Source organism: Thermobia domestica, chromosome 4 (assembly GCF_964235325.1).
Source record: "Thermobia domestica chromosome 4, izTheDome1.hap1.1, whole genome shotgun sequence".
In the NCBI taxonomy this organism is placed as follows: Eukaryota; Metazoa; Arthropoda; class Insecta; order Zygentoma; family Lepismatidae; genus Thermobia; species Thermobia domestica.
The window spans coordinates 14261891-14529572 of NC_137457.1; the positions used below are offsets into that span (position 1 = coordinate 14261891).

The window sequence follows — 267682 nt, forward strand, 5'->3', positions numbered from 1 at the left end:
GAGCGTTGTCTTCGCATTCGGGATGCCGTGGGTTCGATTCCCGCTGCCGACCATTTGACTGAGACTTTTCAGGGTTTTCTTCAGTCCTACTAGAAAAATTGCTGGATGGTACGGTACCTACTAAACAGACCCTGAGCGTTACTTTTCAAAATCCTTTCCATTGTTACTGTTAAACTGTTAGATGTCCAGTACAAAATGGCCTATGAGCTGTATCTGGTCATTTGTTAAATAAATAAATATACAGTGTACAAATCCGTTTGTACTGGAAACCATTTCCGAAAATATATGCAGACCCCTTTTCAAGAATTTTGTTTCTGAAACGATAGATAGAAAATGAATTATTTCTTTAGAAGATATTATAAGGCTAGTCAAAATTTCAGAAAACCATAAAAGTGACAAAAATCTAGATTTACTTAAGATATACATATCAACGTGAAAGCAATACTCATACATAAATAAATTAATAGTAATAATAATAAACAAACTTCGCTTTCTGTGCGGAAAGCAAGTTTTGCAAAAAGGTCCTTGTACAGGGTGTTCAATTTAAGAGAGGTCGTATAGTACGAAATGTTCAAATGAAATGAAGTGAAATCTTTGAGTTTTACGCCCACGATTATGCCGGCTAGGCTAAGGGAGGCAGTGATGATGAAATAACGAATGAAATTAAGAAAGTGGGAGAAAACGGGAGAACTCCGTGAAATCCCACGCACACGGTGTTTGTTCACCACAAAGTTCACTTGGTGTGAACTGGAATCGAACCAGGGACCCCAAGCACCAGAGGTGAACGCTCTACCACTGAGCCACCACGACCCCAGGAAATGTTCAAGAAATGCTTATGCACCTAGCTACATATTTCATTACAGAGTATGGTGGAAATACCGTTCTTCTAGCTACGTAAATGAATCTAAATGTTTCACTATGTTCGTTAGTACAGTTTGTGTCGTCCCAGGTTCAAAATAATGGATCGTTTGAGTGATGTTTCGTTCAAGTATTGAATGGTGTGAGAGTTGTTTATGAACGGTGCATCTATCAAATATTCCTAAAAAGACAAAGTCTACATTCTTAAAAATTTCCTTGATCAGAAATGAGAAAAACGCATGTTCAAAACAAAATAAGTAATTTTTATTCATATTTGAGAGAAAATGTCTCATTATGTTCAAATGTGTTTACATTTGTGAGGTCAAGGCAAATTTTCAGGTTCCCACTTATGAGATTTGCTCATTTGTTAGAAATGAGAATGAAATAGTGCGTCATTTGCAATATCGTAGATGATTAAAAGGTAACGGTAACAGTCTTACCGAAATAATATTACTAGGTTTTACTAGGGATTAATATTACTAAGTCTTAATTACTATACGGGAAACAAGATAAAGGATTTCAGTTGTAGCAAAGTGCGAATGGATATGAGTACGCAATACTGTGATGTGGCCGAGGCGGCGTATGGATACATAATCATATGACAGCGGCGAGGAGCGGCATATCAGCTTTCGAACGTAAGCTTGGGTGAATTGTAAACATACTACCATAGACTAAAAGATACTGTAATACATTCGTTTGAGTGTAGAACGCTGACACCCCCCCCCCCCCGCCCCTCATATAGATCATATATTCTATAGTAGTCATGTTGGCTCCTTTATGTAATAAAGTTCAATACACAATTCACATAATGAGTGCAACAATAAGAAGTTAAGGCGGGTTAGAGCCCCGTAGGGCACGTTGTTTTCTATATTACAATAGAATGGGGAGGCATGTCACTGTTTCACACCCTTTGCCATTCGGTATAATGTGCAAAATAGCTTATGTACGGAAACAAAGAACACATAAGTCATCTGTGTAGTTAGAAACGGGGTTAAAAAAGTGTGTTTTATTATTTAATTGTAATGCAAAGGTACTTTGTACTGATCACCTAGCATAGATTTGCGCCTCCTCTTTTCATCACCAGTAATCGTTTTAATGAAATGACACACGTTTGGAGGTTGTTTGCAGCATAATACTGTACATATTTGTTCTTAAGTTAACGTAGGGGTCGCGGTAGCTCAGTGGTAGAGCGTTCACCTCTTAATATACCTCCTAGAAAAACTAAGAAGAGAATATAAGAAAATCAAGGAGATTCTCTTATAGTTGAAATAGTGAAGCAGGCAATAATAGTGTTGACAATAAGTATTAGTCCTATTGATAGGGGGTGAGATATTTGAATTAGAATAAATCTTAAAACTACTAAAATTATAAGTAATATTCAGGTTATTTTAATTTCAGGAGATAGTTTATTAAAATATTAGTTTTGGGGACTAAAGATAAGTTTATACTTTCTCTTGATGCTTTTAGAATTTTATTCATTAATGTTTTACAAGACCAACGTTTTAATTAAACTATAAAAGCTTATGAAAATATTATTTGTTTTGTTTTCTTGTTTTCTAGTTATTTTAGTAATAGCTTGTTTTGTTATTCAGCGTAAGCATTTACTGATGGTTTTAGTAAGACTTGAATTTATTGTGTTGATAAGTTTTTTACTTCTATCTTATTCTTTAGGTAGTTTGTATGTTGAAAACTATTTTTGTTTATTATTTCTAACTTTTAGTGTTTGTGAAGGTAGTTTAGGCTTATCAATTTTCGTGTTTATTGTCCGAACTCATGGAGGTGATTACTTGAATTCTTTAGTTGTATTGCGATGCTAAAATATTTAATGTTTATGTTGTTTTTAATACCTTTAGGCTTTAATTTTAAATTATGGTGAGTTGTTCAGTTTTGTCTTATTAGAGTTTGTTTTTTATTTATAATAAGAAATAGTATAGGACTGGTTCCTTGGGAGGTGGGTTATTATTTGTGGAGAGATAGTCTGAGATATTCGTTGATTTTATTAAGTATTTGAACTGTTATTCTTATAATTATGGCTAGAGAAGGTGTATTGAGAAGTTCATTTTATAGTACGAGTTTTATTAGTTTAGTTTTATTATTACTTGTGTTACTCTACTTGAGATTTTCTTCTTCTAGATTGTTTATGTTTTATTTTTTATTTTATTTTATTTATTTATTTATTTTTTTTTTTTTTGAGGGCTCATTAATTTCTACATTATTTTTAATTTTGGGTTGAGGTTATCAGCCTGAACGGGTGCAGGCAGGCATATACTTGTTGTTTTATACTTTATTTGCTTCGCTGCCGCTTTTGATTGGTATTTTTTATTTAGAATATGTTAGGGGTAGCTTATTGATAGTTAATATGAGAAGTGTAATAGATTTAGGAATTACATATTATATATGATATTTTGCTTTAGTTGTTGCTTTTTTAATTAAAATACCTATATTTCTAGTTCACCTTTGATTACCTAAGGCACATGTTGAAGCACCCGTAAGTGGTTCAATAATTTTGGCAGGGGTTTTATTGAAGCTAGGAGGGTACGGACTAATACGTATTCTATATTTTATAGAAAATGTAGCTGTAAATATAAATTTAATTTGATTTGGTATTAGAGTTGTGGGTATTTGATCAGTTAGATTAGTATGCTTACGACAAGTTGATGTAAAGTCTTTAATTGCTTATTCTTCTGTTGCTCACATAGGCTTAGTGTTGATGGGCCTACTAACGATGGGATTATGAGAATTTAGAGGTGCCCTTACATTAATAATTGCCCATGGCCTATGTTCTTCGGGATTATTTTGCCTTGCAAATATTTCTTATGAACGTTTAGGAAGTCGAAGACTGTTAATCAATCGAGGAATATTATCTTTTATGCCGAGTCTAGGGCTCTGATGATTTTTACTAAGAATTGCTAATATAGCTGCACCGCCAACATTAAATTTATTAGGAGAAATTAGTCTGTTAAATAGAATCGTTGGCTGATCTTAATTGAGTATATTAGGTTTAGCTTTACTTTCTTTTTTTAGAGCTGGTTATAGATTATATTTATATTCATATACTCAACACGGAATGCCCTATTCTAATTTATATTCTTGTTGGGGGGGAAGTGTGCGAGAATATTTATTATTGATGTTACACTGATTGCCTTTAAATTTATTGATCTTTTTTGCAAGGCCGAGATTTTTATGATGTAGTTGCTTGAGAGTTTAGAATAAAATTTTAGTTTGTGGAACTAAAGAAGGTTTATTTGCCCTTAGGCCATGGTTTGACCTTTTTCAATTTGTGTGACTAGATTTGCCTTTTTAAGTAGAATAAGTGTTTTTTTTATTCCTAATAGGCTTGAGTTTTTTAATCAATAGATATAGTGTATTTATTGAGTGAGAAGTTATTTCTTTTAATAGAAATAAAATTGTTATAACTCTTCTATTTGACTGAATATCATTTATATTTGTAAGATTTGTACTTTATATTTCTAGAATGGTAATTTATTACAGTGGACAGTATATAGGATCTGAACGATATCTTAATCGGTTTATTATGCTTGTATTAATATTTGTTCTTTCGATAGTTTTATTGATTGTTTCTCCTAATTTAATTAGAATTCTCCTTGGGTGAGATGGACTAGGATTAGTACCATATTGTTTAGTTATTTATTATGAAAATGTGCGGTCTTATAATGCTGGCATGTTAACTGCCCTTTCTAATCGTATTGGAGACGTAGCAATTTTGTTAGCTATTGCTTGAATATTGAATTATGGAAGTTGAAATTATGTCTTTTATTTGCATAGAGTTTTAAATCCCAACTTGCGGCAAGTGGGCTTTGCGCTTGATAAACACAGTGTGCGTGGATTTTCTTGGGATTCTCCATATTTTCTTCATGTCACTCATTTATTCTTATCAGCTCTCCTTTAACCTAACCAACACAACTTTGGGACGTAAACTCAAACATTTCATTTCATTCTGTTTGATTTATCGTCCGAAGATTGTGCTCTAAGGCCAAGGGAGATAGATATAGAGATGGATAATAATGGCGTAATGAAAATGTAGACTTACGTTTCTTGGCAGTTTGTGTATGAATACGGGTTTGTGCACTTCTTTTCTATCTGAATTGTGTTCTTAGTAGTGGAGTTTCAGCATATTTGTGAGGGGCAGAAACTGTCGCATGCCCCTGCCGTAATGAAGAAGGTGGAAGGTACTGGGTTAGTCCTGGGTCTCCGAACCCTACCTGAAATTGCTACTTGTATGTAATTTTTTTTTATCTAATTTTAAGGGCAATTTTACAAATTTTAATATAATTTGTCCTTGTATTGAACTTGGACTCAACCGAAACGAATTCCTGCGTACATCCCTTGTGGGAGGAATCTGGAGAATCCTGGAAAAAACATGCACATGGTGTTTTCTTATGTAGGCAACTTGTTCATGGCAGATAAGTAGAGATATTGGACCGTGATGACTCAGTGGTAGAACTTGTCTCCGATGTGTGGGGTCTTTGGTTTGATTCCAGGTCCGCCAAGAGGGCTGTGTGAGTAAACGCCGTATGTGTGTTTTCTCGGGATTTTCTCACTTGCTTCATTATACCATTTTCGCTCATTATCATCATAACATCTCCCTGAGCTTCCTGGCATAATCGTAGGATATTACACTCCAGCAGAAATTATTGCCGTTAGACTGAAATAGACGGATAATACTTGAATCTGAATTGTTAAGAAGTTGATATAATGTTGGAGGAAACGAGAAAATCTTGGATAAACCCACGTCAATAAAATTAAAAGTTTTGGGACAGTGGACGGTGATAATATGGAAAATGTTCAACTGTCTGTTGCAGTAGGAATAAGTAATACAAAATACAAGTCTTCGTGGTCTTCATGGAATTTTCTTACTTTGAAATGAAAATTAAAATGTGTTATATTTTAAATAATATAACTGTAGAAGTTTATTTAATGTAAATTCTAATACTAATACTTTGTATGTACTAATAGTATGATTTTTTTTTTTTTTTTTTACAAATTTAAATTTTGTTTATACCCTTTCCCTTCTCCTTCTCGTATTTGAGAACCTCGTTTCCGTGCACCGTTTCTCGCTTTTGAGAAAAACATTTTTGAGAAATATGTTGGGATTATACAGTATGTCTCATTTCCTCATATGTTACTTTCTTAATTTTAAGAAAAAAAATGCATTTTTTCTCAAATATGAGAAAGCATTTTCACATTCAGAAACGAGACATACAGTAATTCCTCGCATTTGAGCCATTATTTCTCGAAATGATTTGAGAAAATCGAAATCTGACTTTTAAGAATGTATTACTCGGTGCACAGGTAAGAAACAGATGTTCTCAAATACGAAGAATTATTTCTCAAATTTAAGAAACCATTTTTAACAGTGTATAACAGTAAAATATAGTAGATCATAGTCATACAGAAATGATTCTGTATCCCAAAGCACACAATCAATCCATAATAGAATGTATCATATTGTACACTTTCACTGTATCCCACCTTCGTATTTATCATTTTCAAAGATTAGGATTAGGAATTAGATTTCTGGGCTTTCGGCATCTATGACTATGTTAGCCCTACACGAATGAGGAATGACGTCCCTCGGTGATCACAGTATTAGGGGAAAGGGAAGGAAGGAAACGGCCTGGGACCTCGATGTTTAGTGCGATCCCGGCATTTTCCTGGTGTGAATGAGGAAAACCCAGAAAACACCCACTCAGGATGACTGGTCTGAAAAAAATATTTTTTATACTTTTTCGAACGAGTGTCCCCACTGAGAATCAATCCCGGTTCCGCTGGCACCAAAGGTCACTCATCAATTTCAAATATCTGCAGGATAATGGCTTAGTAGCTTTTTGCCTTCGAATTGTGTCCATAAAAGAAAGTACCAATTATTCATCTTCGTGAGATGCGACACTAGACGACAAGTTTCTTTATGGGGAGAAAGGTTTTCTTAACCCTTAACCAGGCGCGCTCTTTTATTCACCGTTAATAGGCGCGTGGGGGTAAATTTTACCCCCAATGTTATTTTATTTTTGAGATTAAAATATTGTTCAGATTTATTTGCAAACGGATTTATAGTATTACATAGACTATTACCATCCACTTAAAATAGGTTTTGATATATAAGGTAACAATGAAATAAAGAAATAAAAATCACACTGTGTGGTACTTCTTTTACGTTCACACTTGGGGGTAAAATTTACCCCAATGCGCCCAGTTACGGGCCAACACTGTTCTCATGTTATATAGTTGTGTATCAGCATTACAAGATTTCTATAGTTGATAAGGAAATGTGAGCCAATGTAGTATGGCGACTGTTAACGTTGTACGTTATTCCATGAAAAGAAGCAATGCTGTTTAAGTAGGGGACAAAAGTAGAAGAGTCATTTTATCAATTTTGGGAAGATGAACATCGTACGTTAATCAGAATGAAAGTGACGCGTGGGTGAAGTGAACAACAGTGTTTTTAGAAACTCCCTGATGATTTTCACTAAAATTAACGAACTACTACTCAGGAATCGCTACAACACAAGAGAAAACATCTGTGGCATATGGCAGTATTATGTAACTTCGACATAGAATCGTAAAGGGTACGCTGATGATGTACGACGCTTTCCACTCATATGACAGAAGACGATAGAAATGGGAGGCCATTACATTGAATGAATGTAACAATTATTGTTTTGTGCATAAAACCAAATACGATATACCCATCCTTGTATTGTGCTCTGTAATTTTGAGTATTAAAAACCTACCAAGTTCCAACCAACCTTCATTCGTGAGGATCACGTTCTTTAAAATTTATTTGCATTGACTCGGCAGCAATTCGTCAGTAATATATAAAATGAAATGAAATCTTTCACTTTAAAGTCCATGTAGATCAAGAGAAACAAATGATTAAAGGATATAAATGATGATGAAAAATCGAACCAAAATGTGGGAGAAAACGGGAGTACATCGAGAAAATCCACGAACACCGTAAACTTACCTGACTGGGATCGAATCATGGATCCTATGCATCAGAAGTAAGTGCTGTACGATTTTAAATATATCCTAATTCGTTTTCCTCTTTCTACCACTGCTCAGAATTATTAGATTTAATAGAGGCACAAACACAGAAACTTCGAGGATGCTTAAAATTCCACTTTTGCTACTACAGAGAGACTCGAACAACCACCTTCCAAAGGGTTTCACATCACGACCCTCAGACCGCTCCACTAGACACATCAGCGTTACTGAACCATCGTTTTGCTTCAAAAAGAAAAAAAAAGTTGAAATCAAGTGAACCACTACTAATTCATCATACACATGAATACCTGTTGTATTTCATTCCAGAGTAGCGATGGCCACAAAGTCCTAGCTCCGGCGGAACCGGTTCTTGAAGATCCAATTTTCAGAACCGGTTCAGGACTGGATCCGAAAACCCGGTTCTAGAACCGGTTCCAGATCTAGAACCGGATCCGTAAGCGCCCAAAAGCCCGTAAAGGAGACACAGCTTCAAAACACTGCAAAGAGGACCACGCCCTAGTGCCCTCACTGCCCAGACCCGCTTGTGTCCCTCCCCCCCAAAAAAAAAAATTGTTGGTCCACCAGTGGGTGTTAGCCAAATGAGTTGGCCAGTTTGCCTCTTTAGCCAATGAGTTTGCCAGTTTCGCAGTTTGTTCAGCCAAATGAGTCAAGCGTCCGCCGCCTGGGCGCCTGAATGTCGCTTCCTCCATTTCAACTAGCACACTGTTCACCTGCCAGCAGCTCGGGTTTAGTGTAGGGATGGCTACAAAGTTCCAGTTCCGGCGGAACCGGTTCTTGGAGATCCGGCTTTCAGAACCGGTTCCAGACTTGGATCCTTAAACCTGTTACGGAACCGGATCTTCCAGAATCGGATCCGTTCAGAGCCGAAAACCGGTTCCGGAACCGGATCGGGACCTTAATCCGAGAGACCGGTTCCGGAAACAGATCTTGGGAACCGGTTCCAGACATGGATCCGAAAACCTGTTTTCAGAACCAGATCTTCCAGAACCGGATCCGTTCAGAGCCGAAAACCAGTTCAACCAGGAACCGGTTCTGGCCATCTCTACTCCAGAGTTGTATCTTACAGTGTTCCCAATAAACTCGGAAAGAAGAGTCACAATGTCATGTTAGATGAATTTGTAGCATAATTTTACACAAATATTAACATTTACATAGGTAGATGTCACATTGAATTGAATATTCTGCATAATCTCTACAAATATGTTATACAAATTGTAAACAAAACATAGAAGATTTATATATTTTTTTCATAGTTTTACGTATTTGAGCTTTGCGCTGTAGATCGAAGTAGACATGAGAAATGAATTCAAAAGTTAACTAATTTTAAAACAATAATACTGTTAAAAAGCCAACATAAAGAATATGGTTATTTTGGCAATGGGTCTGTACCACCTGATAAAAATATTGAAAAAATATGATAGATTTTGAGTTTGTGATGATTACTAGTTGATATTATTCTTTATTACTTACGAGATGCATAACTGATTTTGGGCATTATCATTATAGAATTATATTCTTAAATAAAAGTATTTGGGATTATATCTGTGGTTAATTATATTCAGATTATAGTGTGGAATATAAACCTTAACAAATACATAACAGATAAATCCTGAGAGGCATTTGAGCCCTCGACAAACAAGTCATAAGATAATCAATCATATGTTATACATTGCTTTACCAAGCTAACTGGTTAGTTGTAAATTAGTGTGAAGCGAAACTGTAGAATCACAGTGAGATTCTGATTCTTCAGTACATAGTGCAAGTGTAGTTTTAGAGCACCACATTTTGGAATATTTACATGTAAAATTCAGTTCTTTACATGAAGACACGTTTAAAAGGAACAAATTTCAGCAGCGACAGAATTAAATACAAAAAAATACAGCTGTATTTTAGGTTTACAAACGTAGGGTTAGTGTAAAACATTACTAGTGATTTACAACGGATAAAATAACTGAGTGCATATGCAAAATGGCTTTATTAGAAGCTACTTTCCACCGGCGGTGTATTTCTGCAGTGGACTGAACCTGTGCTTTATGGTTATAAGTGGAGCGTTACGTATGAAAGCAGTACAAGTGCTATTGAAACTCGTATCACTCCCAAAACCCAGTTTCTTCCACTACTCTTATTTGGGCGAATAACCACCGTCACTGACGAGCTTGCTTCCTTCAGTCGCACGCCAGGCTACAATCGGTACACCAGCTTAGGCCTACCCGACTCGGTTAGATAACATTCGTGCTTTTTAGTGGCCATCTAGAACAGGTTGGTTTGTATTTCTCCACTGTACTTTTATGCTACACACATGGAAGCTGTATTTATACGCAAATTGTATAAGAATTGTACTTTGGCAACAATTATTTCTGATGGCCCCCTTGAATTTTATTTATGCTAAGTGAGATATTTTCATGTTGCCCAGTGGAGACCTTTTAGAGGGCAATAAAACGGAAAGTAGTGAAAGTATTATAATTTTTCAACATTTATTTTTTAGTGGTGCACCAAACGTATACCTGTACGCATTTAGTTGTGTTCTATCTCATGTGCTTTAACGGTATTATGATGTAGTAGCACATTATAAATTATTAAGCTTCCCCATATTTCTCTGTCCTTTAGGACACAAATGATGTCGCTGACTGGCATTAAAAATTAACTTAAACCTTTAGACTTTTAGGAACAATAAAATGACAATTGAATAGTTGTAGTAGTCATCCCTTTGATTCATGAGTCCATAAACAGAAAAGAATTTTCATATTCAAAGTCACTCACAAGCAAATAGGTCTCTATTTATGCAACATATCAAAAACAATAAAGTTAAAACCGTTGCACCTTCCTTTGTTTATAACTTGGAAACCTGTTTCCATACACAGTGGATGTGAAGGACAAAATCAAGAAAGAAAAAATGTGTTTTGTTTCATAGTGTGAAGCCAGGCCCGGAACCAACTACAGAGGTTTGGGGGGGGGGGGGGCAAGTAATTAAACATTCTTACCCAGGGGCGTATCCAGGACGGACTTCTGGGGGGAACGGTGGGTTGTAATACTACCACTAAGAGCACCAAACTCTGGGATGGGTTTTATTTATATATAAATAAGAAAATTTCCTCTCGGGCGACGATTGCCCCTATCGCCTTCCCCTCGATCCCCACCTGCTCTTACCACTAGCTAAATTGTGTTTTTTGTATTAATAATAGCATTTTGTGTTAATGTCTGGAGGGGCCACGAAAAGTTTAGGGAGACAGGCCCCATTTGTACCCCTCTGGTTTCGAGCCTGTATGAAGCTATGGTAGACTTTAAAACTATGAGAATTCAATTAGTATATCTATAACTACTGATTGCAATAGATTAAGATTAAAAAATAGAAGTTGTTCCTCGACGCAAAATTCATATCAAAAAATCCAATATTCACTATCTGTTACTCATTTTGTTCTATAGGGATAAACGTTGAAACTGGAAGTTGTTAATCTAATCACTTCTTGATTGAATATATAATTAAGGGGGGACATATGATGTGAGGCAATTAAATAACGAGACTGGTGACATAAATGTGATGTATTCCAAAGAAAGTTACAATTGACTGTTGACACCTTCAGTATACTACGCTCCCCTATCTATACATCGCTGCATACGTGCCTTCCATTGTTCAAAGCAATGCTGTAAGTCACCAGGTGTCACACTGTTCAACAACTCTGCTGTTTTTCGTTTCACCTCTTCCACAGACTGAAAATATGTTCCCCTCAATGCACTTTTCACTTTTGGGAATAGATAAAAGTCACAGGGAGCCAGGTCTGGGGAATACGAAGGATGGTCGAGCACAGGAATGCGCTTGACTGCTAAAAACTGCTTCACAAAAAGAGTATTATGGGCAGGCGAATTGTCTTGGTGGAGTTTCCATGCATCGTTCTTGCTCAAATCCGTTCTCTTCTTCCTTATTGTTTCCCTCACTTTGATTAGGACTTCTTTGTAGTAGGTCTGATTCACCGTTTGACCCTGAGGCACCCATTCAGTCATGATGATACCCCTGATATCGAAAAAAACGATGAGCATTGCCTTCACTTTCGACTTGCTCATTCGTGTTTTTTTCTTGGCGATGTGGGGGGTCTTCCAGTGCATGGATTGACACCTGGGGTCATACTGAAAGATCTGTTTCATCACATGTGATGACATGCGTGTCAGAAAGTCTAGTTCTGCTTTGAGTCGTTCCATGGCGTCACAGCAAATGGTCTTTCGAATGTATTTTTGTTCCTGAGAGAGGTTTTTCGGGACAAGTTTGGCACAAACTTTTGTCATGTTTAAACTGTCATCCAGATTTTGTCTCACTGTCTCTTTGTTAATGTTCGTCATGCCTGTGATCATCCGAATGCTCAGACGTGTGTCTTTCCGCACAAGTTCATTAATTTTTGAACATCTTCGTCCGTTCTTGAACTCAAAGGGCGGCCGGGTCGTTCATAATCTTCAACCTCCTTCTACCTTCTGGAAATCGTTTGTGCCATTCGAAAACTACTACAGAATACTGCCCTCTTCACGAAAGCCTGCAAAGAAAATAAAAGCTTTCAGAATCATGAAACAAACAGTGGCTGCTCATGAAGGTTCGAGATCAACAACACATCATTAGCTACCTCCCCCCACGATCCTGCGCGACAGGAGGTGGGCAGTCCCGTTATTTAATTGCCACACCTCGTATATACGAACAATGTAAGAAAATTTAGAGCTACATTGCGGATAATTTTTGACTTAAGCTCAGGTTTCAATATTAAGCTTATATTAATGAGTCACGTGATTATCATAAAATCATTTTTTATTGTTTACAAAAATAGTTTCTTCGATTTTGCTGACACTTGCACATGGGAGTTTACATTCAAATACATTACTTCGTATTTCTCATTAAGATCTCGTGATTTTTCTGTCATATTTAAACATTGGTTTCGTTAAATGATAGTGATATTGTAGAGTTCCATTGTTAATAAAGGAATTCCGTACTCAAAGACTAAAATAGTTGTTTAATAACAGTAAAACGTTAATAGTAACAATAACAAGTCATTGATAGTTAATATCTATAGAAATGAATCATTGTTTATCTGTAAAATTTAACTACTAAAAATAATATGAATCTTATCTGAAGGGAATTCTTTACTAACTCTAAAAATATTTTTTTTAAATTTTTTTTTAAATTATCTGCCAAATTTGACCATCAATGGATGAAAAAGAGGCTGAAGAATCTTTGAATGATATAGTTCGTAATGTTACACCGGATATGGTGCTAGCTGCTATTTCTAATCTTCAACAGCAGCGAATGAGGGATGGGCATCAAAATGGACCGAACCTTGTGGAGATATATGCATACATTCAATCTAATTATAAAATGGAAGGTAATAAACTTTTGGAAGAAACAATGTTGGCCCTGTTGGAAATAATAGGAAACAGCAATATATCTGTTGGCGTTGAACCTACTTCTGTAAGGAAAGACAAAGTGATTATGAATTATGGGGTGAAGGAAGAAATTGATATTCCAACTTCCAATAGTGGCAATGACATGCATAAGAGCAACACTGATTTAACAGGAGACAATTTAATGTTTAATTGTCTGAAACCGAGCATAGCGGATACCGATATTTCTTGTGACATCTTGAGACAGTACTGTGAACAAGGCCCTTCTGGAAATAATTCGATGACCTCCCATTTAGCTGAGGAAGCGTCTGGAACACCACATTCAAAGAAACAAAAGAGAGCAACATCGCGGAAACGAGCCTCATATCCGCTGAATCCGTCATCCAATAGGAAAAGGAAAGGAAGAGAAAGCGATGACGATGAGGATACAGCGCCACCGATTGGTGTACGTCCTAAAATTGTCGATTCCAAAATTCTTTTTCTGAGAAAGAAGCTTTGTCCGCAATCTTGTCATCATCATTGCCCTATTTTGCCAAATAATCGTCATGATGATCAAGCAACAGCTTCCAGTACATTACCTTGTCCATCAAACGGCTCTGTTTGTAGTAACAGAGGCACATGTAGTGGTTACCCTCAAATAACATCTCCTGAAAACTCGCCTGAGAAGCGGGTATCATTCCTGATACCGAAATCTGAATTGGTTAACTGCTCAGGGCATTCACAAGGACTTCACGCTCATCATAACAATTTAAGCCATCCTCAATCTCGCCGTAGATTGAGAACAAAATCAGAAAGAAATTCTAGAAGATTGGCCTCTAAAAGACCTTTGAATGTCATTGTTGTTGTCCCACCGAAAAGACGAAGCTGTTTCCATAAAAGAGGAGCAAGAAAACAATCATGTTGATGTCTCCAATATCACCATCGTCATTTCATAAACATTGGTAACCGAACGACATTAAGAAGACGTTAAAAGTTTACTGGAAGACAAGAATCTTCTGATTCAAATACAGAAGGGGAAATAATAATATAATAAATTATTACTGAGATACTTGATGTTGTGAATTGTTAATTAAGCTATTGTTATCTATAGTCTCTTCAGAGTATAATGCCCCGCCCTACTTCCCATTAATGTTATTACTATGATGCAGAATATATAAGTTCTTTTTCAATTACCTGTTCAGTTCTTTACTTTAGATGTATTGAACTAAATCATTGGTTCTCAAACTTTCCTATTTTTGTACACATTTTCAAAGGATTTCCACAAATTCTTACTCAATTTAGTTTTGCCCAAAGTGCTTTTTACAATCCGAAACTAAATAAGTAACGAAAGTGCAATAGAACGATAAGTCCGTCCATTTCTCAGGGGCGTCCTTTAGGGGGATCAGGAGGAAGCAATGATCCCCTAAGACTTTTGAGGAATACATATACTTCATTAGATTGTTTAGTAAAAAATGTGAAAGTCTTATGTCGGTGGCGCTCATACCCCTCCCCCCTCAAGCAAAATCTGAAATGACGCCCCTGATTTGTCGGCTTGTGGAATCATAAGAGCAAAAACGGTAGGTCTATTAGAATCAATTTAGCGTCCTAAGAATAGATTGTGTCTTTTTATTTTATTTTTTTTTTTTAATCCATATCTGTCACAAGTGAACTACATATGATTCCAATGTTGATCAGCATATAGTAAAAACGTTATTAAACCGACGAAGCAAATTTCTAGTATTTCTGAAGTTGATCCGGCTTCTTAATACTCGATACAATCTCTTCCGTTGTCTCAGTAATGAATTCGGAAGTGACAGAAACCCATCACATCTTCCAGCTTAAATACCGATCATACTGAAAAGAATTGCTAGGAGATATAGAGATTGCATTTTGATGTGGATTGAACATCTTATGAGGAAGTTTTAGCTGAGAATTAAACCGTATGTTCAAGACGTATATAGAAGAAATCTACAATGTCCATTTTCTACGGGGTTTGGGCAAGAAGCAGATTTTTATATAGGTACAGAACCTCAGAAATATACTCCTTGTGCAACTTTATTTACGATGTGTTCAAAAAGTGTCAAACATTTTTCGCGCTTAAACCAATGACGCGGGAGAAGTAGATGTAGAGAGGACATTCATGTGCGTCGTGATTTTTTCTTGCCTGCAGAAACCGTCAGCCGCTTGCAATCTGCCAGCGAGTGAAGACATGTATTGAGCTGTCGTTGGATTTCACTCTTTTGCAAAGTGACAGAAAACTTTGCGCAACGATATTGCATCAAATTTGTCCTAAAACGTGGTGATACCCAAGCAGAAACCATTCAATGGAGTTGGCATATTCAATGTTGAACGAGAATTAGGACATGAGGGGAGTATCTGCGAAATCTTATTCACGCTTTCATCGCCAAACACGACGTTCCTTTGTCGTCATGCTCCCTACACACCCGACATGGCTCCGTGTGACTTTTGGTTACTTCTCAACCTGATAATGTCACTAAAAGGGACCCGATTTAAATGAAGAAAAGGCAACATGCGGAATCGCAAGGCCCGGTTCTCACCATTCCAAAAACTGCCTTCCAGAAGTATGAAAATGAAATGAAATCTTGAATTTTTACGTCCCACTGTTATGCCGGTTAGGCTAAAAGAGACGGTGATAAGAGATGAGTGAAATGAAGAAAGTCGGAGGAAATGGGAGAACCCGGAGAAAACCCACGAGCACAGTGTTCGTCCACCGCAAAGTCCACACGGCGCGAGCTGAGATTGAACCAGGGACCCCAAGCACCAGAGGGGGACTCTCTACCACTGAGCCATCGCTGTTTTCAACAATGGCGGAAGCGCTGAAGGAAATGTGTGCACTACCAAGGAAACTACTTTGAAAGGGATTTGCGTTTCGGATTTCGAAATCAATAGATATATTTCTTCCAATCAAAGGTTCGATATTTTTGAAGACATCTATTACAAATGGAAATGGAAAACATATCATTTCCAGTCTTAATACCAATTTCCATACACTAGAAATGAAAGACGACAAACAATATTTTGAAAATGACTCAGAAAAGCAGAATATGTTTAGCCTCTGCTCTTATTCGTCTACTCAAGAAAGAAATAGTGAAAACTTTTACGACTTCAAGTTTTAATGTTAACTTCTATATTGTGAGGGAGAGCCAGAAAATCACTTAGGATCCAGGGTCCAGAGAACAGATTGTATCTGTATATTATCTCTGTATTTCAACCAAAAACTTTGATCTAATACTTTTTGTTTCAGCATTTAATTTGCTACATTTCATAAAAAAAATCAGGCTGCTCTGTTAACATAAGCACTACGCGAGGTGGTGTCGTGTTGGTGTTCATACATGTCCCATTGTTTTACAAGATAAACAACGACTTCAAGTTAATCTAGCCTTTAACATTTTCAAAAGTCTTTTCCATGGAACAGACCTTCAGGCACGAGCATACCCAATACACATTCAGATGGAAATCTGACGTTAGTTTTGCTCAAGTTTGCGTTTTTATTACCCTTCTGTCGCATGCATGAAATTGTAATTGTCATCTTTTTCAGACATAAGTGCAGGGATGTAGCCACGGGGGAACATCGAGACCAGGTCCACCAAATGATTTCCTGGATCCCCCAAATGACCATCTTTTAAAACACCATCGTAAGATTATATTGCTTTAGTCATTTAAAAATAACAAAGTTTACATATAATCAATGGGTGAATTAGATAATTTATATTGGGGAGATTAAATTAAGCAAACAGGACTTAGCGTCTGAAGGTGCATAATTCAAAATGAGACAATAATGTCTATTCCCCCCACTCGTCTCTCTCTCACACACACGTACATAAATATGAGATGACATCGGTAATAAATAAAAGATTTATTAATTCAATAAATCTACCGAAAATAACTATGTATATATTGTCTGACATGCACACACAATACCCAACCTTTTTGAACTTGTTTATATATTGTATTCACTCATGTGCCCGCAGCTCTGTAAGGTTTGTTTCCTTAATAATTGGGTACATTTACCTCCCTAATCGTTTACGTCGTAGCAACGCAAATTTTGCGTTTTATTTTGCGGTAATCGGCATAGCATTTATACTGTTTTTATTATTATTATTATTATTATTATTATTATTATTATTATTATTATTATTATTATTATTATTATTATTATTATTATTATTATTATTATTATTATTATTATTGCCTTGCTTTGCTGAACACAAAACTTGTGGAGATATGGATCGGACTGTTCCTCTAGAAATAGGTATTCACTGAATTATTTAAAAAAAAAAAAAAAAAAAAAAAAAAATTGGCACAAACATATCACTTCGAAGTGCCTGAATAAGATGATTGTGATATACGGGCACATTCCATATGATTGCTTGTATAATTTGTGTATCGCAATGCAAAAAATGCAGATAGCCATTATAATTACTATGCCAATTACCACAAATTATATACAACTTTTGAGTTGCGTAGACGCGAACTAGGGAATGAGGATCATGCGCTACCAAAGAATACACTGGAAAATGAAATATAACAAAAATTAAAACAAGATGATAATCAATACAAATATAGAGGTTGAATATAAATGTCCGATCTTCGCCAAGTTGTTCTTGGACAAACGCTAAGAGTATTTATAAATCCATATGTGACTGTTATGAGCAATTGATACATTCAAATTCACGAACGACGACAAACTGAAGGGTACGAGGATACGATTGTAAGTAACAATTGTAGTCACAATAACCCCATGCTGCCGGTAAATGTGGATCGTCGCAACAGCGACGCGTCGTCGAAGGATTGCCGCTAGTGTGCCACTGGCGGCAGGGTATCGTCGAGTCGAAACAGATATCTAGAGTCAGGATATTCAAGTTACCGCCGCGTAGCAGCGATGACTTCATTTTGCTCCGCACTCCTTCGATTCATCGCGGAGAATCACGAAAGGACCAACACGAACTAATGCCAATCATGTGCTTCGGCTATTATTATATATCATTTTTTTCCTGACGAATTGCTCCTAAAGTAAGATCCAGGGGTCAAGAGTAACCACTGCCTCTACATCATGAAGTGAAAAATCTTGAGATGAGTGCGTTTAATTGTATGAATTTAGATGGCAACTGTCGCCGATTATTACAAAGTGTATATGGGAGAATTATGCAATAAAGTAAATAGACACGTGTCATTTTGTTATAAAATTACATGGTGAACGCATTTTATCTAATCCCAAACGATTATCGTCGAATGGTTAAGAAAGCCCTCTGATTGACCAAATTAAGAAGATCTCAACGATTTCTCTCTCTAAAAGCGAGATTTCCTTTACCACATCTATGGTGAAGTCGGAAGAATACATGCCTAGTAATTGTAAGTTTGGTGGTTCGCGCCCACTTCGGGGTCGTTTTCTTAATACTTTTTGAATGTTTTACATTAGAATCACTTTATAGAGTGGGGAATATACTTCTGTAGTTCAAGGGAACAACAATGAAAATAGTGGGGAAATTTGAAATGACCAAAACATTGCTCACTTTGAACACAGCTACCAGATTAAACTTACAAGGAATTACAAAAATTAGTGAGATTATACTAAGCCAGGGATGCAAATAACCAACAAAATTTTAATCGCCCCAGAAAAAAGCTACTAGCCCATACCTCACAATAGAAATCATTTACTTACCTTCGGTATGATATTAAATACTCGCCCACACCGATGAACCACTTGCTCCGGTCGAGTGCTTATTTGCATGTCTATAGTGTGAAGGGGAAAGCGGGCATCCCCGGTAGGGATACTTCAGTTGAATTCTTTGGGGTAAACAAAATGTGATTGAGGGGGGAAATCCCCCCATCCCCCGGTAATTTGCACCCTGTATATAATTAATAAATAACGGTAAATTATTTACCGATCGAAAAATAGCATGGTATCTCTTCCGTGTAAGGAATGACCAAATGCACAATTTGCTACCACATCTGCAAGTAGTGCTCCTGGGCGGATCATGAAATAGTCAGAAATAATAAATAAATATTTTTGTCAGGAAATCTTAAAGAAATTAAGTAAAATTTCAAAGAAGATCAGTCTTATGTAGATAGGTTCTGTGTACAAGAGTTTAAATTGAAATAGTTATATACTAAAGTATATTTTCTTGTTAAGCATAAAGAAAACTATCTGGTATATAATATCTATGGAGAAAAACCTAAAGAGTAGTGTTTTTAGTCTTCCGGACGGAAACCAAAATTTTTGTGTTTTTCCAAGTCCCAGTATCACTTGCTGTAACAAAAATTTTTATGGGCTTTTTACGTTGTAGCTGCCCCCTTCAGAAACGACGGGCACCTCCTAGAAAAAACCTGCTGGCTACACCCTTGCGTAAATGCATACGCGGAAGAAGATTTTCATAATCAAAACCAACCTAAATGGAAATCCCTGATTATGCAATACATAAATAATAATATAGATAAAAATTGTTTAATTATTGAAAGTCTCTAGTTACATCTGGAGCTTTAATTTCGGAAGAGATATACTTTTCCATCTCTGCTAACGAAACATTGAGCTGCACTAAATAATGAATGGTATATTGTTCCACGAAAAACAATGCTTTACGGCTAAATCGCATATATGGTCTCTTTCTTATGACGTGCAGTAGTTCAAGAAGTTTCTTTTGAGAATTTAACATTGAAAATTCATTGGTTTGTATCTTTTAACCCGTTGCGTTCTAGTAACATTCATGAGGATATCATGAAAACATGTCCTTTATTAAGGGTTGTATTAATTCTGAAGTTGAATTTTTTTTAGTGAATACAAGGCACGAGTTAGTTCTAGTACTTTCCGTTACGTGGCAGCACCTTACTGAAAGAAAAGAAAAGAACGTTTTGTCCCAGTAGCTGACAGGCCTAAGTGAGCATTCAATTACGACATACAAGTGTTTGTTTTGACGATAAGCAATTGGCAACTCCTAGAAAAAAGAAAAAAAAACTGTCTTTGATCTTCAGTCAGCGCTGCCAACCTGAAACAGTATAGAATCCCTTCAGAGTATCAAAATGTCCCTTTTGCAGTCCAAATGTTCCCCAATTTAAATATCTTTTTTGTCTTGAATCAGCAATGTAAAGCTCTTAAATAACTATGCTCTACATAACGGTCTTTTAACAGTAAATGAAAACCTGGTATTACAACACGCACGTAGAAAAATGGTACCGGTTTCACTTTCTCATGATGTGCTGTGTCGCAACTAGGGATGTCCAGAACCGTTTCCTGATGGAACCTGTTTTCGGGTCTCAACGGATCCGGTTCCGTAACCGGTTTTTCGGATCCAGGTTTGGAACCAGTTCTTCGGATCCAGGTCTAGAACCGGTTCTTTGGATCCAGGTCCGGAACCGGTTCCAGAAACGGTTCTGAAAGCCGGATCTCCGAGAACCGGGTCTTCGCGGAACCGGTTCCGCCGGAACCGGAACTTTGTAGTCATCCATAGTCGCAACAGGGCACTGACAAGAAACGACGTCCTTCGTGACTGGACGACCGCGATGTCTCAGCTTTGCTTGGAGTACTGGGAGCAACACAAAGTTGACCAAAATCAAAAAGAACGTCTTTCTTCTTGTTATTCATCTGAGGAAAATGAATTTAGAAACAGTAGCAGCACGGCATGGGATCGATAGCTGTGAATGGTTGTAGCCATAACACGAATAGATCATGGCAGGGGAACGACATGTGCACGGCACTCTACGTGTAAATTAGGCTCTATGCTTTCATTTCATGACAAATCCGAGCTATCATTCACGTAAAAGGTGCTCTTACGACAAGTAGCGGATCAGGGGGCAATCGCCCCCCTCCCGGAAGATGAAACTTTCTTATATATATATAAAACCCATCCCAGAGTTTGGAGCTCTTAAAAGTAGTTCTAAGTAGCAGTATTACAACCCATCTCCCCCCAGAAGTCCGTCCTGGGATCCGCCCCTGGTTATGACATACGATATTAATCAGTTCAGTTGCATTCCTCTGGTTTTCCATTATTTCGCAAATTATCTCTATATTCATCGTATGTTCAGTACAAATATTAAAGGTAGTATTTACAAACTTTTGCATAAAGTTTAAACACTTAGAGCACCTGTAATTTCTTTGCTTTGAAACATTCAATGATATTATGATAACTACACTCAGAGGTATGAAGATGCGAAAGTAATATTTAATTAACACTTTAGAGAAGCACATTGTTCAAGAGCTTGCGTGGAAAAAAGTTTGTGATAACAAACCATATACCATGATATCGATTGAGGATCAAAATGACGTTAGTATGGATTTTGTGTTGGATCTCAACGATACAGGTTGGTCATCACTAAACGAAGCCATAATATTTTAATTACGATTTGATCGTATAAGTTCTTCATGCAACTAGAATCAATTTGTTTTATTGTAATGATCGGTTGATTGAATAGTATGTATCACAATATGTCGTCCAATTTATATTATATTTCTTGAAATTTATGTTGTTTTTTTTTTTTCATTTGAATGTGAAGATAACTTTTAATATACAGGGTGAACCTGAAGGATGTGCATAAACTCCTGAAGGTTATTTGTGACATCAAAAGAAGAAAAAAAGTTCTCTTGCATGTTGTCAAATTTCGCGTTGTGTACGCTGTGCACAACTTTTATACCGTTCATTATTAGGATTCAAGTTTCGATTCCAAGTTGGCACCACTATCACTCGTACACTTTTCGGAATTCAAGAACATAAAACAGGACTTCTTGTCTTTTTTTGATGTTACGAATCAACTCCCGGAGTTTGTGCACATCTTCCAGGTTCACCTTGTATACGACAAGTATTTGAAGTAATAATAACTTCGTTTTTGCCATGAATTCGAATTCGCTTAATTTTAATTCTTTCTGTTTCGGAAACAAATGACAGTTTCATTCCTAATGTTGAAAATTGTTATTTAAAATAACTTTTATGACACAAATTTTCTGTCGCAAACTGCATTATAACGAGTTTTCGTTTGTTGCAAATTTTGAAGTCATATTTGAATAATGTAGAGAATTTCAGGAAAAGTTTATACTTCCAAACGTTGTTGTGCCTAAAGAGGGTAAGCAATAAAAAAAAAAAAAAAAAAACAGCGGTATGGCTTGTCCATATGCTGGGCGTTCACTAGAAGCAAATGCATCGTATCTAACCTGTGTAAAGACCGGATGAAACTGGTGGGCAAAGTGGGTCCGCTGGGTGCAATCGGGTTAACGATGGTGGGTATGTGCGTAAACGAAGGTATTGCAGAATGCTGGATTGCTGTGAAATGCCTTACCTATAGGACACTTGTATTGTTACGGATCATGAGTTGCACATTGCCTTGATATAACAGTACAGTTCGTCATGGTTTCGTTATGAAGTATTTCATGATTACAAGCATATACGTTTGACTATTTCCATCTTATTTTGCATGGCACGGGTAAGATATATATATACATTCTGAATACTGATATATTCCTCTTGATAACAATTAGAAACAGAAATTCACATTTAAAAATAATTACAAAACGAATATTAAATATAATGCTAATAAATAAAGCTGTAAATAATAGAAATAATGGTAAATTTATCTGTGAGATTCGTAGTTACTGATAAATGCAGGACAAAAATGGTAATTGAAGTAGTCATAACATATAAGTATCCTTTATGCACAGTATGCAAAGGGAAAGTCAATGTTTGATGTAATGAAACGGAACCATCGAAGTATCACTGAAATAAAGTTTTACTCTGAAAAGTTTTTTACTGTGTTGATACTGGAATTGTACCTAAGTAATGGCTGAAATAACAGATATTTTGTACCAAACTAGTAAATCTGCAACATACTACACGGAATGTTTTCTTCTTGTAATTTGTAAGAGAAAGAGCAAGTGAAGTCAAGTAAGATGCTTGTTTTTATTACAAATGAAATGTTTTCCTACTATCCTATCTTACACATTTACTCACCGTCACTGTCGTGCCTGTTACTACAGATACACTACTGCGCAGGAACTTTGCAGCTTTCTTTTCCTCAGAGGTTTGAATAACATTCTCTCGTTTTGAGTGATTAGCTACCACAAGTTAATTAGTGGTTTTTTCTACAATTTTTATGTGCTGTATGTGTCTCTATAACGCATAGATCCTCTTAAAGTGCATCAACTAAGAAATGAATACTAAGGTATAAAGAGAAAAAATATTGAAAAAATAGTAGATATGAATGAAATATATGTTGTACATTTTGCAAATCTATAGCCCCAAATTGTAAACTAGCAATCTAAATTCAATGTTTTGATAGTCTGGAATGACACCGTGACATGAAGGTGATGGTTCAACACTAAGGCCAAATCTTCTACGTAACTAGTTTGTTAAAAAGTAAAATATTGTATTAGATAGAAAACATTGTCACAGCTATTCACACAGTACCGTAACAAAACTCTTCGGAGTCCCGGTTCAAGAGGATATTTGGGGGCTCCCACAAGCGGACATATTTTTCAATATAATAGTAAAAGCAGCAAACACAATATTACACACCCACCCACCCACACTAATATATACATATATATACAGTGTTAGAAGTGGGAAAAAAGCAGAGGCGGTATATTTTAATACGGTTTTGACTCGAGATACTGGCTATCTAATTGTTAGAATACATTGAGGGTATGTTGTCTAAAAGATTGCATTTCTATTTACGTAATGACTGAAAACCACTGCAGATAGTTACGGGGGGGACGTGGAGAGAGGAGACACGGGGGGGGGACATGATACATCGGCAACACCTTTCTGAAAAAAGAATCTTATGTTGTATTATAGAAAATTATACACGAAAATCTTCAAAAATCGAGTTTTTATATTAACAATTTCCTGCGGGAAAACCCCCGTACCCCTCTCGAATGAGGGGCATTTCAAAGCACCATAAGATCCTCCCCCTCCCCAGAGCAGACAACCCCTAAATCTCTGTGCTCAAAACACACCATTTATGTCAGGAAAAAGATCAAAATGACGGTGTTGTCAACTTAGATTTTTTTTTCTACACAAGAAATAAAATCTTTTTACGTGGAAAGCTATTCATCAATTAACTGTGTATAAAAATGGATATATATTGAAGATATTTAGCATATACTCTTCCCTAATGGTATCTTTTGATCACTCAAAAACCAAAGATGGTATGGCATACCACCGCATACTGTCTCACTTCTACCACTGTACACTGTATAGACTATATATATATGGCATGTTTCAAAAGTCCGGGAACACTTTTAATAATATTTTATTGTAGGCAAACTAGTAACATTGGAAAGTAACGAATTGCATTGTAAAGGGTAAACTGTAAAGTTTTTTTTTTCTAACAATGCTTATTTCACAGTCACTCTATGTGGGAACCACGTGTGACCCTACAAATGTCTACGCGATAATCCAACTCTTGCCACACACGACCCAACATGTCTTCCTAGACTGTTGCTGTTGCTTGCTCAATTTTCCTTTTCAATTCCCTAACATCACCTGTCAAAGGAGGGACGTATACAAGGTCCTTCACGTACCCACACAAAAAGAAATCGCAAGGGGTGATATCTGGAGACCTAGGAGGCCATTTGAGCACACATTGGTCTGGAATCGCTCCTCTTTGTCTTTTGGATATAACTTTTTCACTAACTGTAATCTGTATGGTTTCATGTTTAATTTTTTACAGAAAACACGCCACACAGACGCTGTTGACATTTGCAACTCAAGTGAAGCATTGCGTAACGATTTTCTCGGGTTCCTTGTGAAAGCTTCTCTCACTCGTTCAACGTCATTTGCACTCACACTTGGCCTACCACTTCTCTTCTTGGCACATAGACACCCTGTTTCAACGAACTTCTCATGTGATTTGTAAATTGCCTTTCTTGTTGGTGCTGCTTTACCGTACTTCAACCTAAATTTTTGTTGGACATCTGTTGCACTCTTTGGTTTGTTAAATTGTAGGACGCAGAAAGCCTTCTCACCTCCAGAAAGTGCCATCTAGATTTTGGTGCCACCTAGTGGCGATACATGGAACTACATGTTACAGCTGCAATGAAAAAAAAAATAACTTCAATGTTTCAAATTATTTACTTCGTTAGTTTACAAAGTTACTGGTTTGGTATAATATTTTTTAAAGTGTTCTCGGACTTTTGAAACAAACTGTATATATATATATATATATATATATATATATATATATATATATATATATATATATATATATATATATATATATATATATATCGGGTGTTGCAAAATAAGTGTTACAACTCTTGGGAGGTGACTCCTGCCACTGAGACAAGAAAAAAAGTTCTCTTGAACTTTCGGCTATCGGACATAGTTTCAGATCTACAAGGTGCCGAAAGCGTGGGAAAATGACTTTCGGACGCCAATAGTTCGGAAACTATCCAACGTAAAGAGGGCGGGTAAAAAATTCACTGAAGAAGTCATACCTGCTGTATTGAATTTTGCATGTTTCACAATCCTACCATGCACGCGCAAGGGATTCCCCAAAGGAACGTAGGGAGTCCCGGATAATCTGCTAAATGAAAGTTGGTCTAAATGGATATGAATTAATGGGGTTTCTACCAGGTAACAATAATTCGTTTGTATTAAGTCGATATCTGGAACAAATACAAAATGGCGGACACTTTCATGCCCGTTGTGTGTGGTTGCATAATCGCCAGGTACGGATGCTGGCCAACAGTGAAGTTCTGAGTATTAAGTGTAACGAAATTGTACTCAAATGCTCTAGAAAGACATCTGGAGTGTCGGCAGAGCACAACAAATGGAACAGGGTGATTCAGATGTGTGGAAACACGTAACGAAAAATGCCCAGAAATGCACTCATACTCAGTAAACGTGAGTTCAAAGCGTCGGAAATGTAAGGATTAGCGTCAAGAACATGAAAGTCAATTCACCAATAATATTCTCTCAAACCGACGCAATATGATGTGCACGGTTGCATACCGATAAGGATGCAACAACTGAGGACAAGTTGAAATTGTGCAAAGGGGCTCACTAAGAAACTGGGTAAACTAAATGAATTTCTCTAGTGGGATCACATGATAGATATTGAAATGCGGACAATTTGTGTGTTGATATCGATATGTAGCAAGTGGAGAAATGTCAACATGTGCCACTACTGCTGGGACACCGTCCCACGTGGGAAAAATAGGAAAATAACTACTCGGGTCTTGAATCTGAGGCCGTGGGTTCCCAGCAGGATTGGAAACTGCGACCACGCGAGCGAAAGCGAGCGCTTTAGCCGTGAGGTTTGAGGGAACCTGACTTTCTCTGTATACATTTCTTTGAGGAGTACCCACTTTGTTTGGCAAGCGCTCTTGTACAGCCTCCCGACATGCTTGTGTGTTACATTTTGTTACTCCTACTGCACAGTTGTAAACAATCAGAGCTTTAAGACGTTTCTTCCTATTTCTCATGTCGTTTTATTTTCCATACGTATTGTGTTCCAGCTGTAGTGTTACATGTGCCAAATTGGTTCATTTTCGTCTTTGTCTTGGCATGTGTACTGTGTGTAAGATACATATTTCTTGAGGTATTTTGATATCGAGTACGCCATATGTCCCAAAAGACGTGAGACATGATACAAGTTTGTTATTTTCACGTTCTATCACAATTTGATCCATGGATTAAGATATTTCTTTTCATATGTGTCGACTGTGGGACAATGTCCCAAACGAAGTAGGGCATTGATACAATCTTGTTCTAGTTACGTTCTACCAAAAAGTGCACCAGATGTAATAGCAGAATGTACAACGTTATTTTCCTAGTTTTCGCATGTGAGACGATGTCCCGGTAGTAGTGGGACATGTTGACATTTTTCCATTAGCTACATGTCGGTATCAACACACACATTGGCCACATTTTAATATCGATCATGCGATCCCACTAGTGGCATTCATTTAGTTTACCCAGTTTCTTAGTGAGTCTCTTTGCACAATTTCAACTTGGCCTCAGTTGTTGCATCCTTATTGGTATGCAACCGTGCACATCATATTGCGTCGGTTTGAGGGAATATTATTGGTGAATTGACTTTCATGTTCTTGACGCTAATCCTTACATTTCCGACGCTTTGAACTCACGTTTACTGAGTATGAGTGCATTTCTGGGCATTTTTCGTTACGTGTTTCCACACATGTGAATTACCCTGTTTCATCTGTTGTGCTCTACCGACACTCCAGATGTCTTTCTAAAGCATTTGAGTACAAATTCGCTACACTTAATACTCAGAACTTCACTGTTGGCCAACATCCGTACCTGGCGATTATGCAACCACACACAACGGGCATGAAAGTGTCCGCCATTTTGTATTTGTTCCAGATATCGACTTAATACAAACGAATTATTGTTACCTGGTAGAAACCCCATCAATTCATATCCATTTAGACCAACTTTCATTTAGCAGATTATCCGGGACTCCCTACGTTCCTTTGGGGAATCCCTTGCGCGTGCATGGTAGGATTGTGAAACATGCAAAATTCAATACAGCAGGTATGACTTCTTCAGTGAATTTTTTACCCGCCCTCTTTACGTTGGATAGTTTCCGAATTATTGGCGTCCGAAAGTCATTTTCCCACGCTTTCGGCACCTTGTAGATCTGAAACTATGTCCGATAGCCGAAAGTTCAAGAGAACTTTTTTTTCTTGTCTCAATGGCAGGATTCACCTCCCAAGAGTTGTAACACTTATTTTGCAACATCCGATATATATATATATATATATATATATATATATATATATATATATATATATATATATATATATTAAGTACAGAAATACTTTTCTTCAAAGTAATCTCAAATAGTACTCCCAAAACAAGAAAAAAACTGTTCTATCAAAGTGGCAATGGTAATCCAAAATTTCACACTTCTACATACGAAATAAATGTCAGAATTATTCAGTATTAAACAAGTTAGCAGGGGTCACTGGGCATGGGGGCCCGAAAAATAGAAAAGAATGTTACAAAATTGCTAGTAATCTGGAATTTCACAATGATTATTTCTGAACAACAGAATATAAGTACCTATTCAGTACTGAGTAATAAACGTGTTCAGTATCTCCCCAGGCTTGGGGGTGCGACAAAAAGAGAAAAAATATTATCAAAATTACTCACAATGTAAAATTTCACAATGATTAGTTCTTCAACATAAGAAATAAATAACAGAATTTAAGTATTGAGTACCGAGTAATAAGGGAGTTTAGAGAGGATCCCTGGGCTTCGGGACCGCAAAAAACAAATACCGCCCCCCAAAACTTAAGAAAGTTAGTAGTAATCTAGAATTTTACCACAACGATTATTTGTCACACATAAGAAATTGTTCTATAGGCGTGGGGGCCCCAAAACAAACAAAAAAGAATGTTACTAAAATTGCTGGAAATTTTAAAATTGACAATGATTTTCTCTCACGCTTAAGAAATGAATAATAAAATATATGTATTCAGTAGTCTACTATGTAATTAACGGATTCGACGGGGCCTCCTTGGCTTGGGGGCCTCGGTGCATTCCACCGCCCATTGTTACGACACTGATGTCACATGTGTCTGAATCTTCCGGTTCCAAATTTAGAAGTTGAAATAGTCTTAATTTGTCACCTACACCTTATCCTACACCTTTGAGCAGTACATATTTTGAATTAGATTTAGTTTGTTACGGTTATACCGAATTTGGATTTTTTTTTTTAAAAAAAATGGGAATCTCATTTGAAAATTAATAATTGGCACAATTGGTCCCCTTGGTGTCTATCCAGGATCACATACATGTTGATTGACATGGGCTTCTGATACTTCAGTTGATATCCTGCAATATTTTACTTTCACATTTTCAGAAAACCGAATACCGGTATATACCTTTCGGATCCTCGTCTGGAGACGCTAATCGCAGATAAAGAACCATAGATTAGATCTACCAATCCATCAAATAATTACATCTATTCTTGCCAGATGGCAGTTAAAGTCAATAGACGTTGACACTAGCACCAATTATCACCTTAACAATTGGTGTTAACTGTTTGGTGGACTTGTAGAGCAATGCAAATGGTTCCAAGTAAATGTGCGATGTTGCCACATAATCACTGTCGCAAATCCCGAGGGTTGAGAGGGACATGTCTCCTCCAATCTTAAAACTGAAGGGGACTGTCCCCCCCCCCCAACAAACCGATTTGAAATGTGCTTTTTGGGGAAAAATGTGATGATTTGTGTCCGATTACCACAAAGGAAAGTGAGACAAAATTGATGTCCCCCCAGAATAAGCCTCAAATCTGCCCGCCTTCTAATGTTGAAGACAACTCTGCTCCCTGATCCTCTACAGGATTGTTTTTCAACTTCACAAATATTTTGAGTATCTCTTAACAACAACAAAAACAAAAAAACAGGTCTTACGTGCCCCCCCCCACTAATGTTGAAGACAGATTTGCGCCACTGCAAATAGTGAAATTTTAATTCCCCGTAGCGGCTGCAGGAGGCCCCGCACACCATTCCATCATATAACATTTTCGCTTTATTTTGACCTGAAGAATAGTGCTTTGTGGTTCGTGGGCGCCAGTATGTTTATTTAAGTATAATATAGATATGAAATGTATCCTTGCTTTTTTTTTTTCTAATCAGAAACATTGGGACACAGATCTGGGTGTTTTAAATAAGGAGCTTATATACAGACTTTCATACGTTTATAGCGCGGCCAACAAGATATGGTTTCTGACGTTTCTTACCACATGCGGTGGGACATTGCAACCCCTACTTTGATACCAGTGTTACCAACCAGGATCACTCTCTCTTATACCATTCATTGAAACTAGTTGCACCGAAAAAAGACCTTGACACGCGAGTAGTGGCAATGTCACTGCGAGCTGTCAGAGACGTTCTCTTACTGGACGCACTATAGGTGTTCGTAAAATACTAAATTTTTCACATAAATTATGACTGCGTCGCTCCTTTAGGAAATACATTTTGACAAAAGAAACATGACAACAAAACTGTTCGAGGCAACAGAAAACTATATCCAAAAATCATACCAATTGGTTCAGACGTGCTGTAATTAGATCACAAACAAACTCTGCTTCAGTTTCATATAATATGTTTGTTATTAATTGGTCACCTAAATCGGGTTTGAGGTTAGATTACATTTCCCCAAAGAAATAGAAGAAAATCTAATTACTTAAAAAAAATACGTCCAACAAAATTATTATAAACGTGTAATTGAGACAAGAACATACATGTTACGACGATTCTCTATGTTATAACTACGGATGGCCAAATTCGGTTCCTGGTGGAACTGGTTTTCGGGTCTGAACGGATCCGGTTCTAGAAGATCCGGTTCCGGAACCGGTTTTCAGATCCAGGTCTGGAACCGGTTCTTCGGATCCAGGTCTGGAACCATTTCTGAAGACCGGATCTTCAAGAACCGGTCGAAAATTTGTGACCATCCCTACGCTAAACCCGAGCTGCTGGCAGGCTGTGAACAGTGTGCTAGATGAAATGGCGGAAGCGACAGACAGGCGCCCAGGCGGCGGCCGCTTGTCTTATTTGGCTAAATAAACTGGGTAACTGGCAAACGCATTGGCTAAACAGGCAAACTGGCCAACTCATTTGGTTAAACACCCACGGGTGGACCAAAATTTTTTTCTGGGGACACAAGCGGATCTGGGCGGGGAGAGCACAAGCGCATGGTCCTCTCTGCACTGTTTTGAAGATGAACTTCGTGCCTTCTTTACGGGTCTTTGGGGGCTTTCGGATCAGGGCCTGGAACCGGTTCTGGAACCGGGTTTCCGGATTCATGTCTGGAACCGGTTCCTAAGATCCAGTTCTGGAACCGGGTTCTCGGATCCACGTCCGGAACCGGTTCTGAAAATAGGATCTCCGAGAACCGGTTCCTTGCGGAACCGGTTCCGCCGGAACCGGAACTTTGATTGATTTTTGAGTTTTACGTCCCGTTCAGCAGCGAGGCTATATGAGACGTGGACCTACTGATTAACGTGGAATCCGAACCACATGAGCTCCCGCCGGGAATCGAACCCGGGTCTCCCGCGCCAAAAGGAACCGGAACTTTGTGTCCATCCCTAGTTATAACTTGCAGTATGTACTAGTAATATAGGTATGCTGAACAAACAGCATTGAAGATCGCCTTTTTACAGAAGGAAAATTTACTAGTTTTTTATGTACTTGTTATCTACGAGGAGTCATCAAAATATACGGTTAATAATTTTATTGGAAACAAAGTAATAATCTTACATAAAATTTTATTTAATTTCCTTCAAAGTACTGTCCTTTCCTAACAGTGTAATTATCCCAAACGCTCAATCCATGACTGAAAGCATTTCTGGAAGGTTTCCTTCGGAAGGGCCTTTTGTTGCTATGTCGTGGCCCTATTAATGTCAGGAATGGTGTCAAAACGTTTTCCGTTAAGCACAGTTTTAATTTTGAGAAGAGCTAGAAGTGGCACGGAGCTATGTCTGGAGTGCATAGCGAATGCGGACAGACAGGAATATATATATATTTCTACCAAAAGCTTGTGGATCAAAAGTAAGGTGTGGGAGACGAAAGTCATTTGTCCATTTAATTGTCCGTTAAAATGCTTTTCAATGACCCACACGAGATGTTTATAGTGCGTCCAGTAAGAGAACGTCTCTGATAGCTCGCAGTGATATTGCCACTACTCGCGTGTCAAGTTTTTTTTTTTTCGGTGCAACTGTAGTGGCAATTTAATTAATGGTATAAGACAGAGTGATCGTGGTCGGTAACACTCAGTGGCGGCGATTGGACGTTAAAAGTGGGGGGGGGGGCAAGACATGATCTGAATATTTATATATCAATGTTAATATACAAATTTCCCTGGTTGATACTATAACCATTAATAGGCCATTTCAGAAAAGTGGGAGGCAACTGCCCCCCTAATCGCCGCCCATGAGTAACACTGGTATCAAAGTAGGGGTTGCAATGGCCCACCGCATGTGGTAAGAAACGTCAGAGACCATCTCTTGTTGGCCGTGCTATAGTTCTTTGAAAAGTTCTCGAATAGTCATTCGCCTGGTTGAACAAATTGGTACCACTTTCTGTACGTATTCATCTGTTTTCCAAGTCGAAGAACATCTCGATCGTTGCTCGTTTTCAACCGATTCCTTACCGCTTTCGAATCTCACGTAAAACTTCAATGCCACCGTTTCATCGCCATAAACTGGTTTTGACATTTCCTGAGCTTCTTTGGTTCTTTTTTGCAGCTTAGAACAAAAGTTAATGTTAGCACGCGACAGATGCTCTTAACATGTCCTCACTTTTCAGCCTCTGGAAACCAACTAACATGTCACAACTCGTTCAAACTTGACACTGACTGTACCAAAGGTTTAGGCTACCGGGCTTACTACTTGAAATGCATACAACATTGATAGAGAGCTCTGTGCAAATACATTCAGCGTACCGTTTGATAAAGCCTTGTACTCTATTTTCTGAATTTGTATACGTTTTAACTTTTGTTAAATTAATTGATTCTGTTTTTTCTAGGCAATGGACGCTCCAACGTACTTGGTACAAATTCAACATGATGATCCTTACAGTTTATCCGTGCCAGGTAAATTTCATTATACATACTTAGTAAATATTGCATTTAAGTCTACAAAAGGAGGAATATAAAAATAGGTATTGAAACGAACTTTGTGGTGAACAAATTCGGTGTGCGTGAGTTTTCTCTGGGTTATCCTATTTATTGAAACTTTCTTCATTTCACAATTTCGTTCATTATTATCTTCCTTAGTCTCAGTGTATATTCGTGGGACATTAACAAAATACATATTCATTATATAATCTATCAAAACCCAATTTGAAAGAATATACTTAGTACATATTTTCAAATAACGAAAACTACTAGCTTGCAACAAAATGTATGTCTATAAAATATTCTAGACTATTGTTCAGAAACTTCAGTCACTTGCCTCTCTTTGAATCCGTCTAATCTTACCTATATTTGGAATTAAACAATACAAATGTGGATTTTAATATCCCAGTTTTGGTTTTCATTTACGACAGAAGTATAAGAATTGACAAAGTACAGATGTCGGTATATGACCTTGTAAAGCGAGGTAGGTGATCTAGATTTTTTGAACGGGAGAGTGTATATGTTATCTTGTAATGAACGCAAATTATTACAAACAACACAAGATTTGCAACTATAGGTTCACATTTAAATACTAGTCTATTAACACGGTTAAACCATATAAGTTCCTAAGCAAATTTGTTAAGTTTATTTTTAAATTGTTTTGGCTCCTTAACTAATAAAGATTAATAAAGAAGCATAAAGTTTATAAAACTGCACTCTTAGATCATGTATGTATTAAATTCTTTATGTATTAAATCTTGTTTATGTATTAAATTGTTTATGTATTAAATCTTGTTTATGTATTAAATTGTTCAAATAATGGCAGTTTTTTGGTTCTAATGTAACTATTATTTCACTAATACATAGGGCACGTACAAACGTATAAAGTTTTAATTTCATAGAACAAATACAAATACAACTTAAATGAAGTCATCAATATCTTTCTTTAAGCAATCAAACATCTCTATATTAACACATTTAATATTACTCTTACTCAGATAAAAGAAAAGCAAGATTAAACTATCTATGCTATTAAATGAACTTTCCCTTTTTTTAAATATAACAGATATTAATCAACTTTCTTAGTTATACAGAAACTTTATTCGATAATATTAACTCTTAACACTCTAGTTGGTCTTACGATTTTTTTTTTTTTTTTGTTTTTGTTCAAACCTGTCTCTAATTTCTGTCGCAAGTGCAATATTCTAACCATTTTAATTCATACTGTAGGAAACGTACGTATATTTCTTCTTTCGTCTGACTTCCTTGAGATGCAAATAATCATTATGATATGCCACCATCTTTATCACAATATTTCCTTTCGACCATTACTAACATATATACCATTATCGACAATTAGATTCTTCTAATTTCGTTAGAGCAGTATTTATTTCACTTTCTATTGTAACGTTTATAATTTAGCATTTCTGAAATTGGGCTATCTGATTCAACTTCTGAACTATTTCCTAAACTCATTCTGATGTTTGCGGATCGTTATTGATAGATTATTAGCTCGTAATTTCGCTTGTACCGTCTTTTTGTGATGTCTTTATTTTTTAACAAATATCTATAGAATAGTTGATTCCATACCAGTGTTATTCCATTGTACTCAGTAGTTTCTAACTGGCAATACGGCAACATCTGGTTATATTTCTGTTTAAATAATTTATAGTTGTAGAGTCTCGGTTTTGATGACCCAAAAAATGAGTAATCTCGTTTGACAATTTAACGGTGTCATCTCGCTGTTGGATTACATTTGAATGTCAAGAGAAGTAAGCATTCTTAACTATGTAGTTACTGCAAGAATTTCTTCCCATATCCTTTGAATTACGGTGGCAATGCCTTACGCATTCTCTGGATCTATGACATTTGAAGATTTCTATTGGAATTTTACCTTTGTCTAATTGACACTTGACAGAATTTATGCGTTATTTCCTTCTGTAGTGCATTGAGAGAATAAGTATGGGTAAGGGCGCCCATCAGGGGAGCAAGGTGGGGCGCTCGCCTCCCCTAGAGAAAATTGTACTTCAGAATATCGAAAATCCAATAGAATTTTTACATTACTTACGGCAAAATTTGAAACTATTTTCGAAACGTCGCTTATACTTGGCCCCCCTTGGAAACCACAACATGGGCACCCTTGAGTATGGGCAAGATGATCCTTCAACGCTTTATGTAAAACATTGTTTTCTTTTCTGAAGCATCTCTCCTTCTGATGACGTTTAGAGCATCTCTTACATTTTTGTGTGACGTTTTCTTTTTCAATCATGTAGAACCAAGTTGAGTTCTGAAAAATGTTGGTGTTGTAATTTTCTATTTTAAAATAATATCTGAAGATATGTTTGTTCAACTTTTATAACAGCATTAATTGCTTCCTCAAAAGTTAAATGTTTTGCCCTCAGTAAATAAGGAAACCTCTGCTCAAAGTTGTACAAGGCTGATTTTCTGTCAATACCAATAAAATTTCGTAATGAGATTGATGTTCTTTCGATGTAAATTATGCAGTTTATAACTAACCAACTAACTCTATGGCCGATGGAACCCGAAGGTTCAATGCCGCGTTCACAAAAACTCTCTACTGACTTCTATCCTTAGCTAATTGAATCCAAATTCTACTTTGTATTCCTATCTCTGCGAGATCCATCTTAATATTGTCCTCCCATCTGCACCTAGGTCTTCCTAATGGTCGTTTTCCTATGGGTCTACCAGTCAAGACTTTGAAAGCGTTTCTACTTTCTTCCATTCTAGCTACATGACCTGCCCACCTAAGCCTCCTACACTTGACAATATTAGGTAAACCGTATACGACTCGGTAACTTAATTTGTCACAGTAACATATTTAAATATCATAATATATTACAATTCTTGCAATTTTCCTGCACACTGAAGTACTACACACGTCAATTCCCTTAATTTTGGATATGGTCTTGTTGGTAACTGATAACAAAATCATCATCTTTATTTTTTATTTTATTTATTTTATTTAATTTATTTATTTATTTATTTTTGTTCTTCTATGTCCATAAATTGAATTTGCTATTGTAGCATTTGTAAAAGTTAGCATGCAGTTTCATAGTGTATGCACAATTCAATGGAACATTCCAAATAAAACCCAAATACATTTGAAATGCATTTGAATAAATTTATTCTATTATTATTATTATTATTATTATTATTATTATTATTATTATTATTATTATTATTATTATTATTATTATTATTATTATTATTATTATTATTATTTGTAGTAGTAGTAGTAGTAGTAGTAGTAGTAGTAGTATTGCTATTATTAAGTATTCTTCCTTTTGATAGGTCCTGGGAATAATGAGGTTTTCTTTTTTACTTCTCTTCTTCTTAATTTTCAGTTTCGGCCTGGAAATGTTTCTTCCATGCTTCTCGATTTTCAGCTCCCTGTTTTAACTCCCAATATTTTCTTCTATTTTCCAAATCATATATCAGTTATATTTTTCTTCTTCCTACTTCACGCTTTCCTTAAATCTTTCCTTCTGTGGCGGTATGAAGAAGATAATTTCTTCGCAAGATATATCCAATCCAACTGGCCTTCCTACAAAGGATACTGGCTAAAAGAGTCATCGTCTCTCCTATCCGTTTCAAAACATCTTTCTTTGTTACTCTTTCTATCCATTTTATCTCCTAAATCTTCCTCCAACACCATATTTGGAAACTCTCTAAATATTTCTTCTCTAACTTCCGTTATGTCAAAGTCTCTGAACCATAAAGTCAAATGCTCCGTACATAGCATTTGACCAATTTCTTCCTTAGTCGAATGTTAAGGCTGCAAGTTATGTGCGACCTTTTCTTGTTGAGTGCTTCTTTGGCTATGGCAATTCTTGACCTGATCTCCTTGGGCAGTACGCGTCTTTCGACAAAATACTACCCAGATATTTTATACGGTCGACCTCTTCAAGTAGTCTTTGCTCTACTCTGACCGGTAAGGATGAATTTCCAAGGGATATTCTCATGGCTTTTGATTTTTCGACGTTGATTTCCATTCCATATAGTTTCCAACTTATTCTACACAAATACCCAATTGATGCTTTACAAAGAACACTTTCTTAGAAAATGTCATCTGAAAATGTTCTGACGCCAAGTATGCAGGGGGCTTCGATAGTAACTACAATTTTATGAGATGTAAGAGCACATTGCTCATAGCAGTAAAGCAGTAACATCAATTCTCGTGTCTGCAGAATGGAATTGATTTTGACCAATCTAATTTCTTCTACCTACCTTATATATGTGCATATGTATCGGGTGTATCAAAAAAGTCCGGAGCTATAGACCAACTCCGATACAAATGAAGATACAATAAGATTGAAATAGACGAAATTTGTTGAAAATATATATATATATATATATTTTTTAAATTTAAAATGGTGACATTTTTAATAGCACAGCGGTTTTGGCTTCACGCTAGTAAAGCTTTCTATGTATATTAGAAGGAGTAATCTTTCTATCTTAGCAGAGTCTTTGTTTGGAACACAAGGGGACGCAAAAATGACATAAACAAGGTGTATATTATTGTGTAAGAGAACCTCACATCCCGAATTCCTTTCCCTACAATGTTAATATAGGAAGAGAATAGGCTACAACATTACCTTTCCATGAAATATAGTGTGCCTTACCAATTGGGAGCCAAAAAGCTGGTGCAATTAAAAAAATTTCCATAATTTGTATTTCCACCAACTTTCATCTATTTTTATTCTTCATACCTTCACCCATAACGGAGTTGGCCTATAATTCCGGAGATCTAATACACAATGTATATATTTATATAATGGCATCAGAAATATGCTAATTCTATATGAATTTTCAGATTTCAGGGTCAATGAAAAATGTCGTTGAAAGTTGTTCACTTTTTATCAGTAGATGGTTAAAGAACGAGGTACAGTCGAACAAATAATTCTTCTCAAATTGCTATATTTTAAAAAAATAATATTTCGAATAACAGGTCAAGTGCCACGTGAGACCACATTGGTCTCATATAAAATATTCCCGTAGGGCCACGTGGAGGACTAGCTCAGGAGAGTAATGCTCCCGGAAGTAGGAACGAAAAAAACAGTTCTGATTGGTTGGAGTTATCCATTTCTTACCACGTTGCATTGAAATAGCAGAAATCAAACAATTGTTGTTGTCTGTGTTCGTGGCCGAGTGGGTTGCCGGTGGGTGTAGCCGAGCGGTCTGAGGCGTTAGGCTGATGATTGTTAGGTGAAGCCCATTGGGGGTTCGAATCCCTCTGTAGTACCAAGGGTGGAATTTTAACTGTCCTCGATGTTTCTGTGTTCGTGTCCCTGTCGTGTCTAGTAGTCCTAAACAGTGGTTGCAGTAGAAAATAAGTCAGGAAGTTTAAAAAAAGTGGGTTAGCGCTATATGCTAGTAATGAAAATCTTTTCTGGCGTGAGTTTAAACCCGGCCCGAGGAAAGTTTTTTTACATTGTTTATACAGTTTTATAACGCTTTTTACATTAAAATAATATGAAAATAATACTCAAAAAAGTGATTTACTTACTTTTGTACGAATAAGTAGTAGTAGTAGTAGGAACGGGTTAGAAGCCCCGCAGGGCCCTTGTACTCCATGATATAAATTTTGTGACCAACTTAAAACAACTGGCTAGGAAAGCGCGTAAAACAGCTGGCTAGAGTAGCGCGCGAAGAAACGTACTTCCTGGAGTATTACTCTCCCGAGCGGGTCGTCCACGTGGTGCCAGGTTGGTCACACACAACCTCTAGTTAGCTTATGGCCTGTCGTGACTCACTGACCTCATTTTGATTTTACATTAAAACCTATTGCAGTGTATAGTAATCGGTCTGGTAGTACGAGAAACACTCTTCGCCTTTGGAATTGTTATTTCAACGTGGTCTCATGTGACTCCAGCCAAGGGCGCCGATTTATCTGTAAATTAGAGAGTTCACATTCAAATGCAGAAGGTATATACATGAGGATTTTAAGACAAATCGCACTCAAATTATGCCAAATATTGTATATTCATAAATACAATAGGGGGCATATGAGCTTTGGGGGCCCGAGCCCCTGGGCCACCCAGGATCGGCGCCCTTGACTCCAGCCATAGGGGGACTCCACATGAGCTTTGGAGGGGCCCGGGCTCCCTTGACTCCAGCCATAGTAGCAAAAATAGATCGTGCTTTCCAAATTACCCAAAGGCCTAATATATTATTCAAGTCACTCAAAACTGAGGCGAAACAACAATCACGTGGGATAAAAGTACAACAAAGCGTACAGAAGTTACCGCTGTACTAAATTGGGTACTAACTTATGCGTTCTAATTTTTCCAGGAAAATTCAGACATCATTGGCTAAAATTTACGTGGGGACATGTTAGTCTCACACGACCACTAAGCCTATTCCGGGCGTCGATTGACCTGGGGACCGCGTAAGATTAATGTATATATATTACATAATACTACAAGATAGTATCTATATTATATAGTACCGATACTATACAATTTTCTAAAATGATTCTCAAGTTACTATTAAGAAAGACACACAGAAACCAGAAATGAAGAAAACACATTTTAGCCATAGGGTATGTTTTTTGTTGCGACATAAGTGGCACCCAACCTATTTAAATAACTTCAAAGTTTTGGGCTTAGAAGGGAACGTAATTACCCATGTCAGCCAATCTATTCCGAATTCATCAGTAAAGTTTAATATTGTAGTGGAGAATCACATATCCCTTGACTTCAATGCAATATTTTATTACATTTGAATCCGCTGCATAAATTGTAAAACTATCATATCCTTGAAATGGTTATACATACTTGTATAATACCTTATTATATGTAACCCAAGAATTTTGCTACAGTTATTTAAGTATTTTGAATTTGATATTAAGCTATAAATTTGTAATCTGGTAAGAAGGTTTCAATAATCTCCAGCTACTTCTTGAACAATCTTAATTGTATTTTATAACGTTATCCAATACTTTTTCACTTATTCTCAGGTATAAATAAACTTAATATTATGTGTATGGTGGTTCCAGTCTTGCAATATTTGTTATATAATTAATTTAGATAGGATAAATTATTGAAGAATTTAATATTCTTAGATATGTATTTCATAACCTAATAAAGATCTTTTATTTTCACAGTAATAGACGAAGCTGGCAATCTTATGGGATATAGAGCAAGAATATTGAGATCCGCTGAAGGGAATGGTTCTCAACCGACCATGGACAAAAATACTAAAACAGGTGGAAAACAAAATAACATTGCACCTTTGTCTGATAGCATGCAATCATCCTCACAGATCAGTCAGGTTCCACAAATTCTAGAATCTGCAGATAAGTCGCAAACGCAAGGAACAGATTCTCGTGTCCAGAATCAACAGAGCACTGGAGTTCAAAACACTCTAGGAACCGATAATCAACCTCAAAGCCAAGGTATTGGAGTTCAACAACAAGGTATTGGTGTAGGAACTCAAACTCAGAGCCAAGGACGAGGATTAGGTGTTGGAGCTCAGCCTCAAAACCAAGGAATAGGAGCTCAGCAACAAGGAGTGGGTTTTGAATCTCAACCACAAAGCCGAGGAATAGCTCAGCAACAAGGATTAAGTGTTGTAATTCAACCCCAGAATCAAGGAATGGGGAATCAACAACAAGGACTAAGCGTTTCAGCTCAGCCTCAGAGTCAGGGAATTGGAAATCAGCAACAGGGGTTCGGTTTTGGAGCTCGACCTCAGAATCAAGGAATCGGAATTGAAAAACAAAGTTCAGGAACAGTTATTGAACCACAGAGACCTCTGTCATCAATTCAACCCTCACAAAACTTTGTATCCGGTAATGTAAAACAACAAACTTCAGGACCTGGAAATGCTGTAAATATGCAACCAATAAAAAATCAATTGCCATTAACCAGTGGATTCACACCGCAAATTATATCTACTGGTACTGCTTTAGGTGGAACATTATCTCAAGGAATGGGAGTAGGGCAGACGGTAGCTCAGGGAAGTGCAGGAACACAGAAAAATCAAACTGCAGGGGCTTTATCTACAGTTCCAAAAAATAGTGCACTGGTCTCTTCTATTTTTGGAGGTTTGAATAAATTCTCAGGAACTGGAAATCCTGTAAATATACAACCAATAGAAAATCAATTGCCATTATCCACTGGAATCACACCTCAGGTTATATCTACTGGCACTGCTTTAGGAGGAACATTATCTCAAGAAATGGGAGTAGGGCGGACAGTAGCTCAGGGAAGTGCAGGAATACAGGAAAATCAAACTGCAGGTGCTTTATCTACAATGCCAAAAGTTAATGCACTGCTCTCTTCTATCTTTGGAGGTTTGAATAAATTCTACGCTCCACAACCATCTACACCACAGAATGAGGTTTTGTCAGGCATTACAAACACTAATACCCAAGGCACCAAATCTTTAATGAGCAAAGGTAAAAAGTTTTAGATTATTATCAAGGTAGCGTTTTAAGTTTCGACATTTTGTTTGACAGATATAATGTTAAAACAATTAGGTATACAGTGAACAGGCCTTCTCGGGCTAGCAGCCAGGTGAATTCTGTTATATCTTGCGACGTTTCGAGGGCTGACATCGTTCTCATCTTCGCCTGAAGATGAGGGCGATGTCAGCCCTCGAAACGTCGCAAAATATAACAGAATTCACCTGGCTGCCAGCCCGAGAAGACCTGTTCACAATACGTCGCCAGGAAAGCTTCAATAGATAAATTAGGTATACACTTTTTTGTCAGATTAGAGCCAAAAACAACTACCTGTTCATATGTAGCAATCCACGGTTCTGTTATAAAGAAAGTACTCTTTGTAGTGATTTCGTTAATATGTTTCGCTATAATAGGTTGATGTGAAACAGGACTAAATTTCTACTTAATGCAATTAAAGTGGTTTTAAAAGGAAGAGTATCAAGTATAAAAGGTGGTTCAAATGTCAGAATATAAACAAATGTAACTGAAACATGATATAGAATCAATATTTGCGTCAGTTGTGATTGGCTAAACATTGATTGGAACCACGACAGTCAACTTAAATGTTATTATATTAAATTTTTAAATAAAAAAAACCCTAAAGAAGAATCAATTTCAGGTGTCGAATAATTTTGGAAAGGCATTAAGTATAAGTATCTTTTCCTACCTTTATCTATATGAATAAATTAAGATAATTTATTTATATTTCAATACAATCTTAATGTTTCTTTCGCTATGTCAATTTGGAGGAACTCAAACTGAATTAAGTATGTAGCTGCTTCTCTTGTTTATTGAAATTTGTGACCTTTATCTGCCTGGATTCTACGTGAGAAGTGATCTGCAGTTTAAAGAATAACCCAAACTATTATAATGAATCCAAATAATGCTTCCTAACGGGAATCGAATCTACGGTCCTATGCACTAAAAGTGTACACGCTAACCATTAAACCGGTGTTAAAGGGAAGTGGTATATGAATTAAGTAAACGAGTCGTGTGGGTGAGATACAGAAGACATGGAAGATATGACTGTATACACGACGATCTTGGGAGCCATCTTCATACTTTCAGATCGGACTTGATATCTCAACGTAAGCAGTACGTTGATTGAATAACAAACCAAGGGAACATTAAGTTAATTATTATGTATACTCCAAGCACTCAAAACTACCGCAGCACTAATTAGAACATTCTATAAAATCTCCCCTTCAAGAAAGCCTCTACACTTGATAAGAAATCAATTATTCTGTGTATATATCTCTGTAAAGATAACTTTTGTACGCAACAATATCATTCCTAATAATGGCTCTTTTGTTAGAGGTTTATTACATACTCCTGCTGATTGAGTTTAAAATTGGACGAATATTAACACTTTCAATCCTACTGTACTTCCGCAACGACAGGCTGTAAACTTACGTTAAATCCGAGTGTCGTTCGGGAACGACACGTCCATTTAAAATTTAAAATATCAACCAGAAATGAATTTTATATACTCTTTTATTTGAGAAAGTAATTTTAAGTATTTTGTAAATTATCAATTGGCGAATCTGATCCAAGAATGAATTTCAGTCATTGTAGAAAGAGAACTAAAGAAGGCATATCATTATCATTCATAAACTTTAGTATTATTACTTTGCAATAAACAAAGTTATTGTTTGCAATGATTTTTGAAATACCTCTTGTTCCGAAACTGGTATATTCTAGTAGATTGATATCTTTTCTTTTATTTCTGAAAGTTTCAACCATTTAGAGTAAAAAAATTTAAGAAGATATGATTTTCAAAAATAATCCTTATTTTCTCCAGGACACAGGATATTGCCAATGTAAATAACCCTAGGATTGAAAGTGTTAACTTTTCATGCTTAGAGTTTTGTACGTATTGAGATATACAGGACATTCCAAAAAAAATTCACAATATTTCGGATATAGATTCCTCACATAAAAATATGAAATGAGTTCATATGAATTTGTGGTCGGAAGTGCACAGTTTCGTAGTTACAGAGTGCTGAAAAAATTAACTTTAAAGGTCCATAGTTCCGCTACTATAGGATCGATCGTAGTTGGGTCAAGACGGTCACTGAGAAACTAGTATGTGAACTATTCGAATATCCATTTTTAAGAACGTCTGGTGCCTGTACAATGATTTTAGAGAGGCTGTTTGGGTGTACTCAATTATTCCCCACCGCATTCTAAAAATTGATGTGCAAGTTACTGGGACATTCTTAAACATGGATATTTGGATAGTTCATATACCAGTTCCTCAGTGCTGTCTTGACCCGACTACGATAGGTCCCATAGTAGTGGATCTATGAACTTCTAAAGTGCATTTCTTTCGCGTTTTCGGCACCCTATGACGCAGAAACTACCCACGTTTAAACATAGATCCTTACTTTTTTTCTTATTATATCAGGGATCTCTTTCCAAATATTGACACATTTTGTAACACCCTGTAAATATGATGAGTGTACTGGTGTCATTCTGCAAAGAAGATTATTTACCAAAATATTTCAATTAGCTTTTTTTTTAATTGTAGTAACCAAAACATGATATCAACTTGTTTTTTCACACTTTAAACCTGTTAGAACAAACATGGAAATAGAGCATCTTATAGTACTTTTGACACACTGTGTAAATAATTGGTAGCCTCTACTGTCTAATTTAGTCAGGAAAATTCGACGAAGTAGAGACCTGCACGGGCCGAATTTTTCGGCCCGAGCCCAATCCAGCCCGACTGTACCGAGGCCCGGCCCAACCCGGGCCCGAAAGGTTTTGGAGATTTTCGGTCCGAGCCCGGCCCAAAAAAGTTTTTTTTAATTCTTGGCCCAAGCCCTGTCCAGGCCCAATAAATTTTAAAAGTTTTTGGCCCGACCGTGGCCCAATAATTTTTTAAAAATTTAGCTCGAGCCTCAATCTTTCTCAAAATTTAGTATTAACCTTGACCTACTCTCAGAAACATTTTCTAAACTCTGGTTCACAACCTAACACTTGCCTCCCGAATGGTACCATTGCCTCCTAGAACTTTACCTGTCATCGAGAGAACAAAACTCCATTTCCTGTGACAAAAATCTAACTTCATTGATTTTTAGCATAAAGTGAAGATGGCAATATTGTTTAGCGACAGGCAAAACTTTCCCAACCTTCTTGTCATATTTCGGGTTCAGTGCAGATCAAGGTCAGAGCTCAATTTACCGCGCATTGTCGGCAATCCTCTATAGTGAAAGTGGAGCCGCTAAGCAACACAAACTGTAAATAGCTATTGCATTCTTTGTAATATTTTTCATGTGCACACTTCTTCAACGTTTGGCTTTATTCCAATTATCGTTTAACGAAAGTCAATAATTATTAAAGAATTGCAATTAATCGCCCCCAGCCCGGCCCGACCTGAAGAGAAATCAGTGTCGGCCCGCCCAACCCCGGCACGACCTGAAGAAAAATCAGTGTCGGCCCGCCCAAGCCCGGCCCGTGCAGGTCTCTACAAGGAAGGTGTATCGAATGCAGCAAAGATTATTAAGGTGCAATTATCTCCGCTAATTGTTACTACACATTGTCCCTATGTATTACATTAGAATATTATTATCATTAGAATTAGAGATTAAAAAAATATAAACGTACTCTTTTGTAGATGGAATCACTTCTCAAGATGAAGAAGAGGACTATGTTGAATCATCAGGTACTAAGTACATTACTATATTATTTTCCAGTAATATTTTAAGTTTTGAAGAAAACTGCATTATTTAGATTAGGTATTATTACTTTTTGACTCATTAGAAAAAGACAGCTGTTTCTATTCTCAAAATACTGATAATTGAGTATACAACCACTAAATGAATGTCATTTTCAATTAGGTACGTATTTTACTTATAATACAGTAAAGGGGATACAATTCTACTTATCAGATACACTTAATCTTCTTACCACTTTAAGGAAGTATCTCAGTGTGCAAATACATTGTAAATACTATGTGAGTAAAGAACCTTTATGGTTAGCTTCAAAACTAATCTGCAACTTGTAATACCTTTACTTCCTTGAATCAGAGTGTCATAGGATTCGAAAAATCTATTGTCCTTCAGAAAGTTGTTCAGTGACTCGAAGCACGATATTCACAGAATGCAATGGTGAAAGATTTGTGAATCATGGGTAGAACTTCTAAAACTATGAACGCTACATTAATTAGTATTTGTGTAATTGGCAGATATCCATTATTTACTTCCTCACTCAATAATATTTACATACTCCTCATTCAACACATTTTTCATTGAAACCTTAAGTCGTTACAAATTAAATAACAGCTCGCTGGGCACGTTCAGGGAATCGGTTGCATTACTGATCTAATTTAATTTGCTTCAATTCTTGGAAACAGCACACTAATACCATCAGCAGCTATTAGCTATTCCATGACATACAGCGTCATCTAGAGACGCAAACATAGTACTCTGTCTAATGGAAAACGAAACTGCTGCACTCCAAGTAAAATATATATTTGGACACTCTTTCAAGATGTTACTGAATACGTGTAATAACATTTGATATGAGACTGTACACGAGAAAAAAAACTATGTAGTCTACGTAACACATAATAGAATGCAAAGATCTTTTCGAGTTACAAGCTGGCAAGACTGAAGTGGTTCTTCACTTTTGTCAGAACTATAACTGAGGGAATCAATATTGCCGTAGGTCAAGTTCCTCGAATATGTTTTGTGGAATATCTCGAAGGAATCGCAGTAACTTGTGTTCACAGAGTATGACCGACTGACACTGTGCGAAGATTATGTGATGAGTGAATGCAGAAGACAGTAAGTGGCTAATAATGCGTATGCATTACATAATTACTGGATAGGATTGGCGTTGCTCCTCCTGAAGAAACTTCTGAGTCCAAGCTATCATGGTAACATATTTTCTGGACTCTACACGAAATCATGATGTTAACACCTTTATAATTCTGTCTTCCTTCTTATCAAACTGTCTTACTTGAAATGGATAAGATGTGCTTAACACAACGACGAGAACAACAAAGGTAAACTTTTCTAATGTTATAACTGTGCCATTTGCTTTACTGTGTAGCATCTGAAACCCAAACATGGATACAGTTAATACTTAATAGTTAGAAAAATTGCTAAGCAGAACAAAATAGGTATTATAAAGGTAACGGTGAAGAGAAAAGTTTACACACTTTTGCAATCTCTCTTCTTATCTTTGTCTTGCTCTTTCTTTACCATGCACTGACCTCCTCCCAGTACGTTAGCCTTGGCTTAGATCAATAATCGGTAATGACGCTGTTGGGAATTGATCCAATGTACACACTATGAAAGAATCACTCTTCTCCGTGACAGTGGCACCATATATATATAAGCACACACATATATATATGGAATTGTGATTAACTCTATTGATAAACAAAGCTTAAAAAATTCCAACAACACCACAGGGAATTGAAGTACTGTTAATCTGAAAGGAACAAATTAAAACTGCAATAATTTAGTGTACTTATGGTTCCTGCTGATTGTCTCAAATCAAATTACTTACACATTAATTATACAATATTTTGGGTTTCTTCACATATGAGTACAACTTTCCAAAGACGGATCTGAATCACTGGTGAAAATGAAAATTTTACTCTCATTCAAATACTCTATTCTGATTAACACAGACACCATTCAATTCCTACTTCCCACGGCTATTACCTCAAGTTCAGTTCTGACGTGAACATCAAGTTGTTAACAAGACCACGATTCCAGGTGGCGTCACTGTCGTTTTATAAAACAAATCCATGTCAAAATTACATTGATCTTCTTAACAACAGTTGCCAACAGCATGAACTTTTAATGGCTAATCAACTGATTAGAAAATGTTCAACATCTTGAGAAATGTCTCTATTTTCATAAAGTCTGATTGCTGAAAGGGGACCAAGCTATAAAAAATTGGCTAATAACCTTCGATAAAGGGAAAGCACGAACACTGTTGACTCGGAAACCGACGCTTCCCTTGATTGATGTAATAGTTCAGTGCTCGCATCGTAATTTATGAAAACATTACACGTACAGAGTTCTTTGGAGCATATTGTAAGACCTGTGTGAAAGGACACTGTAGATTTAGGACTAACATCGTACCTATTTTATTATTTAAGGATTGTAAAAAACACAATATCTAAACACTAATTATACGAAACGTACTGTATATTTTAGCTTTTCCGTGAACGTTAATGATTATATGTTATGTCTTCCTTTCTGACATGGTTCCCATTTGATGAAGAGACAACGGAGGCTCGGGGTTGGAATTCCAGAATGAGGGGCAAAAGCAAGAACAAGAGGAAAAGCAGAAACAGATCTAGTAAGCACTCAAAAGGAAAAAATGTTTGGGAAAGAATAAACGATCCAGATGGAAACGTATTCTTCGTCAACTTCAAAACACAAGATGCGTCCTGGCAAAATCCAAACGAAAGTAAGTATTATATATTAAATTGTTTCAAACTTGAATTGCTTTAAATAATTAAGGACCACGCATTCAAATGTTATTGGGCAATAACTTAATGCTGAATTTGTGTAAGAGTTTTGATATTTATCATCACCTTTCTCACATAAATTAAGTGATTAAAGACATAATAGTTTACCTAAACGCATACAGAAGTGATTTTTCTTTCAAATCTAATTAGTACTTTGGTCAAGGTGAGTTTTATTAATACATACTTTTATGAGAAAGCACAAAGAAAACTGAGGAACTGATGTTGCGCCAAGCATATAGTACTCACCTTGTTCCTTGGTAATACTACCTGTTTCGATTCATGGTGCACTTTCTGCCTCTAAGAAGAAGACGTGGTATTGAGATGAAATGGAGAAACTGGAAGGAAAGTGGTTGCTGACAGTTTAGCACGAGGGAATGTACATTCAATGTTCATCGACTTTCATTATATGATGCTAAATACAAATGTACTATCTACCGAAATATTGCAAAACTTACAATTCCTCCTTGTATACTAGATACAACATTACGATTGTAGGCGGGCTAGAAATTTTATGCATGTAATACTGCTATATGAACACCACAAAATGGATGCAGTGACGCTTGGTTTTATTACCGTCAGCAAGCCAGATACATGCTTTCCGCTAAGTGGAGTTTCATAACCAATGATTAGCGGAAGCTTCGTAGTTAGGAGAATCGAGTCTAGTGTGAGCTAGCAATGTAAAATTGTAACAGATTCGACTAAGTGGGAAAGTGCTCCATCACTAACTGCACTATTCTTTTCTCTGTAATTTCCTTCTGTGTGAAAGAGCCGTTTCATGTTATTATGAATTCTGAACTGACAATTTCCTTATGTTCCCAACATTCTTCAGGAATTAGCCCACAAAACAGACATTACTACACTATACTACGATAACCACATTTCTTAAATGAATTTGCCCACAAAACAGGAAGCAACATACAAGATTTTTGCACTCATGTCGTTTCTCTTTCTCTTGTAAGTAAATAATTATCAGTATTAATTTCTCAACCCATGTACTGTATATTTCCTTTAAGACTGAAAAGCCGTACTTCTTGGGTTCAAAATCCTTTGCCAAGGAGCGGGTAAAAATTACGATTAAAGTTTCAAGTTTTGCGTGGAAGTAATGTAATAAGAAAAAATTCAAATTGTTTTAGTAGCAAAATATATTCTACAAAATATAAATTATACATACTTTTTCACAGCTTTTTAATTGTCTTCATTGTTAGTAGTTGTATTGCTAATGGTAAATAGGTAAATTGTAAATGAACACTAAGTCTTCTTATATACTTGCACATAATGAGAAAGGAAACGAACTGTTCGTTATACTAGTAGTTTTAGAAAAACGTATCATAAGTATTGCGATGTTCGAAAAACTAGTTATATTTTGATGCTAGATGCAAGATGACAATATTTTGGTATTGAGGTTGAGTTTGGAATAATGATTAAGACTAGGATCCATACACTTAGAGTACAATTGCAACCAATTTTATGAAACTACGTGTCATGATTAATTTTGTGAAATGTCCTTATTTTCATAAAATGCACGTGACTACCTTGATACTTACGACTTTATGAACTGTATAGCTTAAGGTTGTTTGTTTTGTGGTTAAAGTGGCATTCCTCTTCATCATGTGTATACCTAATGTTTAAACTAGAATTTGAACCATTTTAATTCATCATTGTTTTATCTCCCAAAATCATGTTCAAGTTAATATTTGTCAGAGTCAGAAAGCACATTTAGGAATAATTTTTTTCTTATGAATTTCCTGATTTTCAAACATGACGGCTGTTTGCTTTCGAACTTGCTAATGTGCCATATTTCTCCGAATTTCTTCCTCAAGTACAATAGCATCAGTTCACCCTATCTTAGAAACTAGTTGACTACATGATACGTACAAACAAAAGGATTTTATAAAATATGGATGTAATGTGATTCAATATCAGCTGTGTCTATTTCCTGGCCTTGAAGACAATTAGGGACAAAAGTATGGCATAATTTCCTGAACATAGAAAATGTCTTACATTATTAGTAGACGATATATCATGACTTGCGCTTCATTTTGCACTTCAGGAACTATTATTATTTATATGGTTAAAATTAAGACAAAGATGACAAACCCCCATAACGTATAGTCATTTCCATAGTTCTTCTGGTATGCCACTAATAGTTCATTTCTTCTTAACGTATAGATCCGAATGCTGAAAAAGTTCCCTTGGACGCAAACATACTAGGTCCACTTCCCTTCAATTGGGAGGAAGCTATGACCGTTGATGGAAGGATTTTCTTTTCTAACGTTGGAAGTAGACAAACAGTCTGGGAAGACCCAAGAATTAGTAAGTAAGCAATTCGTACGTAAGCTTTATAAAATATAAATTTATTAGAATCCTCTCCAAGGTTTGGTACAAATTGAAGTATTAATATACAAACATTTAAACGTAAATAAAATTCTACACTATTCTTGCTGCATTTATCATATCTTCAATTTCAATTGAATCTTCTGGTTTAACAAGGAAATAAAGATCAAAATATGACAAAATGACATTTTGTACTTTACATTATCTTGAAGCTTCGCTCTACAAGTAAGTTGAGTGGAGCATAATTCTCAAATTATAATACGAATTGAATGAAAACTATATGCTAATGCATTATCTTTTTCTTCGATTTTCCGTGGTTTGAGCTTGTTTCCTATCTAAAACTGAAAATTCAATTGAAATCAATCTCATCATTCCGCAATTATACATTTCATACAGAGTATACCTGGAGGAAGTGTCAATAATTTGGAACATTGAAGTGTCCACCATTGCCATAGTAGAATCATGGTGGACATGATTCTATGATTCTAAGCAAAAATGTTCATATGAGCATAGATCCTATTCTCAATGGTTTGGAAACTACAGGTTCTATATATTTTCACTATGTTGTTTATTCCTTATCCTGTATTTATTCTACAGATGTAGGGCATAATGCATTTAAAAAGTGACGAAGTGATGAATTGTATGCAAATATGTGTCAGTGGAGTCTTCACGAGGAAGGTTAATGAGGAAAACTTAGGAAAGTTAACATTATTTAAAACAGTTTGACGTCATTAACCTGCGAAAGTGTTGTCACTTCCTGTTGGAGTACACTGTCTAGCATATAAAGGAATGCACTGTATAACGTGAATATGCACAAATATATGTCCTAAAAGTGGTTTTTCAGAAAGCAAGATTTTCCTCATCGTTGTTTTTATTTTTACACATATTTGCCAATTTTTCATCACAATATTGAAAGAATTACTAAGTAACAAATTTGAAAATCATGTATGCATATAAGGAAGAAAATACTTGATAATTCAAATAAAGTATCACTATATAGTGCTCATAAGTGTGTACAGCAGATACAATGAATATAGCCCGCTATTTACTCTCAATAGAAATGTAAAGAAAAGGGCGGTCTATGTCCGTTGTATTAGTACCAAGTATAGTCCGTCGTTCATCCAGAATGTGTTCAGGATGCAAGCAGTGGTTTAACTGTAGAACTTTTACCATCGCAGTGAGAAATTCCTCGTTTGAGTCTAAAGCCATGCTGAAAAAAGAACTACTACTGAGTCTCCTTGTGTCTATACGATTGCCTTCCACATTCTCATTTCATAAATTTTCTTTCACAACACTAGTAAACAACTTTAAACGTTTGTCTGCCAAATGAACGAAAACAGGTCATATTAATTAAATAGGCCTTTCTGAGTATGAGGCAGATAATTAAAAGTTCTAAACACATAAGGATCTCCTGTGACAGAAGTGACTTTGATTGTCACAAAAGTGTCAAAATAGTATATTTTGCTGGAACACAATTTTAATTATGTCCCTATTGTATTTATTATGTAGCATAATCTAAGGAGACTTACGGAAGTGTTACTCACCGATTTGAATGAAACTTCGCATACTTGTAGAACGTCGAAAAATAATCTACAAGTATTTTTTTTTTTGTTTCGGCAATGGTGAAGATTTAAGGGTGAAAACCACCCTTTGAACATTAGGGGTGTTCTCCAAACATAGACAGAAAACAATCATTTAATATAGAAGAAAACATAATGCCAGGGTGGTTTTAGGACAGCTGATTCAGAATCTGACATCAAAATCACAGAATTCAAAATGGCGGATCTAATATAGTTATTACAATTACAAAATGTCTTCTAGTTTGAAATTCTCTGCACTTAGCCAAGAGCAATTATAGTTGGCAGGGATTACTACGAGAAGGCTGCAGACCAATTTGAAGTCTTTTTCTATTGATTTAAACGGAATGCTTTATTTTAACGAAATGCTTGATTAAAGTGAGTCTCTGCACCTCTCCCTATTCGTGGTGCTCATGTATAGTGAGTCCCCTCGCCTGCTACTATGTCAGAGCTTCACATATTTTCAATTGTTATAATTATGAATTTATTGAGAAAACGCTTCACAGAAATGAAATTTCATGAAGAAAGTGTGTGACGCATAAACATTGTTTACTCCAAGCTTAGCTTATTACAGCAATAACTGTGACAAATTTCAAAATGCATCACAATCTTCTTCCAAATAACTGTGTTTGTATCACGCATATCTAATGAGATTTGCAAATCTGGAAGAAGAGAACTGATTATGAATCGATGATTTGGATCTAAATTATATTATTACGGATATGTAAATTTATGTTATAGTTGTAGAAAACAATATAAGTAAAATGACTCAAAAAGTTTTTCCACGGTCTAAAGACAAACACATGAAGAGGCTGAATCCTACCAGTTGTTACTGCCGAATGGTTCCTATTTTGAAATACTCTTTTGCTTGTAAAATAGGTTGAAAAGTTGATTAATTGTAACCACTCTACGAATCTAATAACGAAATAGACTTTGCATTAGACGCTTGAAACCATGATCTCACAAGACCTGATATTAGTTTTCCAGAATTTGATGCTTTCGGCCGAAATTAGAGGCTATATGGTGTAGTTGTGAGTCATAGATTTATTGACTGTGCTACACTTTCTACTGTTTGTGTCTCTGTAAACGCTATAGTGAGAGGTGCAGAGACCCACTTTAATCAAACATCCCATTAAAATGAGTATAAAATGGGTTTCAAATTGGTCTGCAACCTTGTCGTAGTAACCCCTGCCAACTATAATTATTCTTGACTAAGTGCAGAGCATTTCAAACCACAAGATATATTGTAATTGTAATCACTATGTTGGATCCGCCATTTTGAATTTTGTAATTTTGACGTCAGATTCTGAAGCAGCTGTCCCAAAACCACTCTGGAAGTATGTTTTCTTCCAAGTTAAATGGTTGTTTTCGGTCTATACTTAGATACCACCCCTAACGTTCAAAGAGTGGTTTCTACCCTTAAATCTTCACCACTGCCGAAACAAAAAAACACGAGTCGATTATTTTTCAATGTTCTACAAGTATGCAAAGTTTTATTCAAATCGGTGAGTGACACTTCCGTAAGTCTCCCTGTAAGTTAAAATAGAATACAATAAACTAATGCTACTTTTGTAAAATTACTTTCTGACTTTTAAATATTTTTTTCCGACAAATATCTTTATTTTGGCATATTTTATCCTTAATTTAATTTCCTGAACAAAAATTGAGAACATACTCTAAATTACAATTTAGGCCATATTTTTTAATTTTTATTTCAATATAGTACATTAACTCAAGGTTTAAAAAAAGGTAAAATATGTTCTTCGTAATCTTAAAGTTTACCTGAGAATCAATGTTTTACACTACTTCTAATGGTATTAAAGTAAAAGATGAAGCTAATTCACAAAATATTATGAAAGTTACAAAACATATTTTACACTTATCACTATTGCTTTCTTTAGTAATGCGTGTCACTCGCGCTAATTGAAAACCAGCAACAGTCGTACATCATGTGAATATTCCATCTACCGTAATAGCTCTGCTCTTTTTTTCTGAATACGCTGATAGAACGTTCTCCTCACTTCTTGCTCACATATCCTAAAATCTCGAAGATATGGTCAGTCTTCCACATTGTAGTGTGATTCAGTTACGCTTAATATTCCTCCTGTGATGAAAACAATAATATTTTGTAAATATTCCCTGCAATCCTGGTACTACAAGTAGTAAATATTCTTTTCAAACCTCCAAAAATTTGCCAGAAATACACCTTTTATCCAACCATAGAAACACAACACGTTACAGCCCTCCCTCAATATCTCAATCTTGCCCTGATGGAGGGCTTCCATGTTCTAATGATCCCAACAGCTATGCCGGAGATAGCTTGGCTATCAGAGGGCTTCCCATGACTTACAGGTATTAAGAAGTAGGAGCCAGACGAAGAGAGATATTTTGGTAGTGGGCAGCAGCTCTACCATTACCACACTGAGGCTGAAGATGATTGACATCGGCAAGGCTCAGATGTGGACAATAATAGCAGGGACAGGATATCCTCTATGCCTGCTTCACTGTGAGGTGGAAGGACCTGGGACACCACCACTTTCTCAGTCCCTAGAAAACAACATGGAAAGAACAATAAGAAAAAGTAATGTTAGGGAATACGACACTACTGTTTCATAGAGGGTCGTCCCCGGCAGTGGAGGGAAACAAACCAGGGTCTTCTCGGTCGTCATCAAACGAAACCCCTGCAGAATAGGAACCTGGAATGTGCGATCGCTGTTACAGTGGGAAAAACTGGAAAACCTGAAGAAAGAAATGGAACGCATATCTTGAGAATCAGCGAAGTTAGGTGGCCTAATGGAGAGTACATGTGGAGCGGGGACTTCAGAATGATTTACTCAGGTGCTGCAAACGGTACAGCAGGAGTCAGTTTTGTTTTGAATATGAAGATAGGACAGACGTTATAGACAGTTAGAGATACAATTAAAGGATACTGATGTGGAAGGTAAAAACCGAACCGAAAGATATGACGATAATCCAAGTATATATGCCTACATCAAGCTACACAGATGAGGAAGTAGAAGAAACATACGAGCAAATAGAACAAGTATTGATGAAAGTTCAAGACCAGGACAGCTTAATCATCATGACAAAGAAGATAATGTCACTGGGAATCTCGAAGTAAGAGAAAGAAATGCGAGATGCACACGACTAGTTGAGTTTTGAAAAATACATAATCTGACTATAACACTCTCTTCCAACAACCACTAAGAAGAAGATATACATGGACAAGACCAGTAGACAAAGAAAGATAACACATAGAGTATATGATGGTCCGACAAGCATTTAGAAATCAACTGAAGAACAATAAGAGTTACCCAGGTGCAGGCGTTGACTCAGACCATAATTTAGTTTTGATGAAGAGCTAACTCTGACTAAAGAAGAAAAGAGTATTAACACCAAACAAAAGATTTAACACAATCTAGCTAAGAAGAGATGAAAACAGAGAAAGTAATTTGCAACTGCGACATAAAAACACACGTCTAAGATAGTTTTAGCAGGTGATGACATCAGCTGGAAATGGGAAGCCATAAAAGCAGGGATTTTAAAAGCAGCTGATATGCACATAGGACGAGAATCAAGAACAAATATAAACTTGAGTAACACCAGAAATATTAGAAATGGTGGAGAAAAGAAGACAGTTCAAGATAAACAATAAAGAGGATTATAGAAGGTGCAGAAATCACATCAATAGAGAAGTAAAGAAAGTCAGAGAAAACTGGTTAAACAACTTGTGCAAGGAACATTGAAAAAAATATAGTGAAAGGCAATACAGAAACCGTATATAGAAAGGTTAGAAAACAGTTCGACGAGAAAAAGAAACACACAGACATTATCATAGACAAGGATGGGGCAACGCTAATACAAGTAAAAGAGGAGCAGATACCAAGGAGATGGAAGGAATACATTGAAGAACTCTACAAAGGAGATACAGTGAACGAAGAAGAGATAGAGAAGGAAGAAAACGAATTTTACAGTGCAAATTTGGCAATGCTTTGGAGAAAATGCAATATGATAAAGCCCCAGGAATAGACCAAATACCAACGAAAGTCATTATAAATCTTGGAATAACAACTAAGCAGAAATTATTTAATCTTTATTAATGAAATGTACATCTCGGAAAAAAATACCAAGATACTTCGAGAAAAGCATATTTACCCCTATCACGAAGAGAAAATGCCTCACGAAAATGCGAAAAACACAGAACGTTGAATTTGCTTTCTCATGCATCAAAAATACTGTGCAGAATTATCGCACAACGAACAGAAGAGAAAATCGAAGAATGGTTATCGGAGGATCATTTTGTATTCAGGAGAGAAAGGGGAACAAAGAAATTAATACTGAACCTACAATTGATCATGGAACAGCACATCAGAATAAACAAACCAATTGTGATAGCATTTGTAAATATAGAAAAGAGCTTTTGACAACGTAGATTGGAATATCATGTTCAGACCATTGACAAATCTGAAAGTGGATTACAGAGACAAAAGAATAATATACCAGCTTTACAGGAACGAGAAAGCTGTTATAGAAAGAGATAAGAAGGAAGCAAGAGTAAGTAAGGGAGTAAGGCAATGATATGGACTTTCAGCTCTCCTGTTAAACGCTTATATAGAAGAAGCTATGAAAGTATTCTTTGATAGAAACAAGAAAGGAGTAAAAATAAATGGCGGCAGGTTTTCAACACAATAAGATTTGATGATGACATAGTACTGATAGCGAAAAACGAAACGGACTTGCAGAAATCACTTTCAAAGTTGAACGACCAACTGAAAATAAAACATGCAAAATGAAGATTAAATAAGAAGAAAATCGAGGTGATAAAGTCAAATCACAAGAGCAGGACAGGAAGGGGCAAATGTATGGCTCGGTGAAGAGAAAATCGAAATGTTAAGACGTTCCACTAGCTAGGAAGTCTAATATTCGCTGACAGAAGAAGTGAAAAATACGTAAGTTCGAGAATAGTGCAGGCTAAACAAGCATTCAATAGAAAAGGAGAACTGCTAACATCAAGAAATTTGTCGTTCAATGTTCGAAAACGCGTTATTAAGACACTGGTATGGATCGTGGTGCTTTACGGATCAGAGACTGAAAGGCTGAAATTTCCAAGCTACAAGCATTTGAGATGTGGTGTTGGCGCATAATGCTGCGAATATCATGGACTGAAAGGAAAGGGAATGAAGATGTACTAAAGGATCATGAAGATGAAAAGGAAAAAGAAGAAACAGCATGCTTGAACATCTTATTCGGCACTCCGATTGGATCACCATGCTGATAGAGGGAAAGACATAAGGAAAATCAGGAAGAGAAAGAACAAGGATAGAACCTGTAGATACAATTACGAAGAATAGATATTATCAAAATATAAAACAGCTCTCCCAAGGGAGTGAGGGGTTTTAAAATTTCCATGTTGCCCACCAACCTATGGTTGAGGTGAACAAGAAGAAGCTCCATCATATCTAATAACACAGAAATACATTCATGAGTCAGCCTAATGTCTGCGGAATGCTCCCCTGGTATTGGTGGTTTAGTTTTCCAGTTGTATATGACTATACAGTTTTAAGGCTCAGTTTTAAGGAATTAATAAACACCCTCCGTTCTTCATTGAAACCAAAGTATTAACCAAGCATAGCTATCTTTTCTTCTCACAAGTTCGAGGAGTATCCTGCAGGCCTTGTGGCTCAGTGGAAGAGCGTTCATTTCTTAAGCGTGGGGTACCTTGTTTGGTACCAGCCATTTCCATGTAGGTTTTCTGATGGACAAATACTGTTTGCGTTGGTTTTGGGAGGTTCTCTTGTTTCCTTGCACTTTGTTCATTACATAAATTTATTCACACTCATCATCATCTCCTTTGGCCTATATGTCAGGGTAGTAAAATTGAAAGATGGTGACCCTAACAGCACAATTACATAGCAGGCATATGCCTATTATGTTCCCTCTGGTACATAGGAATGTGTCCAGTGCCTTATATACTTCTGAGAAATAAATCACGTAAAAAGCAAGTGATAGTCACAGTCTATGTCCGCCCCTAGGCGCATGCCTCGCATGTACCTGGGGAACGTGCCTAGTATGTTCTAGATATGTTCCCCATGCCGTAAGCGTCAGTCAACCACAAAATTACTCCTCCAAAATATGTTCAATTGCCCATATGCGTAATGTGTTTACATTAAGGTGAGTCTTAATAACACTTTAAACAAGTAAAAAATGTAGGACTACCCTAGGGTGGGCGCGAACCACCAACCTTTGGTTTACTATCCGCGTGCTCTTCCTACTTGGCCACAGACACAATATGTACCTAAAGCACGTACACTCATGTCCAAAATTATTGTCGCATGTCTATTAATATGTTGTTCTAGGAATATTATTTGGTAACGAATTCGCCCGGTATTTCTTATAATGTTAGTACGTGTATAATTGGCAAAACCATAAAACATGACAGATATATGTCCCAAGTGACGACATAAAAATAAATGAGTGTTAGATTGCGAAACTGAGCCAGGTATATAAATGGTACATATTTGTGGTACATAGTTGCAAATATCAATTAGGTGTAACAAGTACCTAAAACTGTAGGTAGCTGAAGTACACTCATGTCCAAAATGATTGTCGCATATCTATAACTGTCTTCTTGTAAGAATATAATTTGATAATGATTTTGCAGGGTACTTTTAATACTGATACTATGTGTATAACCGGGAAATGTATATTTGTGGTAAATTCCATACGAAAAGAATTATAAATACGAAAAATAGAATGAGTAAAACAAAATGTTGCTAAATTGACAAGAAAGTTTTATATTCGTTTTATTGTTCTTATTTACTGCTCTTTTGACATGAAATTTGCGACATACATGTCTTCGCCAATTATACACATACTAACATTATAAGGAATACCGAGCGAATTCGTTATCAAATTATATTGCTACAACAACATACGTATTTATAGACATGCGACGATAATTTTGGACATGACTGTACATACTTAGCACATGAATATCATATGTGCCAAGAGTCGGGTAGCTAAAAAGTAGCTGGGACACCTAAATGGCAGATGCCTAACACATCTTGTGCTGTTAGGAGATGTAATAGTTTTCTAATTTTTAAAAAGTACACTAAGATTTTTGCCTATTTGAATATTGTACTTGATTATTAGTCATTTTACTATTTAACTGTCGTAAAGTACCTCTTATATTTCACTATAATTTTGAGTCTTCACTTGAGTCACTCCAAAATCCTACCTAATAATACATTAATGGAGTAAGTGATTACAATAATTTACATTCCCTTTCAACCGATTTTAGTCCTCAAATTTTACGATTATTTTACATATATTCATCAAATTATTGGATTTTCATAGTGTCCAAAGAAAACATTTGTATACTTAGATCGGATTATACCTTCTGATTCAGCTTAATGTATAAAATCGCCTTTCAAATATTGTTGGTGTTGTTTAGAAACACCGTAAATTTATATTAATGTGTGGTTGGTTGGATGGTTTGAAGTGTAGAGTAATTTTCATTTCTGGGATATATGAAACTTGGACCTACAGATTAACGTGGGGTCCGAAGATGAGCTCCCACCGGAAATCGAATCTGGGTCATCCGCACGAAATATGTGTACTGATTAACATTTGCATTACAAATATTGAAAATAAAACAAAAAGTAAAAAGGCCAATCAAGCAGTTGAAACCCGAGAATTACATTACAAAGTGTGTATGTGTAATACGAGGCACATCAGAAAGTAAGGTTACAAACCCTGCAGTGAATATAGTATATATTATTTCATACAATCAATACAGCCAACAGAGAGTACATACACTAGTTTAATTTTCGAAGTAGTCTCCATTTCGGTTGAAGCACTTGCCGCATCGTGGGATAAGTTTGGAAGTTCTCTCCTGAAAAAGAAATCCTGTGCATTTCTGTTCAGCCACGTTGAGACGAAATGTTTCACCTCCTCGTCTGAAGAGAAGCGACGACATCCTAAGTTGCTGCTTTAAGTACGGGAACAGATGAAAGTCGCCTGGAGCGAGGTCTGAGCTGTATTTAAACCTGTTGATGCCATGCTGGACGGCCACTGCGATTCTCGTTGGTGACGTTGCAAACTTCCGACACAATTCTCTGACATGTCGACGAGACATTGCAGTCTTTATGTGAACCTCTACCAGCTGCCGGAGAATATCAGCAGCGGTTACATACTTCGCCCTCAGAAATCGAATAACTGAGCGAACCTCTTCGCAAGACCAATTTCCCAAACGAGTCGCCATTTGTGCTTACTTGCAACTAGCGACGTAGGTGGCGGGTGACTGAAAGTAAACACAGTTGCCAACTCAATGTATTAAAATCACTGCACACTCCTCTTCTACAACAGATGAAACTCCAAATATATCGTCCTTGTGTAGCATATTTTAAGATTAATGTTCTTTTGAAAATAAAAAAATAAAAAATAATATTAGCGCCACTTCGAATGTATGGTAGGAGGAAGAACTAGTATTGTCTGAAGTGTTAACGGAGGCCCTTATGGCCATTGGAAAATTGAATCAGACGGAGGGCACATGCTCTTGTTAAGAGTTGAAATGGTGCAATCATAATAGCAAGCCAGGATTTTGTCTTCAGAAATATTAAGTTGGTGAATTGTACAATTCAAGAAATATTTAGATAAGTTTATATAGTGTTTCCTGAAAGGTGCCTAGTGACGTTAATTGAAGTTGAATGGGAGCGTTAATTGGAATGTTATCAAGGCACTATTTTGGTATTAATTAATAAGTGTATTTTGGAATTTCTTTTCCTGTTTTAACTGACAATGTGATATGCCTAGTAACAGTGAAGATTTTAATTAAATATCAAAGGTATAATCTTTTATGAACATTGAATGCTAAGGAATTAAGTGGAAACTGGAAATGACAAAGTGTAATTTAAAGGAACATTTAAAACTAGTTACCATTATTCATCGAATGATTATGTCCTCAATTATTATGTAAGTGTTACAGCAATTCTGTGTATTCACGCAAATTTTGTACAATAATTATTAAAACGTCCAGTGTACTAGTGGAATTAGTGGAGTTTTCTTGCAATTATATTAAAATTTTGATAATCTGAATTCTCTCCAGTTTTCATAATAGTCTAGTGTTCACGCAAGTTCCTTTATAAAGATTTATTTTAATAATTTTGTGTGGGTCCTATAACTCTGCACCACGGCGTCTTGTTGAGAAAAAAAGGACTTAAAAGACAGGCGCATAACCTGAGTTTCTGATTCCCCCTCGTATTTCTAATAGTTATGATTCTTTCAGTCAGTAATGGCTTTTAGAACGTTGCTTATAATATCTCATTGTATTTTCACAGCCAACTACATTAATCACCTACGAAACGTACATGATGAGCAGGAAATAAGGCTGAAATCTAAACAGAATACTGAACGAAAATTTAAAACAAAATATTCTCGCCGTCCCCAAGGTAAGCAAAGATTTTTAAAAAAATCATATCGTATTTTTTTCTTTCAAATCAAATATTGTTTAAGATATATCTTTGAACACGAAGTACTAAATGAAAAAATAATTCGTCCGAAAACAAACTACAAAAAAAAAAAAAAAAAAAACGGTAAGTTTTTATCACTTAGAAAGCAGTTTCCTTACATTGCAGGTAGTTGTAGATCAACAAATTAATTTAATTATTCAAATAACAGATGTAAAATGAGGAATTCTATTTTTTTCAAAAATAAAATAAATATTCATTTATCCTAATTACTGGTGATATTATAGAATGATGTGTAAATTCACATTTCATGTACAGCGTTGTTCATAACTTTGTTGACTTACTTCTGCTTTAAGGCAGTACTCTCACATTCTTACAAGAAGGTAATATATAGGTTCAAAGCAACAACCAGATTTTAAAGTAATTTATACGTAAATGTTACCAATTTATATATAAATATTACCATCTTACGAAAAATATTGCGAGAAGTTTATATTATAAATTCAGATTATGTTATGAATCACTATAATATTTTCTAATACATTTTCTATATAATAACTTTATTAAATGCTTTCAATATACAATTCCTATTTTGTTATTTTGGGCAGAAAACTTAACATATTGCACATGATATAAAAGGTAATAATTATACTACAAATGGCAGAATATTTCATGGCTCACAAATCGTAAAGAATATATACAATTCTACACTATACTACATGCAATTGTAGTTCTACTCTATTCCAAACTATCTATATACTATTCTACTTAACACAATCTCGCAAGAATATATTTGGTCATCATCATTTGAATTTAATGCTAGATTATTATCTTTCATATTATATACAATATGCTCATGATTTCTCATGATACTTACATCATTATATGTTTTTATACAGGGTGGTACGGAAGTACCCTTTAGTTTCAACAGTATAGTGTTAGTTATGGTACAATGTCTGTACACCGTTACCTTGAAGTCTTAAGAGTCTTAAGAATCATAAACATCGGTATGATCACCATCCATGTCGTAACACCGCTGAATTCTGCGCCAACTTCTCGCAGATGTTTTGCGTAGATGCTCCGAAGTTCCGAATATGAAGGCGAGTTCCACAACTGCTCGTAATTCTGCATTGTGTGATATCGAGTGTTTCTTACTTGTTGCTTTATGAAACCCCAGAGAGCATTATCTGGTGTCGTCAGATCGGGACTTCTTGGAGGCCAGGCAAAGAGAGCTGGTGAAGATGCACAACCTCTTCCAATCTAGCCGCCAGGAAACATCTGATTCAGCTAATTGCGCGCGTGAATTGCGAAGTGCGCTGGTGCTCAGAAAACAAATAAACATGAATAGCAAGGTTGCCAGACAATGCCAAGCAATTTTGCCAAACAAATGTGGGTAAAACATATAACCGTCAGAAAACACCAATTAGGGATACCCCACTTCCGGACCACGCTGTACTATATAATTAACAGTTTTTATAATACTGCAATATTATTGCTTTTTATAGTACACTTTTAGGTTTTCCTTTAGTTCATTTCTACTCCACATCTTCTACTTTAAACACTGTATTATTATTCTGTTTTCTGTCATTGTTTTACCTCTATTCTCATCTTTCCGAATATTTCCTTGTTTTCTTCATAACCACTTGTATCAAATTGATGAATCATTTCATTTAAACTGTTTAGAAATAATGTCTCAATTTCAGGTATATAATTACTGGTGTCCATATAACATAAATCTTTATAATTGCCTTACTTTGGTTTTATAGTGCTACAATGGAAGTCATATGTAAAGATTTTAAAAAATTCTAAAACACTCATACTCCGTATGCCGCATTGTTTAGAGATAGTATTACTTTCACGATATATATTAAACATAAGTCTTCCGTAAATGTTCCATGATCAACGTTATCTCTTGCAAATACTCTTTAACTTTTTCGGTCATATTCAAGTTGAATAGGTTGTGTCTTTCAAACGTTTTCATCGTTTTTTTTTTTTTTTTTAAACTTACCATTCTTCATTAATTTACAGAACAGTCTTTCAGTCATTTTAGCTTCTGGTCTCATTTCTGTATTTAAATTGATGTATTTTAACAGATGTCATTGCTTGAAATCTAATATGTTACGTGGCACTTTCTTTATTCTTACTCCGAATAACACATATTTCGTTAGTATACATATATTATTGATTATATTTTTGTTCATATTTAGTTAGGAATATTTGTATTAATTCTTTTAGTAATACTTTAACAACTATTTTTGCAGCATCTAATTCGATATAATTAACATTACTTTTATATCCTTCATTTCCATTTTTGATATAATAACTAAATCTTGTTTGAAGAATCTTTTGATATTTTATTTCTTAGGATAATTGTTATCTATTTTTAATTTACATAACAAACATACAAACTAAGTAAGTGGAACTCTTGAAGATTGGTTATAGTGTCGAACTCTATTTGATTATATTACGGAAAACTAAATTGGTGTTCTAACAGTTTCATGTACTTTACAATATAGTACTTGATCTTGTAGTCTCTTTTACTTCTAAAGCTCTCTGTTAAATATCTATCACAGAAGTATAGTTGATATTTTCATATTTTGCTATTTGACTTTTTATTAATTCTGACAGTACTTTATCAGACAATAATGATAAGTTTATAATTTTATATATATAACATAAATAAGAAGAAAACCAAAGTAATAAAGTGCACAAGAGCAGGACAGGAAGAGGCAAACGTATGGCTAAAGGGAGAGAAAATGGAAGACACCAAGACTTTCCCCTATTTAGGAAATCTACACGTAATATCCTCGAACGGAAGAAGTAGAAAAGACATAAGTTCCAGAATAGCGCAGGCTAAACAAGAATTAAGACTGTGACATGGAATGTTGCCCGTTACGGACCAGAGAAGTGGACATTGAGAAAATCTGAAATTTCCAAGCTTTAAGCATTTGAAATGTGGTGTTGGCGCAGAATACTGGGAATATCATGGACCGAAAGGAAAAGGAATGAAGAGGTACTAAAAGAAGCTAATGAAGGACGACAGATCATGAGGATAATAGGAAAAAGAAGAAACAACATGTTTGGCCATATTATTTGACACTATAATTGGATCATCGTGTTGATAGAGGGAAAGACAGAAGGAAAACCAGAAAGAGAACCAAGGATAGAATATCTAGATGCAGTTACCAAGAAGAATCCTTATCAAAGTATAAAATAGCTGTCTCAAACGAGAGAAAATTTTTAAAATTTTCAGGTTGCCCACCAACCTATGGTTGAGGTGAACAAGAATATATATATATAATAACATTCTTTTTTCCTTATTCTTTGTGATTTGCAGCGGGTAGACATACTTTTATCATAACCATAAAAGCTTATTAATATATTGCTTCTTTACTTAAACTTCCGTTATACAATTTATAGGGAATTCAATACCATTACAGCATTTTTTCTTAATTGTTTAACAACTTTTTATAGTGGGAGTGTTTGAAGATGTTAGAAAATTGTTGTACGTTTTAAGTAACTTGCATTATAATAGAACATCTATTATCATCATTTTTATCATTAATTACTGCTTCTTTTTAATTTCTTCAGGAGGATGAATACAAGAAGCTCTTAAGAGTGCATATTTGTTTAACCTGATTTCTAAATGTATAATTGGATCAGTGAACGTGTAGTAGAACCCTTCACTGAAAGTCTGTCGCAGTGCAATATCATGTTGGCATTTTTCTAATCGCCCCGCGCCACCGAGGACGAGATTAAACCAGAGCTGGCTAACTAACACGTTCTAGAGGCAGGGATGAATTCAGGGGGTAGCCCGGGGGGAATCTCCCCCCGAAAAAATTCATTCCCCCCCGGAGAAACTTCCAAAATTTCAGTCACAAAATGTAGAAATTACTTCACCCAATTATTTGCTTTTTTTCCGTGCACGTGCAGTCGAAATCCGATCTCTCAATATACATGACGCAGACCCATTCTATATAAATATTAAACAATTAACATCTAAGATAGAATACCAAGTAGTCAATAAAACCTGTATTTCTTAACGCTATGAGCGAGTTTGGCAGAACATGAAATTGTCAACTGTTGAAGAAAGATTTGTATTTTAGTAGGTACTATATTCTCGCCCTATATTATATTTTAGTAGGCCTACTGTAGGTAGCACTAGCACAGATTGAGATAGGAAAGGAAAGATAGGGCTTTGATCATTCCATATGATCTCTGATGTCAGCAGACTTCATTCAGTTCTTGAAAATGTACAGTTCTTGCATTATTTGAAATAGAGCGCCTAAAACCCATTTCTTGCATCGGAAGTAACAGACGTAAATGTGCTTTACGATTGTTAAAGTAAACACACCTTTCTTTAACTAAAAAATAAGTGAGTTAAAGGGTGAGATTCAGAGGGATCAGGGAGGAACAGTTATCCCTCCTGGGTTAGAGATTTATATAGAATTTATCAATATAATAGTAGTATATAAGTGAAAGATTGCTATTGAAGGTGACGAAGATCCTGCTCAGTGCCGTGCAATGGTGGAGAGACAACGGCTCCGGGCGCCGAGGTAAGGGGCGCAAAATTCGGGAGGGAAAAATAAAAGAAAAGAAGGAAAAAAAGAGAGGAATGAAACACATATGCACATGTGGGCATGTGCACATATATAAAATGAAAGGAAAGAAAGTAATAAAAAGTGCTCAAAATCAAGGAAAAGCAGGGTTTACTTTTTAAAATTTTCTCACCTTTCGCGGCTGGTCTGTCGACCTTACTCACACGTACGGGACTACCGTCGTATACTCTCGCCCCAAGCGCTGATTTTCCACCACACGGCACAAAGTCGTGGAAAATCCTACTGAAGATTTCGTAAACTAAACTATTGATGTGTATGCAGTAAAGAAACCAAGGCTAATATGCTTGATTTAGACTCAGAAGTGTGAGAAAGAATGATACCTTTTTGTTAAGATATTCCTATGTATGTTTGTTTCAGAACAAAAATATTTGAGTTAATTTAAATCTTTTTAAAAACTTCTACATTAGTAACAAACAGCAACTACTGAATATAGGAAATAATAACAAATATAGCTACTGTAAATAGCAGTTAAAATTTAGTCTATAATATTTTTGCCAGTCTTTATTTAACGTTGTAGATAAAAATAAAACGATTGTTTTTTTAAATTATATCCTCACATTGAATATTTATCAGCAATTAGTCTCAATATTAGGTAAGATGTGCATGTGAGTGGAATTGTTAAGTATGCTGCTTTCTTGCAAAAATACAGAAAAACAATCCTTCCCCCCCGAGGAGTTCACATTCCCCCCCGGGTGAAAATGTCTGAATTCAACACTGTCTAGAGGTAGCTCGTATTAAAAGAAAATGATAGATTAACTTGTTGCTACTCCGTAACTAATTCTTACTTTCAGTTTGCCTGCCAGATTACGTGAAGGCTGTTATCAACTTAAGGTCATTGTGTATATTCCGTGTCCCTTGAGTTGTTTCAAACATCAATTCTTTGGGTATACCAGCACGTCGAGTGTGGTGCTGTTCTTGTGTGATTTGTGGCCATGTTAGTCATACTGCAGAACCCTTTACACTGACTAAGCCCTTTTGTGCCAATTCCAAGAGGAATCATTCTGCTGGTCTCGAGACTGTCCAACCTTTCTACGTAAGAAACGTATTTGAAATTTAATGATTGTTGAGAAAATCTCTGCTGCAGATGCTAAGCGTCGTCTAAAAGGAAGCACCACTTGCTCGTTTTCTGTGCCCTTTGCTACTGTTGAAACTGCCATTTGTTAATCTGTGGTACTCCAGATGTCTGATGTTTCTGCTCGAACAGATCTTGTTCCCCACAAAAGTCCAGAAATACAACGTCAGTCGTATCATCTAGTGAACCCCCCAAAACCGCACGTATTTCTGTTAGTGTTGGCCATTGCTCCAGCTCTTCGTAGCTCACTTTATATCATTGGCTTGAAACTTATCAGGTATATACGCCAACTCAATGATACGGTTCTATCACCGAAATGAACCAAATCTATACTTGTTCGGTAACCACCTGCAGTTTCTTTGAAACCTGTCGCGGTGGAAGATGAACTAATGGATACTAAGTGAACGTTGCTAGGCTCAATGGAAAAGCTCGTCCCAAACGTTATATAATTTTATTGCTTTTTTACTCTTTTGTGGTTATTGTTATATATTTTCTCTATTTAGTCTTATTGCTATTTATTGATATTGTTATAAAATATTTTGTTACTATTGTTACTATTTATTGTTATTTATTCACATTTACTACGAATATTATATATGTTATTCTCATATAATTATAATTTCGTGTGTTATTTTAGATTGTTATTTGTCTTTGGCAGAAATTTTTTATTATAGTTTGATATGTTTTCAAAATTTGATTGTGTTCATCTTGAAGGGAACAAGTAGACCTCGATGCAGACGTCCCCATTAAACCTCAATCAATAAATCAACTTCTTCCTCGATTTATTAAAAACATATGACAGATAAAAAGCTAGATGAAATAATTCAACATGAGTATTATATATATATATGTTAGATTCAAAATTGTTAACAAACTTTAGAATTATGTATTAATAAAAATAAGTAAATCATTTAAAGAATTCCTATATAATAAATAAGAAATCCTATCTTACAAAACAAGATGAATCATAATAAATTCTTTAAAAAAATCTAACATTCAATAATCTAGAAGGAACCATATAATATGACCTTATAGAATTCATACAAAAAACACTGATGAAAGATTATGCTATGTTTAGAAGGAAAATATTAAATTATATTGTAATATACAGGTGTTGCACCAAAAAATCTAAAACGTTTGCAAAAGTGTTAAAATCATACCTAGTTTGGTGGGAGGCCTCCTTTTGCGCCCAAAACAGCTTGGATCCGATTTGGAATGGACGTATACAGCTCTTGAATAGTGGTGTGTGGAATTTTGTACCATTGTTCCTCCAAAACATGCTCCAGTTCCTTAAGGGATGCTTGTGGAGGGTAATGAGACCAAACACGCCTTTCTAACTCTAACCACAATGGCTCAATGATGTTCAAATCTGGTGGTTTTGGGATCCAGAAAAGGTGTGATAGCTCCTGGTCATGCTCCTCAAACCATGATTTCACTGTTTTTGCAGCGTAACAGGGTGCGAAATCATCTTGGTAGATACCATCACCATCAAGGAACAATATCTGGGTTATGGGTAGAACCTGGTCCCCCAAATGGCCTCATACGCCTTAGCATTCATCATTCCATGCAGGGCTATGATTGGACCTGCAGAAACCAAGTTATCACTGCCCAAACTGTAACAGAACCACCCCCATGCTTTACAGTTGGGAGCAGACAGTCTGTATCATAGGCCTGCGACGGTGTTCTCCATACGTAAACACGACCGGTTGTTGGAAACAAGGTGAAGGTCGATTCATCGGACCACATTACGTTTTCCACTGCCCATGAGTCCACGCCTTGTGGTCCTTGCACCACTGGATACGCTTCTTCGTATTTACTGCTCTGACCAGGGATTTGGCTATAGCAGACCTGCCATGAATTTTCATTTTATGAAGTTCCCGTTGCACTTTCTTCGATGAATTCAGGTTCTATAAGCCGAAATTGAGTTCAGACGTACTTTTCATTGCAGTGGTCGTTCTTTTAGCTGCTACAATCCGTTTTAGTGCCCTGCGGTCCCTATCTGACAAGATTGTCTTTCCACCACTGTTGTGCTTTACAGACGTCGTTTGCCCATGAATTGTGTATGCTCTCGTGACATTGGACACAGTGCCTTTGGAAACCCCACAATGTTTGCCACTGTTGCCACTGAAGCTCCAACTAGACAGGAGTCAACGATCATATCTCTTTGGAAGTCTGTCAGGTCGCACATTTTACCGGGCCACTTTCACATCACGACGCTCACAGGTGAACTGGTTACTGCTGACGGAAGAGGAAGGTACACATGACACATTGAAAACAAAAATCTATCTTCAACCAAAACACGTGTTGTACAATGAAGGGCCAAACTTACGTATCTTGTATGAAATGTTTTTAGACTTTTTGTCAACCCCCTATATATATATATATATATATATATATATATAAAGAGAACGTACAAATCCTTTGTCCGCTCATCACGCTAATACGGCTGAACCAATTTCTTTTATTTTTGGGGGGTTATTAGGATTTGGACCCTAGATGGTTTTTATCATATCACTTTAATTTTCAATTACCAGTGTCTTGAGATAATTGACCATTCAGGTGTCCATTACGTACAAATCCTTTGTTAGTTCATCATAGGTATAAAAATAAACGTATGTATATGCAACCCGCATGACCGTGTCACTCGGCGGGTTAACATAAATGACAGGCGTTATAATGGTTTTTATCATATCACTTGAAAGCGAAAAAGTAAAAATTATCTAAGTAACAAAGTTTATTGCGTTCCGGGGTGACCGCAGCGAAGCGGGGCGGGTTAACATAAATGACAGGCGATATAATGTTAACATTTACTGCAATCTTCTATGGTTTTTATCATATCACTTGAAAGCGAAAAAGTAAAAATTATCTAAGTAACAAAGTTTATTGCGTTCCGGGGTGACCGCAGCGAAGCGGGGCGGGTTAACATAAATGACAGGCGATATAATGTTAACATTTACTGCAATCTTCTATGGTTTTTATCATATCACTTGAAAGCGAAAAAGTAAAAATTATCTAAGTAACAAAGTTTATTGCGTTCCGGGGTGACCGCAGCGAAGCGGGGCGGGTTAACATAAATGACAGGCGATATAATGTTAACATTTACTGCAATCTTCTATGGTTTTTATCATATCACTTGAAAGCGAAAAAGTAAAAATTATCTAAGTAACAAAGTTTATTGCGTTCCGGGGTGACCGCAGCGAAGCGGGGCGGGTTAACATAAATGACAGGCGATATAATGTTAACATTTACTGCAATCTTCTATGGTTTTTATCATATCACTTGAAAGCGAAAAAGTAAAAATTATCTAAGTAACAAAGTTTATTGCGTTCCGGGGTGACCGCAGCGAAGCGGGGTGAACGCTGCTAGTATATATATATATATATATATATATATATATATATATATATATATATATATATATATATATATATATATATATATATATATATATATAAGTGATAAGTGTTAAAGGTGATGAAGAGTTAAAAGCTTTTTATGTAATACTAAGGTATGAAGACTTTAATAGTGGTTTATAGATGTACCAAATATATTTAAATAAAAATACATAAATCAGTAAATTCTCTAGGAATAAAATTCACAATTATTACGGAGCCTCAAAAGAAATCTTTTCTTACTAATAGTTTGAATGTAATTCTAAAAGTGTACGAAGCGTAGTAAATAGAGAAGTAATTTTGAAAATTAACAAGTGTTCATTTGCAGTACTCTATGATCAATGGACAGAATTTGAAAATAATCTGAAATTTTACGTCCCGTGGTTATGCCGGCTAGGCTAAAGGAGACGATGATGATGAGAAATGAATTGAATGTTGTAATGAAGGAACTGAGAAGAAACGGGAGAACCCCGAGAAAATCCATGGACACGGTATTTGTCCACCACAAAGTTCATTTGGCGCGAGCTGGGATCAAACCAATGATCCCATGCACCGCAGGTGAACGCTCAACCACTGAGCCACCGCGCCCCCTTCCTTCCAATTAAGAACGAAGTAAACAGGATATTTCCCTATCAATATGCCAACTTGTAAATATAAATGTATACATTTAGATATGTTTTTCTGGTTAAAAGCAAAAAAAAAAAAAAAAATCAAACATTCGATTTTTTTAACCATGAGTAGGGGAGTGTAATTTAGTACTGTATCTTCTTTATGGCTTGTAAGGCATAAAGTTGTATGCCATACATGGCATAATCAGAGCTTTCTATCATGTTATATTAGCTGTTATTTCATGTGCAATATGTAAATCATCTGCTCAGAATAATAAAATTAAGAATTTTATATAGAAAATATTTAAAGATTTTTATATAGGATTATTGAAAAAGCGTTTTGTTATATCAAATTTTTTCAAAACACGCTAACAAAATTCGTAAACGTGTTCTTCACACATTCCGATTTTATATATGATGAATGACGTCAGACATATGACATCCTCTACTACGCTGACATACAATAACTCTGTGAAATTCGCTAGACTGCCTGACAAGTTTCCACTTGGATTTCGCCGACGATCCGTCAAATTGCCTCGTTTAATTCACTGATGGAACGGTGTTTATTGATATACACTAATGATTTAAGACTACCCCCAAAATAAAAGGGTCACAAGGAATTAAGTCGCATGACGTCGAAGGCCATTGCTGGTCAGGATTACCAGAAATGAGATGATCCGTTCTGATAAATTATTTTCAAATTAGCACACGTTGCGCTATAGTAAACTGCTTTATGGCTAGACAAAAACTTAAGAAATCCGAGGAATTCAGACTAAAGCGACAATCGTACTGTTTGTGGGTAGAACAACAATACAAAACAATGTCGGCAACAGAGAAAACAAATTGCCAGACGTTTCAAAACCGCTTTTTGAATAACCCTTTAAATAGGGAAGAAAATGTTCGAAAACCTTATAACGAATCATAATTAAATCTGGCTCAGTGATAAAAAAAAAATGACATTACGTTTTCATATAATATGTTTGTATATTAATTATACTGTATATAAAATGTTCAGAAACTGAGGATGACTGAATCTATATATCATTTCTACTCTCACATGGGAACTTTAGTACGTTAAGTTGAGATAAACTATATAAGACAAACATCTATTGTTAAGCACGAAGGGCCTCTAAGATGGCTGAAAGGTAGCCAGCAATGTCTGTAACCAAATTGTATAAATTTGATGTGCGTCTGATTTCATGTAACTTAATTTACTAAGTTGATTCACTCTTTATTTTACTGTAATGTTCTGTCATAGTAATAATAATAATTGTTATTATTATTTCTAGGCTTAACCCCAAGTCAGCAACCAATACATTACTATGATAGGTATCGTGCGTTTCCTAATCTTCGCCCTATGAGCAACGACTTCTCTCCTGGTCGATTGGAGTATTCAGAAATTCCTCAGAGCCAGGGGCTATCAGCAGTAGATGAACAAGGGATAGCAACAGGCGGACTATTCGGTATCTATAAACTTTACAATGGAGAAGAGAACGTTGGCTGGAGCTTGGATAAAATAGCCCCCGTTGGTAGCTATTCACAGTATAAGCATCCTGCATATCCTGGTTACATTGTTGGAATGGGGCAGCCTCCAGAGCGAATGCCTCTCACTGCTAATTCACAGAAGAGCCCTCAATCTCCTTCTCCCTCATTAGGTAAGTATTTCAGAATGAAAGTTCTAATTTTACATTTTTTATTTTATGATCACGCTAAGAAAACTGATGAGTAATGAATAGGGCAACAGAAAACCATAAAAAGCATAACAGTAATTTACACATATGGTTGGTATCTAGAACATGGTTATGATTGTCTAAGGACCCAGAAGAAACTAATTTTAAAAAGCATAATAAAGCGTAATTTTAGAAAATAAATCATAAAGCATAATTCAAAATATATAGCACAGTTCTTGGCAAACTCTATTACAACAATTCTTGGAAAATTCTGTTGATCTGCAAGTTTAACATACTGTATTAATAATTTTTAAACCAATATTTACAATTAAAAATAATTGAGAATATAACAATGCAACAATGAAGAGCTTTTTCTTATTTCGTTGTAATCTTTTGATGTGCAGAAAAAAGGAAAAGAAGAAGAAAACTTTCCATCAACAATGAATAGTATACAATAATTCCACACTATATTGTAATGTGTACCTCTTCAACTTGAACACTTTCTGTACTTTTTGGTGGCACCTTTCGCTTTTCGTTTTTGTATATATGCACTCCTAGGTGCACACAAGTTATAAAAGAAAACTGACCCGAGTAAAACATATCTCTTTACAGTGCATTAGCCCCAAGTAGTAAGTTAATGAAATATGAAAGAAACTGCTTGCATAAGATATTAATAAATAGATCAAGACTTTTAGAATATTTAATGTATACTAAATATTATACATTATACACGATTAACGTAAAACAATGATTGAAATTAACAATTAAGCATAATTTGGGAAAAATAAAGCATAATTAAACAAAAAATAAAGCATAATGTGGGTTGCTCTATACGTAAGGCTTACTTCAATGGTTTCATTTCATAAAATACTATCCGAAATAAAACAACGAAAAACATGAAATTCTGAGATATTAATGGCAGGCAGCTAGTACTAGATGTTTTTCGACAGTAGAAAAATGGTTTTCCATTCATTTTACCAAAATGTCTATAATACGTAGACATTGCATTTACCTAATAATTAACCGAAATATTTCTTTTATCAAGTTTTACCGATGTGTTTTCCTCTAACGTTTCCTCTAAATAAGAACTAGTGAAATTGTTGCAAAACTCTGAATAAATTAAATTACTCAAGAAGCATAGGCCTCATAACACAGTACTCTGTGTCCCAACCGAGACAAAGTTATTTTCTTGCAATGGTAGTTAAGTTCAAATGAGTTATGTACATCCCATGTGATATATATATAACCTTTCAATTCATTATCTTAAACAATCTAATGAGGAACGCAAAGACATTATATCTCACATCAGTACTACTTAGTCAAAATTTTATTTTAGACCTTAAGATTTTACCTTTAGATTTTAGAGGTAATTCTAAACTCCGAGAGCTTAATTTCCACTGTGTATGGAGTATTTAGTCTTAATCCATCTATTTAGTCTTATATATATATATCCATCTATGTGTTTCTCTTGAACAGTGTCTATAGAATTTTTACAACTTACTCGATTTTAGTAAAACATACTGTGTGTATTTTTGAAGGTATTACCTTGAAGACGTTTCTCGGTTTATTTTATGTTCTAAATGCTGATGAAGCTTCCTCGCAAATTCAGACAGAAACCTCGAATCGAATACATTGTTCCTCTTTTCAAAAATTTCTATATTAATAAAGCACATGTAATACTTTTTTTTTTGTTTCTTTCTAGGATATGGATTTTAGTTAGATAATATGTCTTAATTGACAGGATGCTAAACAAGGTAATAGTGTTAATTATATTCTAATGGATAAAACTATTTTAACGCTTCTGTATTATATAAATGATCTTTGTAACCAATTACAGCATATTATGTTCACATTATTTCTCACCTTAAAGCAAGCTGAGAATGTACTAGCTGAACATTAAGCTCATCAGTACACTAAAAATCTTTTCTTCTTACCTCTCATTAACCTTTAAGGCCACGTTTGAGATCATTCAACGTTGGGAAACATAGTATGGTAAAATCAAGAGGTCGTTGGAAGATGGTCTAGTGAAACTGCTCTAGTGGACAGCGTGCGTGCCTTTAGTCCTTAGGGTCTGCTGTTCGGTTCCCGGTGTAAGAACATCGAACGCATTACAGTAGTTCAGTTCCAACTTAAGTTTGTAGAACTTGTTTTATATAAAATCGCTGCTAAGAATAACATGTATGTTATACACATCTATTAACCCTAGAAAGGCAAACTTCACTCTCAACCCATTAAAGGTAAACATACGTAATATTTACGTACACACTAAATAATGATCTATAAATATACGATTCATATAGAAACTCTTATTGTTGATTTGCTCAGGGTTCCAAAATTGAAGTTTTATTGTTTAGATAGTATTACAGCACAACTATTATCCCGGGCCGAAATTTATGGGGGCAGAGGTGACAACTGCAACCTAGGGAAGCTCTCCGAGGTTTGAGGGGCCCCATTTTAAGAAAAAAAAATTCTAACTATATATACGGTATGAATATGAAATTATAAATGAAGCATCAAACAGGTTCGCTACATTACATAAACAAAACAGCACACAAAAGGTAAATAAAACAAAATGAGTCGTGAGCCCACTTCAGTAAACAAATATTTACTATTAGGGGCCCTAGAAATAATATTTATTCGTATGACTTTGAGATTTGTCAATATTGTCCCCTTAATTGTCATGTATGGGACGGGCCCAGGGGCGTAAGTAACGGCCCCGCAGATCTTGCCGTGTGGGAGGGCCCACAGGCTCCGGGGGCCCATAAAGAGTAAGAGAAAATGGAAAGAGAGGGGGCACAAGAATTAGAAAAACAACTTTTTCTAGGGGGCCCAAATACACATATTAATGCTTGCCCCCTGCCCCCAGAAAAAATCTAAGTAACGGCGCTCCTATTATCCTAAATCTTTTAGAAGTACATAGAAAAAAAGCAAAATAAACATTATTAACACTTAAGAACAAACTCTGAGAAAGTCTAGATATATCACTGATTATTTTTTTGTTATTAGGAAATATTGAATTGATATTGAATAGCTCTTTCACATTATATGTCAGATTGGTTCGCAAATCACACACAGTTATAACACATTTTGATCTGATGTTCACCACATACTGGCTTATTGCAGTTATAGCAGTGTTCCTTCTTGGGATCTTCCCACTTGAATCTGTCATTGGATTTGTGTTCCAGGGATCATTCTTTCCTAGCAATTCACTAACACCACTAATTTTCACTTGCCTTTCGTCAAATGGAAGTTCATTTGCCTTCTCATCTCTAAAATATACTGCCCTCTCTGTGTGATTTTATCCAGATTCTTCTCTTGAATGCGTGGCGAGACTGCTATTTTCGTTCTTACTACATGTGGAAACTTTCCGCTTCTTTGGTTGGATTTGAGGTTTCACACTCAACATTTCGAATTCCTGACACAAAATGTTGCTCAATATCATTTTCACTGGGGTAGTAATCTGGATCTTTGTCGGAGTCATCTGCTTCTTCTTCTGATCTCACATCAAATTCAGCGTTATCTTCCTCCATTTCTGAGTCTGAGGTTCCTCTAATATCCGTAAAATAGCTTCCTTGCTATTTATTGCAGCACACTCGTCCATTTTTGTAATAATAATTAAATATTTACGAATGACAATAGTCCATTGATGGTAAACATACGTAAAAAATGCGTGCAAGAAAACTAACGCTAAAGGTAAACACACGCTAAACTTACGTATAAGATTTTACGTTAAAAGGTAAACATACGCCAAATTTACGTATAAGGTTCTACACTGAATCGTTTGGCACAGACAATATAACACTTACCAAAGTAATTAACGTCGGAACATCAAGCCTACTAACCCGCGATAGCATATCTAGAGGTTTGTATTTCTACACACAATTCCTGCTACGTCACATCAGTGTTTCCAACTCGTATACGTAAAATTTACGTAGTTTACCTTTCTAGGGTTAATCAACGGAATCTACCTTTTGAGAAAGGTAGACAGGACTCAATATTTTTTCAGCTTAGACTCCTAATAAACGTGACATATTCAATCAATTACAGTTTACTTTGAAATATTGTTATCGTTTAAAAGGTAAACATTGATCAAAGATGAGATATATATCTTTTTGAGCTGAACAAATTATATCCTTGAGTATGAAACTCATACTCAGATATTTGAAAAGGAATTTGATTGATTTTTTAAGATAGTGCTTTATGAAAACCACGGCGGAAACTCATTCTGAAATGTTTATCCTTCGACCTCTTGATTATGGCACTAGCAAGATGACAGTGCACAGTATGGTAAAGTAGGTGCAGGTAAATACGCTATGTTATTTTTTTTTTTTTTGTATTTTTTATGCCCTTAATTTTCATGAAACACAAAAGAACAAGACATGTGCGTTGCAGAGTAGCCTTTATCGTGTGTGTAAAAATGTGGAAATGATGCTACTCATTTCTATTTTGTACCCAAGGTAAACGAAAAAGCGTTACAAAGTGGCGTGTTTACCAACACGTGCAGGTAACTACGCCAAGTCTACGATACTACTTGAAACCTGTGATAAATCTTGCAACTGCTTATATCGTCTGTATTATAGGTACTCAAATATTACTACACAACATGGCAACCAAAGTGCAAGATGAAGAAAGAAAGATAAAATGTAATAAAAACAATAATCTCCAAAGTTGAAATGAAGTTCCAAACTGAAGGGTTTTAGTCCATAAGAAGATTAACAAACAGTGTCACTGTACTGCGAATTAAAAAAAAACTACATCTATATTACACGAAACATGTGAGAGAGATGAAAATATCTTTGTCTTGTGAAGTCAGTCCTGCATAAGCTTGGGCGTATTTCACTGCACCATACTTGGTATTGATTTAGTAGCCTCGGAATCACAAATACTGATGTTACATTTACAAAACAAAGTGCTCTTAGACGGACACGAAATAAGCCCTACATTGCTGAAGAAACAATCGGCAAGGTTCTGAACTAGCACGGTACTAAGAACGGATTCTTGTCTCTGTTGAAATATTAATGTCCTTCCACGCAAATTTCCCAAAGCAAAACAACACTGCATGGCATGGTGGTCTCAGCTTTATCTCTCGAGGTATTCGCCAAATCGGACTTGTCCAAGACCTTGGCACATATTGGAGGTGCGTTTTAGCGGATTTCGTAGCAATCGTCCCAGCACTGAACACTTGGCGTCTTTAGCTGCACTGGCGTATATATCTGCAGTTACTTTATATGAAGTGCAGCCTAATGTTATTATCATTACTTATTTTGGCTAAACTGCCCCAGATGGCGGCCCCGGAAAAGACACACATGAATCTGTTTTCAACTTACCTGTTCTTACTTTCATATATCTTACCTCCAGTTACCCCTGTTTCACTTCTAGCTTTTGCTGTTCACTATTAATCACAAATAGTTTTTTACTTTCATACCTCTTTTGTTCCTTCATACATCCGTATGCATGAATATAAGTACTACTGTGCAAAATTAGCACCTTGGAACTATGCACTACTCATAAATGACTAGTACTATGGGGCCGATTAAATATCGTTCATCCCTCCCAGTGAAGTTGCATCACCCGAGCGTGACGTAATGTCACGTGGTATTTAGTCCACTTTGCATATACAACTTTATTAATAAAAAAGTGATTTACTTATGTTCCGAAACATAACTGAACGAGCGCCAGCGGACAAACGGAGTAAGAAGCAATGCAGGGGTTGTTTTATTCCACCTTGACCTCCATGATAATATAACGTGACATTACGTCACGTTCTTGTGCTGCAACTTCAATGTAAATCTAAGCTCACCCTCTATTTCCATTACAGCAGCATACATACCTTAAGTTAGTTAATAATAGTATTTTGGAAATACTGTCAGATTACGCTCTACTGCCTCCTTACCTTATATCACATTAATCCGCGAAAATATACAGTTCAAAATTTCACATATGTTTTCCTCCTTATTACACATAATACAGTGGTGACCTTACTAACCTTTGTTATTCTCATTTTTACATTTCGTCCAATTCCGTTCATTTGACCGTAAATTCTGTATTTCGGGGCCTCCATCTGCGGCAGTTAAGTGCTTATTTCAAAAAATTTCAATCTCTGCCAAAGTTTAACATTGTCCATAGACAAAGCATATACCAGTCGATAGGTCATGTCAAGGAGAATAAAACAACACACTGGACAATAAGTTATCATGCGTAGACTGAAGATAGACCAAAGCAAATGAACTTTTCGGTACTAAAAATTATATCGATTTCTAACGCCCCTACCACAGTCCAGCCTAGACTGTATTCCTACTCCTGAGTATGGGTGATCTAACCATGGACCTCAGAAATAGTGGCACAGATCAAGAACAGAAAGAAAAGGAGCATTACAGTATATTTTTTTCATGAGAAAGATATCCCCAACTAAACGAAAACTTGAGTTTCTAAAAGAACGTTTACATAATTACTTATTGATCAAAACAAATTTATAAGCACAATTCTTTATTTAAAATAATATGTCTTTCTTCACTGTATGGTTCTAGAGATTTATCAAACAAATGCATACATTTATTTAGAACGCTAATGACCCAAAGGATTAAAGGAGCCCATAGACGATCCACGGTTTGTGCAAACACTGTTTGCGCAAATATTCGGCCATACACGGTTCAACTGTTTGCACAAACTTCAGTTCAAATTTGAGTTTGATCGCGTAAACATGTCAACTGAAGCATCTTGTTTAGCGATAGTAATTGCTTGTGCTTTGGAAGAAGAAAAATCTGCGACACCAAAACGAAAGAAGAGGGTGTGGATGAAAGGGTGGTTCAAGAAAAGGGTCTAACCCGGGATGAACTTAAACCTGAACCCTCAAAGTGGGGGAGATGTATATATTTCCTGAACGCTTGGGTCAAGGTAAGATCAAAACCGGTCACCAAAATTGGGAAAGTCTCATGCATTCCTCTTGGGAGCAGCACTTTACTAATTTTTTATTAAAATCTTTAAGCGTGTCCATAAAGTCCGATCCAACGCCGAAAAATATGAAACGGTGACATAAATATGAAAACAGAAAAACATGTATTTCATCATTTTAAAATTACAACGTATCAAAGTAAAATAAATTGTCCCAGAGTCCCCTGCAGGGTCCCAGACGGGGTCCAGCTCAAAATGTTTAAATGGAAAGGGGGTAAACTTGCATATCGTATGAAAGTTGATGTTAAATGAAAGAAGGTAAATCAAGTCTCGACCCTCTACGATAAGCCTGTGCAAAATAGTGATGTGTCAAAATATCAACAAATTTTCATTGCAAAGTCTATGGCCACTCGTATGAATCTGAAACGGTGGGATAGGTGTAAAAAAAAACACGGATTTATTTTACTTTATTTATTTTACTTTGATACGTTGTACTTTTAAAATGATGAATGACATGTTTCTCTGTTTTCATACTTGTCTCACCGTTTCATATTTTTCGGCGTTGCAACGGACTTTATGGACACGCTTAAAGATTTTAATAAAAATGAGTCAAATGTTGCTCCCAAGAGGAATGCATGAGACACCCAATTTTGGTAATCGATTTTTATCTTATCTTGACCCAAACTTTCAGGAAATATATACATCACCCACACTTTGTGGGTTCAGGTTCAAGCACATCCCTAGTAAGTTTAGTCATCAAAATTTAATAGCCGAGCTTGAGATAAGTGCGACTGTGGAATATAATAAGTATTTACAAATGGATTCAACTACATTTGGTGAAATACTGGAAAATTGATTTTATTCCCCACTGACTCTCTATTCGCCTTCTGATCTATTTTCTTCATTTTATCCACCAATTTCTCATATGCCACATTTTTCAGATTCCTGTTTTTATAATCTTCACTTTTTATTTTCCAGAGTTCAAGTAAATTTCGATAAGTCCAATAAATTCTCTCCAGAAATCTTGATTCCTATTCATTAACGTCATGGCGTCAAGAAATAAGCGTCTGTACACTAGGCCTCTTACTCGGAAATAAACCTCGTGTTTGCACAAACATGCCCATACACGGTCCACGTGATTGCACAAACATCATGTTCGTGTAAACAGTTTTCGAATGAGTTCGATGTGGAAAAGGGTTGCACAAACGCAAACAGCTCATGCAGCACCACACAGGGTCAAACTGTTTGCACAAACAGCCTTGTTTGCACAAACCGTGGACCGTGTATGAACCCTATAAGGGAAGCAGGTAGGTGAAAAGATTTACTTAACCGTCTGTTCTGTTAGTCAAAGCACACGTGCTTTTAGTCACCCCCAAACTCCTTCTTCTGCAACTGATAATAATATGATAAAATACAATTTTAAACTTGTTTTACGAACTTCGAGCTACACACACACACTCATTCACTCGCCCTCTCAATCGCTATAGTCATCGTTAAAGGCAGGACAAAAAGATAATACAAACATTTGATTGAATGTAAAGAAATTAAAATAAATAAAACTAACTAAAAATTTATTAAATTCTTAACATAATTAATTAATTATTTAATTATAATAATATTTATATTTATTTATATATATATAAATACAAATATATTTATTTATATAATTATATTTATTGTAATTAAATTTAATAATAAATAACTTACCACATAAGAAACATTCAATAGTTATATATATATATATACACTCGGATCCAGGATTTTCTGAAAGGGTAGGGGTGCACCAACATCTACCAAAATGAGCAATCACACTGAAACCCTTCAAAGTGGCATGCGACAATATTTTTTTTCCGCAGACAACGCTGATACATAGAACAGAGGGTGTTAGTATTTTAAAGGGAATCGCAACTGATATGCAGGAAAAAATGTACTCTCTTTCTGGTTTCTGTTTTCTTCCCTGCTTGACAAATGTATTGTTTTGCTTGGTGAATCCTTTAACTTCAACTTTAAAAAATAGACTTAAATTCTTGCTTTTGCAAAGCTCTGGTTTCTCTTAATCCCCAAACAGAAAAATAATGCCAGAAAATTTTGGAAAGTGTAACTACTTTCACTGCTAGCTTCTCATTATAGATAGTGTATATTTACAATGAGGATGCATACGCACCGGTGCACCCCCTAAATCCGGCCTTATATATATATATATATATATATATATATATATATATATATATATATATATATATATATATATATATGTGTGTGTGTGTGTGTGTGTGTGCCATTTTATATTCTCCACTTTGATTTCAATTGGAAAACTTTGCATGATGCACTTATATTTTGCACTTATAAGAAATTGTGCACTTATATTTTTTATTATTTTATGCCCCAGTAATATCGTAATTGTTTTTCTTTGCTGCTATAAATCTTGCACAGAACTTCCAATCTTCTATGCAATTCAAATATGTTCAGTAGTTTCATTCATGATGTAGTTGCTGTTTTAACCGTTATTTTATACCATATATTGAAAACGTTTGAAATTGATAATGATATATTCTGACGAATAACAAAAATACATTATTTTATATTTTATATTTCTCTTTATATGAGTAAGACGCATCTACAAAGCAAGTTCGATAAATTGTAAAATGAAAGACGATTGCAAAAAGGAAACAGTTTTATTGCTGAGAGGTGGATTATATATGCCTGCTCATTAATATATATATATATATATATATATATATATATATATATATATATATATATATATATATATATATATATCGCACCCCCAGAATAAGACTGTCGTAACTCAAAATAGATTTTTAATTGTTATCAATTTTTAACGTGTAATAATTGCAATGTGTATGTATTTAAGAAAGACTTTGTCTGCAATAATTACAATCTTCAAAAAGAGACGAGATAATGAAGTTCCTTTAGATACAACAAATTTCTTTGCCTTACTTTTAAAATTGACATTTCAGAATTACGACAGTTTTTTTCTGGGGGTATGATATATATAATGTATTAATGTTGTATCAATTTGTGTATAACTAGATCAAAGAATTCTGGCAGCAAAGACTCGAACCAGCATGCCACAATCGACCGCAACTCAACTGTGCTAGAGTTCGGAACGAAAGGAAGAATTTGTCATGGATATTACAATAATCTGTGGTCTGCAAGTAGAGTGTTCATCGTGTAAATTTATTTGCCCTGCTGTGAATTGTCTCTACCTTCACTCTTGAAGTTCGGTCCATATAGCACGCATTGATACCAGGGGATCTGTTAGGGTATAATTTGTTTGCTTGGAGAAACGTGATTATCATGTGTTCCTGGCAATCTGCGGAACACTATATGCAAACAGTCGTATTCATCGTGCCGCAGTTACCTTACGAGTGTACAGGACCGGATTAACCCATCTTGAAGACCGGGATTAGAAAAAATATGTGCCCCTACTGAATTCATCTAATACATTTCTGTGAATATACAGTAGGGACGTTAAGGGACTATGTTTCATATTTTTGGTATAGTTTATCTTATGACGATGATTGCATCTTGTATGATTCTTTCTAGACAACCAGCTGAGATTTTGATCAGAGTGGAGGCCCCCATCCCCCTGTAGGCTCTGGGGGTACAGTCTCCCCTAAGCCCCTCCCTTAATCCGGACCTGCCAGTGAATCTCCACAATTTTGCTCTTGTGAAATACGAGTATGTATCCTTTCTCTACCGCTAACAACTCATGCCATCTTCTGGCGTTTTCGTAATTTACTTTCTACATGCGTCTCGTACTATGATCAGTCATAGAAAGTAATTTTAAAAAAAAATAAATAAATAAGACAAATAATACCACATTATATTTATAAGTGAAATATATCATGTAATTAATGAATAAAACTTTTGTTTTCTTCAATACAGGTTAAGTAATAAAGGAATTTATCACAATGAAATCAAGGATTGGCTTACCAAGCAAATAGCTCATTAGGAAGAGCAGAAATTGACAAAACATGGAAAAAAAATTGTACTAATATTCAGAAATTGTTACTGTGAGTAATTAACAGTAAACGTGAGCGCAAGTATAGCTTTTGTACGTATTTCCCATCAAATCAAAAAAAAAAAAAAAATCATACAGGAATAAAAAATAAATCTTAAACGCTTACCTATTGTGAAATGTTTAACTTTTTTAACTCACTGTATATATTGAATATTATTTCTAGTAAGAATGTAAGAAAAGCAAAGAAGATAAACATATCCAAAGAAAATGCCATAAAAATGGATGTCAATGCGGTGTAGTGAATTCTCTAATTGACGTTTATTTTTTGTGTATATTGTAATTAAACAACGAATCACTTTCTGAACTTTAAAACAGGGATCCAAAAGTTTAACCAAATAAAGTAATATAGCTGTCGATACCAAGAACTAGAAATTAAAAAAAAAAATGTTTTTTCAATAAACGCAGAAAATTACCCTACAGCGTTTATTTTTGTCATGTGCATATTCATTCCAAATTTGGTAGTACAGAATATGTTGGTTAAACCTGGTAATTTTACTAGATGAAAGTTAAGTTTGATCTAAGTTTCAAAAGCGAACTTCACAGTTACTAGCTATTGAATAAGTGCTTCAATTTATATTACTTATTAGCTTATATCTTATTCATTTACGCTATTTGTGTAATTGGTTCAATCTCTTGTATACTTCTTAACAAAAGTTTTAAACATAACTTTTCACACTAAAAAAATCAGTTATTTCTTAATTTTAAATATCATTTCTAGTGTAAAGTTTCGTAATATTACGAATTTTTATGTTATGTACAGGTTCAGAAGACAATCTTCTACTACCGTTAGAATATTGGCTGGTCACACTTATTACATACAGTAGTAAATCCACAATAATCTACTTTCAACTGTTCTTATCATAACTGGTATCCTTATTTCCATATACGATAATGGTATACTTGAGCCATATGTGACCCCCAAAATGTATTTATGCAATTTCCAACAAAAGCGATATGAAATTCAGATGTTGGTTGACATTGTAAATCGTTAAGCCTATTCAATACAATTTAAACATTTTCACTATTATTTTATTAAACAATACAAAAAGTGCATGTGGTGGATTTTTAATCTTTTAAGAACTGATTTACACAGACAATACAAAAACATATAATGCAAAATTACCGTACGTTATCACTTACTGTATCAGGAAAGATTCAATTTATAGGAAATAGTTACATATGTAGAAATAAATGAAAATAGACAGACAAGTTCAAAATTCAACAAAAGATGGTATTTTGTTTAAGAATTTGGTATTTGAAGATCATTATGTTCCCATATTTTCTTTCTAATTGCAATAAATGTATTTAATTTAGGGACAAATTATTTTCAAATAGACAGTTTGCAGACATGTTTCTATATTGAAATTCAAACACATATCTGGGGGCGCGGTGGCTCAGTGGTAGAGCGTTCACCTCTGGTGCTTGGGGTCCTTGCTTCGATTCCAGCCTCCGCCAAGTGAACTTTGTGGTGGACGAACACCGTGCTCGTGGGTTTTCTCGGGGTTCTCCCGTTTCCTCCCACTTTCTTCATTCCACCATTTCATTCATCTCTCACAATCACCGTCTCCTTTAGCCTAACCGGCATAATCGTGGAACGTAAAACTTAAAGATTTCATTTTCATTTTCAAACACATATCTGCAAACTGTGTGCAAATGTAAACATCTTTGAGCAAATTAGTCACACGAGGTATTTCAATACCTCGTGTGACTAATTTCCTCAAAGATCTTCACAATTGTGGGAATTGACAATCTTCGGGCTTGCTTTTATTTTGATATAAATTAGCCACATTGGAAGCACACTGATGAATGTTTATCGTATTCTTGTAAGCCCTAAATAATACCTTATCTTTTCTTGGTAGTCTTCCTTCCGTCACGTTAAGTAACAACTGCTATTTTCTCATCCTTGGCAATTTGATGTCTCAAATCCTTAGAAACCTTTAATTCTAAACCGACGAATGATGTGCTGCAGCCCCAGAGCTCTTTCTAAGTCTATTCAAAAAAAAAAAAAAAAAACTTTTTGTGTGTACCGATACTGTTCATTTCTCTTATTGTATACATACAGAGTAACATCTCCTTTCCGTAATAATGTTCCTTGCACTTTGGTACAAGCACAATATAACTCTTCGTCATTACTCTGAATAAAAGCCTTTCAATTGCTTAGTTTGAGACAACTCTGTTCAAGATGTATGATCTCTCTCTCTCTCTCTCTCTCTCTCTGTCATTATCATACAAGTCTCCAAAAATTACGTGAACAGTATGGGTGGGCCCTTTTTAAAACATACCATGTCTAGTAGCAATGTGTTCACTCTTGCGGCAGCAAATGGAATTAAACCAATGTCTTTTTTTTTATTTTTATTACTGCAATTCCAGTTACCGGTAAATCAACCGTCTCTCAACTACATAATGTGTTAAAACATATACGGAACCTCTGCACAGAAACGTAAACCCTCAACAATACAAGAACACCATATCTACATTTCGGAATAATTACACAGGTATGCAAAAATAAAATAATGCTAAGCTGTTTTGGCTTAGTTAACAGATTCGTATGTATTGGGGTGCGCTAAACGAAATGACAACCGTTTTGTCCTGGGACGTCTGAGTTTCGAACAAACGGGTGGTCATTGTTGAACAAAAATATGAACACAAATATACGATTTACAAGAACACCATTAACAGTGTAACACAAATTAACATACAGAAACACGGACACACGTGAAGACAAAAAAGTAATACCACCCTCAATCAGATTGCTTGCGAAATCGTCTTTTTTTAAAGGTCATTTAAAGCTTGTCCTTTTGTAGGTAGCTGCCGGAATATCCTTAAACAACATCCAGCAGTAGTCTGCCATCACCGTGACACTCGAGTTCCCCTGATTCCGTTGTTCCATTTCTTTGATATCTTGATGGAAACGCCTCCGTGCTCTTCACTCACTGCTCCCTCGTGGAAAGTAATCAAGGAAAGTAATCAAGATAGGAGTTGAGAAAATGGACTTTTAAGTTCATGGAGCAACCAGCTTTCTGAACGCGTGCAACATTTTTTCAACCATTTCCTTGCACTGTGGGTCCTTTCGGTTTCCCAAAAACGTTTTGATGACCACGATGAAGGCAACCCAAGCCTCTTTTCGAATTGGAGTCATTCAACTGATGAAGTCTTTGTCGAATATCACTGCCAACAAAACCCCGCGACTCGTGTACTCGTAGTATTTGAGCAAGAAACAGTATAGCCAGAACTACTTACCAAGGTCTTAAAAATCTAAGATGTAATCTTACTAATTTCGTTTTATGAACAGATTTATTGTTTTTGGTTTTTCTTTGTAATCTCGTACTCTCATTCGTAACACACTACGATATGTGTCAGTGATATCCATCCGGATCAATATACATGTATTTTCATGTTTCGGGAACCACAAATACATTTAACCTTCCATGTTCATTTTTATTTTCGTGTGATGCATTTCCAATTTATCGATTTCCAGCTACCTGCTTGATCACGTTACATTTCGATTCTGCAAAAACTTGACGTCCCAGGAAGAAACAGGTTCCCTTTTCGACTTCGGTGAACCTAGAAGCGTAAAAATCAGCTAAATTTATGCAAACAGCTTTTTGGTTGCAGACCTGTGTCATTAACAAAAATACACATGTACGTGAACCCTATATTTGAATACATTTCCACGTGTTACTTTTCTAGGCATTCGAAATCCAGGTTGAGTGAATTTAACTAGCATATTTAAGCCAACTTACTGCGCAGGATAGTACTTACAGAATAGCTAGAATTATTAATAGTTGGTCAGAAGCAAGTAAAGAATGTAAGCTGGAGTTAACACAAATACTAAACGGAACACCATGTGTATGTATCAGTTGGTGTTCATGACGCATGTACTCATTGTATCCTTGCTTAATATTGATCAAGATGCATATTGTAAAATCGGTATTTCTTACAATTTTCATGGCTAGACACCCAAACTATAATTCATTTCTGGATGGGGAATGAGATTACAATGATATAGATAAACATGAAGAGACAATATAAGGAAAGACAAGGCAGAAAAGGGCGGGCAAAAGTTCTTTTCTACTTAGAAATATGTAACGTCATATTTTGCTACTGAACTTCCAAATAAATGTCATGTACAAAAGGAGAGGTGTCAAATATCCTGATAGTCTGAAAACGTCGCAGTAATAAACAATCAAAATTACTTTTGTCTAACGAGGGAACCTATCCAAGTGTAACTCTGACTTCGAGTCGAGACTATGGCCGTTGGATACATTGTCCCGAAAGAACATAACACGAAAAGGGATACATCCTCGATCGCATCCATTGCGGATATATAAGCGTGAAAAGTTAGAAATTGAGCTCCATACTATACATTACAAAGTCGGATTCCGGGTCAGATTTTTCGGAAACGGTCGAGTAAGGAAACTCAGCGAATACATATCAAATTGGTGTGGGAAGGACAGCACCTTTTGAATGACAAATTTGTGTCCCCGGGGCACTCGCAGGATCCCAGGCGGGGTCCAACTCAAAATTTGCAAATAAAACCGGGAGTCAAGTAGCATATTGTATGAAATCTATTGTTAAATAAAAGAAGATAGAACAAATCTCAACTCTCTACGATAACCCTGTGCAAACGGGCAACTAGTCAAAATGTCAATACAACCTACATCAGAAAATCTATGGCCATGCTTCTAAATCCGTTAAGTTGCTACAATAACAAAACAGAAAAACACGCTTGAAAGTGCAAGGTATTGAAGTAAAGCAAATTGTTGCAGAGTCTCTCACAGAGTCGCACAACGGACCTTATCCAAGTATAAGTGTGACTTCGAATGAATAATGGACCATAGAATAACCATGACCATTGGATTTCGTGTCCTAGAAGAGAAAGGATATATTGTCAATCGCAATCGTCGTGGAGGGTGAGAAGGTCAAAAGGCAACGGTATATGCTTCGCGCATCGGGACCCCAAATTCACAGATTGCACCGTGAAATATCTATCGGGGACTTGCTGAACGAGAAACATGATGGTAAAGACGAAAAGGAGCAACCATGAAAGTTTGAGGCAACTATGAGAGGAGTGGAGTTGAGGAAAACTGAAATAATGGTGCAGAAATAAAATATATCGGAGGGTACTTTTGAGAAGGAGACTCTGCAGCAATTTGCTTTACTTCAATTATTTGCACTTCCAAACGTTTTTTTTTTCTGGTTTGTTATTGTCGCAACTTAACGGATTTAGAAGCGTGGCAATAGATTTTCTGATGTAGGTTGTATTAACAATTTGAGTAGTTGCCCGTTTGCACAGGGTTATCGTAGAGAGTTGAGATTTGTTCTATCTTCTTTTATTTAACAATAGATTTCATACAATATGCTACTTGACCCCCTGTTCCATTTGCAAACTTTGATTTGGACCCCACCTGGGACCCTGCGAGTGCCCGGGGACACAAATTTGTCATTCAAAAGGTGCTGCCCTCCCCACACTAATTTGATATGATTCGCTGAGTTTCCTTACTCGACCGTTTCCGAAAAATCTGACTTTGTAATGTATAGTATGGAGCTCAATTTCTAACTCCTCACGCTTATATCTCGGCAACGGTTGCGATCGAGGATGTATCCCTTTTCGTGTTATGTTCTTTTGGGACAATGTATCGAACGGCCATAGTCTCGACTTGAAGTCAGAGTTACACTTAGATAGGTTCCCGCGTAAGTGAAAATTTCCATGCACATCACTCCTGGATCCAAGATAACTCGTATAAAGCAAACTCTTTTTAGGTTATTCTCCTTCCTCGTTTCTTCTCTTCTTCTTCCTTCAATCACCCACTTCTCTCATTCGCTCCGTCAAATGTAGCACTCTCTTTTGAGTTTTATGTCAGTTGGACATAACTGCTACATAGAAACGTTAATCACTGTAATGGTAATATTGGATTTACGAATTATATTGCGAAAATTACTTAATGCCTCTGAAGAAAGCAACGGTGTTTTGCCGAGACCATAACATAGGTTGGTAATAGTAGTTATTTATTTCGACGTAATTGTAAGTCACATAAACTATTATCTACGCCGTCGATACTCCTGTTTGGTGTCATCACTAATTTTGTTAATGTTTAGAATGCAATTTTGCTTGATCCCTTCAGCATTTGAGAAAACAAACTTTGATACCAAAGACTGACCTCCAATAGTAACCTTGAATTAAAATTCGGCGGTACGTTCCTGTTAGTACATTGTTGTTCACATGGTCGAAAAAATCATAAGGTTCAACATTCTTTGAAATATTAACTGAACAAAATCCAGTAAAGCATAAACATATACCTTATTATTGAGTAAGAGTTTTGCCAAGGTAACATCACCTGCATCAGATAGGTAATTAAAGATTAAAAGAACAACTTAAATGTAAACAGAAAGTGAAACCAGGTCACGTGCACGTTTCCCAAGGCAAATAAACATTTCCTTTAATTTCAAGCGTTCATATATATATGGAGCATAAATGTTTAATTGGATGCCTGTTACATGTAATTCGTTGGAAGTACCTGAGAAGTAACCTGAACCACCTCACATCGTATAAAACTATATATATAGAATATAGTAATACTTTCTTCAATAACTGCAACATTAAAATGTGGTTTTACTGGCTTTAAAGTGGTTTCTTATCGAAACTTAGTCAATTATGATTATAATTAAGATATTCTGATAATTAGTACACTAGCATGATGTAAAGATATTTACAATTTCGAATACTATATGTACTAATTTACGAAATAATACTTGTAAAACTTACAACTAACAAATTATGCTCATTTAATTTTACAATATGTTACTATTTCCATGAAATAACTGTTCAATATAATTGAACGTTTCGTTCATACAGAAGAATGATAAAATACTATATTAGCAGAATAGGTTATGTCATACAGTAATTTCCTTACCAGAAGGTACGCAATATTATTACTGTTATTGATTAAGAATAATAGGAATGAGAAGGAAATTTTGTTCAGCAATTACATTTCTGAAAAACCAACACAATGTCTACGTCGTTTATGACCAATTCTGCTCTTATTGGTTAATAAATAATTATTTCTTTGTTTGCTTTCAATATAATTCAAGTCTTATCACGTTTTCTGTATTTGGACAAACGAAAAACATGAAAGTTATTTCGCAAATGTAACGTGCTAAAAGCGTGAATTTTATTTTTTTTAAACATTACTGCAATAATATTTATTTTTTAGTTTTAATTTGAGAATGTCATAAACATTTTAATAACTCTAAACTAACTTGTAGTAATTTTCTCGAATGTTATAAGTGTTTGAAAGAAGAATAATGTTCCAACTCATCAAAATTGGTTCACATCGCTTGAATGATACGCCAATAGAACACAATTTATTAAGAGCTATTCATAGTACTGTGCGAAGACATTAACTGGATGCAACCGTGATTCTCAAAGGGAATACGTATAATCTCTTTTTGAAGAATTGCACCTGGAAAACAAGTATTACGTAATGGCTATAAATTTAATATAAGAATTTTGTATTTTTAATACTTTCTTTGAACATGAAGAAAATCACAAACTGTTAATAAGTATAGCGACTGATTAAAAATCTTAAGCTCTACGAATGGAAAACATAACAAAATAAGTGGTGGCAAAGTCAACGGTTTGCATACTTTTCCATGCTTGGTTGTGAGTTAAATATGTTTGGCTCTGGAGACAGTGTGTACAGATCGATAACTGGAAGTTTGTTCAAAAGCTCCTGAGCTTTGCCAATGATATGAAGATTATTTTTATCGTGTTATTCGCTTCAAGTTTTAAGGTATGTACAAAAGAATTCTAAACATTATGACACGTCATGTTAGATGAAGAGAAATCACGTACTAGAGTATTTGTTTTGAAGTATTCTATTTGCTGTTAACAATATACATGGTTTAATCATGGCTTAATCTGTATAAAATTTTAAATCCCAACATATCTAACACAATATTATAAACATAAATATGTATATGTACTCATACATACTCTTCGATACTCTTCGCGGTGGCTCAGTGGTAGAGCGTTCCCCTCTGCTGCTAGGGGTCTCGGATTCAAATCCTGCTCCCGCCAAGTGAACTTTGTGGTGGACAAACACCGTGTGCGTGGGTTTTCTCGGGGTTCTTCCGTTTCCTCCCACTTTCTTCATTCTACCATTTCATTCATCTCTCATCATCACCGTCTCCTTTAGCCTAACCGGCATAAATGTGGGACGTAAAACTCAAAAATTTCATTTCATTTTTTCTTCGATACTCTTGCATTCTGGCACTAGAGAAAGCCACCGTACCACACAATAGAGGGTATTAATTACAATGTACAATTGAATATCTATGTGGTTGGTCGATCATTACTTACTTCACACATAATGTTATTCCTACTCATATACTGTTGAGGGATGTGGTTCTGTATTCCTTCTGACTTTCAAGGAAAACAAAGTATAGTCAAGATTGACCTATACTGTGAGAAATAATCTTACATGATGGTATGAGTACTCAGCAATGCACTGAACTCCAGTTCAGATCGCAATTTGGAACTAGTGTCATACTTAGCATATGTTTCATAACGTAAGTATTCCACGCAAATATAAAACATAAAAACTCAATGTTAAAGAATGCTGCTAAATATTCAATCTATTTCTTTATTCATTTCCTTATACCCAGTGTCTCGTGTCAAATTAGAAATAAAGTAGAAGCAAACTGATGGCGCCTGTTTCTTCTCTATTTGCTCGTCAGATGTAGAATCAAAGTTGGGGCATATCTCATATAAGACAATGTATGCACAGAGGAGACATATTTTTGTAGTTGCTGTCGATACGGTATTTTAATAATGTATTAAAATATGTATCTCGACTTCTTTCTTTAAAGTATACAACACACACCTTCAATAACAACCGAGAACTGTAGTATGGTACCAAATACAGCAGTTGTGAGACAGAGATAATGTTGACCAAACACCTGTTCAAAATAGATGTAAATTTGCATGGTATTTGAACTCGCTTATTTTATCAATTATAATTCCTTGCGTGATTCCAAGCTTACGTAAATAGCTGGTCCCTTTCTCTTTAGCGTTAATGGAGGACAAAACTCTAAACCTAGATACACCACTATTTAATAATATATTCGACATGGCTTATTAAATGGTTACTGGTAAATGTTCTTGAGCACAAGTTTTAGGTTATGAGGAGGCTGAGAGCTTCTCACTTCTTTTATCCTTAAACGGTTGAATGTATCACTATCTAAGCGAGTATGGATTAGATTTTCAACATCTATCAAATACGAGAAAAACTATTATTGTGATAGTAGGAATTAATCCCCGATTAGGAGGATTTGCTGGACTGATAAAATAAATCCCCTACAAATATCCCTATTTTTCTAAAACAGTTGCTAACACACTTTCAAAGATTGTAAGGATATACGTTTAATATGCAAATCGCCTGAAGTCTATTTAACAGTTATGCGTACTGTAAAGGTGATCTTCTTAAGAATGACGGTGCCGGAATTTGTAGTCCCCAGATCAGACTGTTCAGGTAAGTTCATCTCCCCTATGGTCATCGGCGTATTTCGGGGGGGCTTCCGGGCTTAAGCCCCCCCGAAATCTTACTTACTATAGTAAAGTATATGAAATATCTTGCAGAATTTTCACATTTTCAGTTAAGACCCCCCCAAAAGTTAGCAAAGCCCCCCCGAAACAAAATCGTAAATACGCCATTGCCAGTGGTTGTCAATGGTTCCTGTATTTCATGTACTAACTACAACCTGGATGACTCCAAGTTAATCTGAAAACTTAATGCTACATGGAAGAGTATGAAGTTTCTTTCTATATTTACTAACGAGTACATTTTTCAGCACCAATGAAGAGATTAAATCAAGATAATAGAAAAATTAAATGAAATCTTTGTTTTACGTCCCACGATTATGCCAGTTAGGCTAAAGGAGACGGTGATGATGAGTAATGAATGGAATGGTGGAAGGAAGAAAGTGGGAGGAAACGGGAGAACCCCGAGAAAACCCACGCACACGGTGTTTGTCCACCACAAAGTTCACTTGGCGGGGGCTGGGATCGAACCCAGGACCTCAAGCACCAGAGGTGAACGCTCTACCACTGAATCAAGATAATAGAAACCAGGGAAAGGCAAACACTAAACTTCACCTATTACAGGGGAAAAAATAAGGTTTCTATAAATCTCATTGTTATATAAGTAGAAAATAAGACTTCCAGAACAATAAATAAATGACTACAACTCGATATTATATTTATCTTAGTCACATCTGGAACTACTCAGTTTTATTAATTAACTCATGAATTGAGGAGGGAACCTCTGATTACTAAAATAATTTAAAAAACTAACTACGGTATTTAAATACCCATTCTCTAACAATCAAACACTTATTTAGATTGGGCTACAAAAGACAAGTTTCATCACAACATCTTGAATACATTTGTCAAAAGATTTTTAGTTAAACCTTAATCGTCTTCTTACCTGTATGAGCACAATTATTTTTACGCAGTGCATTTTGCGCAGCTATTAGGGCTGTTTTGTCTGAAGGTATACACATACGGTGGGATAACTGTTATAAGAGATCAATTCATGCATTACATGAAAGGAAAATTTCAGAGAATCTAAATATAGGAAACTATTTTAGAATGTCTAACATGTTTTCAATCCCTATTTGGAAACACACTGATTCAAAGTATATAGTTACAACAAAGACAATAAGGAGATGAGGAATACAAAGAAACAGCTTTGTGGAAACACGGTTAAGATAGAGAAATTTTACAATATCTTACATCGTGATAGAGCTTAGTGAGCTGTGTTGGTAGCGTATACATTTTTGCGTGCTTCTTGATACCATTATACCTGTATTGGCCTAACGAAAAAGTATTTTGTGAAAGATTAAACAGTAATAAAGTATATTTGTTTGAAACGTTCAGAAACAATAAATTAGCAAGGATTGTAAACATTTAACGATTATTCTCTCTGAAAGATTTTGTAATTAAATGAGAAGTACGTAATAACATCAAGTTGTGACATCGTTTTAGTATCACAACAATAATACAGAAATCTACAATATAAAAAGAAGAAAATCAGCTGATGGTCCATAGTATAAAATAATCTAAAAATAATTCTGGTTGATGGTGCTGTATACTTCTATGACATACGTGAAATAACGTTCTTAAGTAATGTAAAATATGGACGCACTTTATGACATTTTCATGTGTGGATGCTTCTCCTTTCAAACAGGCCCCTTTCCATATTAAGTAACGTGAATGAAGCAAATAACTTAGTGCAGGTGATGTGTGGATAATTACAACTCTTAGTTTTTCACATCACAAATACGTTTAAATTGATGGGCGCCTGAAGAAAATTTTCTAAGGAGGGGCCATCTTTATGGTTGCCAATTTACGTCTGATATTTCTGATATTTAATATACGTGGTTTGCTATTATAACCGCCACCATTTTATTGAAGTATTTTTTGTGGACGCTTTGTATATTTCGTAAAGACAGTGATTATTATTTTCGATTTATACTTTATTCTGCTACGGAAATAAGTTCTTTCTTCGGTGGAAATTGCTTCTTTCCCACACAACTGGACGAAGAAGTCCTTCATTGCTTTTTCATAGATATATTTAAAACATTGCTTTTTGCTGACAACATTTCAGTGAGCTACGAACCTTTTCAGTGTTTCTCCCTGGACTTATTGATATGCTCAGTCTACATTCTACTGTTATTTAGGACTGAATTAATTAATGCTTTCTTCAATCATTTATGGAAATACTACTGACCAGGTTTTCGAGCAGCAGAGTGGCACCAACTCCATCGCTTTTTCAGTTCCTTATCTGTACTTTCACACGCCCGAATTATCGCAAGGTCTCGTGCATCGTAACCAGTGGACTAAAATTAACATAATTGCTTTTCCGTAACAGAGACACCCGGGTGGTTATACTAAAGAATGAGTCAGAAAAAACTTGGCCAGTAACTTTGACCAAAAAAGTAGGAAAAGAAATGAAAAGAAGAAAGGTCGTTTGCATACTTTAGTTGACTATAAAGTAAAAAAAAAAAAAATAAACACACAAAATATATCATAAAGAACTAATTATGGAAAAATGCTCGTACATTACTCTTGATCCGCTTCATAAGAGTTCGCACATCTTCTTCTGTTATTTGATTGGCAGCTGAAGTCCACTTGCGACGAAAAGTTTTCAAGTCAGCCGCCTTCCCTTTTGATGTTTTCAATGTTCTTTTAATGTAGGAACAATATTTGTCAATTGGCCTAAGTTCAGGGCAATTTGGTGGATTTGCCTCTCTTCGAACTGCGACGATACCCTTTTCTTTATAACAATCAGTGGCTGCTTTAGAGTAGTGAGAGGTAGCAAAATCTGGCCAAAAGAAAACAGAGTTACTGTGTGACATCACAAATGGATACAAGCGTTTTTGTAAACACTCCTTCGTATAAATTTCGCCGTTAATTGTCCCTGTTGTGATGAACGCCTTGCTTTTTTTTTTTTACCGCATGAACAAATAGCTTGCCAAATCAAATATTTTTTGGGATATTTGGATGCCTTCCGTTGTTTAAATTTATCCTGCATATCTCCCTCTTCAGTGCCACGTACTACTTCTTTCCGGAAATTTGACTGAAATCAGCGACACAATAGGTTTCGTCGTCCATAATGCAACATTCATATTGAGTAAGGTACTGTTCATAGAGTTTTCTTGCTCTGGATTTTGCCGTCAGTTGTTGCTTTTCGTCTTTGTTAGGTACCTTTTGGACTTTGAAAGATCGTAAACTTTTCCTTGCTTAAATCTGTGCACTGTAGATTGGGACGCTTTGGCCACACCAACAACTGCTCTTTCCGATAAGTTCGGATTCTGACGCAGCAATGCAGTAACACTTTTCTCAGCTTCGGTTGGCTAGTCCCCGGTTTTCTACCTGAGCCAGGTTTTCTTTCAACAGTTAAATCTTGTGTGTACTTTTTAATTACATTTTGCACAGTAGACCGAGGGTATTTTACGAGTTTGATTAATTTATTTAAGGACATACCTGGATTTCCGAGGTATTTGTTCACAATTAGTTTTCGTTTTTCTAACTGACTCATCGTTCTTTACTACACCACGCGCACTTCACAAGTGGCAATCTATTCGTGAGTAAGATCCCCACCCTGTCCTCCCCTTCGGGCGCCCATACGTTTAATCTAATTCAAACTAAATCAAACAAAAATATTCTAGGTATGTGATAAATCATAGCTTCTCTGAGATAAGAAAATGTCACCGATCAAAATCGGAGAAATGCGATAAGTGGGCAAACATGTCATAGTAGAAAGACTTTTGAAGATGGGTTGTCACCCACCATATAGCTCGGATCATGCGCTGAGAGATTTTTATCCTCTTACTCTTCAAGAAATTCCTATGCAATAAGAATTTTGATAGTGATGAGCAACTGCAAATAGTCATCATACACTGATTCTATTTCGCGTAGGCTAATTGTTTCGATATCTAAAATTAAAGGTTGATCATTTCCAGTGAGAACTGTCTGAATTTTGGTAATGAATATGTTGAAAACGTAGCCTGTGCTGTATTCGTTCCAATGTCTCTTTGTGTTTCCCGGGGTAGGAAAACTTGCGTTGAGCTCCTCCGTGGCTAAGTGCTTAGCATACGCGCCTTTGGCGAGGGAGACCCGGGTTCCATTCCCGGCGGGAGCTCATGTGGTTCGGATTCCACGTTAATCAGTAGGTCCACGTCTCATATAGCCTCGCTGCTGAACGGGACGTTAAACTCAAAACCCACTCCACTCCAAACAACTTGTGTTATAGACGCATCTCGAATATTCAATGTACTACATTTCCATACTGGTAATTCCACAACAAACCACTTCGAAGGAAGGTACACTTAATTATAATAAAAAAATATAATTGAATGAAATTGAACTAGTTGCTATTAAATATGGTCAGATCCAATTTCATATTTGACAATATAGGTAGTTTTACAAGATCAATGTTCACAAATCAACACAGAAATACAAATCATTAAACTATATGGTCGAATCCATCGAGAAGCCTGTTGATGATTGAGGAGAGTGAAATCCGACAAACCCAACAAAATTGCTCTGATCTTTATATAAGGGTCAATCTACTAGAAATTATCCCATTTAAAGTTAAAAGGCTCTTTTGTACGTTACAAAGATTTGCTATAAGCATTGTCACTTCTTTAATTTTTAAGATATGGATTTTCAAAGAAAAACAAAATTTAAAGAGAAATAGATGTATGAACTTTTATGCCATTTAGGAACAGTACACCAAAAATATCCTTAAAAGCGGTAAAAGTTAATGTTTTTAAAAGGAAAATCGTGATTCTTAATATTGAAGTCTTAAAAGATAAATACAAACTCGCAGTTATTTTTTCTAGGTGCAGACTTTTTTTTATTTACTACTTCTTAAAAATGTCTGTTTTAGATACCTGATAGTTTCTTTTTGTGTATACGTCTTCCAATAATACTAGTTGTCGAAAATGGGCAGCGTTTAACCTAAAATGTAGAACAGAAGTAAAACATTTCAAATTTTGACAAAAAATATTGTTATTTATGTTATAACAAATTTTAAAATTTTACTATTTCATGACTTTGAGAGAGGAAATTTTGTTTATATTCTTTTGCATTTTGCTAAAAGAGTAAGCTAAATAAGTCCCAGTATTAACAAAGTGGTTTGTATTACGTTATGCACTTAGTAAGCTCAAAATATACTTAATTCAAAACAATTTTTATAATTATTTCCTAAAGATAATGAATTCAGTAAAATTGTCACAGTAAAATATTATTACAATAAAACAACATTAACAATCAAATTGAAGTATATGTTTGAATCTAAGAAGAAACTAATTAGTCCTAAGGAATTACCAAGAGAGAGAGAATGTTTTACAATAATATGTTTGAATGCCTAGTTTAGTTGTGGAATGAAGTATAACTTCAGTTGTATTTCAAATTCTTATTAAACTCAATTTCTACACATAAAAGAACAAATAAAACCGTAGTCAAGTCTCCGTGATCAACTTTTAATCACTTTAACTATTTGTTGTTGAAATATTTGATGTTTTTACAAGTGTTTCCCTTTCACGTTGAATACAACCGATTTTTGAAGAATTCCAATGTTTGTTGGTCCATAACAGAAAAGGAATAAGTCTCTCAAGAGTGAAATTCTAAAGTGTAATATACTTCGGAGCCTACATCTAGGAAAGAATAACAGAGAGTCTATTCTTTCCTTTGAAATTCTTAATATCACAAATAAAAGCTTGCTTTTTAACTTTAAACAATTTTTAAGTGAAGCAGGCCTTAAAAAATTGTATATATTGAATTCAATTTCAAATGTGTTTTGTTTCAAATAAATACATTCGAAAAGAACGGCGATATGGCGTTCATGGTAAATGTTTATAAAGTGTAAAATAAGCTTCAAAGCCGCAAAACGGTCGCTAAAATAAAACCTGGACCTCTAAACATTGAATGAATATTTGTTTATTTTCTCTAAATGTAGTACAATTTTTGTACAAAATTCAAAAACTAGTAAGTTTTTCAGCAACCAATAGCATACATTTACGCATATCATATATGAAAAAAGTGTCTCTGTTTATGGCTTGGAATGTTGTAGACATATTGGTTTCTAGTAATTTCAGTTCCATTCTGCATATTTACAGGACCAGATGGAAATAAGTTGTGAGTTCAATTTTGTAGGTTAAGACTCCAAATCATGCATGGAACATGTATTCCTTGCTAAGTTTTACCTTTTCCAATTAATGATTGTGATACCATACTACGAGTGCAATACAGAACATTAATGAAGCAGTTAGTCAGGAGGAACAAAAAGAAGAAAATATAAAAAGAGAGAATGTAGAGACATTGTAGCAGATTGCTAGTAGCAAATATGATATTTTAATTGTTGCCATATGAAGAAGTATCCTGTAGCATTGACCTTAATTGCTACCATATGACATTTTAATTGTTCCAAAAAAGGTCCGTCTGGCGTTGATATTTAAAAAAAAATAGCATAAAACACTTGAATGTTTGTTTATTGTAGTTCAATTTTTGTGAATGGAGATCAAATCTTGTCATATATTAGACAATTTTAAATGTTAATTGTAAAATTTCAAAGCCCTTTAGTTGCTCAACAAATTCGTTAATTTAAGTACCAAGATTTGCAACAAATTTTACAAGAAAGCTAGAAAATAAAAATGTAGGAGATGGAGAGTGTTATGATAAGCTTTAGCTATACTAATCATAGAATCAGTTTCTGGATTGCGTATAATTCGTAATAAGACAGATTCCGTAGCAAGTTTGTGATTATAAAATTTGACAATTAACCCTAAAATGCATTTTGATGCCAATTGGCATCATAGTGATTCAATAACAATAACAATAATAATATTCTTAAAATGTATATATCAGCGAATAGCGCACGCCAAGGCCATGTGGCACACCTGTGTGAGCTTTCTGCCACACAGTTTTGGTCTAGTGGCATAGATCCGACATAGAGTGTCAAAGAGTGTGAGAAAGCATATAGAAAGCACAAAGCGTGCACGTTTGTTACTTGTAATTTTTTTTTCACAAAACCCTTTTTCTTCTCTTTTAACCCTTAACACACCAAGCGGGATCCTCTAGGGAACCCAGACGGTGATATTTGGTAATACTGCTCCAACTATAGGAACCAATTTACTCTCGATTTTTATATGTTTCCTGCATCCTTTTGGGATATCTGTTACATAATTCGATCAATGATACGTTCGTTAAAAAAGTGCAAAAGAGGTTGAGAAATTAAAATAATACTTGGAGTCCCTAGAAGAAACCAGCTTGGTAAACAACGTTGACGATTTAGGCTTGGTACGTTAAGGTTTAACATAAAAAAAAACTGTTTCACAATCTTAAATACCACATGGTTTCTGCTGATATTGACACTAAACTCTTTTTCCACTAGTGTAATATAACCATGACATCTATCCTGTAATTTGATACCCCAGAAGTAAAAGCATTAAATAAACATATTATTGGATATTATTTACCTTTATCTACGTAATGCATAAAGAAAGAAAGAAGAAAAGTAATTTCAACACGACCAAAATTAATTCGTGCAATAAAGGGTTAATACTATTTAGATTCCAAAAATGTTTTACATAATGCTTTATTATATGTTAGTTAGTAAGTATTCTGAACCTACGCAATGATATAAAATAAGTTTTTCCTCTTATAGCGCGGTGCCCGAGGCGACAACAAATTTTAACCTCACACAAAGCGACTCTATCTCTTTTAATTCAACTCTGGCTTATTGAAAACAATTGTAATTAACTTTGGTTTTCCTAAAAACAAAAGTACCCTTGGATTCAGGAGCCCAGCAGCATGATAAAATTCACTAAAGTTAAAGAAATATAATTTCAAATAGATTGTTGGAATATACGCTCCGAAAGAGCACAAACACGTTCCTTAAGAGGCCTAATCAGTGCGAAATTAAAATACCGCTAATTTTAGAGTAATTATGTGATATCTTCAAATAGATAAAAGATAATTGAAATATGGAACAAGAGCGCCCTATACAATTTATTTTGCATGAGGTACGGTTATCATGAGTCACCTAGTAGCTTTCCATTCGCAGCCATTTAGAAACGCGAAAAATAAATATCGATTTTCAAAATGGCTGCAAATCGAAAGCAGATAAGTGGGTCGATATAACGGTATCTGATGTAAAATAATATTTTCTAGAACGCTCTTGTTCCACATTTCGATTATATTTTATCTATTTGAAGATATCACATAATTACTGTAAAATTAGCGGTATTTTAATTTTGCTTTGATGAGGTCTCTTAACTATATATGTGAAATCACTGTTTCTGTCTTCATTATTTTCTTTCCCTTATCGTTCATGCAGGGAGATCTCAAATTGATAAAGACATTTAGTTTTTTTAAGCTAAAATTACGGAAATACATTAAAATATATAATGAAACTAAAGTATTTTGACTGAATTTTTTCATATTACATTCTTTTGAAACATGTTTTTCAGTAATTCTCAAAGATTTTACCAAATACATGAAAGAACGACATGCATGATACATCACGATATCTAGAATATCTGAAAACAGTGTAGTCAATTATTTTTTTCAAATTCTTAATTTGTATTGACTCATTTACTCCAAGTGCATCTATGAACTGTGATCCACAATATAATTTTAGCCTTATTTCTTAATAACGAGAAATGTATAATAGGTTCTTAAGTGACAAATTATTGATAGAAACAGCTCAAACGGACAAAAAGTATCATTAGTATTGCTGTTTGCTAGTGAGTCGTCATTTTATAGTTGTGTTTTTGTATCCTATTAGTTTACTTAGAAATAATGCACTAATTTCTATATTTTTATTTAAAATGTGGTATTTGATGTAATCTCGACGCAAATTTAAATGTCGGTAAAAGCAATTTTTAGTGATATCTTTTAAGTCAAAATGTCCTCCATTAATTCTACAAACCTGGCAACCCTAGTGACTGCATATCTGTCATGCAGATGCATTGCAAGCTATAACATGTTCATTGTGCCCTCTCCAACATTGCAGGTTGTTAATAGAGTTTTTAACACTGGTGCTAACCTCCCGGAGGGTGAGGGGGCGTGTTCCCTCCAATCATGGAACTCAGGGGACAGTCCCCCTACAATCCAATTTGAAATGTTTTTTTTTTTTTTTTTTTTTTGAAAAAAAAACGGTCTTACTTGCCTCCCCCCAATGTAAATATGTACCTCTGTTTTCGAAGACAATGAACCTTTACAGCTACCCGATCTCCAAGTGTCTTACGAAGGCCCTCAGTATTTATTGCAAACAGAACTTAATAAACCGAAGGGACCAACGTTCATTGGTGTGCACATTAATGCGCAGAACCTTGTCAGACATTATACTGAGTTCGAAGTTCTTTTTCATTCCGTTGAGAACTTGCATGCAACATTAGTTTCCAAGACTTGGTTAAAGCCAACTCTTTCCAATGATCTGGTATTGTTAAATAACTTCAAAATTATCAGAAACGATCGCATTAACAAAGGTGGTGGTGGGGTTGCAATCTTTCTGCGAAATGACATTGACGCAAAAATTCTTTGTCAACCAGGTGGTCATTATAGCTTCGAATCTGAGTACATCATAGTTGAGATGTTTATTGGTAACCAAAAATACTTTTCGCTTGTGTGTACCGCCCACCAGGAGCATCATTTAAGAATTTCGAAGAAGATATTTCTCATATCTCACCACTTTATATGCACAGTCTGATACTTGGAGACATAAACTTTGACTTATTGTCCTCTAAACGTGAAGTAAAAACATTCCGCGAGATAACTACATCCTTAAATATTTCCATCTGTCCGATTGAAGCTTGGTTTCATACTACCACCTCAGATTCACTTCTCGACTTAATCTTAACTTCCGACATTGATAGAGTTATTCATTTCGGTAAATTTTCAGTACCTGGCATTTCGCGTCATGATCTTATCTTTGTTTGCAATTCTATTAAGACCCCCAAATTCAAGCCTAAAGTGGTTTTATACATAGATTTAGCCAACATTAACAATGAAGCACTCTTGCGTGATGCTGCGTTATTGCCTTAGCATCTGATGAGTTTTTTTTCTTCTGTGGATGACCAACTATCTTATTTCAATGAATTATTTTTTTATCCTCTGAACATTCATGCCCCCTTGAGAGAAAAGTGTATTTCTCGTTCTCCTTCGCCCTGGATTACAGATGAAATTCGAAGATTAATGGCTTGTCGCGACAGAGCGTATAGTAAATTTAAGAAAACACGTAAATTGAATCTACCCAACTTACATGACAAATTTGAGAAATATAGGATCCTTAGAAATAGATGTAATAAAGCCGTGCGTAATGCAAAATTAAAATTTTCCTACACCCTGCTTCAGAACAAGAATCCCTCCCATCTTTGGAGAAATTGGAAGCTACTTGGCATTCGTAGAGGCAAAGGAGTCCAGCCTGATGTAGCTACTTCTTTCTCTGCCGATTATCTTAACAATTATTTCTGTAGAATTGATACTTCTAGCTCACAGATAAATGCAAGATCTGATAATACAGGACAAATCCCTAATTTTGAAGAAAATATTTTCTCTTTCACTTGTGTTACCCCACAGGATGTAATGAAAGCGATTAAGAGAATAAAATCCACTGCTATAAGTGCTGATGAAATAAGCATAACATTGATCAAGAAAATATTACCTTTCGTCCTCTCCCCAATTACCAATTTATTTAATCTTTTCCTTACTACCGGAACATTCCCAGTCTTGTGGAAGACAACACGAATCCTGCCTCTCCCTAAGACTAAGGATGTCCGGTCTGCAGAAGACTTAAGGCCTATTTCAATATTACCTGCCCTATCTAAAGCTCTTGAATATATTGTAAGCGACCAAATATGTGAACACCTTCGAACTTATAACCTCTTAGACACTTCTCAATCCGGGTTTCGTAAACATTGCAGAACTTCTACAGCCCCTACCAGTATTACTGATGATATACGTTCGGCTTTGGACAAGAGAGATAACCATACTTATCTTACTGAATTATAGCAAAGCATTCCAGTCAGTAAACCACGACATTTTGCTACAGAAACTTGTACAAAAATTTAGTTTCACTACTTCAGCTGCCAAGTGGGTCCAAAATTATTTATGCGACCGTAAACAGTATGTGGCGGTTGCCAACTTAGTTTCTGGTCAGCGTAACCTCCCTTGTGGGGTTCCTCAAGGTAGTGTTTTAGGGCCTCTTCTTTTCTGCCTTTATGTTAATGACTTACCACAATCTCTAAAACACTGTAAGTATCACATGTATGCGGACGATGTTCAACTGTATCTATCTTCTTCACCAAGGCACATAGATACTTGTATAAGAAAGATGAACGAAGACTTAAGTAATTTGGCTAAATGGTCAGCAAATAATTGTTTGATTCTAAATCCAGTCAAATCAAAGTCAATTTTAATTACTTCCAAACGTTAATAGATGCTTCACTTGTTCCCAATATAACTTTAGAAGGCGTAGATATTCCTTTCTCTTCCTCTGTGAAAAATCTTGGCGTCATATTTAACAAATATTTAACTTGGTCCAATCAAATTAACGCATCATGCGAGAAGGCTTTTGAAATTCTTCATTCTCTCAGCACATTAAAAAAACTTTTTACCAACACAGTTGAAAGAAACTCTTGTTCAAACCCGAGTGGTACCACATTTGGAGTACTGTGACACCACCTTAACTGACGCTGATATACATTTACAAAAGCGTTTGCGGCGAGTACAAAATGCTTGTGTATGTTTTATTTTTAACTTAAAATTCTCAAATCATGTTACGCCATTCTTTAAAAAGCTGCAATGGCTGAAGATGCAGCAACGGCGAAAATTGCACTCGTTGGTACTGCTGTATAAAACACTTCTTTTACAGAACCTTCCTATCTTCTAAAACACCTTAATGTTTTAAACGATTTCCATGAGAGGGACACAAGATCACGTTTTAATAGCCAGCTCTCAATTCCTATTCATAGATCACCTTATTCCTCAAAATCATATATAATCTCAACGTGTCGTGATTGGAATACTTTGCCAACCTCGGTACGTGAGTCAAACTCTCTAGCATCTTTCAGAAGAGCAGTTTAGAAATTATTGTTATCGAAGCAGGGTTGAATGGACACAGAGATAGAAGAGCCAATAGAGAAGCTTGTCACAAAGATATAAAACTCAACATTTATTACATATTGTAACATATATGTACTTTCGTGTAGCATTATATTATATTTGTGTGTGTTATGTCTGCGTGTGTGCGTGTGTCTGTGTGTGTGTATGTGTGTTCAAATGACCGTCTGTTTCTTGTATGTTTCTTTTTACTCTCTTACTTTTTTTTCTTTTGCTATTGTTTACTATATTTTTTGATTTTTCAATTTTGTATCATGTTTAGGTGTTAGAGAAGGCTTCATATAGCCGTAACCTCGACATGTAAAATAAGTCGAAATAAATAAAAATAAATAAATAAATAAATGTTGAAGACAGATTTGCGCCGCTGGTACTTAAAAGTACAAGTTTTTAATAATAAACTGCAGACATTTCAAACTTGCTGATGTGTAACGTAGGAGCGAATGTTTCAACTTGAGAAAAGCTAGAAAGAAACATAGAATGGGAAGAGAAGAGGTGGGGGAATGGGAGAAGCAGTTGTTAGTAGCGTATTACTGGATCCATGTATAATATGTTTGCAAAAGCTTTTTTAAACCTGTTTTACCATTGCATTCTCTCAATGTTAGTGTTACGGTTTAATTGATTGCAATTAACGTATTTCGAACAAGGTTTCTATTTAAGTGTTTATCGGACAAAATGTTAGTTTGTAAAGTAGGCAATTCACAAACGTACCTACTGTAAGTTTATGTTTGTAATATATTCACGGTCGTAATCGAAGCTCGCTCTTGGTTTGATGAATTTAGCAAATAGTAGTTGCAATACTGATAATAGCTTCGGATGAATTATATGCTGTGAGAAATTTATGAGTATTAATAATTGGGAAATTGAGAAGAAGTTTACGTTCATGGATAACTAGAAAGCAAGTTAACTTTAAGTAATTAACTGTTCAAATAAGAAAAAATACTAAAAAAATAAACCCTAACAGTCAGGTTACCTGACAACTTCATCTCACCTAGATATTTATTTAGAACTAAAGCAAATGTGACTTCCTTCAGCACTCATTTTGTAAACACCAAATTGAAGACTTCTAGTAGAAAAGAGGTTTGTTTTCTGTTCATTCTCTTTGACTTGATCAAGTGTTCCATGTTGATGTAATATTTATTCCACGAAAACTGTTAATTAATAAGAAAAAATACATCCATTGTAAAAACGATCAAGTTGCTGGTTGTATCTGAAGACGAAACATTTTCAAAGCAGAGAATCTTGTAGTGGCCGCGGTGGCTCAGTGGTAGAACGTTCATCTCTGGTGCTTAGGGTCCCGGGTTCGATCCCAGCCCCGCCAAGTGAACTTTGTGGTGGATAAACACCGTGTGCGTGGGTTTCCTCGGGAATCTCCCGTTTCCTTCCACTTTCTTCATTCCACCATTTCATTCGTTACTCATCATCACCCTCTCCTTTAGCCTAACCGGCATAAGAGTGGGACGTAAAACTCAAACGATTTCATTTATTTTCAGAGAATCTTGTCAAATCTAAATTCTTATCCCATCAATGCTTTTCTCTGCAACCACTAACAGTAACTACATATATATAACTCTTCATCTTTTGAAAAAAGTATTTTTATCTATGAATTAAACATTACGGTTAAGCCTACTATTAAATTTAATTTTCAGTAATATCAGCTCAATTGTCTCAAACTAAGCTCCAATGATTTTTTTCTAGAGTGATTTTTTCTTTGTAGTTCAGAGCTCCTTTCAGCACTGAGGCTCTACATTGAGATGTGGATCTGCAGCTTAACTTGAAATTATTATATAATTTGCAATAACCTGTAGTGTACATTTATTTATAGCATGCGCACTCCGCTTATATAGAGTCTGAACGTGGAGAAACATTTACGTTCGACCGATTTAGCTATACTTAGAAATCCATCTTGAATTGTGGATATACCACCGTAAAAAGTGACGTGTAGTTAGTTACAGTTATTTACTGCTACTTTATTTCCATGCTGTTTCCCACAGTATTTTCATTGCGAATTAATACCCACACCTGGCAGCTCCATCTCACGTGACAACTTAGTATCCCTAGGCACCTATATTTTTGATTCTTTGTGAATAAGTGGTAAATCTTCTTCCTTTCGAGATGAGAGAAGTATCATGTTGTGTTGCCACTGGGGTATCATTTTGTATTCAACTCTAAAACAAATACGAAACATGCCTAATTTCACGATAGTTTCACAAAGTGACATACTTGCAATTTGTATGTTAACGCAATTTTTAATATTACTTCAGTTATTATTATTATTATTATTATTATTATTATTATTATTATTATTATTATTATTATTATTATTATTATTATTATTATTATTATTATTTCTTTGGTCGTGAGGGAAATGACCGAAGAAAACAAAATTAATATTCATGTTATGTAACGTTATATCTTTACATTATGCCATGCGACTAAAGAACCAGGTTTTATATACATAAGAAATTGCAATATAGATAAAAATTGCGTCTCTCGCAAAAGTAGAAATGTTACGAAACCTTAATATAACAACAGTACCAATGTTAACTTGCAAACCTCAAAGCAGATTTATGTAGCTCTTTTAATAATTTTAACTCGTTCTTTTCTTTAATCAAAAGTATTTTTACGCTTTGATATATATCTCTTTTTTGGATTGTCGTACTAATTTTAGGACGCTGAATATAATAGAATTACTTTTAATATATATCTTCCCATGACATCACGAGGAAAATTACTTTCAAGTTGAGCTTTTTAGTATTAAATAATTTCTGACTAACGATAATTTACTAAACTTTACCCCATTTGAAAAAAGTCACTAACATTGTAACAGAAAATTTTCGTCCAATACGCAGTCCACAAAACACAAAATGTAACTTGTATTTATAAATTTCATTAAAAAATAATGAATTCCCTTTATTTTCTGTTCACTTAATCAGATCCAGGAACGTAACTAACTTACTAATTTATACATTTGTTTGTTTTTTCTCTAATAAGATTATTGCTCAGGTAGTCAGAATGAGTTGTAGTTAATTCCTTGATTGTATCACTGCCATCTATAGCGTTTATTCTGAGAATATCTTCAAAAGTCTAACAAATGTTTCTCATTTCCTCATATCGGACGTGTTTCACATATTCCGCTGCTAGCGGAATAATATTCATTGAAGAAAGCATTCATTTTCTTCCCATAATTTTTTCTAAGAAAACATGCTCCAATTGCAATGTTAGAAGATTTTTCTAAGTATGTTAATTATTTAGACAATATACCTCTTACATAGTCATATATGGTAACCTCAAAGGTTGTTCATTTCAGTATCAATGAAGTTAACATTGGACTGCAGAACCCAACAGCGTATAACTATACGATCTAAAATTTCCTCCAAACCTTGAAGAAAATCAAACTTAGAAATACAATTAATCAGCTCTATACTTCTGGTTACCCATCATAACAAGAACTGCAATGGCTCCGTTAGTTTGTCAAGCTTTTATTACTTTTGGTAGTTTTTCTGTTACAGGCTTCACTGCCTGGATTCATGCATACTTCATCTAGTTTCAGATAGGGTATAAACAGGGAACGCGGTGGCTCAGTGGTAGAGCACGCACATCCGGTGCTTTGGGTCTCTGGTTCGATCCCAAGTCGCGCCGTGTGGACTTTGTGGTGGACAAACACCGTGCTCGTGGGTTTTTTCGGGGTTCTTCCGTTTCCTCCCACTATTAATTCCACCATTTCACTCATCTCTCATCATCACCGTCTCCTTTAGCCTAACCGGCATAACCGTGGGACGTAAAACTTAAAAATTTCATTTCATTTAGGGTATAAACAGAATGCCCTACCATGTACGATGTACTTTAATAATATATTTTGGGCTTTAAAATAGCCAAATAGCAATTCAATTGTCATTAAATCTTGAATTCTCAATGGAATAATTTTTATTCTTGTTACTAAACGGTATTGAAAAGAACTGTAAACCCTTATAAGAAGTTTGTTTAATTTAATATCTAGGAAAGTTATGAAAAATTAAAAAAGGAAAACCATTTTTATTATCCCTTCTACCAAAGATTCTCCTGAAATTTTCGGAATTGCAACATTCTTTTCATGAATTATACTGATGATATGCCTACATTTAACTATACATTCATCACACAAACAAATTATGCGTAACACTAATTTGGAAAGGCACTAGGACTTCTAAGCATACTAATGATTATCTTTATTTCTTGAGCTCAATTGAACAAACTTATCGTTGCGTTAACAACCTATAGAACAGTAACCCGATAACATGGTTGTAGCCTCCTGTATGTATTCAACTTAAAAATATAATGTATTTTATTTTCATATTATAGTAATCTGTCCGAAATTACTTTACAAGTTGACTTTATGTCAATCTTCAGAATTACGACACAAGATAATTACACTATTAAAAATAATTTCTTACAGTTTGAGAAACCGTTTCCTATCTGTGCACCGAAACAATATTTTCTTACAAATGAGATTTGGTAATTCTCATTCATGAGGAAAGTAACAGTATATTTTCTCGTTTCGGCTTACACAACCTCATCTATTTTTTCTTCATTTCCCATTAATAAGAGTTTCAAAGTCTTGTTTCTAAGAAAAGATATTCTCGGTGCACAGATAAGAAGCGGTTTCTCAGATATAAGGAAGTATTTTTAACAGTGTAGCAATAATAATCGTCGCTACACCACCAAATTCGAGGTGTAGCAAACGACACCGTTGCAAACTAAACATGGACAAAATCTCGCGGGCGAAAATCTCAGGAGAGTACTACCTCATAATAATAATAATAATAATAATAATAATAATAATAATAATAATAATAATAATAATAATAATAATAATAATAATAATAGAAGGAGAAGAAACAGTTAACTAATATGATACCAGTTATGCTTACAATACATTCTGAAAATAAAATAATTTTAAAATATTTTGTGAAAAGAAAATGTGTAGAACAACACTTAAAATGTGATTTATGAATCTCTTGAATTTTATATGCCACACAGTCAAAGTAATTCTTTTTGCCGATCATTGAAAATGAAGTTATGCTACACTTTTGCAGGCATACTTGAACTTAACTGGGACGTAATTGGAAAACACAGTTAAAATAATGTTACCTTATTCTAAGATCATATTGTGTATTTCGCAAATGAAAATGTGCTTTCCAGAGATGTCCAAAGTGGACCGAACTCGCGTTTAGTTACTAATTTTGTGAGTATGTTTGAGTATATGTTCTATAGAAGTTGGGAGCGAGTCGAGCTCAAGTGAGTGATTTATAAAATGTGTGAATCTATTTGTTCGAATACCACCAACGTTTACCACTTATTTTATCAGTACTGTTTCATTATCATCTTCGTTGAGTGTGCACCTCATATATCTGTAGTCTTTGGTTTGATCCTAGGTCTTACATTTATTTTCATTTGTAATTGCATTACTTCTATTTTTAAAAAAGGAAAAAGGTTCTCCCCTAAATAAACTATTTGGTTCTGTCTGATTAGATCTCCAAAAATTTTCAAAAAGGATGAATAAGTATCACCCAGAGTTGCTCACAAATTAATGGTAATGTTTAAAACGTACTACCTATGCTTAGAAGTCGTTTTTGTACATACACTCATTGGATATATATATGTATATATTTGGATACACTTCAGGATATTTTTCTACTTGTAAAAGAATAACCAAAAAAGTTTATAAAAAATATCTACTGGTTCAAACAGTAATTTATATCGGTATTTTGGAGTGTTGCTAAGTACTTAAAAGATGGTATAATCATAAAAGACGGTATAATCCTGAGGTGCATCCACAACAATTTTTATAGAGGGAGTTTGACTACGGGCCTATGATATAAAGTACTCTCCAACTAACTCCATAAAAATTGTTGTGTGATTACCTTAGGATTCTAAAACATGTATTTTTCTGCATAGAGCACATACTAGTTCCTAAGTGAAATCTTGACCCGACTACAGTAGGTCCCATAGTTTTAGAGCTATGGACCTTTAGAATTCATTTTTTCAAGTTTTCGGCAGCCTATAACACGTAAACGATGGGGTTTGCGCCCTATGTTTATTGGGACTTTTTTGTTTGTTTTACTCTCAGGAATCACTTCTCTGCTTTTGTACAACGAATTTAGCGCCATAGATATAGATATAGATATAGATATAGATATAGATATAGATATAGATATAGATATAGATATAGATATAGATATAGATATAGATATAGATATAGAGTAAGCTAAAGGTAAAATTGCTGCCCTGATTCCAAAGTAACGTCGCTGATGCTTTATTTAATTACGTTGTTTGATGAGTGTGAGCTGCGAATCCTAAAGAAGCGCAGCTGCGAAACAACTCAAAAATATTAAAATTATTTTTGTCCCTCGGACTAATTAGCTGTTATATGTTTTATGTACCACCTATGACATTTTGAGAATTTCATTGGTCTATGCTCATTGCAAGACCATTGGAAGTCGTTACAGTGGAACAATTGCAGAAAAATTCAGAAGTGTTTAATAAATTTACGTGAAAAAAAGATTCCATTTTCTGTTATTTTCTTGAGTTGAGTATGAGTCAGAACGTTTTGATTTCGATCAACGTATAATATTAGAAGTGAGAAAAAAGTTATTTTTATACGTTTAAAATCAGAAATAAGAAAGGTCAGAATGAAGCAATTCCTTTGCGCATATTCTACAACTCGTTTCCTGCCTATGTCTTCTTCATGTCAAGGTTAAGTGAGGAAACAATGAGAAAACATGTCAAGAATTTAAGGAGTTTTTGGATAATACACTTTCAGGTGATAATACCATACTAATTTGGAGGTAGCATCAATGAACGGTAGAAATGCTTAAATACCAGTAGAACACCTTCATATCTACAGATGCAAACTGCACATATCGTGTAATGTGTGTCAGAATCTTAAATATGGGTTATTCGTATTATTAAGTAGAGTACTACCTCCTGAGAACGTTCCACCTCAGACATTGCATTGTGCCTCCCAACAGAAAGTATATTGTCTAAGATTTTTTTTCTCAGTGCATGTACCTTTACAATATTATAACCATGGTTCCAGAGAGTATCCTTCCTCGTTCGTTCTGTGTAATTGTTCTCAGAGAAACTATAAAAGTAACCAAGAAATTTCTGTCTCTTTTTGTGGAGATCTGTGTACCATTGGTCCTCACAACGTGAGTTAAATGCAAATGGAGATAAGGCGAAGGTCAGTTGTTGGTGTTGGTATTTCCAACATACTACATGGTTGTGACAGTTCCGTTACACGGTGAACTTCGTAAGAACAGATGAACACGGGACCTCCACAGAGCATCATAAAGTCGTGCGATTACGTGGACAGTGCAGCGGTGGTTTAACAACTTTAAGGACGGTGAGCAAACACTCGAAAACGCACCACGTACTGGAAGACCAACACTAGGGGAGTTAAAAAAGCGAAATTTTGAGGACCCTTTTACAGTAGTGCGGAAAAATTGTGCCTTCGTGTAAGTATTACCCCTGCGAAATTTCAGAACATTATGATAACATCATCTGTTTTTGTAAGGTCTCTGAACATTCGAAAGTTTGCTAAAAATAGGGAAAATCTAAAAGTTTTTAAATTTTCAATAGAATCGTAGGCAGACATTCATCTTTTAATTTTTAAATTCAAAACATTCATCTTTTAATTTTTATTTTAAATACTATACATTTATTACAGTATCTTTCATGGTAGTAGCGAAAAGTTGCGTTTACATATATTTAATTACTATAAAAAGTTTCCGAACCCTAGGATAATATTTTCTCGTCTGGCAGTTGGCCTGAACTTACATATTTTTTGTGACTAGTACATGAACCATATTCATTCAATCACAATAACTCGTTTGTTTCAAGTAAAGTTGCAACATTTTATAACTACACAGTTTCTAGGCTTCAAATGTTTCATTCATATAATATTAATCACAGTGTCTTCATATATCACATTAATCACGGTATATTAATTTATCATATCAATGTGCCTTTTCCGTAGCGAAAAAAGTTGCAACTACATACTGTACAAATTTTGCAGAACAGTGGAATACGAGGTGTGGCACTTAAATAACGAGACTGCCCACCTCCTGTCGCGCAGGATCGTGGGGGGGGGGAGGTAGCTAATGATGTGTTGTTGATCTTGACCCTTCATGAACAGCCACTGTCTGTTTCATGATTCTGAAAGCTTTTCTTTTCTTTGCAGGCTTGCATGAAGAGAACGGTGTTCTGTAGTAGTACCGGAGTCATAGTGAACAGTAAAGTTGAGCAGCGCATTAACATCAAATTTCTGGTGAAATTAAACAAAACACTGACAGAATATTGTGCATTGTTAAAAAGGTGAATGATGATAAGACTATGTAAGGTGCACGAGTTTCCGAATGGCAGAAACGATTTTCAGAAGGTAGAAAGGAGGTTGAAGATCATGAACGACCCGGCCGTCCTTTGAGTTCAAGAACGGACGAAAATGTTCAAAATATTAATGAAGTTGTGCGGAAAGACAGACGTCTGAGCATTCAGATGATTGCAGGCATGACGAACATTAACAAAGAGACAGTAAGAAATTTTGCATGACAATTTAAACATGACAAAAGCTTGTGCTAAAATTGTCCCGAGAAACCTCTCTTAGGAACGAAAAGACATTCGAAAGACAATTTGCTGTGACGCCATGGAACGACTCAAAGCAGAACCAGACTTGCTAACACGTGTCATCACATGGAATGAAACATTAATTTTCCAGTATGACTCTGAGACTAAGCGTCAATACATGCACTGGAAGACTCCCACATCGCCAAGAATGGTAAAAGCGCGAATGAGCAAGTCGAAAGTGAAGGCAATGCTGATCGTTTTTTTTCGACATCAGGAGTATCATCATGACTGAATGGGTGCCTCAGTGTCAAACGGTGAATCAGACCTACTACAAAGAAGTCCTAATCAACCTCAGGAAAAGAATAAGGAAGAAGAAACCGGATTTGTGGAAGAACGATGCATGGATCCTCCACGAAGACAATGCGCCTGCCCATAATGCCCTTTCTTTGATGCAGCTTTGAGCAGCCATTCGCATTCTTGTGCTCGACCATCCTACGTATTCCCCAAATTTGGCTCCCTGTGACTTTTATCTATTCTCAAAAGTGAAAAGTGCATTGAGGGGAACACATTTTCAGTCTGTGGAAGAGGTGAAACTAAAAACGGCAGAGTTTTTGAACAGTGTGACATCTGATGAATTATAGCATTGCTTTGAACAATGGAAAGCACGTATGCAGCGGTGTATAGATAGGGGAAGGGAGTATATTGAAGGGGATAACAGTCAATTGTCACTTTTTTTTGCAATACATCACACTTATGACACCAGTCTCGTAATTTAATTGTCATATCTCGTATATTCCCTTCTGGCAATAGGACTGAACTTTCATAAAGTATAAATTGCTAAAAATAAAAAAATAAAAATCTTTTTCAAATCAAAATAATACTCATTTATTTCAAATAAATAAGGCAACACCATTCTGTCTGTAATCAGAACCTACAAATGTGCAATTGCATTATCAAAAAAAATGAAGTATATTACAAGTTTGTAGTGCTTTTCATAGGTTCGCTCTAGTTGTTTTAAACATTGGGCTGATAAGAACAAGCGTAAACTGGTTTAATTTAGTTCTTACTACTTCTATTTACGGGCAGGACATGCGACGTAGTTCTAGTGTACATAATGATTTAACCATTTGACATTCCACGTCTTTTTTTAAATTGTTTTAGAGACTATTGTGAGTGTTGTTAACAATATAGACTTGATAAGTTGAATGTTCATTGCGTCATTTAGAGATTTATACTTGTGTGAGCGATTTATATACTGACTTTTGACTGTCCCTGTTGTGCTTAGGCTGTTTCTGTGTGAACTCTGTTGGTGTTTAGTATTTAATACAAAATAAAACTCCAGATGATGATAGTGTTTCATTAACGAAAGAAGATGCAGTGGATTGTTTACTTTTTGGACAACCTTAAGATTTCTCTACAGTGCTGCCAACATATGAAGATGTAATAATGTTGCATTTGCGAAAGATGGCGTATTGGATCTGCTTCTAGTGGTAACAGCAAACCTCTGTTTTCTGTAATCACTCAACAAGTGTTTTAAAACTGCAGAAGCTGTACTCTGAAGTCTCAATTCTAACAGTTTCGACAAAACGAATAATGAATATGATTAACGCGTATCACAAGAAATACATAGATATCAAAACGGTGTATAAAAGAATTGAGTAAAACGCAGTAACCAAAGCGAGAGCTGAAAAGTTTAAAGAAGACTCCTACCATATGCAGGTTCTCTCTACGGAACACACACAGTCAAATAAACAATGGTGGTATCGTTGGAAATTTGGCGAGCCAGAATTGGCTTGTTTAGAAGTGCAGTGAAGGTAACCTCGTATTCGTCCCTTGAACTACACAAAAGCACACTTTGTTTACGGTGTGGTGATTCTTGCATTATTAATTATTGGAGCAGTTGAACAAAGTTCAGGACTTTATTCACGTAGTGAGCGCAATGGCATAAGTGAAATTAAATAGATGTTGAAATCTTTTAGTACATCAAATGGCACGCTGCTGAAAGAAATAAAGATGACGCGAGAAACTGTATCTAAGCTAGTGGACAGAGTTACCACCATTGAAAACGAACTTGGACGCGTAACTAATGAACTAGAGGAACTTCAGGGCGTTGTTAATTATTTGCATTACAAGGTGGATGATATGTAAAACAGATCTCGTAGGTAAAATCTTGTGTTTCATAGTATACAAGAAACTGATCTTGAAACTTGCTCTGACATGGGAAAAAAAGATTTGCGATGTGTTACGTGATAGGTTTAATATGAATATCGATGATGAATTTGTGAAAAGATCTCACCGAACAGGCAGAAAGTTTGCAGACAAACTCAGGCTCATTATGTGTAAGAGTTAAAGAGGTAAGAAGAGGGAATATATTTTTTAAAAAACCGTAATAAACTACGTGGAACAAGAATATTTGTGACTAAGGACTACTCAACTTTTGTCAGGAATGAACGAAAACAATGCAGTTTTATTTCTTAATCGCGTGGAAAAGGAAAACATGTATTTTTATGTTTTTATCATCTGATTAGTGATGGGGAAAGATGGTTACTCTCACAGCTTCAGGACAATGACTCCCACAGTGGTAGGGATCAGGAAGTGGTGCGGCAAGAGGAAACTTCTGAAACTTCCGAGGGAACTGTCAATCAAGGACAAAAATTTTTCCTAGACGATGAAACAAATAAAAGTTTTAGTGATGAGGGTAAAAGTAGTTTGTGTGACAAAGAAGGTCAGTCTGATATTACGAATTTTAGGGAAAAAGAACTGTTACAGTGTGTAGGAAATAAGAATAATATCCAGGGAACAAATATTGTTAAAAATTCAATTCTAATAGCAGAACAAGTACATTTTATTGTAATGTACTATCATCGAATTATGATAATATAGATGTCCGCGCAACATGGCTACAGCCTGGATTTTATAGTAGTGAACTTTCGATGATAGATGCACGCTACTGAGACGGGATGGAGATCTGAAAAAGGAGGGTAAAACTACTGAAGGAGTGATGCTTCTAGCGGTGCTAAAAAGCAAATTTAAAGTGTCCGTAATATACTGCTGTGAATTAAACATTGATTGTATATGAAACAGGCACTTTTTATGTGTCTGTAATATATTTTCCGCCTGAATCAAATATCAAACAATATGAAGAAGTGTATCAATATGTTGAATCAAAATGTTCATCAGATTACACTATTCCCGTGTTGGTTGATTTCAATTTATGGAACACAATGGTATTAAATTCAATCTTTTGGATGCAACAGATAAATACAAATGCTTGCATAATTGCATGTCTCTCTATTAGTTAAATTCATTCAATAATGTATCTGTGATAGTGACGGCCAAACACTAGATTTAATTCTTTGCAACATACAAAATGTAGTAGCCATTAGGGAGGTACGAGTTTCTCCTAGTGAAAAAGGACAAATATCACCCCGCACTAAATATTACTACAATATTCAGTCATTGTTCAGCTTCGAAAACAAAATGTAATTTTTGTGGACATGCCTTTAGAAAAGCAAACTTTCAACAAATTTATTTAGAAAATTCTCATCTAAGTTGGAATATTCTTAACCATTATGAACTTAAATATAGTAGTTGATAAATTTTAAGACATTTTATATAAAAAATTTGATTGAAGCATTCCTTCAAAAAATCATTGCAGTCAAAGTTATCCTGTTGGTTCAGACGAGCTATCATGAAAAAGATAAAAGCTAAAGTGTATCATCCATAAAATGAGAGAAGCAGCTAGTAATGTAAATTATCACACTACAGAATTTACTCGATTACATAAGAAAATTAAACGTGATATCAATACCGCAAACAATAATTTCGTGTCAACATCAGAATCTGCAATAGAACCAATTTTCAACCAATTCTGGGATTTCATTAAAAATAAAACACGTCATATTAATAAAAGTGCATTATGTCACAATGGTCAGGAATGAAAACTAATGATGAGATTACCTCTTCTTTTGCACTTTATTTTGAATCAGTTTATAAACAGGATAAAGTACGACCTAACCCTGCAGCTAACGACACATGCTCGGAAGGATATGATTCATTAGATAAGCTTACAATTTTACTCATAACACCAAATGAAATAAAGAGAGCAATAAAAAGATTAAAACCTAAAAGTTTGATTGGCCCTGATAACATCCCAGAGTACGTAGTGAAGGGATGTGCGGAACATTTTCTGTATCTCCTTTGTATCATTTTCAATATCGCTATTCGTACGAGCTTATTTCCAGATAAATGGAAAGTTACAAAAGTGTGTCCTATACCCAAACCAAACAGTGGAAGAGAAGTTGAAAATTACAGACCGGTTGCCATTTTATGTGTGTTTACAAACCTATTTGAAACTATTTTACACCAACGCATTATGAACCTCGTCAGATCATCAATTTCAGAGAACCAGCATGGCTTTCTAAAAAGGTTGATCCACACTAACAAATCTTAGCATAATTACCAACTATATTGCACATTCACTTCATCAGGTTGTCTGGTTGACGTAATTTAGACGATTTTTTAAAAAGATTTTGATATCGTAAACCATAGTAAATTATTGCAAGAACTCAATGAGTTTCACTTTTCATTATCTTTTGTAAAACTATTCTCATCTTATTTACAAAATCGTAAACAATTTGTTCTATATAAAGGATACTCAAAGGATATATATCATATGAATACTCAGTACTGTCTGGGGTCCCTCACGGTTCCAACCTTGGAGCCTTGCTTTTGTTACAATTTATTAATGACCTTTCTAGTTGCATACAAATTCAAATAAACTGTTGTTTGCACATGATCTAAATCTGAAACGTTTTGTTGTGGTTAAATATATATAAACGCAACTTTTCATTACTACCGTGAAAGATGCGGTGATAAATGATAGTATTTAAAAATAAAAAGATAAATGTTTTGAATTTTTCCAACGAATTACCAAAATTTTGCACCTCCTGTCAGAACATAAGATATCGTTCTAGGGTTATGAAACATTGTCCCAGAATTCTGAAACATTTTGTAGTAGTTAAATATATGAAAACGCAACCTTTCGTTAGGACCATGAAAGATGCTGTGATAAATGTGTAGTATTAAAAAATAAAAAGATGTTTTAAATTTTACAAAGAATATTCAGAATTTTGTACTCCCTGTCAGAACACAAGATATCATTCTATGGTTTTGAAATTACACACGATAATACGTGCATATAGGTTCCACTTTTCCGCACTACCGTGTAAGGGTCAATCATTCTACTGAAAATGTACAAACTTTTACATTTTTCCTATATTTACCAAATTTTCGACACTTCAGAGACCGTGTCAGAACAGGAAAATAATTATCATAATGTTCTAAAATTTCGCAGGGGGTAATACTTACATGCAAGCACAACTTTGAAACAACAGGCAAATTGATTTACCAATTTTCAATTTTTCGACACACCTAACCAACACATTTAAATAGGGAGATCTTCAGGCTGCAATTCAGGGGAACAGTGTCCAGACATGTGAGGAACTGTGACAACAATTCAGTGTAAGCTGAGAAGCCATTCGACTGCACCTCCATCAACTTGGAAAGGACAAGTTGTGTCGATGAATCTCACATGATTTGACTTTTGGCCAGAAGGCAACGGCAGCAAGCACCTGTATTTCATTGCTGTCTCGTCTGAGGAAGAAGCCATTTCTGAACAGGGTGTTGACATGTGATGAGAAGTGGATTCTGTTCAAAGCTCCATGGCTCCGTCATCATTGGTTAACATCCCTTGAACCTTTTCGCAAACAGCCAAAACCAGCACTGAACCAGAAGCTTCTCCTGTGTGTTTGGTGGACTGCTCGAGGCATCGTGCATCGGGAACTGCTACCTGTTGGTCAAAGCATCAATACAACTAGGTTCTGTCAGCAGTTGAGCCGTGTTCAAGAAAAACTCAAAACTCTGAATCGCAAAGAGGTTCGCTTGTTAAAGGATAACGCTAGACCCCAGGGACACCATTCTAGCCTTAGATAGGAAATACTATTGCATACAGCATAGTCCCCGGGCATTGCACCTCCAATTACCATCTCTTCCATTCCTTGAACAATCATCTTAGAGGATGCCACTTCAAGCCCCTAGTAGAAGTGGAATATGCATTTGATGCTTTCTTGGCTTCACGGCCCACCAAGTTCTACCGCGATGAAATCCATGACCACGTAAGACGTTGGCATGTAGTGGTAGTCGAAAGTTTAATTGTATTCGCTGTTAATTTAAAGATTAGCAACTTTACTTTAGAATATAACAATCCTGATTGCAGAGAGTGCCCTTCCCACTTCGTTCTGTGTAATTACTATCACAGCAAATAATGTAGTTATAATTGAAATGTGCAGCTAACATATATTGTTTGCCAAACCACAGAAACTATATTTGATTAGTAAAAGCGGTAACTAGTTATGACGACAAATTTTTAGCATAGCTCATCAACGGATTAGATACAAGAAATCTAGAATACATAATGCAGGTAATGACTTAGGCCTAACTTGCACCACTTTTTCATCAGGAAAGCTTTCTGCTACAGGGAAGTGATTTAGATGTCGGAATAAGTGTTAATGTGTGTAAGAGAGACTTCACGACAACACGGTGGATGCGATATACTTGTACTTTCATACAACAACTTCTGTAGAAGATACATCTTTCTTTCAGCAATACATGGATATGTATTATTGTGTAACATGAAAATACAATACTTGTTGCGTAATTTTAGTATTGATGATACATTTCATGGAGTTCAATACTGTAAGAATCCACAATGAATGTTTTTCATTGTCGGAGAAAGACATGACGGATCATCTAAACTAATGACAACCATTCTTGCAATACTGATACCTTCTGCAGGTGAAGGGGAACTTGATCATAATTTAATTATTGTCAAGACCGCTTACTGTTGATGTAGGATATCCACATTTCACAAGAAGTGACAATCTAGTGCAGGAAATGTTCACGAATACTCCGTACACTCATATCACTTCAGACCTCCAGACAGTAACTTTCGTTGGAACCTATCAACTCATATGACAGCTATGAATCAAGTTTTCTGTCTTGCTTATTGCGTGATCTTCGAAAAGGCAGTGGAAGGGTTCATATCTAGTGGAATGACACTTTTATAAAAGTCAGCTTTCTCAACATTTTTCTGAGTTCATCAGTATATAATGTTGGTCTCTTTTCGCGAGGATTATTTTTCAATATAGAAACTTCACAAACCTTGCGTATGACCTGTTGATTTTCTACTCCTGACCTAAGTACACCGTTGGTGTGTCTTTCTGATATATATAATTTAGAAAATCAACAGGTCATACGCAAGGTTTGTGAAGTTTCTATATTGAAAAATAATCCTCGCGAACAATATATATCAGAATCCTACTTTGAGCTCTAAAAGGAAAGTAACTGGCAACTGAATGTTCCTTGTGATGCATTTTCACGCAATCGTATTTAACAAAATACTAAGCACTCCAACGTGTTTTCTGATACAGTCCGTAATTTCGATATTTCTATGGTTATGTATAATGGTTGGATTGACGTGTATGTCAATGTCATTTACGTAATAGCTTTAAAACCTCAACGCTTGTAAAATGTCACCAAACACCAAAATTGAGACAAATCTTAATCTAATGTATTAGTAATGTGTGAAGTGAACCATAGGCACATGTCAAGCATTAATGTAGAATATTCAACTATCTCCGATTTTGTTAGAGTCTTTGCGGGAATGTTAACTGATATAGTAATATGTATATTTTCAACTAGGTAACTACTCTATGATGTATACTAACTCCTTCAACTTTTTCTTTACAGAAATGTATTAGTTTACCATCGAATTATTATGATGATGAAGGTAAGCAATAAACAACTAACTGTTTCGAAATCCTATACGGCATGTCTACATAAACATCAATATTAATTAGAACATTCTTTTACTTTTGTGGATACAGTTATCATCAACTCATTAAGACTCATGTGGTAGAAGTTCACTACAATCATTCGATGCACGTCCCACATGTTACCTCGCAAATATCGATAACATTATCAATATCGGATTACACTCTGACGTCGTCAACAAGTTGAGTGATTGTCAACCTCAAAGTCCCTTTCTCTGGTTACAGATAGATCCGTTGTTACCATAATTATTGTACACCTTTAACATTATTCTGTTTCTAAGTTGTATTACATTTTATTTGCATTTGAAAGCATGGGAAACTAACACAGGATATCAGCTGCATATAATTGGGTGAGTGTTATCTGAAAGTTGATATCACTGTCCTTTATTGTTGTTGGAAGAAAGGATCGTTCTTGGATAATATTCATTTACACCTTTTGTTTCAACATACTTCAGTAAGTTCTGATTTAATAAAAACTCAGGGGTCTATAAATATTAAGGAAATTAAACAAAATGTGGTAGATTTATCATGTCCATTTTCAATAGAGAGATACGGTTGAAGATGTAACATGATCTTGGATGTTTGGATCCACATCAAAATCTGTTTTATGGTATCTATTACTGTTTGTTTGCTCTATGGCAGGGTTTTCAACCTTCTACATTGGCGTACCACCAAAGCATTATAGCCATAAGTCGTACATACCACCATCAGTGGTTCGCGTACACCTTTGGTACGGAAATCACAGGTTGAGAAACCATGCCCTATAGGATTCCAAATCTCAACCGAAGGTGACTGAGTCTTCCTATTCCAGTTTTAAAGTAATGATAAGTTCGGAAATACTCCTCTTCTTGGGATGGATAATTGACTTGAAGAAACATATCATGTTATCCTCTAGCCTTCTTCATATGGGCTGGTCAATATAGAAACTGAAAACTAGAAAAGCTTGCTGAATCCACACCAGGAAACATATCTTGCTACCCCTACCATTCGATCTGATATATATATCAAAAGGACGTATTGTGGTATACAATTTCTGTACCTTAGTATGGGCATTATGCCTACTTAAGAACCGGTTCCATCTGGCCGAAATATGAGGAAGGACCAGGCTTTTACTAATGGGTTAGAACAGAAGAAGTAGGTCGAAGAAAGGAGATGAGAGAACGAGTTGCAATGTAAAAAACAAATGTTAGCAGCGTACGATTACCGATAAAATTACGAGTAGTATATCGGTAAAATTCTTGTCTGCTCCTTGCTTTTCTCTCATCACTGTCCTCTATGAACACCAGGTTTGTTATTTTCTCCTTGCTCTCTCTATGACGTTTACTGAGATTACGAATAATATTCCTTGACATCATAGAGCATCCAGTTGCAAATAACTGTAAAAAAAGTAACTGATTCGGTTATAGTCGATTGAACGTTCAGTCCCTTTGTTTTATATTACTTTTCCTAGTAATAAATTTAACGCTATATATTGTATATGCAAACCTTGATCATTTTCACAAAGAGGAGCCATTGTCATAAAGATTCATTCATAGTAAGTGGGTTTGTACTGTTTCGTTGTGTACGAAGCATAGGACAGATGTCAAATCTATGTTCTATCAAAAAAGAAAGGAAAAGGTGTCTTGAAAATGGTTCATTTAATTCTTTGTTCACATAACTCGAATGAATTCTACAAAATATATTATTTAGAATACGTTTGTTCTGAATGTGCTTTTTTTTAATTTCCAAGAAAGCATAATAAAGAAGGTAATTAAATACGTAATGTTGAATTTTACGACTAAGGTCAAGACCATAAGTGACACATAATGAAAAAAAGTATATTCTTGAATGAATTGGAATATGAGAGGAATTCAACAACTTTCAGAAGATCTACGAACACTCTGTTATTTTATAACTCTTATATGGGTGGAAATCGAATCATTATGTAAGTCGTGAAGAATATTCTACGAAACCAGATTGCCTCCAGCAGGGGACTTCGTGTACATTGTAAAAGCAAAGAGACTGTAAAAGACTAACACATTTGACTTATATATTCTATTGAAGTAAGTAAAGTTCTTCTGAATAGCTATAGAGAAAATTGGAGACAAAACTCAGAACAAAATACTAGGTCAGAAGTATTTTCATTTTTAAGATAACAAAGGTATATCATTCTACTTTATTTTCTATTGTGAAAAGTCGTAAACAAACGTTGTGCCCATTCTGCCAATTGGTTAAAAAAATTCTTTCATATTAGAATTGTCTATTGAGACGAAATAATAACAGAAATATTAAAGCAACTTTCGAAACTAAAAGCAGCGATTCATGTTCATAACAAGAAAAATGATGTAATGTTTGGTAGTTTGTATTTAACTTATCTTTGCTTCATGGGAAATTTCAAAGCTTTATCTACTTCTCTTGTTGCAGTGAAACCTATGTCTCTACCGGCACACAATATAGAGTTTCATGATGCCATTGGTGAGTATCTCTTTTCTATTCAATTTTCAAGTTTATAGTAGCCAATCATTTTAGTGCAGTGAATCAAACCGTAGAAAAATCATTCGAAGCATTGATATAACTTTCCTATTGCTTTAAATATTTCTAAACTAGGTGTTCTCAGAGAGTGAAATAATAAACGATAATAATTACAAACGATATGTAAAACGTAGGCTTATTAATGGATTTGACAAAAAATCTTTCAACGGGAAATATGGGTTTACAACTGAGGTACGAGGGAGTAGTAATTGCGATACCTGAGGACACTTTTTGGCCCCTGGGTCCCTGCCTCAGGACCCATGGTCCCTGGCCCGGGGTCAATGACCTAGGGGTACATAGGACCACCCCCTCTAAATTTTGGCAGGGGTACCATGGCCCACCCCCTAAATTTTGGCAGGGGTACATAGGACCACCCCCCTTAAATTTTGGAAATTGCCAAATCTAAAAATTTGGTGTGGTAGCCTAGGACCATAGTATGTACCTCTATCAGTATTGGGTGTATATGTCGTTCCCTTTCATGGGTAAAAAATTGCCAAAAATTCAAATTTCGGGGGTTTTTGACCTAATTTATTCCCTTTGATGAGGTGTTATTACCCTATATAGTTATATGGGCGTATACAGGGGTCCATTACCTTTCATAACATATGGGTATATTAATGCACCCCTTGAAAAATTTGGGAGGGGTACCTTGGCCCACCCCTTAAATTTTGGAAATTGACCAATTTAAACATTTGGTATTATAGTACTGGACCCTAACATGTATTATGATAAATTTGGGTGGTCCATCTCGTTCCCTTTTAGGGGTACAAAATTGCCAAAATTTTAGTACAACCACGTGTTTGGTATTTGGTACATTTTATCCCCCTTTTATGAGGTCCTATTACCTTATATGGTTATATGGTCATGTATAGGGGTCCATTATCTATCATAAGACATGGGTACATTGGTGCACCCCGGGAGGGGTACCTTGGTCCACCCCTTAAATTTTGGAAAATGCTCAATTTAAACATTTGGTATTATAGTACAGGACCTCAATATGTATCATGATAAAATTGGATGGTCCACATCGTTCCCTTTTAGGGGTACAAAAAATTGCCAAAATATAAACGTAAGAAATACGTTGTACCACGTGTTTGGTTTTTGGTCCATTTTATCCCCTTTGATGAGATTCTATGATTACAGGGGTCCATTTCCTATCATAAGACATGGGTATATTGTTGCATCCTTCTTAGATTTTGGCAATGGGGGTCCACTGAAATTGTCCAATTTAAGCATAGTACAGGACCTCAATATGTTTCGGTGGTCCTATTGTCAAATTTTTAAGTACAACCACGTGTTCGGTTACTGACTCAATTAAGGTTATAAGGTATGGACGGGTATCCCCTTTCAATTTGGTAGGACCCTTCGGGTGTAGTACAGTCACGTGATCAATGATTTGGTTTTGATGCGCGACGAGGTCCCTGGTCAATGTTCTCTAGGAATTAGGTGGAAACTTTGAACAAGATTCTTGGCATTTTAAAACTTTTTTTTTCAACTTTTCAAACTAAAAAAAAAATCAAAACAAAAATTGAAACGAAAACTTTTAAACAAAAATCTTGACACTAAAAAATTTTTCAAAACAAAAATTTGAAACGAAAAAAAGATTTGAAACAAAAATTTTGAAATGAAAAATTTTTCAACAAAAAAAATTGAAACGAAAAATTTTCAAACAAAAAAATTTTGAAACAATAAATTTACAAACAAAAAATTTGAAAAAAATCTGAAAAAATTTTCAAACAAAATTTTTGAAACAAAAAATTTCAAAACAAATTTGAAACGAAAAATTTTTCAAATAGAATTTAAATCAAACAGTGATCAGCTTTCACGGTTAACCGTTAAACTTTATCCGGTTTTTAACTATTCGATTAACAAATAAACTGTTTTCAACTATTCGATTAACAAATAAACGGTTTTCAACTACTCGATAAACAGATGAACTGTTTTTTCCTTTTCACACCAGTGAGTGCAAGAATTTACAAACTAAAACAAAAAAAAATTGTACTCGCTTTAAATACGCATCATTTTTGAAACAAGGTGTTAGTGTTCATCATGGATACACAGTAGAAACATCCATTTACCTGTATTCTCGCAGGGCCTAGTGGGAGTGGAAAAACGTATTTTGTGAAGCGATTACTGTCACATCTCCCAACCATGATCAATGCAAAATTTCGTAAGATATATTGGTATTATGCAGAATGGCAAGACGTGTATGCAACAATGCCGGTTAAAGTAGAATTTCACGAAGGACTTCCACGAATGAAAGATTTTCAGCCTCAAGATGGACCACATTTGATTATTATTGTCGACTATATGCGAGAAGTGAATAGTGATATTGTTGATATGTTCACGAAAGGATCACATCATCGAAATATTAGTGTGATTTTTATAACACAAAATGTATTTCATCAAAGTAAAGCAAATAGAAATATGAGTTTAAATTGTTCGTATTTGGTGTTGTTTAAAAATCCACGTGACAAGTCATAAATCAAGCATATGAGTTATCAAATCATGCCTGAGCATCCACTGTTTCTACAAGAAAGTTATGCAGACGCAACAAGAAATCCACATGGTTATTTACTGATGGATCTTAACACGAGAAGGACCGGATGGGTCAAAATAATACTAATATTCCACTGTAAACGTACTTGAAATACTAAGTGAATAATATTTTATGAATTTGTTAATGCTATTGGTCTTAACAAATTCATAAGATATTATTCACTTAGTATTTCAAGTACGTTTACAGTGGAATTTTAAAATATGGTGATGGGTCATTTTGACCCATCCGGTCCTTCTAGTGTTAAACAAAGGGGGTGGGCCATGGTACTCCTACCAAAATCTAAAAGGGGTGGTCCTATGTACCCCTAGGTCATTGACCCCGGGCCAGGGACCATGGGTCCTGAGGCAGGGACCCAGGGGCCAAAAAGTGTCCTCAGGTATCGCAATTACTACTGAGGGCAATCCCAAAAAAAGGTCTCCTATTTTTTGGGGACGTAGAGAAACTTTTAATGCGGTTGTTGGCAACACTGTGTGGGTGGTGCCTTCTCCGCTACCACATAAGCACGCAGACGTTTCGCTCGGATGCTCACTCTTGGCTTGGCAGCCATTCGAAATGGAGCTCCCGATGAACATTACTGCCAAGTGCGAATTTCGCACAGTTATTCGATTTTTGAATGCAAAAGGTGTTAAGCCGGTTGAAATTCATCGTCAATTGACGGAAGTGTATGGGCAGTCGTGCGTGGATATCAAAAACGTTCGCAAGTGGTGTAGAGAGTTTACAGCCGCTGAGGAAAGGAGCGGGAGGACATCAATTGCCGACGAGACAATCGCGAAAGTTGAGGAACTCATGCGTAAAGATCGGAGGATCACTCTGGATGCTCTCTGCATTTTGGTTCCTGAAGTTTCCAGAAGCACCATTCACAGAATTTTAACGGAAAATTGCAATATCGGAAGGTGTGTGTGCAAGATGGGCATGGCGGCAAGCTGGTACGACATGGGCATTGTAAAACTGCCACAGCGTCTACAAAAATGCATCGATCGAAACGGCGATTATGTAGAAAAATAAAGCTTTCTTCAACCTTTAAAGTAATGTAGCAATTATATAAAATAAACGGTTCTTTGTATATCTAAAAATATAGGAGACCTTTTTTTGGGATTGCCCTCGTAGAGATTGACAAAAGCAGGCATGAGATGTGACGTCGTATAGACGTGAAACATGGACTTTACGAGAGGAACAAAATTGAAAAACAGATGACTTGGAAACGTAGTGTTCTAAAGAGATGCTGAATTGTTGATGAATACAGCAACACCGAGTCATAAGTCCTCCAATCTGTATTTACTACAGTACAATTAAAGCACATTAAGATTCAAATTATAACTCCGCATGTTGGACTATCTGCAGCCATCTTCCTGCCCGTTTCTCTATTCCACGTTGATACCACATCTTGTCCTTAGAGACAAAGAAGTCAGATATTGCTGTTTCCAGCTTCTAGTGGTTGGTGAATCATTTGGTTTCAGGAAATGTTTCGTGGACCCATACAGGCTGTAATCCAAAGGAGTAAGACCTGGACAATACCAAATGGGACATTAGAGAAGCCGTGAAGTTTCTCAATTTCTGTTTCGTTTTCGAAGTAATACGTGGCTTATGTTATCCTGTTGCAGCAGGGCGCGCGTTCGATATATTTAGCGTAGTGAAGCATACATGCACTCCAAACGTTCAGAATAAAATTAAGCATTGATGGCACGGATGTAGGAATGAACTCGAGGTGCATTACGTGAACATGATAGTGTGTGTCTCGAGGTGATTGAACGTGCTTTGACGTAAAACAACTCTACAACTCTAATACGAACCTCAGCATCTTTGTTAAATCGCTGTTGGTGAGAGCTTCTTTCAATGACCGGAAGACGTATTTGATGGTCAACATGCCAGGGTTGTAAAATGGATTTTTAAAGACCTCTTAGCAGGATCTCTACATAATGCTCTGTTACATCATTATAACTCTTTTTAACACTGCCTGCTTGATATAAAATTAATTAGCATACATTAATCCACACAACGAAATTTCTATCTCGTCAGTGTCTTCTGGTATCAATAACACTGTTCTGCCTGCAATTCCCCCCTGCGGTAAAATGGTAATTTTCGATGTTCTTGACGATACTGAATTCAAATGTAACAGCCAAATTGCTCCATCACCAAGCATTTTTGATGGAGAGTACGTTTTAAAAAAAATTCTCTCGACCAGTCTGTGTGTGGATTCGAATGTAGTAAATAGATTGCCCTGCACGTAAATGGGGAAATAATTTCGTTTTATTCCGTCCCATATCTTAGTGAATGTAGGTTTGCATTGTCTTTAAAGTAATACTTTACGTAATAATAACTTCAGCATTGCAGTTTTGAAAAACTACTGAAAATAAGAGTAATTTATGAACTTCTGTACTGTAGGGTATTTCAGTCACTTACACATTTATATATAAGATGTATTACCTTAAGAAGAAACTGAAATACCAAAACATACCTTTAGCGTTGAGACCTTTTCCCTCACGCGGACTTGATGCCCGTGCCAGTGTCCCCAGAACAGTACACCGTGTATTCATATGTGTAGGAAAAAAAATACGACGAAGAGATTATGATGACTTTCCTTCACCATAGCCTTCCACACAACACCTGATAACATAAACTGAATGAAACGTCTTTGTACGGGAGTTGGATCTATATAAAACGAAGGCGCAATTGTTCACATCAAGACTTCAATAATGGAATCTTATGGAAATTTGAGTAAAAGTGTCACAGTACAAGAAGAGGAAATCGGATATTGCAAAGTGATAGGATATGGATGGTGATTTAGTATACACTAACAGTGTCAAGAATCGTTTAACGAACTGAAGCTATCACATGAATCTTCTCAGTCGAGACTTTTTATTAATTCATCTAAAGTTAGTTTGAAGGCCGTTTTGCTTACCACCTAAAACAAGGTACCGTCAGTACCAATTGCCTTAGATCTCACATGAAAGAGACGTACGGCATCCTTAAGAAGATGATGCATGAAATATGTGCGTACCTAAAAGTTGTGGCGTTATCAATAGGATTTCAAAACAAGTTATACAAACCTTTTTTTAATTTATGAATGAGAAGTCTTGAAAAAACAACCCTGCATTTTAAAAGAATGGTCAGTTACTGGGAAAAACATTCCTTAGTAGAAGAATGTAACACAGCTAGACTTACTTGAGAAATCTAAGGTAATATTACCTCCTATACATATCCAGCTTGGACTTATAAAGCTATTTGTTAAGGCATTCTATAAAACAATAGAAGGTGTCTCTTACCTGAAAGAAAAGTATCCAAGAATTACTGACCAAAATTAAAGACTGGCATCGTTGTCCGTCCTGAAATAAGGCAGATGTCGAAACGTAATAATTTCAACTAGATATTAAATGATGTGGAGCGAAGAGTCCGAATGTCTTTGAAAAAGAAAACAAGATGGGAAACAAGAAATCGGAAAACTAGGTAGGAACAGTGGAAGAACTTATTTCCTGTCACAAGATTTTGGAGTGCAACATATAGCTAAAGCCTCGTTTCCAGCACTGCCATTTGGATTTTTCCCAGAGAACATGGAAGTTGTATCCGATAACATGGTGAGAGGTTCCATCAAGATATAGCCTAAATGGGGAAGCATACAGTGGTAAATGTACTGAGAATATGTTAACAGACTATTGTTGGTGTATACTGCGTGATGCACCTCCCAGTAATAAAGAGACAGAAGACAACAAGATGAGAAATAATTATTACTTTCTAAACTTTCGGACATCGTTATTGAACCACTGCATTCCAGTTGATCCATAAGAAGCTATTTGGAATTACCAAATGATTTAGATTTATTTATAAATTTCGATTTTAAATGTACTCTCTTTTCTTCTAGAGGTGTAGACATTAAAATCAAACTTTCACAAAAAAACGGTGTTCTAAATTTCCATTACTTTTTCCTAGTTCTGATACACAGACATATATTGAGAGTATTTAAAAATCATGGCTAATTGGCAAACAATGAATGATTGGTTGGTAATGGAGAAAACGGTTTTCCGATTCTGAATTAGAAGCTTGAAATCTACAGGTTTCTCCCAAAAATTTCCAGGGAGAAAAAAATTGCAGAACGGTATAATTAAATTAAATGAAATCTTTAAGTTTTACGTCCCACGATTATGCCGGTTAGGCTAAAGGAGACGGTGATGATGAGAAATCAATGAAATGGTATAATGAACAAAGTGGGAGCAAACGGGAAAACCCCGATAAAACCCACGAGTACGAGCACGGCGTGAGCTGGGATCAAACCAGGGGCCCCAAGCACCGGAGCTGAACGCTCTACCACTAAGCCAGCGCGCCCACCGTATGGTATAATTAAATAACTACTTTCTGGTATATTCGTACAAATCGATAGCAGGGTCACACTTATTTAATCCGTTTCACTACGTACAAACGACTTCAAAACATCAGCAACCACCAATAACTTCCTCTACGTTTTACGGCATCTTGTAGTAGAAACATAACGTTTTATCTAATTAAAAAGTAACACTGGTGTTAAAGTCTCATTTTAATTTAAGCAAGCTGTGCACCTTTCATTACTTTGATTAAGCATGATAATTATAGTTCTTAAGAAATTCGTTCTTCCCGACAGGGCCATCTGTTTCCGTTAGCAGTAATGTTTGGGGCAAGGAGCCTTCTGTGGCTATCACAGCCAATACTTGGCAAAAGCAGGGAGAAGCCAATGAACCTGTGATGGGAATGTTTAGAGGAGGTAAGTAATAGGCAATACATAATCTTGAAGATGATATGAAAAATCATGAGTGCTGTGTGAACAATGCAAACGATTATTGAAAAGTACAATACAAGAAATTAAATAAGAGAGTGTAAGCTTCCACGACGAGTGACAAATAAGTAGCCAATTAGTTTTAATTGTTTTCGAGGCTTCCACACTATGCTATGTATAAGTATCGAAGGTCTAATACGACGTCTATCTCTTTACGTCCGATTGTCGACAGAAATCACAGCAAGAATGTTAAGAGTTATCCGGAGGTGGTCTTTTGGAATCAACTGAATATAATGAATAAGTTATACATTCTCTGTTAAGCGTATATTGAAACCAAAAATTGTATAAATAAAGCATTTCGGATTTCAACATTGAAACGCTATAAAACGGTAATAAATAGCGAGAAAGAGTGTTTTTGGAATTGATTCAGTATTACGAAAAAAATATTTAATCGAAATTATTGTATTAAAAATAAACAGAAAATAGTAAACATATACATGTACTATTTTCGATGTTGGTTGTCATAGAATAAAATCGAAAATAGATAGTTAGAAGTGGGTTATCGGAATCGGTACAGCGTACCAAGAAAATATATAAATCTGGAAGTTGTAAGGAATTTACTATTACTTCTGTATTCAGTACAGATTTTCTTAGAGTGAAAAAGGTTAGATGTATCAAAAAGCTGTTCTTTGAAGTTCAGCGTCAATGCATAGGTGTTATATCCTCCAATAACCGATTTTCACACGGAAAGTGGTATGAACCAAGCAATTTTCGTTTCAACATCTTTTACCATAGAACATAAGTGTTACTAGATAACTAAGCTGGTGTTTTTAGATCAATTAAACGCCTGAAGGAAAGATGCCATTTCCACCCTTACCTCTGTACTAAAAGTGGACATTTTTAAATTTTATTAGTACATCGGTGGTCTCCATGGAAAAATTTATGTAATAGATAGCGACAAGCGGAATCTAGAAAGGGTATCAAGAATATATCGTATCCACCCTTAACACTACAAAAACAGGAATTAATATGATTAGATTACTTTCATTGCTGATACCCATAGAGCAAAAATGGTAGCGATATCGAGAAGCGTTTTTCCGGAGTCGATTCAGTGAGCCATGTCTATATTCCATCTCCTCTATTAACCTTGTATTTAAAACAAAAGTTTGAAAAATGATCACGTTTCCGCATCAATGTTGACCGACATATTAAAAAAAGTGTAAAAGAACCGAAAAGAGATTTTTGTTTCATCGATTCAGCTTTTTAAGAAAAAATATTATTTCTATCCGGATTACTCTATTGAAACCAGAATTGGTAAAAATATTCATATCATTGGTTCAAGGGCGCCCATCAGAGGGGGCAAGGTGGGGCGTTCGCACCCTCCCTAGAGGAAATAGTAGTTCGAGAACCCAATTGGATTTATACTTTAGTTACATCAAAATTTGAACCTATATTTGAAATGTCGCGTATAATTGTCCCCCTTGGAAACCACAATATGGGCGCCCTTGCATTGGTTTGATTTTAGTTTTAATATTCATCTTTATAGAGGAAAATCGGTAACCGATATTAAGAAGCGGTTTCACTGAATCGATTCATAGTTCAAAGAATAAGTTACAACTTCTATGTTAATTCTGTATTAGAAGCAAAACCGCAAAAATCAATCATTTCCGATTTCAAATTTGATCACCATAGTATACTAACGCAAGTAGAATGCGACAAACATTCTATGAGATCCGATTCAACATCTTAAGAAAAGATTTTATATTCTACTGTATCTCCTTACTAAGACTGGAAGTAGCAGAAATTCACTACTTTCCGTTTCATTATTATAGAGTATATTGTTTGCTATGATCGGAAATTTGTCGGATATTAAGCCGACGTCAAACCAAGGGTTTATTTACAATCACATACAAAAAGTCAAAACAACAGCTAAATTTTTGAAGGCAGGTATCCTTTCTTAATTTGCAGTTTCATTTGCGAGGAATACTCCCCTTCTAGGCCACATAGGTAAATAATGTTATTTCCAGTTTTCAAACTATGCTTTCTACTTGTTGATGTCAACCCACTGCACATTGCCATATTTTTGTCATAGGGCTATAAATTAGCTAGCTATTTACGAGCGATGACTTTTGAGAGCAGTTAAAAATACACATAAAACGTGGCGCTAGGAATAGGATTGTAGAATATGAGCCTATCAGACATTTTGTATCACCTCATACTTTTCTTTATGTGTAAAGGAAGTACTGGCTAGAACAAAGTGTCCGTTAGTGAGATGAGCATCGATAAGAACTTGAATAATTATAAGTTACTTCGTGTACTCTCAGTTGCCACTCTCATTTTAAAATTTACAACTTATATTTCGTTTTAATACCCTAATCAAACTTGATATTCCGATCCACTATGTATCTAGATTTGAAAACCGGGTACCGGAATCCCGAATCTAGAACATATCCGTTTCCAGAGCCATGAATCAGACAGCCGGCACCAGAACAGAGAAGCCTGTACTCGGATTCAAAATCGTACTAGTCCGTACTTAAATCCCCAACGAAGAATCAGGCACCCAGTTGGATATCGGGTAGCCGGATCCATTATTAGCCAATAGTGGGATATTTCAGTATCTGATTCTGGCCTCCCGGGTCTATGTACGTATACAAATAAGTCTCAAAACTTGAATTTAGATAAACATATGTTGAAATGACACTCCTCTTACAAATGATTAGTCTACTTCCAGTATGAAATTTTCCAGTGAATTAAGCAATTTTTGGTGAACAAGAATATTTGTTCATTCCATAATTTCGTATTAACATGTAGAATATTCATAAATATTGATTACTCTCTTAAATGTACACTCATGTCCAAAATGATTGTCGCATATCTATAATTGTCTTCTTGTAAGAATATAATTTGATAATGATTTTGCAGGGTACTTTTAATACTGATACTATGTGTATAATCGGGAAATGTATATTTGTGGTAAATTTCATAGAAAAAGAATTATAAATACGAAAATTAGAATGAAATAAAACAAAATGTTGCTAAATGGACAAGAAAGATTTATTTTCGTTTTATTGTTCTTATTTACTGCTCTTTTGACATGAAATTGTGCACATACATGTCTTTTCCGATTATACACATATTAGCATTGTAAGAAATACCTGACGAATTCGTAATCAAATTATATTCTTACAACAACATATTTATAGACATGCGACAATAATTTTGGACATCAGGATACGTTTATAAATCATAAATAAAAGTTCCGAAAAAACTTACCAGTGAAAGAATGTTAATTACTATGTTTAGTTAAAAAGGAATTTTGTTATAGATAAAACGGGATTTTTTCTTATATATGGTTTATTGTATTAATTACTGTTAATAATAACTTTACCATGATTTTGTAGTGAATAATCAACAATACTGGCTGGATGCTAATTTTCGTGAAGAAGGTGACGAAGTACAAGGTAAGACGTATTTGAATAAATATTCAATGAAATTTCAAATTTTAAAGGAATAATTGTTTGTAACATTCACAAAAATGGTTAATACTTGATGAGTTTCTCTTTTCTCTGACCGATGGAATAAACAGGATGAGTCATGAGTCACACTGAGAAGATGATTTGAAATAAGCAATTAAATCTACAATGATACATTTATTAGAAATTGTATCACTATATTAAATTTGGTGAGCATGTTTCATTACCACAATCAAATGTTCAAAGTATTCTTCAAGATTTTCAAACTACAAATTACATTTTTGATCACAGAGATACGTATTACTCACTAATAATATTGGGTGATAATTTATCATCTAAAGCTAATGACATCCTCTATGGATCATGTCTTTTAAAATTTCGTATTCAATTTATGGATTATGTGTCGAGATGGAAATAAAGTGTTCGAAAAACGATAGTCATCTCCGTAACAGTTGTGCTCACATAACTCGTTAATTTTTTCGCAATTTTTTTATTCTCAACAACTAAATTACAAATACAACGACTTTTAAATCCTATGTGAAATCATTTCTTAAAACTTAATATATTAACGAACCACGTAGTATTACGAATCTTACCATAATGTATTATTTATGTCAATAAATTGTAGCTGATCTAGTCGATTCAAATCTGAATAGCTTCTAGTGTCAAGTGCCTTTTGATCCACACTATAGAATACCAAATATTAATTGTTTAGTCTGTTAAGTAGAAAAGTATGTCAGTTTTGCGGTTGAGGGATTAACATCTCATCAAACCTATTATCTCATTAACAGTCAACACTATTAACATCTCATTAGATATACACCATGAGCATAAAGTCCTGCCCTGATTATAAAAATTTATTACGGAATAACCGTTGGACAGAATAATGTAAATTCTGGCCTGTTACATAGGTTAGTATTACAAGTTTTTTTAAGACCAATAGATGGCACTAGTGCAACCCAACAGTGACACAGTACGTTACTTGGCGCGCGCGGGTTAGTTGGCGAAATGACATCGAAGCAGGGGAAAGCGCAACGCGTGCTGTGGTATCACGAAAGCAAATTGCCCATCAGTGACATAAGTAACGTAAGTGGTCTTAGAAAACTTGTAATACTAACCTAAATTACCGCGCGGATCAGCAAACAAAACAAACAAAAGAAAAACGAAAATACTCAGGGTTGGAAATTTCTTTACACGGAGCATATTGAGGTTACATTTCGATTCGATCTATCGAAAACAGCATGAGTGCTTGTAGTGAATGTCATAAGAACGTATTAAGACAGGATGTAAGCTCTAAAGTCGAGTGTGTAGACTGTAATAACCTGTATCATATCAATTGTGCCCAACTTAAGAAAGTAGATATACAATTAATGAAAGACGAAAAAGAAAATGGCGGTGCAAAGTGTGTTTAAAAGAAAAGATGAAAAGCATGCAGAGTGGGGATGATTTAAATCGCCAAACTCTTAATTTAGCATACATGTATAAACTCTTGCAGGATTTGAAGCCAGACATTTCTGAGTTAAAGAAAGATAACGTTAGAATTGAAAATGAGTTGGGCAAGTCCTTAAACCTTACACATGAAAAACTTGATGAGAATGTTGATTTGGTAAAAGAACAATCCGTGAAATTAGAGGAGTGTTTAGAGAAGATAGCAATTAACGTCCGAAAATACACAACTGAAAAAAACAAGTAAGGGAACTGCAAGCTCAGTTAGATGAACAGGAACAATATGGGAGAAGAAATGCTGTGGAAATTCATGGTGTGCCCGAACAAGTGAACGAAGATACTTATGAGGTGGTTAAAAGTATAGGAAAGGCGTTAGATGTGGTAATCAGGGAAGAAAACATAGAAGCATGTCATAGATTGAAGAAACGACCTCATGAGAAAACTGCAGGCATAATTGTAAAATTTTTCATCGTAAAACTAAGGATAAATTAATGGAGAAACGAAAAGTCAAAAGAGATTTCAATGCATGTCAAGTTGGTTATGCGAATAATGAGGCTATATATATCAATCACTCTCTTACGTCATTTCGCAAACGTCTGTTTGGTCAGGCAAGAAAATTGCAAAGAGAAAAACAATATGCATTCTTATGGGTTGACCATTCAGGTGTAATTAAATTGAGGAAAACTAGGGATGATGGGAATGTGTTTGTAATTAAATCAGAGGAAGACACTTCGTCACTGATGTAAAGAATGTCTAAAGGTAGTTCGATTTCTATTTACTATCAGAATGTTAGAGGACTGAATACTAAGTGTGATGAATTTAAGAAAGGTCTTTTGGCAACTAGTGATGAATATAATATAATTATTCTGACGGAAACTTGGTTAACGAAAGGCGTATATGATGCAGAATTATTTAATAATCAGTACAAGGTATACCGAAAAGATAGGATTGGAAAGGGAGGGGGAGGCGTATTGTTGCTATAAGGCGAGAGATAATATCCAGTGAAGTGAAAATAGCAAATAATTTGGAGCTTTTAATCATAAAATTTGTAGTTAATGGAAAAATTTATTTTCTTTTAATGATATACTTCGTGCTTGATTCTAGATTAGATGATTATTATGATTTCTATAGAATATTTGAGGAATATAAAGTTATGAAAAATTTAGCAAATGATGATATTTTTATAGTAGGAGATTTTAATTTACCGAAAATTAGGGGTCCAGATACGAACTTACTGGAGAAAGGTTCGTTATATAAAGCGTTGGCTGACTTTTTAAATCTCTACGATTTAAAGCTAATAAATAATGTTTAAAATAGCGAGGAAAAGGCCCTTGATTTAATTTTAACAAATGTAAAACTTCTTATTGAAGTAAATAAAGAGAAGGCTCTTGTAAAACCTAATATTTATCATCCGGCTTTACTTGTAGATATAAAATTTAAATCAAAAGTAAGTGGTAGCCTTAGTGAACCAATAATTGCATACAACTTTCGAAAAGCAAATTTTTATGAAATGTATAATAGAATCCAAACAGAAGATTAGTGAACCAATAATTGCATACAACTTTCGAAAAGCAAATTTTTATGAAATGTATAATAGAATCCAAACAGAAGATTAGAGTAGCTTAGAGAAAATAGATGATGTAGAGGAGGCAATTGATTATTTTATAATAGAATAGGTCAATATTTGATATAACAATCCCTAAGAGCTCTTTAAATAAGGAAAAGAAATATCCACGTTGGTTCTCGAAAGTGATTATTGAATTAGTAAAACTGAAAGAATATTATAGGAAGCATAAGAAAAACTCAGTATATAACACAATGATATATAAGAATGTAAGATCAGAACTGAAACAAATGATCAAATTAGCGTATAAAAATATGTAAATGAGTCCGAATTAAATATTAGAAATGAAATAAGTACATTCTGGTCATTTATAAAAGACAGAAAAGTGACGAAAGTAGCACCCAATGTTATTAATCTAACACTGTACTAATAAAGATAACATTGTACTAACTAGATAACAGGGAATATTGTACTAATAAAGATATTGTTAATGGTTTTGCAACTCATTTTAAAGCTGTATATCTGGGGGTTCCATCAACTTATAGAGTGAATGACAGAAACAATTATTTTCAATTATAGAGTACACTAAAGTTAGATCCTGTAAATGTGACAGAATATCAGAACGCTATCCGTAATTTAAAACCTAAGAGAACATGTGGAATAGATGGAATACCACCTTATATTATTAAGGGTTGCTCGGAGGTTTTAATGCATCCTTTATGTTATATATATAATTTGGTGATTAAAAAACAGATGTTTCCAAATACCTGGAAGGTATCTCGTATTAGTCCAATCTTTAAGAGTAGAGAAAAAAATAAAATTGAAAATTACCGACCGATATCAATAATTTGTGCTCCAGACAAGGTATTAGAATATATACTCTATATACGTATTTTTAATCACGTTAAGTCTTTTTTTATCAGAACCAACATGGATTTTTTACAGGTAGATCAACTGTTACAAATCTGATTAATCTTGTTGAAGATGTACAGGATGCATTGCATAAACAAAATAAAGTGGATACTATATACTTTGACTTTTCAAAGGCATTTGACAAAATTAATCATGATATTTTATTGAATAAATTGTCAAATTTTGGTTTGAGTTTGTTGTTTTTAAAATTAGTGGCATCGTATCTTGAATATAGAAAACAATGTGTTTCATACAACGGTCATCAGTCTTCTTTTTATCAAACGACTTCTGGCATACCGCAAGGCTCTAACTTAGGACCTTTATTTTTTCTAATAAATGTAAATGATTTACCGTCTAAAATTAAACATTTGAACTGTATAATGTACGCGGATGATTTAAAATTGTATAAAGAAATAAAAAATAAGAATGATGAATGTATGTTACAATCCGATATTGCGGAAGTCTACAATTGGAGTGTTGAAAATATGTTGTATCTAAATTTACAAAAATTTCAATTTATGATAATAACTGAAAAGCGAAGCTATATTGATTGTAAATAATACTTAAACGGTGTTGAATTGGAAAGGAAATATGAGGTTAAAGACTAAGGTGTATATTTTAATAATAGCTTGTCATTTAAAACTCATATTGATAATATAACGAATGATGCTTATCGAATGTTAGGTTTTATCATAAGAAGTACAAAAAATATACATGATTTATCAGTTATTGAAATATTATATAATTCAATAGTTCGAAGCAAATTAGAGTATGCATCAATAGTATGGTCACCAAGTTGTAAGTCACAAAAAATGAAATTGAAGCAATACAAAAAATAATTTTAAGATACTTATATTTCAAAAAACATTTTGTTTCATCATATCAGAGAAAAATTTCGTACATGTGGTTATTAAAGGAATTTCACTATGTCAAATTAACAAACAGAAGGATTGTAGCTCAGCAAATGTTCCTATATAAAATTATCAATGGATTAATTGATGGTAGTACGTTTTTGGAAAGAATATGATTTAACGCTACCCCATGTAAATTAAGAAATAGGAATCTTTTGGTAAATAAAATACCCAAAACAGTGGCATATAAAAATTCACCATTATTTGCAATGTGTGATGCATACAACAAATTAGTAAAAGTATGTTATTTGGATTTTAGTTTGTAAAGTGAAAAATTATTGTAATTTGGTGGAAACTTATGTAAATTTGGAGTATATGTAAACCCCTGTCTGTAAATTGCAGCACATAATAGTAGGAAGTAATGGTAATAGGTCTCGAAAGATGAATACTTATGTATGTTGGCATTCTTGTGCGTGTTTGTATTTTTTATTTTTGTGTTTCTTTCTATTTTTTTTTATTTTTTATTCTAGTGTTTGTTTTAAATTGATAGCATAGATGTAATACTTTATGTAAGACTCCTGTAGTTGGGATTCTCCTGTTGGAGTCAGCGGATTTAAAAATAAATAACTGCAACTGACCAGTTTTTACATTATTATGTCAAACGGTTCTTCTGTAATTTTTTTGTAATCAGAGCAAGTTTTTATGCTCACCCTGTATATACACGCCAAGTGCAAAACGTAAAACCAACCGAATAATCGTAAAATTGGAACATGTATAAAAATTGAAATCAAATTATTTACATGTGGTATAGAAAAAAGAATATTGAACACTTGACGATCATGTGGACCACTTTAAAAGCTGTCAAATTGGACTTAAATCAAATTTCTAAAATAAGACGAATAGAATATGGCGGCACTTCATGCTAATATATGTCTGCAGAAAGAAGTTCATGTAATTAGTTTTGTTCTCTCCCTATACAGAACTAAATCCTTATCACATAAACATTACAGTCAAGATGCTTCGTTTATCCTTTTGCTATTTATAAGGAAAGTACAGCAATAATAAAGATGTAGTCTTCATTAGTGGGGTTGCTTCAAGAAATCGTATCACTCGGTGTGTTCTTTCAGGAATTTTATTCATACCCAATATGGTAGATTTCAAGATCACAGACAATATTATAGTGTCACATGTTTGCTCTTTCTTTTCCATATTACTGATACGATCTGATTTCATATTTTGTAGGACATTTTAATATCATTTGGCCTTTCCAGAAGAACAATATCGTGAAATTGTTGACATTTTCCCCAAAAAAGTTAAAAAATACTTTTGTTAGTAAGTAAGATAGAGCAAAACAGGTTATAGTAGTTTCATTCAGAGAGCACACGCAGCTATAATAGAAGTATGACACATGATCATCTTATTCCAACGGTCTGCATTCAACTTTTCTTACGTTGTAGATATAAGCAAGGATATATTTTATATTCATAGAATATATTGACCTTTATATGGTAATTTTGAAATTATGTCAATGTAAATATAACTTTTATGTCTTCCATGGTTCAGGTATACCTTTTATATGTATTGATAATATACTTTGTTTCAGGAAGAACTGAAATTTAAATTTTTATATTTTTAACAGAGCATAAGCATACACTATTCATGTTAACATATTACGTAATTTTATTTTTTAAAAAACAAAAGACGTTGCTACATGTTCATGTTTTATTTGTTGCTTATTACTTTTGTTTTTAAAAGACTTTCTAATCTTTTATTTTTATTTACCATGCAATTTTGTTTTATTTAAAAAGTGCTTTTCTATTTGAACACTCTTTCACTTTCTTTTAAACTCTAAAATATATACTTTGATTTTTCTTTAAAGATATTCTTAAAACTGTGAGGTCTAAAAACCAATTCCATTGTAAATTTGTTTTCGGAAATGATAACACACACGTACATATTTAATTATCTTCCGCAGCACCAGGAAACATGTTTGTTTCTTTAGCAAAGTATTAGATATGACGTCGACACATTTTGCTTCCTTCCTTTACAATGTTCTTATATGACTAGTTTGGTTGTTAATTAATATGAATATCAAATATTTATTTTATTTGTGGCCCCGCTTATAGTAGGCGATGAGGCTCTCGCCTTCGGTGTCAGCGGTCCTGGGTTCGTTTCCCAGTGGGGACACTCGGTCGAAAACTGTAAAAACTTTTTTCATGCCAGCCATAATAAATTAGGTTTTCCTCATTCACACCAGGTATATAGCAGGGTAATACCTAACATATAAGTCCCAGGTTGCTTCCTTCTTTTCCCAATCCTTTCCTCTTTCCCTTTCCCCCGGATAGTGTGAACACCGAGGGACATCGACCCTCATACGTCACAGGGTTAATAGCGATAAATGTCGAAAGGCCAGAAAGCTTAATCCTAAAATTTATTTTATTTACATATACATGATATTAAGTTCTAACTTTATTATATCATAATATTTCGTAAAGTAATATTATATTTTTACATTATTTTATTATTAAAATTGTTTATTTATTAACCATAATATTATTGATTTTTCTTTTATATCTAATGGCATTATTCATTGTTTTATATCTCATGCCATTATGCATGATCGTAAAATCGTAGGTGTCATGTCTGACTGTGTGTACCATTTTGCGACTTAGTTTATAAAATACTAATTTAAATGTTAGGAAAAATAAAAGAATCCAAAAAGTACATGAGTAATTTGCCAAGCAAATATTAAACAAAAACATAATTACGTAAGGAGTATTAGTATTTCCTCGAACACTTAATTTCCCCTTCTATCAAAGCTCCAAATAAACACAATTTCTTCTAAAGTAATGCTTGGACAAATTTTTGTTTCTCTTCATACTCAGTATCAGTATTATTCCTCTGATACTCAGAATTACCTTCTATCTAATCCCTAAAAATACTATTTGTTTTCAAACAACTTTCCATCTCAAATATTTTCCTTCTTTTAAATATTCACAATAGTGGCCTTTTCCTCCAACAGTTACACTTAACTTCCATTAAATACCTAATAACATAAATTATTCTTAAGTAACGTTCCAACTGGTTCCTTTTCTTGTTTATAAATTTCTCCAGTACTGGTCTTTCCTTTCAACACTTACACATATCCTTTATTGAATCCCTGATATCACAATTACTACTGAAATAACTACCAACAGGTTTGTCACCCTCCTAATATCCTCGGGATTGATCGTTTCCTCCAACATGTACACTTAACATTTATCACATCCCTAATAACACAATTTCATCTCAAGTAATGCTCCGAATGGCTTCTCTTCGTCTTTTTTAATATCCATATATTTGGTGTTTTTCTCGAACACCTACACTCACTTTTTATCGCATCTCTAATAACACAATTTCCGGAACTAAAGTCGAAACTGGTTTAGTTTCCTCTTCCCCAAATATCCGTAGTTTTTGCATTCAACATTTACAATTACATTCTAGGAAATCTAGTAGAGAAATGTAAAGGTCAATGACTATGACGTTCTAACATTGAACAAGTAAGCACATTAAGTGACAAAAGTTCCCCAAAATTCATGTTCTAGGATTGAACAAGTATGCACAGTAAGAGGCAAAAGTTCCCAAAACACATGTACTAGGATTGAGTAAGTAAGCACATTAAGTGGCAAAAGTTCCCCAAAATACATGTTCTAGGATTGAATAAGCATGCACGATTAGTGACAAAAGTTTCACAAAATACATGTACTAGGATCGAACAAGTATGCGCAGTAACTGGCAAAAGTTCTTCAAAATACATGCTCTAGGATTTAACAAGAATGCACAGTTAGTAGCAAAACTTCCCCAAAATACATGTATTAGGATTGAACAAGTATGCACAGTTAATGGGAAAAGTTCCCCAAAATACATGTTCTAGGATTAAACAAGAATGTGCAATTAGTGGCAAAAGTTCCCGAAAATGCATATACTAGGATTGAACAAGTATGCACAGTAAGTGGCAGAAGTTCCCTAAAATACATGTACTAGGATTTAACAAGTATGCACAATCAGTAGCAAAATTTCCCCAAGATACATGTATTAGGATTGAACAAGTATGCACAGTTACTGGCAAAAATTCCCCAAAATACTTGTTCTACGATTGAACAAGTATGCACAACTAGTTGAAAAAGTTGTACTGACTTATACCAATTAATCTTGAATAAAATCTAAAGTATATTCGTTAATTTGATAATGAAATTAATTACAGACCATTGATTAAAATTCGTTTTGAGTTCTTTTCAGAAATAACAACCATAAACTCGAATGAATGGAAAGAGACCGTAAGTGAAAGTAAAACGCCTCCAGTCGCTGGAATTCACAGGGGAGGTAGGTAAACAAATTACACTTATACTTTCACTAATATTTAGAGATTCCAGTTATTTTTTTTAAATTGTATTTCATATTTTGTAAATACTAAATCATACTTGCTCTTTATAATGGAACGCAATTAATATTCAAAGTACCTCGTGTTCTTTCAGTTTATTAATATTTTATACATCACAATTATGTTTATACCACTAAACTGACAGAAAGCTTGGTCGTTAAGATTATTAATTGAATTTTAAATGTCAATGAAGCAATTAGGATAGTACGTAAGTATTAAGTTCTACGAGTACATAGCACAATCATAACAAACCAATGCTTATTATTTTATCTTTAAGGTCCAACGTGTGCAAAGGCTAAGAGAAAGACGGTGATGACGTTAAGGAACAATATCATGGAATGAAGAGACAGGATGAAACTGGATAACAGAGAGGAAAATTAGTACAGTGTTTCTCAGCCAAGAAACTCATTTAGCATGACCTGAGGTCAAACCTCTGATTCAATAAATCAAATACTAGCACCAGGCCCGAAAACAACGCAGAGGTTTGGGGGCCATAAACATGTCAAGGGGCCAAATCATTAAAAATTCTCTTACAAATATCTAAATTGTGTTTTTTGTGTTAATAATAACATTTTGTATTGAGGTCTGGAGGGGCCACGAAAAGTTTAGGAGATTCCAGGCACCCTAGCCCCTTCTTGTTGTGTGCCTGATCAGCACTCTTTTTTTCTCAATCAATGTTGTTCCGCTCCTCACGAATAATATAACTTTCTGTTTTATTAACTCTCAGTTATGAAATCTTCATGACCATAAAGGAGTATATTAATTGCAAGTTTTAGGTGAACCTCAAATCTTTCTCGCCGGACACGGACTTTTAGAATGCAAAATACAAGTGGTCGTAGAATATGGTCACTATAGTGAAGCAAAAGATTATTTTTTTCTTTCAAACTAACTACTATTATGAAACCGTCAAATTTTACATAGTAAGATGTAGATTTAACTGTTACTAATTCCTCACAGAGCTGCAGTTATATATTTTTCACTTTCTTAAGTTTGAAATTAGTATTGGTGCGAAGAAAATGTTTTGAATCCCTAAAACACCTATTGCTCAACTAGCTACCTTCCCAGAATAAAGTTAAAATATTAGATGTAATTCTCTATTACAATAAATAGACATGCTTGTAAACACGTGGTTATTTTTTTTTAAGAAATGCCTTTTGTATATCATATTTTTTATGCTAGTTTATTAAAATTGTTTTTATTATCCTTGTAAGTTTGGTTTAAAATGCTTAGGTAACAAAAAATTTATTTAGTGTAGTAAGTCCTTATACTTTATATATTTTTCTTACTTTGCTAACGTTAGTAGTTATCAACCAATCATCTGATACAAATCAAAGTTGGAAACACGTTTACCATTACACATATTGAGAATTAGGCATTTACGTTTCCACCACAAGGTCATATTTTAGCTTTAATTCGATAAATAGAAGTACTAAGCAAGCAGTTCAATTTTTTCAAAATTGTTTCCTGTTGAAACCTGCTGAGTAATGAGTAATTAGTAGAAACTAGAAACAATGGAAAAAATAACAACTTTATTATTTCTCCTACACCCTGCACTTCAATAACAGAATTTTTGTGTGCAGCCTTTAAAATACATTACTTTAAAACCTGATATTTTGTAAGAAATGTTAAGTTTCATAAATTCCCAGGTAGTTTCATGGTAGCTTAATTAGACTACCACAATTTGATTTTATCCAAGGTGGCAATAATATTGGAAACAAATTCGAGAACTTCTAAAAAAACTTATCATCTTATGACAAATTTCCTTCCTAGGTCATCTGCATTCTGAGTACAGATTCCACAATTTTTACTATTGTCACAAGAAAATCCTTGATGAGGGATATATATATATGCGTGAGCTCATCTTAATAAGTAGCACCGTTATCGTCACCGTCAATTGTAATACTGTTCAACTGTATATCATCTTCTTCATCATAAACAAAGGTCCGTAAAATCAAATAGGAAGGACTAGGAATGGCATTCTTATGGAATTTCGTATATAATCTCCTTGAAGTGTTCAGATATTGATAGATACCCGTAGAACGAACTAAAAAATTGCCTGAAAATTTAAGGTTTGCTAACTTCTTGGAAACTATTTGAGTTCTGATCGCTTTGGGAGTGTTTCTATTAGGTTGCCATACCCGAGTAATTTGCGTTAGTGCAAAGGCGATAATGACATAACCCAATTCCTAGTTAACTAAATGGGTCTCCGATCAAAACCACACAACTTAGCATTCAAAAGAGAACATGGAGTACATTTAAAATAAGTCTTAGTTTCCGATAGAAAGAAATGTAATACTCTTTTGCACATTTCGGTAATTGGGGAAGCTCTTATCTGACAAGAAGTAATTGAGATATCCGAAGAGGCGGTGGAAAATGAGAGAAGCATCAGGAGAATACTGTGACAGAGGGAGATTTTGATATCTGGAACACTTGAACAGTATGTATCTTCCATAGTGTTACGTATTAATATACATTTCCCTGCAGTATGAGGAAACAATTTCTGCTTATTATTACAAGATGTTTCTGATTACGTTTACGAAATTTTCGTGGAATTCAACATAGTAGGTGTCCACAGTGAAAGTTTCACCTAAATCATGAATCCAAATTTTTGACCATAACAATGGCGGACACTTATAAATGACTGGATACACAGTGGTTTGGTTTAAGTGTAATCGATATGTAATTTAATGGCCGTAAATAAGAGTACGGCTCCGTTGGCTTCCTGAGGAGTCCATAGTGTAGCCGCTAGCTTAGAGGTTGTCTGCAATGGTGTGATCATCGCAACCTAATGGTGTATTGTGTGTTTATTACTCAATTCTCAACAAACTGTAATGTCGATGTTTCTCGCTACTAACTGTTAAAAAATATCCCAGGTTGATCTAGCAAACGAAAATAGTTTGTAGTTATGCTTCTATGGTCCATTTGCATGTGAACTTGCTAATCAACGTGCCTCATTCTAACTAATTAGGGCCCCAATGTAATATCTTACCATGAAAGTAATTTGTGCGTATCCACACGTGATCGCTCTCCATTCATTGGCTGCTTGATAGAGAGTGGTTTCCAACCAAGTGTAAAATCGGACAATTTAATCGCAATGACCTGATATTTTTACATAATTTTTTCATATACTTCATACGTAATATACTTCTTAGTGAGTAATTAAGTTCATCGATTCTGTAGGAGGCTCGTAAACAAGGTAACATTATGCAGGGTTGTAAACACACAGAACACACAGTAATCTTGAAACGTTTATTACGAATATAGAGCATAGATGACACTACTTTTTGAGGTATTCAACGAAGATTTTTCAGACCCTTACCACACCGTGGAATCAACTTTTTGTATTCCGATCCCGTAAATCTCAGGTGCCTTGGAGTGAACAAGTGTCAGTTGCTTCAGAACACACTTGGCACACAATTCCAGGAAACCCAGGTTTGACGTAACAATTTTGTGCAACAAGGATGGACACATCTCTGGAAACTAGCTGCTGACACGTTATCGTGACGATTGTCTCGAATAAGCTGCTGCACCAAGTTCACAAGGAATTCTACTATAGACACTTCCACTCACTTGCAACTTAGCAGCTATTTCCTACAGGCTTCCCGATTCAGCAGTTTAACGTCCCACGTTTATACTAAGGAAGACGAACTATTAAAACAAGGCTACTGCGTCTCTGTTACCGTATAAGGGAATCTTACTTTCTAAACATGCCTTGCATTCTTTTAAGTATTCCATTTGAATAAAGCCATCTGGCAGTCGGTGTGTCTCTGCTGAAAGTATCTGAAGTGCAAGTTATCACATTGCATTTCGAAAAGGAAAGATGTATCTATAAACGGTCGGATTTGGAGCAATAATTTCCTTTGAATTTTCCATTTGTTCCCAATCTAATAATGTGACGGTTAGTAGCATAACTTCGGGGTGGCTCTGACTATACATTGGGAATAAAATGAGCTATACTGAAACGAACATTAATTCAGTAGGCTGAAGTTACCTTACTGACTACCAATGACGTTCACCTGCTTGAATGTTGCGTAATTTTGGATAGAAAAAGTTAAACAAAGTTTTATTTCAGTGACCCCTGTTGATCTTATGGCTAATTCCCGGGTTATCCTTCTTTGTGCCCAGATTTGAATTCTGATAAGGGGGTTTGTCTCACCGAATACATTGTTATTTCATACCTGAAGTTAACCAAGAAGGTCTATTCCCATACAGTCCCGGGGCCCAAGAGAGGATTTATGATTATCACAAAGTCAAAGTAAAATTTTCTGGTTAAACGAATATATACAATCAAAAGTTACATTTAATTAATAATAACCTATATTCATTTGTTTCATTTTAATACAGCTGATTGTCTAGGGAACTGTGGGAAGTTCAACTAGTTGAATTCTTTAAATAAACTCAGAACAACAGAAATATGAGCCAACTATTATGTAGAATAGCTTAAGATATCCCATGAGTTTCTCCATACGTAACTCAGGTTCCAAGTTTTATAGATTTGATAGTCGTCGATGATCTAAGAAGTTAGATTAACATAATGATTATTTCAGGGGCTTTCTTGCCGCATTTCGTTTGTATGAAACGGATTATTTCACCAATGCCCATATTTTCTGTAGAAAGGGTGGCACCTTTGATTCCAAACTTTTGTAGTAACTCAGTGTAGAATTTAATTGGTCTAAATTTGTGGTCTGAGATGCTTTATCTTATTACAGTAGGTGACATGGACAAGTGGTGGAGTGACAATTATTCTGCAGAAAATACAGACGGAGAAGGTACGTTATACTGATATCTTAGAAATGTGTTGCATGTACATATTTTAAAATGACAATTCTTTAAAGTGTTCACCTGTAACTTTGTGTTGTAATGTTTCCGATATATTTGTTTAAATTATTCACAAGGCTGCACAATAACGTTACATGGTGCCTATGTTTTCTATTCACCAAAAAGTACAAACTAAACAGAGTATGTGATCAAAGAACTACAACGTGCAGAACACAGTGACCAAGTTGTGCGTTAAATTCAAGTTAAATGTAACTGTCATGATCAAACTGAGGATCGAACACGAAAACCAGATCTAACGATACTTAGCCTAGTGATGAACTAGATAAGCTAGATAATCTTGGCGAACATCTATTTGACCAAGTCACGCAAGTACGTGTAACTAGTCACCGAGCTGAGACAATGTATCATGTCAAACTGACTACAATCCAAGTTGTGTCCAGCTGATATCTGATATCGACTAGTCACCCAGTACTTCAACATGAATGTGTTCACTCAATGACATTCAAGAGCACCCTCATCGACTATATGCACGATGACTTACCCATCAATAGCGACAAAATGGCTTTCTGGACAAAAATATCCAGAGTTAAGTATTACGTACCGCTAATCGTGAAAAACAAAGGATATAAGTATTTTTGCTGTTTGTACGTTATTTTTATTTACTTACTATAAGATAGAAGATAAATTGAAATATACATGATACAAATTAGAACAGTAGATTGGAAATTCTCAACGTACAAACGCATCTTCTTATATTATTATTTTTACTCCTCATCTATTCATCTTCTTATTATTATTCTTTATACACCCATACTTCTTTTTCGGGGGCGCGGTGACTCAGTGTTAGAGGGTCCACCTCCGGTGCTTGGGGTCCCTGGTACGATCCCAGCTCACGCTGTGTGCACTTTGTTGTGGACAAATACTCTGCTCATGGGTTTTCTCGGGGTTTTCCTGTTTTCTCCCACTTTCTTCATCATTTCTCATCTTCACAGCCTCCTTTAGCCTAACCGGCATAATCGTGGGACGTAAAACTTAAAGATTTCATTTTTTCCTCTACTTTTTCCACTTGTTTATGTGGGTTGGACGCTTATGATGAATCTTCTCCACACAGTCCTGTTCCGGAATTCTTCGTCTATTTCTGAAGCCATTCCCCTATTCCTTGTGTTGCTACCTGATTCCATCGCTTGTGCTCTCACTTAGTTTGAGATATAGTTTAGGATTTAGCATTACTTTCAGTAGATAGCATATGTACGACGTGAACCTATTGGTTAAAGTGAGTTTCTAATCACATGAGCACCGCACACGAATCGAACCTGAATCTCACCGAGCCGAGCAGCAGTGACTCAGTGATACAGTGGTCACTTCTAGAATGTGGAGCCCCTCCTTCGTACTAAGTTCTTGAAAAGTGCTTTTCCTGATGGAATAACATCCGCTCCCTTCCGTATTCTCCCACTTTTATTATTCCGTTTATCGTCATCTCATCATCGCTGCCTCCCTTAGCCTCACTATATACCCTCTCTAATCTTATCGCGTTAAACTAAAATATCCCTTGAATTGGCTGTAGTCATTTCTTATTCAGGACTTGTGTTGCCACCTGGTATAGTAGTTACTATTTCAAGACACAAAATGTATTTTGTTTAATAATCATCTTTTCCACTTGGTATACCAGAGGGAAGTTGTGGGTATGCCAGAGGAGGGAACGCTTTTACGTGTGATCGTCGTCGTGCTAAGAGAGCGCACATAGATACCGAGAAATTGTTTTCCTGTACTGATTAAACGTCTTAAGAATGCGGTACGTGCAGGGCCGGATTTAGGAGGGTGCAAAGGTGCACATGAATCCTCCCTTCGTTGTTAATATACACTATCTAAAATGACAAGCTGGCAGTGAAAATAGCAATACTTTCCGAAACTTTCTGCCATCATGTTTCCGTTTGGGACATAGAAGAAAGTAGAGCTTTGCAAAAGCAATAGTTTAAGTTTTTTTCTAAAGGTAGAAGGAAAAGGATTCTCCAAGCAAAACAATATAACATTTGTCAAGTACAAAAGAAAACAGAAGCCATGAGGAGGAGAAAAGAACATTTTTCCCCTGCGTAACACTTGCGACCCTCTTTAAAACTTTCCTCCGTTCTATGCATCAGTTTTTGTCAGGGATAAAGAATATTGTCACATGTCACTTTGAAGAGTTTCAGTGTGATTGGTTATTTTGGTAGTTATTGGTGCACCCCCCTCATACAATTCTAGATCCGGCCCTGGATATGCGTATTAGAAAATTGGACAGATTGGGATCACTGTGCACGAACCTACACCACTGCTGCCTCGACCATCACATGACAGTTATCTTAGCCTTTGGGGTTGACTCACCAGAATCTTGAACTTGATCCAATCGTTATACTTGAGGAAGAGCGTCTCAAGTGAAGTTAGGTTTGTGGATCGAGTTATAAAAATGAAACAGCAGTGGCGTTTGAGCAACATTATGCAATCAACTTTTGTGTAAAGGTAGCCGAACCGCTTCTATGACTTATGAAAAAACAGAAAGGCCTTACGGTAAACCTTTCTTATCCGGGCACAAGTGTTCAGATAACATAAATACTTTCTAGAATGCCAAGAACTAGTGCTAGACGAACTTGTAGAGGAAGATCTTCAATCTCAAAAACTGATGACAATGGGTAAAGAGTGGAAACTCGTGTGAGGTAAGATTGCCAATGTATGCCAAGAATGATCAGTAGGGAATTAAATTTGTACGTTTTTACTAACCAACAAATTTTAATAGAGAATTTTGACATTAAAAAAATGTGCACCAAGATGTTTCCAAATAGCCATGTCAAATGGTAAGTCTCCAGCAATTAATTATTGGCAGAAAATAGCGTTCCTTTGATTCACCAGCTCTCAATCTCTCTTGATGTCTTTGTATTACCCTTGCTTAAGAACATTTAAAAGGATGCCATTTTTAAATTTTGGACAAAAACGTAGGCAACAACCTGAAAAGTATTCTAGTACTACAACGAAGAGCAGAGTCAACGTTTCCATCGGTATGTAGCAGTCCAATGAATCTGTTTTGAAGGGGGTAACTTGATTTGTAAAAATAATAAAATTCATCCTTACAAGAAAATGTCTCTTTACTCTTGTAGCACAAGAGTCTTCCGTCATCATAGAAATCTCTCTCTCTACTAGAACACAAAGGTAGAAAACTGTCATTTCCAGTTTGAACACTTTCATAGAAGAAATGCGGTAAAAAAGAAAGAAAGAGAAGTAGTTTCTTAATACGGCATTGCCGTCCCAAGTATAAGTTCCTTCTATAACTTATTCCTCTATTACAATTGGCAGTTATGGTCTTACCACTTCGGTACTGTTGTATTTCGGTATCAACATGAAATTTGCGTAGTTTGGAAGTTTACCGTAAAGAAACTTAAATACAAATGCAGTGTATTTTAATAAAATACGTATGCTCATTGATTTAAATTAGACTGTATTATTTCTGATGTTGGAAAAATTATTTTCATTATACTGATTGCCTTCTTTACTTCTTCTATTTGCAGGAGCTGACCAGCATGATTTCATCCTGCCTGATTACATGGCCGCGGTACCTTTCTCTTATTGGAACAATATCTACCAACTACCGTTTCAGTATCAAAACTCCTTCTATAAAACATTTTTAAACCGCTTCAATATGCCCTATTTACCACAGCTGCCTTTTGTCCCAAATAGATTTTATCATTTTAACAAGTTATTGAGACGTCGCATTCATTGAAAATATATTTCTCAAGACAATCGATCACATAATTAGTAAAATTCCTCATTTATTCTTAACTTATATAATATAGGTAAGAGTGCTTTCCTATTAAAGCGTAAAAAGAAGTTACGTATTGTTACTAATTGTTTGATGTCAACCTTGTAAAAATGTTAAATTGTATGTATTTCTTGGTAAACTTATTTCCTAAAAATATATATATTTTATTATGCCTGGACTATTCTACAATTATGAGATGTAAGATTGTATTTTTGGTACGTGTATTAGCGTCTAAAAAGTTCGTTCGGATTCTAACTTACCAGAATATGATTAAAATGCCACGCTTTGAACAATTGAAATTTTACCTTTCGTAACATCTTTACAATTTTGATACTCGAGATCTGGTCCACAATATTCTTTTGAATTGAATTGATACAAGTTACACTCATGACCAAAATTATTGTCGCATGTCTATAAAGATGTTGTTGTAGGAACGTAATTTAATAACGAATTAGCCCGGTATTTCTTATAATGTTAGTATGTGTATAATCGGCAAAGACGTGTATGTGGAAAATTTCATGTCAAAAGAGCAGTAAATAAGAATAATAAAACGAAAATAAAACTTTCGTGTCCATTCAGCAACATTTTGTTTTACTCACTCTAATTTTCGTATTTATAATTCTCTTCCTTTGAAACTTACCACAAAAATACATTTTCCGTTTATTCACATAGTATCAGTATTAAAAGTACCGTGCAAAATCATTATCAAATTATATTCTTACAAGAAGACAGTTATAGATGGGCGACAATCATTTTGGACATCAGTTTACATAATTATAATATTAAATTTAACAAGTAGTATTGAGCCTCACATTAAGGAGTTTATTTTAACGAAGTGTACACTACTCAAAAACTCAAGTGTGATTTTAAAAAAATCCTTGCCTTCCATTTAACGCTCAAAAAGTGGATAAATGTTCGACAATCTAAAATATTTATGTCTTTTGTTTTGTTACTTAGAAATTCATTAAGTTTCATCTCAACGTTGTATTCAATGACAAATAAGTGTTTCTCATCCTTAGCATTATCCTGACACGCTTATTGCAGCTGTACTCCGTGGAGTTAGACGTCAAGAATCATATCAAACATGCCTCCCATAGCAATACGTGCGATAACGATTTTCATTTGTCCGTAATTTGAGATCAACTTAATGGATTTTAACTATCAGATAACTTGTTCTCTAACGTTTGCACCCTGCACTTCTGGCCAAATTTGACACTAATATATCATTAATAGTTCTCAGGATGTTCCGTCTTCTGGACACACACATAGATGGGTTTTTGATAAAGTGAAGTCCTTAAAAAGGAAATGTTAAGGAACAATCGTAAAATAAAAGTAAATATTACTACCGCACGTACATTCATCTTCAAAATGATTGACGCATGTCTATAAATATGTTGTTGGAGGAATATAATTTGATCACGAATTCGCCCGGTATTTCTTATAATGTTAGTATATGTATAATCGACAAAGACATGTATGTGCAGAATTTCATGTCAAAAGAGCAGTAAATAAGAATATTAAAACGAAAATAAAACTGTCTTGTCCATTTAGCAACGTTTTGTTTTACTCGTTCTAATCTTCGTATTTATAGTTCGTTTCCTATGACATTTGCCACAAATATACATTTCCTGATTATACACCTAGTATTGGTATTAAAAGTACCCTGCAAAATCATTATCAAATTATATTCTTACAAGAAGACAGTTATAGATATGCGACAATCGTTTTGGACATGAGTGTACATATGAAAATCGGTAAAGAGTTATGAACGTGCGTTTGTTGAAGTTGAGCGCATGTTTCAGCATCGACGCAAAGTGACACGTGGATCGAAAATTTAAGGTATAATCCAAACTAATGTAATACATTCAAACTTGTACAAAACTATCTAAAAGAGAATCCAATCCACGACTATGTTCAAAGGTGGCAACAAGCCCTTGTGAGTAAGCCAACAGGAAGGATTAAAAGCTAATTGCGAAATATTCGTTCTTTCATAATATAAAAAAGATCGAGAACAAACAGTGACTATTACCAAATAGTTAAGGTTCTCAACATTATGGTCATTATGGTCCATAGGTAAAGAAAGCATAGACCGTTATACCATTTGCGATCTTATGGTGACTATGAGCCTACCCTGCAATTTCCCGCGTGAAATATTGCGTTAACATGCTTCTAAATCTTCAACTTCCATCTTTTGCACCTAGATTTCTGAACTCGGCTGATCAGCTTTCAATCTTCATGTGATTCTTTATATGTATAACCTCCAAGAATATCTGTAATGTACTCTTAACATCGGAGCTCTTTTTCTTCTGATTGAAATTAAATATAACACATTTTTTGTTTATAATAATACGATGCCAGGGTCAAAAAGAAATTGAAGTACGACAAAAATAATTAGCTAAAAGTCATTCTCATAAAATCATTTCAGTAAGATAGGTGATGAATAAAGTACAGTATATGATTGGAACAGTAAATCAAGCAATATCAGGGAGAGTAAGGAGGCCGCGGTAGCTCAATGGTAGAGTGTTCCCCTCTGGTGCCTGGGTCCTCAGTTCGATCTCAGCTCGCTTCAAGTTAACTTTGTGCTGAATAAACACCATGTACGCAGGTTTTCTCGGCGTTATCACATTTCCTCCCACTTTCTTCATTCCACGATTTCCTTTATTTCTCATCATCGCCGTCTCATTTAGCCGGAATATGCATGGGGCGTAAAACAAAAGAAAGTAGCGAGAGTAAGTACAGTAAAGTTGAAGAAAGAGCATAAGAAATGGTGGTAGTAGTGAAGCACCAAAATACAGGTTTAGTTTCATGATCAAATACTTCCCACCCTATAAAATAAAAAAATAGACGAACAATTTTGTGGCATAAAAATTTAATATAATGAATTTTAATTCACATTTATTTCTTAGAAGTTTATTTTCTTTCCTTATACTCATTTTACGTATTCTTTAGTTCTTTTTCTTTAAAATAGACAAAAATTGCAATTCTGTTTTTCATTATACGTGAAAACAGGGCAGTTGCAGTACGTTTTCTATATCCATAGTTCATAATAACACTATGAAGGTATTTCTAAAGTTTTTTTATAAATGATAGAAGAATCACTAATTACTTGATATATTTTATGGCGTTGTGCAAATAGTAATCTAAAACATGCTATGTATGTGACATTGAAATATTATCATTAACGACTAGTGATACAGTGAGGATTGTATTTCCCACTACAAAGACGATAAGATTATTTAGAACAATTATCCACGTATGTAAACTATATGGAATTATTTCCGCGTTTATAATAACCCCGTCATAGAAGTTGCTATGAACTATGAAATCTGCCACATAAGGAACTTACAGTGGATATATTTTGTATTAACATATATACCATAAATTTAATATAGGTTGTAGTTTTGACTTAAATTTCTGAAACACAAAACCTTAGTAAAAAATAATATGTTAATGATAAAGGAACCAAGGAAACATTTTGCGTCAAAATAAACATGAATTATATAACGGTCTATGCTTTTTTTTACCAAGACCTGTACTATTTGTAACCAACATTGAAACTTCCGTCATCTTGGATTTTTGTTGTCAGCAAAACTAAAGAAGTTATTGTGTTCATGAATATGTGTTTTGAAATGGTAAACTCTGTGAAGAAATTCGGAGAAATGGCATTATATTTTGGAGGCACAATTGTAGTAAATATGTTACTTAACGAAGATCTCATACGAAAAATTCCGCTACTACATATATAATAACTAACTACTACTAGAGTGTTTACATTCCACAAAATTTCATTCCTTTGTATTATTCTTTGTCAGAATTCAAAGAGATATTTATTTTAGGGTTGATATGTGATCTCATTAAATAAATCGAAAATCTGTATATGGAACCAACATGATTTTATAATTTATTTTTCGTTATTCGTCACATATATAAGTGGAAGTAAATTGTAATAAATATTACAAAATGAAAAATAACATAATCCATAACTGTTAGTAAAAGTTATGGTGCAGACATCGAATATTCAGAACACGAAATGAAAATTTAGCTGTTTTGAGGAGTTAAAAAATACTAGGTAGGGTTTAAATTAAGATACGATGGTATTTAAACCAAACCAACAGAACACCTCAGTGCAGTAAGGTTGTACTGAAGGTGTTCTAAATAATAGTAACTCAAACTATATTTGACTTTTACACTTTTGGACTATGTACTATTGATTGGAAAACGAAAGTGCCTACTATGAGTTTTTGATAATAATATACGATATTTTCAGTCAAATTGAGTTAAATTTTGCTACACAAATATATCATATATAGTCGTATGTACGCTTACCTATTGTTAATGTGTGCAATAACGATTGGAAAAATCAGTATATGTAATCCAAGTATATAATATGCTACTTCTGCATAGTGTGCTATAATATTCTCTGTTTCACTACAATATTACTTCTATTATATAGAAAATACTTGGGAAGAAAATTATTAACATACACTAAAAAGCACTTGCGTCTTAGACAGAAATAATATAGTCTTGAGCACGAATCCTCTTCCAAGCAAGACTGACATGTTAAGCATGGATTAACTTGAGTTTGGCGTTTCTACATCCTAGTGCCAGAAAATTAAGTCAATATTATAATTAAAACCAGTAAAATAACCAGGGCAGGAAAATGAATCAATTTCATCTCAACACCAAGCATTCATTACCTTTCCTTTTGGGAAATCATATTATGTCACAAAATAGGTGCATACTTGATGCACTGTGCCTGATAACAGTAATACAGATATTCAACATGGTCAACAAACTGGTTACTTAAAAATATAGGCACACAATGTATGTCTGGGACGTTTTTGGACAACAAGGTAAGTATCTAGGCAGTAGGTCGTTTACAACCAACATGAAAGAGTAGCAAGCCTTTATGGTGTTCTTCGGAATACTTAAGATAAATTTCCTCTTTGTCAGCATTGATGTCTTATTCCTTATCATTGGTTTGGCAAACGTATTGACTCCATATATCCTGCTGAGGAGTGAAGTGTGTTCATAAGAAATTTTTTAGTTTACTTTCCAAGATTGCTTTCGAAATGCTTTACTCTTTTCTTTAAAGAACTAAAATATTACTAATTTAGATAAACTTTTAATATCTTTGCATTGTTAAAAAATGTTCCAATTTCAAACCACATTGAAGGCTGAAGGCACGGTGAAGGTCAATGATACACAACTCATCTTCAGTGAGGAGTTCTCTAGTTCTATCCACGGTCACGTTATTATGTGTTTCCTCGGTATTTTGCATTTCCCCCGTATTGTCATAACATCGACTAATTGATGTTACCTTTATCTATCCACTTTCCTCCTCATCGACTTAAATTTAATCTAAGCGACTCACAGAAGAAACTATATTTTTAAATTAAAATGATAATTACAAGTAACAGTTTCATAAACTATCTGTTTAGACTTCATCAAATACTATCCAAAGAGGTAGTGTCTGATGAAGCAAAGACAGATTGCTAGCGAACCTTTCAACGTTATTACTTTTTTAAATAAATGAATTGTTTGGTAAACTGAGTAATCTAATATAGATTAAAATATCTAAAAAAGACTTTCTCTTTCATTGATCTCTCTTATTTAGCTTCCAGGGAATAATCATAGACTGAAAAATAAAGAAGAAAATAATTTTATTTTCTGATAGCTTGATAGGATTTCCTCAGAGAATTTCTTAATTCATATTGAATAAATAAATAATGGAATCAAGCCTTTATATCAAGTACCTGGCAGATTTTCGTTTACAAAATCGTCCACTAAATACATTAGAAGTGTTTTCAATGCAAAGTTTATCTTTAGTTTGTTTCTAGTTCATAAGTAACATATTTACAAAGTTCCTAATTTGGTAGTATGCAGAACGAAGACTGTGTCCTTTCAGGAAGTCTATAATAATTTTAACAGAGAATATCTGCTAGTTATGTGATCTGTAATCGCCTCATATTGGTAAATAGAAAATCAACTTTGCTTTGATGCTTCTTCCTGTATCTTAAATATTTTTCTCATATCTCTTGTTATTTCCTTCTAGGATTCACATTGACGGCAACTTCTCTGCGTTTAAGAATGCTAATTCCAGAAGATAAATGGAGAAAGAATTACTGTACATATCTTTATTAGTAAAAATACAGATTTATATAAAGTCCTATTTGTTTATTGCATGTTAATAAGTGTTAAAATTATATAGTGTGTTATAAATAAAAAGTTAGTTTCGTTTAGATATACTTTATCAAAACGCTGCACTGTATGATATTTTTTTTATTCGTAATTACGAACAAACTCATTGTTCTAGCATGTATCATATCAAAATGTAAAATAGCATTGTTTAGGGATATTAAGTATCTGTTATTGCAATACACTTTTTACTTCCATCTAACATCGACTATCGCAATGTAATCCATCAGAGATGGTAACTCAAACAGTGTATAAAAATTTAAATTTTACTAAAGTATATACCACTGCAATCATTTCCTATTTATAGAAGTTTAATAAAATTAAAGCAATATATTAACTTATAATATAAACAACACTTTATAGCCACTCGCACATGTTTTCATACTTTTAAATATGTGAAAGCAAAATACGTGGAAACTATAACGATACATATTTTAAATATATATATATATATATATATATATATATATATATATATATATATATATATATATATATATGAATTTGACTTTCATTTCCATTGCAATGATAAATGGTCCATAAACTTTTAACACCAATATTAAATTACTATTTTCTTTTCTAAAGCTCCTTCTTTCGATAAAATAAAATTAGAAAAATGAATATTAATGATGATTAAATTTTAGACCAATTTTCACCCCTATTAAATTTATATATATGGTTTTGCTAGTATGTGATTTTCTTTTGTACTGTATTCTATGGATTGATAAAATAAATTGCTTCCACCAGTAACTCGTACAACATTTTTACAGACATGTGTTGCACAAATGCTTGCACATATTACATTCAACTGTTATGATTTGTATTGATCTAAAAGCATTATAATCAAACATTGCAATTTTCGTTTTGATCTCTGAAACTAGTAACCTTAAAATATTAGACAGATCAAAAGTAATGAAAATAATGGAATCTTTCATAAATAAAAATAATTGTGAAGCAAACTCTGTTTTCTTTATCTAGAGTTGCTGCGTTTGAAACGTAACGCATTTTTAATCTTCTTTCCTTTTTTCGTCTTTGATTAAAAACAAATATCCACCAAATTACAGTAAAGAAAAAGCTGATAATGTTGAGTTTTCTGTTCCATCTTAATATCATATCGCACAAAGATTTCAATCATAAAATGGAGAAAGATATATTAAGAAGACATGTGATCCCGTTAATATTATGGATCCCAATTATTTGGTATTTATTAATTTGATTGTATATAACAGGAATCCTTCATTTGAAATCAAAGTCGAAATTTACATAACTTATTTGAAGTGAATTAAGATGATAAACGCTGCAAAAAGTAGCCGAATGTTTCATTTTTTTTAATATAGATAATTTTATATATAAATTTCCTCTTGATTTCAAATCAGTGTAGATTCAGATTTTTTTAAAGATTTTAACACATTGATAGTAATATATCACTACAGTATTCACAGAATTGAATCTGTCCTCACACTTAATACAATAATTTGAAAGCTTTTTAAAAGATGAAAATAAACTATATATTTGATTGTCTTTCTCTTTTATTAATTTCATAATTTGAAGATAAAAATAAAAATATTATTGTTTAATATAGTGACATGAAAACGCCTAATAGAGATAATATTTTAACAGAACTAATTGTGAATAAGAACATATAATTTAATACTAATTATAATAATTTAATATTAATCTATTTGGCGTTCCAGCCTATGTAGAACAGCTGATGAACAAAGATCTTACTAGGAAAATTACGTGTTTATCACTACAAGTTAAATTATTAATTAATTATAGTTGAGTAACTGTAATAAGAGTTCGGTTCCTTTATAAATAAAATGTGTTTTTCAGAACTAAATTTTAGCAGCTTTTATACTTCAAAGAAAAGCAAATTTCTCAACAAAGTCCTGTATTCTTTATTTCGTTCTGGTCAACCGATACTTTTAAATCTTAGGACTGGTTTCTCTTCTTCAGTGAAGCAGTTCTAGCTGCAATTCGGAAACATATATTTATTTCTAAAACAAAGACAGTGGTACACAAGTAATAATACAAATTTCTGAATTAGCAAGCCTTTTAAGGTAAAAGAGCTTACTGGATGTAATGGGAAATACGTTTTCTTTCGTAGCGAAAGCAATAGTAATAAATGACTTTAAATCAAACATATACTCTTTTTTCAAGCTAGTAAATTGTATGTTCATCGTCCTTGGCTAGTTTAACTATCACATTTTTCTTATCAATGAAGTAAGCTTTATTTATCAACACCTTTACACGACGATAACAGAATGCCATATTTTGAATTTATTTAGTGTATTTTTAAAGTAACTGGAAATAACTATTAATACAATTACGCATTTGGATGAGGAACCTTAGTAAATTAGTAATTTGAACTCAAGTTGCAAATTAGTAACGTAAATATTATACCTAAGTATAAGCTTAGATAACATTTCTTTATAAAAGATAGTTATCATTTTGGTGTGAAACTTATATTATTTGACATAAACCTAAAATGTATTTCTTACACTTTTTCGTATTTATACTATATTAGTAAATTTACTAAAAATAATTGTACAAAAATATTGTAAATATACGAGTATTATGTATCCATTATTTGTAACAATACATTTGACATTATGTAATTTTCATTAAAGAATAAAATAAATAATATGAAAGGTACCTGAATTTGCATTTTCCAACATATGATAAATGTGTATTTGATTGTCCTCTACGAAAGATCAGGTAAAGTTATGGTTTGAATAAAACTACACATTTCAAGGAAAATAAAGTTTTCTTACATCATTTACTTTTTCAAATGCTTCTTTACAGTTACTTCATTACATCTTATTATAATTTTGAACACATTAGCCCCTCAACTTCTCTCAACATCTACGTTTTATGATTTTATGAACATTGATTCTATTGAAATAATAATGCATATTTTATTTGAAATTACACTTTATTTATGTTCATTACATTTTTCAACACTTCTGGTACACCTTAAGTTTGTCATTGATTTTACAATTCAGAGTACAACTTGAAAGTACAATTTACAGATAAATTCTTAATAGCAGTAAAGAAACAATATATCTGGCTGAGCACGTATTAGATAGCGTGCTTTCTTCGTTCACCATCCAAACTTAAGGAAGACCCAAAATTAACTTCCTGTAGTATGTCTGGCATGCGTATTTTAACTCGAAACCCGGTCACGTCTATTACACTAGTTAACAAGGTTTTTGCTATGTGGTTTGAACATATGCAGAAGTAAGTCAATTTTATGTTCTAATGACGAATATGAACATAAAAATGTCCCATCACACTTCATTCTTTTAAAAAATTATTAACATTCATTTCATGTTGTAAAACGTTTTATGAAACCCAGGTGTTTTGACATGATTGCTTGTCTGTGATATTAGAATAATCGTAATTTCATGTATTGTTGTAGTCACTTTTATTTACTCAAAAGTTATGTCATATAACTTTTAATAATACGGGAAGTTTAATTAAAACTGAAAGAAATTGATGAAATTTCTTAACAAAAATTCCTTCTATTTATTGTTCTAACTCACGTTGCTACATAAGAGAAGTAAAATATCCATGGATTTTGTTAATTTCTAGAAATATTCTGGTCTATAATTAATAATTCTGGGAAATTCCGTAATTATAGAATGAATTATTCACACACACACGAACATATACGTATATATTGAATACAGAGAATTTTCATTTAGATTGTTTCTTATTCACATAAAAATATGACAAATATAATGCGGTAAGTATTTTAAAGATATTAACGTCGTAGGGAAACTCATCAAAATCATGTGTTAACCCAATTTTTGTTTAAAACGTATCTTCCTACACGCTTAGTGTTTGCAAGTGGTTTAGCCTCAGAAAGCTCTCTTGACGAAAGAAATATAGTAAGTGTTTTATTTTTCCTGTATTCTCTACCTCATAGCCTGTAATTTTACAGACAACTCAGAAGAAACTTGTTCAGCTGATGTATAGCTATTCAATTTATATAAAACATTATAAAGGCAAGGTATGTTGGATAACACTTCTTTGTTCCATGAGCATGATCAACGGCAATTGGTTGAGAGGGTGTTTTAATGATTTTCGCCGTAAGAAGTGGTTTTAAGTTCATGAGAATCATGATTTGTTTCCTCTGCAATGAAGAATACCATTTGCACCTGATAGAAATTAGTGGGCACTTGAAAAGAAAAAATCTCATGTAATTGAGTATTTTAATGTTCCTCCGCTTAAAGGTAATACCGCATGGAAATGAAGTACAATCGTTATTTCCCTGTCAAAGTTAGAATGATTCTAAAAAAAACAAGTAAACTAAATAGTATGAATAGCCACGTTTCTTGACACAAGTTATAACACAGAACGTTTAAAGACATATTATTTCCTCGTCAATTTTTCTATATTAAAGATCTCAGAAAATATATGATTTTCATTAAGCGTTAACCGGATGTGATTGGGTCGAGACTACAAGAATGGAATTTGCTGGATTCTACCACCAAAATTTCATCTTTCTAAGAAAATACATGAACAATTTCCGCTATTATGTAATTATAAAAATCCTCCTAGTGGTATAAATATATTTGGTTTGTACCTAGGTACAAGTTTCCAGTACACTCGCGAAGAACTGTGATACTTTTGACTCTTTTAAACTAGCCTCAACGCACTAACACTTTACAAAGGAAATGCTAAACCATCCCTGCAAGGAGGATGTTCTGTTGACATGAGGGAAACGTATCATAATACGTTGGGTTTCAGATTTATATATCATTATCACAAGTACGGTTGGGAAATTACTGGAATTAGAAGGTCATTACTAGGATGACAGAGATAATTTAGAGTACTGTTTCCTTACACGGGAGAGTCCCACAAGTTGTCGCTAAAATCTGATTGCCACATAGCACATCTAATAGAGCATGATGGGGAATGAACATGAGAAAAATTTAAGGTGCTATGGACCAGAAGATAAGAGCTGCTCGGCTTCAAAATTTGAATATCAAGACAATTATATCATGGAATTAGCTACATTTATAGTAAATATCTTGAAAACCGTTAAAGCAATCAAAGCAAAAGTTGCACAATATAATGACAACAAGATGTCCTATAGAAAATCTCAAACAGTGCTGCCATAGGTGAATCAGTGTTGCCAACTCTGCGTAAAATATTTTGAAATGAAATGAAATCTTTGAGTTTTACGTCCCACGGTTATGCCGGTTAGGCTAAAGGAGATGGCGATGATGAGTAATGAATGAAATGGTGGAATGAAGAAAGTGGGAGGAAACGGGAGAACCCCGAGAAAACCCACGCACACCGTGTTTGTCCACCACAAAGTTCACTTGGCGGGGGCTGGGATCGAACCCGGGACCCCAAGCACCAGAGGTGAACACTTTACCACTGAGCCACCGCGGCCCCAACGTAAAATATTTTGTTTGATATAGCACCATATACAACTGTGCACATATTTAAAATGCACTATTATCACTAAACATAACAGTGAATTGTAGTGGTACAGTGTTGCACACAATTGGAGCTACGTTTGCTGAAAATGCACAATGGAGAAGTCTGATATGAGGCAACAAAGGGTTATAAAGAAATTTGGGTCTCATACTATGAATTTAGTTCAAATGCATAACACAGCATAACATAGCAAAATGTTACCAGTGTCACAAAATATTGATGCATTTGAAAAACGAAATTGAGTGATGCCATTTTTACGTCCTGTGTCCGCTTCTTATCTATATAGGAGTGTAAAGTGGAATCCGAATCACTATGAAAGAAAGATTGCAATGAAATGTAAGATGAAAAATATGTCCGAGGCGGGATTTGAACCCGCGGTTCCTAATATGTCGGTTGTGTAGCATTCTAGACCACATGGCTATCCTGGCCAACTAAAAGCGAAATGAGGTAATTAGTAATAAAATAACTATATTTCCAATCTGAATATGGTAATATTACAGTGTACAAATATGTAGGAGAGGAAGTAAAAGAATATGTCACTTGGTACGAAAGACGTAAACCAAGAAAGTACTTTTCCAAATATTGATAAGATAATCGAGAACCAGTCTACAGAATTAGAAAACACGTGTTTCTTTTCTCGCGTGTATCATTTTGTTTTCGCGAGTTGTCTACTTATTCATCGGGGCTACAGAAGTATAATGCAAAATCCTCACTTTTTATAGTGCATTCCTTTATTACCCTTTGTTGCCACAAATCAGAATTCTCCATTGTACATTTTCAGCACATGTAGCTCCAATAGTGTGCCACACTATCCCACTGTAGTTCACTGTTATGTTTAGTGATAATAGTGCATTTTAAATATATGCACACTTGTGTATGGTGCTATTTCAAACAAAATATTTATGCTGAGTTGGCAACACTGCTTCACCTATGGCAACAATGTTTTTGGTTTTCTATAGAACATCTTGTTGTCATTATATTGTGCAACTTTTGTTTTGATTGCTTTAACGGTTTTCAATATATTTACTTTAAACGTGCATAATTCTATGATATACAGATGGTGATCAGAAAAATGGAAACACCTCTAGTTGGCAACACGTCAGATGTATGGGTTGGCAGTGGTGTCGTGGTGCCTGCAGCGCCAGACCGCTGGTGGTGGTGTGTTAGGTCGGTCTCCATACTACGTCAGGTGCAGTGGAACAGCAGTGTCCAATGGCCGCAGCAGACGGAGGTAGTGTAAAATGGGATACCTCTCAGATTTTCAAAGAGGGCAAATTGTTGGTGCGCGGTTATGTAGAGTGAGTGTGACGGCAGTGGCTACTGTGTTAGGTGTATCGCGTGGGACAGTGTCGAAGGTGATGACGGCCTACACAACATACGGGAAAACCACATAGGGGAAGCGGAACAGTGGGCGGAAGAAAATCATGAGTGACAGATTAAGCCGGGTATTAAAGTGCATTGTCACGCAAAACCGTCATACCGCTGCAGAGCAAGTGACCGAGGAACTCAATCAGCACCTCCCCCACCCTGTTTCGACAATCACAGTCCGCCGCGAATTACATGACATGAAATTACGGGGTCGTGTTGCACGGGCCAAACCGCTCATCAGGGACCATAACGCTTTCGCATGCCGCAAATGGTGCCGTGACCATGCAACTTGGACCGTTGAGGACTGGAAACGTGTGATATGGTCGGATGAGTCATCCTTCACCCTATTCCCAACCACGGGCCGTGTTTATGTGTGGAGAACGCCCAAAGAAGCTTATGATCTGCAGTGTCTCCGCCCAACTGTGAAACATGGCGGCGGCTCGGTGATGCTGTGGGCCGCCATATCATGGTTTTCATTGGGTTCTGTGGTCACACTTAGCGGACGAATCACTGCCAACGATTATGTCGCAATTTTAGGAGACCACTTGCATCCTATGATCCGGATGTGGTTCCCAGACAATGACGCCATCTTCCAGAATGATAATGCACCCATTTACACAGCTGGCGTTGTTGCAGCGTGGTTTGAGGGATATCGGGATGAAGTTCAACATCTCCCCTGGCCCGCGCAATCTCCAGATCTCAACATAATTGAACATCTGTGGTCCGTCTTGGAAACACGACTCCGGCGACGATTTCCACCTCCATCCTCTCTCACAGAACTGGCCGATGCCCTGCACGAGGAATGGTGTAAAATTCCACTTGCTACCATTCACGACCTCTATGCCTCCATCCCATGTCGCATCAAGGCTGTTATGACTGCGAAAAGTGGCCCGACACCATAGTAATCTGGTAAGTTGTAGTTTCGTTCAGGTGTTTCCATTTTTCTGATCACCATCTGTAATTGTTTAGATATTCAAATGTTGAAGTCCCCTAGCTCCTATCCTTCTGGTCCATAGCACCTTAAATTTTGCTCATTTTCATTTTTCATGATGCTCTATCAGATGTGCTATGCGGCAATCAGATTTTTGCGACAACTTCTGGGACCCTCCCGTGTTAGCTTTTGATAGATTAGGACAATTGATTATCATTACATTTGAATGAGAAAAACGTATCTATCATGGCATGCACAATATTAACTATAAAATAAACTTGGTTAGAGTCATGGACAACTTGGCTAAAAATTCACTTCAATATTCTCATCAAAACATTCCCCCGAAACTTTAATTAAAGAATTGGCGTGTACTACAAGAGAACGAAAAAATTATAAGTTTTGAAAGCAGTTGTTATTTTTATATTAATTTGCATACTAACTACAAGTATGGGATTTGTGTCATGATGAACATTAGAAAATATTAATTTATATTATGTTCTATAATTGTACTTTAAAGTCTTTGTTTAATGAAATAAATAAAAATCGAAATATCGATCAAAATCGAAGTTGGCATCTATATTTTTATTTGTTAAGTACAATACGTATATTTATTAAGTAAGCTTAAATTACTGTCGAAAATAGAGATAGTTATTGAATCCTACTCAAATTAAATACTACTTTTGCAATAGTAACATTAGGTTATTTTATTTCATGTAACCTTTTCTGCATAATGAACATACTTTTGTCAATTAACGTTGTTAAATTAGAATATTATTGACGTAATTAATATTGCGCATTAGGAAAATTAAATAATTTATAGTTTTCGGCAGAACTTAACTTGCTTTTGCCCAAAAAGTAAGGTATTAGGCTTCTTTTTAGTTGTTTCCGTGTTGAAGAAGGAATATTTAATTAAAAAGATCTGCTTTCTTTTATGTGACAGAAATAGAGTTCAACTTTTTTGAATAGTGTTATTAACCCTGAATTAATAACATAGAGTTCCAGCTCAATCCTATCTTTCATATTTTAGATATTTTGTATGAAAATGTTGGAAACACTGATACCTGGCTAGCTGCCCTCTCTTTCTTTTTTCCCTTTCAGTCAAAAGATCCCCTGGTTAAATTTCAAATAAAGGTTAATTTTTGGCAGTTATTTTGTTGTTAGAGTGTTCACAGATCCCTACGTTAATGCAGTTGCTATAAAATAAAACCACATATGTAAGTGCAATCATTATGGTGTTGTGGGTTGTGGGATTTCATGAGGTTCAACATCATGCACGAAGAAGGTTTGAGGAAGTTAGTGAATGATGTGTTAGGCGAATAAAAATATACTAATTTGGTTAAATTTTAGCTCAGTCTGAGACAATTTATAGCAAAAACGCGAGGAGAGCCACCTTTTAAAACAAAGTTCATCATATGTCCTGCAAATAGGAAAGTAGCTCAATGATCAATCTACTATTATCGTTTTGACAAACATGTGTCTTTTGAACATTTTCTATAATACTGTCTGAATAGGTTTGAGTCATCAGAAAAAGAAGAAAACTTCTCAGTGTTTTCCACATTATTAATTAGTAGTCAATAATGTCTCAGGAGTGTTATTTTTATGATTTCATGTTCATTTATTCTGAATACGGACAGTAATACCATACATATTTTACTGCCGTTGATTCCATTTTATAGTTACCAAACACGTGTACTTGTAGCCGTTATAACAACACTAGTATTGCTTTGTTACAATACCAACGTGCTAGGAATGCATAAACTCTAAATACCGCAATGAATGCATTTCTTCAGCGAAGCATTGTTCAAATCAATGTGAGTGTTTAATTCTTTGCCTGTACGTTATACATCGAATAAATAAGTTTCAGTTCAAGTTAAGTGTTTGGAAAACTGAATAACGCATGGAAGTCTATTAAACACAAACGTTAACACTTGAGTTAATATTTTCACGTTAGTAAAGTAGGGTAAAGCAAGAAGACATGGTCTGAGGTACCTTTGTCTGAACGGATTATTTTATATGTACATCCGTTCATTGTCATTTTTCCATTCAGATAATTAGTATTTTTACTTATGTATTATTTTATTAACATTCTCAAATTGAAACAAAAAATAGTTCATGTGTTCGTTTTATTCTTTTGTTGTTCATTCTTGGAATACAGTAATTTTCACTATTAATTCTTTTGTTGTAGGTTGACGTGGAGCAGTTGTCAGTTCTCGACCCAAATGTCAAATACATGTTCGATAGAAGACAAATCTGGGGAGCGTGCTGGCCAGGAAACGCCTTTCAGAGCACGTTCTGTTGCAGGGGCAGTATGTGGCTGGGCATTGTTTTGCTGAAAGAGTGCGGGACTTTCCTATCTGAAAAAAGGCAGTAACCGGTTCTACCACCTGGTGTAACTATACATTACAAACTCATATTCCGGGTCATTTTTTTTTTCGGAAACGGTCAAGTAAGGAAACTCAGCCAATGTACCATTCACAAACACTAAAGGTGAGCGAGACTTGTAGCTAATCGCGCCCCACAGCATAACACCTGGTGGGATCACTGTGTTTTGCACGCACGTACTGTGGGAGCAGACGACCTCCAGGTGGTCAAAGGCGCACTCGCAGTCTACCATCACTTGCATAGAGAGAGAATCAGCTTTTATCACTGAACACAACGGAACGCCATTCCCTCCTTCAGGTACTCCTTTGCTGACACGAGACCAATCAAGTACAGCGGTGATGTGGAATCAGTGGTAGACGGGAAATTGGTGTGTATGTCCGAATTTCCTGCCGTTAGTATTCTCTACCCAATAGTGCGTGTGGAAACTTCAGGGCCCACATTTGCTCGAACGTTGAACGTGGTAGCTGTGCGGTCTCCCAATGTCGCCCTCACAATACGCCGATCTTGGCGCACGTGAGTACTACGAGGACGTCCAGAATCTTCTCTGCGGGTATGAGAATTGGTTGCTATTATCCATCGCTGCCACCTCAGCTGCACCACAGATGTATCATGGCCAACTTGGTTGCTGATTCGACAAAAAGACCAAATAGCCTCTTGAAGACCCACAATACGACCCCGTTCGAACTCACTCATTTGACGGTATTGAGCACAACTGCGTCGTGGTGGCACGTTGTCTCGCTTGTGTTTACTGTGTAACTCACTTTCATACATCTGCTGATTTTCGACCTCTGCTAATTCACAACACAGACTCGGTACAGGTGGTGCAAATGTCCCTGTGTGGCTCTGCCATCTGTTGCCTGAAACTGTAACACTGTTAATCATCTACTTCACTATCACCAAGGAACCCAATACTGGAAGCACATCAATCTTCGTAATGTTTTACAGGGTGTTGCAATTTTATTTTCCGGCAGTGTATTATTATTATTATTATTATTATTATTATTATTATTATTATTATTATTATTATTATTATTATTATTATTATTATTATTATTACTTGTTTACTAGTGCATCTCATATATTTTTCTTACGAGGGAACCTATCCAAGTGTAATCTGACTTCGAGTCGAGACTATGGCCGTTGGATACCTTGTCCCTAAAGAGCATAACACGAATAGGGATACATCCTCGATCGCAACCGTTGCGGAGATATAAGCGTGAAAAGTTACAAATTGAGCTCCATACTATACATTACAAACTCATATTCCGGGTCATTTTTTTTCGGAAACGGTCGAGTAAGGAAACTCAGCGAATACATATCAAATTAGTGTGGGGAGCACGGCACCTTTTGAATAAAAAAATTGTGTCCCCGAGGCACTCCCAGGGTCTCAGGCGGGGTTTAACTCAAAATTTGCAAACGGAACCGGGGGTCAAGTAGCATATTGTATGAAAGCTATTGTTAGGTAAACGAAGTTAGAACAAATCTCAACTCTCTACGATAATCCTGTGCAACCCGGCAACTGGTCAAAATGTCAATACAACCTACATCAGAAAATCTATAGCCACGCTTCTAAATCCGTTAAGTTGCGACAATAACAAAACAGAAAAACACGTTTAAAAGTGCAAGGTATTGAAGTAAAGCAAATTGCTGCGGAGTCTCTCTCTTACAAACACTCTTCGATATATTTTATTTCAGCACCATTATTCCAGTTTTCTCCAACCCCACTCCTCTCCAAGTGCCTCACAGTTTCAAGGTTACTCCTTTTCGTCTTTATCATCCTGTTCCTCGTTCAGCAAATTCCCCGATAGAAATTTCGCAGTGCAATCAGTGAATTTGGGGTCCCGATGCGCGAAACATATACCGTTGCCATTTGACCTTCCCACCCTCCACGACGATTGCGATTGACAATGTATTCTTTCTCTTCTAGGACACGAAATCCAACGGTCATGGTCATTCTATGGTCCATTGGTCATTCAAAGTCACACTTATACTAGGATAAGGTCCGTTGTGCGATTCTCTGAGAGACTGCAGCAATTTGCTTTACTTCAATTCCTTGCACTTTTAAACGTGTTTTTCTGTTTTGTTATTGTCGCAACTTAACGGATTTAGAAGCGTGGCAATAGATTTTCTGATGTAGGTTGTATTGACATTTTGACCAGTTGCGCGTTTGTACAGAGTTATCGAAGAGAGTTTAGATTTGTTCTCTCTTCTTTTATTTAACAATAGCTTTCTTACAATATGCTACTTGACCCCCGGTTCCATTTGCAAATTTTGAGTTGGACCCCGTCGGGACTCTGTGAGTGCTTCGGGGACACACATTTTTCATTCAAAAGGTGCTGAACTCCCCACACTAATTTGATATGTATTCGCTGAGTTTCCTTACTCGACCGTTTCCGAAAAATCTGACCCGGAATATGACTTTGTAAAGTATACTATGGAGCTCAATTTGTAACTTTTCACGCTTATATCTGCGCAATGGTTGCGATCGAGGATGTATCCCTTTTCGTGTTATGTTCTTTTGGGACAAGGTATCCAACGGCCATAGTCTCGACTCGAAGTCAGATTACACTTGGATAGGTTCCCTCGTTAGATCTTGTTAATCTTCATCTTAAATTTGATTGTAAGTACTGTTGGAAACCATTTAAACCTGTCTTCAAATTTTTTTCTCGTTGTATTCCAACATTACGATATCATCTGCAAACCTGCGCGAATGTATTTTCTCCCATGAGGAGTTATTCCTGTGCTGTGAATGTCCTTGTGTATTGCTTCTTCAATCTAAAGACTTAGACGAAACTGGCGACAATAAGCATCCTTGTATAAACCCTTTCTGAATTGCTGCCTCAATTGTTGCCTCTGTTCTTTGTACAGACAGTACCACAGAAAACTATACAAGACATTGCCACCGAAATTCACTTAACACGTTGTTTTGCAGGTCCATAGAGAAAATAAATTACACACTCAAGCTGTTAATTACGTCTCTTATTCAATTACTCTGTTCTCCCTATCCTATCTAAACATATTTTGTTGAACTCATTGCTGTTGTGACGTAACATACTCCCTCCATTGAGAGAAAAATTCGCCTGGAAACATTTTTAAATCGAGCGTTGCAATGTGTTCTTCAGATTTACATGTTAACTTGAAGCAAAGTGATTTTGCCGCGTTTGAGAAGCTGTTACGTAACAAAGTAAGTTTGTTTTCAAAAATAGGAATGTAATCTAGATATAAACTTTAGAAGAAACGTTATTTCAATAACAAATAGTTTATATAGAAACGAATGTATTTATATGTTTGTTTGTTTTTAAGTACAAATTCACCCCGTAAACTTTGCATACTTAAAAGTGACTTTATCAAAAAGACCATAATGCGGAACAGATTATAAAAGGAACAGATCGTAGAATCTACAGAAATCGTGGCTCTTATAGTACTGAGGTGGAAGAGCTTTTAAAGGAGAAAACGTAGTTTACGATTTGTGTTTAAAAAATATATGACTAAGTTTTGAAGTCAGGAAGTTGAAACTCGGTATATAACATTATTTCTGAAAACAGATTGATATGTACACTCATGTCCAAAATTATTGTCGCATATCTATAAATATGTTGTGAAAATATAATTTTATAACGAATTCGCCCAGTATTTCTTACAATTTTAGTATGTATACAATCGCTAAAGATATGTATGTGGTAAATTTCATTTCATATCAATTTCAGTAAATACGAACAATAAAACGCTAATAAAACTTCTTGTCCACTTAGCAACATTTTGTTTTACTCATTTTAATTTTCGTATTTATAATTCTTTTCCTATGAAATTTACCACAGATATATATTTCCCGATTATACACATAGTATCAGTATTAAAAGTACCCTGCAAAATCATTATCAATTTATATTCTTACAAGAAGAGAGTTATAGACTTGCGACAAAAAAATTGGACATGAATGTACATATGATTTACAAGCTGAAAAAAAATATATCACTCAGTATAATAGTACCAATAATAGAAAAACAGAATAGTACCACTCGCGGCTCTACCACTCATGGTTTCAATAAAGGAATAAAGTCGAAGACGGTCCTAAACCCATATTAGACAACCTTTTCTCTTAATCTATTACCATCTTGTACTATTTAGATTTTAAACAGTGTTAAAATTAGAGAAATTATATTTTGAATACTTCTAGTTGACAATCAGGAACAAAAGTCGAAACACCACTTCTTCACATATCTTGCTGTTTTACCCTATAAAGTTCAATATTTAAGCAGGAAGTAATAGTAAATTATTACAACCCCCAGTCTTAGTTACAGAGATATACCAGAAAATGGATTCTTTAGTTAAGACAGCGAATCGATTGCAAGCAATACTTTCTCGCTATCTGTTAGCTTTTTGTTCTATGGTGATAAACACTGAAATCAGAAATGGCTTGTTGCAACCACTTCCATTCTGAACTGAGAGATAACGGAGGAGATATAACCTTTTCTTCGGAAGCTGAATCTACTACAAAAAATAAATTGCTTTTCGATATACAGTAATGTTTTTGTTCTATTAAGAGAAATATTTAAACTAGAAGTACTGGTAAAGTTTTCTCACTTCCTGTGTTAAGAGAGTAATACGGATGAATATTGCAATTTAAAAAAAATCTGCACCTAGTCCTAGAAAAACGTAGGTGTTTCTATTGCTATTATTGATTTTGGCAAACAACGTTGGTTTTTACCTCTTTTAGTTTGACTTGAGGGAAAATCGGAGGAAATACGACATTTTCTTTAGATAATGAATAGTTCTTTAAAAAAAAATACTTTTCCATGTATTTTACCGGTTTCACTCTGAGGAGATCAACATTGAATCCGGAAATCAGTATAAATTTATATTGCTTCCGGTTTAGTAGACTGTTACGGATGGAGACCTGTTACGGTATATTTTTTGAGACTGTTACGGTATATCTTTTTGAGTTGATTTCAGAAAACCACATGTAAGTACTTGGTCATCAACGTTATATTTCTACCACTTTTGTGTTTAGGATAGTAATACGGGCAAACACGGATTTTTTCACGAAATTTTACGTAAATAACGAAATATCCGTATCTGTTAGTGTTTTTGTTCTATAGTCATCAAAATTAAAACCAGAAACAACTCTTATCCACTATTATGGTTTGGAAAGAGGTTTAACGATGAATTGGAACTTATTGTTGGAACACTCAATCGATTCCAGGAAATTTCTTCACTATATATTTTACAGTTTATACTCTAAGCAGATCGAGATTGAAACTGGAAGTAATAGTCATTTTCTACAACTTCTGGTTTTAATAGACGGTTAGTGATAAAGTTGAGACGTTGAACTTATTTCAGAAATCTATGTTTCACTTTATATTACCATTTTGATTGTATGGTGATCAAAGTGGAAACCGAAAATGATTGATTTCTATAGCTTTCGATTTGATTTGATTTTCAGTTTAGCGTCAATTTTCAGCAGCGGGGCTATATGAGAAATGGACCTACAGTTTTAACATGGAATCCGAACCACATGAGTTCCCGCCGGGAATCAAATCCGGATCTCCCATGCCAAAGACGCATACGCTAATCGCTTAGTCACGAGAAAACTCCGCTTTTCATTTGAATAAAAGGTTAACAGAGGAGATAGATTTTCATCTTAGGGCCCTGAACTGACTTGAGGAACCAAATTCCCCATATATATTGACGTTTTTACTCTGACACCTAGCGTTAGATAGACAGACGATCATATTGTGGCAGAGCCCATATTTTATGGTCATTTTTATGTATATTTTATAAAGTTCATTTTTATTAAAGATTTTATTTTTGGTTAAGGTTTGTTGAAGAATAAAAGATCACGGAAATAATTAGTATCAGCACAAGAAATTACATAAATGTAACAGTCAGTAATTTCATAATCTTATGTAACCAGTTATTCAGAACATCATTTTACCAAATTGTTTCTTGTCTGAGAATTCAGGAATAGAATCTCACAAATGTTTAATTGAGAACAATTAATAGAATTTATTGTCAGTACATTTGTAAAATAATTGTCAACAACAGACACTTTCACGGGTATGTTAGAATTGCCAAGAATCGCGAGACGAAGCATTCCAAGGATTGCTAGTTGTTGATCACGATGAGGAAACAACCTCGTTTCCTGGAGAAAAGAGGACACACGTCGTGCAGCAGCGGCGAATTCCGACGAAAGGAAAATTGAACAAAACTGAGGGACGAGAGGTCTCGAGAGAGTCGTGAGGAGATCAGTCGATCAGTCTTGATCAGATCAGAGAAGAGGAGAACAAATGTGACTAGCCTTAAGCCACAAGAATACTTCGTTAAACTGTCGAACATTATAAGTTATATACGTCACATATATTAGACGTAAAGCTCGCTTACAGTATAGCCACGGATGTATACGGCTTAGTTTCTTCCCGGTCGAGATTCGAACCATCAACCTACAATGTGGAGATATCAACAACAGCGATACCTCTCAGCTTGCAGCCAAGTCTAGGAGAGAGACCATTGAGGACCACCACAGGAGGACAAGCAAACCAGAATCCCAGAGGTATGTGTTGCTTTGAAATCATTAATCAACAGCTCAATGCTTGGTATGAGATGCGTGATCTGGCGAAACATCTAATTACCCGTATTTGAATACACGACATTTACATATGCACACATTTTGCTATGAAAATACAAACATCATTCATTATCGTATTTCTGAGTTGTGATTTCATCATTAGAATCCCCATAGGGTTATGTATTGTAGGTTTACCTCTCCCTTATTAGTCGAAAACATTCCCACTCATTTCTGATGGTGATTGGAGGGTGACTTCTTCAGTTCACCTTATCATCCCCGAATTTTAGACACGAACTGAGGAGGTTGTCAATATATAGTTCCACAATATTTAATACACTTACGCATATAATAGTTTCGAAGTATTAAAACAACGTTCTTCTCAAATTTCAAATTATTTTACTTTGCAGGCATAAGAAGTATGTTTACGTTTGGAGAGGAAAACTGAGAAATAAATTATTTTATATCGAAAATATAAATATTTTTCATGTAAGTAAATACATATTTTATATTCACCGTTCTTAATTTGCTAGAGTATCATACATCTTTTTCTTCTTATGAATAAATAACAATTTTCTTATTATGAAGAACTAAACTTAATTCATCACACATGAATATAAAATTAACCCTCTTGAATTGAATTTGTGCTATTGTTATTAAAATAAGTGCTTACAACAAGTTTTCTAAACGTATTGAGCTTTTAGAGATCACACGTATTGTGATTTGAAAATAACGTTCTGAAACCAATATACACCATCTTTTAGGTGACCTTTTGCCATTTTTACGGTAACTCAATAATCCGATCTTCTACATAACTACTGAGGTTTCTGGTTAGAAATTCACTGAACTTCATTCAGCTGCAGATACCGAATCCAATGATAGTCTGATAGTGCCAGATGAGAGATACACTAAAACCACCACTGTGGATGCAATAAAACCACCTACACAATCTCTCTCAATTTCTGACGGTCGCTAAAATATAAGCTGTCTCGAGTTGCCTACTTGATATACAAAACCCTTAAAATTGGTCAGGTTTCTTTGGTCAATTGGATGTATCTTTTGACTTACTAGAAACATTCGCGCTAGTTTTCAACATTGCAGTCTAAGTCCATCATTCTGCCAGGTAGTAGCAAATCGTGATTTATAATACTCTATCAATTACACAAAACACACAACAACCTTCCTGGGCATCAGTGTGGCATTTGCCACAGACGAAAAATCTTCTCTTGTGTCGACTACGATCTTTTCCGCAGATCGTTGTCGCAGGCTTTCCAATTTTCTCACTCATAGTCAACCGTTTCAGAAATGGCTCGAGTTTGTTACGATTATGTAAATGGAAATTCGACGAAGTACATGTTTTTTAGTCAGATCAAGTGACACCAAAATCACGAGCTTCATTTTTGTAGCCAGCTTCTTCCAAATATTTACAAACAATTTGGTGATAGATCTTAATATGATTGGCGATGTCATGGCTACTTGAACGCCGGTCTTAATTCAATTTTGCCAGAAAATCATCCACTTTTGCTCTAATTGGTCGCCCATTGTGAGAAACAACTTGGACATCGATATTTCCAAAACTAAAACGATTAAACAAATTTTTGGCTGTTACTTTTGATAAGATATCTTGACTAAGTATTGTTTGCACATTTGTAGAAATAAAATTATAAACAGTAGCTTAGATTTTTCGGGAAGATCACTTAATTTCATCACAAAATACGTAGTATCTGGTTGTAAAACTTTGATTACCTTTTACACACCTACTGGTTTGAACCGTCTACTCTCAATTGATGTTAAACCTGACTGATGTTAAACCTGATGCGATTTCTGTAGTCTGGGATGTGAAATATTAACGCTTTTCGTGTGCAAAAGGTTGAATACTATTTAGACTACTTGATATGCAAAGTCACAAATTAGATTTGACATAATACAGATTTTAAAATCAAATTTCGAAATAATACAAATAACAATATATGTAGACATAGATAAAAAAAAATAAATGAAATGTTTAAATTTTACGTCCCAAGATTATGCCGGATACGCTAAAGGATACGGTGATGATGAGAAATAAATAAAATGGTCGAATGAGGAAAGTGGGAGGAAACTTAAGTATGCCCAGGAAACCCATCCATGCGGTGTTTGTCCACCACAAAGCTTACATGGTAGAAACTGGAATCAAAATAAGAGCCACAAGCACCAAGGTGATAGCTCTACCACTGAGCTACCGCCACCCCCAGGCATAAATAAAATCAATATAGAAACGAAGTATATTAACATTATGATGCAGAAATCATATTACATTATTTCGATGGTGCTAGTTGAGAGAAGACGTACAGTATTGTTAAGAATAACCTGGACAACAATTTTTCTTTAAAAAGCCCTGTTCTCTTACCAATATTTGCAATTAAATTATATACATGTTGATTTTTTCACCAATTGACATCTTCATTTATTAGTCCAAATATTACAATGTTGTCCTTACATTTGCCAATAGATAGCATATTACAACAATGTGGATGGTCAAGAGTTTTGATCAAGGCTATACATAATTGAGATCACTTTTTCTTATTTTTCCAGGCCAGTATATTGTTGAAGTAAAAGACAAAACTTCACCTTCATAGCTTGTAAATGGTATTACTAAATGACACCTCTAAGGCAGGACGAGGTCAGAATAAATCTTCTAAGAACCGAGTTTTTTAAATATATAAATTTAATTTTTGTCTGCTTTACTTCAGATCCTGCTTGTTATATTCACGGTTATGATAGATTTTAAGCTTTTTGATCAATGATAGAGAGCCAGTCACATGGCGAAAAGTATGATATAGAAAATCTAAAATGTTCTGGTCATATATATTAGATAATTGGTAGAAGATTAAGGTGTTCATCAACAAATAAGACAGAAGATAAGGTACAGAGAGATGGAAATTGATAACGTGCAAGTGCAATATGAAATAGCATAATAGTGAATACTTGTGTGGGAAATACCGTAATTTTATTAACTTATCAACCGATAAAACCAATACATACTGTGTTCATCAACACATGGTCTGATTGCAACAAAAGGAAAATATCATGGGAATATTCCAGACCTAGATTTCCTACGAAAGGCAGCAATATATAAAATCAATTCCACTTTTGAAGCTATTGCTGAACAAGAGATTCTCAAAGTTAAATACTATGTGACCTTTTAACACTGTACTAAAACACAATCTTTTTAGGTTCGAAAATAATGCAAATAATTAACAAGGCTTTTTTATTATTTCAAGAGATGTTCCTTGTTACGATTTCAAGTTTTCAAGAGGTTGGGAGCTGATGCAAAGTTCTTACACAATATCACATCTGAAGAACGTTGCCTGAGAAAGTGTCGCAAAAACAGGAGTATCTATTGAAAGAACAAACAGAAAGAAAGAAATAACACTCAAAGTAGCAGAGGACAAACAGTATCAAGGGAACAAAGAAAATGGATTCGACACATTCTAATTGTTCCGAATCCGGAGTAATTTGTGAATAGTTTCCTAAGATTTACATAAGTAATCCTCAAATCCTGTTAATCCACTTTATCCTTTTTTTTTTGGAAACCATGAGCAGAATCGTTCTGATAATTGCTCTAGTAATAGTACTAAGGTTCACAATAGATTTGTACTAGAAATATTCTACTGTAACTACTAGAAATATTCTATTTTAATATTTAACTTTTGACAATGAAAGTGACTTGTGTATGTTTGCATTCCAGTGGTATATGAGCTACAATGCTACATTTCTAAGTACATAGCAATTTGCTCGCATTAGTTTTACTTTCAAATAAACACAATATTGTTCTAATAAAAACGTAACTTTGTGACATAAAGCCCGTCAGAGAAATCCAATTCAGAAAAATTGTAATTTGTTTGCACAGTTCTTGTTTTCTTCCATTGTGTATAATGCGGATTAATAAATACCTAACAAACCACTAAATAGCAGTAGACAATAGCATTATAGGTAACTATTTCCAATGTATCAGAATTGTTAACATGACAGTAGCCCAGAAATTGTCATTTTGGAACATGCCAGTTTTCCTAATAAATCTCCTGTTTTCCAAACGTTGTCGCTGACAACACTAACCAGTGCTGATCTAAATGAACCTTTTGCGTTTATAATTTTCAATTTTCTTAAAAAGATCATCCCCAGTAGTCTAATTCAGATATGCACGGATTTTCTTATCTATGCATCTCTCTTGTTTCTTTCATGCATTCAAAGCATTTCCTTGTATAGGATGATCACAGGCATTTACTAAAGAGTTGATTTGAGTCAAAGGTTGAAAGTCATGTAACAACTTTGAAATTTTACTGAATAGTTTTCTTTTTTACATCAAGCTTTACGGATTATATTCTCCAATTTAGAATAAGTTTGGTCCATAAATCCTAACTACTTATAAAACTACATGAACTGAGATAAAAATAAAGGGTTACACTCATGTTCAAAATGACTGTCGTATATCTATAACTGTCTTCTTGTAAGAACATAATTTGATAGTGCTTTTGCAGGATACTTTTAAAGTGATACTATGTGTATAATCGGATAAATTTCATAGGAAACGAATTATAAATACGAAAATTAGAATGAGTAAAACAAATGGACAAGAAAGTTTTATTTTCGTTTTATTGTTCTTATTTACTGCACTTTTGACATAACATTTGCCACATACATGTCTTTGCCGATTATACACATACTAACATTATAAGAAATACCGGGCGAATTCGTTATCAAATTATAGTCTTACAACAACTTATTTATAGCCATGCGACAATAATTTTGGACATAAGTGTACTTCCGGTTGACGTGGAAAGTTGAAATTTATCATGATTATAGCTTTCAAGTACTAACCCACACGAAAATTGTCAAAGGTTATTTTTTTTTAATTTTTAGGGGGTTTCAAGGGGGATGAAGAAATTCTCCATGTTATTTAAATCGGCCCTTTGGGACTTATAATCTCATATTTTAGATACTTGGAATTGGAATAAGATCTTGAAATCCCATATGCTTGTACATTTCTGTTAGCATTGCCTAAATAAGTCACCAAAAATAAAAATTTTCAACCGTAGAAAGGTTTTATAGGGAACTGAATAATCTTCCCCATGTTATTTATATGGAATATCATCTACACCCCAAAATGTTTAGGCACTTCCAGCAGGATTAGAATCATGAAATATGGCATGATTGTAGACTTTCGGGACTAAACCGCAGGAAAATTGCCAAAAGAGAATATGTTTAGTTTTTAAGAAGTCTGAAGGAGGGATGAAGTAATTCCCATGTTATTTAAATTAATGTTTTCTTGTAATACATAATCTTACCTTTTAGGTATTTCAAATACGAAAAGAAACTTGTAATTTGGTAGAATTGTAGGTTTTAGAGGTTCGAGGCCGTAGGCAGAGGAAACACGGAGTTCTGGGGGCGGAGCCCCAAGCTAGCCAAAGGCTAGTCTATAATATAAAATTGAAAGTCTTAATATCGTGAACCTCCCGACCGATCTAGATCAAATTTTCAACATAGATCAGGTTCAGGCCTGGGAAGGTTTTCCATCATTCCACTCTGAGGATAGAACTTAAGGACGGGGAGGGAAGGAGGGTATATATAAAGGTAAAGGATGAATATGAACAGGCGGTAATTCTGGAGAAAAAACGAAGTTGGGAATTGTTTCTGGCGAAAAACATAGAAATGGATCCTTGGGGTTTTCCATATAAATTAATTATGCAAAAGATTAATCCTACAACATTATGCACAATTAAAAATGCAGATGGAATGTATACAAAAACAAGAGAAGAAACACTAGACAAATTAGTGCAGAAATTTTTTCCTAAGGATACGATGGAAGATGATAAAATGGGACAGATGCAGCTAAGAAGAAATCATGCAAGAGAAGCAACAGTAGTAGATGTGGACGACGCCGAATTGGTATCAAATGATGAAGTAGAAAAAATTATAAAGAAACTAAAAACAGGTAAGGCCCCAGGTCTTGATGAAATAACAAATGAAATATATAGAAGGAATAAAGATATATAGGTCCCTTACTTAACAAGACTTTACAACATATTGTTAAAGAAACAAACATTCCCAAATGAATGTAAAATTTCGAAGTTAATTATACTACTTAAGAGCCTGGACAGAGACCCCTTAGAAATTGGTGCCTACAGACCAATATGTTTACTAAAGAACATTAAGCAAAATTTATGAGAGAGTTATAGCTAATAGGATAAACAAGTATAGAAATACACAGAATGACACCCTACAATATGGTTTTAGAGCGGGAAGATCGACTGAGGATGCACTGAATGTCTTTAAAGAACAAATACAAAATAGTAGCTACCAAAAGAAATATGCTCTAGCGTTGTTTGTTGACATCGAGGGAGCATTCGATAATTTATGGATACCAGCGTTATTAGAGAATTTGAAGAAATTAAGGCTTCCACAATATCTGCAAAACGTAATAAAAGACTATTTCCAACACAGAAAAATAGTTATACAAACAGAAATGGGAGATACAGAAATACAAAATGAAAAGGGCTGTCCACAAGGTTCAATCTTGGGACCCCTGATGTGGGATATACAACTACAGCCTTGCCTGGAGAAAATGGCAAAGAATGAGGCAATAGATAGAATCATAGCCTTTGCTGATGATATTGTAATAATAACCTCGGCAAATTCCAGAAGAGAAATAGAAACAAAAACTAACCAAGTAGTGGAAAGTCTATATAACTGGTGCTCTGAAAATAAATTAAAGCTATCAGCGAAAAAAAAAACTAAGTTTATGCTTTTTGGAACCAAATTAACTAGGGAACCACAAATAAAAATATTAAATCAAAAAATAAAAAGAGTAACAGAATTTAAATACTTAGGCGTAACAATAGATGAAAATTTAAACTTTGAGAAACATATACAATATATAGTTGAAAAAAGTAATAAAATTGCCAACAAACTAATGACAACTGGCAAAAATACATACAAGTTACCAAATAAAATGTTAAAGCTATACCATGATACAATACTATGTGCGACTATGGCATACGCTTCAAGTCTATGGATACATCGAATTTTCGAGAACAAAAAAATTAGAGATTCCATAAATAGACCTCAAAGAAATTTACTTATAAGACTAAGTGGAGCCTTTAACACAGTGCCAAATGAAGCATTATGTATACTACCACATATAAAACCAATTAGTCTGGTAATACTACAAAGAGCAGCATTCTACTGGCTAAAAGAGAAAGAAAACGAAAAGCTAATGGATCTTCTTGGCAAGGCAGTAACAACAAAAAAGGAGATCGAAGAAACTATAGAAGAAATATGGAACTTAGAATGGACAAACTCAAATCAAGAAGATTATGGGATATTATTCCAACAATTAATAAAAGGAAAAAGTTAAAACATCTAGATCCAAGTCCAGGTGTCATTCACTTTCTAAGTGGGCACGGCCCCTATGAAACTTACCTGTATAGAATAAAGGCCAAAGAAAATACAATCTGTGAATGCGGCGAAATTGGAACACCAGAGCACCACATCTTTTGGTGCCCTCTGACAGAAGATGTAATACCAGAGAGGGAAAATATCAGACGTAAAAATCTAATACAAATAATCGAAAACGAAAATGATTTTAACATCTTAAAGCGAATAGCAAACAGCTATTCTGAAATAAGAAGAAGAACTTATTACAATGAAAACGAATAAGCATTGCATAAATGTAAATAGAATTAGAGTGGGTGTGTCTTTGAGTGTTTTGAATGAATGAAATCTTCCGGACCGAAGAAAAACTTCAGGATGGCACTGGTATTCCGTGCTCCCCGGGGGAGAGGAGCGAGTGGATCATTTACACCGGATGGAACTCCGGGCGCGTATGGTCTTGTGTGTGTGCGTCGCATGTGTGCTTTTGTGTTCGTGGTCTCCGGATTTTCGATTTTCGGGTTTTTGGGTGTACCTCATTGCGTCATGAACGATAAGTGAAGAGGAGTGTCTCAGAGATAGTGAACTTAGTGACCGCTTCAGTCGATCTCGGCCGAAATGACGGTCCCAGCCTGGGTGTGCGGGCGGAAGGACACAACGGACCAGGATCCACACTAAGTGCTCTGAGTGGGTCCTGGACCTCAAGTCAGCACATACAGAACTGTGATATGGCATGGACACGAAACTGAGAACACTCACAGAATACTACATGAATAACTATTAAATTTAGGTCATAAGAGTGGAAGTTATTAGTGAAGTGAAATGTTAGTGTAAATGTGTTCCGTGACCACAGGAGAGAACCAATCATACAGTGAAAAACCATAGTGATCTGTTTTGTTGTGAAAATTGAAGAGGAGTGCAGTTTGATAAATAACCATACAGCATACGTGAGAGGAACCATTGTCATACGGTGAAAACCGAAGAAAGAAGATGAAGCAACACATTATTAAATAAAACTTAACTAAATAATATAACAATTTAAATAATTAATAAAGAAATATAAAATTAATTAAACAATATCATTAAACACTCATATGGAATAACAAGAGGGAAAAAAGGATAAATAGTAACCTAACTAATAAATGTATTAATACATGATAATAAATAATATAATAAACCATTAAACAAGAATAGGAAACCATAATTACAATTTTAAAAAAATAAAAATTAGAAACTAGGTAACTAAAAAACGTAATAAGACTATAATCTTTAAAAAAAAAACTTAATAATTAAGAAAAGAAATCAATCAGTAGGAATTAAATGGTAAAGAACTACAGGGAAATAAAATATAAAAATAAACCACTAACAGCAAAATAGAAGAGTAGATTAGTTAGATAATATAGATAGATAAGTAGATAAGAATTAATAACAATAGAATGTATTATTTAAGTATTTTATATCGTATTCCATACTATTACAGTTGTTGGATCAGGAATTGAAATACTAAGTAGTATAGTTCAGGATAGGTGCAGATAGATTTAAGCTGAGTAGCACTTTGCAAGAAAATTGTTGTTATTTTTTTTTTCTTTTCTCATAGTTTATTCTTGTTGCTCTTTGTTTTTTGTTTGTTTTGTTCTTGTGCTGTGCTTTCCTTTTTCCTTTTTCCTTTTCACCTTTTTTCTTCCAAACATGGATACCCAATAAAGATAAGAAAATAAATAAATGGCAATGATGATAACCCGTTCCGGTCAAAAGTTTCAGATGCCGGATCTGAAAGACGGGCCTGAGCCAAAATATATATATATATATATATATATATATATATATATATATATATAAAAGAGAACGTACAATTCTTTGTCCGCTCATCACGCTAATACGGCTGAACCAATTTCTTTCATTTTTGGGGGGTTATTAGGATTTGGACCCTAGATGGTTTTTATCATATCACTTTAATTTTTAATTACCAGTGTCTTGAGATAATTGACCATTCAGGTGTCCACAAATCCTTTGTTAGTTCATCATAGGTAAAAATAAACGTATTTATATGCAACCCGCATGACCGTGTCACTCGGCGGGTTAACATAAATGACAGGCGATATACAGCGGAAAATAGCTTGAATCTTCTGTTTAAAATTTTTTAATTGATTTGCTTATTTTTAGAGACACTTTTACAATATGCCAGCACCGGGATGACCGCAGCGAAGCGGGGCGGGTTAACATAAATGACAGGCGATATAATGTTAAGATTTACTGCAATCTTCTATGGTTTTTATCATATCACTTGAAAGCGAAAAAGTAAAAATTATCTAAGTAACAAAGTTTATTGCGTTCCGGGGTGACCGCAGCGAAGCGGGGTGAACGCTGCTAGTATATATATATATATAAAGATGGTGATCAGAAAAATGGAAACACCTGTAGTTGGCAACACGTCAGATGTATGGGTAGGCAGTGGTGTCGTGGCACCCGCAGCGCCGGACCGCTGGTGGTGGTCTCTTAGGTCGGTTTCCATACTACGTCAGGCGCAGTGGAACAGCAGTGTCCAGTGGCTGCAGCAGACGGAGGTAGTGTAAAATGGGAGACCTCTCAGATTTTCAAAGAGGGCAAATTGTTGGTGCGCGCTTATATGGAGTGAGTGTGACGGCAGTGGCTACTGTGTTAGGTGTGTCGCGTGGGACAGCGTCGAAGGTGATGACGGCCTACACAACACACGGGAAAACCACATCGGGGAAACGGAACAGTGGGCGGAAGAAAATCATGAGTGACAGGTGACGCCGGGTATTAAAGCGTATTGTCACGCAGAACCGTCGTGCCATTGCGGAGCAAGTGACGGAGGAACTCAATCAGCACCTCCCCCACCCTGTTTCGGCAATGACAGTCCGCCGCGAATTACATGACATGAACTTACGGGGTCGTGTTGCACGGGCCAAACCGCTCATCAGGGACCATAACGCTTTTGCACGCCGCAAATGGTGCCGCGACCATGCAACTTGGACCGTTGAGGATTGGAAACGTGTGATATGGTCGGATGAGTCATCCTTCACCCTATTCCCAACCACGGGACATGTTTATGTGTGGAGAACTCCCAAAGAAGCTTATGATCTGCAGTGTCTCCGCCCAACTGTGAAACATGGCGGTGGCTCGGTGATGCTGTGGACCGCCATATCATGGTTTTCATTGGGTCCTGTGGTCACAGTTAGCAGACGAATCACTGCCAACGATTATGTCGCAATTTTAGGAGACCACTTGCATCCTATGGTCCGGACAATGACGCCATCTTCCAGTATGATAATGCACCCATTCACTCAGCTGGCGTTGTTGCAGCGTGGTTTGAGGAACATCGGGATGAAGTTCAACACCTCCCCTGGCCCAAACCCCAAATCTCAACATAATTGAACATCTGTGGTCCGTCTTAGAAACACGACTCCGGCAACGATTTCCACCTTCATCCTCTCTCACAGAACTGGCCGATGCCCTGCACGAGGAATGGTGTAAAATTCCACTTGCTACCATTCACGACCTCTATGCCTCCATCCCATGTCGCATCAAGGCTGTTCTGAAAGCGAAAGGTAGCCCGACACCATATTAATCTGGTAAGTTGCAATTTCGTTCAGGTGTTTCCATTTTTCTGATCACCATCTGTATATATATATAGCGAGAGAGAGTGAATCAAAAGTCTGGACATGGTGGAATAATAACTCGATAACTGAACTTCGGATCGAAAAACCAAAAAAACACGTGTTTAGTAATATTAAAAAAAACTCTAATAAAACCAAACTCGACCCTCTAGACCCACCCCTGGGGGCTGAGGTGGGGTCAACTTTGAAATTTCAAATGGAAACCCCAATTTTTGATTGAAGATTTGGATTCTACGGCCCAAATTATGTAAGGTTTCTTCAACACTTTTCCGTCGATGCATAATATGGCGCAGTAATCTGGGAAAATAAATGGCCCCTAAACACCCCCATTTCGTTCATAAGCTTGGTAGTGTTTCCGACCTCTGTTCTCGTTCCCTGTCACTGGTTCACTTCTCTGTTCCTTCTCTTCACTGGATGGAAGCGCCAGTACACACAGACAGAAGACACAGAGCAAGGTACACCTCCTTCATTCGGACTTCGGGCAGTATCAGTGTTGCAAACCAGAAAATTCAAAAGTGGCGAATAGAGGACAAAAAATAAAACATTTAAAAATAAAAGGAAAATTAAAGAAAAATATAGCTATTGAAATATCTGCTTATTGCACTATGGTGTTTTTTGACTTCTGTGTTTGACATGAAAATATATTGATATAACTGTTTTCTAATCGCTAAAATATGGCATTCATTAGAGTCGATTGACCACTCTCTAAAAAAGATAAAATATCAGAATGATCCAACTTTGTCCCGGTAGTAGATCTCATCTTACACTAAATAACACATGACCACTGCGACAAGTGTTATCTTATTTGATGATTAAAAGATGTCAGGATAGTGTAGAATTGGCCCTATAATGTTCGAATGGTGTAAAATGTTCGAATGGTGTAAAATTGTAAAAAATAGCCTGTAACTGTCAAGCTAATTTATGTTTGAAATAACGGGTGAACCAAAAGTTTGGCTACGGTAGAGCAATTGGACAAATACACTTCTGATCCAAAAAAGCGCAAAAAAAAACTTACTTAATATGTTTCAAGAAGCTATCCGATGATATCAAACGCAACACTGTACCCCTACCTTCTGGAAAGGAGCGGGGGGCATTGATTTTTCAAATGGAAACTCCAATGTTTTATTGAAGATTCGGAGACTACATCCCAAGTAATGTAAGGTATAATCAAAACCTTTTTGTCGGTGTGTGATATCGCGCTGTAATCGGCGAAATTAGATGCTCCCCTCTTCGTTCATGAGCTTGATATTAGCTCCGACCGTCTGTACAAGGTGCAGTATTTTGCAGGGCTTGCTAACTTAACATAACTATAACATAACGAAATAGACGGAAGTAACGTAATATATTTGTTAACACATTATGTTATGTACCAATTGTAAATTCATATATTTGTTACGAAACACTAATGTTACTATACTTATCAAATAACTATAATGGTACCGTCTTAAAGGAGCAAACTACTTTCTGTTTATCACTAAATAACTTTATGAAGAGATTGATAGGTATATAGTATATTGTAATAACGTTATTACTTTATACGTTAATCCCAAGGCTTGCTGATTTAACTTAACTTTAAAATAACGAAAAAGATTGAAGTACAGCCAAGTATAGCAATATATTTGTTAAATATTTTATGTACCAATTGTAACTTTTGTAGATACATACGATTAATATTATTTTGGAACATATTATTTTGGGAAAGGAATCATCTTAATTATTAAATGTTATATCAGAATAAAGAAATGAAATGTTGTCATATAGTGTAAACACGTGTTTGTGTTTATGTGTTTACGTCAATGATTTGGATATGCGTTGAATGTTATGTTTTGTTACGGCTAGACGCTAAGTCGTCAGTTTGTATGTTGTTATGATTTGTAATTTGTAATGTTTTGGATAATGAATGAAATGTCATCAATTTGTAATACTATAACATTGACACACTTTGACTGTGGCATAATCGTCAAGTTTGCAGAAATTTGTTGGTCTGAGAATTTTGATCACGATGTAATTCGGGTGAAACCAATGTTTTGCCAATAGCTGAGATATACAAAAAGTCAACAACGTGAATTCCAGGATGTCTGGAAACCGAGTATAAAAACTTATGGTCCTAAAGGATTTGAATCAGAGGTGGATCATGATAAGTTGAGTATCAACAGAGAGAACCACTGGTACTTCTATCACAGTAGTCATTCAGCTGTGATTCCAATCTAGGATTAGATCTTGGAGATCTACTAGTATCCAGTACAACCATTAATTGGATTATGGTTGAACAATAGTCAGCTACTATAGACTATTGGCAGCACAATATATTTGTCATCGAGAACTTCAACTTCAGTCCAGGCATCATCTACTTGAAGGTATGTGTCTCTCAGCTATGTTCGAGTTATACGTGATTAACTTCTTAGATGCTTAAGATATGTGATCTGACGTATTATACACAGTCGACGTTAACAACAGTAATACACGATATTTATGAAAATACAAACATTTAATTGAAAGTTAATTTAATGTGGTTTTCTTCTGTTACCACTTCGTACCTACTCATTACAGATGGTGAGTAGTAGCGATCTTCAACCGTCACACATTGTTCAATCCCCATGCAATTTAGGCACGACGGTTGGAGGTTGTTATGGTGGAGATAGCTGTGGTTCGATTCCCGAAGAGTACTAGTGGAGAACCCACCATTGTTATGGTGGAGATAGCTGTGGTTCGATTCCCGAAGAGTACTAGTGTAGAACCCACCATTGTTATAGTGGAGATTTGCTGGTTTAGTAACGGTTCTAGTGTGGCTTCCACCGTGTTATGGTGGAGATAGTTGTGGTTCGAATCCCGCGCCGGTACAGTTTTAGTGTTAAGAGTATTTCCCACCAGTGTTATGGTGAGGATAGCTATGGTTCGAATCCCGAAACGGAATAATTTTAGTTTAAGTATTAACCTAACATTGTTATGGTGATGGAGTGTTATGGTTCAAGTTACGATTTAAAATATTTATAAATTAAGTAATTTAGTATGGTAAAATTTTGTAGTGTTAACGTTCACCAATTGAATACGAGATTTGGTTCGGATCTCGAAAGACTTAGGCATTGACTCTAGTGAATTAAGTAATCAGGTTAACCCGCACCACCCTCCCACACTTCGTAGTTAAAGATAAATTGTATTAAGTATATAAATGAATGAAAATACTGTGTTGACGAGGGCGCAGAAAGCAAATAAGGGAATTAGTATTGAAGTACATAATTTATTTGGTGTGAGGACACCTGAACGACGAAATATTTCTAGTAGTCAGGACAAAGTCGCGAGTCCCAAAATTATTTTAAGTAAGGAACCGGTGTTCAATTTCCCTAGTAGTCCGGTAACTAAATCCGTGTCGGAAGATTTTCCATCCATTATAAATTTAGATCAAAATTTAGTAAATAGTAACAATAAGGATTTTAAAATGGCTTCTAATATTACTTTTTATGCGGATATAAATAAGCTACCAAAATTTGATTTGAAGAACGATAATGACATCGTTTCTTTCTTTGATGAGTTCGACGATGCTTGTCAGATGGCAGGTATCGCCGAAAACAAAAGAAAGGAGTTGTTACCTAACATTTTTAAAGGAGTAGGGAGACAATGGATAAAATTGTTCCTGAAACGGAAAAATACGGCGGAAATACAATACAAGGATTTGCAGGCAGAAATCGTTGAAGAGTTTACCAAATCGAATGTGACGCTCGATATCGAAGATAGAATTAAGGAACGTTTGCAACATGAAGACGAGGCTGTCATAAACTATGTATATGACATGCTCGTTCTTTGTGAACGGTTAGACTCAAACATGACGGACATAAAGAAAATTGGTATAATAGTTGGTGGATTACATCCATACTATATGGAGAAAGTAGGGACGATAGCCTACTCTAGTTTAGATAAGTTCGTTGACGATCTGCAAAAGATCGAAAAGAACAAATGTAAAATCGCGAAGCGTGTGAAGAAGGAAACAGGAAAAGTCACGATTAAAGACCTAGTCAAAAAGATTAGGGAACAAGTAGAAGATAGGAAAATCTAGGTAGGTAAGAACTCACATTTTCGTGATGTTGAATTGGGCGTTTACCAGACCTCTCACGAAAATTTTTATTTAGTAATAACACATAAGTCTTCGGCGAGATTAAGGCGGTACAGAGAAGGAAATAGTTACCCACTTGTCGTTTTGCAAAGCGGTGAAATTTTTTTTGTGTGTGTGAATCTCACCTATTTAGCTAAGTATCTAGAAAGATCAAAATTTTGATTTTTTTTAATTAGATTATAGGCATAGTAATAGTTAAAAAGTTAAGGAATAGATGTTTAAGAAAAATAGGAATAGAGAAAATAGGCTTGCTATTTAGCGATTAAGTTAGAATAGTTAAGTTCTAGGATTAGGAATGGTAGAAAATAGACTAATCACGAATATTTAATTCAGGAATGAGAAAATGAGAAAGAGGAGAGATGGAAAGATCTGGAAAGAAATAGAGAGTAGGAAAATAGATAAAGATAATAGAGAAATAGATAGCAGATTTATTCTATATACCTATTATATATACCTATTTATAGCTATTTATCTGTTCTATTTAACAGATAAATAGAATAAGAGATATTTTATTACGGATGTGACAGTCAAAATTATGCTTAATTTTGAAGAATTTTATTATAACCGAAAGTGACAATTATATTATTATTATTATTATTATATTATTAAACTTATAATTATATTTTTAATGTTAATAAGAAAAGAAAGAATGCTAGCTAAATAAATAAGTAAATGAGTAAGCAAGAATATATATATATACTAGTTGAAATATAGAGAGCTCTAGATATAGAAATAAAGTAAATAAATGAAGTAAGCTTACTAAGAGAATTTAGGGAAAATAAGACTTGGCTATATGCAGTCTGCAGAGTAATCCTCTTTGCTTCGAAACAATTATGTTACTATACTTATCAGATAACTATAGAGTAACGAATTACATGATCAATCTACTTTCTGTTCCCACTAAATAACTTTATGAAGAGATTGATAGGTATATAGTATATTGTAATAACGTTATTACTATATACGTTAATCCCAAGGCTTGCTGATTTAACTTAACTTTAAAATAACGAAAAAGATTGAAGTACAGCCAAGTATAGCAATATATTTGTTAAATATTTTGTTATGTACCAATTGTAACTTTATATATTTGCTTCGAAACAATTATGTTACTATACTTATCAGATAACTATAGAGTAACGAATTACATGATCAATCTACTTTCTGTTCCCACTAAATAACTTTATGAAAAGATTGATAGGAATATAGTATATTGTAATAACGTTATTACTTTATACGTTATTCCCAAGGCTTGCTGATTTAACTTAACGTTAAAATAACGAAAAAGATGGAAATCCAGCCAAGTATAGCAATATATTTGTTAAATGTTTTGTTATGTACCAATTGTAACTTTATATATTTGCTTCGGAACAATTGTGTTACTATACTTATCAGATAACTATAGAGTAACGGATTGCAGGATCATTGTGCTTTCTGTTACCACTAAATAACCTTATGAAAAGCTTGATAGGAATATAGTATATTGTAATAACGTTATTATTTTATAGGTTATTCACAAGGCTTGCTCATTTAACTTAACGTTAAAATGACGAAAAAGATGGAAATCCAGCCAAATATAACAATATATTTATTAAATTTTTCGTTATGTACCATTTATAACTTTTATATTTGTTATGAAACAATAATGTTACTATACTTTTCAAATAACTATATAGCGACGAATTAGAAAAAATGAAATACTTTTTGCTATCACTAAATAACGTTAAGAAAAGATCAACTGAAATATAGTGCATTTCAATAACGTTATTATTGTATAGCTTATTCCCAGGACTTTCTAACTTAACGGTATCATAACTAATAATTACCGGAACAAAATGTTTTTTGTTATGAGTGTTTTATCCAGGCATATGAGAAGGGGAAAATGTCCTCTCCAAAGTTGTAGAATTCCCGTCCCCCCTCCCCCCCTGCGTATTTTAAAACAACACTTTCAAGGTTTGGGAGGTGATTCCTAACACCAAGATAAGACAAAAAATATAGACGAAAATGTGTCCAAAAATGATTCCTTTCGAAGTTATAGGCTGCCGAAAACATGAAAAAATAATCCTCCAAAACAATGGGAACTACCCTAGTCGGGTCAGGACTTCACTTATGAACTAGTATCTGCCCTATCCAAATATCGATGTTTCATAATTTGCGGTACTACCTCAACAATTTTTAGAGAGATAGTTGGTAAGTACTTCAAATTATATGCCCATAGCCAAACACCCTCTATAAAAAATGTTGCATGAGTATTTTAGGATTTTGAAACATTGATGTTTGGATATGACACATATTAGTTCGTAAGTGAAGTCTGAGGCCGCGGTAGCTCAGTGGTAGAGCGTTCACCTCTGGTGCTAGGGGTCCCGGGTTCGATCCCAGCCCCCGCCAAGTGAACTATGTGGTGGACAAACACCGTGTGCGTGGGTTATCTCGGGGTTCTCTCGTTTCCTCCCATTTTCTTCATTTCACTCATTACTCATCATCACCGTCTCCTTTAGCCTAACCGGCATAATCGTGGGACGTAAAACTCAAAGATTTCATTTTTCATTTCCTAAGTGAAGTCTTGACCCGACTAGGGTAAGCCCCTAGTTTTGGAGCTATGGACCTTTAAAGTTCATTTTTCATGCCTTTGACAGCTTCTAGCTCCGAAAGTAAGTATTTGTGAACTCAGGTTGGTCTATACTTTTTGTCTTATCTTGGTGTCAGGAATCACCTCCAAAAAGTTGTCAGTGTTTTTTAGAAACACCTTGTATATATAGCTAGTTTCAAATTTAACGTTCAGTTTATGTTTTTCCAATTTGCGAGGTTTCAGTCAATGTCCTTTTTCATATTCCCCAAAAAGTCACATATGTTTTCATGGTACCATTTTTATGTGTTCAATATTATAATCCGAAAAACTTACTGTTAGTGGTTTACTGATGAAAGTGTCAGTAGCAACCTCTCGTTTGAAGGATAATTATGAGTGACTAATCGAGTTATTTGGAAGCATTTCATAGGTATCACAAGAAAGTGATGCAAGAAAGTCTGTAAGCATTCCTGAAGGCAGATTTTGAAGACTATGATAAGCTCCATAATGAAGTTGTGCGACCATATGTGATAACATTGTTAGAAAATTTTGATAGATTTGGGGATACCGTTCGAAAAGTTTCTTTATCGTCCCAAGTGTTCAACTGTGGTGACATTATGCTTATGGAATGGCCCCGTGTAGCGTAGTCGCTAACTCTCGCCTTCGGTGCGAGCGGTCTCGGGTTCGATTCCTGGTGGGGACACTCGGTCGAAAATGAGGTTTTCCTAATTCACATGAGGCAAATGCCAGGGTGGTACCTAACTTATATGACTCAGGCCACTTCCTTCCTTCCCTTTAGTTGGATAGTGTGCTCGACGAGGGACGAAATCCCTCAAACGTGACGAGCTAAATGCATTGATGCCGAAAGCACAGAAATCTAAATCCTGATATCCATTTCTATTATGCCTATGGATAACGCAATACAAGAACTCAAATCTTTGTGTGATTTTCTTTCTTTGAATTTTGAGGAGTGTGTACCTGAATATAAGTGTTTTCATTAAATTTTAAAGAAGCGTGCAGAGAAGAATATGAAGTTCAGTGAAATGTTACGCAAACTTCAAGCGGATAATATTGGGGACGGTTTCCTACACTAAGACATCTAGCCGCCATATTAAGTGTGTGTCCTATAGGTAATTGCAAACTTGAAAGATAATTCTCAAGTATGGAACGAATTTGTACTAAATTAGGACAGCTTAGACCATGTCGCTTAAGTTCACTTGTGAGTACGCGCTTTTGGCGTGGGAGACTCGGGTTCGATTCCAGCGGGAGCTCATATGGTTTGGATTCCACGTTAATCAGTAGGTCCACGTCTCATATAGCATCGCTGCTGAACAGGACGTTAAACTCAAAATCAACTCATTAAGTTCACTTGTGTTAATATTCATGAAAAATCCTCGTGAACTGGAACTTTTCCATGTAAGAAATTGTATCAAAATTTGCTATAATCCATCCCCACAAAGAATTGCACTGCCTTTTCTAAAACTTCAAATGTAAACTACGTTGGCTTAATAAAAATGTGTCTTTAAATATTTAGTTCATGAAAAGGTAAGAACCTCTAGATTAATCCTAATATTTTAATAATTGAATAAATATGAATATTTATCTAATCAAAATATTATTAGTAATAATTCTTGTATATAGAGAAGCTTTATATTTCAATACTTCAAAATTAATGTATAGCAGTAAAGAAGAAAGATACAATTCTCTTAAAGTATACTGACGGTTTCTTTACACACAGTATATGAAGGTATGGGTTGCATAAGGTACATGGATACTTTAAACATTTTTAAGTAGTTCTCCTCTAGAACTTAAAATCCCCCCCCCCCCAAAAAACGAGACGACTGTATAAAATTGTTGTTACTACTAAAAAGGCATCATTAAAATACTGGCTAAATATTTTGTAATATCGTTATCAGTGTTTCTTCCAGACATGTTTTTGGGGAGCACCGCCCCCCCCCTGGAGGAGACCAAAATAATACATCTATAATACAATAATAAATAAAATACTACCAACAGTGCCCCCCTGGAATACTAAGTATGCCCCCCTAGAATATTGTTTCTGTAAAAAAAAAAAAAAAAAAAAACAGATCGATATTATGGCATATGGTAATATATTGCGAACAAGAACAATAAACTAAAGAGTGAAAAGTAGCTTTTCATGTATATACAAGGCCACAGGGGTAAAAGCGGATCTGAAAAGGTAGGGGGACACATGACGTCACGCCGTCCCCTGAGCCTATCTTTGCCCATTGTAATATTATTAGAAAGTGGGGGGACGCCACGGATAATTCCTGGGAGCGGAGGGACGTCGTCCTCCCGCGTTCCCCCACACTTTTACCCCTGCAAGGGCATAAAATGTATACAATAATGATTGTACGTTTGTATGTATTATTAAATGCAGGTGTAAGTATGCATGAGCTTGCTACATGTCGTAAGCGTCGGTGGACCACCGATGGGCAACTAGCGACATCTCGCCAAAGATTGGCGGCCCCGCAGCTTCAATGCGCGGTGACTCCACTTTCATTTTGAAAATTATACCACCAGCGACCCACTAGTGCCAGAGACGCGACGAAACGCCAATGAACAACAAAACAACTCCCCCTCCCCCCCCAAAAAATATGTTAAATCGTCTATATGCGTAATTTATTTACATTAAGGTGAGTCTAAAAATCAATTTTAAAAGTTTTAAAAAATCACCCAAAGATGGGCGCGAACTACCGAATTTTCTATTATTAGGCACGTGCGCTTCCGACTTGGCCACTGAGGCGATGAAGAAAACGTTGCATGTAAAGGGATAAATACTTGAGATCTTTTTAATTTTGCTAATCAGTGTGCTACTGTAACCGTGCATATTCGACGATAACCGTTTGCGATCAGATAAAATTCGCTCGCCATCCAATTTTATAACAAAATAACGCCCGTCTATTTACTTTATCTCATGATTCTCCCATATTCACTTTCAAATGATCGGTGACAGTTGCCATTTAAATTCATATAATTATACGCACTCATCTCAAGATTGCTCACGCCGTGTGGTCTTTGTGGTGGACAAGCACTGTGTTCGTGGGTTTTCTCGGGGTTCTCCCGTTTCCTCCCACTTTCTTCATTCCACCATATCACTCATCTCTCATTATTACCGTCTCCTTCAGCCTCACCGGGTGATAATTTCAATACCCCGACTATAGATATCTCTTTCGACCCGACGAAACCCTGCCGCCAGTGGCACACTAGCGGCAATCCTTCGACGCGTTGTTATATCGATGATCGACATTTACTGGCAAGTGGGCCACTAGGTGTTGGCAACGTTTACGGCATGGGGTATAGGTTACTACCAGGTATGATGTTTTACTTCTCGGTAACTACTGGCCGGATCTGTACTAAACTTGCTGGGAAAGTAGCTCATCGTCCATGAAAAAAGAAAAAAACTATACACTAGGTCGTTTGCTTATATCCGACCATATTCGATTTGGTGCTGTTACCTGGTGTATCATACTGGAACTATGGGTCTGTTGGCAGAAGCGGTGTTGTGTGTGACCTTCTAAGTGCGTGAGTGTTATCAAATGTCTTCGAAAAACAACCAGTATGGGCAGATTAGGTAATGGTCCTTTTCCATGCTAAGTTTTCGTACGTACGCAAGTTCCAAGTACCTGGCAAATTCCAAATGGAAGAAAGTTGTCACAGTGGATTATCCATATGTCCATCTCACTGCTGGTGCTCTCATTCCGGCAATCATATACCGTGACATTGACGGTAAAAGACACAACAACTTTATTGGTGAGTGTAGGGACAGTTTTTCTCGTGGCATCATGGTTGTTGCGGGATTCAGATATGAGGATAAGTTGATGATACACAAGATAGACAAAAACGTGAATGTGAATGCTAGATACTTCCGAGGGTCTATTTCAACACCTATCTATTGGAAATAGATCCCATAATTGTATGGAATGAGCGCGAATCAGGTGATGTTCCATATAGACAAGACTTCGACTAATACCACCAGAACATTGCTACGGTTTTATCAGGTGATGGCAAAGGAATTGAGGATTTGTGTTATTCTTTTTGAATACATTCCTGTGGAAAGCTCAGATGCCAGCCCAATAGATTGTTGCGCCTTTGGACTGTTGAAATATCTTCAGAGTCCCGACCGCGCACCCTGGTAACCTGGTGAATATCATTCAACTCTGGGCCCTGGTTGCTCTCTTTGATTTTTCTTATAGCGTATTCCAGGACAAAGTTGAATAATAATGGAGACAATGCATCTCCTTGTTTCAGGCCATTCTCCACATGAAAGCTCATGGAAAAAAAATCCTATCCGGACTTTACTTTGGGATTCATTCATTTACATAATAATAATAATAACAATAATAATAATAATAATAATAATAATAATAATAATAATAATAATAATAATAATAATAATAATAATAATAATAATAATAATAATAATAATAAAGGAATAGTGTTGTAAATAAAAAAAACCGTTCGTATTTTTTCAGAAATGTACGTTTTTTTTTTTTTTAGAAAAAATACATTGCCTCTCGTTTTCTTTCTAAATTTCATTTTTTTCAAATAGTCATTTGTTATGCAACTTACGTCTATTTAAGTATGAAATATTTTTATGTAGGTGTAATCACCGTAAAATGCAACATAAATTAAACGCTAGATACTGATACGGTGCAAATATTTTACAATTTACATGAATACCATACCTACTAACAATTCGAGTTTCAGCAGTTTTCATTAATATCAACTAAGAAATAAAAGTAGAAATGAAATTTTGTTTTTTCGTGAAAGCAGGCCTTTAATAAGTACAAAAATAATGTCACGAACAGTATAACATTCAAATAACTTGTCTAAAGGAAAAACTAATACTAATTTGCCTAATAGTATTTTTCTAACTCTCATATATAAATCATTTGTCGACAATATATATATGATATGCAGAGCCGGCTCTACCATATATGCAACACGTGCATTTGCGTCGAGCGGCAAGTTTGGAGGGTACGGCAACATCTGTCATAAGTATATTATTTAAATTAGATATTTCTTGTTGGAAACAGACTTCACGATGATGGTAGTTACGTTTACTAAGCAGACCTTCTATTTGAATACTACATTCATAAATTATGTTTAGGTTGCATTAGTTTAAGATCACATGGACAATGCTAAAGCAAATGGTCGAATAAATCCAAGCATAAATTGCTTGATTGTTGTCAAATGCAAGAATTCAATTCTCGACTAGTAGCGAATATTTGTTTCATTTAGTAAGTTATCACAGTTTTGATATGACAACTAGTCATGTTTTTATCGGAAACAGGTTCCTTATCATTGAAGATAGAAACAAGTTTTTTTTTTAATGTTAACAGATGTAGAAGAAAAACCAAGAAATAAAGATGAAAGAACTACTTGCACTGGAAATGCGAACTGATACATTGAGATTGAAGCTCGATATTGAATTCTATAAAAAGAATTACCATCTTTCCTCTGCAGGTTGTTTGCTTTATCTTTCACTAACATAATAGATTAATATTTAAAGAAAAAACAGACACAACGGGATTGCGTTTTCAGTAAGTATTTAAGCCTTTCTGAGTGCAACTGCACTTACCCTCCCCTTCGTTGTTCATGCTGGAGTAGCATACTTAAAATCATAACTTTTAAGATTTGTTCTTTCTGGAGAAAGGGGGAGGCGGCAAATTATGCCATTACACGGGGCGACAAATTGCCTAGGGCCGGCTCTGGTGATATGTATATAAAAGACATGACTATAGGATGACACAATTTGAAATAATGCAGGGTATTTCAAAATTAATATTAGGGTTCTGAAACTTTTTAGTATCTATTACAATTACAATTATAAATACAGGGTGTGGCACGTAAAACCAGCCCGTAAAGTGAACACATAAAATGAAATGTAATGTATTGAATATGATTAACTACAACACATAAATGAAATGTAATGTATTGAATATGACTACTCACCTTCACAGCAGGTGCTGAAAGTGTCCTCCGCCCACTTCAACACACATGTGAGCACGATTGAGGAGATTCATATATACCCTTGTCAGTTCTTGTGTTGTAATGCTATTGGTGACATCCTGGATCCTGGTCTTGAGTTCTTCAATTGTGTGTGGATTTGTGTGGTGTGTGGATTTGTGTGTGGACTGTTAAAGGGATACTCTTCCCTTTAACAGTCCCCATAAGTAAAAGTCACACGTGGAAAAGTCTGGTGACCAAGGAGGCCACAAGCTTTTGCTGATTGTCCTCTCTGGTGTAAACATCTCATGCACAAGGGACAATGATGCAGCTGATGTGTGGCATGTTGCACCGTCCTGCTGAAAGTAACATAAGTGACGCTCCTCTTCGGTCAAGTGTGTATAAAACTCCTCCTGGATTCCCATATACACGTCACTGTTCACTGTCGTCTCAAAGAATATGGGCCCAATAACGCTTTTGGCGCAAATGGCACACCAAACACCAATCTTCTCATCATGCAAGGGTACCTGGTGGATTGCGTGTGGATTTTCTGTCGACCAATACCGGTTGTTTTGGAAATTTACGTACCCAGACAGGTGGAACCACGCCTCGTCACTCATGATGAGCATTAGTGGATCCAAGAAACCACTGGCAACATTGCTCAACAGCCATGAACAGAAATGCACCCTCTTCTGCAGGTTAGGCTCCTTCAGTTCTTGCACAACACTTATCCGGTACGTTTTTAACTTCAGTTCCCTTAAAACACGTCTGCAACTTCTCTCACTCGCATGAACCTGTTGACTCAATCTCCTGGTTGACTTTCGAGGATTTCTTGTCATTATCTCCTCCACCTGCATCTTTAATTCAGGTGTGCAGACAGATGGTCGTCTGTTCCTGGGAGCATTTTGAACCGATCCTGTACGCCGCCATTTTTCAATCCATTCCAGAATGGTGCTTTTTGCTGGCACAGAACGTCCTAGAAATTTCTCCCGAAACAAATTCTTTGTTTTCACAAAAGATCCAGTGAGAATGAATCCTTCAACAATGGCAACACGCTCGGGTATCGAATACGGCATTATCACACCCTGACACTCACCCGGCTTAACACAACGAGGCCTTTTTCTCAACTGGTTTCGACAAGTTTCACTGGCTGCGGCTGCACGTGACTGCTGCAGGTCACGTAAGTCGACCCGACCTCGACACGCCATCTCTTGGTAGGAAGGTAGATTATTTAAGTGTTGCCAAAAACACAATATACCAGAATTTTACGTGCCGCACCCGGTATTATATCAAATGAAAGAGCAACTCAAACAGTTTTGTACGCACTCATGTACATGCATTGTTTCTTCTGTCTGCCGTTACAAAGAGCAAATAGCAAAGATGGAGACTAGAGAGCAGAAAGCTTTTTGTGTTTTAATAAAGACTGAATCTGTAGTTAAGTGCAACCGTCTAGGTGAAGAATATTAAGGATACGCTTGCAACTATGTCCTTATCGTTTGCAGTTGTTACAGGTCTAAAGCCTACAGATTACGGTTTACGTGCCAATTTTGCAAGTGAAATATTGCTGCATAACAATGAAGATTTTCTGGATCGTGTTGTCTTCAGTGATAAATCGACATTTCACCTAAGAGCTAATGTGAACACTCATAATGTTTGTACCCGGCGGTCAGCAAATCCTCAGGAGATGGTACAGTTGAAACGATATTGAATAAATTGAATGCGTTTTGTACCATATGGCGGAAAGTTTATGGGCCTTTCTCGCCTATCGACTAGATGCGCGTCGTGTGACGAATGAATCTCACATCGAACACTTGTAGCAAAGACTGTTTGAGGTGCTCTTTTACTTGATGCATTGCTTATGATTGTACGTAAAATGTAATAAGTACTACAAAGACTTAAAACCCTGATATTCATTTTGAAACACCCTGCATTTCTCACCAACAGTGTTGGAAGTAAGATGTAAAAAGGAGAGAAAATTTTCCTTATAAAGTTATTGTTTACAACAACGATATTATTATTAGTCGAGACTATAACTACTACAACAACAACACGGATTAGTAATCAAATGTACACTCGGGTTTGTCACTTTTTTTAATCCGCTCCTGTGTGGACAATAATTAAGATATCGGGATATTATTCTTGCCAAATATGGTTGGACCATAGTTTATCATATTAATTTCTTTTTCTTCCGGTATCGAATTTCCTTCTCAAATTTCACCCCAGTCAAAAATTCGAGAATTTTCTAATTTCGAATTTCCCTTACTTCTTTTTTTTCCTGTAGCTTCCTTCGTTGTAAAAAGACCTCCTTAAGACTTGCCCGATAGATACCTCGAATGCATACCTAACTGTTGATATCAATTGGACTGGCCTGCGCATAGTGTTGCCAGTTAGGAAAATTAAAATTTCCCTAAATTTGGGCAAAAAATTCGAAATTTTTGTTTATAAATTCGTACCTATACGTCCGAGTGCAAGTGAACTTACGCCAATCGAACATTTGTCCTTACTTACCAAACGCAAGTACAGATCGTTACAATAGGGTAATTAGGGGGCGCACGAAAAATTCGTATTTAGGTTCTAACCCTTGATTTCTCTGGTTTTTCCCTACTTTTCTGTTTACCGTAATATATTTTTGGTATTTAGAAGCTTTGTTCCCTAAATATCGCCATAATACTTGTAGGATATATTAGTGGTGTGCCAATGTTTAATTTAAGATAGTTTGCGTCTGTCTGGTAGCATGTTGCCAGCTACAGAAAATTTTTAATTCCAGATTTTAGGGGGAAATTTTGGGAAAATTATGTGTTTTGTCTCTATTATTTCCCTCTTGTTGGCTATATCGGAACAAACGTACCAGTATCTGAAAGTATCGTCTTTGCCCTACACAACGTACTATAGAGAGTTTCAATAGGATAATTAGGGGAAGTACAGTTGAGGTTCACAGTAGACTTTGTTCTCTAATTGGAAAGATAACTTGTGATTTTTTTAAGGTAGAATGAGATATTCTTATTGACATGCTTACTTTATCAGATATCCTCACAATACTTGTAGGATATATTAGAGGAATACCAAAGTTTATTTTAAGATAGTTTTTGTGTGTGTGTGTGTGTCTGATAGCAGTGTTGCCAGCTACAGAAAATTTTAATTCCAGATTTTAGGGTCAAATTTTTTTAAAAAATCTCTTTTTTCTATTATTTCCCTCTTGTTGGATACATTCGAACAAACGTACCAGTGTCTAAAAAGCCTCGTCCTTAGCCTACACAGCGCACCATAAAAAGTTTTACTAGAATAAATAGGGGAAGTACAATTGAGGTTTATAATAAACTATGTTCTGGAAATGGTAAGAAAATGGTAAATTTCTGAGGTAGAATGAGATATTTATTTTAACAAAATAATATGCTTACTTTGTTAGATATTGCCAATTGCCATGATACTTGTAGGATATATTCTTGGAGTACTGAGGCTTATTTTCAGATAGTTTTCGTCTGTCTGATGGCAGTGTTTCTAGCGAAAACAATTAATTCCGATTTTAGGTGAAAAATTCGGAAAATTTCTCTTCTCCCCTCTATTATTACCCTCTTGCTAGCTACATTGAAACAAACGTACCACTATCTGAAAGATTCCTCTTTGCCCTACAGAACGCATCATAAAAAGTTTCAATGGGATAATTATAGAAGCTGTAGCTCCGACATATCTGTTGATTTTTGCTTCTGAGGCGTAAAAAGTGTCAAAATTTCGTGTGTATGATGACAGAGAATTTTTTCTTTCCCTCTTTGAATGGAAGTCAACGAGTTCATGATTTCACTATACCTTGTCAACATACCAAAGAATTTTTAGGTGACCTAAACCCATATAGCAGCAGTGGTGCTAGATACAAAAACTTCTGAAATTCCGTTAGGGATTTTTTTGTAAATTTTCACCCTTACATTTCCCTCAATAATTTCCCACCCGTTGGCAACACTGCAATGCAACTTACACCAAAACATAGCCACATCCATTTTCTAAAAAACAAGGCCTTATCCATATCGATCGAATGAATAGTTTTTGAGCAATAAGTCACTAACTGAAAATGTAGGAAAACGCCAAAAATGACTTGGGTCCGAAAGGAATAATCACATAATTTTGCTTGTATACGTACAAAGATTGTAAGTTACGATTGTAAGCCCTCGATTTGTAAGTTACGAGGGCTTCGACTCAAGGTCTGTTGCCAGAAAAAAAACAGACATTTGAAAGAAAACATGAAAAAGAACGATGTTTTTTATTGAAAAAAAAAACTTCACAGAAAAAAACCGTTTTTTTTACAACACTATAAAGGAATAACAGAAATACAATCCCAATTACGAAAACAATTCCTTCCAATAAAGAAAAATAGTTGCCATGACGGGATTTCGAACCCAGATCGCTGCATATAGTACCCTGCTTTCACACCTTTTATTTTTTTAAAATTCGTTCCAATGTATTAGTGTTATTGATGGTGATTGTTATTGGTAAGAGAAGGGCGATTTCTACATCAAATATGATTGTTCGCCAGGGGCACCTCATGTCCTTTCGATGTATTCCAAACACGACAGGGACACGAACACAGAAATATCGAGGACAGTTAAAATTCCGACCTTGCTTTTCAGAGGGATTCGAACACCTAGTGGATTGCGGCTCATGATCCGAAGCCGAAATCCCGAGGCTTTTTTTTAATTTTTATTATTTTTTGTGGGCTACTCGGCTATTGCCAGCGGCTACACTTCACCAAATTCATCATACGAATATAAAATGAACTAGTAGTTACGGAAGACAAAAATATAACTTTCTATTTCCACACGAGTTGATACAATTAAAAGAGTGCTAAACTAATGTCTGCCGTGTTTCCTTCTTTGGAAATCAGAAGTTAAGGTGATGAAATGTAATATAAATCGAGACCATCGTTGAAAACGATGACGTAGCGTCAACTTGAAGAACGTTTTGTGATATTTTTCTCATTGACGGAGATCTATATAACTTGTTTTTGAGTTAAAGAAAATCTCGAGTAAGTGATTGTGACGTTCACATAAAGAACGTCTCTTTATACGAGCATTAGGATCGTGTGTATAGTCTTACATGCAACGATTATAACTGGCTAATAGTGCGGATGGATGGCGAAAGTGAAGCGGTAGGTATGTGGTTAGCATATTGAACTTCTATTCTGTGAACCCTCGCTCAAGTCCCCGATAGGTCCATTTTTTTTTCAAATGTTTCAATTTCAATTTCAATACATACTCAGACGGGAGGGTCCCACAAGTTGTCACTAAAATCTGATTGCCCCATAGCACATCTGATAGAGAATCATCAGAAATGAACATTAGCAAAATTTAAGGTGCTATGGACAAGAAGCATAGGCGCTAGGAGGCTTCAAAATTTGAATATCCAAAATATTGTATGATAGAATTTCGTACGTTTAAAGTAAATATCTTGAAAACCGTTAAAGCAATCAAAACAAAAATTGCACAATATAATGAGAACAAAATGCCCTATCGAAAACCATAAGCAATGTTGCCATAGGTGAAGCAGTGTTGCCAACTCAGCATAAAATATTTTATTTGAAATAGCACCATATACAAATGTGCACAGATTTAAAATGCACTTTTAACACTAAACATAACAGTGAAATGTAGTGGTGCAGTGTTGCACGTTATTGCACCTACGTCTGCTGAAAATGTACAATGGAGAAGTTTGATATGTCGCAACAGATGGTAATAAAGTAGTATGAATTTAGTTTAAATGCATAAGACAGATAGTATAACATAACAAAATGTCAGCAGTGTCACAAAATATTGATGCATTTGAAAAACGAAATTGAGTGATACCATTTTTATGTTCTATGTCAGCTTCGAATCTATATAGGAGTGTAAACTGGGATCAGAATCACTATGAAAGAGAAAGATTACAATGAAATGTAAGGTGAAAAGTACACTTTGATGCTAGCGGTCTACTGGTCTACGCTTAGTTGCATGCATGGAGAGCATACCCGCGACCGTTCGGTCTATTTGATGGACGGGTACCGCTCAAATGTATCGCACCCCGCCCGTAGTTCCTCAATACGCTATTGAATGCTCGTGCACATGCTGCACCGTCAGAATTTGTCCCCTAATTCTGACTCGCCTAAACGATGTAACCCCCATTCTCTGAGGGAGTGGGATACGCCCACTGCGCGGCCGGACTGAAGTCCTGAGTGCCTACCAGTTGACCTACTGGTTGAGGCAGACTGCTAGCGAGTCAGTCCTACTATGCTCTGCAGGCATGGCGCCCGAGCGTTATAAGGCAAGCTCACCTCCCCCGTGTTCACCGTTACCCAGATTCCTGGGATTGGATCCCACAAGCTACCGAATTCCACGGTATGACCACAGCCCGACAGAGTCCAACCAAATCCGGGGCCCCAGGCAATGTCCGAGGGGGCTTGTTCAATGCCGGCCCTGCCTGCCTCGTTCAACTGGCAACCGCCTTATCGTGTAGAGGTACCACGCACACGTCGAGATACTCCCGTATCTCATCCCGGACCAAATGGTACGTGTTAAGTCACCATTTGAGTTTGGTGGCAGCCCATACCCACAGAATTTCCACCCTTTAGCAGGATCAAAACCGTTACCCAGATTCCTGGGATTGGCCCCTCCCCACCTCCGTTTGGTCTCCCCGCAGGCAAGAATCCGGACCCCCCCCGCCCCGGTAGGGTCGTGCAAGCAATACTGGACTTCCTCTAATTACGGTAGAGGTACACCGTGCATTACCAGAACCAATGACTGATGTAGACCGTTTGCTCAAAGGCAGACATTGTCATTTGGGAGCCGTGTCTCCCCTGGTAGGCCCGCTCAAACAATACGGGGCTACCTATCTTTTACGTGTTTAGGTACCACGTACACGTTTTAGCTAAGCTACTTGTCCGAATCCCAATGGTACGTGTAACCCACCATTAGAAGGGACACCCACACCCTTCCTTCCTTAGGGCCGTTCGAACAATAGGGAACCACCTCTAATTACGGTAGAGGTACACCGTATATTACCAGACCCAATGGCTGATGTAGACTGTCTACCTTTAAAGACAATGGCCATTTAAGAGCGGCGGCTCCTCTAGTAGGGCCGTGTATTGCTCACTTCCTCAGCGCTCCTGAGGTACGAGTATGAGTTAAGATACTAAGTATCCCATCTCGGACCCAAGAGAACGCATTACACTCTCCTTGAGGGCAGTACCTACATCATCCTCCCGGTAGGGCGCTGGATCCGCCGACACTCTTGGACACATCAGCTACCCACTCTTTTTTAGCGTGTTAGGGTACCACGCAGCCTTCTCTCCCAGACCCAAGGTACGGCCTAGTTGTCCATTTCAGGGGATACCTGCATAGACACCTGGATCAGCGCTAGTAACTGCTGTTAGTGTACAGAAAAGTTTCGTGTAAGTTGGGTTGCATCTGTCCAGGCGTTTTACAAAGTGCAAATTATCTGGACCCCAAGGAATGGAATTAGAACACTTAGGAGGGAGATACTTTTGCTGGTGACTGTACATTTAAAAGAATAATATCACACCAGCGACCCTTAAGAGTAATAAAAGAAAGTCTATTAGTAATAAATTCAACGCGCTTAGTTGCTGATACTCTTCGTTTGTGAACGAAAAACCCTGTTCCTAATTGGTGAATTTTATTTCCTTCCCCGTAAAAGAACATAAAATTTCCGGAATTCACAGATCCATTTCCTTCCAACCTAACTTAATGAACTCCTACTAAGTCCATCCTGTATTCCTCTAGCTCATTCGTTACGTATTTTAACGCGCCTGCCCTATAAAGACTTCTAATATTCCATGTTCGAAATCTCATGTCCATTTTCTTTTGCTAGGGACGTGCAAAGTTATCAGTTCCGGTCCAAGGCTTCTGTGAGTGTTTCTGAACACATACCTGTTTTTTTACATGTAATATTTTTAAGTAGTCATATCATTTTAAAGTATAATATGTTTTGTCCTTACAAACATTCAGTAAATATAATCATCGCAAACTTCTGTCTACACACTCTCTTTGTAAGATATCAAGGGTGACTTACTGATAAGGTGGCACTATTATAAGGACATTGTTGATAAGGGCAAGAGTAAACTGACATTTTTTAACATAGGGCGAAAGCATACATGCCCATGAGACATGACGCGAAATACGGAAGGCGCGAATAGAAATGATGAATATGACTTCGCAACTTGTCATCAGTTTTTATTTACATTACGATATCCTTCCACACCAAACCCCGTTAAGTTTTTTTTTCTTTTATCTTATGACGTAATTTTTAGCCCTTTTCTCAAAACTCTTGTCTGAAGGGGATTTGGCCTATAATTTTTTCGTTTTACGAAGTCTTTTGGTGATTGACACATGGAAAAGAACAAGACGGCGAGAGAAATTTTCTTGTACCTTACATGACATAAAGTTTGGCCCTTTTTCAAACCTTCGGGGTCTTACTGTAACCAAAAGCACCCGGTTTGACGCGCAAGACTTTTTCTTACGTTCCCGCCGACCTGCACCAGATATAGGGGTGAAACAATTTGTACCTCATGACGTGATTTTTTCATGTGCTAGCTCCCTGTCCAATACTAACTCCAAAGGATAGATAGTTTTTTTTTTTTTTGTTCCCTTCGTGTAACGTTTCCTTTTTCTCGGTAGTGGTAAGCACAACACTCGAAACATTCTGCTCGATCGCCTGAAGGCAAGACAACACAGAGCAGCAAGCAAGCAAGGGCTACCTCTCTTAGAACGATTGGGTGCTGCCAAGTTTCAAGCTACGTCTTATCAGCAACATGCAAAGTTGAGTAACAGTAGCGAGACAGGTGCAATTATTCCGGTGCAATTACCGGGGTATAAAATCATATGATAGCACAATAATATTTTACGTTTCACTTCTAGACAGTACTTTCTGTGAATCGAAGCAAAATAGAAAAATCTATTATTAACAATAGTCAGGGCCGGCTTTAAGCCGATTGGACCGATTGTTCCTAACCGGGCCCTGCGCCTAAGGGTGCCCCGTGCTATTGCCGTCTACTCTACCCTCCAGTCTAACCTACTCTCTAGTAACGTTTTAACAACGTATTGGGCCGCAGAGTAAACAAGTGTGTTGTGGTCCCTATGACTAAATTTTGTTCCTAGTACATGTACTTAATACATGGCATTTTGCTCGCGGGGCCCCGGCCAAGTGGTCATGGTACCGTTAAGACGGCACTGCTACTCTCGGTTTTCAAGTACACAACATACGTATTGCAATACATGTACATCCGTGGACTCCACAAGGGAGGGTATGGCCTCTCCCTAACAAGTAAATGAATAGTTTGTATTAAGTTACCGGGCATAAGCAAAAATTTTCTGAATTAAATGCTATAGTAGTTTCTTTATTTTTTACGCTTACAACTTTTGTTGTAAAAATAGATATTACGTCCAGGGAGTATTCTGCAGTGTTTCTACAAGAAAAATTATTTCTCTGCCACTTTGGTTGTAAACCCTTAATTACGGAGAGAGCTAATTAAAAAGTAATTACTGGAATCAGTCATCCTCCTTGCCCTTTTATTATCCCTATTTTCGTAATTAAGCGTTTTCGATCAAAGTTGCTGATTTTTTCTAGCATTGAAGTTCTTAACACACATGCGAAGTTAGAGCTCCTTCGTGGCTAAGCGGTTAGCGTATGCACCTTTGGCGTGGGAGACCCGGATTCCATTCCCGTTGGGAGCTCACGTGGTTCGGATTCCACGTTACTCAGTAGGTCCATATCTCATATAGCCTCGCTGCTTAACAGGACGTTAAACTCAAAATCAACTCACTCAACATAAGCGAAGTTTTGAGGTTTTTCCTGGAACATCCTGTATATGAATACGTTATTGCATACCGGTATATGAATACGTTTACACATACATTTGTAAATTATGTGTTTGAATGTTTAGTATCACACACATGTATTTCTTTAATTAAAACTTAGAATTTATCTTATTAACAACTTTTTACTTTAAATCTCAAATTACACTTACTCCTGTCAGCCAAGGGCGCACATTAGGGGGGCAACGTGGGGCGCTCGCCCGCTAGAAGAAATCGTACTTCAGAATATCGAAAACTTAATTGAATTTTTAAAATAGTTACAACAAAATTTGAAACTATATCTGAAATGTCCCTTATACGTGCCCCCCCCCCTTGGAAACTACAACATGGGCGCCCTTGGTGTCAGCAGTTAATCATCATAATTATCATAGCAGAAAATCTGAGGGTGATATCGGTGCGAAAAAACGGATTGCATTTTCGTTTTCAGGACATGTGAGTTAGTAACGATTGTGTTGTTTTATCTCTGCATATTTTTGAAACTTGAAATTTGTAGATACTGTAGTCTATGTGTTGTCAGTGCTTCAAAGCTTATTACTGAAACTATATGTAAAAATATATAAGTAAATAAATATAAAAATAAATAAATTGAATCCGGGGCTGCTATTACTTACGTTATAGAGAGTTTTAAATTTAGGTTTCGCCCTACATTTCTTGCTTCCTCGCTAACCTTACTAATCAACAAAAATAATTGAAAGAGGGAGCTAATGTAAGTTATGTGCAGAGCGATACTGCAGTACACCCGTCGCGTCGACAAATTTACATTTGTTTGTGTCACAAAAAAAAAAAAAAAAGTGTCACTCGTGTGCGTTTTCGTGTTGTAAACACATTTGATTGTACTCATGCCCAGGGAAAAGAATAACTCAAATTCTAGGACAACAGTTTAACTGACGTGAAACCTAATGCATAAATTGTCATTGAACCCAGCGGCGTTGCCAGGTTTCGGAGGGGGTTCGGGAGTCCTCCAGGAAATTTTTTTTGGCAGTGTGTGGATTCGAAACGCAATTTTCGGCTTTATTGTAATGACTTAAATATTTCGGGGGTCCGGGGGTTCTCCCCTAGAAACTTTTAGCAATATTTAGACTGGAAACGGAATTTAAGGCTTTATTTTAACAGCTTTTTACAATTTCCGGGACGTGGTAAACAGACTCCATGACCCTCCCGCTGGCTTCGCCATTGCATTGAACTCAGTGTTTACTAAATATTAAATTGAACTATTACTCATTTGAGTAATTTGTGCGTGTAGTAAAGTTGTGAATTTATTTGTTTTGAAGTGATGTGAACAACATGGCAGGTTTTCCAAAGAATCTGATTTTACTTGAGACAGTGTTGTAAATGGATAGTAATAGGACATTGACCATAAGAGCTCCGAAAAACCCACTCGCACTTCCAGTAATTTCTGTTTTGAGAACTGAACAAAGGATAATACCACGATTTCATTCCACTATTTTATTCATTCTCTCATCATCACCGTTTCTTTTAGCCTACCCGGCATAACCATGGAATTTAAAACTCAAATATTTCATTTCATTCTGTTACCTTTATTTCATCTTTTGGCAAACGCTCACAAGTTATTTCGCCCAAAACCTTGCTTTCCTTGTAGCTTTTGAACTAATAGTTATATCTGTTTTCAGCTAGTGTATTTTATATTTGCAACTTGTAAAACATTTCTTCCTAACACAATTTGAAAGGAAATGAGATGAAAAATAGTTACATTAAAGTGTTCTCAGTCTCGGGGTGAAGTTAAAAGAACATGACACAAAAATCACAGCTCAGAAATAAATTAGTGTTAGCGTATTACTCGAAACCACTTGACTTTTCCTCATTGCAAGTGACACTTTTGGGTCACTTGCTGGTTTTTATGTTTAAATAATGCTTTTAATTTATATATTGTTTTATATCAGTATATTGGTATTGATTTATATATTTTAAGTTATTATTATTATTAGGTTAAGAAATCCGGATCTGGTCATTGGTGATTAATTATTGTTATTATTAATTGTATGTAAATGTAATTGTTGTATTTACTATGTATATTTATATTATTTCTATTTTCTGCTATTACAAAAAATACCTCTAGTAAAAAGAATAGTTAGATAGCAACTCTGTTTCAGAGAATAACAGTTTTAAAGTGTTCAGAGAAAGCTTCTTTTTGGTAGAACACCCTCCTCCCTACCACTCGTTTTTTCTACATAGCTTATGATATGATAGCTTTCCTATATAAACGGAAGATTTTTACAGGGAAGGGTGTCAGTTGACCGTCAGTCTTGGGGGAGACTTCGAACAGTTTTCAAAAATGTAGTCTATAGGAAGGACTCGGTTCGGTGAGCCGAGTGGGAGCTTTTTTCTACCCGTAAGAGAATATCATACTTCAAGTAAATGAAGGGGGAGTATTACGGAGGTCTTGCTTAGACTCGTTAGGTTCTCCGAGTCTTAAATAGGGCAGAAGGCATGAGCTATATTAGGTTCTACCTTCTAGTAGGTTTTCATTTTTAAGGGACTTCTTTCTTGGACTAAAATGAGGTTCTGTGAGAAGAAGGGATATAGAAAAATAATTCTTATACTAATTCAAGAAACAGAATGTTGCTAGGGAATTAGGCTCCGTAAAATAGGGACAGAATTTGATCCTTGAAATGCTACATTCCATATTTAGGTGGATATGGCATTTAGATTAACAATTCCCTGATACTAGAATTTTTGAGTACGTGTTCAAAACTGAAGCTGTATACGGTTTTGGTCGGTTATAAGGTAATTTGTTCCTCTTGCAGGACACAATAGTTTTTTTATGAATACTCTGAACACAGATTCCTGGGTTCGATCCCTCGAAGTGGACTCGTAAGAGGCTACTGATAGAGCTTTTAGATTTTTTAAAATCACATCTCCTAATTCAGGGAGTATGGTTCTTATCTAACTTTTACATCCCAGATCTATTTAAGGATCTTTCGTTAATATAAGGCGAACTCATTCTCCTTACCTACCTATCCCTATAATAAATTTTTAGATAGATATCCTTCTAGTGCATCTCCTATTTAAGGGAGTACACGAAATAGGGTCGTAGGCCAGGGCTTTTGATGTAGTGAGTCAATGCCCTTTATAAGTTAAGGTTGACAGAGGACGCTTTTAGTGAGGGCTAACCCTTCTGTCTGCCACAGGCACATAATTAGAGAAACCTTAGCTTTATAAAGTTTACTAAAACTAGAGGAATTAGAGAAGAGGATACCCAACAGGTATTTCTCATGCGCTTTCAAAGATAGATATTTCATAGAATTATCAACTTTTTCTAAATAAACTTTTAATAGAGGTAACTCATGTGTTATGATTTCATATGTAGATAAGATCCTGAGTTATAAACCTGTTTATTAAGTTAATTACCCTAGAAATTGCTTATTTTGTTTTAAGATACGAGTCTGAATATAATTTATTATATTCTATTTTATTTTTTAAAGTTTGTCGAAAATTTTGTGATAGAGACACGAATAGCTATAGCTCACAGTCTGACGGATTTCAGCGTTACATATAATAAGTAACTTGAATCATTTATTATAATTTTTTTTTTCCACAAACATCATGCTCACTCTTTTTTTTCACTTTTGTGTTAATTGTTTGCTTCACAAACGAGATTCAACTCAGGTCACGGCGAACGATTGGAAGCTAAATCTCTTGCAATGTTTGAATATATTTTTCGAAGAAATCAAATGCTCCGTTTTAGTCATAATATCTTACAAGGTTGAATTCACGTTTAATGTACACCGTGATCAAAAGTATCCGGACACCTGTCTGAAAATTACTTACAAGTTCGTGGCGCTCTGCATCGGTACTGCTGGAATTCAATATGGTGTTGGCCCACCTTTAGCCTTGACAGCTTCCACTCTCGCAGGCATATTTTCAAGTAGGTGCTGGAAGGTTTCTTGGGGAATGGCAGCCCATTCTTTACGGAGTACTGAACTGAGGAGAGATATCGATGTTGGTCGGTGAGGCCTGGCACGAAGTCGGCTTCCAAAACATTCCAAAGGTGTTCTATAGGATTTAAGACAGGACTCTGTGCAGGCCAGTCCATTACAGGAATGTTACGGCCGTGTAACCACTCCGCCACAGGCCGTGCAGTATGAACAGGTGCTCGATAGTGTTGAAAGATGCAATCGCCATCCCAGAATTTCTCTTCAACAGTGGGAAGCAAGAAGGTGCTTAAAACATCAATGTAGGCTTACACTGTGAAAGTGCCACGCAAAACAACGAGGAGTGCAAGCCTCCTCCAAGAAAAACACGACCACACCATAACACCACCACCTCAGAATTTTACTGTTGGCACTACACACGCTGACAGATGACGTTCACCGGGCATTCACCATACCCAGACACTGCCATCAGATCGCCACATTGTGTACCGTGATTCGTCACTCCACACAACGTTTTTCCACTGTCCAATTGTCCAATGTTTACGCCCCTTACACCAAACGAGGCGTCGTTTGGCATTTACCTGCGTGATGTGTGTGGCTTATGAGCAGCCCTCGACCATGAAATCCAAGTTTTCTCACCTCACGCCTAACTGTCATAACTTGGAGTGGATCCTGATGCAGTTTGGAATTCCTGTGTGATGGTCTGGATAGATGTCTGCCTATTACACTTTACGACCCTCTTCAACTGTTGGCGGTCTGTGTCAGTCAACAGACGAGGTCCGCCTGTACGCTTTTGTGCTGTACGTGTCCCTTCACGTTTCCGCTTCTTTATCACATCAGACACAGTGGACCTAGGGATGTTTAGGAGTGTGGAAATCTCGCATGCAGACTTCTGACACAAGTGACGCCCAATCACCTGACCACGTTCGAAGTCCGTGAGTTCCGCGGAGCGCCCATTCTGCTTTCTCACGATGTCTAATGACTACTGAGGTCGCTGATAATGACTACATGGCAGTAGGTAGCAGCACAATGCACCTAATATAAAAACGTATGTTTTTCGGGGTGTCCGGATACTTTTGATCACATAGTGTAGCTTCTGATACGAAATGGACGCAAGACACTAGTCCAACCAACCAATCTCACATCCAGTAAGTGTTTAGATAATACATTATAGACGCAAAGAGTTTCAATGCCATTAATATATGATATTAAACAACACGCTCAAAATAATAGAGATTCATCTTACCGTTAGAATGGAGAAATGTTTCTTTCTTAGGTCCAGGGTCTTAAGGAAGTGGCTGTACCAGTGATCACAACATAATGTACCTTGGATCACTCACTTCATGTAGGCGGAATTATAAGAAAAGAAACAATAAATTCGGCTTTTTGTAAACATTTTACATTACACATCTTATTGCAAATTTTGCATTACTTTTTGCATGACTATCTTTTAGATATGTATGTTTTGTATCAGGTGATATGAAACTGTTTGAATAGCATTCTTCATGACTTTAAGGTCTACAGTATTTCGTTTTCCCTTGATTTACTTCGTGATATTGTTCTGCAATAAAATTTATCAATAAATATAGCATTATATACAGGGCCGCAATTCCCATTAGGCCAAATAAGTTCGTGCCTAGAGCGCAAACTCTTTTAAGGGCGTGAAATTTAGTAGTTATAACCTTTTCCAAAACACTTTGAGTTACAAACTTAAAAAGAGCAAATTAAGGATCTTTTACGTTAGATAGAAGCCAGTGCCCTTCAAATCTATGTTGTAATAAATACAAAAACAGTCATCTACATTAGCAAGGAAGCACCCCGCATCTACTCAGTAACGATACAACACGCTTCTTTTCCTATACCAGGAATGGTCTCCACGCCCCTTCAATTAATTTGGAATCAAAGGAAGGGGGTGGGTGCCAGCATATTTGTTGGGGGAAGGGGTCGCCGAGGTTCTAAATGCGGAACTGACCGTGTACCTGTAGCCCCGATGAACACGGGCAATAAGTGTCGCACCATCAATCCGCGACTATTTCCTGTGTTGTTGATGCGAGGTCGTGTAGGCATTGCAGTGACAGTTGGCATTATTGGCAGCAGAAACAAATCTATGGATAGCTAGTGATGGCCAGACGAATCCGGATCTCGAATATCCGGATTCTATAAGATCCGGATCTCGGATCCGGATCCGAAATTTCGGATCTTGGATCCGGATCCGGAATTTCGGATCTTAAATCCGGATCAGGATATCCGGATCTTGGATAAGGATCCAGACTTTCGGATCTTGGATCCGGATCAGGATATCCGGATCTTGGATCCGGATCCGAAGTTTTGGATCTTGGATCCGGATATCCGGTTCCTGGATCCACACCCGAAATTTCGAAGTTCAGATTTCGACTCCTGTTTTGAATATTTTAGGCCTTAGATAGAGACCCAGAACTAAAATATCCATATGTGTAAAATTTACTAGGTGAATTTTATCTAACTCTGTGGGAAGATAATTCAATTTAAATGACAAAAGATTACATCAAAATCTCATTTTCACATTTTTCGGGATTAGACCACTGTTGCGCACACCCCATCATTTAGTCTTTAGTATATCTTTAAACGTACTACAAGTATGCCACTTTCATCTCAAGTCAGTAGTTGTATAGATCTGCCTTATATTAATCGAGTTAGGATTAAAATTCGATTGTTTGTGAGACCTATGATAATATTTTCAGACTGAGTTATAACGTTGAAAAACTGCATAGTAATGTTGCATATTTTCTTTGTACCACATTAGAATTTAATGTAGTCTATCTTATACAGTCGGCTCTTATGATTAATTCAATGATCTGAACTCCTGCAGCATTACGCTAAAATCATGGATGTCTGAATTTTCGTCATCATTTCTATTTTTTTTTATTACGAGCAAAATAAATATCATAAGCGGTATTTTACATAATACATATAGACGCGGATCAGTCAGTTGATTGCTTAAAGTTTATAGCAAAGCTATTACATTTCTAAGACACTGGCGGCCTTAGGACAAAATCCATGGCTTTCCCATAAAATCTTAAATCTCTCTCTATATAAAGGGCAAAGTCCTGAGTGACTGAGTGAGTGAGTGATAGATCACCGTACAGGCCAAATCGCTTAAGCTACAAACTTGAAATTTGGACAGTTTATAGGCTTTGTGACGTAGGATACCACTAAGGAAAGACTTTGGGAAATTCGACGAGGAAGGGGGGAAATGGGGTGGAAAATATTGATGATTCTTGACGTTAGATACTTCAAATTTGGTATTTGGGTTTCTCTGTGAAAATAATTTGATACTTGTTTAAGTGTTTTTTGATATTTAAATTAGAAGGGGCAGGGAAGATGTAGAAAGTAAAAGAAGGGGTGGTAATTGCAATTATTGCAATTAGTATAATAATATGCGTATATCTCGGAAACTTAAAGGATTAGAAACATGGAATTTGGTATTTGGACTTCTCACTTAAAATAATTAGATACGTGTTTCAACGTTTTTTTATATATGTGGCCCAGAAGGGAAGAAAAAGGGCAAGAAGAAAATTAAGTGGGGATTACAATTATTGTATTAATATGTTCAATCTTTTAAGGTTAGAGACTTGAAATTTGGTATTTGCATTTCTCATTGAAAATAATTTGACATGTGCTTCAGTGTTTTTTGACGTTTTAGCAAAAAGGAAAAGAAAAGAGATGGAAAGGAAAGAGGGTGGGGATTGTAATTTTTATAATAACATGTCGATATCTGGGAACCTCTGAAGGTTAGGAGCATAGAATTTGGTATTTGGACTTTACATTTGAAATAATTAGGTATGTACTTAAGCGTTTTTTTATGTATGTCTTAGAGGGGAAGAAAAGGGGCGGGGAGAAAAGACTTTTATATCTCGGAATCCTGGAATGTTAGAGAAATGAAACTTCTTATTTGAACAAAAATTCGTTATGAAATGAAATCCTTGAGTTCTACGTCCTACGCTTATGCCGGTTAGGCTAAAGGAGACGGTGATTGTGAGAAATAAATGAAATGAAGAAAGTGGGAGGAAACGGAAAACCCCGAGAAAACCCACGAGCACGGTGTTTGTCCACCACAAAGTCCACACGGCGCGAGCTGGGATCGAACCAGGGACCCCAAGCACCGGAAGTGAACGCTCTACCACTGAGCCACCACCCTCCGACTTTTCGCCCTCCCACTGCATCCGCCTGTGTGTTTACATGAATGATATAGCTCCTTATACAACCTATGCAGAGTTAATAGTAGTGGATTACTAATTACAAAGATACATGTTACTGCTCGAGGCTTCATATGGTATTTTGTATACACATACAGTACATTAATACATTGATTTTGATACATTAATTGCCATTTAGAACTTCATCTCTACTACAATTCTTAATTCTAACTGGAGTGGTACGGTCACAGAGAAACGTATTTTTAAAGAAAGAAAAAAAAGCTCATCAAGAGCAAGAAAAGGTAGTTGCTCCTTAATTTGATTTGATCTATATTTTATGGGCTGTTCTATTAGCAATGGCCTAGCCCATCACGACTAGGAAATGGCCTCATTCAGTGACCACAATAACTCAGAAAGAATGAGAAAAGTAAGCAGCCTGAGTCTAATGAAGAAGCTTGGGCTTGAGACTAAGGTTTCATCCCAGCATTTGACTAGTGTTACAAAAAACAAAGGACAAATTTCCATCAGGACGATCGCTTTAAAAAAGATTTACTACCTTTTCGGTCAAGTATTTTCACTAGAATCGAATCTGACAGTGAGATTGCTCTCACCTAACTCGACAGTTTTACTCAATCAAATTTGGAGTAATTGTGACATATTAAGGCACGAAAACCAAATATCAACAGAATGAAGAGAACGCAAGGCTGTCACACGATCAGATACCAAAAGTGTCTTCAAATCTTATTTTAAGCATAGGAATGAAAATCACTTTGTCAATAATTTGGAAAATTTTGCTGATTCGGAACACCCGAATTTTCTGACACGGAGTTTCGAATCCGAATCCAAGATCCGCTTTTTCAGGTCCGGATCCAAGATCCAAAATTTCGGATCCGGATTTTCGGATCCGGAACCAAGATTCGGTTTCCCGAATCCGGATCCAAGATCCGAAATTTCGGATCCGGTTCCAAGATCCTGATTTTCGAATCCGGATCTAAGATCCGTTTTTTCGGATCCGGATCCAAGATCCGAAATTACGGATCCGGATCCAAGATCCTGATTTTCGGATCCGGATCCAACATTCGGATTTTCGGATCCGGATCTGGCCATCCCTAATGGATACGCATTCAAGATCGAATTTCACAGCAAACTAGTTGCTTTCGTATAGTTAGTTTATAACTTTGTAAAGAAGAAAAGGAATTAATTCCCATTTCTTTATGTTCGAAAAGCAATGGGAATACAACACTCGGGTACATCAGTTTATTGATTTTAGATAGGCCTACGACTTGGGAAATATTGTACAATATTCTTACCGAACTCGGCATATACCAAAATAGCTAATTAGATTAGTAAATATATTTTTAAATAAAACTCAAAGAAAAGTCCGGGTAGGAAAATATTTTGCCATGATCTTTCACATACAGAAGGGACTAAAATAATGAGATGCACTGAGAGAGGGAGGAAATAATGAGAGAGGGACTAAAACAATTATTATTCAAATTTGTTCTGGAATATGCTATAAGGAAAATTAAATATAGCAACAAGGCCTTAGAGCTTAATGGCATTCAGCAGGTTATGACTTATGCTGATCATGTCAAACTGATAGGAGATGATGTGAGGACAATTGAAAGACATGCAGAGGTTTTATTAAATGCCTGTGTTAATGCCTAAGTAATGGATACGTTAAAATATCAAACAATACTTTCGACATAGTAGACCTTTTCAAATATCTAGGATCCACATTATCAGACCAGAATCATATCCGTGAAGAAGTTAAATGTCGATTGAAAGCATTGAATTCAGTTCAAACTCTTTTGTCTTCGTGAATTCTCTAAAAAGAAAAACAAGTTGAAGCTTAAAATATATAAAACAGTTATTATGCCTCTTGGACTGTATGGTTGCAAAACTTGCTCAATTACTGTGAGGAAAGAACGCAGACTGAAAGTATTCGAAAATAAAATCCTGTGGCGAATATTCGGACCAAGAGGGATGAAAATGGTGAATGGCGGAAACTTCATAACGATTAACATAATTTATAGCCTACCATTTACCTAACATTGTTAGAGTCATTAAGGCTAGGAAGTTCAGGTGGGCAAGTCATGTAGCGACAATGGAAGAAAGTAGAACCACTTTAAAGATATTAATTGGAAAGCAAATCAGGAAAAGACCATTAGGAAGACCTAGGCGTATGTGGAAGGACAAAATTAAGATGGATCTCACAGAAATAGGAGTACAAAGGACAATTGGCTAAAGACAGAACTGAATGAAGAGCTTTTTTGAATACGGCTTCGAATCTCCGGGTTCCATAGGCCACAGAATTCGTCAAGTCAGTTAGTTATGAAGAAGAAAATGAGGCGTTACTGGAGTAATCCTTACGTAAACTTCACCTGCCTGAAAGACCTTCACATCTATATTTATAGAATTGAAATAGCAGTGAACCAAAATGTTTCATATTTTTTCACATAAACGTAAATTCATTGGATGAACTGTTGTTGGTAAACTACACTGGAAGATAACTTTACTTGAAAGGTTTCATAGTGCTGTTGCAATTGATGGATCTGAAGTCCGAGTGCTTTGTTTTTTTTTATTATTATTTTTTATGCTATTGTTTAAAAATAAACGCCCTCCATCGTAAGCAGGCACAAATTTTAAAGTACTACACTTCATATTTTCGTGGCTATATGATTACTGTACAAACCTTTGGTGTGGGAGAACAGGATTTGATTCCTGGCAAAAAATCAAGTCCTCATAATTCTACGTAAGACCAATCAATTAACCAATCATAAACAATGGAAAATATGACATTGAAGAGTGATTAAAACAAGCTTACATGTCTGGAGTTTAATGTAATTTTTACTGTCAAAACTTTGTATGATGTGTCCTACGGTACGTAGGATCCAAATCACATGAGCTCATGGCGGAAATCAACCCCAGGCGTCCCGCACAAAAGACAAGTGCCCAGAAGAAGTAAAACGCTGTTTATAATTTAATCGTTTGGATTCAAAATTGAAATAGTCCACTTTCCTGTAACATTTACGAATTACTATAATAATTCATCAAAATTTCTTCAATTTCCGTGCTTAACATTTTCTGAAGCGTCTATGGATGGAATTCCAATACTCTGTCCCTTTGGGAGAACGTATTCGTAAATTTAACAAATATTGGATATTGGTTAAGTTTTAATATACTTTTCTTTAATTACATAAAGGATATTAGTCGTGCATGAAAAAGGAATGAGGCCGCGGTAGTTCAGTCGTAGAGCGTTCACCAATGCAACGTGGGGTTTCCGGTTCGATGCCAGCTTGCGCCAAGTGGCTTTATGGAGGACAAACACAATGTGTGGGGTTTTTCTTAGGGTTATCACGTCTCTTCCCACTTTCTTCAATCACTTCATTTATTCTTACCATCGTCATGCACTTTATCCTATCCGGCATAAGTATGGGACGTAAAATTCAAATATTTTATTTTCATTTTCTTTTTAGCAAGTCTTCTTCTTTACGACTTACCACACTAATATTCAATAACATTAATACAACTGTACGCAACTGATTCTTAATCGTAGTAAGGAAATGCTGTTTTTTTTCTGTCAATAACATTATTTTTTATACAAATGGAAATGGTAATAACGTATATTTTAATGAAATTATATTACGTTTAAAAGTTCTGTCTTTTAAATTATCATCCAATCTATTAAGTTAGCATTCAATAAGTTATTGCAACTGTACGATACATGTGCGCCGACTACGTGTGTGCTCCGAGGCTCTAGCACCCACACAAATAATCTTATGGGCGAGCCGCAGCCACGAGATTTTTAGTTTGATAGAAATAAAATAAAATAAACATTTCTCACTTGATTGCCATTACCAAAAAATAATAAGCAATTAAAACATTGAGATGGAAGTTAAAATTTCTAACCTCTAAAACATAATTGTTTGTTTCAAATGTGTTTGTGCAAAGGCAACCAAACAGCACACTTAAGGGCAGGACATGCCGAAGAAACCTTGCGATCGACGTCGAGGTTTAAGTCGCGGTCGCACCCTCGATACTAGCACATAAACATGGATTCAAATGGGTAAGCGCATGCCGATGACGTACGCTACATGACGACCTAGAGGTCGACCGCGAGGGTGAATTAGTGGTCGCGATGATGAACAACGGAATTTGTTTTGACATCGATGTTCGGCGGAAGCATTACTGTGGCTCGTATTTTCATTGGTTCTCCCTGAAGCGCTGCACGGAATAAAGTCTTCATTTGTTTAGAAGTTCGTCTGTAGCGGATTGAGTGTGTCTATGCTCAAGGTTTTGCTGCACTATTATATTTGATTAGGGCCAGTCCTACAATATCCTGATATTCTTTCTGATTACTATCAGTCAGAATTAGATATCAGGAAGTTGTCAGTTACTTTAACCCGTGGTTCGTTCTACAATATACTGTGCCTGATATATACTCCGTCAGATAGTTAACCCGAATCAAGGTTTTAACGGATCATTTGATTGGTTGGTTTTCTATTGCTCATACTGAAAACAATTGAAACGTCAAGTGCGTTTTCAGTATGCTTGTTTAAATTATCCTATTGAAAACATGGGAAACAGAAATGAGTACCGGTATTTTTTCTTATGCACGTTATTGTCCAGGGGTACACTATCGTAAAGGCAAACACAAACTTAAGTAATAAACACTTTTTAGGCTACACTTACATATGCATTGGTACTATATACATAGAAATATTGCTGTTCGTCCTTACAACCTAAGAAGCATTACTAAAATATATAACGTTAATTTCGTTATATATTACACTCCATTTTATAATACTACACGCATGGGCGGCGATTAGGGGGGCAAAGGGGTGCAGTTGCCCACCCACTTTTTTGAAGTGACCCATTAATGTATATATCTAGTTTCATTTGGAAATGTAAAGTTATTGTATGTATTACTGGTTCATAGGAAAAAATGATGCCATATAATATCTGCTGTTGTGTGAGTACGTATTGATTGTCTCCCCGTGGAATTAAGGAAGCTACAAGAACTGCATTGTGATTGCCACGGATAATGGCACAAAAATTAATGTATTGGAGCGCAATTCCAGTGTACTTTAGTTTCTTCTTAGGCCTACCGCTCACTGGCAACATTTTGTCGGGCAACTATCTTGTTGCTCTGGCTAAATGCATTGAGTCTTATGGGAGTCCGCTCACTGAGGCGACAGCGACAGAAAAGTTGCCGAGGTGTCGCCAAGCAGGGCGACAGCAGGGCAACAGCTTGGCGACGGAACAGTTGCGCAACATCTAAAAATGCATTGAGTCTTATGGGAGTCCGCTCACTGAGGCGACGGCGACAGAAAAGTTGCCGAGGTACCTCCAAATAGAAAGGTAAAAAATAAATGTTTTCTACAAGTTTTTTTTTCACGTAACAGTTCGTTCCGTGTGTAGCGCGTGAAAAGAAGTGTTCGCAATGGAAACATACATTCTTTGATTAGTGACTAGCATGTCTTTAGTGATAAAGACTATGAAAAATTAATTGAGGATATAGAGCAGCGTTTCCCAACCTTTTTCAACTTGCGGCACACTACGGGTGTAACTTGAATTCTCGCGGCACAGTCATAGATATTATTATTATTATTATTATTATTATTATTATTATTATTATTATTATTATTATTATTTGCAAGTATAAAATACCACAGTATTTCTTTTCTGTGATTACTGATCTCCTTCTCACAGAGATGAAAGCTCGATCACTGGTTTTCCCCTATGCTAATTCATTATGATGATTTTTTTTTTTAATTCTAATTTTAAAATAGCAAAGAATTGCAATGAAATATAGGACTCAGATTTTTAAAAATATGCTTTCCTTTTCGAAAACTGTATCCAACCTTTCACTAAGAACGAAGATCACTAAATAACGAACCAACAAACAAATGTCTTATACTTTTAACTTTGCTGTTTTTACCAAAATCGGTGCATATTATTGCAATCACACAGCTTGCGATACTTCAAAGTCAGAACATACCTGTTGAATAAACTGTTGTTCTGTCATTCACGTGCGAATGAGTGTTCTACGAACGTTCACTTGACGCGTGCCGTACAAGTGCTTCCATTTCTCGGTGTTAGTATAACTCTCAATTGAAGCGTAACATAGCAGCTAACCGTGGAAATGAGTACGAGCCAAAATACTGTCTGCTACACAGTAATAAATGTAGAATAATATATTACAATTACAGAAATTTTTTCCATGGTAGAAATTCATAGTAATGTGAAATACAAAAATATACATTTTTCGTATGTCTTGCAATTCGGTTGCTATAGAATTAATAATTTTGTTTTGATTTCCTCGCGGCACACCAGCTGTCCATTCGCAGCACACCGGTTGGGAAACGCTGATATAGAGAAACGCTCAGCGTTAAAGAAAAAGTTATGGAAGGAAGTGTGTTTCGCTGTTATAAGAAACTAGAATGAGCTTTCCAGCCAAGAAAAAAAAAAAAAAAAAAAAAACACGTAGGTACATTTTTCGATAATGACATATCGCTGTCATACTACACACTACTACTTTCATTAATTTCCCACAACTAGAAAAAAAATACAGATAAAATTATCATTTTCAAGTTTTTTTCCATTTCAAATATAAAAAAGAAAAAAACTGTACTGTATAAAAATTGCCGATTTTAAAACGTGAAGAATACGCGGGAAGAACGAAGAAAGCCAATTTTTATTTTATGGCTATACATAGAAGATTGAGAGTACAGTTACTGTACAGTGTTGTCGGATTGCCGCTTTTGTTAGTTTTGTTCTGTTAGTTACTTCCAGTCGTTTTATATTTTCGTTATTCTTGTTATATTTTGATTCAAATAATTGTTCTCGTTTGTATTAGCTTACACAATGCCGTTATTTTTGTCACTCGTTGACGTTCAGGGACGTCATTTAGGGAGGGCAGGAGGTGCAATTGCTCCCCGAGAGTTTGAGGAATACATATACTTTAATCAATTGTCTACTAATATACTAGTACAAAACGTGAAAATCTTATGTCGGTGGTGCTCTTGCCCCCCTAAAGTGAAGACTGAAATAACACCCCTGTTGAGGCTACCTTCGAAAGTTTATTTAAATTTATTTATTTAACCACTGGAATGGGCGGTAGTTTTTTTATGTCCGAAACCAGCGATTATGTGAACTGTTCCGGTTGCCGATTATGTAAATTGTGATATCAAATGCTCGGCAACTTTTCTGTTGCCGTCGCCAGTGAGCGAGGGTATGGCAACAAAACTGTTTTGTCTCCGTGAAGTTGCTGACTGCAGGCGACAGCGACGAGATAGTTGCGCAACTGTTTTGTCGCCAGTGAGCGGTAGGCCTTACAAGGGCTCGATATGTTAAGTCAGCCGCTTTGAAACTAATTGAGATAACATTTCACACACACACACGCACACACAGAAAAACATCTCTTATAAATTTATTCTTTAAATGAACAGAAATTGACAATACCTAAAATGTCTTTTCTTCTTTCTAATAGTAAGGAATATTGATTAAAAACAGAGTCATAAGAAGCAACTTCTACCTTTTCCATTGTTTTGCAGTGTAAATACGAGTGAAGTGGTGTGTTTAGGGGTGTACGAGTGCATATACAATTAAATTTAGTGAATTTAACATAATTCTAGGTTTTAGGATTATTCTGTATAACTGCAGTATGGAGTGATTTTAAGTATTGTTGAGTTTTGATGTATCCCAAGAAAGTGAAAACTGCACCTAATAGCAACGAATATGTTTCGGAAGGGCCGCGGTGGCTCAGTAGTAGAGCGTTCATCTTCGGTGTGTGGGATCCTTATTTCGATCTCCGTTCAAGCCAATTGAACTTTGTGATGGACAAACTCCGCCTGCGTGAGTTTTCTCTTCCGTTTCCTCCCACTTTCTTCAATCGACCATTTCATTCATTTCTTTTCATCACCGTCTCCTTTAGCCTGGCCGGTATAACTGTGGGACGTAAAACTGAAAGGTTTCGTTTTCATTTTAAGATGTTTCGGGAAGCTGCAAAAGTACTTCTTTAAATGTCGTGTCATATGCTTGTAATATTTACTGTCTTTCAAAGAGTAATAACATACATTTGATAGCACGTGTTTAATTAAAATTATAAACTGTTCATTAATCCCAAGTTCAGTATAACTTTTGCAAAACAAACCTCGTTATTCATTACTATGATTAATATTATTATTTCTATTTATTTGTTTTGCAAATTTGTTACTAAATAATCTGATCACACAATTTTCCAGACAGAATTTTAAGGTGTTCATAAGCAAGAAATCAAATCTCTTCTTACACCTTCGTTGTTTAAGAGTACACACGGAAAAGAAAATATTTGACAGTTAACAAATTTTCTTTTGCCAATAACTCGGGAACAAATGAATTAATTTTGATCTTTTTGTTGTTATCCTTGGAATAGTTATAACTTGACAGCTTGCCAAAGTCAGTACTCTAATAGGTTAATTTATTGTGAGTTATTAGGAAAAGAAATTTAGTCACCTGAAGAATACAGTCTTTCGTGACTGTACAAAGACTAGTATCTACTTGCGTTGCTTTTGTCAATTTCCTTAATAAAATGTGAAGTACGATATACGGTATTTTAACTGAAAAAGATAGTATCCTATTAGTTATGCAACCTTTCGTCAAAAAAGGTTAGCATCAACCAGGGAAACTAACATTGATATATAAATATTCAGATGATGTCTTGCCCCCCACTTTTAACATCCAATCGCCGCCACTGACTACACGTAATAACATAATCTGAGCTTTTAATTAATTCATTTATTTGATATTCCAACTCTAAAAATATGTAAATTAGATTAATAATTTAGATATTATTTTATAGATCATTCAATTTCAATAATTAAATTCTATATTTTATATAGAATATATTTCTTCATCTTCTAACTATACAAATTACATGGCGCTTATGTGCGGGCACTTGTAGCCAACGGGTACTACTTATCGTTATAAATTGGCATATATTCGAGCTAAAATGGTCTTCTAGGCTTCGCTATATATCGAACAATCTCCTCATCGTCCTCAGACAACATCAACAATTCTTCTATTTCGTCCATGATTCACTACACGACTACTAACAAGTAGCTGATAGCTGTTAACAGGCAATTGAACTTCCTGTCAAAGTACCAACCAGCCGATAGGGTTTATCAACCACCTGATTGTTATCAGGACATTGTAGAACACTTATCGGAAAAATGTCAGGAGGATATTTATATCAGACAGGTATCAGAAGATGGTAGGATTGGCCCTATGAAAGATATATTAATAGAACTAATAATGTTCCAGCAATATGGAATAAGAAATACAAACAACTTCATAATAGGCACGTTTTAAATACAGAATGGAAGAAAATAGCAACTGAAATGGGAATGTCAGATAAGTTATTTATTTGAGAATTATATTGTAGCTTATTATTATATAAGGCAGTGGCGGTCACAGGGAGGGGGTTTTCGGACTGAAGTCCATAAATTGTAGAATTTTTAAAGAAAAAAAGAAGCTACTGTTAATCATATCTATGCTTAAAAACTCCACGCCGCCCCCATTTCGAGTATTAACCCTTTCCGGATCCTGGCTTTTTGGGCTATTTTTTAGACTTTCAGTCAAGCAGCTACTGTATCCTCTATTTATCCTAGGATCATGGTTCATACCTCATTCTCTTCAGAATAGAGCTGGCTTTCGAATGGTACCACTTGCATGCTCATACCATATACCAGAAGCGGGGGAAAATGTCAAAGTGAAAATTTCGGAGGGAAATTTTTTTTCTCGAACTTTGGCCCCCCCTGGACCCCCCTGTGTGATCGTAGCCATCAAAAAAATCTGATAAATAGTACTTGGTATACTGAATGTGTGTGCCAAATTTCAAGTTTCTATCTTGAATAGTAAGGGCGGGAGAATTTTTATCAAAAATTTCCACAATGCCCCAAAGTACCATAAAACACTATGATCTCAGGAAAAAAAATCCTGAGACATCCCTAATTACCCTAGGACTATAATCCGCCAATCATTCTCTTCAGAATAGAACTGTCTTTCAGGCGGTACCATTCATATGTCTCCATCATGTATCTAAGGCGGGAAATTCCTGAAAAAAGGGATTTTTGGGGGCAAATTTTCCGTTTTTTCAACTTTTGCCCCTCTGGACCCCCTGTTTTTACGCAGAAATCGGAAAAAAACTTCTGGTAAATACTACTCGGTGGACTAAATGTTTGTGCAAAATTTCAATCTTCTACGTGAAAAAATAGGCCCGCCAGAAAAAAATTCCCTACCATGTCCCACTTTTACCCTATACAGAAGTACGAGGGTCGTTCAGAAAGTAAAGAACGTTTTAGCATTATTAAATAAAAACAAAAGATATCAACACAAAACTTCATTTACAAAGCCACAGGACTCTACTTTGCTTTTCTATATAATCGCCATAGTTGTAGAGATATTTGTTATAATGTGGGACCAGTTTTTTAATGCCGATATTATACTCATCTGCCGCCAAAGATTTCAACCAGGCTGTCAGTGCTTGCTTGAGTTCTTCATCGTTTGCGAACTGTTTTCCACCCAAAATTGTCGGGAATAAGTAAGAATCACTTGGTACCAAGTCAGGACTATAAGAAGAATGACAAAAGATTTTCCCTTCAGTTCTTCCGTAACAAGTGATGGCCTCCCACTCCAATTTTCATCATGCACGCTGATTCTTTCTTGATTAAACATAATACACCATTTCCTCAGTGATGACTCGTTCATTGCACTATCGCCATAAACATTCTTCATTTGCCTATAAATTTCAACAGGCTTAACTTTTTTGCGCCTTCAGAAAACGAATGACACTCCGTACTTCACATTTGGCGGGATTTTCGATTGGCGCCGCCATTTTGAATCGCTGTAAAAACAAGTAGCGTGACCGCACAGCATTGAGACTCGGCTCACACTGAGATGAAGGAAGGAGCTACTGCCACGCACGCGATCGCAGTGGTAGGGGGTCGGAGCCGCGCCCGATACGCAATCGTTCCTTACTTTCTGAATGACCCTCGTATATTTGGATAAAAATTCACTGAGACGGCCCTAATTACCCTAGAATAATAATTCGACCGTCGTTCTCTTCAGAATGGAACTGCCTTTCAGACGGTATGACTCACGTGGTCCTATCATGTATGTAAGGCGGGAAAATGACGAAAAACGGGATTTTTGGGGTAAAAAATCCCTATTTTTACCTTTTTGCCCCTCTGGTTCCCCCCTGTTTTAGCACTGACATCGGAACAAAAAATCTGGTAAATACTACTCCGTGGACTGAATGCTTGTGCAAAATTTCAGTCTTCTACGTTCAAAAATAAGTCCGCCAAAAAATATATACACCGACAATGCCCCATATTACCCTATATAGAAGTATATTTTTTAAAAAATTCCCTGAGACATCCCTAATTATCCTAGGATAATAATTCAACCGTCGTTCTTTTCAGAATGGAACTGCCTTTCAGACGGTATGACTCACGTGGTCCTATCATGTATGTAAGGCGGGAAAATGACGAAAAACGGGATTTTTGGGGTAAAAGTCCCTATTTTTACCCCTTTGCCCCTCTGGATTCCCCCCTGTTTTAGCACTGACATCGGAACAAAAAATCTGGTACATACTACTCCGTGGACTGAATGTATGTGCAAAATTTCAATCTTCTACGTAGAAAAATAAGCCCGCCAAAAAATATTGAACATACGCTTAGAAAATGAGAAAATAAATTTTTGACTTATGACGTCATCACCTCCTATGCCTGGACGCAGGACGGTCTGAAACCATACGTAATGTCTTCTGCAAGACCTCTGGACTTGAAAAAAAAAAGAACCCGGACGAAAAAGCTCAAATAGAAGAGAAATAACGCAATGTAACATGAAAAGTGCATATGGTACAAATTGTACCATAGGATTCCGAAGGGGTTAAACGTATATAGTGCCTTATATAATAATAACCTACAGTATAATTCTCAAATAAATAACTTATCTGACATTCCCATTTCAGTTGCTAAGAAGCTATTGTAAATAATATCTATGCTTAAAAACTCCACGCCCTCCCCCAATTCCGAGATGAATAAAAAGGGTTTCTTCTAAATTCGTTATTGGCGTAAGGCAAAGAAATACCTGTAAAGACAGGCACGTATCCATAGGGATGAAACGTCGAATAATGGAATTGCAGTGCTGAAATTTCTTTGCTGCAGTTAATACCACCTCCACCCCAAAATCTGAAGACATACCTGATTTATTTATTTATTAAATTTTACTGGGAAACGACTTCTCGCCTGAGTGCTGAAAGAGGACATTTTCTTCACAGAAAATTGAATAAAATGTAAAAGTCTGATTTAGAATATTGATAGAGATGAACAAGAGATGAGACTCAAATATTTTTGCGAAACAAGAGACGAGACTTTGGTATTTCTCATATCCCGTCTCGCGTCCATCCCTATTTATAAACTGTTTGGTGTTTTCAATTTCAAACTCTGGTTTTGCAGTGATTTTTGTGCACTGACGGAATAATTTCACATGCGTCACAGCAATATTTTCCCTTAAACTGAGAACTTAACAGTGAGGGTGCGACCTCCTCGCTATGTGCGCCCTTCATCATCGCGACCTAAACATCGAGGTAGCGACCGCGACTTAAATCTCGATCTCGATCGCAAGGTATCTTCGGCATGCATTTACTGTAAGTCAGTTATTTTGTAGTTTATGTTCACAACAAAACCCTTATACAGTTCTTTCTGCAATGCCATTAAAATTATTTGTTTTTATGAAGATTTTTTCACTTTAATATGTATGAATGTGGTGTTTTCTTTTAGTAACGTGTTGATAATATCATTGCCTCTTGCGATCATTGTGCATCATATAAGTTATTTTAAAGTATACATTTAATGGTACGATTACATATGTTGAGGATATTCATTACAGTAACTTATCCTTAACCTTGGACCCGGGTTTGAACCCGTTTCTCTTGCGTTTAAATCAGATGTGTTAAGGCAGCCCCAACTTATCCTTATAGTACCGATATGTTTTATTTTATCACACCACAGCCCTTTATGACAGTGTTCAGAAAATCTTTTAACTAAAAGGAAATAAATGAAAAAATATCGAGACTCCCCTGAAAACGCATAACAAGTCCTGCCATTGATATGCACCCACATAAGTTTTGGAAAGTCGGCACCGTTGGTACGATAACCTCAACAACGAAATGCTTTCTTCGCCTGCTAATAACGTTATTTTTAATAAGTACCGTAAATGTGAAAGTAACGTTTGAAATTATACCTATGACAATAACGTTACTAAATTGGTTTCGTTTTTCGTTACGATACAGGAAGTGTAACAAATAACGAATATATTTGATGCAATTAAATACAATGATATTAAGTTAAACAGTTATGTCTTTAACATTATAATTTTGTTGCAACTTATTACGTTATCATACTTTAACGTTACTGCAGCATAACTCAACGTTAGTAACGAAATGCTCTCTTCGCCTGCCAATAACGTTAGTTGTAATAAGTACCGTGATTGTGAGAGTAACATTTGAAATGATACCCATAGCAATAACGTTACTGAATTGGTTTCGTTATTTGTTACGATATACGAACGGTAACAAATAACGAATATATTTACTGCAATTAAATGCAATGATATTAAGTTAAACAGTTATGTCTTTAACGTTATCATTTTAATGAAACCTATTACGTTACCATACATTAATTTGGTTGCAGCAGTAACCCAACCTTAATAACGAAATGCTCTCTACTCCTGCCAATAACGTTATTTTTAATAAGTACCGTAATTGTGAGAGTAACATTTGAAATAATACTCGTGGCAATAACGTTACTGAATTGGTTTCGTTATTTGTTAGGATATAGGAACGGTAACAAATAACGAATACATTTACTGCAATTAAATGCAATGATATTAAGTTAAACAGTTATGTCTTTAACGTTATCATTTTTATGAGACCTATTACGGTACCATATATTAACTTTATTACAGTACTAACCCAATCTTAATAACGAAATGCTCTCTTCGCCTGGCAATAACGTTATTTTTAATAAGTACCGTAATTGTGTCGGTAACAGCTAAAACGGTATTTAACGCAGTAACGTTATTCATTTAGTCTTAGTTTTTGTTATCATATAGGTATGGTAACAAATAACGAATTAAAAATAACGCACATTATGTTAAGTTAGCAAGCCCTGGTATTTTGAGAAATACACGTTGGATCAACAAAGTTATTCAATGGTACCGAACATGATCCCGCACCCTACCGCTAGGTGGAATTAGCTGAAACATTTGAAATGGAAGCTTTTATTTCTTATTGCAGAGTCGGATTATGCGCACAAACCTGTATAAGATTTAGTCGAAACATCGTTGTCGCTGTGTGACGTGGCGCTGTAATGGCGAAATCAGGAGAACTTCCTATATGAACTTTAATTAGCTTCAAATCTGTAGACGTGATGAAAGAAATATACATGTGATCAAAAAACAAAAGAAAATGTGTGACTATTGGGTTTGTTAGGGTGTTTATAGTTCCTTTTCCGGAGTGGGACGAGAGAGACGGGACCTACAGTTGAAAGTGAGATCCGAACCTCTATTAGGTTTTGGAACCGAGACGTTCCCCATGAACAATTGCCGACGAAGTTCGTCGGACCGTCGTCGGTTATTGGTGGCAGCAGCGAAAAGGGTATGCTAGTGCTGGTTCAAAGGCGGCTGCCTATTTGTCGGCTTGGCAGCGGACACCGTGACGGCTCCGCGGCTGTTCAGGGCCGGCAGCTATGAGACAGACGGTTGTCTTCGGCCCAGCAATGGCACGATGTCGTCCCCCAAAGCGACAGCATCATGAAGATTGTCGCCATCGTTTTGCCTGACTTGTGCGAGACGATATTCGAGACGAGACCTCAGTAAGTCTCGCGCGAGTAGTCTCACGAGACTGTTCGCGGTTTCGCATAGTTTTAGATGGGTAAAATTATTACGAAATTCTTTCTTTTATTCTTCTTCTTTCTCTCCTTCTTCTTCTTCTTATTATTATTATTATTATATTATTATAGTTTATTATATTATATTATTATCTGCCAGTAATAGTAGTAGCAGTAGTAGTAATAGGAATTGTAGCATTAGTTGTAGTAGTAGTAATAGTAGTACTACTACTACTACAAGTAATAGTATAGTAGCAACGGTAGGAGAATAGTAACAATAGTATAGTACTACTAGTAGTTGTAGTAGTACTAGAAGTAGTAGCAGCTGTAGTAGTAGTAGTAATTGTAGCATTAGTTTTAGTTGATGTAGTAGTAGTAGTAGTGGTGGTAGTAGTAGTAGTCTGTAAAGGGTAGTAGTCCGTAGTAGTATATTTTCTTTTTATTTTTAATCCTTTCATCCTTTAATTTTTAAATGTCTAATATGTGTTATTAACAAATTGATCACATCGGACCCTAGACAAGATTTGATTCTTTCGTTCCAATATAATTTCAAAACTAAAGGAGTTACCACTAAAGAGCATTGTGTGAACAGAGTGCACATTTTAATACATACGTACGGTACCACTTTAATTTTGTGGCATGGAGGCATATTAAGTACGTTGATCGAACTTTCGTTCGGGATAGACATGACGAAAGTTATAGGCGTAACCTATAATTTTGGCATTATAGTGGAGCATTTGTAAAAGAAGTGACACCTGTGTGTGTGTGTGTGTGAGTGTGTGTGTGTTATTAGTTTCATTATTGTTTTCTCTTCTCACATCCAATTTGGATGAGTGAATTATAACACTTTTAGTGACACATGACATGGGATTACAACATTAGGATGAGATTGCTCTTCGTTGATTCACATGTTAAAGCGTCGTCCACCTAAACGATTCGTTTATAAGTGGCAGGTCTTTAATGGTAACGGATCTGTTGGTAACTATTCTCGGGCTAACAGCGAAATGTCTTTCTGTTTCACCTCAAACAGTTAATTTACTTTCGCCGATTGTAGCGCCATGTTATGCACCGACAGAAAAGGTTGATGAAACCTTACATAGTTTGAGCCGTAGAATCCAAACCTGCAATCAAAAGTTGGGGTTTCCATTTTAAATTTCAAAGTTGACTCCACCCCAGTGGGTGGGTCTAGAGGGTCGAGTTTGGTTTCATCAGATAATTTTTTAATACTACTAAACACGTGTTTTTTGGTTTTTCGCTCCAAAGTTCAGTTCTCGAGTTATTCCACCGTGTCCAGACTTTTGATTCACACTATATATATATATATATATATATATATATATATATATATATATATATATATATATATATATATATATATATATATATATATATATATGTATACATAGTGAATCTAAAGTCTGGAAACAATGGAATAACTCGAGAACGAAAATTGAGATCGAAAAATCAAAAAAAACACGTGCTTAGTAGTATTAAAAAAACTATCTGATGAAACCAATCACCCACCTAGCGGTAGGGTGCGGGATCGTGTTCGTACCATTGAATACCTTTGTTGATCCGACGCGTATTTCTCAAAATACTGAACCTTGTACAGACGGTCGGAGCTAATATCAAGCTCATGAACGAAGAGGGGAGCATCTAATTTCGCCAATTACTGCGCGATATTACACATCGACTAAAAAGTTTTGATTATAACTTACATTACTTGGGATGTAGTCTCCGAATCTTCAATAAAACATTGGAGTTTCCATTTGAAAAAGCAATGCCCCCAGCTCCTTTCCGGAAGGTAGGGGTAGAGTGTTGCGTTTGATATCATCGGATAGCTTCTTGAAAAATATTAAATACTTTTTTTGCGCTTTTTTGATCAGAAGTGTATTTTTCCAGTTACTCTACCGTGCCCAAACTTTTGGTTCACCCGTTATTTCAAACAAAAATTAGCTTGACAGTTACAGGCTATTTTTGATAATTCCACACCATTCGAACATTTGCATGTTATAGGGCCAATTCTACACTATCCTGACATCTTTTAATCATCAAATAAGATAACACTTGTCGCAGTGGTCATGTGTTATTTAGTGTAAGATGAGATCTTCTACCGCGACAAAGTTGGATCATTCCGATAATTTATCTTTATCAGAAAGTGTTATAATCGACCCTAATGAATGTCATATTTTAGCGATTAGAAAACAGTTATATCAATATATTTTCATGTCAAACACAGAAGTCAAAAAACACCATAGTGCAATAAGCAGATACTTCAATTAGCTATACTTTTCTTTAATTTTCCTTTTACTTTTAATTGTTTTATGTTTTGTCCTCTACTCGCCGCTTTTGAATTTTCTGGTTTGCAACACTGATACTGCCCGAAGCCCGAATGAAGAAGGTGTGCCTTTCTCTGTGTCTTCTGTCTGTGTGTAGTGTGCTTCTATCCAATGACGCGAAGGAGCAGAGAAGTAAACCAGTGTCACTGAACGAGAACAGAGGGCGGAAATACTACCAAGCTCATGAACGAAATCTGGGTATTTAGAGGCCATTAATTTTCCCCGATTACTGCGCCATATTATGCATCGACGGAAAAGTGTTGATGAAACCTTACATAGTTTGGGCCGTAGAATCCAAATCTGCAATCAAAAATTGAGGGTTCCATTTGAAATTTCAAAGCTGACCCCACCCCAGCCCCCAGATGGTGGGTCTAGAGGGTCGAGTTTGGTTTCATCAGATAGTTTTTTTTAATATTACTAAACACGTGTTTTTTTTGGTTTTTCGCTCCGAAGTTCAATTCTCGAGCTATTCCACCATGTCCAGACTTTTCATTCACTCTGTATATATATATATATATATATATATATATATATATATATATATATATATATATATATATATATATGGAGGATGAGCGCAGAAACAGTCCCAGGTTTCTAATTAGTGTAAATTTAATATGCGAAGGAATATTTTGCTGAAATTTTGAACAGTGATGCATAAGCTCAAAAAGTTTTTGTAGCAATAATTGAAATTACAAACACTCGTTGTGCACGCCACCTGTAACGCGGGAAATATCGAGGCGGTAATCTAGCTCCAAGAACACGTTGTGAAGCATATCCGGTGTGATGGAGTTGACAGCATCACTGATGCGTTCTTGGAGATCGTTCAGAGTTGCGGGTAGTGGAGGTGCATACACTTTGTCCTTAACAAATCCCCACAGAAAGAAGTCACAAACAGTGAAGTCAGGTGATCTTGGAGGCCACTTGCAAAGAACTTGATCATTGACTCCAGAGTGCCCTATCCATCGGTTTGGGAGGTTCTCGTTTAGAAACCTGCATAAGCACGATGCCAATGTGGCGACGCTCCATCTTGTAGAACGAAGTCGTCTGTCTCTGCATTACTAAGTTGCGGAATCAACCAGTTACGTAGCAATGCTAAGTAACTTTCACCTGTAATTGTTTGTTCCTGAAAGAAGAACGGACCGTGCACCCGACGCTCTGATACTGCACAAAAAACATTGATTTTCGGTGAGTCACGTTCCACATTTACAGTTGCATGAGGATTCTGGGTTCCCCATATCCTTACATTGTGTCTATTCACCTTTCCACTTAAGTGAAATGTCGCCTCATCGCTGAAAATGATCTTCGTCAGAAAGGTTTCGTCGTCCTCCATGAAATTTTGCATAGTCTCACAGAACTCACGGCGCTTTACCTTGTCTTGTGGGTATAACTTCTGAACCAACTGCAGTCGGTACGGGTAACACGGCAAACGGTTGCGTAAGATCTTGCTTAGTGTTGTTTGTGGCATCTGCAACTCTCTGCTAGCTTTACGTGTAGACTTCTGTGGGCTGTGTACGAAGGCTGCTCTTACGCGCTCCACAGTTTCCTCGGAGACTGGACGTCGCCCTGAATGTCCTTTTCTTTGATCACAAATGCACCCCGTCTCAATAAACGTTCTATGTCACTTCACATTGGATTTGTGTGTGGGTGGATCAGCATTCGTCGTTTGAAATCACGCTGCACTCTCACAACACTGCTTGTTTTTGCAAATTGTATAACGCACCAGCTTCGTTGCTGTGGGGTGAACGCCATTTTCGATGTTACTGCCCTCTAGCTGTCCTGGTCAGAACTAGGATTCTGAAAAGATAAATGGGAAAATACTTTGAGTTTACTGAGCTCTATACAAATTTTCATGTAAATATTCAATTAAATGTTAATTATATGGCACTTTAAAATCAGGTACTGTTTCTGTGCTCACGCAGTATATATAAAATAAATAAAACTTAATGACTCTTGAACCAGGTGACCGATATCAATTAAGTTTTCAACATAGATGACCTTTAAATTTGGAACGGTTTTTATCATACCACTTAGACGGTGCTGCTTAGGGAAGTGGTAGGGTGAGATATTTAAAAATGATCGCAAAATTTAAATTTAAATTCAGCCCTGCGCCTTGGGAGAGGGGGAAGATACATATAAATGATGAAAAGTGACTAATATTAGTGTGGATTCCATAATTTCTGGGGTTTCAGAGATGAACGGTGACACTTAGAACCCATTTAAGTCAAATTCAGACCCGCAAATTGGGGGAGGGAGAGGGAGGGGATATATAAAATGATCGAAAACGAATAATATCCATGTCGAATCCATAGTTTTCGGGGTCGCTGAGATGAACATTGACGCTTCCGATGCCATGCGCCGCATCATGGAAGAGGCGGAGAAGGGACATATAAAATAATCGGAAATGACCGATATTAGCGTCAAATCTAGTTTTCGGGGTAGCTATGATGAACAGTAACACTTCTGATGCCGTTTAAATCCAAATTCAACCCCGCAACTTGGAGAAGATTGACGATATATCAAAATGTTCCAAAATGGCCTAGAGCGCTTCAGTAAGAATAAAAAATGACTGACTAAGGAAACATATTACTAATTTTTTTCTTATTTTAACTCGCCGAAGCGGGAAATTTACACTAGTATTACCTGACCAGGATAGCAGTGCGGTTTTGAGAGGATGCCGCTGCTGTTGTGTTCACATCAGATTCTTGGTAAGCGTGGTGGGACAGGGGAGAGAAGAGTTTCACTCTGCAGTGTATCCAACGCTTCTTAAAAGTTGCAGTTTGGATGTTATGCATAGCCTAATCTCTTTCCGCTTAATAAAGAACGCCGTAAGTTATGTGGATGTAGTGAACCATTCCTGCAGTAATGCAGATTTATTGTGAATAGTTACAACGGTATGTTGTATATTTCATTATTATGAGCATTTATTTTAGATAGTTTGTACTATTATCTATCTGTACTGGTCTTAGGAATAAGATCAGAGGTGCAATAACGGAGCAGATTTTGTATACAGAAAAAGGAAGAAAAGGAAATTGTAATTTATTATTTTTTTTTCTTAGTGACAGTCTTGAAATAAAAAGAAAGATGATAGGTAGAAGATTAGGAAGTCCTCAGAACAATTGATGTTGAAGGAATTAAAAGTTTGTATCGTGAATACTAAACGAATGTAAAATAAATAAATAATATTTACGTTTTAATGTTCTTTTATATATATATTGTGGCTCAAGCGATATTTATTATGAGCCACGGGAAAGAGAAAATATAGATTTTGTTCTATACTGATATATGAGTGGAAATTACCAATTTAAAAACAACGTAGCACAATTGACAATTCAGTGAGCTACTGCCGTTTATTAAGCAGATTTTATAAAAATTGATTACGTGTTATTCGATGTCATTATAAAATAGGAGCAACCTGTAAAACGCTGCTCGCTAGTTTGTTCGCAAGTTAATATGGAGGTTTTTTTTTTTTTTTTTTTTTTTTTTTGCTTCTTACTTAAGATGTTCTGCAAATAACTTCAATAACTTTTGAAACTGTTTGTCTTCACTTGAGCCAGGGGCGGATCCAGGCTGGATGTTTGGGGGAGCGGTCGTTCGAAGTCAAATCAAGGTAACAGTGTATTGGAAAAAAAAGTAAAACAACTTTATAAAAGGAGAAATAGCTATTGTCTGCAATTTCTAGAACAGATATGGCCACCTACGATTTCGAAGGTGGATTTTTTTTTTTTTTTTTTTTTTTTTGGCAAGAACGCCAATGTAGGTAATTTCTTGCAATTTATTGCTTTATTTGACTTCTGCAACGTAAAACAAAAAAGTAAGGCCTTAGGTTTTATTTTACATTTATTATACAAAGGAGAAAATTCTTAAGTTTTATTTTTAAAATAAAAAATATCCTATTCTGGATGGGGAAATCGCCCCGATCGCCCCACCCTCTGGATCTGCCCCAGACTTAAGCATATACATAAAGTGGTTTATTATTAACAGGACAAAATGAACTGTGATAGATTGATTACAAGTAATCCGGTTAGAAACACTGCTGCTTGCATTTTAGTTCCAAAACCGGCCGCCCGCACTCGTTCGCTGGTCAGGTAATAGTTACTAAATGTATAATAAAAGTCATGAGCCCTTATGCAAATCAACACATTAGACAATGAAGGTTATTTAAACGATAGAATATTACTATTTCATATATATATTAAAGTAAGAAAGTAATAAACACTGTATTATAGGTTTGGTGTAAATGTTCTTGGTTAATTTTAACAATTTCCGTAATGATATTAACATCTTAACGGAAACTTTTTAAAGGAAGCGAAAAATAGTTATCACAGAGTAGTTTCACTAGTTGGAATCCTTCTAAAAGACTAGCGTTATTATCTGAAGATACTAGTTGCTTTGAAATGAACATCCTCCAATTCAAACAAAGCCAATAACAATACTTCTCGTACTTATCATTTATTAAATATACCTTACATGTTTACCTTTCATAACGAAAACATAGAAACAAATTGAATTGAATTACAAAATCATTTGCAATCTATTACATGCGTTTAGCTTTCACATAATGGCAACATTCAACAACGAAGTAAAATTTTCTTAAAATTCTTAATATGGTAGGATGAAGTTCGTAAAATTACTCCTACTCGGGCTGCAGGTAAAACAGCAAATCTTTCGTATCTGATCCACTTTAAAACATATTTACCTTACTGAAAACTTTGTTCATATTATAGAAATTTTGACATATGAATATTGTTTAATATACATGTTTTGTTTTTATTTTATTTTTGTCTTTTAGGAATGAATTTACGAAATTTAATAGGTTTCGTCCAATTTATTAATGTATAAAAATTTGGTTCAAAATTTGATGATAGGTAAATGGCTCGTTTGGTACAGACGTGTTTAGAATTTACTTGACCATCTATGTAAATAATTATGAATAGCCATCAAACTATTTTCTTTCGTCCATGCCAATATTATGCCATTACTTCTAAGCGTTAACACAATTTATAAGGTTAGTGACACTTCCCAATCCAGATATTCCAAAATTTGTGAAGGTGAATGGTGTATTTGTATTTTCTACATAAAATATTTCTACTTATACGTCATCCATGTACGTCTGAAGGCGCATTGAATATTCTCTGGCATCTTTCATATTAAACCCACGCTACTGATTGAAGTTAATGCATTTACTAATGGAAGAAGGTTCTATATATATTGCGTTGGATGTGTCTGGCTTAGCTCTTAAAATCAACAATGTATTAACAGTGAGTAACCTTTATATGGCTTTCTCTCTAAAGGTATTTAGTTCAAAACATGGTTTCATCTACAGTCCAAAGTGTAAGAAAAATGTGAGTGCAAAATTTTACGTACCTGTATTCTATACGCTTTTGGAGCTCAATTTATCATTTCCGTAGTAATTGAGTGAAATTACTCATTTAAAATTGTAGTTTATCTTAAAGGGAATTTTATTTGAAAGGGAGTTTTCTAAAAGGGAATTTTTATTATCTAAAATTTCTAAAGGGAATTTTCTAAATTCCCTATTATCTAAATGAAATTTCTATTGTGTATTATCTAAAAGGGAATTTTCAGAAACTAAATTTTGTCAATGTTCGAAACATTGATGGACAGTACGTTCCTTCCTGACGAAGAAACTAGATTTATAACATTTTTGTGCCTGGTCTATAGCTTCATGATCGATTGATTGTTTGTATCAAACTTCGGATCGAGTGGTCGTTAATATCATGCTTAAAGTTGTAGCCATCGCCTCATATAGTCTATCTACTGAAATGAAATGTTAAACTCTTATTAAAGTTAAAAAACATCGATATGGAAAGCCGAGTACACCAAACGAATATATCTTCTATTGGTAGTTTCAGTGTCTGCTTGAATCATGTAGGAGTTACTGCTTTTTTTAAAAAAAAAATAGAGAAATCTCACTCTCCCGTTATTACACTGCAGTCAAAATTGTATTTTAATATTAAGCGGCACCATAATAACCAATGGCCCTTGTACACGTCAATCAATCAAAATTTTGAAAAGAAATATTTATTCCAAGTAAATTGAAGAATAGAAATAAATATATGTACAGATGACAAGTTAGTCGAAAAGTTAATAGTAAAGTTTCATATTTTAGTATGTATGATATTGACTTCACAAGACAAATCATATGTATCTAATAACATTAATAGTAGCCTAACAATAGCTGTTAGGGCAAGGTAAATTTATACAAAAACAGTTTTGTAATAAATGTATGAAAGTACCTTGAAAACTAAAGTATCTTGTAAATTATCTTGTAAACGTTTAGAGATTTTTAAAAAATAAATTAGAATTATATAAATTGTTTTATGAACAGGTAGTACATTGGTTTTTTATTCCATTTGGAGGAGGACGGTCATTGAATGGATATACAAAGGACATAACAGCCCATGGAGCCCAGCAAACGCTTCAAAGTAAGGAAGGAAAATTTTATAGTGGATTGACAAATTATTTGTACCTGTACGTTATATGCTCAATACTCAAGTCGAATTTTCTATAATTGTAGTTCCTTAATTGATATTTATTCAACATAAAAGTAGCATTTCGATATTCATGTGATATTTCTGAAATAAATAATTGTAAGGATACTTTATTATAATACATTGATTTTAATGAAATATTGCTAAAGATATTTTAACAGCATATTAGAAGTTATTTTCTGAGGACATTATCATTAAGAGGACAATAATTCAAATAAAAGGAAATCACGGTTTCAAATCACAACTTCGCGAACAATGACTTCAATGTTAGCTATATTGCAATATCCACTATCAAATTCAGAAACAATCTGCAGATGGAAAGTCATTATTTTTTTCAACATTGTAAGAAATCATTCGTCAGTCTGACAAATTGTGAAAAGTATATAACTTAATCAAAAACCGTTAACAAACACAATAAGATGGTTATAGTTGTGAGAGATAATTAGAGTTGTGAATCACAGGTCACCTAGTTTGCTAGCTTTTGTGATCAGTCTTATTCACTCAAACAACCTCAGTATGTCACGTTATTTTTCACTATTCATCATTAGTCTGTTGCAAAAAAAACAATCATTATTATTAGTAAATTACTAAAATGTTTTTCTTTCAACTATGTTGTGCAATATAGTAGATGACTAAGACATAAGAAAGACTTTTACCAGCCTTTTCAAGTATTCATGAATATTCCACAATGATGGAAGTAAATTAATTTTAATGTGTTCAGATAAGTAGATCCTTGAATAAGTGTTCAGATAATAAATTAGTTTAATTGAGTATCAATATAAGAGATAAAATATCGTAATAAGACAGAGAATTTAAGCGAGTTTTGCTCTGCAGTCAGAATTATAATATGTAACAGAAAGATTTTTAAAATGTTTCAATAAGCGATGCTGAAAACAAAGAATTCTTCAGAAATTAATACTGTTTTAATGTACTCAAAACTTTTCCCCTTCTTTAGTGGGGAAAAAGTTTCTGTACCGTATTCCTTATACATCTGTCAATAGAACACATAAAGGTTGCTTGCCTTAGAATGTGCTGACGAATTTCATATGTGTGACGAGTTATTCCTGGCTTTATACAACCGGTTACTAAGCAACAGATTCAAGTGTTTGGCTGCATGAAGATAAAGAATTTTATAGATTAAATTCAAATTCGTATGATAAATTAGAAAATATTAGTAGTAAATAAGCATCGTCTACAGAGGTGAAAATTCACAATAACAGGACTATGATAAGGACAGTAGAAATAAGTATCTCAGAATGGAGCAACTTGTAAGTATAGTAACACAAATACGTAAAAAACTGTAATTCAGTTAAAGACTGTATAATGACATGATTCAAAGCTTTGGTGACGGTATTTGAATAACCATTATACTGAGGAATATTCAGAGTATGTATTGTTTACAGTTCTAAAGGTAAAGCAATGACATCTATTAAAAGTTTCTATTCAACTTCATAAATTACGTAACAAAATGTACAATGAATTATAAGAAATCAAAACTGTTTCAAAAAGTCTACAGGCAATGCAAACATTTCTGGAAAGATTCACTTCAAGATATAAAAGAAGAGAAAGTATATTCAGAAGTATTTGTACACAATATTAGGACAAATTGACAAATACAGTTCAACACTAACAGATATGAAAATCATAGATGTAACAAGGAATGATGTTAGATATTATTTGATTGATATGCTGGAAGAAAGGTCAGTTTTTAATGTGGAAATGTTTATATACTTTTCTTCAGGCAATTAGAACTAATATAAAATCAAGAGACGAACAAAACGAAGGTAAACAAAAGTTGCATTCACTGTACACAAATATTTTAGCGTATTACAAAGAAGTCTCTTTTATCTGGTAGTAGTTGAGAAGTTGTTACATTTTCATCATTTAGGAGCCTTCTGAATAATCAAATAGTGGTTTTAGTATTAATTTTATAGAAGTAAAGGACAAAAGTAGTTGATTTTAAAGTACTATGAAATTTAAATGAGACTAAAAATAACACCAATCCAAGAAACCAGATGAAATAGAAAATAAACTGGACAAAAATGAGGTTGTAATTTCTCTGAACGAAATGCTAAAGGATATAGAGAAAATTAACTGCTAATCAGTGCCGGATTTGCGTATAAGCTAAACAAGCTGTAGCTCAGGTCCCCCTCTTTTAGGGGCCCCCAAAATTAAAGAGAAACGGAATGTACATTTCCAAAATATAAGAAAAACAATAAATAAAATAAAATCGTACATATAGTAACAGTGCTTCGTGTTCTTTAGGCTCCTATGATGTAAGTAATGGAGCCCCTTCTGCTAGCCTGCTTCCTAAAATTTCAGTAGTTCCTTTATTTCTGTATACCGATTGCCTACGTTCATTTGGTCATATAAAGGGTCCTATTACCTTCAGTAGTTTAGGGCCCTACCAAACCTAAATTCAGCCCTGCTGCTAGTTCAAGAGAGAAAGACAAACTAAGACAAATGGCGAATATAGAGACTCACATAGAGCTTAACAATTGGACTATTTTTTTACATTGAAGAGGTTTCTTTGCAATACATTTTTGAGTAATCAACCAGGTATTAGTTGTCAGATAAATTGAAGAAAAAAAGCAATGCGAAATGCACTAGAAAGAGAGGTATAGAAACAACATACATTGGTAACCAAAGCAGAATAATGTGTCAAATTTTAAATACGAAATCTGTTAGGAAATTAACAGGATTGATTTTCCTGTAACGATGAATTTTATTATTTTTACAAATCAAACTTATCTACTTCAAACTAATCCCCGTGGGTATCTATACAGCAATGGAGGTGTTGATCTCATTCTTCTTAGCATTACTGAAAGTCTATAAACTCCGTTGTTTCCTCCGTTCGTGAATATAATAAACCGTCGAGGTGTTCTGAATTTTGACACTGAATTATAAAACCATAATACGTAGGTGTGATAGAACTCATGCGTTCTGAGTGAAAGTAGCCAACTTCCAGAGAGAGATTTTATGGCTACTCTGGGAGCAGACAGCGCAGTGTATTGCTTAACGCATCACGCGGTATGACAAAGGTCCTGGATTCAAATCTCGGTCAGTCATGTACATTTTTATTATTTGCGTAACATTGCACTCGCACCTAAAGATGAGTTGTTGTATTAAAAATTCGTTGTTTCCTTTATTCGTTAATAACTTTTTAACTCGTCGGATGTCCTCTTGTGGATAATATCTAAAGTACAAAAATGACAATCTTCAAGTGGTATTTGACTAAGAGAAAAACATGTTATTCAAACTCCATTGTTAGTGAACGCCTCTCTGAAACACAAATTCGCTTGAGATACTATCAGCAATCGTATTGCAACTGGAGTCAACAACAAGGGTTAACTGTACGTAAAAATTGAGGCAGTTAGTTAGTTTTAGTTTTCGCACAGTGTTACCATTCTCATTACTTTTGTAACACACCCCTTATAACGTTAGATATTGGCCGTATTGTCAAAATTTAAGTTTTATTGCACCAAATAACGGACCGAATCCAAGTCATCGAATGGAAAATACAGAGTATTATGATCATGGCTATCTAATTTTATTGTGAATCAAATAAAACCGCGAGTGTGTAATTTCAACTTCTATATTTGGCATATGGCCTTCGCGCATGCACAGTTTATTTACGGAAAAATTAGAAAGAAGAACTGTTGTATTATATATATATATATATTAGGGTGTCCATTATTTAGGATAATTTTGTGTTGCGATACGCACACCCGTTAAATGTATTCTATGTGACCGTAAACACGCACTAGTGAGATAGCAGCTCCTTTCGAGAACATTAACCCGTATAGACTTGATAACCACGATACTCCCTCTCATGCTCTACCGCCTTGCATTATAAGTTTTAAACCATTCTGCTCTAGTGACCTTTTCCGAGTTAGTGTACCTTTTCTAAACTCAGTCTCATTTAAATGATTTTCTGTTGATGGCAATACTGTTCAACGGATCCTTCTAGACTTGGAGTCAGCGAAAACAGTTCTTGTCAATATTATTTAAATGTCTACAAAACATTAGTTCCTTACTTCTTGTGTGCGCCACTGCGTTTGCATTTAACGCATGTTTCATGTCTTTTCATGAAATGTTCGCAACATTGATCTGCCTTTACCATCTCTTTTGTCTTTATTCTCATTGTTGCTTCTAAAGATGATATCCAATTTAGGTCATTCGATTTACAAAACCACGCCTTCTCTTGTGTCGGCAACACTGTTAATCAGGTGATGTTCATCAATGCAGGGGCACACGTTCTCCTTTCTATACTTGCTTCATGCAAAGTTTCATTTCTCGTTTGTTTTCTCCATTATAACGGTTGGACATTCTAAACTATATTATAATTGCGGAAACGTTATTACATAATTTTGTAGTCAAGTCGGCACGGGTTAACGTTGTGGTAGGGAGCTGTTATTTCACTAATGTGTGTTTACAATCACATAGAATACATTTAGCGGGTGTGCGTATCGCAACACAAAATTACTCTAAATAAGAGACACCCTAATATATATATATATATATATATATATATATATATATATATATATATACTCTGATACGTACGTATTAGGTATAAGAAGGATTGCTTGACGTTTAGTTATAATTTGTTTAATTACATGTAAAATGTGACCATATGATGATTTAAGAGGATTAGTTCCATTCCACTTTTAAAAACCATGAATAAATTTCATGTTTCTTAAGGTACATGATGAGTGGAAAACAATTTCTGAAGGACAAGAACCTTCCTACTTAATGAACTGTGGAACGGGAGATAGATGCAATTTCACTAACCATTTCTATAGATTTAATTGAACGATAAATTCTTACTAGAAAATACTATTTCAAGTTTCAATTTAAGGAGAAACCAAACATAGTCGTGTCTCAAGTGCTTATCAATTACAATTGAAAGTAATCTCGACGATCGTGTATACTTCGCTTGAATAGTAAAGTTATATGCTGTAACAGCTGTCACAAACAATATTTTCAAGTTCATATTCCTTTCAATATTTGTATATTTTATGTTTCTTTGCAGATAAAACAACCGAAAGGCAACCAACAGGCAAAGATGATCATCGAAATGGAAGTATGCTTTTGGATCTTTTAACAAAGAACAAAAATGGAAAACCTGAAAATACAGGAAATGATACTAGTAATGAAAATTTCCTCGTAGGAAAACCATCATTCGCCCAAGACCAAATAGTTTTATTAAACTCAATCGATAATGAAGATAAAAGCTCAAAATTCACGATAAGAACAAGACGCTCCAGGCGAAGTATTCCTGAATCAGCACCAACAACCTTGTATCTTAATGGAAACGAACAGTTTTATCCAAACACAGTATCAAACCCTGGAAGACCCAATCAAATTATCTTAATTTCTGGAAATACCAAACAAGTTCTGCCTGGACTGGGAAATGGTTATAATCCAAATTTTGGGACTTCAAACTATTTGCGAAGATCAAGAAGCCCTCCATCTAGGTTCAAATATAGAAGAAATAAAGGATATCCAATGCTCGGAAATAAACGACCAATATTCCCATTTCGCAAACAGATGAAAGCATATATTGAACCTTATCAATACACTAGATTAATTCCCCCAACGACCACTATGTTTGGAAAGGGTACAAGCATGAATCCAGGGTATGGTCTTCCACATTTTCCTCGACGACCAAGATACAAACCAGTGAATATGCCGCCAAGTCGTGAGCTCATGGAACCCCCAATCGTCCCTCAACCTATTCCTTTTGGTGGTCGTTTCTTTAATATGCCAGATTTTCAAAGCTTCTTTAACTCTTTAACTAGCGGTATCTCTAATACGGGTAACACGGATGGAGTTGCTGCAGCTGCCAGTCACGGTCCCGGTGGAAGCACTGCCGTTACCCAGAAGAAGAAGAAAGGCAAGTCAACCACAACTACAGTAAACAAAAATCCTAAAGGAGGAGGCGGTGGAAGTGCTGTTGCAATTTCTGGTGGAGACGGTGGAGGTGTTGCTGTATCTTCTGACGGATCGAATGATGGGGATCAACAAATTATTGTTACTGGGGACAATAAAAATGTTAAGGTGAACAACTTCACATCTCCTGATGGAGGGACACAGACTGTCGTCGCCACCAGCTCCAGAAAAAACAACAGAAAAAACAACAGAAGGGGAAATAGGAGAAGAAACAAGAGACGCAATGGTAGAATGTATATGCGTGATGGTAAGGATTCTAAACTATTACTTTTAAGTAAATTTAGGTATTATTATCTCATAAACGAGACGCGTGTAGAGCGTGACAACTGAAGGACAGCAAAATGAGTTACAAACATCAGAGGCAAATGATTTTGTTATTATGCAGTTAATAATGAATAATTTACTCTTCAATATAAGAACTATCCTTGTTGAGGGATTTATGGTATCATGGAACAACTTTTTTTGTTTGTATGTGTCAAAGAATGCTGCAAAGAAGTAAAAAAGTTGTGTGTAAAGAATACCCTGCCAGACAACACTAATCTACCAGATAATATTTGTTTGAATTTTGACATGATAAGCAAACCATTTTGTAGCCATCGGGTTGGATTTTTCCTTCTTTTCTGGCGTTATATAGGACATCCACTTTTTGTCCCGATGATGATCCAATCTATGAACTGGTAACGCAACAGGAAGATTAAGTTAGGCGCTAGACACTTCTTGTGCATCGTTTCAGTTTTTTTTAATTAATCTTGTACACAATGAAAACCTGCGGTAACAGATATGAGAATTCGAACATTGTAAACCGCCCCTAACACTATGGTAGACTTCTAATAGCCTTACTCAAACCTGCAAGGCCAAGTCTGTAGGCTTACATAAGTTTTCACTTACATGACTGCAGATCTAATAGAGGCTACTTGCTAGTTCATCGATTCCATTGATTCCTTTGACTTCTCCATTGAACATTTTCAGCACACGTAGCTCCGACAGTGTGCAACACTATACCACTACACTTCACTGTTATGTTTAGTGATAATAGTGCATTTTAAATCTGTGCACACTTACATATAGTGCTATTTCAAAAAAAAATATTTTTATGCTGAGTTTGGAAGACTGCTTTACCTATGTCAACACTTTTTATGGTTTTCGATAGGGCATTTTGTTCTCATTATATTGTGCAACTTTTGTTTTAATTGCTTTAACGATTCTCAACATATTTACTTTAAACGTACATAATTCTATGATATATTTTTTTGGATTTACAAATTTTGAAGCCACGTAGCTCTTATCCTTCTGGTCCATAGCATCTTAAATTTTGCTCATTTTCAATTCTTATGATACTCTATCAGATGTTCTACGTAGCAATCAGATTTGTGCGACAACTTGTGGAACCTTCCCACTTGAGAATTTTATTTGCAGACTTTCCCTGAAGAAACAAGAACTTCTTGGTGTTCCGACACACCAAAGGTGTGAAACTTGCTAGAGTCTCTGCAAACACTGCTTCAGGCCTATAATATAATTACATTAATATCAGGAAATCTATATTTGCAACATTACATACTAAGAAACAACGCTTCTGTATAAATCTACAGTCATGCTTTTATATAAATGGGAGGAAGCAAAAACGAAACTGGTCTACATGACTCCCCTCTCTCGTATAGTACTAGCACTGGAATGAATGCAGATCTTTAAATCAATCAAACAACAATGTAATTAGTTCCTTAGATAACAACAATATCTTCAAACCCTTTAGGATATAAAAGACGTAATTAGAAATTATGCAGTTTTATAAAATTAAAAACAAACAATCCGTTTCCATAAAATAACTTAGTCATTATCTTGCAAATGTCTTAAATATGTATGTCTTTCTATAATATTTTCGTACAAATTGTTTTATAATTTGTTTATCAATCACAATATGTTTAAGCTTCATTTCAAAAGTTATCAATAATCTGCTTCAGTTTTATCTCCAATCTGGAAAGCATTTATTAAGTAGTTGGCAACGGTCAAGACATTTTTTCTGGACACAATCAAACATTTGGTCCAACAACAAAGTTAATGCATCTAACATAAATTGAATACATTCTAAAAACAAAGTTTTAAGGACAATTTCTATTTTTGATGATGCAAAATATAAGTATAATGTATATTTGAAACTGTTCCTTAGTTTGCACAAATTATTGTTGAATTCTTGTTACCGCCGATCTCCATGCCTCTCGTATAACTCTTTGATTTAAGCATTCTATACATAATATATTTACGATTCTTCTTCTTCATTGGAAATATATTTTTCCTGAGTTGGAAATTTTAAAAAAATACTTTCCTTATTATTTTATAGTTCCGAAATCGAGGAAGGGGTAGCTATAAAGGTTAGTTTAACTCTATTTCATACAGATCTGAATTCTATTTTAATCACTCAGGGGTAAAAGTGAGGGGAACACGGGAAGACGCCGTCTCCTCACCTCCAAAAGGTATGTACAGCGTCCCCCAGTTCCTAAAAAAGTACAATGGTCAAAGATGGACATGCGGACGGCTTGACGTCATGCTGCTACCTACCTTTTCAGGTCCAGTTTTACCCCTGATTCAGATCTGTACTTGTGAAAAATGTAAAACCGAATGCTACTCGTAATCACACACTGCTGACTCACCAATAGAGTCTAGGGATAGGAATATTCATATAGTCGATCAATCTTTGAATTATACAGTGCTTGAGTCTCACAATAATTAGATTCATGTGTAGCAACTATCACTCTAGCTTCGAAGTTCACACCTTACCACTCACTTAAAATATCTTACACATTGATAATATGTAAATAAAAATTGTATGATAAAGTTGTTTTGAACTAAGCTATAGTTTATTGCAGAATCCTTAAGTCGATAAGTTCTAGAGAGTAGTATTAGTCTTTATCGCCATTAGTTAGAGCTACATACTCTCTACTACAAACAATACTAAATTTTTAGTTGAATAAAATTATAATTAAAGTAAACTTAAGTGTCCCAATATTACACTTTTCTAAACTATAAATTACTTTTATTTACGAGAAAAATTTGAAAACCTTTGTTTATATTTTATCATTAATATGTTTTTTTTTCTTGACATAATTTGAGGTTCGCATATTTGAGTCTAAAATCCTTAGTCCTAGTTCTTTATACCCTTTGTAATGCAAAGAATTTACAGTGAATCAGTAAGAAGTATATTAGATGAATGTGAAAAATTAATATATACCTTATATCATATTTCCATGCTTACGTAAGTGAATGCGTTAAAGTTATAACGTTATAAGTGCATAAATCTTGTTTCACAGAAAAATAAGTTAAAAGTTGCCTAATGTTATAACTTTCTGAAGAAAACTGCAAACATGAACAACTATATATATCTGAGAACTAACTTTATTCTGCTAGATTTCTTTACAACCAGTGTCGTTCCGAAAGTAATACCTCCTATTTTCTTTTCATAGAAACTAATGGAGATATAAAAATAACAACAGCACAGCTAAACAGAGCAATATTTCAGCTACAAACTGTCATTTTTCCACATAGTTCCCACCATTTGTTATGCATTTTTGCCAACGATGACCCAGAGCCTGTATGCTGCGCTTGTCAAAATCGGCACCAGTTGAGGCTAACCACTTCCTTACAGCTTTGACAACAGTTTCCGAGTCTTAAAAATTGTCACGTTCAACTTCGTATTGATCCAGTAGATCAAGACAAATTTCCATTCGCCGAGTTTTGTGATCTTCTGTAAGCATCTGCGGCACCCATCTCGCCCAGACTTTGCTATAACCAAGATGTTTCAGCATTTTTTCCCAAGGCATTACAGCCGACATTCAGTTTTGTACTCAATTCTTTGGTCGTTATCCGGCGATAAGCACGGATGAGTTGATCAAGACGCTCTTCATTGCGAGGGATGAGAGCTGTGCAGGGTCAACCAGGCCGTAGCTTGTCATGAACATCCTTTTTACCACTTTGAAAATGCCATACCTATCGTCTCACATTGCTCGTGTCTATTGTATCGTCTCCATGAACCTTTACCGAGCGTCGATGGAATTCAATTGGTGGAATTCCTTCAGCAATGAGGAATTCAATCACGCATCGTTGTTTCATACGCACATCCACATCAGGTTCCATTTTGGAACACTCTTGTGCTGGCACCAACTACCGCAGAACAACGGGATCAGCTGTAAATAAAAGATGAAGGTACAAATATTAGCACTACACCAACGGCATCTGGCACAGACATACAAAGTCAACACAAAAATAGGAGGCATTAACTTCGGAATGACCTCGTACATAAACATCCTAGTATGTATGTTTCATTTATGAGTTTATCTTAATCGTCACAAACGTTTTTTAGCGATTCTGTTGGCATTATAATTTTTGCTATTTCTGATGATGTATAGGATGCATTACCCTGGTACAGAACCCATTGCTACAACAGTAACGTTATATTTTGCAGATAGATGGAGTGGAAAATCCGTTAATACTCTCTCCGATTTTGTTGCTCTAGAGCCTGAGTATGGCGGTTACTATGATTCTGATCCATTCTACTATGATTTGTCACCTGCTCCTCCCAACGACTATTACGATCTACAACAACTTAATCCAAATTCGTGGACGATGCTGTCAAACGCTTATTATCCTGATAGAAATAGACCAAAGAGAGGTAAGTAGTGAAATATATAGAGAATATAGTTATAAAATTTTAAGAAGTGTGATTTTTTGTTAACCCTTTTGGGATTTCCACTTTTTGAGGTAAATTTTAAGCCTTCACTCAAACAGCTACTGCTTCCTTACTCTATCGTAGGGTCATGGTTCTACTTTGCTTTTTTCAGGATGGAGCATACTTTCCAACGGTACCACTCGCTTGTCCGTATTATACACCGGAAACGAGAAAATCGAAAAAACCGGAGTTTTTAGAAAAAAATCGTAATTTTTGCGCCCCTCTGGCCCGGACCTGGGTTCACGTAGGGATTTGATTTTCTTTTAATGTAAGTTGTTATGTATATAATACGTGTGCAAAATTTCAATCTTGTATCTTGGAAACAAAAGGCGGAAAGAATGTTGAAAGTCTCAAATTAGGCTCTCTGTAGATATACAGTGTATATACACATATTTTAAAATTTACTGCGTCATCACCATTAGGCCTAGAGTCATGGTTCAAACATCATTTTCCTAAGCATAATAACATCTTTGTAACAATATCACTCACATGTCTATATCATACATCTAAACCGGAAAAATAGGGAAAAACCGGAATTTTTGCTGAAAAAATCACCCTCTCGGAACACTTGCGCCCCTCGGGCTCGGCTCTGGTTTCACGTAGGGATCTAAAAAAATTGATAAATACCCAAAGGGATGCACAATCCGTATGCAAAGTTTCAATATGATGTCTTGAAAACTGAAGGCTTATTTTTTGTTTAATTTGTCTTAAGAAAGAAAAAACACCCCTCCTCCCCCACTTGGCACCACCAAGTGCACCCTGTTTCAAAACATATCTAGGGTGTTCTTTGGTTCATTCTTGACTTGACCAATAAAAAACCGGCTTAAATACCTGTTATAGAACCTAAATAAGCGGTCAAAGACGATACTACGCCATGGTATTAAAATATACTATATATCCTAAAGGGGTTAATGAAAGATAGTTAAATCACCCTCTGAGGTGTCACACTTAGATACTCCATTATATATATATATATATATATATATATATATATATATATATATATATATATTTGTTATCTGTATTTCAATACTGTTGTTAACCATAAAGATATGTACACAGGTAACTAAAACGTTCACTTATTCCCCTGCGTACTTAATCGTTTTTTTTTTTCTTATTTTATGGTGTTGATGTCATTTAGCTTCTTCGTTCCTCCCCATTCTTAATGTCGTTATATCATAAATGATCAGCTTGGATTACGTCAATTGAAGCGTTTGGAGGATAAAGGTGTTATGTAACAAATTGAATATGACGGGAAAATTTACTTTCACAACTTTGTCCGATAACATACCGCCTTCATCGTTTCTAAATATCTGCACCCAGACGAGGACTCACTAACTAATGTATTACGTAGCATGAGTAACGTATAGCATGTGCATGAACCACCAGAATGCAACATTTCAAAAAATGTAACATGACACATTTATCCTCCAAACGCTTCAATTCTTAACCACTTCTTAGTCATTTTCTGATCCCTCTACTCTTGATGGAAAAATTGAAGGATTACTTAATTTACTTTAATTTCCTTAGGTAATGTATCCATCTTGAAATAACTTAGAACACCCACAAAATTCGTAGCCTAAACGGATTGCTTCGCCTGTCAATAAATCTAACAATATATTACTTATGTACTTTTTTCAATAATATCACACATATCAACCGCATCTTCCAGTGTTCTTCCTCGTTCATATCCAAAGTTTCTCTTGATTACTACTTACTTGTTTTCCTTGCACTCTTCAAATTCCGTCTCTTGTTTTTGTCTCTATGGATTTCATTTCCTTGATTCCCTCGAGGACTGTCACAGTCCACTCTAGAGAATATATTCGCTACGTTTTTCTCTTGCTATTTCCCTTGTTGTATTCCCACAAATCTTATTTTTACTATTTCATGAAACTGTCCAATTTTCTCCCTTTCTTTGGTGCGTAGCAATATTTGAAAGCAGTCTGTGTATAAAAGAACATATCGGTCACTTCTAAGATATGACAAAGAACAATATATACAATGTAACAGCTAGCACTATATTTTGCTACACGTACAGTGTTTGCTGCATAAATAGCAATGTGTTCGAGTGATACAAAACTGATATGCATTTAGTATCTCAAACGTCTGCTTTGGTGTATTTTCTCGCAAAACAATCATTATGATTTACCCTAAACTGTGTTATTTTGTTTATCCTAATATGATCTATGAACTGATAATACTATAAGATGTGTTCAGAAACTAAAACTGCATTTATTGATTTGGAAATCCGAAACACTAATCTTCAAAGCAGTCCTCATCGCAATACACACGCTTTTCCCAGAGCTCCTGCCACTGTTGGAAACACTCTGGAACACAGTTTTTTGGAGTGGTGGGCAACTGTGCTGTTGCGTTCCGCATTAAGTCTTCGCTTGACTCAAATCGGGTCCCTTCTAGTAACATTTTCAGCTTGAGAAATAACGGAAAGCCACACGGAGCCAGGTGGGGTGAGTAGAGATCCTGACGACACACAGAAATGTTGTGTTTGGCGATGAAAGCCTGAATCAAACTTCGCAAGCATTCTCCTCATGCCTAAATTCTCGTTAGATTGGTAAAACTGTAACAAATGTTTAATTTTTAATGAAAATATTTAGTTTTGTTCAGCAAATAATTAGTGTGTAACTAAATTCTCGTTTAAAATTGAATGTACTGATCCGATTGAATGGTTTCCGTTTGAGTATCATTTCCAAATTTGATGCAGTATTGGTACTGAAGTTTTTCTGTCATTTTACAAAAAAACTGAAATCCGAAAATCGCTCACAACACGTCTTCATTCGCTGGCAGACAGCCAGCGACTAGCGCTATCTGCGGGCGGGGAAAACTTCCCGACCGCGCATGAGTGCTCCCTCTATATCTACACTGAATGAAGTCTCCAGTGCTTTATTGCTTTACGCGGGAAAAAACAAGCTTCGATACGTTTTGAACACACCTTCTGTCTTCTCCTTCTAGAACATTTACGGTAAAAAAGAATTAAAATTTAAGAGATAATAATAATACTAAGATGCATGTCATTAACTATGCAATTTTGCTGTAACTTTGCTAGTGTAATAATAAAGAGTTGGATAAGAGTACATTTATATATCAGTTTTATCTCAATATGTAGCATAGTTCTCGTTTGACATAATTTCGTCACTTTAGTTTTAAAAAGAATCCTCTGTAATCGAGAAAAGTTTTATGCCAGAGAAGCCCTGGGGGGAGACTTGTGCAATGCAACAACAATGATAAGCCTTCGTGGCTCTACGTGTGACAACTTTCTGCAATGTCTGAGACCCGAGAGCTTTACTTCATACTTGTTTTCTCCTATTTCTCAAAAAACTATGATGCGAATATAGTTGTTCTCGGGCAATCCGCCAGGTGAATTCTACGTCTTCCGAAGTTTGGATATCCTGCAACATTGTTCTCGTTCTCAGGATAAAGTACGAGAGACCTAAAACAAAAGCCCGTATTACATGCATGTTGGCAAGAAAGGGGCGGAATTTGGTTGGTCAATAGCGATGTCCAATCAGCGTCAAAATATGGATTTCGTTGTGATTGGCTGGTTGACTGGGTTAATTAGTAGTTTTGTATACATTTTCTTCCAAAGTTCCTTCTTCAACGTCTTCTTCCAAAGCTTCAATTCTTATTTCAACTGCGATGTCGTTTAATTCTCATGCATACGATTTTATTTAACAATAACAGGTATCGATTGTATATCTCCAATGTTTCGACACTTTGTTTCGTAAAACACTAACAATCTACAGACTTTGGTAATGAGAGTTACTGCAAAAATTCATTGATAGATCAATTTGGCTTTATTTCCTTCAGTTACGTACCCAATTGGCAATAGCTGAGAATCACGCAATAAGTTGGTTGATAAAGCCGATAGCACTGTGCAACACGAAATCTGTCCTTTACATGAAAATATGTTTTTGTTATGAATTTTTTCATGACAAATCTTACATAAGTCACAAATCTTACGTACACTTGGTCAGGAAGGTATAACAGTATTTTTGAGGTCAGTGTTCGTGAGTTTTTTCCTGTTTTTTTTTTCATTCATATTGGGCACGTACGGGATTTTACCTAACACGGTAGCTTTCTGTCGCCCCCTCCTTTCAACATTTATTTCTTCCTTCCGCAATTCTCCAGATAGTCTGTTCGCCGAGGTACGTCATCCATCATGCGCGATGGGCTTAGACTGTAGATGCCTTTAATATCCAGAAACACTTTATATGCTTCCTTCCTTTTTTTTCCCTACAAGTCCTACGCATCGTACGAATTTAAGGTTTCGATTTCTTCATTTATACAAGATTTAAAGATTATGTTTCTGTCAAATAAATTTTGTTTATATTCGTCAATTTGGTCTGGGTTCGTTTTAACTTATGGGTTCGCTCATCGTATGTTTCGTAGCACTCAAAATGTTGATCTAAATTTTGAAAAGGCCTCACGTTTTCATTATGTGTTGATTTTGATTGTGTTTCCGAGTCACTACCCAAGTTTTAATGCAAAGTATTGACGTAGTATACATTTTGTCTTGTATGCTGCCCTGTGAAAATGCAACTTTTACTTTTCATATTTTGTATAGAAAATAGAAAGACGAATATTTACGGTGGTACGTTATCAGTCTTTCATTGCCATTATTTGTGTATCATATATGTAAAATATACCTTTAATACCATATTGAATTCAGTGTTGTTTGTCTCTGAAAGCTACATACATATTTATAAGATTTGCACACATTCAACATGTAACTTACGTTTTGGAAAATTGTAAAAATCATCTGATGTTTTCCTAGTATTTTCCTAGTAAAGTAATTCCAAGTATTTTTCAGGGTATTCTGCTCCTGTGTCACCAAGACGTAAACCACCATTTGAATATTACGACGAATATTACGAATATCAAGGATACGTTCCTATATCTCAAAACTACGTCGAGTATTATAACAACGATCTGGAGGATTATAGAGTTCCAGCTTATCCAGTTGCTTCTGCTAACTGGAATAAGAATTTGCAAAAAACATCAAGACTAGTTTCTGCTTCCAGGGGCAAGGTTACCTCTTCCTATAAGAGAAAAAATGAAATTGAAGATCCAACTGCTAGAATGTACACACGGCCTAGGAAATCAAACCGATTTTATGGTTAATACAAAATCTCAGTTAATGAAGGTATACCTAACGTTTTAATAAGTATACAACGATAACTATGTTTTCTATTAGTAGTTCAGTTAAAATTCACATAAAGGAAAGGAGTCTTGTTTGATATCTAGCATACAAAATTTAATGTTTCTTCAATTTACATAGACTTCCGAAATAGAACTTAAACAAATTCAAACAAAACGCTCATAATAGTTTTTATACAGGTAGTTTTATTTAACTTATCCTCAATACGAAATACTGTTTGAAACAATAACTGTTTCTTTCAATTACACTCAGTATACAACGTTGTCTAAACACATTCCGAAGTAAATGTATTTACAATATTAGTACTTTACAATATACCTGATTCTGATGTCTAATAATATGTAAATGAATACCTTTTTAAATATGGAGAAATTTTAATTATAAAATACTTCAAAAATTGTTAAACTTATTCTTCAGATCTACTACAATTTCGCCGATAGCTCTACATTGCAAAGATACACAAAAAAACATTTAGGAGATTACCTTAAGGTAGTTAAATATCTTCGCTATCTTCAGTTTAAGACATTGACTTATATGTGAGATTATTATCTCTGATTTCCTTGAACCATAACGAAAGTTTAATAGTGTAATATTAATGAGTTCTTTGTCGCGTTTTAGTAAATGTCTCTTCCTTTTTGAAAATTAACTTGCATTAGAAATAATTGTAATAGTTAGTAACTCAATTAAAATTAAGTAATAATAAATTTATATATATATATAAATAAATATAAATTTATTATATATAAATTCACTTGGTAATATCAAGGAATGTTAAACATGTCTTGAAGAAGAAGTCAGAAAAATAACACGTTAAAATTCCAGTTCATTTTTAGAAAAGTAAAAATATATCTTCATATCAGACAAAGAGCTAAATATGTAAATATAAATAGCATAAGTACTTCAGTTAACAGTCTGCAATAGTTACGATGGGAATTGAAACAACCAAAAGTTAAGCTTTAATGGAGTAGAACTCTATTTTATTTATAACCAATAGGCCTTGAAAATAAATCAGTACCTATATAATAAAGCGTAAAACAAAACACATAAGAATAAGTGCAGTTTATTAAAAACTATTTTTGCAATTCATATAGTACAGTACCAATTATGAACGAATTTACACATCGGTATTACATTTAATGTAGTATAATTCATTTATTTTACTTTTACAACTGCTGTGCCTTTTTCTTCAATCTTAATATGGTAGCGGTGTACCATACCGACTCATAGCAGATACTTGGGTCACAGTTGATAACAATAGATTGGAATCGTATTTGCGGCAAAATATTTAATAACGACATGCATGCATGCATAATGTGTATAAATTATGAGAAAACTATTACATTATTCAACATACACTTTTTTTTTGGAATTTTCCAAGACAGATGTTTCAGAATTTTTAGATATGTCTACTTTCAAAATTTAAAAAAATCAAAACAATCAATTAGTTATGCCAATATCTGATGAGTATGTTGAACATTTACGTTCTGTTATGCAGCATTTTTATAAAAGAGAAAAAAATATTTATGGTTTCTTTGTTACTTATAGAATATTGTTCTGTCTTTGAAACTCTTCCATCTTACTTTTATAATATTTTCATTTGTTTCGCTTTATTTTTGAAATATCCGAATTAGCAGGAGAGCAGACTTTCTTTTGATACCCACTGTGCTATAAATATAAATCCTTACTCGCTCTTCTAATTTACAGTAAAATATACGATATACGACAGAAGTCGTAAACTTGTTAATGGTAGTCTTAGAGATAACTGTTTTTTCTTTATACAAAAATTATTTACCGCACATATGTAATATAAATATAATTTTCTTCACTACAATATACAAATGGGTTTCCATGCAAAACAATAGGCCTAATACTCACGATTTCATTGGTTTTAATATGGAATATAAAAAGGAAAGAGTACAAGGAACATACTGCAAAAAAAAAATATATAGTCCTCAACATTCGTAAATGACCAAATATTTATTTATGGATTAACTATATTTTTGTTGTTTAAAAATTATTATACTAGTTAAGGAATATCTTCTCTTGTAATTAAAGTTCACAATTAATTTCTGATATTTAAGTAGTTCTGAAAATTTAATTTGTTTTCTTATTACGACTATATTAAGGTGTCAGAGAAACAAAATATTGTAACACTTTTTCATACTCTGGATTGTAAAGTACCAAGGATATTTTACATCTAATTAAACTATTATTGATTTCTTTTAGTTTTATTGAGCATTATAGTAATGAAGAAAACTAAATTATATTCTTATTTATATAAAAATATATTCCTATTAAAACATGTCTTCGGAAACTGAACTTGTACATTACTGAATCATTATGTTGTGGCATCATGTATGGAATATTTTACGTTAATAATACATTGAAATTAAAATGTCTTTTTCTGATATATACAAAGTATATACCTTTATTATCTCAAATGATATTAATTACAAACCAGATTGTGAGAAGTATTATTTATGTTTGTTTAAAACTTGTTTCAAAATTATATATTATATATATGATAATGTTTTCCCCTTAATACCTGTGTTGCATATTTTTGAAATTCTCTAACTACAATATAAATAGATTACAATAATCTTACGCAAACTTGCGTATATTGTCTATTTATTTTGAGTACCTTATTTCCCTGTAATGTTAGATTATATAATGATTTTACTGTATCATTTTGGTTGAAAATGTATAACCTATTCATTAGACTTTGAAATCTACAATATTGTTTAAATACAAGAAACTATCAATAATTATACTATATAAATATTTTATTCGAATTTCTAATCTCTAAGCAGGGCATACAACCGAAAATCCATTTAAATAAAATATGGCCTCAAACATCAACAAAATACTAAAAATATAACAGAAAACGTTACCATGTACTATATAGATTTCACATAGCAGGATGCTAAAATAATGTATGACAAACGATAGGAAATCAGACACTTAATATGGGATACGGACAAAATCTCGGGGCCGAAACATCGCCGCCCAAAATCTCGCCGGCCAAAACCTCGCGGGCCAAAATCTCGCCGGGCCAAAACCTCGCGTGGCCACAACCTCGCCGCCCAAAACCTCGCGTGGCCAAAACCTCGCCGCCCAAAATCTCGCGGGACAAAATCTCGCCGGGCCAAAACCTCGCCGCCCAAAATCTCGCTGGGCCAAAACCTCGCCACCCGAAACATCGCGTGGCTAAAACCTCGCCGCGAATGAAACTTTTCTTTAAAATTTACCCAATGAGTTTCTTAATATTCAATTTCACATTACAAATAATAATAATAATAATAATAATAATAATAATAAGAAGAAGAAGAAGAAGAAGAAGAAGATACAAAACGTCGTGTGCGTGGGCTTTCTCGGGTTATTCCCGTTTCCTCCCACTTTCTTTATTCGATCATTTCCTTCATTCTGGTCATCTACGTCTCCTTTAACCTATAGGGCATAATCAATCGACATCGTAAAAACTCATATATTATTTCATACTTTCATAAATATTATTAGATTTTTGTTAAAAATTTTAAGTTTTAGGATGTTCCAAACTTCACGAAACTAACCCCGTTAGTTGTCATTACTTTCCTTATGCAGACTTTCTTTCCCTATAACCAGTTTAAAAACATCCTGTCGCCCTACCTTCACATTGAAATCCTCTAATACACAAATAGAATTTTCATATGATATCCCGGGACTTGGTCAAATATCCGTGATACTTCTTCTGAAACAGCGTCTTTTATACCGTCATCCTTATCATCTGTTGGAACATTTACATTTTGGTCAGGCGATATTTTGGGGCGCGAGGGTTTGGAAGACGAGGTTTTGGCCCGGCGAGATTTTGGCCCGCGACGTTTTGGGCGACGAGGTTTTGGCCAGGCGAGATTTTGTCCCGCGAAGTTTTGGGCGGTGAGGTTTTAGCCAGGCGAGGTTTCTGCCCGGCGAGATTTTGGGCCGCGAGGCTTTGAGAGGCGAGATTATGGTCCGCGAGGTTGTCGCCGCGAGGTTCTGGCCACGAGGTTTTGTACCCAAACACTTAATATAAGCAACAAATATGTACTTACTATGGGTCAAAAGCAGGAGTGTTTCCATATGAGAAGGGTTGAAGATGTGGTTAAGTTGTTTAAACAGGGTGGCCCGGAAGTGAGCGTAACCCCCTTTAGTTTCAACAGTATAGTGTTAGTTCTGGTAGAATGTCTGTACACAGTTACCTTGAAGTCTTAGGAGTCTTAAGAGTCATAAACATCGGTATGATTACCATCCATGTTGTAACACAACCCAATTCTGCGACAACTTCTCGTAGATGTTTTGCGGAGATACTCGGGAGTCACGAGGGTAAAGGCGTGTTCCACAGCTGTTCGTAATTCCTGCGTTGTGTGCTATCGAGTGTTTCTTACTTATTGCTTTATGAAACCCCAGAAGAGCATTGTCTGGTGTCGTCAGATCGGGACTTCTTGAAGACCAGGCAAAGGGAGCTGTCGAAGATGCACAACCTCTTCCAATCCAGTGTTGATTACTCCAACTTGTGGCAAGGGTACCGCAAGTATAGGATACGCCACTGGAATTTGGACTGACTGTGCATGTTGCTAATGGTTCGGCTGAAGAATGGATGGAGGAAAAGAACAACTAAAAAATTAAAAAGAAACTAAATAAAAAAGACTATTATGAAGTATTAATAAAAGTAAAGATGAATAGAACTTTACAAAAAAAGAAAAACAAAGAACGTAAAATGAATAAAAATAGCATTGTTTGTATTGTGATAATTATTACAATGTGAAAAAATATTTTTTTCCTTCAACTAGCTATTGTAAGAAGCAAGAGTTGTAAGTTCAAATTCTCCTGCTTCTAGATCGCAGCCGCGTGACGTCATAGTGACGTGTCTCTTGTTTTCGTTGCGAGCAGCTCGCGGTAATAAAGTTGAGTTGAAATCTAAGATTAGAACTGAAAAGATCAAATTGCAGTTAGAATTTAATATGTACCGATTTTCCGGTTGAAGAATGGAATTACATGTAAAAAAATATTCGCCGTTATTTTTGCTTTCTTGTTCGCCTAATGAGTTTTGGCAATTTAAATGGTTTCTGCAAAGTTTAATTCGAGTATATTTGATTGTTAGTGGACTAATTTCTTTGAAGTGGTTGTTTAAATCCATTTGGGCAGTACCAAGAGGTGTCCAGTGCAGAAGAAGCGGATCCTTAAGCCCAGCTGTAAAATTTGGTAAGTACATTTTAATTTAATTTTTAATTGGTCTTCTTTGGATTCATTTTCCTATATCCTTCCGATAGTTAAAAGGTGTCCATAGAATTTGCTGTTAGTCCCATTGAAATAAGTTTCTGATTGTTCGATAGGCCCTATTAAGAGAGTAGTTAATAAAAATTTACTTAGGGCGTTTTGTTATCTAAATTAAATTCTTTGTTATTAAAATTTGCGCTAGTATTGAATAGGATGTTTAGAGACCGTTCGATTGCCTGGCTTGTTATTTGAGAATAAATGATTTGCCTGCGAAATATTTTCAGAAAAATGTTTGATAATTGAATCGGATAACGGTAGAATTTAACTGGTAGAAATTTTGCGTTATTGCTCTCCTGGAGCAGCGAGATAGATACCTTAAATTAAAATAAAAATGAAACCAAATGTTGGATTGACTGAATTTAATTAAATCAGATAAGACGTGTGGTGTATAAATCAATTCAATTGTATAGAGAAAGGGGGGCGAGTCCGGACAGTTCAGATATTTTGTATTGTAGCCATCTTAATTCAGCGGAGAGAGCCACTATGTTCTGGTCAAATATTCTTTGGTTGTTGATTTTAGTTTAGCGTCTTTTTCAGCAGCGAGGCTATATGAGACGTGGACCTACTGATTAACGTGGAATCCGAACCACATGAGCTCCCGCCGGGAATCGAACCCGGGTCTCCCACGCCAAATATTCTTTGGAGTTTAGTCTACATATAACACATGGTAATAAAGTGCTAGCCTGTTGCTCTTAATAATGGCATTGAGCAGAAGAGAAGATGCCATTTCGCTGGAAATTGCGAAAGAGGTGGGCGAATCCGGACACTAGAGGAAGCGAATCCGGACTAAGTAGAAAATATTCATAAAATTAAAATATGGTTACAAAATCATCAGACACATTAAATGCGATATCAAACTTACCTTATGTGTCTTTTCTTAATACAAATGACTTATAAGTAAGGATAAGAAATATTATATAGGTTTATTTCCAAGTCTAAACATACATTAAAGCTCAATAGGATGTGTATCTTACCTGATTCTGAATAAAAAGGTCAACATTAGAACCTTTCTGAGTAAAGACCTTAAACACTAAATTTCTAATAGTCTAATGGCTATTGTTTAGTTAAATGTGAATCACACAATCTAGTTAGCCACAGTCTGGTTACACTACATTAGAGATTATACTACATAATTTCTTGCAATAAAAACGCTGTTGAAATATGAACAGTTCAAGTTAAATGTACTTTCCATATACGAATGAACAATTAACACCACCACCATCACATCTTACATGATACCATATTTTGCATTTTGTGCATCCTATCCAAGGACCATATTTATGAGTCATATGCATAATAATTTTTACCACAAAAGCTACAATTACCACAATCACTTGTTTTGCACGATGCACTAACAATTTCTTCTGAAAAATGCAATTTCTTTCCACAGGTAAATCGTTCCCTTGGTGATTCCCTGGTACTACGTTCTCTTTCTCCGTTCGTTAGTTGGACAACAGATTTTCCTTCAGCTTTTTCTAGCATTTTTATCGACCTTTTGTGAGCTGCAAGCCCGATTCATCCACATTATACATACGCTCGGGGTGATTCCATAACGATGTTTATGTCAAAGTTTCTCTCAATTACTCATAGAAATGGATCATAGTTTCTTTATTAATCCCTTGCACCCTTGCATTGGATACGTCTAGTGGTTTTCTCAGAGACAAATTGTGCCTCTTGATGAAAAATGAGATCCGTGCAGAACCAGCTAATTATTGGTTTGTGTTAAAGGGACGTGGAATATTATGTACGCAAACAAAATCAAAGCCAACTTTTGCATATCGTGGTGGGTAAAGTCAAATCCTCTCTTTTGTAAAGTAGGAATTCTTTCTGCAAGTATTTTTTCTACTGCAGCACTAATAACACTTTGACGTCCAGCCTTTCTAATTGGAAGCTCTTGTTTAGTTTCTTCTGTTAGTCACGCAAAGTCGATTTGGGAGAATTAAATCTTTCAGCTGCTTCCCGGATTGACATGCCTCCCCTAGACGTATCCACAGCATTGTAAAGTCATCTTCTGTCCATGACTTATCTTGTTTCCTTACGTATTGTCTAACCATTGGAAAAAAAAAGTTTAATGAGAAGTCACGAAATTAGTTCAATGTATTGTGTAAAGTTTAACACAAAGTAAAATATAACCTGTACTGTCATCTTACCTCCACAGAAAGTAGCACTTAATGTGCCTACAAAATTTACCAGAGTGCACATGTAGGTGCATGATTTTAACTCTACTGCAGACTCACTTTTAAGTCATGCACAATTATTCGAAATGCTTATCAATAAATTCATGGATGTTAGAGGTAGTCAGTTTGAGCAGTTATTGTAACTAAAAGATGAGAAGTAAAGAGTCATACCAAAAACAATCACGCCTATACTGAGATAACGTACAGCAAACAGGTTCCGTCATATCAATTTTATTATCGGTGAAGCATAACTAAATAAAACATGTGTTTCTTCACTAAAAAATATTCCTTGCTGAGTATAGAGCCATCTATCACGAATCATGAAGAAATATAAGACAGATTAGCATTGTTTAAAAGATAATTTTCCTCTCCAAAATAATATTTTATTTCGAAAGTTTTTTCTTGTTTATTATTTCTAGAATTTTTTGCAGTGTATACGCGTCTATGTATATATGAACTCACCTTCTACAAAAATATATAGTCTAAACTATTTTTATTTTGATCTCATAGATTTCATATGAAAATGTCCGAAATAGCCCCAATGGAAAATAGGTGTACGGATTTACCTTACATTTATTGTCCGGATTCACCCCGCCTGCGACCCGTTAACTTTATTTATCAGCAGAAGTGGCGTCGAGGAGTAACTGGGCTTTTACCTTGACGTAAATGATTAGCATAAGTGACTCTTGACTCCCACGAAACTGGACTTCGAAAATCTCAATTATGTTCTAATAATACCTTAAGTAAGACTGTTTAGAAATTAGAAGAAGCAAATTTTATGGTGTTACTTACCTTCAGACTTGTTTTCCACACCGCACTGCTGCGTCACTCTGTCTTCTATGAAGTTCAAGTCTATACTGAACGTGAAGGGAGGTACGGTGCTTCAACTGGCAAATTCGTGTTGCGCTCCGTGTTTTACTTTCCAAGAAAATATTCAGAAACCTTAGAATGTCCGGATTCGCATCCTGTCTGGATTCGCCTCCATTTACGCTATTTGATCAAACTAAATTTTCATTCTGTTTAACTTACTTGTAATTAGAACAGCTTTCAATTATTATTGTTGTTGGATTTATTTTTATTGTTATTATCAGCATTAAATTGGTATTTAGTTAAAAAGTAAATAGTTTTTTGTCGAGTTAAAATATAAATAATAAATTATATGCGCTTAGGGTTTGTCAAAGTATCTTGTTTCAATACGTAAATTGGTCATTTCCTGGAATTTAGAATGATTTTGCTTGAATTATTTATGTCAGGAAATTAGTAACTGAAAGTACTCCTTGAAGCATCTTTTCAACAAGCGCCCTGCAACACCGTATATTCAACTTCGGAATATTTTTTTCTCTATTTTATTTCTTGTTAATAGCAACCGACAGTTTTGAGTAACGGCTGCAGGGAGTGCTACAAACTCCACTACAAATCGCTGCTACCAAGCAGAAAACAAATGAACATGGATAGCAATGTTGCCAGACAATGCCAAGCAGTGTTACCAAATAAATCGGTAATAAGTCGGTAGAGCATAAAATCATCAGTAAACATGATTTTGGGGTATGCTCACTTCCAGACTACACTGTGTAATAACGAAAATCTCATGAATTCGGAAAGTTGTAGCTGCCGACTTAAAAGATTACGCAGAAGTGTGTACTATACAAATGTGTTACGTATGAATTAGACTTTGACGGTTACTGCAACACAAAGGTTCTAACAGTTGATTTCCCATCTATCCATAAGGATCTCCGTTGTATAGGATCGCTCCACTTCCATCTGTACATTTTGTATTCACCTGTGAGGTGAGACTTTCTGAGTCATCTTTTGGCATGATAGCCGTATATTTCAGCGTTTATTAGACATCTGACATAGTGCCTTCGTCGTGTTTTCAATACCTCCCTCATGAAGGGGGCTATGCACTGTATACGGCGCGGCGTACGCTCATTAAATATTTACTTCCTCAATCTCAAGTTGACTATCACTTTCTCAGTTTCCATGTGCATTACGTACCGTCTTGTATATTACAAATACACTATTCTGGATCGAGTTCTAACTCAATAACCAGCTTTAACTCCTGAAACGTGAAAATATCTTTTTAACGTGAATGACATTAAAAGAAACTGTTCTAAAAAGTTGAATGTGAATTTACCTCTTCGAATTATTTTGATTTCAACCCGAAATAGTATTAGTTGAAAATACACCTTAAAGTAGTTCCTAATAAAAAGTACTATAGAAGTACTATTGATTTCATTGACTCTAACGTATATTACATCTCAACTCGTTGGTATCATATGCTTATATTTTAAGCTGAAAACCTTCCGCCAACACACCTCCAATAATAAATAGAGTACTAGTTTTATGGACTTTATTTTTCACTTTGTGCCAATAATACGTAGCCAATATATTTTGTGGACTTATGCCGAACTATTACTAACCCAACGGATGTACCCTAAAGTAATCATAAATTAAGAGTGACTATAAATGTTCATATTCAGAAACCACATAATAATATATCTTCTCATTATTTTTCTGTTCTCTTTCGTGTAACCTAAATATTTTACATGGCACTCTCGTAAAGTTTTCATCGTATGCTAAATGCAAACTTTCTATCTTCTTCATGAAAGTGAATTTCGTGAAATGTATTTCTGAATATGCAATATATATATATATATATATATATATATATATATATATATATATATATATATATATATATATATATATACACGTTTGTATCACTCTCTCAATTTGTTGTAAAGTTGCTTTGGTGATTCATCACCCTTTCTGTCTTTTAAATCACAGTTCCAAATGCTCGCTAGGATATTTAAGTTTTGATATGTTTGCTGATAGCTGTTAGCACATTATCTTCATTGTTATCCTCTGAATTCCGATTTATTATCAGGTAATAGGAGAAGTACTTAGTCTATCGCTCACAAGATGGTGTTAGTGTCCCTAATTCCCAAACAAATTCACAGCGGGACGTGCCTAAAGTTAGTTAGCACATGGCAGGTTAAGCTAAACGGCGTGACATGCATCTTGGCATTTGAAGGCGGCGCTCCAAGTTCCCCTTAAATGCTGCTAGCAAATGAGAGGCCAGCGGTATTGCCAGGTTTATTTTGTACACATTCACATCTATCCTCTGCCACCTCATCGCGCTGTAGTTCGCCCGCTTAGCCATAGTCACTCCCCTTAGCACTCAGCAACATCGCGTCAGAGCTTGCGTTTTATTCGTTTAGCTGAAATGCCAAGATGTTTGTCACAGGCTTTAGTTGATACGCAGAAACTTTTTGAATTCTTAGAATGCGACGTAAGGTACTGCTCTGTGGAGATTACTAAACATACCTCAAAACTGAGTTAGCTTTATAATGTTATTTCGATAAAGACGCAAGT

General features: G+C 35.4%; 3 protein-coding genes across 4 annotated transcripts; all 3 read left to right on the forward strand.

Moving 5' to 3' along the window:
- Positions 1-21444: 21444 nt before the first annotated feature.
- LOC145683734 (uncharacterized) lies at positions 21445-83884 on the forward strand. 2 transcript variants are annotated; one of them, XM_081755256.1, is made up of 10 exons: positions 21445-21555; positions 32741-32807; positions 39958-41253; positions 44918-44965; positions 47527-47733; positions 49964-50107; positions 61044-61154; positions 72153-72518; positions 74236-74287; positions 83337-83884. In XM_081755256.1, the coding sequence occupies exons 1-9, from the start codon at positions 21514-21516 to the stop codon at positions 74247-74249; spliced, it is 2295 nt and encodes a 764-aa protein (XP_081611382.1). In that variant the 5' UTR covers positions 21445-21513; the 3' UTR covers positions 74250-74287; positions 83337-83884. The 2 variants fall into 2 exon arrangements, with proteins under 2 accessions (XP_081611382.1, XP_081611383.1); XM_081755257.1 differs by having other exon boundaries at positions 47545-47733.
- A 6956-nt stretch (positions 83885-90840) lies between these two features.
- Positions 90841-152661, forward strand: LOC145683631 (uncharacterized). The gene is made up of 8 exons (XM_081754969.1): positions 90841-91265; positions 121574-121613; positions 124060-124110; positions 131337-131456; positions 134870-134929; positions 143993-144076; positions 148844-148903; positions 152450-152661. Exons 1-8 carry the CDS (start codon positions 91224-91226, stop codon positions 152659-152661), a joined length of 669 nt encoding a protein of 222 aa, XP_081611095.1. The 5' UTR covers positions 90841-91223.
- Positions 152662-239006: 86345 nt separating this feature from the next.
- On the forward strand, positions 239007-259448 carry LOC145683735 (uncharacterized). Its single transcript, XM_081755258.1, has 5 exons — positions 239007-239132; positions 240831-240927; positions 246029-247195; positions 251402-251608; positions 256491-259448. The coding sequence occupies exons 1-5, from the start codon at positions 239097-239099 to the stop codon at positions 256799-256801; spliced, it is 1818 nt and encodes a 605-aa protein (XP_081611384.1). The 5' UTR covers positions 239007-239096; the 3' UTR covers positions 256802-259448.
- The last annotated feature ends 8234 nt before the right edge of the window (positions 259449-267682 follow it).

What these genes read in the sequence shown, in the direction of transcription:
- LOC145683734 (XM_081755256.1), top strand. Translation starts at nt 21,514, where the DNA reads ATGACGTTAGTATGGATTTTGTGTTGGATCTCAACGATACAG. An exon ending in CTGGGAAGACCCAAGAATTA is followed by an intron (nt 50,108 to 61,043) that starts GTAAGTAAGCAA and finishes GTATTTTCACAG; the next exon opens with CCAACTACATTAATCACCTA. An exon ending in ATATTCTCGCCGTCCCCAAG is followed by an intron (nt 61,155 to 72,152) that starts GTAAGCAAAGAT and finishes TATTATTTCTAG; the next exon opens with GCTTAACCCCAAGTCAGCAA.
- LOC145683735 (XM_081755258.1), top strand. Translation starts at nt 239,097, where the DNA reads ATGAAGTTCGTAAAATTACTCCTACTCGGGCTGCAG. An exon ending in TAGAATGTATATGCGTGATG is followed by an intron (nt 247,196 to 251,401) that starts GTAAGGATTCTA and finishes TATATTTTGCAG; the next exon opens with ATAGATGGAGTGGAAAATCC. An exon ending in TAGAAATAGACCAAAGAGAG is followed by an intron (nt 251,609 to 256,490) that starts GTAAGTAGTGAA and finishes AGTATTTTTCAG; the next exon opens with GGTATTCTGCTCCTGTGTCA.
- LOC145683631 (XM_081754969.1), top strand. Translation starts at nt 91,224, where the DNA reads ATGAAGATTATTTTTATCGTGTTATTCGCTTCAAGTTTTAAG. An exon ending in AGAGTTTCATGATGCCATTG is followed by an intron (nt 124,111 to 131,336) that starts GTGAGTATCTCT and finishes TCTTCCCGACAG; the next exon opens with GGCCATCTGTTTCCGTTAGC. An exon ending in AGAAGGTGACGAAGTACAAG is followed by an intron (nt 134,930 to 143,992) that starts GTAAGACGTATT and finishes AGTTCTTTTCAG; the next exon opens with AAATAACAACCATAAACTCG.